The sequence below is a fragment of the Bacillus rossius genome, chromosome 1 (genome assembly GCF_032445375.1).
Source record: "Bacillus rossius redtenbacheri isolate Brsri chromosome 1, Brsri_v3, whole genome shotgun sequence".
NCBI lineage: Eukaryota > Metazoa > Arthropoda > Insecta > Phasmatodea > Bacillidae > Bacillus > Bacillus rossius.
In genome coordinates, this window is record NC_086330.1 from 27,347,749 (window position 1) to 27,620,867 (window position 273,119).

Sequence of the window (273,119 nt, forward strand, 5' to 3'; positions counted from 1 at the left end):
TTTACTCATGTTGTTCGAGTATTAGGACCGTAAGGTTACACTTTAACTTACGGTAGTTTTCCATTATGGCACGTTTCCATCTCCCCCAGGCGGAATTCGGTCATTATGGTATTTTCCATTATGGCATTCCTCCGTTGCCCCCGTCAAAACAGCAGGAAAATTGCCGTAATGGAAAACTAGTATATTTATTTAATGATCGTTTTTATAAGTATACAGTGCTGCTTCCTATAACCCATTTTTGGAAACATTTGTTTCTACTAGTGCGCGATCTGTTGAGTTGATTTATGACGAACTACAGAAAAGCACCGCCAGATGTGCTATCTGTAGTTATCTTTAAAAGATTTGTGCAATGGGAGTGCATGACTTGATGTAAGTTTTTGGACATACGCCATTGCTAAGAACTTTTTCTGTTGAAGAAAAACTAATAAATAAAATAAATAAATAAAAATAAAAATACTCAAAAAAAGATACAAAAAACACACAAAATTAAGCAAACAATTGCTGTTGTCAACAAGGATATGAACACCACAAAATATTCCGAAACAGGAATATGGTCAGCAAACAAAGAAAAAACAAAGAAAAATGTACTAAGAGAACGAAAAAATCCCCACAAATGATGACAACACAAAAATATTGAAACCCAAAATAATTCAGCACAACAGTTGAAGCGAGACAAAAAACATGACAAAACGAAAAAACAAACAAATACAATAGTTTTACCTAAACAGAAACAAGCGACGTTTCGGGAACTGCTATCTGCTCCCGTCCTCAGGCAGAGACGCACATGGTACGGAAACACAGGTGCGCACCTGTGTTTCCGTACCATGTGCGTCTCTGCCTGAGGACGGGAGCAGATAGCAGTTCCCGAAACGTCGCTTGTTTCTGTTTAGGTAAAACTATTGTATTTGTTTGTTTTTTCGTTTTGTCATGTTTTTTGTCTCGCTTCAACTGTTGTGCTGAATTATTTTGGGTTTCAATATTTTTGTGTTGTCATCATTTGTGGGGATTTTTTCGTTCTCTTAGTACATTTTTCTTTGTTTTTTCTTTGTTTGCTGACCATATTCCTGTTTCGGAATATTTTGTGGTGTTCATATCCTTGTTGACAACAGCAATTGTTTGCTTAATTTTGTGTGTTTTTTGTATCTTTTTTTGAGTATTTTTATTTTTATTTATTTATTTTATTTATTAGTTTTTCTTCAACAGAAAAAGTTCTTAGCAATGGCGTATGTCCAAAAACTTACTTCAAGTCGTGCTATCTGTAGCCTTTTAAGTTTATCTAAGAAACAGCTAGGGGATTAACAATGCTACCTAGCGATGTATTCTATGCGCTACTTCAAGAGTAAAGCAGTTGTACTCATTCCATGGGGTGTATAAATAAATATGGCAGAATTCCGTTTTGCTATGGCAGTTTTCTGTTATGGTACTTTTCCACCTTTTTCGAAACAGCCAGGCGGAATTCAGCCATTATGATAGTTTTCCATTATGACAGTCTTCCATTGCCTCAAAATATTAATCGTTTATTTAGTTTCCACAATGCAGCTCGGTTTTAAATGGAGAAGAATCGAATAATCAGGTACTTATATTAGCTACCACATATAAAGAAGACTCAAACAGAGATGAGCTGGCGATAGTGGAAGGTTCTAAGTGTAATTCCCTAGGATTTAAGTCCTAATATGAAAACAGCTACACTTATAGAGCTTCTCTCGTCTAATATAATAACAAACTCTTGACGATGCGTACCCCAACTTAACGACAGCATTGGGAATGTCAGTTGCCTGAAATGAAAGGAGTATTAGCAAACTGTCATTAAAAAAAATACCTCAGAAACTTAACAGGACATCAACGCCTGTCTTTTGAGGATGTTGTTAAGTTTTCTTTCAAGCTATCTGTGTTTAGATTAATTATTCTCACATATTGTCTCTTTATTACGAGATTGTATAAAAAGTGAAAGTATGATACTAAAAATAACGAATTAAGTAAAATCTGCTGTTCCCAATATTAGCATTATTGGTCATAATTATGTATCCTGTTTTGCCTGTTGATTCGATATGTATCGTTATAATTTAATAAAATCTTTTTATTTCATTTGCAACATGTATGATAAGTGTGAAGGAATATGCCAAACATTAAACTCTAAGATAACTTGTAAATTAAATATACTAGAATTAAATTGATATTATATCTTGTACTATAAATTAAATGGCTGCAAATAAATATATTTATTTACCAAGTTGAATGTAAACTATTTGGAATAGTGGAATTAATATGAAGTGGCAATATGAGTTGTTGAAAGGGAGGATTTCGGTTAGAATGGTTGGTTTGGAAAATTTTTGCGGAGAGGGGGGAACAAGATTTTTTTTTGCCGCGGGCGCAAACATCCCTGGTTTTAGTATACAGATAAAAATTAAGTCAGTTGTTAAAAACATTAATTTTTGAAAGTTATAAGTCAATCAAGTGTTTATTTATGTATGACAATTTTACAGTAGGTACAGAATTTTATATTATGTATGCTAGTACTGAGAGTGTTATTTATAGATAACACTAAAAGCTAAAGGTTTTCAAAAAAAATATATATTTTTTTTAAATATTTACAAAACTGGGTTCGAAATGACTTTTATTATTTTTATTACTATTATTATATACTTATATTCTTATATACCTATATAGTTAAACATATATACTAAAAAATTGTGAACCGTATCATTTTTATTTCCTACAATAAATCTTTTTTCTGTTGTTGCGGAAATTATTACTGGGGCATTGGAGCCAAAGGAAAATGTTTTTTTTTTTTTTTTTTTTTTTTGCTTATAAACGCACACCAAAATTATACGATTGAATAAGATACGAGGATTTTGCATTTTGCTGAATAATTTATAAAATAAAGAAATAAAGTTTATAATTAACTATACGTTAATAATAATTTCATATCGAAACAATTTCTTTCAGTCAGAGAAAGTTTGTTATTATTCGTACATTCAAGGAAATACTCAGTCCATCAAACGATCTAAATATTTTCATATTTTTTTGACGTGACGTCTAATAAATCGATGAACGCCGGCTGCACGCACGAAAAAGGATGACTCATTGTCCCGTTACGCTGTGTCCCGTTACGCTCATTGTACGCTTGCGCCGCATCTATCTCTCTTCTACTCGATTGGAACAACCATCGATTTGACTTTTTCGAGGCACATTAAACTTGAAACACTCCCATTTGTTTCCTACTTTTCCTATCACCGTCCTATCCTTAACACAATAACACAGATTGGAAGAAGTTAAAGAGCAAACATGTAACTATAGAAGTTATAGTTGAAATAATCTCTTCGTTAAAGTAATAAACATATTTGAATTAATGAGTGCAAATAAAATTAAATTTATCAATTATATTGTAGATTTCATTTCACTCCTTTTTTGTATCCATTCAAAATAGTGATAATTCAATAAAAATGATTCAGTTTTATTCATAAAAGTATGCAATCATTTCATCAATGTTTTGTTATGACGTCACGTTAAACTATCGTCCGTAAACCGTCTTTACAGACAACAAATTTTTTTTGTTACATACGATAAAATTATTTAATGAATATTGGCTATTAATGTTTTATTTGTATTATAATTCAAAAGGGTTTCTACATAATGCATTTTATCTAATTTGAAATAAAAACATAAATAAATATTTAGCCAGGGAAAGAAATGATCCTTAGTTATAAGAGTTACCAAAAACATTTTTGTATGCAATTTTTGTAAATAACAACGTTAAATTTCTTTTGAACCTAATCCACTTTATAGTTTTTTTATTTAAATGTATAAAATAACTGTTACTACTATTATAGGAATATAATTATAGTTTTAGATAATGAATTGCGAGTCATTATATGAGAAAACAAAAAAATGTATATATATATACGGGAAAAAAATTGGATCCATTGTGTCACTCACGAATCTACTAGTTTCAAAGCGCTTTACATCTGCGATCTAGCGGTTGTTTACCGTACTTCGAGTGGATTAGTTCAAGTAGTATTCGGCAGCACCTACCAGAGAGCGTATTCAGCGGCAAATTTATTGTTTAATAACTCCAATAATATTCTCGACTCCATACTGTACTAAAGTTATTTACAACATTATAGAGAATCTTAATCGCGGGCCACGTTTTTCATAAAAATTTTCAATTTAACATTTTAGTTATCTTCTTAATCTAAATTTAATACATTTGATTTGTAAATAAGTACGTTCATGGTAAAACAAAATTATTCGCGATCTTTAATGGTTGACATGATTTTAATAAACTCCTCAAATATTTAGATTTTATAAAGTATTGAATGAAACTAAATTTTGGTACCTACTGAATTGTTAACGCTCACTGTCAAATTACAAACGCCCTAAATGGCATAATATGCAATATTTCAAAAAATGACAATCACAAAACAAATATTTAAACCTGAGGTTTTCAGGGTTTTGGGAAAACAATTTTTTATTGAATTAATGAATGATATACTAAACATAAAGAGTTTTAACACTAAGGCTATATACGAACCATCAATACAAAACTGTATAACAAATTGAGTTCATTATTTAAGTACATACTAGGACTGACATAGAAAGTCGCTGTTGGGTCCACACATTAACTACAAGTCAATGTGTCCACCATCTATAACAATTAACCACAAAACACATAATTAACCATGCAATAAATAAAATATTACAATCCCGATCGTTACATTGCATTTACTTGCGATTACATTACACATCTATTTTTTTTTGTTACAATGATCACACTTTTAACAAACATAGGCACTATCTAGAGTGGCTGATATATTACTAAAACAGAAAACATTTAACTCCTTAATTCAAAGTTGTGTCCAATACAAAAACATTAAGCAATACAGTGTTCATATCCAACAGTCACCTTTTAAGTCAGTGAAAAAATATTATATGAGAACTTGTTAAGTGAGGAAAAAATGTCCGTTAGAAGTTAAGACTCTGAACCATTTAAAAATTTGTTGTAAGTGAAACCAATTAAATAGATACTCATTATTCAATATTAATAAAAAATATGTATATTAACTAAATAATTGAATTTAGTAAGATAATCGATATACATTTTAAATAATAACAAAATGTAATAAATATGCTGAATGATTGTACTAATTAAAAAAAAAATTAATTCGTTATTAAATAATATTCTAGTAATAAATGATTTATAATGAAAATAAATAATTCATACAGAACATAACCTCAATTATATAAATACAATTGAAAAAATTGATAAACATAGTTCCTATCACAAATATTCACTATAAATAAAAAAAAATTATTTATATGGATCGATCACTATATCGATATATCGATCACTAAATTTCTGAATGTAACTTACACGTAGTTCCGCACTCGCCGCTAGAATTCCCCACCGGAGCAGCTACGTCAATTATCAAATCATTCGATTTGCAGAAAAGTCTCCGATATAAACGAAAAAGACTTGAAAAAATACTAAACCGCGGATTGAAACTGATTTTGGACAAGGAATTTTATTACAATACTGCCCGCCTCGTTAAAATTAATTAAAAAGTTAATGCTTTATAGTTTGCGCACTTGTTAGATGAATGTAATTTATTAAATACTAAACGATAGTTATATTTTTATTTTTTATTACCTACCTATGCGAATTCGTAGGAATTCATTTCCTAACAAACGTAGGTGATTAATATAATTTATTTTAAGTAAAAATAGAGGATATTAGCCTACCTATTATGAAATTATCATTCCAATGGACTGCTGAGCTATGTATTGAATAATATTAGGTATAGTATTACGGTAAACAAAACAAAAATCAGTGGCGTAGCGTGGGTGAGACGGAGGGGGCGGGCCGCCCCGGGCGGCAGCCCGCGGGGGCGGGTCGCCGGTGAAGCGGGTTGAGATCTGATCTATGATTCATTCATTACATGTGTCAGACACACTTTAATGTTCCATTTTTATCTAAAATTTTGCGTACCAACTATTTTTTAATATTTATTTAAAAGAAAAACTGCGAAATCACTGACAGAGCTCTTTATAACGTTTGTTTGTTTACATACGAACAGCAACATCGCATCGCGCCGCGCCGCCCGGCGCGCGCGTGCCAAGTTGAGCGGCACTCCTTATTATGTTAATTACTCATACAAAATCTTTTGTTTCACGCGTCGGCCCGTGTCGATGCCTCTCTTTCGCACTCATTGAATTTAGTACTACGCATTGTACTGTAAAGTTTGATATTAACCCAGGGCAAACCAAACAACTTCCGCAAGCCGGGACACAGTAAAACTCCTATATTTCCCCGTACCGCGAGCGCAGGTAAACCCAAAAAAATATTAAAACCCAAACTAATAGCAGGCTTAAAAAATACTAATAAGGTTGTGAACAGTGAGAGGAGGCAGCAAGTTAAAAAGACACAAAATTTATATGACAACATTTAATATTGTTACGATTTCCCTGCGGGGGTTCGTAAAGGATAGCCCAATTAAAGATTTTTATCACACACACAGTTTTATTTATTACCAATACTTGTCACTTACAATTAATCTTCTAAGATGGCAAATAATTAACTACACTTAAAGAAATGTCAATTCCCCAGTCACTCGTTTCACACACCTCGCTGGGCCGCACTTCCGGCGCAACTCCGACCGCAGCACCCCTCGTGGGTCTCCGCCGCAGGACTCCGTCGCCGCACTCCGCCGCCGCACTCCGCCGCCGCCGTCACACCCTTCGCCGAGATCCCACACGACGACTCGCTCGCAACTTCACTCGGGACTCCGCCGCGCCCGCGACTCTATCGCCCGGAAACTCCACCGCGGGAAAACTCCCGACTCCACTGAACTCTCTCACTCCCTGCCCTGGAACCTTCGTCCAAGGACTTCGCCACTCTGCCGCACCCGCGGCACTATCGCCCGGAAACTCCGCCGCGGGAGAACTCCCCACTCAGACTCTGACTGACTCAAAGGTCGGCCCAACCTTCTTTTATAGCCCTTGGGTTCCCGTCCAGAACAATCGAGCATGTCTCCGAGATATCGCGCGACCTTCGTCGTCGAAATGCCCAGAAACGCGTCGTGAGTCCTCGAAGGACGCGGCGGCTGCTCAAAGAACGCCGATAAACTCAACAAGCATCGGGTTCCCACAAAACACACCGATAAACATGTCTGAGTCCCTCCATTCCGCAGTGCGGCCTCCCTTAAGTAACTCGATCTGAGGCAGGTGCGCGCTGCGACGGTCAGGATGTCGCGCGATAGTATGACACGAGATACCAGGGAGAGGATGCAGGTGGAAGGGGGCGCAGACAGGCCGAACGAGCGCGGCGACGCCAAGCACTGCAGCCAAGCGCGCTCGTAACATTGCCCCCTCCTTAAACCTGTTCGTCCCGAACAGGTAATGCATCTCCTCCTGGAGGTCCCCATGCTACTCGAAGTTTAGGCCTCCTGCCTTTCCTCCATCGCGGGCTGTACAGTCTCGCTACATAACCCTCTCTCGCAGTAGATGTAGCTTCTCTTGTCACCCGGCGACACTTCTGCATCGCAGATGCCCCATGTCGTTCAGCCAGCTGCCCGAGACGGGCTGACCGATGCCTTGGACGGACCCGATACTCTTGAGTGCATTGCTTATTGCCTTCCAACAGTTTCCTTGTTTCTTCCCTTTTTCTCTCCATTTCTTCTCTCGCAGCTACTTGTTCGTAGAGCATTTCTTCCCGGCTCTTCTTCGACTCTTCTTGGTTACTCGTGCCCTCTTGGTTCTTCTGAGTCTCGCCTGGACTGCACTTAGTTTCTCCATGTACCCTCTTCATGACTCCTTGTGTTTTCATTTTCTCTTCTCGGTCTTTCTTCCCCTGTTCTTGGTCCTTCTTCACCTTTTCTTGGTCTTCCTGTGTCTTTTCTTGGTCTTTCTTCGTTTCTTCTTTGCGCTTCTCTATCTCTTCTTGACTCATGTTCATCTCTCCTCGGCTCTTCTTCAGTTCTTCTTGGCATTTTACCCTCTCTCTTTGGTTTATCTTCATTTCTTCTTGTTCAATATTCCACACTTTGTAACCCATCTTCACTACTTCTGTGCTTTTCTTCAGCACTTCTTTCATATTCATGTCCTGGTTGTTTTCCTCGCTGTTCTCTTCACTGTTCTCTTCTTGGCTGGTCTCATCTTCGCTGATCTCCTCTTCGCTGGTCTCCCTTTGGCTGGTCTCCTCTTGGCTAGTCTCCTCTTGGCTAGTCTCCTCTTGGCTAGTCTCCTCTTGGCTAGTCTCATCTTGGCTAGTCTTCTCTTCGCTGGTCTTCTCTTCGCTGTATTTCTCTTCGCGGTTATTCTCTTCACTGTTCTCCTCTTCTCTGTTCTTCTCTTCTAGGCTTATCTTCACTTCGGTTTTCATTTCATTATTTACTTCTTCCTGGCTATTCTTCATTTCATCCTGACCCTTTATTTCTTCCTGTCCCTTCTTCATTTCCTCGGGGTTATTATTGGACTCACTCTTCTTTTCTTCATGGTGGTTCTTACTCTCCTTCCTTCCACTCTTCATTTCTTCCGTAAAGTTCTCGATTTTGGTTACCATTCCTTCCGTATAGTTCTTTATACTGGCTAACATTTCTTTGTTATAGTTCTTCCAAATTGCTTTTATTTCTTCCAAGGCAACCCTTATCTCTTTGTATTGTTCGACAGTAAACCCTTCAGTAGCCATCTCTCTCTAAAGCATTTACTAATTAAACAACCTAAATAATTTTTGTTAGATACTGTTCTTAATTTTAAATGACCTAGCCGAACATTCTAATTAAACTAACAATAACTCTATTACATTCAAAACTATCACTGACTACAATAAACTCTAACTCTATAAAAATCCAAATTCACTAAAGTTCTAAACACTAACTCTATTCTCGTAAACTAAATTCTATTCTTAACTTTCCTGATAGTAATACTGAATCCTAAATCTATTAATTAGGGCTATCCCACTTCTGACACCAAAATGTTACGATTTCCCTGCGGGGGTTCGTAAAGGATAGCCCAATTAAAGATTTTTATCACACACACAGTTTTATTTATTACCACTACTTGTCACTTACAATTAATCTTCTAAGATGGCAAATAATTAACTACACTTAAAGAAATGTCAATTCCCCAGTCACTCGTTTCACACACCTCGCTGGGCCGCACTTCCGGCGCAACTCCGACCGCAGCACCCCTCGTGGGTCTCCGCCGCAGGACTCCGTCGCCGCACTCCGCCGCCGCACTCCGCCGCCGCCGTCACACCCTTCACCGAGATCCCACACGACGACTCGCTCGCAACTTCACTCGGGACTCCGCCGCGCCCGCGACTCTATCGCCCGGAAACTCCACCGCGGGAAAACTCCCGACTCCACTGAACTCTCTCACTCCCTGCCCTGGAACCTTCGTCCAAGGACTTCGCCACTCTGCCGCACCCGCGGCACTATCGCCCGGAAACTCCGCCGCGGGAGAACTCCCCACTCAGACTCTGACTGACTCAAAGGTCGGCCCAACCTTCTTTTATAGCCCTTGGGTTCCCGTCCAGAACAATCGAGCATGTCTCCGAGATATCGCGCGACCTTCGTCGTCGAAATGCCCAGAAACGCGTCGTGAGTCCTCGAAGGACGCGGCGGCTGCTCAAAGAACGCCGATAAACTCAACAAGCATCGGGTTCCCACAAAACACACCGATAAACATGTCTGAGTCCCTCCATTCCGCAGTGCGGCCTCCCTTAAGTAACTCGATCTGAGGCAGGTGCGCGCTGCGACGGTCAGGATGTCGCGCGATAGTATGACACGAGATACCAGGGAGAGGATGCAGGTGGAAGGGGGCGCAGACAGGCCGAACGAGCGCGGCGACGCCAAGCACTGCAGCCAAGCGCGCTCGTAACAATATATATATATATATATATATATATATATATATATATATATATATATATATATATTAGGGTGATGCTTAAAAATGAAGGTTAAAAAATTTAATGGTTCACCCTCTCATTTTATTCTCCCACATGTAAAATGGTCTAGAATTTTTTTTGGCTCTATTTAAAGTGAATTTAGGGGTCGCTACCAGCATTTAAAGTTTATAAAATTACCAATATTGCAGCACATGAATTTTTAATATAAGGAAATAAGTAATTTTAAAATACTTGAGCAACCAACCACCACTTAACACGTTAAAGGGAACATTGTCGTGCTGAGCCTCCCCTCCAAGCCACATCACCCCTCCCCCCTCCTCAAAATCCCTCATTTACTCCTCTCCAACCAACCCACAGCCGAGGTCATGTGTGAGTGGCCTGTCAGTACCTGTCTGGGCAGTGTGCCTGTCTGATCTGTGCAGTTGTTCATGTAGCTTATCCAGAGTGTTTTTAAAAGTAATTATGATTGTGAGTGTGTGGTTAAAGTTGGTTATTGAAAGTGATTTTGGTTTGTGAATTCATAGTAAGTGTTTTTGTATTCATTGTTTAAATAGTAAACCAAATAATTACACAACAAAATAAAAAATATTATTTACTTGAAAAGTTTTTATCTATGTATGCTGCAAATTTATGAATTTAAACTGAAAAGTCATATAATTTATGGTTACTAATTTTATAACTATTAGTATTTACCATGGAACATATTAAAAACTCTGCAATTTCTACAAGGAAAAAGACAGAAATATGGTTGGTCGGACAGATGTCTGAAACGTTCGTTCATACCATACTTTCATCTAACGGTAAAGCAAAAGATTCGTGAAGCTGCTTATTCGACCTCTAAAGATTTGCTAGCCGTTTGGAATAAGGCTAGGATACCTACCAGACAGCAAATACATGTTGTTGATAAAGTAGAAAAGTTATTCAAAGAGTGGCAGAATCTGAAGAAAAATAAAGAGAACAAATCTAAAAGATCAGCAGTATTAAGACTAAAAGAAGAAACATGGAATTACAATTTAGATTACTTATTTGATGTAGCGCATGCAAAGGCACTGGAAATGATTCAAATTCAAGAAGATAGAGACTTTTTAGTGTTGCAGCGTGAAAAAGGACGTCCAGGGAAAATAGGTGGCATTGACAAGAAACTATCCAAGAAGGAAGAAGAGCAAGAGCGTAAAAAGGCTCGAATGGAGGTGCTTAAGGCAAAAGAATGTGATAGTATTAAGGCAATCACGTGTAAATCAGAAATTCCTAGAATTTTTTCCGATGATGAATCCTCACATGATTACGACAGTGACTTTGAGGGCCCTTCAACATCTAAATCTGGGGAAATACAAAACATAGGACTAAAGAAAAGAGAAAGAAAAAATCTGCTTAACAGAGAATTGACTACAAGCTTGGATGTTGCAAAAATAAGTGATCGCAAAGCAGCTCTTGTCCTTACATCCACTTTAAATCGGCTGGGACGTGATCCTGCAAAATATAATCTAAATTTTTCTTCTATACGCCGCCAGCGAGTTGAATGCAGACAGAGCATAGCAGAATATATAAAAAAAGGAGTTTTCAGCTGCTGTACCTTTAACTGTGCACTGGGATGGGAAAATGTTAGAAGATATTACAGGACAGGAAGTAGTCGATCGTCTTCCAGTTTTAGTTTCAGGGAAAGAAATATGAGGAAGTCAACAGTGTTTTAGCAAAAAAGGCATTGAACAAAATTTGTGACCATTTATGGTACATTTCTGAAGAACTGATTGCTCTATCTTTTTTTGATGATAACGTTGCAAATGCAACAAAGAAAAAAATGGTGGAAGCACTGAATAAAGAAGGAACTGAATTCTCTCCAAAGCGCATCACTGTTGACCTGGACACTATTAATAAGAAAGGGCTGAAGGATTTTGTCAGCAGTAATACAAAACGATTCTTTTCCATCGCCGGAATCGATTCAAAGTTTATTGAAAAAAACATTGAAGATTGGAATAAAGACGAAGAATATGTCAATATGAAAGAAATAGTGAAGTCATTCAAGGTAGTAAATGATACTGCAGAGAGAGGAGTGTCCCTTATACAAGAATATAATAAAATTCTTATTCCTAATGAATACCAGAAACAGTACATTTTATTACTTGTAAAATCATTCAGGCAGAAGTATCCAGACTACAAAAAATCCACATTGTTGTCTGCCTAGTGGACTATAGCAGTTGGTTAGGTTTGATTTGAATAGTTTTCAAAAGACTGTGTCTGTACGTATTTTTATTGCATCATTACGTTAAACAAAAAATTATACTGTTCGTTAAGAATATAAAATAAATATATTAATAATTTCAGACACATAATATATATATAAAATATATATATAATTTCATCACTGTATTACAAGACCATGTTTGATATATATTTGTAAGGAAAAGAAAATAAAAATAATTATTTGCCAAATTGTGTTTTTTTTTACCATTTACCAGTTATTTTATTATGTAATTAAAAACCAAATTGAGATAATTTTAGTATTTAAATTAGGTTTTAATAACAATTTTATGCTGAACAATCACAAACAACTGGGTTGTGATAAAAAATATGAATTCCCTAAAAAAAATTTTTTTTTGAAAAATTTTAGTTTTGCAATATTTTTTATAACTTCAAAGCTTGGTAGCAACCCCTAAAAATTGTCAAAAAAAAATTGAAAAAAATATATTTTGTTTCTCTCATCAGGTAGAACAAAACGGTGGGGTGTACTACAGCAAAAATAAAAATAATTTTTTTTTTGGTCTTTTAAGCATCACCCTAATATATATATATATATATATATATATATATATATATATATATATATATATATATCATAAAATCGTTTCATCACAAATCGGTGCATCCATCATAAAATACATAACCTATTACTACTTATAAAAAATAGCTATATAATAATACTAAAAAAATACTTTAACAATTCCCCCGAAAAATTATAATTTGATCATATACTTCGGAGCTCCGAAAATTAAATATAATTACCAAAAAGGCATTAAAAATATATAAGAACATAACTCCGCTAGACTATCAAACTTGACTATATTGTCGATTGAACAAGAATTGGCTGCTAATATTGATTTTGACAAAGTTATTTCTGACTTAGCTGCTCATAAGGCCCGTAGAATCCGCTTGTAAAACCGCTCATCCTATTTTAACTTCAATAAAAGGTACCTCATTGTATGTGAAATTTAATTTTAAGTAAGCACCTATAGAATGGGGGCGGCAAAATGGGTTTCCCGCCCCAGGCGCCGAGATGGCACGCTACGCCACTGTGGATATGCTATAATCCTCTAAGGAGGATATGCTAGAATCCTTCTTTCTTTCTGCGTTTAAAAATACGCCTTTTTTTATAGGAAACTATGTACCCTATACTTGGTCTTTTTTTTAAATTATTTCGCCGTGTTTTGTGGGAGGATAACACGTCGTCCTTATGAATCAGTAGAGACCTGCAAAATTCGCGGATTCATTCGGTGATAGGCTAGAATTCAAGCACATACCTCTTAGATAATTTTACTATTGGCTTACTGTTCATCTGGACGAATCTTAACCAGTTATAAACCCTCTACCAAAGAAGGATCGAATCACAGACAAACCAGCTGAGACGACTTACAATTCGCCAGGCAATGAACTTGCGTTATTTGGCCGAGTGTACAGGGGTATGTCCAGGCTATCCTGAAGGCCATCGAAACCACGAATTTTGCAGGTCTCTATGAATCAGGTATACCTATATCAATCATTGAAATTATATTTGAGGACTATCAAAAACGTGCAAAAACATACATATATATATATATATATATACGCTTAATTTTTGCTTAACTTGGTGGGCCACCCAAACCATCAATTTTTTCTCCCTTATTCTAACTAAAACTAAGTGTATGTGTAGGAGGGGTTCCGGTTAGGGAGGGACCTAGGTGCGTCTCAGGCCGAAGCCTATACGCCTAGTCATGCTGGGATTAGCCATGCAGGGAGAGGGTCATGAGCATAACTCCTTATAATTAGAGCCACGGAATTTTCGCGGATTCATTTAGTCGCAAGCCAGAATGCAAACCTCCACACTGTCGCTCTGTGTTCATGATTGGACCGCAGTTATCTGGACACGCCCCTCTACGACCGTGAGCCAACGATGTCCAGCTAGGAGAGAAGTAAGCGAATCAGGTAGTGCCAAATAACAAGGATAAAAATGTTCTCGCTAAGAAATCAACCAATGGGAAAGTAAACATGGGTCGAGCACACCTATAACTTTATATTCTATCCTGAGGCCAGAGGAATCCGCGAAATTTCCGGGACTCTACTTATAATGATTAAAACTATGTTAAGTAATGTTATCTACAGACACAGGAAAAAAAATCCTGGGCACAGACATGCGTTGTGCAAATTGCACACATTAATAGTGTAGGAGAGTAGAGAGGACAGAGATTATTATATATATACTAAAATTATATAATAAAATGTTATTAAAAATATATAAAATAATATGTTCTTTCAAGTAAAAAAATCATTCGAGGTCAGCGAGTCTACTATATACTCAATTTATATTAACAGATTGTTCTAATTAATAATTTCTATCAGTGTTTTTTAACTGACGTAAAAAGAATTTTCATGCTCATAAAAAGAGAGAATTAGCTGTCGATGCTTCATTGTGTACTTGGGGTTTGTGTGAGCTAGTTCGTTTGTGAGTTTAGCTTTGCAAACTATCAAGATTTCTATTTTCAACTCTACATCATCTTCTACAAATCTACAGTATCACGTCAGCATTTTCTGAGGTAAGAAGCCTTATGATGTAAAACCTTTAGTTATCAGGCCTTTGAATATTGTTTTTTGAGCTAGCTTCTTCTCTGTATTTATTTAAGGGCCATGTAGGTAATAAGTAAGGGAGTTGGTGAGTCCAGTCTTTGCTATGTTAATACTTGAGGTAAAAAATAAGAACATCCCCTCCACCCCTTTTTTTTATCTGCATAGTATATTTGGTTATAATGAAGTTTAACGCTAATTTATTGCAGATTTGTTGGTATTATGTTTGTTTAGCAATATTCACTTCATGACAGCATCTTTGCGATTCTTTCTAGCGAGTTCTTTTCATGCTATTAAGCAAATTTATAGCAAATTAACCTTTATACAGCTACGATTTGTTTTGCTAGCCGATTGCTAACCAGTTGCCTTCAACTTCAGAACGGACACTCACTCCATAGATTAATACATCCGTGGTTTGGGAAGCATGCGTAGGTTGGAGGAACTTGACATCTTGATTTGTAACCAGGGACGCAAGCGCCTCTGGTGGTGGTTGGATACACTAATCACTCACCCGGCTTCCAGCTGCACTTAAAAACTTAACAAGGAAGAAAACAAACAAACTCACTAACTAGCCACTTAATTATTACATGCTGTGTTGTAATCACAGAAGCGCGACGGCGGTGACGCGAATATTCCCGACCATTCACGTCCGACACATCTACGACGTCAGCGGGACAAAAATGGCGGACGCGAAATAATTCCCGATAAAAAATATTTTCTATTCCTGTCGCGTCGCGGGCGCGTTGAAATGCGTGCCAGAATATTATTTTCGAAGAAAAAAAATGGTTGAACTGGTGCATTGGTAGTTCTATTATTATTCTTATATTTTGTTTTAAATTTCGTTTACAAAATTAATTTGTGATACCTCTGAAATGTGATTATAACAATTAAATGTTATATTTTGAATTAAACAATTAACTCTCTCAAATACATAAGTATATTAAAAAAATCTGCAAACATTAATATATGTCGTATATTTTGTTCGTTGTAACAGCAAGAAACATGTTATGTGCATTCGTTTATCGGAGCGATGGAAGACTGCCATAATGGAAAACTACCATAATGACAGAATTCCGCCTGGCCTCTTCGAAAAAGGCGGAAAAATACCATCACAAAAAACTGCCAGAACGAGACGGAATTCTGCCATATTTATTTATACACTCCATGGAATGAGTACAACTGCTTTGCTCTCGAAGTAGCGTATAGAATACGTCGTTAGGTAGCGTTGTTAACCCCCTAGGTATTTCTTAGGTTAACTTAAAAGGCTACAGATAGCACTTTTGGCGGTGATTTTCTGTAGTTCGTCATAAATCAACTCAACAGACGGACACTCGTTATATTTGCTGTTGCCAGTTCCCGTTTCCAATAGGTAAACATAAAATAACGGACGGTATGGTAGGAAAACACAGGAAAAAGGTTTTGTACTTTTACAAAAGATTCTTTCAGAACATAGTTGCCAAGAAAAATTTCTTTTACACTACAAAAAAGATATATTAAGATTTTACAACAAATGTATATGGTTATTTTTGCATAAACAAATTACGTTTTTTTTTTCAATAACACTATTTCTTACGAAAATTGCCTCATTATATTATATTTTAATTCATGTCTCATTCAAGCATATTTTCTATAATCATGTAAAAGGTAACCAAATATTCAATAACGGGACTTTATTTTGTTTTAAAATTCTTATTAATGTGCGCAGTTAATGCTGGAAAGCTATTTAGGGAACGGATTAAAAATAATTATAACTATTTGAGGTACTGGGTAACACGAAGAATAAATGCCCAGGTAAGAATGCGAACCCAGTATTACTGGCAAACGCTATTTTAAACTGATACAGTTGTTTTCATGTAATGTACAAACGAATAAATATCTGTAAATTTATATAAATATTTATGGTCCATTTACAAACAAAGAAAAAGTGCAAGAGGACGCGAGACCGTTTGTGACCGGCGCTTTTCATAGGCCGAACATACGATTTCATTTTTGCTGTGTGCTTGGAATTCATTTATTAGCATTTATTTGTTGCTTTACAGAATAAATAAATATCATTGAACTCCCCCAACTTTCGTAAGTTAAATGAATGTTAAAAACTTAGCTGAAAAACAATCAACAAAAACAATCGTGAAGCTTTTATTTCGGCACTCTATATTCACTGCGCTCTGGTGACTACTTTAGAAATCAGTTGGTTCGAACACCGGACTTCGTAATTGTGGACAGGGCAGTTTCCCGTGCGACAAAGCGACGCCATTGACGTAAGGAAGGAAACGGAACGCCCGCGGGTTCGGACTGTTGCAGACGGCATTGTCGACGATCAATGTCAGGCTGAGCCGAGACCTCCTCGGGGGGCTTATCTGCAAGGTTGTCAGCCCCAGACAACGCCGCGGCGAAGGAAGTCGTGACGCACCTGAGACGTCATAGCTAGAGTCCGGAAAAATTCCCGAATTCATTTCGTGACAAGAAGAAATTCAAACACGTGTACAATTCAGCTGGTCCTGCTATTGGCTCGCAGTTAAACTGGAGTTCTCTGGGCCAATGAGAGACTATCGACCAAAGAAGCATCGAATCACAAGCTACCAGTGGAGACGCCTCACAAGTTAGCACCCAATGAACACGCGCGTCTGCTTGAGAAATGCAGAGGATAGTGGAGGCTATCCTAGAGGTCATTGAATCCGCGAATTTTTCCGGTCTCTAGTCATAGCAGGCTGTTCGTGCGTTGGTTATTCGCCGCAAGATTCCTTTGAAAACCAGTTGCAAAGAAACAGTTTGTAATTTTACAAGAACTTTTTACAACAGATTAGTATGGTTATTTAATGGCATATATGAAATAAGTTTTTTGAGATAATACTGAGTGTATCTTACAAAAATTATGGCATTTTTCTTTAAATCATGGGGAAAAACACAGAGTATATAAAAAAATTGGACTTTATTTTGTTTGATTGTGCTTACTAATACGTGCTTTAAATACTGGGCATGAAAAATTTTGTGCACAGTACTGTAGGTAGCATATGAACGTGCTGGGGGCTATAAATGTATGCTCTTATTGTTGAGTCCTAGTTTGAGGAGAGTTGGTTCCATCAGCGTCCCGAGTGAAGATGGGCAATGGGTGGCCATGCGAGCACCAGAGCGTGGACACTGCATGAAGCCGCTTCTTGTCCAGCTGATGGTCCAAGCCATGTTTGTGGGTCACCAGAACATTTGTGACTGACTGTTGTTTGCGATGCGGAAACAGTTTTATGGAACTGTACTTAATGGAAGAAATGGAGGTATAAGAAGTAAGGGAGATGATACTTCTTAACCATCGTCAGAAGTGGTCAAGCACCACTTCCGCAATGTTTTGGGGTTGTTTGTTATACCTCGATTATGAGGTAAAGAGTACCTATGGAGGTATGAGTCAGTGGAGTGGATGTCTGTTGCAAAATGGAACAAACACGTATGCAGCTGTATAAAGGCTTATGCTATAAGTTTTTGTACTGGCTTGGAAAGAACTCAACAGGACGCATTGTATGGTGAGCATGATAGATTTTTATTTTATTTTATGTAGAATTTTGGGGAGGTTGAGTCATACTCACAACCTTCATCCCCCACCCCTCCTTATGTACGTTCCAACCCTGCGCATGCCCCTTATCGACAAAGGAATTAAAAAAAAAATTGATTTTAACCAAAAGAACATTTTTTTTCTTCCTCATTTTGACTCCAATTATGAAAGTGGCTGCGATTGCACACACAACTTCCTACCTCCACGGTAAAAAAGTGACTTCAACCAGGGGGGTTGTCACGTCTGCATGATTACAAGTGTGTGATGCCTTTTTTTCTTCTCTTCAGCCAATTGTTGCGCCATGTTGGTTTTAAACGCTCAAAACATTTGGCTGAAGTGTAGTGCTAGCATTGTGCAAACAGTTTAAAATTACTTTTTTTATTTTTATGAAAGTGACTATTTTATTTTTTTTAACGACGGGGGGATTCCATACAATACGTAATAACTAGAGACCGGAAAAATTTGTGGATTCAATGACCTTTAGGATAGCCTACACTATCCTCTGCATTTCTCAAGCAGACACGAGTGTTCATTGGGTGCTAACTTGTGAGGCGTCTCCACTAGTATATAGCTTGTGATTCGATGCTTCTTTGGTCGACAATCTCTCATTGGCCCAGAGAACTCCAGTTAAACTGCGAGCCAATAGCAGGACCAGCAGAATTGTACACGTGTTTGAATTTCATCTTGTCACGAAATGAATTTCGCGAATTTTTCCGGACGCACAGTGGGAGATTTGCCCGAAAACGTGGTCAAAAATACAAAAACAAATGTTATGTCATACAAACTTCATTATAGGGGTTTTCGAGGTCGCTGATTACGAATTTAATGTTAAAATCAATTAGTTAATGGCCGTTCGTCTTATAGAGGCTAAAATAACAAAAAATACATATAATTTGTAGTCTATAATATGCATATTAAATGTTTGTAATTTTATTGAAAATTGCTCATTTATAAGTTACTTAATAAAAGATAACAGTAAATATTACTTTTACTAGCATATTTATATTTTCAATACTGTACACATTGCATTATTTGAGTATATTTGACATAATCACTGGAGAATCTATTTACAGTATTTAAATAGTTAAGAAGCAAGAAACGATAAGGAATACAGAAACTAGTAAGTGAATAGAAAAAGAAATATACACAATTGAAAAATACACAAATACACATTAAAAAGCTACCACAAACTGAAAAACAAAGTTTGTAGGAAGTCCACACTTGTCAAATTATTTTGTTGTTAATGCAAAATTTTGTGCGACAAATAAAGCACTTAAGCATCCCCTCAATAAATATTTTGCCCAGTGAATAACAACAATATAAATTACATTGTGGCAAAATTTCTGTGTAATCAATATTTTCAATCAGAATCTGTACTGTCAGAATCATCGTGCGTTCCTGATGCTTCAAGGGAGTGGGGGCAGTCCAGTAGTTGTATGGCATCTGGCGAGAGTTGCTTCATTTTTTTCTGAGGGAGCTTTCGTACACTAGAAATCATCGGATCTGAAGATACGAGTAACCAACTGAAAACATATTCCATTGTCTTTATTCTGGAACATTTCTTAGAAAATCCTTCACGATATCTCTTCATATCCTTATGTCTAGCCGCTTGAGCATCTTCCGATTATTGTCCGATTGGCAGCAAAGCGGACTATATTATTTTGGGTCCGTGAATTAGTAGTTTATGTACAGCTGTCGGCATGGGATACCATGAATATTTTGCTACGTATGTTGTTGCAGTTTTTAGACGATAATCCTCAAAACTATTGACATTAATGTCGTGACCACTTGAAATTGCTTGCAAGATTACGTAGAATCTTTTTATTAAAGTTACGTCTACACCCGTAACTGATGCACTCACATCCGAGTCTTCAAAAAAACGTCGAGCAGTATTGCCATCATTTGTGCTTCCATAGCCAGGTTTCGGACGATCAACAACCAGACCTAACTCCGACTTCAATTTAACTTGAATCAATTTTTTTCGGTCATTGACAATTTTTTTTCTTCTTCAGAACGTGCTTGCCACTTTCCAATAGTTAGTTTGTATGACATGTGCAATATACATTCAAATAAACGAATCCACATATGCAATGTTGAAATATCAAATGAAAGGTGGATTTCATTTATCTCCCTCTTAACGACCTGTTTAATGTCATTAAAATTCTTGAACGTTGCTCCACATAAATAGCAACGCAACGGAGATGTCGTTGATGACACTGCGTTACACACTTTAACATCTATCATGGTAAATATTTTGTATGTAACAGATATCTCATTCCCATTTATTGTTATAGTCAGTGAAACAAGTGATTCAATTTGCTGCTCGATATAGTTTTTTCTCTTACAATGCATTCAGTGTTTTCATGGAGAAACTGCAGTCTGATTGGCCTACAAAACCTGGGAGATGAAGGCCTTGGATTCTTCCATATAACAATTTTGTCCCGAGATTTCGGTTCAGAAGAAACATGTTGCAGTGGTAAAAAAGACGTCAAAAACACATTTGCATCCGAATCAGAATCGTTGTTGAATCTTTGCTTGTACTCACTGTGTCCCGAGCTCCCATCACATCCCCATTTACAAATTAAAGTTAATGCACGCACATCTTCGGGATGTAAACTTTGTATCACTTCTTCTTGGACTAGTAAAATACGTTGAAAGGTGTGATCTAACAGACTTTGTATCTTCACTTCTGCTCTTTTCTCAGTAACTGTGATACTCGTACGCGGTGGACAACACCGCGATTTCGCTTCCCTTACTGCTGCATAACTGGGATACAATTTGCAGTTGTGTTTTCGCGCTGTTGATCTAATTACACTGTACTGATGCCTACTCAATTTAGCTTCAACCATTGTAGACAAAGCCTCATCTGCAGATATTGTCTTCTCGACTAGCATACTATAACGCTTCCGATATTTCGAAGCTCTTGTTGGGGTAGTTGTGGTTTTGTCTTTTACTATGTTGGCAGCATCTAAATTACCAGACGAACGAAGGCTCATCTTAGTGGCATAAGACAACAGCGACATGTCTACATTCATACGTAGTTGCTCTGTTCTTCTTCGTTTCGTTCGTTCACTACTTGAACAAAATTCCACGGAAGGGCGTCCACGTTTATTTGCCCACTCTCCAGAACTGGGATTACTTACCGGAATACAAATGTTCTTGCTGAGCCATGCTTGATTTTTATTCAGAAAATAGTCAATGTTTCTTGAAGATTCTTCCCATTTAGTGTTTAGCTTAGAAAAAAACGTGGACAAAGCAGGCCTTGCACTCGCAGATATTGTTATAATGCAACCCCGTTTCTCGGACAACACTTTCTGTAGGTGTTCCAGACTAGTTCTTGTATCTGTAGTTAAGAAGCCCTTCAGCATCAAAAATAGCTCCCTCCTAGTGTATGCCAGTTCTTCTCCTGATCCTAAAATGAACATTTTGCATGACTGCAATGCAATGGCACTTATTAAAATCATTTGGCGGGTAAAAAAGTTCAGGTCGGGGAAAGAGGGAAATTGGTTTGCAGTAATGAAGTCCTTTCGTGGATTATTTTCTGTATGAATAGAGTAACATAGATTAAAAACAATTTGGAATATTAAAAACACAATATTCACAAATTATTAATACCAATTTGTTGAATATAATTACAATAGTGTAATAAAATGCATTGATATATTTATGCCATTCTGTTATAGTGAAAAAAGAAAAACCAAAGAAATAGTCAACAAAATTCTACCATAATTAAGATATCAAAAATTGTTCATTACATTGGGTTGTTTTTGGTAAATTCGTTTACAAGTTCTTTGTTCAGTGCTCATTTGCGTTCGCAACAGTAGACCCTTAGGAATAATGTCTTATTCGCGGGATTGATTCTTGGTTATGGTCGATCCGGAATTTCTGAAGCGGGGAAATCTAACTGACTTGGCCCTAGAAGAGCTAGTTTTCTCGGAGTGCTTCCCATTTCACTGTTGTATTCCATTCATGCTTCGATTCTACCCCAAATCACAGTCACTGGCACCGAAGACCTAGGCTGTTAAACTTCGCTCAAATTTCTCAATTGTTGCCATTTCTTCCATCCCATCATTGCATACAGTCTCGTGAACTAATTTAGGAAGTTTCTTCATCTCATTAGATAACAATCGTTGAATTGTAAAACACCACAAGACATAAACTTAATAAATTCCTTATGGGTTTGTGTGTACCCACCCATCATATACTTTTAATGGTTATTTTACAGCTGGAAAATCTAAAACAATTTCCTTCTTAGTAAACAACTTTGAAGGACTTTACATTTGTTTCTTACCAGTAGTAAAAAATTCCGTATCCATAAAAAAACTCACTATACCAACACTACATGTGGTTTTCATCAAAGATTTCTGAAAGGCTAGACCACCACTAGTAAACTTCTCCATACTTTAACAGACATCGATGACGATGTCGAGAATGAACTGACAATTAGTGAAGCTTATGAAGGAATAAGAAAAAAGGCATCTGGTATTGGACGGGCTATGCACATTGTCGACAATGATGGGTCGGCTTAGACCCGCCATAGCCTCAGGGAGTCGCCACCAGTGCAGCAATGAAGGAAAAAATATCGAACACAAAGGATAGCACCTATTAGCAGCTAGTTATTGTAAATTCGTATTACTAAAACAATAAACTAAACGCCCTATTTCGAAAGAAAGGTGCATAATGTGGCATACCCAACTAAAAGCCTCGATGTAATATGATAAAACTAAATTTTCATTATGTTCACAAAGTCGCTTTAAAAAATAAAACAAAAAAACATTACAGCTTTATATATAACAACATAAGGCAGTGATATAGCCGCCATACCTCCAATAATTGCATCCATTTTTCAGAACTCAAATATATCAATTTTTACGGCCGCGAATTTCACTTTAGTGCAGCATGGAATTATCTTCAACATAGTTAGGTCCGCCCAACGCACTCGACCCTCACTTGTCAACTGCCGTGAAACCTCAGGATGTGGGAATTTCTCATTGCCATACCCGGTTTCCAATGCAGGGATGATCTAACATTACTACCGCATCGCCAGTTTGGTCGGGATTTTAAGTTCGCGATTTGCATTTTGACCACGTTTTAGGGCATTTCTCCCACTGTGGGACGCTAGTAATAACCGTCTATCGAAAAACCATTCCCGCAATGTTCTGAGCGGAACAACGTGGCGATGGTGAGGTTTGGGAAAAGGCGGGACTCCAGCCACGCCACAGCGTGCAGTCGGCTGGCGACGGGAAACAGACGCGCAACGCTCGCTCGTGCGTCGGCGCTGACGTATATTGCGACACGACGGGCGCCAGATGCCCCGCGCGCCGCCCCCTCGGCCGCTGGGCGATAGCCGGTCAGTCGGACACCGCCCCGTCCAGTCACGTGACCCGCGTCACGCCCGACTCCCCGCACAGTCCGTCCCGCGTCCGAGAGTGAGTTTTTCCCATTACTAGAGACCTGCAAAATTCGCGGATTCATTCGGTGATAGGCTAGAATTCAAACACGTATACCTCTCAGATAATTTTGCTATTGGCTTACTGTTCATCTGGACGAATCTCAACCAGTTATAAACCCTCAACCAAAGAAGGATCGAATCACAGACAAACCAGCTGAGACGACTTACAAGTCGGCAGCCAATGAACTTGCGTTATTTTCCCGAGTGTACAGGGGTATGTGCAGTCTATCCTGAAGGCCATCGAAACCGCGAATTTTGCAGGTCTCTACCCATTACTATGGCCATGCATATTTCGCGAAAAGATTCCACGACCAGTTGAAAGTTAAATCACTGTAGCATCGTCTGTGTTTCGTGTGGTTGGGAGAGTTTATTTCAGTTCCATGTCGATTGTTGCAACACTAATCACAGTAATACAGTGCGGAAGCAAACGCGACCCTGATTGTCTCGGTCAAGGAAGGCAACGACTTCTCTCGCACACGGCCGCCAATCACAAGGAAGAAATCGCTGGTGCGGATATACCTTGTTGCAGTCTAATAGGCGTTCAGATTTATTCGCGGACAATGCCTGCCCCTACCCATTACACACAAGACCAATTATTAGTAGAGTCCGGAAAAATTCGCGAATTCATTACGTGACGAGATGAAATTCAAACATGTGTACAATTCTTCTGGTCCTGCTATTGGCTCGCAGTTTAACTGGAGTTCTCTGGGCCAATGAGAGACTATCGACCAAAGAAGCATCGAATCACAAGTTACCAGTGGAGATACCTCACAAGATAGCACCCAATGATCACGCGCGTCTGCTTGAGAAATGCAGAGGATAGTGGAGGCTATTCTAGAGGTAATTGAATCCGCGAATTTTTCCAATTATTAGGGGTAGGCATTTTTTCGCGAATAAATCCTAACGCCTATTAGACTGCAACAAGGTATACCCGCACCAGAGGTCCTACATACCCATATACCAATTTTTTGTTCGCTGTAGAAGCCACCAGAGAGAGAGAGAGAGAGAGAGAGAGAGAGAGAGAGAGAGAGTGTGTGTGTTACAGCGCCATGATGATAATTTTAATTTATTGGTATTACTTTTATTTAAGGGCTATTTCTAAAATTTTAACTCGATACCTCCCGTGCATTTGTTTTTTCTGTCACTGACAGTTTTAACATTTATTCTCTTAGTTTAATATAATGGGTGTAAATTATCCCGCAAGTGAAGGCTAACGCGACTTTTTACATCCACTATATTACACTTTGCTGCTAAGTATATGTTGAAAGTATCTGTGACAGAACAATATATGCAAGGGGGGTATCGAGTTAAAAAAAAATTAGAAATATTCCTTACATAAAATAATATCAATTTGTCGTGTAAGACCGACTTTCGTAAGCATTTAAATGTAGAAAGTTGGCTATCGTGGCCAGCGTCACTACCTAACTGCGTAAATCTTGGCATCTTTTTTTGAGTTCACGTCCGTTGAGATGATGGTGTGCTTGACGTTTCGGAATGCCTCGTTGCAGTCATCTTCACAGTTTTTAATCTCCCTTGAAGCAATGACGAAACGTCGGTTTCGCTATCATCTCCACGTGACCTCAACGCAGAAGATCTGACAGGTACTTTCGTATGGGCATAGTGTATTTTTACATGATAGACTTTGAATTTTACGAAATAAATTATCGACAACACAAAATTTATTTATCATTCATTGTAAGTTTCTTCGTGAAAATTTGAAAATGGAAATTTAAAGGGGCGTCACAGTTTACTTGTTTTGACTTGAATCAAATTAGAATGACAGAAGATTTATTTTATTTTATTTTTGATCAGTGAAGATTGTAAATTATTAGGCAGTTCAGTAAATACAGAATAACTTAAAAAGTCTCTCTTTGGTGAATATTTTATAAAACATTAAATGATAATTTACGGGTCCTCATGTGAAAATTAGATTAAAAAATCGATATAAGGTAACGTGTTTTGACGTAAATTTAATACTGCCTCGGTGGCAGAGCGCTAACACATCTCACTCACATCAACACTGTTATCATCGAAATGTTGAAACGTTTATTACCTTAACTGCTATGTTACTTTCATTTCATTTAAGTATTAAGTTATGATTTTTGAGCAATTTCTTTTTTCTTAAAATTTTTGTAAACTTAAATAACATTAGCACTAGTACTGTAAAATTAATGCTCTACTATCTTTAAAAGTTATAGATATTGTTTTCTGTTTAGACATAAATTATTTTACTACGTTATTCATATTAAATTTATATGACTTATTTTACAATAATAATCTATTTTATCTCACACTCATTCTTTGCCATGTTTAAAATGATTTGTTACGGAAATGTCCGCCATTTAATTTTTCACTAGGAACTATTCTGATTGGCTCGTTTGATCAAAAATAAAACAATTTTTAAAACCAGTCTTATTTACAAAATATTTGATGGGAACTCATAGTAATCCAAATTGTAAGATAACTATGGTTCGTTTGTAACGTTTATGGTGCCGTAATAACCTTCCAACGTTATTTGACCTACTTTATTTGAAGTTATTAGCAATGTAATTGAGACAGTGTGACAGGACCTTTAAGACAACGTTCGGAATGATAGGGATTGTTGGGGTGGTGAGTTAATACTTCTCTTTGCAACTGTCCTTAGCGCAATTGGGTCTGGATTCTTATCCCAGATACAGGTCAAGTAGGTATGTGTGTGCATTTTTAAATTGTGAAATTTGATTAATTATAATTTGTAAGCGCCTTCCTCTCGATTAGCCTAACAACATAAAAGTTATATCAAAAATATTTCTTCTGGAATCAATTTATAGATACCGAAGACCGATAGAAAAGTTAGCGTTGTTTGTACGCATTTAAAAAAGGCTCGATGAAACATATGTACAAAAATGGCAACTTCATAAGTGTTAAAGTCTCGCTATATTTTGGTATTATTTTATTAAAACGTTGATACAAAAATAATATCTATTTATTTTGATATTTTACTCAGGAGTACATACTGTTCTAATCAGGAAGAGTTATTTTCGCTCATGCTAAAAAATATGTTTTGTATACAGGACAGATTAAAAAAAATCTTTGGATGTTTGATGGATAGTGCCAATCAGAATCGTATCTAAATGAAACATAAATTGTAGAAGTTTCCGTCACAAAAAATCTTTATTCGGCGTAGAACTAATGAGAGAATGAAAGAGGGTATGTCAGGGCCTCCACATGGCCGGTGTTACCGTTGGTATGGCAACGGGGCCCATTGGTCTAGGGGGCCTGCGAAGGAAAAAAAAACAAACTTAAAACAAAAAAGTGGACCATTTTAAATAAATCATAGAAAACAATTAAACAGTAAGGCCTAAATTTAGTTACCAATGAAATATTACACCAGAATAATATTATTCGGAATATGCTGTGCGTACCGAACGTGTCTGAATCTACAACTGTGAGTAACAAAACCACCACCAATTGACGTGACACCATGTTGACAGTGCACTCGCTTATTTATTTGCCATTATTCAAAATCAATTTACTTTGACAATCGAAACACTGACTTAAAACTAGTTTTAATGTGTTTTAAAAATAATTGTGTAAAGGTTAAAAAATATATATAACTAAAACAATATACATAAATGAAAAAAAAAACATTTTCTTTATCTCTGTTAAAAAAAAGGGGGGGGGGGGGGGGGGGCATCGTGACTTCTAGCAACGGGGCCCACAGAATGATGTGGGGGGTCTGGGGTATGTACGTAAAACCATGTCCATATGACTGACGCGTGTGAAGTTATTTATTTGGAAAAAGCGAATGTTAAATCAATATAATGTTAAAGGTCACATAGCATTCAATTAAATGTGCAATGAGTAACTGTAGGATTTAAAAGAACAATTGTTTTAAATTTTAAGCTATGCATAATAATGAAAACATTTTTTTTAACGTTTCATAATGCTTTGGGCTGCATTATTTTTTTATTTTAACCTAATGTTAAAACGGAACAGTTTTAGGCTGACTTGGTCCAGTACTAAACTTTGATAGTAAGAGAGGCGGGAGAATGTATTTAAATGCCGGGAACATTCCGGTTGATGTTTTCAGGCCGGGTAGTAGCGCCGCGCGCATGCGCAGTCGCTCGTTTGCCCGCGTCTCTCCGCCTCCAAGGCAACGCGACGGTGCGTCATTCTGTCATTCGCGGGGCTGGAGGAAGGTTCGTCGGTTGTTGGGCAGGTGGGGTTACCTTGTCAGCTGCTCGCGCATCCGGTAGATTTTTTATTTCATTTTATCCTGCCACCTGTCACGTGCTCTTGTGTCTAGACGTAACGAGCTTATTTCACAGGGCTACTGCGAGCCCGCAGGACTGGCCGAAACATGCTGCAAGCTGCGTGTGTTTACAAGACTTTACAAGGACAGCTGTGATTTCGCACATGATGTTCCTGAAAACAGGATCTAAACATGTGAATGCTTCGATAATTCTGAAAGGTAAGATACATTTATTACTCTTTTAATCTAAGTTATGAAAATCTTAAGGCCTTAAAGTTTTCATACGAATTATTGCATGATATTTAATTATTCTTTTGGATCCACTATTTTTTTTTATTTAATGATTTACATGCAGAAAGAAATGACTTCATCTTATTAAGGTTATTTTGAACAGAAATCATTTTCTTAAGTACGCTTCTTGATTTTACATACAAACAATTCTCATTGTATACAATTGCTTTGTTTGAAAATATATCATGTGGTCATTTTATACTGCTTGTAGCTATTGAAAACAAATCACTGATTAATCCAGATATATTTCAGGATATGGTTTTCAGATCAATGTTAGTGAATGAGTTACAGTTAAGCTTTACTATGTTTTAGAATTTCGTATAGATCAACTTGGGAATTGCAGCGGTGTTCACCTATAAAAAATTGCATTTTCTTAAACTGAGGGTTAATGACATGCTGTATTGATTATTTCTTATCACATTAAGGATAAAAGCTGGGAATTTTTGTTAACAATTAATATTGTTTATAGTAGATTCCCCGCCCCCTTTTGGTAACTCAGACCCTGGTCAGCTATGATGATTCCCCAATTCCACAAAATACTCCTTTTCTGCAATTAAAAAAAAGTACCTACAAAAATTACAACGTAAAAAATTGTCACATTAAGCCATTGTTAAATAGGTCTGCTTTGTATTCTTTTCTTCCATATTATAAAGAAATTATATAGGAAATTTACCTTATGGTTCGGTCTCACATGCCGAGTTGTTTATTTCTGTTTTTTGCCACTAACTTTTAATTAAGTTATTTTCTTGTAAATTAGATATTTATGCAACTTTGCATCACACAACATCATATTCCTTTCTTTATTTAAAAAAATGTTATTTTAAAATTTAATTGGTTACGCAATGATGAAAAATAACGATCATTCCGTGCCCTTTTACCGCTCTCAGATTATATATATATATATATATATATATATATATATATATAAAAGCCCAAAAACACTTTGATAAAATTTTAGACAAATGCTAAATTGCGAGAGAGCTATCGCAATAAATTTACAGTAAAAACCCAAAAATACTATGCATAGCAAAGAAAATGAAATAAGTAACTTGATGTGATAGAGCAAGCCTTGAGGAAAAAATTAATATTGAACGTTAATTATTAATTTTTACAACTTTATCGTCAGTGAATTTAAATTCAATATTACATAATGTTGTTGGGTTGTAGACTAAATATAGAAAAGTTATTTAAAATGTATATTTAGTCAAATTTACATACGAGTATTTTTATTGAACGAAGTTCCTGATGTTATTGAAGGGAATGGAAACTTATCTTCATAATTAAAAACTATTTATAATTTAAAATTATTTAAAGGGAACATATAAGCTATGTTTGTGTACTTGACTACCTTCCTCATTTTTCTTCACCAGTAATTTTTTAATTATTTATCTACTACGGTTTTAAGAGTTCAGCTCACACAAAGTAGAATCCCTTTGAAATCGCCGTATGGATACAGGTAAATGGCCAACTGAAATACACGTGGTAAACAACATATATATTCTTTTTTTTTTAAGAGTTACCAAAATGTATTGTTTTGAATATTGTTACTAGACATGTTTTATGCATAATACGTTGGTATAGCTAGCTCATCTGCTAGGATGACTTGCTACCCCTGAGTCAGTTAAAATCGTAACTTATCAGTTTTCCTCTTCCATTACGTTACGTTGAGACAAACGCCTGCCACACATGTGTATCTAAATTTATTTCAATAAGTCTGTTACATCATACATAGTGTTTCTCAACTAAATCAACCTATAAAACTTTTAAGTTCTTGGTGTTTGCTTCACCTTGATATGACAACGTATCACATCCGAATTCATGAATTTCAAACCCTTGGTCAGCTAAGAATATTTTCATTTTAACGAACACCAGACACAGTTGAAGCAAAAATCCTGTGGCCCAGCCTAATCAAACTGAATTCCCCCCCCCCCCCCAATCTAAGGTGGTATTTAGTATTTAACCTTTTAAAACGTAAATGAATTTAATAAAAATTATTTTGAAGTTGGTTCACGTTGCAACATTCCAGTCTGTGTTGCTGTAGACACGGAATTCGCCAATTTGTTTGAAAGTTGTTGGAGCTGCTTGGGTGGTGGAACAAATCTGCGATTATGAACGGATCTTTCGAAGGCTAGTAACGCCCTGCAATCAAGCTATGATTCATTGGATCAATGCGTTTCTTTGTCTTGTAAGAAGAAAATACGCATTAAAATAGATTAAAGTTTTTTTTTAAATCCTGGAAGTTAGCATTTTTGGTATTTAGCACCGACAGAACTCGGGTTTATAGACTTAAATCAACGTGATGATACAAATCTTAGAACACTTAGGCCGATAACAATCGATTTATATGTTAGAGGCGTTCATTTAAAAAAAAAAAGAAGTAAAAAATTTTGAATACAACTTCGCTGAACATTGGGTATGATTTTTTTTAAATTCGACCAAAATAAGAAAACGGTTTGTAATTTGTTGACACATGTGCATAAACGTCTTGTGGGCAAAATTAATCCACTCAAATAAATATTTACAGACATTTTAGGTGGGGCATCAAAACGAAATATGGTATGAATTTAAGTCCACGTTTTCAGTCAAACAAATTCATTTTACAAAATTTTAGAGCATATCGTAGCCAAACCGAAATTGCCGTCAATTTTATGTCCGTGAAAGTTGATTAAGTTACCAACTCGGTGACCTAAAGTAAACTGAAGCGTCTATTTATGCGGGGTTAAAATAACCTTTCACAAACTAAATAGCATATAAGTTATACTGTCTTATTCTTGAGTTACAGCTTGTCTTTTTTTGGATAGCATTTCCTCACCTGCCTCTCTCCAAGTGAAAGTTAAGCCAAGCCACAGATTTGCCTTGAGCGTATTTTCTTCCGGCCCAACAGGATGTTCTGAAAGACAGAATGAACACAGCTCTTTATAACTGGCACGTTTTCAGTATTTATTCACTAATATTCCAACATAAATATCTCGTTTCACAGAAAGTGGGTCGCGTTCATTAGGACTATCCCTGCGATCCTTATATGGGTTGTGAGCCTGGGGTTAGAATTCACTGGCCTATCTCCAGTGGTTTCCGGTCACGTAATGCCTATACGAAACATAAGTAATCATTTACTTACAAAATTACGAATTCTCTATTATTCAGAACTTTAAATTGAAGGTTATTGGGTAATTTACATATTTAAAAAGTAAAATTATCATTCTAAGTAAAAATAAAAACATTGTAAACCTGCAATAATTTACTTTTATGTGTAATGGTTTGGTTATACGAGATATGGGGCTTAGGTGGTAAGGGTTGTGCGTTGTTTGTATAAAAAAAATAATTAACATAGTAGCATTTCAAAGATTAGATTATGTAGAAATAACATGAGTTGTTGACTGGTGATACTCTCTTAATCGACATGTAAAAATTTGCGAAAAAAATACTGCGTCAGCGTTTGGTAATGATTGCAAAAAAAAAAAAAAAGTTAAATCTGACTGCATCCAAATGAAAACTTACAAAAAAATATGTACAAAGTGGAAAATTCGAACACAGCTCAGAAGAAATCTTAAGAGAGTGAATTTGCAATTCACTAAAAAAGAAAGTAGGAATGTAAAAATGATTTTTCAATCATCAAACATCTGTGAAATTCATTTTTGCTATACGATGCAATGATAAAATTGTTTTATTTCATCTGGAAATTCAAAATACATTTCTTTTTGTCGTGAAAAACCAATCTGGAGTAAGGATCTTAGGCTTTTGCGGCCATTGTCTGAAGTTGCTTGGCCTCTCTCTTCTGATTGGATGGGCTGTCTGGCCAACCATTCCAGCCAATCAGAAGAGACGAATCCACTGATTTTCCAGCACCTCCAGCCAATCACAGAAGCCCAACTCGGACAGGCCAACCAGACAAACCAACAGGCAAACCAGACGACAGGAAGTCTGTGATTGGCCCATAGCTGCAGCCAATCGGGAAACATTTCTCTCTCGGGCGAGAGTTTTAAAAGGCAGGATAACTTGTAATAACCTCAGTAGGTAACTCTACCCTGATGATAGTGACTGCAACGTCAACCGAAAAGTCGGTGCTATATTTGCCTTGGACGCGGCTTACAACCCAGAACACAAGCAACGTCAACCAATCAGTAGATTGGCATACTAATGAAATAAAGCTAAACATTTTGAAATTACATAAAAATTTACACCTGGAGATCGTGATTCATCGCAAAACTACCTGTAACTTCATTTTACTGTAGCTATTAGTTGGATGCTGGAAGATATATTATTAAACTGGTGTAGTTATTTACATACCGATCTATGAATAACTCTCCGTTATCTCAGCTACTGCTTTCTCATTAGTAGGTATGTTTGGTATGTTCTGGGGCAGGGGCTGGTGTCGGGGTATTCAGGGGATTCGAGGCGGCCATCTTGGATTTTGTCACTTCCGGCGGCCATCTTGGATTTTGTCACTTACGGTGGCCATCTTGGATTTGACCTTTGACACCGGCGGCCATTTTGTTTTCTAGAATTCTGCTATTTTGTTTTTCTAGGACATTCCGCCATTTTGATTATATAACTTCACATCCGCCATCTTTAAAATCTTTACTTATTATTCGATTTTAATAAAAAATTAAAATTTATAAAAAAACACGATGACCTCATCATCGAACTCCTCACTCCCGTATGTTGCACTTTTCGTTACGATGCCATCATCGAGCTCCCACTCCTACACATTGCAATTTTCGTTACTTCGATATCTTAAAAATAAATTTAAATATCAAAACATTTTTAAAGAAATATTATAAATTACTTAATTAAATTATAACATAATTATACCATCGTTGTCTGCTGGAGGCAGCCATCTTATTAAGCGGAGACCACCATTTTGATCTCATCTGTCATCATCGGGTGTACGCTTCTAAAGTTTATTGTTGAGTAGGAATGGAATAAATTCCACAGGCCCATTTTAACAGTAATTGTTCCTTATTGCGTATCTAGTTGAAGTAAAAAAATGTATGATTTAAGTTTTAAAAATCAAATATTTTTTTATACCTGGTACTGTTTTGCATCAATGCTTACTTTATTTTAATATTTTAAGTTAATGTACAATCGGATACGTTACATAGAACCATTTTTCCTGTCCACAATGTTCCTTATCGCCAGTGACCGTCTAGGATAGACTGCACTGTCCCATACGTACCCGGGCAAATGTCATCTGTTCATTGACTCTGACTTGTGAGCCGTTTCAGCTGGATTTTCCTGGATTCGCCACTTCCTTTGTTGAGATTTTCTCATTGGCTCACAATCCTCCAGATAAAATACGGGCCAATCACAGAAGAGGTACCAGGGTGTACCTGCTTGGATTTTAACATATCGCAAAATGAATCCGCGAAATTTTCTGGGGTCTACTTATCGAGTATCCATTCATATCTTCAAAATATAACATAATTTCGTAATTTTACAGTTTCATATCACAAACACATTCAGCTGCTTACTTTATTTTCATTATTTAGGTAGAAATACAATTGGATATGTTACACAGAACAATTGCCACTGGGAATAATGTTCCTCGAAGTTTTATACATGTTTTCAATATCAAATATATATTTAGGTAATTATACATCTTGGCATCACAAACACATTCTATTCCTTTATTTATTTTAATGTTTTATGTAAAATTCAACTGGATACGAAATAAGGAAATATTACCTATTTGGCTATAGGATGATCCACAGTTCTATACCTACTCGGACAACTGCCACTACCTGCTCATTGGCTGTTGACGTGCAAGACCTAATAACCAGAATTCTTATGATTCAAATTTTTTAATTTTATTTTCAGGGTATTTAATTGGCTTGGCGTGCTCCAGGTGAATTTAGGTCCAAGTAAAGAAGCAGCGAAAGGTACACAGTAATTTTTTTTTTAAATAAAACAGAAATATTAATTTAATATAACATATTGTTACGATCGCGCTTGGCTGCAGTGCATGCCATCGCCGCACTCGTTCGGCCTGTCTGCGCCCCCTTCCACCCGCATCCTCTCCCTGGTATCTCGTGTCATACTATCTCGCTACATCCTGACCGTCGCAGCGCGCACCTGCCTCAGATCGGGTTACTTAAAAGAGGCCGCACTGCGGAATAAAATGACTCAGACGCCTTTATCGGCGTTCTTAGAGCAGCCACCGCGTCCTTCGAGGACTCACGATGCGTTTCTGGGCATTTCGACGGCGAAGGTCGCGCGATATCTCGGAGACATGCCCGATTGTTCTGGATGGGAACCCAAGGGCTATTTAAGGAGGTTGGGCCGACCTTCGAGTCAGTCAGAGAGAGAGTCGGAGTGGGGAGTTCTCCCGCGGCGGAGTTTCCGGGCGATAGTGCCGCGGGTGCGGCAGAGTGGCGAAGTCCTTGGACGAAGGTTCCAGGGCAGGGAGTGAGTGAGATCAGTGGAGTCGGGAGTTTCCGGGCGATAGATTCGCGGGCGCGGCGGAGTCCCGAGTGAAGTGGCGAGCGAGTCGTCGAGTGGGATCTCGGCGAAGGGTGTGACGGCGGCGGCGAAGTGCGGCGACGGAGTCCCGCGGCGGAGACCCACGAGGGGTGCTGCGGCGAGAGTTGCGCCGGAAGTGCGGCCCAGCGAGGTGTGTGAAACGATTGACTGGGGAATTGACATTTCTTTACATGTAATTAATTATCTGCCATCTTAGAAGATTAATTGTAAGTGACAAGTAGTGGTAATAAATAAAACTGTGTGTGTAATAAAAATCTTTAATTGGGCTATCCTTTACGAACCCGCAGGTAAATCGTAACAATATATATATTTTATTAAAACTTACTGTTTCACCACAAATTAGTGTTCGCAGTAATAATTGGTTCGATTTCTTATAGGGGAAAGTATGATTTGTGTTGTCCCAGTTACTTTGTTACTGCTATGTTAACTACGCATATTAATAAGCATGATAAAATTAAATAAAGTCACATTATTCTTGAATGAAACATCAATTAAATTTTAAAATTATGCGCCAGTTTTCTTGAAAAAACGCATTTCATACTTGCAAAAAATATCAGCCATGTGTTTTACAGTGTTACAATATCTTCCTTATAGTACTAAAAAAACTGTTTCTTGGCAACATGATTTCCAAAGTTTTCTGTATACTTTTGTAAAAGTACAGAAATGTTTTTTTCTTTTTTTTTTTTCTGTGTAGACGCATTTAAATCCTAGCTTACCGCGAAGTGAATCCTGTTGGCTCTTCAGTCCTAGGGGGACAAGTAGGACTTTGGAGCGGTGTGTAAAAAAGGAATGGGAGGGGGTAATGGGGGGCAGCAAGATGAGACGAGAGAGACTTGCATCTCTCTCCATCGTCACACGCTACCTGCGACGTGCGACGTGCGACAACCAGGGCGTCACCTCGAGCTAGGCCGACCCTCACGGGACGCTGCCGTATACCGTCGCCGAGACGTCGAGGTGAAAAAAAGAAAAAAAAAAGAAAAGTGAGGGGGGGGGGGGGGGTCGGATGTCGTGAAGGCTCCAGAGCAACGTGGATAACAGTTTCCTCGACTCCACAGACTTCTAGACTGCAGGCGAAGAACTAATCAGGCTACCCCACACTGTAAATTTGTAAATTTATCACAACAAAATAGTATTCGCAGTAATAATGCTGCATTCTGTAGCGATCGGAAAAATTCGCGGATTCACTGAACTCTAGGATAGCCTCCATCCACTATCATCTGCATTTCTCAAGCCGACACGCGTGTTCATTGGGTGCTAACTTGTGAGGCGTCTCCACTGGTAGCTTGATTCGATGCTTCTTTGGTCGATAGTCTCTCATTGGCCCGGAGAACTCCAGTTAAACTGCGAGCCAATAGCAGGACCAGCAGAATTGTACACTTGTTTGAATTTCATCTTGTCACGAAATGAATTCGCGAATTTTTCCGGACTCTATGGATTCGGATTCTTACCCGGACATTCATGCTTTGTTTTTGTCCCAGTTCCACCAAAAGTTAAAGTTATTTGTGTACCGTTCCCTGAATAGTTTTCCAGTGTTAACTGCGCACATTTTCAAGCATAGTATAAGGATATAAAGCCTAACTATGCTTGAATTAAACATTAAATAAAATATTAAGTTGAGCACTAATTATCGAGAGAAATACCCACTATTATCTCGAGAAACGTATTTCATTGATGCAAAAATAACCATAGCCACGTATTGTACAAAATTTCCATTTATTACTTGTAGTATTGCAAACTATTTCTAGGCAACTGGTTTCCAAAAGAATCTTTTTTGTAAAAGTACAGAATATTTCAAACCGAACGGCTTGTATATCCTTTATCATGTAACTCGTCCCATGTGTGACTGTTCTCAAAAGTATCACCAGAGGTCTACGCATCCTCCAGTTTGTAAACACCTTCTCGTGATTGTGATTGTTAACGGACACCGTGTGTTTCTTCACAAGTGACGATTATTGGAACGGGTAACTCTAGTATTTACTGCTTCTGAGTTAACTGTCAAATTTGACCCACATGCTCTACGCCAGTGTCACATGCTGCTGTACGTGATACGCTCCGCCTCTCAGCCAGCCAAGTAGTTCGAGTCACTGCACTGTTACAAGTTACGGTAAATCAACAACACATTTCAACAAAGGATTCACCTAAAATAAACGAAGAGTTCTTTTGTAGTTTCAACGACATAAATCCATGGCGTATTTTAAACTTGTGATCTGTGTTTTTTTTTTGCGTTATGAACAGTGTAAACGCACACGTGGACGATACAATACTGTTATTGCACGTGTATTTTACAAGTATTTGAAGTTTTGCGTATATACCAAAATTATTCTTGTGGATTCATGCTCAAAGTAAGCGGATTTAGAGAGGTGGCACGGGGAACTTCTCCCCCCCCCCTCTGAAGGGTAAGAATATACACTGGATAAAACGACTTTTGAAGTAATAAACATGTATAATACTAGGTACAGACTACCGTTGTGGCAAACATCCTCCCCCTGAAGACAATCCTGGATCCGCCCCTGCTAAGTACCCGAAAGATCCATGGATAATTTGTAACATACATTTTTCAAAAAAAAAAAAAAAAAAAAAAAAAAAGGTGAAAATGTTTAACAGTGTGCCAACTGAGTCCAGAATTATCAATCAGCAAACAGTATGTAGTGACATAAAAATTTTTTGCAAATTTTACCAGGCAACATTTTTAACTCTAAGAGCACCTCTATGTATCTACATATATGAATAAAAATGTAAATGTTCTCGTACGTTCAAAATCTTAAACCTCTTAAAGTTCTTCACAGAATGCTTTGAAATTTCGGAACCACGTAGCATTCGAACACACGCTTGTTTTTATGTAACCTATGACATACCTGTGACAGGTTATAAGATAGATAAAAATATGGATAGGTGAACACATAGATACTTTAATTTATATGGTGAAATATATAGAGATATAGTTGTTTGCCATTTGGTTTTTTGTCTTTCGAGGCGTTGTATGTACCGTAGTTTAACGACCAGAGTCGCTCGAGTGTATACACAGTAGAATCCTAGACTGTCGCCGGTTCAGTGTTCTCCAGGTTAGATTCCACGATCCTCTGCATTCTCGGGAAAAACCTCACGTGTTAATTTGCTGCTGACTTGTGAGGCATTTCAACTGTGTAATTCGTGATTCGAGATTTTTTTTTGTTTTGTTTGGCTGATGGTCTCTAATTTGCCCAGAGTCCTCCAGATTACCTGCGAACCAATAGCAGAAGCAGCAAATTCTAGCATATCACAAAATGAATCCGCGAATTTTTCCGAACTCTTGTCTCCTCTACATACGAATGAATGGTTTAGTTGATAATACAAAACTGTTTTGTGATCACAAAAAAAAAACATTGGGGTAAAAACTGTTAAAAATTTATTCTGTGGGGCCTACAAACGGTTTTTTTTTCAGTGTAAAGAATATTCGAAAAAAAATGTGAATACGAATTGATGCCGTCGACTAAATCACGCAGCAGCCGGCGAAGTCTAACCTGTAGATCATTCATTGACTGTACGAATTTTTTCAATCCTTGCTAAATGCACTGTATTGCAGTGACGGTGTGTCGGCAGTAGACATGCACCTGAAAAAAACAAAAACTCGACCAATCACGAAACAGTGTTATAACTTCCAGTCGGTCCCTAAATATTATCGCGAAAAAAAAAAAAACATGAATTGGTGGGTGAAACTGGAATGGAATAACCCGGAAAAAAATGTATGCTCATCGTATCGCGGCAACTCCTGCCACGATTCCCACTTGGCGATAAACCCGGGTTCTAACCCAGTCGGCAAAAGATCCCTGATAGCCTTGGTGGAAGGGGCGGGTGATCAGACCACTCGACCACCTCCCCTCACCCCCCCCCCCCCCGAACTCCCACACATAGACTTCTCGACGGCAGAACCTCAGCTCAAGGACTACTGGTGAATGTCGCGGAAACCAACCAGCTCCTTTTTTTCCCGCTCCATACTTGTTTTCCCACCGAGCGCTGGAGACACGCGTCCGACATTCACGTTGGTCGAAGGTGCCACGTGACTGCAGGCAGAACCAATGGCTAGAGTCCGGAAAAATTCGCGAATTCATTTCGTGACAAGATGAAATTCAAACACGTGTACAATTCTGCTGGTCCTGCTCTTGACTCGCAGTTTAACTGGAGTTCTCTGGGCCAATGAGAGACTATCGACCAAAGAAGCATCGAATCACAAGCTACCAGTGGAGACGCCTCACAAGTTAGCACCCAATGAACACGCGCGTCTGCTTGAGAAATGCAGAGGATAGTAGAGGCTATCCTAGAGGCCATTGAATCCGCGAATTTTTCCGGTCTACCAATGGCTGATACACATAACTGCTGACACCAAGCCTGGTATTACAAGACGTTCAGGTAAGCTAGCGGGAAAAAAAAGCACTGCCTTGTTGGGACACAACCGTAACCTAACTCGCGGGACCGTATTCCAGAACGCGTCCAATCCGAATCCCGGCAAGGAAACAAATCGGCAGCAGTTTTAATAAACGGAGCCCTGCGCGAGGCTAGAAACTGGTCTCAACGCATTCTAGCGGACGTTTGGCAACCATCGAAACAATTGTCACGGCAAAAATACTAGAGATAGCAGCACCACCGCACAAAATTAGAACCGCCTTTCTAATTTTCTCAAGTAATTTTTAAGTTGAGAAATTTCTTGTAACAACCATTAAGTGTACAAAATGTATTCCACGATAGTTTCGCTAGCATAAAGTTTAATTTGGCACAAAGACACCCTTAAGTTCTCCCCGATGTTCACAAAATTTGACTATATAAGAGTTTTTGGCGCCAGACGCGGGTCCGCCATCTTGACGAAATGAACGAAAAATTGAGCTCTGCACATGCGCGAAATTTGTGCAGCAGATCGGCAACGGATAGGACATCTGAATCCGTTCCCTAAAGATAAGATACTGGCCGTGTCCTATCGTGCACTAGGAATACGGTTAGGGTTCAGGTGTGGCATATTGCTAACCTGAATCCTAACACGCCGACAGATGGGCCTAGAAAAAGAGTTCCCGTAGGTGACGCGGCTTCGCACACAGTTGAAACTTCAGGCGTAGTTAACAGCCCACCTTGCATCACCCAAAATAACACACTAGGTACCTTCACTGATATTTTGTGAGCTTTTTTTTTCTTACCAACTTCGGGTTGGTGGAGGGGGAGGTGAAATTATATACCTCCAAGCTTCTATCCCTCTTTCCCTGCCTCCGCCACTGTGGAGGAACAACCGACCAACTCGAGTTGCTGAAAGACGAGACACTGTGGTTACACGCGAAACTTCAGCGAGATGCCTTGTTCCCATGGCGCTTGGCTTGGCTAACCTGGCCTGATGTTTGCCACAGTACCCCGCGTCAGAGGCGTATCCAGCTCAAAAGAGGGGTGGGGAATTGGTAAATAAGGGGGGGGGGGATTTTTTTGGAATGAAAAATTTTTAATGGGGAACGAGGCTCAATGGTGCCATACAATCACAAACAATAACAAAAGGTAAAAAAAATCATAATTAGTAAAAAAATAACCTATTTTATCACCAATAGTTAGAGACCGGAAAAATTCGCGGATTCAATGACCTCTAGGATAGATAGCCTCCACTATCCTCTGCATTTCTCAAGCAGACACGCGTGTTCATTGGGTGCTAACTTGTGAGGCGTCTCCACTGGTAGCTTGTGATTCGATGCTTCTTTGGTCGATAGTCTCTCATTGGCCCAGAGAACTCCAGTTAAACTGCGAGCAAATAGCAGGACAAGCGGAATTGTACACGTGTTTGAAATTCATCTTGTCACGAAATGAATTCGCGAATTTTTCCGCTTCTTAGCCATGTTTTAATACATAAATAACAAAAGGAAGAACACCATTGGTACAGACCTGCAAAATTCGCGGATTCATTCGGCGATAGGCTAGAATTCAAACACATATATCTCTTAGACAATTTTGCTATTGGCTTACTGTTCATCTGGACGAATCTCAACCAGTTATAAACCCTCAACCAAAGAAGGATCGAATCACAGACAAACCAGCTGGGACGACTTACAAGTCGGCAGCCAATGAACTTGCGTTATTTGCCCGAGTGTACAGGGGTACGTGCAGTCTATCCTGAAGGCAATCGAAACTGCGAATTTTGCAGGTCTCTGACAATTGGTATTACAAAGCCTGCTGTGTTTGTCTCTGCTTTGATGTCCGGAATATATTTTTGTCACATCGTTGGATTAGCCTGTGCGGCTCTGTGTTGTTGTTGCAACTGTCTCGTCGTTGTTATCCCGCTGTGTTATTCTGAACTGTAATATTTTTCTAATTACTTCCAAAAAATATTCTGTGCTGTATATGTTTTTAATTTATTTTTAAGTCGGCTGATTTTGGCTAATTTTCTGTATGTTTGCATATTCTTCGTTTTTTTTTTGTGTCCGTCATTGAGGTTTCTTGTAACATGAAGTGTAACTAGCAATGACATATGTAAAAAAAAAGCTCAAATAAACCTTCCCTATTGCAAGAACTGTTTTACACCTTTGATAGCATGGATGGTAAGCAACTGCCTCCAGGAACGTTACTAGACTTTTACCATTCGGGGCTAGACTTCATATTGCCCCCCCCCCCCCCCTTTTTATTTTCCTTCAAACTATCCCAACTGAAACGTTTCCAGACACCACCTCATATTGCCACCACGTATATTAGTGTCACTATTGGAAATAATTTTTATTCAATTTGAAGGTAAATAAATAGATTTATTTGCAGTCATGTCTCTAATACACCGCAAGTTGGATAGTAAGCGAAAAATACCAGTTTTGAAAAATTTCACGTTATACGTGTATGTATCTTTCAATACAAATAATTCCGTTCATCTGCCCTCCAGAATTTTTTTGTGTGTTCTAACATTTACGCTATTGAAGTATATGTCTTGTAGTAAGAATTACTCTGCCAGTTTAGCGGCCCCTTTCCCCCTCAAATGCAGCACCCGGGGCACAAGCCCCTTCTGACCCCCCCCCCCCCCCCCCCGCTTGATAGTCCCTGGCTGCCTTACCCCTAAAGACCTGAAAAATTCGCGGATCAATGACCTCTAGGATAGCCTCCATTATCCTCTGCATTTCTCAAGTAAACACGCGTGTTCATTGGGTGCTAACTTGTGAGGCGTCTCCACTGGGTAGCTTGTGATTCGAGGCTTCTTTGGTCAATAGTCTCTCATTTGCCCAGAGAGCTCCAGTTAACCTGCGAGCCAATAGCAGAACCAGCAGAATTGTTCACGTGTTTGAATTTTAGCCCATCACGAAATGAATCCGCGAATTTTTCCCGTCTCTACTTACCCCCTTGTCCCTCGCTTGTTACGTGTTTGCCTCTCTCGTCGTGGCAACGCCAGGACTAGTTACTGCTCGAGTTATATTGGGGTGCCTCGACCTTTCCCCGCGAGATGTCGGTCAGTGGCCGGTCAGGGCCCGGATCGATCTACTGCACACCCTCACCGCGGCTCCTACACTGATTTTCAAAGGCAACTGCTGTGGGAGTGACGCTTTGTAGTGTCCCCACTGCCAGTTGAATTAAGTATAAAACAAGTCAGAAGTTTGGAAAAATGTTCATTATCTGTGGCGGACAGGAAAAGGTGAAAAAAAAAGGGGGGGGGGGGAGAGATTATCGCCCGTACTACCCGAAGTTGGGTGAAAAATTTGCGAAATATCACTGAAGACAGTATTTTATTTTTTAGTGACGCAAATTTCAGCTGTTTGAGAAGCCTCGTCGCCTACAGCTACTTCTGCAGTGTGTTAGAAGTTAATAATAGGCTAAGTTTCTTTGAATAAACGTATTTAAATTTTTAAAAATTTTTTTTTTTCAAGTTTCCCGCTATCGAAAACCACCGTCCATTAGAACCTGAGAAATTACATTCAGTAATGGGATTTAGGTCAGGACTGTAGATTGTAGGCTTTCGTGGCAAGTGTCACTAGTTACTTCCTTGGCATTTGGGTTAAGACCGCGTCCGAGGAGATGATGGGCATGCTCGACGTTTCGGCATGATTCGTGGCAGATTATTAGGGATCATCGATGCCTCTTGAATATGGCTACAAATAAGGCGTGCTGACAAACGAGGCACAACATAATTTTTACACGCACTTGGCTTCAATAAAAGGCGATGGTGACGAAGCAAGTGACTTCGACATGCGTCATTGCATTGTCTGCTGACAATAATAGTATTTCTTTTCTATTTTTAAAACTTAGAATGTCACGAAGGAAAACAGCTATGCAGTAGAGTTCCTTGTGGTCGGCGACACCAATAGAAAGGCGGGACTGCGGTGACTGGTATATCCTTGACTGCCAACCCCCTTCTCCCTCATGCACCAAAGCTGCAGCAACGTTCCCTTGGCGCGCGGAGGTGACCGGCACTGCTCCAAGGTCACACTCTGGTCTGCTCCAGCAGGCCGACCCCTGGAGCTCCCTGAGATAAAGAGAGACAGACAGAGAGACAGAGACACGCCCCTCCCCCTGCAGAGAAATTAAAGGCGCGCGCAGCGGGCATCCCGCTAGTCGGTAAACTGGTTCCAGTAGCTCCCAGCACGTCGATTCGTGCTGGAATCACAACAGCGCCGTGGTAGCGACAGACTTTCCGACCACACTGTGATTTTTTTTAAGTAAAATTTCAAGGCCGAATTTTAATGCAATGTTTTCGTGAAACATTGTTGTGAAACGTTTGTGTCACGAAGAGGACGGGGAATGGACACTTGGCCAAAGAGATATAAGTAGAGCACTATGCTATATACGTTGCTGGGCACGTTTTGATTCTCCTCTTTGTGCGATGAATCGTTCCCCGCCAAAAAACGAAAAATTGAAACGAAAGAATAAGATAGAGAGTGTGTGGCATGCGCTTGTTCCAGAAAATAGATATAGGTATCATATACAGACAGCTGTGAATGCCTTGAATTTTGTATTAGCTAACAACGTTTCTCCTTGTACAACCAGAAGCGTAGAGAGTGCTGTTGAGACAGTCCCTGCATTTTAATAATAGATATCGCTGCCTGTTATGAATTTCATATTTCGTTCAAAGATTTGGCGTTTTCCACATGACAGATTTTTTTTGAAGAAACAGTAACATCCACAGAACTAATATTTTGGCTATAATGTTTTCATTTCTATCCTTTAACTAGGGTACTTTCTTTAAATCAGATTAATAATATAAGTTTTTTTAGAAAATCGTCTTTGTTGTCTCTTTCTTTCTCTTTCTACCGTTTTGCCCCTTACGATGTACTTACGATTTAAGGCTAGAATTTTCAAAGAGTTTCACTTCTTTCACGTGTCCTGAGTTACACCCCGCTCTTTATTGTAAAAGAAAATGTGTATTCATGTAAAATTACAGGTGTCTGTAAATTTTTAAATTTGATTGAAAACAAATGATCCCTACAAAATAGTGTTCGCAGTAATACTAGGTTCGGATTCTTACCCGATGATTTATTCTTTATGTTGTCCCAGTACCTCCAATAGATTAACCGTTCCCTGAATAGCTTTCCAGTATTAACTGCGCATATTAATAAGCATGATAAAGTGCATTTATTGAATATACGATTTTTCTTTTCCATGGTTTAAAAAAAATATGCTTCAATGAAACATCAATTAAAAAAAATGAAATGTTGTGTTAAATACTCTGTATTATCACAAAAAAAATGTATTTCATATTTACAAACATATCCATATACAAGTTATGTACTAAGTTACAATATCTTTGTTGTACTTAGTATTACAAACTATTTCTTGGTGACTGTTTTCTAATGGATCTTTTGTAAATGTAATGATATTTTTTCGGTGTAAGTGACATACTCTTCGATTAGAATCTTCTTTCCTTCTATTTTTTTTTTTCGAGTCGCGAGAACCCGAAGTCTGTGAAATGGGCGTCAGAATATTGTTTTCGAAAGGTGTTAAGACTTGTGCATTGGTACACCTATTATTATTATTCGTGTTTTTTTTTGCTAAATGCATCTGCGTAATCTTTGAAATTTATTTACGCTCAGGGTTTATCCGAATGAATGTTTAATTTTAAATAAAACAATATTCATTGATTTCAAGAACTTGTAAACATTGATTATTGTTTATTTAGTGCGTGTGTAATGGCAAGTAAATTTTATTTATAATAATTTATGTTTGTTTGTCGCGTGGGTTACAATTGTATTTATACAATGCTTATGGTGCTTTTACCATTATCTAGATACTTTGTACCATTATATAGCCTTGTTTACTATGTACCACGATAAAGCAGTCATGGTACGCTAAAGTACCGTTATTAGACTGCAGTGTAAAGTAACAATAAAATGAATTTTTCTTATTATTTTTCTAAGAATTATAGTTAGTTTTTCAAGTGTTTTAAGCCATTCCGAATAAAAAGGTGTCAAACATTTTGATCACTCACAGTATTTCAATTTATTTATTTTGTTTTATACATTTAATTTTCATTTTATACCAGTACCACATCCTTTGGAAAATTTTAGTAAAATATATATGATATTATTGGTAGGGACTGGAAAAATCCGTGACCTCTAAAATAGACTCCACAATCCCTATATAATCGGGCAAATACCACCTGCTCATTGGCTACCGACTCCTGAGACCTATCAACTGGGATGCTTGCGTACGATACTTCTTTGGTTGAAGTTTTTTTTGGGAAGGGGGGGGGGGATACATTCAGATAAGCGGTGAGCCAATCACAGAAGCAGTATGAAGTTACATTCGTTTGGATTCTAGCATAACGCGAAACAATTCCGCCAATTTTTCCGGTCTCTGGATGTCGGGAGTTCGTGTGAAATGTGGCATTATTAGAGACCGGAAAAATTCGAGAATACATTTCGCGATAGGCTAAAATACAAATGGTTATACCTCAGTGCTGCCTCTGCTATTGGCTCACAACTCACCTGGATGACTCTGGGCCAATGAGAAACACCCAACCAAAGCTTTATCGAATTACAGGCTTCTACGTTGGGACGTCTCACAAGACAGCAGCCAATAAGTGGGTGACATTTGACCGAGTGTACGTAGAACTATGGAGTTCATCCTGCAGGTCATTGAACCAGCGAATTTTTTCCGGTCCCTAGGTATTATCTTTTGCCGGTGTGCCGTTGTTTCGAGTGTACCGCACCGCAACGAGACCCTTGTGGACCCAACGTCCCTGCGACGATGATGCCTCCCGGACGCTATTTGTGGAGTTTTTTGGATCTACTTTTCCCCATGCTATTATTAATATTTTTATCGTGTATTGCAATCATTTGTGCTATGGTATCGCTTGCATATTTATTCGTGTCATGTTCTGCAAGAAGAGACAACGAAGGCGTCTGGCATATTGCAGCTGTGTGTATGCATAGTGCGCATTTATTTACTAATATTTCGGAGCGTGTATTTTTCGCGAAAAGATTCCGAGGCTAGCTGAGAGTTAAAAAAAGTGTTTTATCGCCTGTGTTCAGGATTGGTTGAGATTCTCACAGGTACACGTCTCCAGTCAACACACCAATCACAGTTATTCAGCGCGGAAGAAAAGGCTTCGCGGATGGCTCGGTCAAACAAGGCAAAGGCTTATCATTAGGGCCATGCATATTTCGTGAAAATATTCCGAGACTAGCTGAAAGGTAAAACACTGTAGCATCGTCTGTGTTTCGTGATTGGGCGAGTTTCTTTCAGGTACATGACGATTTTTAAAACACCATACACAGTGATTCATTGCGGAACTAAATGCGTCCTGAGTGGCCCAGCCAAATAAGGCAACTACTTCTCTCGCAGACGGCCACCAATCACAAGGAAGAAACTGCTGGTTCGCGTATACCTTGTTGCAGTCTAACAGGCGTTTAGATTTTTTTCCCGCGAAAAATGCCTGCCCCTACTAATATTGTTATTGTACTACTTGGTCTATGCCATCTGTGGTATATTTCCGCTAAATAAAAGGGTTTATGAAACCAAAACCGAACCCAGACGCTATCGCCACAGATCGCCGAGCCACATCCGCACCGCAGCGGGCTTTCACGGGTTGGAACTTCCGGCCATCACGTGACCGCAGCGCTTCCGCGTTGCCCGCCGCGACTGCAGAAACAAACACTCGTCACGAACACAGCATAGTTCTTAAATGTGCAAAAATTGCGTAGTCTTGAAGCTGCATGAGACTGTTTCCATCGACAGCCCTCGATTGCATGGCCCCCACATTCGATTACGGGCCCTCGACCCAGGATCGGAGACGGCCCCCCCCTCTCCCCCTCCCCCTCATCCCAGTCACCCCAAATTTGTACACTCAAATGCTACATTATAATTAGAGTCCGGAAAAATTCGCGAATTCATTTCGTGACAAGATGAAATTCAAACACGTGTACAATTCTGCTGGTCCTGCTATTGGCTCGCAGTTTAACTGGAGTTCTCTGGGCCAATGAGAGACACTATCGAACAAAGAAGCATCGAATCACAAGCTACCATTGGAGACGCCTCACAAGTTAGCACCCAATAAACACGCGCGTCTGCTTGGGAAATGTGGAGGATAGTGGAGGCTATCCTAGAGGTCATTGAATCCGCGAATTTTTCCTGTCTCTAATTATAATTGCATGGTTATTTTTTACCTACAAACATTTTTAGAATGTTATTTAACCTGAAAATACAGGATATAATTATGGTTACTATTTTATAAGTCCAATCTAAGCTTTACTTATACAATATTCAATATGTTTTTTTCTAGTTTTTTAAAAAAATTATGAGATTAAAACATTTAAAAATAAACATGGCTGGTCTCGGGCCCTGGACCCAGGGGTCCACCCAGCCCCACCCTTATGGGGACCATGCTCCAGTGCGAAGAAAGACTGCGGTGTTGTCAAAATCATTAGGGGTTGGATAATTCTTTTTTAACGAGTGAGCTAACCCTGATAGTATGACGAAAACTATAAGTAATTTGCTAATAGAATACGCGCAGATAACGTTCCCAGTTATGATCACGCTAAAGTTTAAAAGTCTTCGGATATTACCATTTTCTTTTATTATGTGTAACATCTTAGCTCTCTGTTTACGGAATTTGGTTGGAGTAATGTTGCGACGGAACTCCAGGAACGGAAAAGCGTGACGTGACATCCACGGTGCTGCCATCTGTGTTGGCGGATGGCGCGAACCAAAGTTTGCAAAGGGAAACTTTATAACATAAACTGTTTAGTGAATTTTAACATAGTAGGACAGTATTTTAATAAAATTTCTTTTAAAAAATCGGGTTCAAACCTGGTTGAAGTATTATTTCAGGTCGTTTTAACTTTTATCGGAGTCGGTTAGTTATATAGTTTAAAATTTCGGTCGGCTAATCAAATGATTCGATTGTCGACGTACCTCTGCTCCGGCAGCGAATTCTAGCGGCCGGTGCGGGAACTACGTGTGATTCGCGTTCAGAAATGATTTTGAAAACAATTTGCGTATATTCGTCACGATCGGCATTATTGTAAATAATTATATACGCTGAATTTCGTGTCCGAGTTTCGTATTTTAATTATATTCGCAACATGAGAAAAAAATATTGAATTTTCTCGTTTCCGTGGTTAGATATTACATATCACTGGCTACTATTGAAAAACTAGCTCACGTTTTTTTTTAACTGCTGGTTTTTAAAAAGGTTTTACATTAAGTATTGGGGAGGGGGCCCGAAATATTATTTGTCTTCAGGCCCATAGTTTCTCTCGGCGAACCTGTTTTCAGTTACATCGGTCAGCTACAAAAAGAGAGTTTACTTTTTGGTGTAGGCTACATTTTATTGGATAAGCTGATGCCATAATGGTATATTGTATCCACCAGCTTTAATTCACAAAGTGCCACACTCAGCAATAATAAAAGCAAAATGAGGTGTTTTGTTTGCATACGAATTTTTGCATATTTAGGTAACTGGTCGATTCACCGTAGGGAGAATTAACCACCCACCATCTTGAATCGCTGTTAAGTTTATCCTTGAATCTCAGTATCTGTGGTTTTATACGTGTGACTTGGCGTGGCAGAAATAATGGCTTCATGAGTTTTTTTTTTAATATTTATGTTTTTAAAATAAATATTTTTCATGCAACCCTAGGGCGTCTTCAAAACTTAAGAACAACAATTATGGTTGAACAAAGATGTGCCTTAAAAATGTTATGTATTAGTTAATGTAGGTTTTTTTAACTTGCTTTGCAAGTTTATTTACAATTTATTTTTAAAAAATATACAAGATGGCAGTCCATGTGAAAACAAATGCGAGTAGTGCAACGTAGTTTCGCTGTCCACGTAAGCCGCTGTTAATTTCCTTTGCGGTCTGGTTTGGAAACAAAAGTGTTGATCGGTTACGGACACAGCGTGTTACAACTTGAAAGCGTGTTACATCACCTCCCAGGCATCGCTGCGATGAAACATCTGGGGAAAATGAGAAATTTTCCGCCCATAAGGTTTGGTTCGGACGAAAACAAGAACTGCTAGCGTTGCGGTGGTGGAGGAAAAGAAGTGAAACCAAATAATAGTCTTCTCGAACTCATCCTCTGCTGCGCATGACGTCACCATAGTCAAGCTTGGTTGGCTACAAGCAACGCGTTTATACACGATAATATTGAGTTTTTTTTTCTCGTAATGTGAAAAAACTGGAAGCGAAGTAAAAAAAAAAAAAAGGTGATGACTTTGTTATAACCATACACACAGTAAATAATTTTGCATTTGTAAAGGAGATATTTTTTTCGTAAAAGTACAAATGTTGGTGAAGTTACAATTTTTTTTTAACCCGTGTCTCGTGTACAGTTCAAGAATAGTAAAACGGTGCAAAAAACAACTTTTGTGTTAGTACAGAACTTCTGTAAGTGCAGATAAGATCTTCGAAAATTCGTGGGATGCTTACTCATGGCAGGTGATTCATCACTGGCAAGAATTCCTCCTACCTGTGAGAAGGGTACAGGAAGGGTCGGTTCTAAAAATTCATCTGCTTGGGTTCTGTTTATATATATGTATATACACATACGTATACATATGTATGCAATGTCGCGGGGACGCACCACAACGCCGAAATACCACAACGCCGAACGTACAATAACGCCGAATACCATAACGCCGAATTCCAAATTGACCACAACGCCGACGACCCGAAAACTGCCGTGTACCACAACGCCGAATGACCACAACGCCGTAATACATTAACGCCGAAAAATGTCATTGCAGTATTGCCACAAAAACAAACTCAGAAGAAAGTCACTAAATATACTGAAAGAGAATTCAAATGTACAACAACGCCGAAATACCATAACGCCGAATGCCACAACAACGAATCTACAATATGACCATAACGCCGAAACCATTATATGACCATAAGGCCGAAACCATTATATGACCATAACGCCGAAATTCTAATATGACCATAACGCCGAAACAATAACTTGTTGCCTACCTGCCAGGCATTGAAATGCTGTATTCGTAAGATAAGCGCACTCTCTTGCAACTGTGAAGCTAAACATACAGCCAACATGTTTATCGTTTTGCACATTCAATATGAGTACTGATTTTTCCCCTAGTTAAACATAACACTTTATTATTTTTTATAGGGCAAATGGAACATTGATTGAAATGAAATATATTTTTGAAAGAATAATATTTTTTTTTTTTTTTACAATTCAAGGTCAAGTTGAAGGTTTTTTATTTCGAAAATGCAACGTTTTTACAAGGGTTTCGAGAAGAGGAGGCGGCCTTTTGAAATGTCAGCCTTAGAGTTGATTTGAGGAAATAAATTAGATATGAAGTAGCGCCGGGAATGATGGGCAGGAGAAACACGAGATCCCAAAAAATTTGCCAACTTTCGTTGAAAATTGGACCCGGATCGCCTAGGTGGGAGGCTAATGCTGTAGCTAACCTCCACTCTTGCAGTTACTAATATATTATTCGATTCAGACTTACGTAGTTATAACAAAAATGATAGGGTTACCACTTAAAGTCCCGTAGGTACACGCTGCATGCTCGTTCAATTGCTTGTGCGTGAAGGGCGACTCAGAGTTGGAGGCACCGTGGATAAGGGCGGTATATCGATTTTGTGTCTCATTCACACAAGTAACCTGTGAGTGGACGAGCGTCTTAAACATTTGTCTCAATAAGTGTTGTAGTTTGTAGTTCGTAATTTATACATAAAGTATTTTTTTTAAATGTACGCTTTTTGCAAATAGTGCAATACTTGTCTGCAAAAAAAAGTATTATACCATTTTAGGCTATTTTCATAACAATATTTACAATACTTTAGGTGCATAAATTTAAAAACTATTTGATTCATTGCTATAAAATAATGTAAATAGGCTATACATAATTGTATAATACTGTCGAAATAATGAAGAGATTCTTTAATACCAATAAGCCTACTATATTTATATTTAAAAAAATTATAACCACTGTAAAACTATCTGGCATTTCCCTAAGGAGCTCGCCTACATGTGCCTAAACTGCATTGTAGCATGTCAGAATAATTTTTTACAGATTAAGTAAAGTGTCTTTATGCTGTTTATCTACGAAAAAAAAACACACACCTTTTCAAGAAAACATGCGCAATATAAACACCTTTTAGGTCGCGTCTAAATAGCCAAAACTGGGGTGTTTAGGGTGCTATTTCAGAAAATGTACTAGCTGGATACAAATGAACTTAAGGGCGTTGCAATAGGCGGGCCCCTTAAAGGCGTTTAAGTGTGAAAAATTCACAGTTTGATGTTTATTATAAATATCGTTAATTCTGTATACATTAGTTGTAAGCATAGTTTGCATATTTTTCTCAAAACAGCTTGTTAAAGACAAAATATGCATGTTACACGAGCATACAATAAGTAAAAACCAATATTAAATTATTCAGAATGAAATTACATGCGATAGGCAATATGCTGAAATATACCCATAACGAAATAATTTCTTCTTTTTTTTATAATTGCTGAGTTTTCAATTTTTTTTGTAAAATACGAGGTTCTTCTGGTATTCAGGTGATATCTTTGGGTTATTATATCCAGTTACGTGAAATTATTTAAGGAGGTTGTTTAGACCGGCCACTATAAATACTGTGCAGAGCTTCAGCAGTTCACGTATCACACAAGTGTACCGCGTGTGTGCTCGGCACTTGCTACCAATACCACTTAACATATGTTACACGTGTTCCTAGACCATTGATGCCAGCTGATACAATCCTCTATATAAATAACCTCTTTTGGAAGCTGAAAATTGCTAAAATGGTTATTTTCACCGTCAATTTTAGGTTTGAAAATAAAGTTTCACTGACTTGAAAATGGTATAGGAACGTGCAAAAAACTTCATATTTAATATTTCGTCATAAAATGATAGGATCCCCACTGAAATTGCCTTAGAGGGGAGTCTTCGACAATGTTGCTGCATGTCAGAAGACCGCCTGGCAGATATAGGCGTTAGGACCTTGATGCGCGTGTCTGTATCGCTCTAAGCTCTCCCGCCCTTCCCACGCCTCGAACATTAAATCATACCCGCTATCAGGCGGCCACCTTAAATCGTTGCGCAATATTTAGGATTCCTGCGTAGAACTGTTTCACAGCGGAAAGTTTGAACATATTTATGTTGAAATCATCTAATAAGATTATATCTTCATATTTTTCTAACATGTTACATAATTCATTTTTAAGGTAGGCCGTTCACGGTAAAGTGGACACTTTGAAAATCACTACTATTTGAATAACAACAACAACCAATATTATATTTCGTGGAGGTTTCGGACATATAATTTTTGTTGGGTTGAAAAAAACAGACTATCCTGAATAGAAAAATATAAATATTTAGCATAAACAAGTAGTGAAATTGATCGAGAGAAAAAAGTTACCAGTTGCTCAGAAGTGTTAAATTTATCATGAACAGTCTTCAGTTTAATTAGTATATGGAATATACCTATATATTTTGTTTTTTTTTTTTTGCTTGTACAGGACCCTAACGGCAATATCCCTGTGCTTATGACGTACTTCTGCTGATAAGTATTCATGCCTACCTGGCATGAGAAAGTCTAAGGCAGTCACTTTTATGCTTTTGTGTATATATATCGCTATTCCTACACCTGATATTCCAGTGATTCATTCTCATTTATGAACGTCTTTAAAAGCGCAGAGGGCATGCTAACGTTCCTTACACTGGATACATTTAAAATACACTTTATTTTTATTGATATGCTATTTAAAAATCAATGCTCAAACGATACAATTACATAAATGTTACAAATACACAAAAACACTCCTAAGTGGCAGACTAAGTACTAATATAAAAAATTACAATTCTATTACGTTCATGTACACTCACACCCAAAATTATAGGCTACAGATCTGAATAAACATTTTGCGTGATGTCAGTGTCATCCCCTCAGCCATGGGATGACTAATCTGATGTCGGTAAACTGTTCCAAGCTTATGACAAGGGATTGGTGGATGACTTTGAATATAAATTAGTCTTGCATAGTGGTGTTAACCATTTATTGTCACTTTAAGAGCGGTGTTTACAATGTGAAAACAATTCAAATATGAAAATATTTTTTTTTAAGTTATCAAGCGTGGAAGAATTTAGTATTTTAGCGCCAGTGGTATGGCAGATCACAACCAGCATTCAGTAATTGCGTGAATCTGTGTGTATTATCATCATCTATAGTCTATTATATCCCTCACATCGTTGACACACTACTAAATGAACGTTTATAATAGTAGTTATAGTACTTAGTAGTTGATGGTAGACGTTGTTTGTTTACAATGTGGGATATGTACCACCCCGCCCCCCCCCCCCCCCCCCACTTAAGTCCCTAAACAGGTTTATGGTAGTGTGAGGATGGTTCAACCAAATATTTAAGGACAATATAGGAAATTCATCAAAAAAACGGGCGACACATTCAGCAGCGCATTCTGGCGGCCTAGCCTGGACATACGTTGTAAGCGCATTTGAGACAATGTTATTTTGATAATTTTGAATGGACGTTTTTTCTTTGTTTTCTCCTGTTTAAGTTATTTATAATGACTGGAAAAGTTTGTGCAATGTTTGGTTGCAATAATTACGATGTATCTAGCTGTTAGAAGTCGTTTTTTAGTTTTCCGAAGGCTGAAACTATAGCCAAATATCTTAATAAGAACTACAATATTTGCTATAGCCATGTTTACTCGTGTATAGTTTAAATCAAATATTCCTTTTCCACTGTTTAAAAATGATAGTGCATTATTGGAAACAATGATACATATTTCAACATTCAATGTTTTAAAATATTTTTTAATCTATTTTAATATAATTTTGTTTTTAAATTTTTATTGTATATTTTTAAACCAGAGCATTACCTAAAAAATAATTTAAATATCCTCAAATTTGTATATTTGCGCTCCACTCATGCTGAATGACTTAGTTGTCACTGTAGTATTTCAAGCAGTTTACCTAAATTATTGATTTCAAAGGTTTTATGTTTGGTTTTCAACATAAAAATAATGTAAATTAGTTTTAAGTGTTTGGTTATGTTAAATAAATTAAATTAATCTCAATTTTATAAGTGTTTGGTTGACTTCAATTAGCAACATTAAAAATACTTAATTTTGGTTCGGGACAATTCATATTCAATTTTTAAGTTGTTTTTTTCACTTTAAGCAGTTCCTCGAGGAAAATTTTTTTCAACTTTCACGGAATATTTATAAAATATGTGATTTACAAAATTTCAGGTTTAGAGTTAAGTATGTTTCATTATTAAAAACTGTCTGATTTGCGTCATTTGGTTGTCTTTTATGTTTACAGTAACACTATATTTAATGGTCTTAAAAATCAATATAGCTCTGTAAATTGGGTAACTGTTTTGAAATATGAATACTCTGTTTCAGTAAAAATATATTCACCGTAAATTTATTTCACGATAACAACGATATTTTAAGAGACGAGAGTAAATCTGTGCTGGTATCTCCCATTGTAATACATGGGAATTTTAATTTCGCGGGCGTTCCTTTATGCAATGCCACCAGGGTCGCTGCTGTCGGGTGTCGCCAGCTTTCACCATGTTAAAAGGCTCGAGTTTCCTATATTGTCATTCTAAAATATTTGGTTTAACCCTCCACCACCACCCCCCCACTCCTACTACAAAACGCTCATTCCGCGCAGTGACCTTGACTATCCAGGGTGGACAGCATAACCTCCCGCAATTTGTTTTGATTTATTTTTGTTAAATTTTTATTTTTTTATTTTTACTTTACAGAAACAAAATGGAAACAAGTGTTGTGATTTAATTGTTCGCGTGTTTTTCGTCGTGATGAATTTTAACGAACTGCTGATTTTCATGGTAAAATATTTACCTACTATATATATGACAAGAAGGAGAAAAACTTTAAAATGAAATGTTTAAACGTAAGACGAGGGGATTTATGCCTTCCATTATTTCGGAATTCCTTTCCAAATGTTTTTTTAATATATTTCCAGATATACTACCGTACATATACAAAGATTTAAAAAGTAATTAATTTGATACTCTTAGTTTTATGTGACGTCACGCTTGCTATTTACCGGCTGTTTTTATTACGGGTCTGTGTAGTTGTAGAAAGAGAAAAATACGGACGGAACGGAACAACGATCCGTTTTCGTTTTCGGTCCCGTCTGTTCCGTTACCGTTGCATTTTAGAACAGGCCTTACTAGAAAAACGTAACGATTTTTCACTATACGCACAGTACCTACTGCATCACGGCAACGTAAATTTATGGCAAACCCAATAAAATATCTGACCTACGCTTTCTAACTGAACATACATACATTTAGTTTACATTAATATTCACACTGTCGACTACGAAGTTGTCACGTTTTGTGTTCTGGACTTTCCGGCGCTCTTCGTTCACTTGGAAAAGAACAGACGAGTAAGTGACAAAAGCGCGCCTTCCTTAGCACACTACTCCACGCATTCTAGCGGGCTCTTCGGAAGCAACGTTTACCCTCGCGGTATAGAGAATAGTTTGTTCTTGGGCTCCTGCACGAACCAATTACCTTTCTTGAACGCAGTAAACTTACGAACGGGACCTAACTCTAGCTCTATCAGTTTACATACATGCTATTTTACTAATTCGTCGCTACGCTTAAATAAGATAAATTTATAATTAGGTGCATACAATTTACAGTATCCAAGTAAATAATATTTAATTTATTGTTTATTGCATCACACAATTCACACTAATTTCTTTCTATGCTAGGCTCAAGATAAAGCCCCTAGGAATGAAAAAAAAACAGCAAAATATGTTCGCTAATTATACTTTCATAAAATCTGTAACATAAATACGAATTGTTCAAGAAAAAATTATTAGGTGTACTATGCTTATTTTTTTTATTAAACACATTTATATCGCATTTAAGAACGCATTTGCGGCTAGAACAAGATTTATTCTTAACATGAAAAAATTCACAAACCCCTGCGATATGTAAGGAATTTATGAAATGTAATTTTCAAGACCCTAAAAACGCCCGAATATCTCAACCGCGCCATTTTAGCATTATCCTTTCGGGAAACCATTGAAAACCGCAATCAATGTTAAAAGTTGGACATTGTTTGGTACAAATATAAAACTACAACTGTTATTGCGTCCAAACCACCTTAATACAATGCATAATTATGTTATGTAGTCATCTTGAAAGTCTTAAATGTTTTCCAAGCATTTGAATACCTACTTCAATTATATGTACCTACACAGTGCACAATGAAACTTAGGCATTGCGGTTAATAATGATACATGGAAGTGAGTTTAAATGCTATCATGAAATGATAACGAAGTATTAACTGAGGAGACAGCTCGAGAGGAATGATTTTATAAATAACTATTCCGTTCACCAAGTATCCGGGGCTACTAATCATCGCTAACAATTCATATAATAACTGACAATTATAACTTACTTTAATTAACTGTGCAACTTTACAACTACAGATAAGATTCTAAACTTTGCTGCTTTCGTTATAAAGAAAATAAGTTTCCAAATACTGCGTTTAGGTTCCTGGCTGGTAGGCAACACGCTAGGGTTTCGGCGCTGTGGTCAAATACGGATTCGGCGTTGTGGTCAAGTATAGATTCGGCGTTATGGTCAATTTGGATTTCGGCGTTATCGTCAACATTGAATTCTGCGTTGTTGTCAATTACCGATTCGGCGTTATGGCATTCGGCGTTGTAGTATTTCGGCGTTAAGGTACTTTTGAGAAACACACATAAATTCATTTAGTTGTTTTCAGTTTGCTCATTTGGCACTCCCGCAGCAACATTTTTCGGCGTTATGGTCATTCGGCGTTGTGGTCATTCGGCGTTGTGGTACACAGCAGTTTTCGGGTCGTCGGCGTTGTGGTCAATTTGTAATTCGGCGTTATGGTATTCGGCGTTATTGTACGTTCGGCGTTGTGGTATTTCGGCGTTGTGGTAACGACCCCAATGTCGCTACTGTTTTGTAATTGGAAACCTACTGTGTTCGTTGGTGTTTTCGTCGTTGTTTTTTTCCATAATATCTAATTGTTTCTCTTCATCGTTGTGTACGTATATTTGCTGCGTTGTTTAGGTTGTGTTGTCTTCTGCAAATACTTTTATTGTTGAAACTGTCTCATCGTTGTTAGCACACTATGTTCGTCATGCGCTGTTATTATTTTTTTCATGACTAAATTCCTTCCACAGAATTATTGTGCTGTCTGATATTTATGTTTGAATGTGTTCGTCTGTGCTGTAATCGTTGTGTTGTCAATAATACCTGTTTAGATACATCGTTGGGTTCATCTGTTTGACATTGCTTATTTATGCTTGTTCTCTGTGGGTTTATGTTTTCATTTTTATTTTTTAATTTGCGTTCTCGGATTTTTTCATGACAAACAGTACAAAACTGCAATGGCGTTTGTCCAAGAAATTGTATTAAATCAAGATTTCTCATTGCATAAATTATTTTAAGAACATTAAAACCAGTCAGTCACACATTCACACACAGGTTCAAGCAGTAAATAAGCCGCGAAGTGATCATTTTAAAAAGGTGTCCCAAGGAAATGTTTTTCAAATATAATATAAAGATATCATCTTAAGATATAATTAAAATCCCTATTGATAGTAATTCGAGGGGAAAATTTCACGATCGAGTTTGCTATCAGCCAGATTGGGAAGAAAATTTTTAGGAGGGTGTTATAGTGCATAGTCGTACATACTATAAATTGGCTTAAATATTATTATAAATATTATTATATATATTATTATTATTATTATTATTATTTAAGGTTAAATACAAAAATAAAAAAATAATGAAAGTGGAGAGAGAACTATGCTATGGAGATTTTGGAGGCTGTATTTTCAATTCTTTCAGAAAATTGTAAAATTGGTAAATTATTAAAAAGAAGAACCGGGGATATTTTAATTTTCTTCAGGAAACATTTGGCTAAAGTCAGGGAAGTTTTATTACAGATTTTTGTGGACCACCAGGAGATGTTGCCTGTTTGTCTCACCCAATTAGTATAATTAACTGCTAGGTCCGTGCTAAATTGACGTTATTTTATGAACCAAAAATATGATTTATATTAAATACACATTTTATAACATCGTTAGATCATTTATATATAGAGAAATTCCCTAAAGGAAAAATAAAATAGTGTCTGGTTGTATCATGAACACGGCCGCGTGTTGTACGTGAATACGTGTACGTAAAAGGTAATATTTTCTACACAAAACATAAAATACGCTATTTTATGTATGTTATAATCATGTTTGAACACTAAGAAGTCGCGTATAGGCCGACATTATATATTTTAATTATTATTTATTTTATTTTAATACCATATATATTCGCTATAAATATTTTACACTAATGTTTTATTTATGCAATCGATAGATTTTGAAAAGAGCTGACGATTGAAAACCAAACGAACGTCATAGCTTCTCCGAGTCAAAAGTGATACTAAATTGATTTCTCGAAACGTAGCAAAATGACCTCGAAATGGCGGCACTTCCCCCTCCACCGCGAGCGATGCGTCACAGTCCTCACCTCACTTAGCGTAACGAATTCTTTGATCCTTTGATCCAGTGGAGTAATTAAATTTTGGATGGAGATGATAGATATGTAGCTGCAACACGAAACTTTTTCCCCAGATTTTGTTATCATTCGTTTTTTTGAATTGCTTCCAAAGACGTATTCACGTCAAAATCAAAATCCATATGACTTAATCATATGCTATTAGGTCTGATGGTAAAATTTGACAGTTAAATATCTCGACTTGAATACGTTCAAGTCTAGCATACATTCAGAAAATAAGGCGTAGTTTGCATGTCTCTGATGTTATTGCCGACACTCATACAAATTTCGTGTCGGACGTTGCTAAGGGTGGTCTTCAAAGAAATTCGGGTAAGGTAGTTAATAAGCACTGGCTTGTTGGGATACAATCGGAACCTGACTCTCGAGTCATATTCCAGGAAGAGTCCAAACCGAATCCCAGTAAGGGAACAAATCGGCCACCGTTTAAATAAACAGTGCCCTGCGCGAGGCTAGAAACTGGTTCCAACGCTTTTTTTTTTAGCGGACATCTGGCAACCATCGATACAGTTGTTACGGCAAAAATCCTAGACATAGCAGCAGCAAACCACGAATTCAATATTGTGTTATTCTAATTTTCCCAAGTACTTTTTAAGTTGCGGTTATTTCTTGTTATGACCATTTGGCACACCAATACGTTTGGTACGTCCCCCGCTATTCACGAAGTTGAATACATGCGAGATAATTGCGCCAGACGCGGGTTCGCCATCTTGAATAAAAATCAGCGAAAAGTGAGCTCCTCGCATGCGCGAAATTTGGGCAACAGATAGGTCACAGATATGACAACGAACTGCGTTCCTTGAAAATAAGGGGACTGGCCGTGTTATATCACTAGAGACCTGTAAAATTCGCGATTTCAAATCCCTAGATAGGATAGGATAGATTCCATAATCCTTTACGCACTCGTGCAAATTACATCTGCTGATTGGTTACCGTCTCGTAACACCTGTTGACTGCAATGATCGTGATTCGCTAATTCTTCTGTTAAAGATTTTTCATTGGCCCAGAGTCCTTCAGATAAACTGTGGCCCAATCACTGAAGCAAAATAATGTCAAAAGTATTTGGACTCTATCCTATCGCGAAATGAATCCGCGAATTTTACAGGTCTCTACCTATCACGTACTAGAAATACGGTTAGGGAACCGGTGTAGCAAATTCAACACCTATACCCTTATTTTAGTCTCTTGGAATATTTGGCACCAGCAGCAATACCTTGCCCGTGTTTACTCTGTTGCGACTATATTTAATATCTCATCTAAATTTTAATCCCACAAAAATTAGGATGTAGCTTTTTTCCCCAGTCCCTGACCAAAGTGATATCTGCGATAAAACTTTTGTAGTAGGCGCTGCATATCTGAAAGTTTGGTGACTGTGTAACCACTCTGGAATGAGGGCAAAGTGGTATCTTTGGATTTAAAAATATTGATTATTAAAATTGCTTAACGTTTTATAGTTTTTATCAGAAAATAGTGTCCTGGACAAGTATTTGTTTTTCTTGTTCAAGAATAAATTCCAATTTCGCCAAAGCTACTTTTTACCTTAATAAAATTTTTGTTTGTAGCCCTATATGGCTGACATGGTTTATGTTACAAGAGTTTGGTCAAGTAATATATAAATATGTTATTATGGTTTACATACCATAATTGTTTTTACTTATCTAGTTGGGAGAATATAAAATAATAGTTTGTTACAATAATGCACATAAATATAAATTATTTCTCAGTAAAATGAATGTTGTTCGTTTACAAAGAAAAAATATTTGAAGCTTAGCTGCCGAAATATGTCATTGAAGTGTTTCGAGTAAAATTATTGTACATTTTCGAACACGTGTCAGTGGGAACAGAAAATAATTTAGTAGGTATATGCCGTAACTCAATGTCTATCAATCATTAATTAGGGACACTACAAAAAAACTTGATTCATCAGATTAACAATCAATTTTTAAGATATATTTCACAGGAATGTATTTTACAGTCTACACTGTAGTATAGAAACATAGAAAGTTCACTGTTTTCTTTCCCGACGGTGTAGAGTTCATTTGACATTTTCCTTTTTTTACTCTGAGCCGACTCAATTAAAAAAACTGAAACACGAGAGAGTTGAGAACTAATGAACCAGCGACATATTGCAAGAGCATGCACAGCACTTCGGAGTTCAAACTAGAGGTTATTGAGCCTGCGAATTTTCTCGAAACCTTTAAGGGTATTGGTTTTATGAGAAAATTTCTGTCCAAATAACTTCTTCGTAAGATTGCGATTTCCTTTTTCGCAGTGGTGGTTGACTCAGACAAATATTTTTACTAGAGAGAGAGAATACGGTTCGGTTGATTCGCAAAAGCTTCCGGGAGCGAACAGGAGTTTCAGCGAAGCGTAACGAATCTTCGACGAACCCTGACTCCTGTAAGTAATCCAACCCTTGCCCCTCTTTTTCTTCAGATCGCGGTTCATAGCCATAGTTTTTTTCCCCTGGTGCCCGGAGACTTACGTCAGCGGGTAGGGTTGTGTGACGTGTTTGCACGTCGATATCGACATTTTGAGCATGTCGATGCGTCGATACCATTCTTGAGATAGGGTTCAACATGTCAGGACCGACATTTCGAGAGATCGACGTCTCAATGCCACGCCGACTTGTACATTTTACAAGTATGACAAAAATTTAGCTGGGACTAATGTTTTGTTTCGAAAATTCTGATGGATTTTTCATTCATATACATATTTTAAAAAAAAAGTGTTATAATTTTTTAAGAATGAAGTTCAGTTTTTTTCCCACTTCAGTTGTTTCGGAAGTCTAAACTGTCAATATAAAACTAATTTCACGAAATTTTAATCTTTACAGGAAGTGTGAAAAACAAATTAAGGAAATTTCTATAAATATATAGACACATATAAAACAACTTAAATTTTATGTTCTTAGTGCATAATTTCATTTCTCTCACCTTATGGAATTGAAGATTTTTTTTATAAAACCATACTTAGCCTATTTTCACACATTTATGAATGAATTTAGAAAAGTGGTTAAATGAGTCAAAAATATATGTAAAACATCACTACGTAACTCTTCGTGTATATTATTTGTACTCACTTTCTGACCTCTCTATTAGATTCAGAAATAAATATGGTTTTATCCAAAAGTATCAATTTACAGTCATTAGTAGGGGCAGGCATTTTTCGCGAATAAATCTGAACGCCTATTAGACTGCCACAAGTTATAAACACACCAGCGGTTTCTTCCTTGTGATTGTCGGAAGTCTGCGAGAGAAGCCGTTGCCTTGTTTGACCGAGCCACTCAGGACGCGTTGGCTTCCGCACTGAATTTCTGTGATTGGTGTTGTAACAATCGATATTGACCTGAAAGAAACTCACCCAATCACGAGACACAGACGATGCTACAGTGTTTTAACTTTCAGCTAGTCTCGGAATCTTTTCGCGAAATATGGATGCCCCTAAATATCACAAAATGAATCCGTGAATTATTCCGATCTCCAGCGGTGACATAATCTTGCAGACGCTCACCATTCAGAAGGGAGAAGCGGGGAAGCCATACCATATTGCAGCCTAGTGACCGGTCATAATTTTTTTTTTCGCGATAAAAATTTACGTGTCAAGATGCGCATACCTGAATCTAAAATACCGATATCGTCGAGACCAATACACGTCGAGCTCCCATCGACGTGTAGAAGTCGACGTTTGTAGAGCCAGGGCATGGTGGTGGTTAGGGGGGGGGGGATTGGAGTTGCGTAAACAAAGTCGGAGAGTTCGGTGCAGTTCGATAAACCAAAGGAATTGGAGGGGGAGACGGAGAATAAAGAAACTTCAGAACGAGATTTTTTTTTTTTTTTCGCGCGCTCCACCGCGTGCCGAATCTCGCCGATTGGTCAACAGGGGGAAGGGGGAGGGGGGTGGAGCTAGCCCGAGCGGGCGCGCACGCGAGCAGGGGGAGTCTCCGGGCGTCTCTATTCGTCTTTCGCTCGGGTCTCCTCGGGGCGTCGCGACGCCCGGGCGTCGCTCTTCGCGGCCCTCTCCTCTCGTACGCCCACAGGTGAGTGTCCACGAGCACACACACACACACACACGCCTGTCCTCCCCCTCTCTTGCTTGGTTTCGGCGAACCCGTGTCCTTATCCTAATGTGGAAGACGTCACGTTGTTGCCACGAAAAACTTCCCTGTCTACAGTTGTGATGTCCGACGTCCTGAATTCTAAAGTGGTCACTAGAGCGCAGTTAAATTTTTTTTTTGGTTTATTGTTTTCATGCATGTTTTTTCCAAACGGGAACCGGGAACTCAAATATCGTGAGTGTCCTGTTGTTGTTCTATGGTACCAAAAGGCCAAAGTTTTGGGACAAAAAGTTAAAGTTGACCGATGTATAACGGACCAGGGGAGATTCAGATCATCGCCCACACCATCAATGACGTCAGAGGGTCACGTGGGCCAATCAGCGATCAGTGACCGTCGTCGGACACGGTTTTATTCCACGCGAATCTCTGACGTCATGCGTGTGTGTGGGCGATTGTCCGAACCTCCGTGGTCCTCCTAAACACATTGGTCAACTTGCTCTTTTTGTCCCAACATGTGTCCTTTGGTAGCAAAGAAGAAGAACACTCGTGATGATATCTGTTTCCAGTTCCTGTTTCAAAAAGGTAAACAGAAAAAATAACGGACGATGTGGTAGTAACATTCCAAGAAGACCAACACGAAATATTGATAAGTGCGTGGTCCTCTTGCTATCGGCGCTTTGAAAAAACTGATTTTTTTTTTTTGGCAGTGTGATTAAAATTCATTTATTAGCATTTACTGCCTTACCGAATAACTAAATACTATTGAAATCTTACAACTTTCTCAAGTTTAAAAACAAGTTAAATTCATATCCCAAACTAAGCCGCATACTCATTTGTAATGCATGAAAACAACTAACAAAAACAAAATCGGAAAACACATATTTTGCCACTTATAGATATCTGCTGCTCTCTGGTGACTACTGTTTAGAAATAAGTGGATTCGGACATCGGACATCGCATCTGTTGACTGGACAGTTCTCCGTGGCCACAATATGACGTCATTCAAAGTCTGATAAGTAGGGACCGGAAAAATTCGCGGGTTCAATGACCTGCAGGATAGCTCCATAGTTCTACGTACACTCGGTCAAATGTCACCCACTCATTGGCTGCTGTCTTGTGAGACGTCCCAGCGTAGCAGCCTGTGATTCGATAAAGCTTTGGTCGGGTGTTCATTGGCCCAGTCATCCAGGTGAGTTGTGAGCCAATAGCAGAGGCAGCACTGAGGTATAACTGTTTGTATTTTAGCCTATCGCGAAATGAATTCGCGAATTTTTCCGGCCTCTACTGATAAGGACACGGAACCGCCCACAGGTTCAGGCTGTTGTAGACGCGACTTACGCTGGGTGCATGGTTATAATGTAACAGTAACAGTAACAGTAGGTCATGCGCGCAAGATTTGACCGCCATGTTTTCGAACCTATTGATTTACAATAGCGGATAGAAGGGAAGTTAATATATGTTATTTCTGTTACGGACGCATGGCGCAAAAACCAATTAGTAGGGACCGGAAAAATTCGCGGGTTCAATGACCTGTAGGATGAACTCCATAGTTATAAGTACACTCGGTCAAATGCCACCCACTCATTGGCTGCTGTCTTGTGAGACGTTCCAGCGTAGCAGCCTGTGATTCGATAAAGCTTTGGTTAGGTGTTTTTTCATTGGCCCAGAGTCATCCAGGTGAGTTGTGAACCAATAGCAGAGGCAGCACTGAGGTATAACGATTTGCATTTTAGCCTATCGCGAAATGAATTCGCGAATTTTTCCGGTCTCTACCAATTAGCAATTAGAGTAGAGTAGGAAGCCGTTTTGGCGGACTAGAAACTGTTTACAGCCCCCCTGGGCTTCACCCCTGTCAAAAACTTTGTTTCCCCGTGGATGTCGCTATTAATAGACTAGATAAGTTCATCAAGTGCTTGGATTTAAGAGGATATTTCCTGCCGAATTAGATTTTCCCGAAATTTGTTTGGCATAACTAGTGGTTCTGATTATAGGACATAAAAGATTAATTTGGTAACGTACTTAAACATGTAATGGAAGTTACTAACCTATAAATTTGAATGGAAATTTACCATACAAATATGGTAAGTTATCTCACCTACATTTGTTTCGAAAAAAAAAAAAATGAAATGCGTAGGAAATATTCAACATTTGTGTACAATATTATAGATTAAAAACTTTCATTTCATTCATAAGGAATATTACAAAATGGTCCTACATTGTAAGGACCTTCTTAATTCGCGGTATCCTATACGAAAGGTTATAATGTAAACGCTAGTTTATGTGACAATATTTATCGCCAGTAGATGCACTGTTAGAACGAATGTTGAGAACTGTACGGGATTATTTCTCTAATACGAATTTTGCTGTCCTCCCCAATGATCTCCGTTAAAACTGTCCGTTTGTGCTATGAATGACGTATTACATCACTTTGTGGAAACCCCATTCAAATTTTGGGTACTTAACATGTAAGTACGATGGTGCGACCGTGCAATGCAATAGCGCACACATTTCCGTTTTGGAATTTTTTTCCCCCTCGCTGTGAAGGGAGACGTGAAAAAGATACGCACACATACATTCGGCGGCTGATGCACGGAGTAAGGTTTTTTATTTATCCGGAAGATGAACGTCAATATTGAGCACGCTTCAGTGAGAGCGGCTGAAGTTGTTCCACGAAATTCATTTCTAAAAATACTCTCGCTCTCAGCGCGTGCCTTGAAGTGTGCTGGGGATGAGTTGACTGAATTTGAAGTCTTAACGACCGAATAAAGCCACGAGTTGCCTGAAAAAATACAGAATCAAGGCAATACTTATTGTGAAAATAGACAAAATTTAATTTAAATGTACCTATGTGTCTAAGCTCCGGGATGTCTACACCGCTAAAGAAACAAATAGTGTGATTTTACACTAAATGTATGTGGCAGCTGAATGTCCACTATGTTACCGTAATTTTACGCCTGCATGTTTTGCGTGTATTTTTACTCTTGGACGCAAGTAAAAAGTACTAGTGAAAATTTAAAAGTACAATTGCTATGGTTTGATCAATATGTCATAGGCTATGACTCATAGCTGTTGGTGTACTTTTAATCGATGTGTATATGCGTGCATGTTTATATTTACCACAAATTTCAGTTAATTTTAATAAATCGTTGAATAAATTAAAATAACAATGAACATGTTAATTGGTACTACTTCCAAGATGATGCATAAATTTTTGTACCTTATATCTATTAATGAACAAAGTGAACTTCAGAATGATTTTGAATTTAATCACATTAATTGTTCAAGTAAACACTTCTAAAAATATGAGAGACTTTGCAGAGTATCGAACCCATAACTCTTATAGTTGTTAGTCTAGCTCTCATCCATGGCATACAATAGTCGATAATTATTTAAACTTAATAAGTAACATAATTAAGATTAAATGGGGTTTTGTTATTTTGAATTGCTAAATATATCTTTTTTTTCAGTTCCTTAGCAGTTGTCAATTTACTTTGAAATTTTAATATGGCGTACCTACAAGTAGAGTTTACTGACAAAAAAACGGACAATTATTAATTTAACACTTGTGTGGGTAATTTCATCTATACATAGAAATGTGTAATTTAATACGTTTGTTATTGTTATAACATGTGAACATTCGTGTATTTTTACTGAAGCTTGTAGCATTATTTGTTAGAAAAATTTTTGTAAAATTATACCAAAAGTACTAGTTTTTAAAAATCTTAGACATAATTTAAAATTACTAAACTTTTCTATATGTAATTTTACAAAAAAATTTTTTGCTGTGCACTGGCTTATACCTATTGCAATGATGATTTTATTTACTAGGCAGTGCATACCAACAAAAATGAGTTACTGTTTAACTGTGCGTTTTTTAACTTCTTTTTTAAAAAATCTGGTGATTCTCGCCAATGTTGTTCACATCCTGGAAAATTTCGATTATACGATCGCAAAGGACATTATTACTATTACCACCACCACCACCACCACCACCACCACCACCATCATCATCATAATCATTTTCATCATAATCCTTTTTCTTACATTATTTATACTTTCTATATCATTTATACAAATACACAATGTTTTACAGAACTCATAACACTTAAAAAAGCTAGCTATTAAGTTCTACTAGTCTATTTATTACTATGCGCAGTATTTTTAATTTAATTTACTATTATATTAAAAGTACATAAATTTATATTAAATTTTATACGTGTGTGAAAGATTAATTTAGTTGTTACGTAAAATACATTTATGTATTAAGTAAAAAATATATAAAATTAAAAGAAAAATAATTTAACTAAGCTACCAGAGAAATGAAAAACTACTTAAATATTAGAGTAACCTCAGCATAAGTTAAAATTTACACCCACATAATTGTATGTGATGTTTTTTACTATTAAGTTGTCGGATATAATTATTGAAAAATAGCTACACTTTTTTTCAGTAAAACATCTTAAGATCTCCCACATTTGATTAGAATTTATGTTTGTGTTTCGTCATCAATATATTCTTGGAGGTTCTTTGATATAAATAATTTTTTCAAAGTAACCGTGGGAAATAAAACCCTACCTCTTTCTCTCTAATTACTTCTAACAAAGAATGTATGTAAGTTTGGTCTATGATTCGTTGTCTGAAATAATTGCAACTAGTAAATTGTTGAAGGAAGTTTAATCCACCACAAAATAATTAAAAAAAATTGTTATCTCGAACTGGTTGTATAACTATATATTTATAAGACTTTCTTAGAATAAACTAAAAACTGCTATTTTGACCGTTATAAGTATTTGTTTCACATGCTTAGTTTGTTAACTAATTTTCATGTCATTACTATTAATTAAGGGATTTTCCTGTAAATTTATTCCAATAGTTCCCTTGCATTTTATTTTGTAGGATAGCAAATTTGCACACATGTTATTTAGTTAAATTTATTTTTGAGCTGTTAAATGTTAACGAAGTGTTCATAACTGTGATCAACCCCTTGCATGACTTTTTACCGCCATTAGATAATACTGAGTAAACGTCTGGTGAGAACATTTGAGACAAACATTAAATGCAAGAAAGCTATCAGGACGGGTTTTTAGGAATAGCCCTCAAAATATTAGTGATGACAAGGACATGAAGTAAAATACCCGTATATCTGTCGTCCTTACTGACATAATACGACCAGACAGTTGTGTTATTGGCTGTCGTCGAAAAGGGAAGGGGGTGGCATAGGAGGGTTATATTCCCCCTTAAGTTATAAAATAGAATATGTGAGATCTTGGTGAAGGCAGTAATTTATGTTACTTTGGGCAATGCAAAGTGAGCTGTTACATCACATGGAACAAGGCCGAAGCCGGGATTTTGTGAAAAATGGGTCATGTACAGCCATTATATATATTTATAGTTTTTCTCTATAACTGAATTTTAAAAAAAATTTACCGTCACGCTTGAAATCTCAGGGAGTAGAAAACATTTACAACTCCAACCTTTACAAGTAGAAAATAAATATTGATTTGCTTGAATAAACTAAACATTTCATAATTTGGTTTTTATTTAATTAATTTTATTACTTTGTTGTTAAGTTAATTATTTGATGATTTTGTTTAAAACAATTCATGAAAACACTGATAATAAAGTTATTAAATATTACATGAAACACACATGTAGATGTATGAAAGACGTGCTTACAGTATCAGGAAAAAGCATTCCTGCTGCTGTGTACGAAGCATGTTGGGCTATAATTGGGAGGAAATACATTATTGTAGCCCATTAAGTGTCAAAATAGTTCTTGTAAAACAATCTATGAGTAGCTCATTTGCTATGAATTATTATTCTGTCTTCATTTTTTTTAAATCCTGGAAGGGAGGAGTCCGCACCATAGTCTTCCACCCCCTGGTTACGTGCTAACGATATTGTAACTTTCCAAACCCATTTGTTGCAGATGTAAGATTTTTGAATACAATTTTTTTTTTAAACCCTCCCGAAATAAATTCCATTATCCGCCTCTTGGTTGCATAGTGCGTTATACACGCTTTTTCTTCCGTGGAGTCGTTTGCCGAACAAGTGTTTGTTAATGCGTTTGTTTGCTTATGGGACGGGCGAGATAATGTTGACCTTCGCTCCGTGAGTGGACGATGATGACGTATGTGTACTGGTCTGTAACCTCTGCGGGGTTTGGAAGCGAAGAAGTACAGGGGCCGTGGGGGGAAAATAATTTTGCGGGGCCCCCTTCTCATAACTTATTGTGCAATTTTTTTTAAAACCACAATAAAAATATCTAGATGCTTTAAACGTTTCAGTGGCCATAACTGTAAATATTATCTGTGTGTATTGCATAACACATTTCTGTACTTTACAAAAGTTTATTTTGGAAACGAGCTGCTAAGAAATAGTTTTCAATACTACAAGAAAGATATTGTAACTTTGTGCAACGCAGGGCTATGGTTATTTTAGTATAGGCCCTATATGAAAACGTATTTCCAGACAATACTGAGTATATCTTATGAAAATTGGCACATAATTTTAAATTTAAATTGATGTTTCAAAACATTGAAAATATAATAGAATATTCAACTATTTGACTTTATTTGGTTATATCGTACTTATTATGTGCGCATTTAATACTGAGAAGCTATTCAGAAAATGGGTTACAAATAAATTTAACGATTGGAAGGTACTGGGTTAACACAAAGCATAAATGCCCGTGTAAGAGTCTGAACCCAGTATTACTGCGAACCTTTTTTTTTTGTAATGATACAGTTGTTTTCATGTAAATGTACAAATGTACAAATTTCTGAAATTTTACATGAACAATTACGTTTACAAAAAATTTTTTGCACTGTACAAGGTAATGCGTGAAGGCACCTTTTGTCCAGCAGATGGTCCATGCCACGAACATGGACCAACCAAAACATCGGGCAGTGTGTGGTGATTGCACTGTGAAAACATATTTAAACTGTGCTCGGAAAATGACCGTTTTCAACTATCGACATTCTAATCCCTGCTTACTATAACCAGTGGTGGTGAAGCAACATTTCCGCAATGTTTTGGGCGTTGCATTATTGTGATGGTGGGGAAGAAAGTGACTTCAACCACGTCACAGCCTGCCGTCTCCTGACAATTTCCAACTCCGTGACGTAAGAGTGAATATGTGGAGAAATTACATTTTATTGCCGACATCTATAGTCCTTACTGAATGTGTGACACGTTCGATTGACGAATGAGCGTCAAGAAAGTTGAAACGTACAAGTACAAAAATTAAAAACGGGTTCATAATGACATACTACGTTTCAAGTAGAAATACCTAAGTATTAGCCCAGGTATATTAGACCAAAAAAAGGTGGTTTTGATCCATTAAATCATGTAGTTCGAAAAGTTTCAGGAATGTGTAGAGGGAGTTCCCCTCAACAGAGCGTAATAAAGTCACATTGATTTAGTTTGTCGCCTAGGTTTTGGCGGGGGGGAAAGGGGGGGGGGAGAATGATAAAAGGTACCTTTTTCAATTTTGGTGAATTGGTGGGGGAAACGGGAGAACCCCGGGAAAACCCACAGGCCACGGCAACGTCCGTCACGTTGCGAAAATCTGGGTTTGACCCCCCCCCCCCCTTTTTTTTCCCCCAATGGAGTCGATCCCCGGTCGCCTTGCTGGGGCAGGCGAGTGTTCTAAACACGCGACCACCGCGCTCCTATCGATCGTGCTAAGTTTTGAAAGGTGTTTTCTCAGCAGCGGTGTCACGGAGTCACCGCTCTGGACCATTACGGAGCTTCTTGGACCGTCTTCACCATCGCGTCCGCCGGACGATATATCGATATGTGTGCGCGCGACCAACACACGAGTCCGGCTGCGACTTTCTCCGCGGTACAGCGTGTCCCATCATTAGTGTGCAGTGAGCGTTGTAATGGCCATTTACCTTCTCTTTCCAATGCACGATCTCTGCTTTAGAGCTGCCCTTGTGTCGGGGTGCTATGTTGCCAGATATAGGTCATAGAGCACAAAAGTTTCATAGACTAAGATTATAATGTAATTATTTTTTTTGAAATGTACCCTAATAATTGTGTTCCATAAATGAAAATATTTTAATGAAATTTTTTGAAATACATATTTTTCTTGTATTTCATCAAGAGCATCATGTGATAATATGAAACCTGAAGTTTTCAACTGTTTTTTTTTTTGGTTCAACAATATTTTTTATCATAAATTTTGGCTCTCGTTGAGAATAAACCATAGTTGAATTGAATGCCTTGTAATTAATATTGAATGACTGCTGCAAATAGTATATTCTGTGAAATAATTAGCGTTTGGTATCGAATGATTATTTGTTTGAGAATGACTACACGTTTACTAAAACTGTCAACAGATATTATTTTATGGTTTAGGAAAAATGGACAAATATTATAAATAAAAAAATTAAACTTAATATAGTAAACGAGGGTATACAAAATAAGATTTTTAATGTAAACAGGCCTAGTAGTAACAATTCTGGCAAACTAGAGGCGTTATTCACTCCGTTCAGCAAACTAAGCGTGAGAGACACTATATCCGAAAACATCGCACTTCCCCCCCCCCCTGCACACACAAAAGGTATTTACGAGCCATGGATGTCCTTGAGCGAATAAATAATGTATAATATGAATGTGAATAATAATAACGAACATAATGATACCACGGATGAACTCCACGCACTCATGGACACACAAAAAAAAGTCGTTTCTGCTGCCACAGTTTAACCTTTTTGCCGGCGTGCATGTGATTTGATCATTAACTTGGTAATGTGGTATTAATTTCTTTAGTGAAAACTCTGTTCTCTCAAAGATAACAACACGAAGATTTCAGGCATTGTGAAGAGAAAGTAAATACCCATTCAAATACACACAACAAGTTTCGGTGCGCCAGCTCGTCGGTCGAAGCGACAGACGGTAGCCTATAGTTCGCAGGGATTAAAGAGACAACCACAATCCAAACAGCTACGGAGTTTACGGAAGTAAAAACGTTAGATTAGGTTTGGTTCCATCAGTGTAATGGGTAATAATTTTTTTTTCTCCTGGGAGGGTAGGTTAGGTTATGCCAGGTAAATCGCAAACTAAAATACAAGGTTGATGTTTTCCCACGAGCGATCGGCCAACTTCGGAGAACTCCGGAACTGTTCGGGCGTGTCTCTGATCCTCGTGAACTGTTGAGTGTCGGTCGGCGGGAGAGGAGGCGGGGCCTTGGTAGAAAGCGGCGAGTGTTCGGCGTGGTCCGTGCCTTACCGGGTCTCGGTGACTCATCACGTGGTCCTTGGGAGACATCGGCAGCTGTAAATGCCACGGGGAGAAGGGAAAGGGACCTCAGGGCGCCGCCCGGACACCAGCAGATAGCATCGTCGGGGGCTACGCTGAGTGCAAGGTCGTGCCACCAGGGGGAGCCCCCCTTCCCTGTGAGTAATAATTCTGAGAGGGCCCCTCCCTTTTTCTGCACCGTTCTCCACGTCTACATTTATATCTTTATTTATAAATAAAACAAAACTACATAAAACCAAACAATCCTTTCAACGAAGAAAAACATTGTAAGAACAGTTTTTTTTCATTACAAATCCAGTTACGATCGTAATTATCTGGTAATTTTTTTAACATCATAATAAACATAATTCATAATCTCAGTCCGCTATGAAAGAAACACATCCACAATTTTTATTTCAAATATTAACATTACAGAGACAGCATACAACCGCTCCGTCACTTCGTACCGCCATGGTTTTCACATAGTTTTCAATTAAAATTGCACTGATTCACAGTAGTTTCTACTGGTGATAAGCTAGTTTTCCCCCTCCCCCGCCTCTTAAACTTAAACACACAAAATACCCTCACAGAAGGACACAGAAATCAAAAGCATGATGCCTGGATATAGTCCTAAATCAATTTAATTGTAAAAAAATGTGAGCTAGTTTTTCACTACTCGCTAGAGATGTGTAACATCTAACCTCAGTAACAAGGAAATTCATGTGTCCTCGGGTCGGAAATACACTTATAATACGAAACTCGGACATGAAATATAACGTAGAATTATATATATATATATATATATATAAACGAACATGATGAATATACGCAAATTGTTTTTCAGCTACATTTCTGGACGCGAATCACACATATTTTCCGCACCCGCCGCTAGAATTCGTTGCCGGAGCAACTACGTCGTCTATTGAAACATTCGGCTTGCAAAGGGAAACTAAAAAAAAAAGACGTGACTGAATTTTCGACAAGGAATTCGATAAAAAATTCTGCCCATATTGTTAAAATTCACTAAACAGTTAATACTATAAAGTTTCACTCTTTGTGTTTGTGAAGATTGGTTCGATCCATCCGCCACAGATGGCAGTTACCGTGGTTCACGAAATGACTCATGTCGGGGAAGCCTTCTTTTCACAGACGAGAGAGCCAAAACCCGAAGTTCCCCGAAGTTCATGTTTTTTTTTTTCCGTATCTTTAATGTAGCTATCCTAACCAAATCAACCGTCCACAATGTTTTAAAGTATTTATAATGTAGCTAACCTAACCTAATTGACCATTAGTTATCATGAGTTACCATGAACAAAAAAAAAACCGAAGATGTGAATTGAAGGCTTCCCGTGGAAGGCGCGCGGCGAGTGCAGTTGTCGCCCGGCGACGCGCGACAACTGGCCGCTGAGCTGCGGGGATGACGGGTCGGAAAAAGCGACGACCCACTTCCGTGACCCGGAATGGCGCGAGGCCCAACAGCGCCCTCCCTCGATGCCCCAGCCGGTCGCGTCCAGCCTCGCCGCGGGCCAGACTGTAGCCTGCAGGGACTCTTCGGGGCCCCAGCCCAGTCAGATAATTCCTAGAGTCCGGAAAAATACGCGAATTCATTTCGTGACAAGATGTCCTGACTGTCCTGCTATTGGCTCGCAGTTTAACTGGAGTTCTCCGCGCGAGTGAGAGACTATATCGACCAAAGAAGCATCGAATCACAAGCAACCAGTGGAGACGCCTCACAAGTTAGCACCCAATGAACACGCGCGTCTGCTTGAGAAATGCAGAGGATGGTGGAGGCTATCCTAGAGGTCATTGAATCCGCGAATTTTTTCCCGGTCTCTAATAATTGCTTCTAGCGCGGTGCCACCTCCAAGCGTGAGGCTCTGAAACTGGCGCGCGGACTTCTCGTCGTGCATATGAATCCGATCGGCAACGGTTACATTTTCAAGGCGTAATGCAAGTTCCTTAAGGTTCTCAAGAATCTGTAACGGTTGTGTCATGGCTAAATTTTTCTCTGAAAACACGCCATTTTTTTTTTTTTAGTTGCCACTTGAATACTTCTGAAAACACAGTTTAAAAACCTTAAAACCAAAAAACAAAACTACCCACTTATTGACTCGCAGTGAATTTTAAATGCTTTTCGTAAACAGGCCCCACAGGGATATCTTTAGTAGTTTTCAAATCGCGCGCGCGTGTGTGTGCACCTAAGGGCCCGCCTATCCGGACCCACACACACAGTGTGAAAACCTTCACACGAAACCACGCGATTTGAATACAGCTCAACATATTCCAGTGACGCCTGTTCACGAAAAGCAATTAAGAATGTGATGAAGGCGGACGAGTAGTCCTGTTTCCGTATTTCGTTTTTAAAATGCGTCATGACTTCATGAGGAGAGTGAAAAAGGGTTAGTACGCAATTTTTTTTCAGAATAATTTTTAGGCGTGACTAGGGTCATGCGTATTTCGCGAAAAGATTCCGAGACTAGCTGATGAAAGTTAAAACAGTGTCGCAATGTCTGTGTTTCGTGACTGGGTGAGTTCCCTTCAGGTACCCGTCGATTGTTACAACACCAATCACAGTAATTCAGCGCGGATTCACACGCGTCCTGAGTGGCTCGGTCAAATAAGGAAACGACTTCTCTCGCAGACGGCCGCCAATCACAGGGAAGAACCCAGCTGATGAGAGTATGCATTGTTGTTGTATAATGGTCGCTCAGATATTTTCGCGAAAAAATGTCGGTCCCTAGACATGACACACCCAATGTAGATTCTTGAAAGTACTCAAGGGCCTTGCATGACAACTTATTATATCGTTACCGCTCAAATCTCACAGATTCCATACGCACGACGAGAAGACTGCGCGCCAGTTCGAAGCCTTGCTCTTAGAGGCGATACCGCGCTAGAAGCACCAGAGAGCGACGCACTTATTCCGCCTCATTAACAAAAATATACCCCTGACTAGGCGGGCCCCTCAGTAATTCTGCAGTGCCTGCACCCATAAAAAGTATAATATTCTGAAAATTAATTCTGTAAACGTGGGTCATCCTTAGATGGCAGTGTGTATTTAAATGTCTTTTATTATCTCCTTCCAATGCACGATTTCTGCCATTAGCGCTGTCCGTGTTTTAGTGTGCTGTATTGCCAGATATTCACCAGAGAGCAAAAAAGTTTTAACAAAATGTTGTAATGTAATGAACAATTTGGTTACATATAGTTTGTAAAGGAAAATTTGGAAAGAGAATTTTGATAGTATATTTTCCTGCAGTATTTCTTCAAGATCATCATCAGATAATATTCTGTTTTTTATTTCTAAGGAGACACAATTGAAAGACGCCATCTTGATATCAACCGTGATCATAAACATTTATTTACATTATTTAATAATAAAAGTTTATCTCTTTTAAGCATTATGAAATACCTCGTTAATTATAGTGACAGATTGCTGCAAATAGTTTCTACTGTAAAATAGTAATTGGAGTTTAGCATTGACTTATATTTTCTGTCAGAATGACAACTGAAATATTGTTAATAGACACTATTTTATGGTCTTAGAAAAATTAAACTATTTCTTTATCTAAAAAGCAAGTATCACAATATCTGAAATTATGATAACAATGGTGTCGAAGCAAACATTATGTGGTCCACGGGAATACGTTAAAATTTTTTGAAGACATTTTTATTCTTGTAGCATTATATTTCATAATATTTTTTTTCAAAGAATTCCATTGAAAACGCATGAAAATATCCTGAAAGCACACTAACGTGATTCAAGATTATCAAGGGCTCCAAATCACTGAGTGGCTTACTGTACAAAAAAAAATAAAGATTCGTGCTGAATTGTAGGGTTGCACTACATAAACCTGCCTCACCAAGTTCGGCTTGACTGTCTCTGCCTTCAAGATTATATAAGTCTTTCAGTCAAGCAGTTACCTCCAAGATTATATAAAGCTTTCAGCCAAGCAGTTACCAACTTTGTTTAAAAAAAACACAGAGGTAATAATCCATCGCAAGCTAGCTTCATGTTACTTCTGTCCTACGGTAGAATATGGCTTAACAGAGATTTCTTATGACATGTAGTAAAATAAGCTATGGCAATTTTCTTGAATCAATCTTTCCCGTTGCAAGAAACATTAAAAGAACGCAAGACTGTGTCTTGACATCACGTAATTAGTCTTCGTTTAATATTAACCTGTGTAGAAATTAAAACTACTGGAGGTTTTTGGTGGCGAACGTTAACACGCATAACAGTAAATATTTTTGCTTAAGTACAGTTCCAGGCCTAATATTTATTAGCATAAATATAAAAATATTTTTCGTAAGATCATGCTCCTGTACCAGTCTCGTAAAATAAACCAAAGTACTCAGCACCAACAACGCTCAGTTGTCTTTCAGGCAGAAATCTCCGTGCAAAAAAAAAACACATGAATCTGTAAAAAGTTGGATAAGGTCATGCAATGCAAGTTTCATTACTACCCAACCACATTAGTTACCTGCAAACAAACTACGCTATCTTATGGAGAACTTCTTATTGGTAGAGACCTGTAAAATTCGCGGATTCATATCGCGATAGGATAGAGTCGAAATACTTTTGACATTATTTTGCTTCAGTGATTGGGCCACAGAATATCTTAAGGACTCTGAGCCAATGAAAAATCTTTAACAGAAGAATTTGCGAATCACGATCATTCCAGTCAACAGGTTTTACGAGTCGGTAAACAATCAGCAGATGTAATTTGCACGAGTGCGTAGAGGATCATGGAGTCTATCCTTTAGGGATTTGAAATCGCGAATTTTACAGGTCTCTACTTATTGGTAAAGTCACTGTCTCGTGTTGTTTTCTGTAGAAGTTCAACCTGTCTAAATAAAATAAAACTACTATGACAAAGCATAAACATCATGTTACACTAAGAGTTTTCGCAAAAAAAAAAAACTGTTTTGCCGATTTCGCAACGATTTATCGTGTACAATTGTATGTCATGCTAACAATGACATGATGTTTTTTTGGGTCACTTGTTTTTTTTCTTCTTCTTATCATTCTTTCATTAACAGCATCGTCTATTTATTCATTGGCCACCGTTTTCACAGTATTGAATTTTACACTTCGTCAAGCGATCTTCTTTGCTTTGCTGTGGTTTACTGGTTTCGTCGTACAATACCTGTCGCCTTCGAGCGACCGAACGACAGTTTTTTTTTTATTTGGTTGTCAGCCAATCACGAAGCAAGAAAGGTATAAAAAAATTAAGCGAGTCGTTCAATGCTCGCCAGATATCTGACTTCGGTAACGAGCAATTTTATGTGTTCTCATGCTGTAAATTACACTTACAATACAAAACTCGGACTCGAAATTTAACGTATAATTCTTTAAAATAATGCCGAGAGTGTTGGGTGTTCGCATATTGTGTTTTAATCTACATTTCTGGACGCGAATCACACGTAGTTTCCGCACCCGCCGCTAGAATTCGCTGCCGGAGCAGCTACGTCGACTATCGAATCATTTGATAAGCAGACTGAAATTTTAAACTATATAATGGAACGATTCCGATGAAATAGGTACTAAACCCTGGATTTGGACCTGGCTTTGGCAAGGAATTTGATTAAAATACTGCCCATATTGTTAAAATTAATTAAACAATTAATACTACAAAGTTTACCTTTACCTCAGTAAAATTTTGTTTGCGCTATCCGCCACATTTCCGTTTCTTGACTTTCGTCGCATTCACGCAATTACTCCCACCACATTCCGTACACCACGAGCTATGATTAGAGACCTGAAAAATTCGCGGGTTCATTACGTGCTATGCTAAAATTCAAATAATTATACCTTAGTGCAGCTTCTGCCATTGGTCCACTGTTAATCTGGAGGACTGAGGGCCAATTAGAGACCCTCACTCATAGAAGTGTCGAATCACAGGTCACCCAGTCGTGACGACTCACAAGTCAACAGCCAATGAACGGTTTGCATTTGCCCGAGTGTGTAAAGATATTGGAGTCTATCCTAAAGGTCATTGAACCCGCGAATTTTTCCGGTCTCTAGCTAAGATGTTACACATCAAAAACGAAGTTCTTGATACTGTTAGTAGTGGTACTCATTTACAAGCAACAATTTTGGTGGGTTTTTTTTCCGAATAGGGTTTATACATTGAGTCTCAATTCTACCGACGAAATTTGGCCCTAGGTTCATCACAACAAAATAAGTTGAAAACCTCTGTACGTATTATAGTCTGAAGTGCTTCCCAAATCTGGTGCAGGTGTGATGGGGCCGAACAACGTGTTTATTGGAAACTATAGAGAAAGTATTTCAGATGGAACACCGAGTCTGGGTTATGTTTAATGGAATAATTTCTACAACTTTCACGAATTTGTTGCTGTATGAAAATTGAAATAATTATGGGTAGTTAGTTACACGTCACAAAAAAAATGCGTGGAACGTTAAGGTGTTACTCCCAATTATTTCAAAAAATAATTTTGCGGTGGTTGTAGGACATCATTCAGTTCAACATAATTCGTGTTTAATACTTTCTAAATTATTTACAATAAAATTGTTGTTCAGCACCAACTTCAAGTGCGTTTACCAGTCATGGGAAGCACCTTAGACTATATGTCGTATAGAGGTTTACAACTCATCTTGTCGTGATGAATCTGCAGCCGAAGTTAATCGGTCGAATTCAGACTCATCCGTATTTTGGGCAAATATATTTCCCGTGAATGGAAGGTATTCCTGCTACGTTTGGTTCTTAAAATGTAAATTGCATTGGTGGTGTACCATTTTTGTATGATAAATGTCCCATAGAATGTATACCTACGTAAATGTTTTCTTTTATGTTGTGTAGGAACGATACCATTTCTTTACGAAAATTTGATAGCAATACATATATAAATATATATTAAATTTACTTCTACAATAAATGCGCGTGAATTTTTGACAGTAATGCATGTCAGATTTTCAGAGGTGATTTCCAAGTAGTTTAGGTTTTCGTGTTCTTACGTAGACGCAAGACCTCAGAAAGCTATATTAATTTAGCGATAGGCTAAAATATAAAAATATATTATACATTTGTGCTGCTTCCTTGATAATTTCTTATAGTCAAACTCGAGGTAAAGACTGGAAAATTTCGTGGTTTATTTGATTTTTAGGATGGATTGTACGAAACTGTACGTGCTCTGGTAAATGCCACTTCCTCATTCGCGATTGACTGGGATGCTTGTGATTTGACGCTTGTCGTGTTGAAGGTTTTCCGTTTGCTCAGAAACCTTCAGATTAACTGTGGTTCAATCACTGTAGCAGCGTGAACTTAAACATGTTTGGATTATATATAGCCTAATGCGAAATGAATTCCCGAAATTTTCCGGTCTCTGTCTCGAGGTCTCTGGACTAGTGACAGAACCCACAAGCAAATAAGCATCGAATCACAAGTTACACAGTTGAGACGTCTCTCGAGTCAGCAGTCAATGAACAGGTGACTTTTGTCGGAGTATGTAGAGGATTGTGGAGTCAATCCTTAAGTTCATTGAACCCACAAATTTTCCCTGTCCCTACTGAAAGCCCGGTGACAGTTGAATTATTATGTCTTGGATAAGGAAATCAAATTCTAGTCAAGGTTAGTATTATCACTGGCCTGCATGCATGCAATTTGCAGAAAACATTTTTTTAATGTTCCGGCAGTTTTTTTCCATAAAACATAGTATTGACGGTTATGTTCACGTAACCCGTTTCCCAGTCGCGATTTTTCAGGCATAAACGGGTTCCTTTAGCCTCGTCAGAGGTGTATGTGTGTTAGTGAGGTGGGATGATAAACGTGACGCTTGATGGTATTTCTAACGTGGTGTCTGAACTGACGCGCATTCTCCTCGTCGTCACAGGAAAACTGTGAAATTTGAGCGGTGACAGTATAATTATATGGCCGAGAGATGAAGATAAAGGTGTAATGCAAGTTCCTTAAGTGCTTTCAAGAATCTGTACTGGTTGTTTCATGCCTAAAAATTACTCTGGAAACATCCGTTTTAGCCATTTTAACTCTTCTAGAAATACATTTTGAAAACTTAATCCGAAATCAAAAGTACTTTCCGGCCCTCGACGAACTCTTAAAAGCTTTTCGTAAGAAGACTCTGCTCGGATATCTTGAGTAGTTTCGAAATCGCGTTGTTTTTCCTGAAGCTCTGCACACCGTCTGTGTGCCTGGGTAGGCGGAACCCTTATTTCGGTGAGATTTTGGGTTTGGGGGGGGGGGGGTTCCACCCCCGCCCTCCCCTTGGATCTACGCCCAAGCGAGGGAGGATTCATAGTTTCGACGTGTTTTCAGATACGCTCGTGTTTCCGCAGTTTGCCGCGGCGCACTAGGTGACCTCGTGCGAGCGACAAACTCCTCCGTAAACCATCCCGGATCTCGTCCTTCGTCTTTCGTCCTTCGTTCTTTGGCCGGTTTGGCAGCCGCGATCGTGGACAGTTTTACGAAGGACGCGTGTGAGATGTTTAACGACCTTGTCCGAGCATCACCTAGCTCTACTGACGTGCACCTTAGTATTGTCCGTCAAAATTGAGCAGGCTTCTTACCTCGCGTTCTTTGAACGATCCATGTAAGTGGGAATTTCAAATTTAATACATACCTGCCAACCTTTCCGATTTTTCCGGAAGTCTTCCGAATTATAACTGCTCTTTACGATTTTCCGAAATTGTCTGAATTCTTCCTATTTTTGTAATTAAAATAGCTTCGCGGTAAAAAAAAGTCGGTGTCTTCCAAATCGATTCAACATTCATGTCGATCGATGTATCGCGTGTTGTGCTTATGACTATTTATTTTTTTTTTCTCTCCATTACACAGTTCTACAGAGAGTACGTCGTCGCTTGTTTGACGGTTATTTAAGATATGTGATTTTGATTTATAATTTACGAGCTGCTATTACGTATTAAAATTTTAATTTCAAATACATTTAAACTGGCAAAATACGTTGTGGTCAACGAGTGCAACGTGAAACAACTGTTTACGAATTTGTTTACTTTGTTACGGGCTATTGCCGTTGCCTCGTTTAGGCGTTTGTGACAGGTTATGAAGCACAAACTTTCTGCATTATGTTTTCAAAGATGAGTACGAAAAAACAATATTATTACCAGACATTCCGTGATACATATAGTGCAGAGTTTCCATGCATTTTAAATTCTGACAAAGGGGAAAGGTTTGGATTTTGTAAGATATGCAGATGCGACATCAACATATCGCATGGTGGTAAAAGTGACATCAGCGTGCACATCAAACGTGCGAAGCATTTATCCAACGTAAAATGCCAAGAAGATAATCACAAACTTTCAAGGTTCTTTGTTAAATCTGGGGGTGCGGATCTAGACATTACGCGATCTGAGTGTTTATTTACTTCGTTTTTGATAGAGCATAACATTCCTCTAGCGGCCGCAGATCATGCAGGTGCGCTTGTCAAAAAAATGTTCCCAGACTCGGAAATTGCCAAGAAATATGGATGTGGGCGTACCAAAACTTCTGCTATTATGAAAGAGATGGCTTCGGATGCAAAATCCGGAGTAGAGCAGTACTTAAAAAGTTGGCTGTTTTCAGTCGCAACTGATGGTAGCAACGATACTAGTTTTCTGGCAAAATTCTTATCGGAAGCCAAGATAGATTCTGTGAGTTGTATTCTTGTGTGAAATATTGTGCTGATCTTTAAGTATCACAGTCAAAATGTAACACACAAATATTTTTTAATGTAGCTATAGCTTATTTGATAGTGGGTGATTTGTGTAATTTAGTTGTATTTTAGCAGTACAAGTCTGCATTGTAGCCATATATGTAATTTTTTTTGTCGAAATTGGTAATTTTATTTGTGTTTAATAATCTTCCTAATTCAGATTTTCATAGGTTGGCAGGTATGTTAATACATTTTCTTGTTCATGGATGCAAAATAAATAGAAATGAAAACATAAACCCACAGAAAACAAAGCCTAAATCAGCTGATATCAAACAGATAAACCCAACGATGAATCTAAACACTGTGTTATGGACAACACAACGTCGACAGCACAGGCCGAACACATTCGGACAGCACAATAATTCCGTGGAAGGAAATTAGTCATGGAAAAAAATATATATATTACTGCACAGACTAACTCAGTGGGCTTACAATGACGGGAAATTTTCAACAATAACAGTAAATGCTGACAGCCAAAGAACCCTGGACAACGCAGCAAATATACTAACACAACGATGAAGATAAACAGATATTATGGACAACACACAACGACGACAACACCGACGTGCACAGTATGTTTCCTGTGACAAAACAGTCGCGACGTTTCGGGAACTGTCATCTGTTCTCGTCATATTCTTACCATGTTTAGTTCTCTGTCATATATATTTTTATTTTGCATCATTATTGAGCACGTTTAAAGACGTATTTTCACGGTTTTTTTAAAAAGAAGTTTAGTGAATGCGTAATCCCCTAAACTTAGGAGTACATTTCCAGACATTGGTTTGAATTATTGCCAATAGCGGTAGATTTTATAACTGCCAGTACCTGTGGGCTATATATGGCAATGAAATAAACTTTGATGGACATTTCAACCTTCGAGCATATTACGTCGTTATGAGGCAATACAATTATTTGTTTGCCTGATTTTTTTCCTCCTGCTCCAAATCAAGTGAACTTGACTGATGATTTGTTCAAACTGCTTTATTTGAATCAGTATAGACCTCTGCAGTTTGTTTCTGTAACAGAATGTCACTATTTCATCAGTGAAGTTCGCAAATTCTCCAGCGAGTTTCTCTCACTGATTTCAGGTTCTTTTGTGTCCACTGATTTATCAGCCAGTAACCATCTGTTAGAAGAAATTTCAGTTAATAATTTTTTTTATTGATTCCAGTTGTATTAGTCCTTTATTTTGGTTCCTTTGGGGCTGGTGAAATTACCAGCAGAAACCATTATGGTCTTCAAAACACCTTAGAACTAGAGACCGGGAAAATTCGCGGATTAATTTTGTGATACTCTAAAATTCAATAATTATATCTTTATGCTTCGTATACCTTTCTGATATTGGTTAAACGTTTTCTGGAGGAATATTAGCCGGTTAGAAACTCTCAATCCAAGAAATATCGGCTCACAAGCTACCCAGTTGAGACGCCACACAAGACCGCAGGCAATGACCAGGCGACGTTCGCCCAAGTATGCAGAGGGTCTTGTAGTCTATCCTGGGGGTCAGTGAACCCTTCGATTTGTTCCAGTCGCTACTTAGGATAGACTGCGCGATCCTATAAGTATTTCGGAACATTCAAACTGTTCATTGGCTACTAACTCATTACACTTGATAATCAGGATGATTGTGATTTGATAATAATTTGTTAAGGGTTTCCATTGGCTCAGAGAACTTCGGGAACACTGTGGTACAATCACTCAAGCAGCGTGAATGTGAACGAGTTTGGATTCGAGACTACCGCGAAATGAATCCGCGAATTTTTCCTGTCTCTACATACTTATATCTGTGCGCACAGCACAAACCGGCTCGACACAACTAAACCTCAAATACTAAGACAGCCTACCAAATGACTTTTCTTTTGAAATCTCTAAAAATCATGAAATTTCTTTTTTGCCGTCAGCATGTATAGGAATAAAAAGTTCAAAACAATTCCACTAACATATAAGTCAATAGAATTAGCGTTTTTCTACCCAGTTTATTTTGCTAGTTAAATAAATAGTTTAAAATTAATAAAATGCATTTACTAATAGCTGTTAACATTAAAATTAATTTTAAAATGTATAAGAAGTTTCAAGTTAAAATCAATTAAGTTGGAACCTAACACAGTAAGTAGGTAAACAGTTACTGTGTCCTCAATGGGTGTCAAACTAATTCACTGTTAATTGGAAAGTTAAATATCTTTGAAATTTAATTTTTTAATTCATTAATATTTAATTTTTGAAGGTATAATTCACTAGGCAATTTTTAAAAAATGATGGAGAACGATTTTTCATGATGTACGCGCACCATGCAACAATATTTTAACAGGTTGAAGAAAAAAGGCTACTTACATACAAATAAAACTTATATACGTGCTTTTAAATCTTATACATTAGTAATTGATATTGAATACTGGTCCATATCATTAAAAACATTTTTTATTGTCAATATTAGTGATAGAATTTGTGTTTATAAACTCTTTCAAGTGTATTTTCAAGTGTGTTAATATTTATAAGTGAGGTTATGTTCCCGTATGTAAAATTATTTGCATTATAAATTATTATATCATTAATAAATTTTTAAAACTAATAAATTACTGATTTTCATTGTAAATTAAAACTTACCACTATTATTTTTTTTCTAAATTTAATAAATAATTATCTATACACGTGTTTATATTAATATTAAATACTGTGTTTATATTTTAATTTTTTTTTTAAATTTTGATTGATTTTATACTTTACCAACCATATTTATTTTATCACTCTAGTCCTTTTATTATTTTATTTCTATTATTTGCATGCAAGATTAAAGTTAGTGCATAAGTACATGCAACGATTTTTTATTTTCTATTTTTTTTTTTCAACCAAGTGGTTAGGTGTCAGTTAAATCCAGTATTATATCCGGCAACACCGCAACCCGGACTGCGGTCGGTGCGATCGAAGATGTTTTAAAAAGGGGCGTGCACGCAGCCGGGTGTTGTGTTGTTGGGGGGGAGAGGGGATACCTTCGTGCGACCTCTGTGACGCCAGTCCGTTGGGTTGGGTTGGGTTAAGGAGGGGGGGGGGGGGTGACCTTGACATCGATGTGGACGTTGGCGACGGCGACCGACGCGAGGAACACCGTCCCGTTGGGAGAGGTCAGCGTGGACACGCGGCGATGTATCGACCCGGGCGCGAGTGGCCATCGATAGGTCGCGCCGTCCGAGCTAACCTCGCTCGCGCACACCTCGCTCGCGTGTGCTGCCGGCTCCCGCAAGACGTTTCGGGAGGGACTGTTGTACGAAAGGAGGGACTGACGAATGATTTACAATCATTTCAATAAATATGAATTATCAAAAACAGCCCGATGTTTCATACTATTTTACATTTTTAAGTTATAGGTTTTGTGATGTCTTGTGACTTGCGTGCTTCATAAACGACAATGATGTTTTTTTTCCATTGTTTGCGTGTTGCTATATTGTGACGTACGTTACGTTCATTGTATAGTTTACAAACCGGTCCTTAGATTACAGTAAGGTTGTTGCAAGAGAAGCCATTGCCTTGTTTGGCCAGGCCTGTCGGGACGTGTTTGCTTCCGCAAAAAAAAAAAAATGCTCTAATTCGAGAGCCGACAGAAGACTTCCTGAAAGTAACTCAGCCATTCACAAAACACAGAGGATTTCAAAGTGTTCAAAAAAATAGTCTCTCAATGCCTATACATATGTGTGTAAGTATATATATATATATATATATATATATATATATATATATATATATATATATATATATATATAAAACCCAACTATGTTATTCAACGCATAGAAAACTGTTGCAGAATCCAGTTAACGATAAGTCCAACTTAATTGTTTACAAATATTTAGGAGCCTAGTCTTGTACCAAAAAAATAACGTGAATATTGCAGTTCGCTTTATATTGGTACTTTAATTTCACGGAAACGTTTGACCGAAGTCTTACAAAAATTACAGTGTTCATGTTTGCTATATATATATATATATATATATATATATACATATATATATATATATATATAGAGCTGTTGTTCAGTGGCGAAAATCTCTAAGATTCCCTTGGAGAGGGGAGGGGATTGCCATAGAATTACATTTATTGTTCCCGTTTCTCCGTGTTTTGCAAGCGCAAGTGAGCCCCCTCAGTGAGGGGCTTATAATTTGGGGGAAGGGGACGAACTTGGACCTAAGCCCATGCTGTTAAATAAGTTTGTTAAACTACCTCGCTGTTGACAGACGCATAAAAATCAATACAACGTGTGAGGAAATTGTAATCATGCTGAATTTATCTTATTAAATTGGGTTTAGGTAGAGACTGTTAGTAAATTAGTGTAGTAAAAATTATAGGTGCGTTGTAATATCATGCAAACAAAGGCTATGTAGACTGTATTTGCCTAGGATAAAATAGAATAAAAAACATATTTCTAGCTTACTGATTCTTTCATCTACTTTAAACTGCTAGACGTATTCGATTTCACTTCGATTTTTTTTATTTACGTTTAATTCGATCGTGCTAAACATCTATGGATTACTTGATGTAAGTTTTTGGACATACGCCATTGCTAAAAACTTTTTCTGTTGAAGAAAAACTAAAAAATAAAAAATAAAGAAATATATAAATAAAACCCCAAAAAAAGAGACAAAAAACACAAAATTAAGCAACAAATTGCTGTTGTCAACAAGAATATAAACATCACAAAATGTTCCGTGACAGGAATATGGTCAACAAAACAAAAAAAAAACAAACTAAAATGTACTAAGAGAACGAAAAAAAAACCACAAATGATGACGACACAGAAATATTGAACCCAATGAGCAATGACGTATGTCCAAAAACTTACATCAAGTCATGCACTCCCATTGCACAAATATTTCAAAGATAATATCAATGGATACATCACGAGGCTATAGGAACCCCTATTTTAACTTACTTTGACACTTTTTTTATCCAGTGTACCTTGGTGACGTAACGTAATCATAACATTTTATTCATGTGATCCATCTAAGTTTTAAAATTAAAAAATACTGATATAACATTTTCCAGTGTCATTTAAAACTCTATAGCAATGAGTTTGAATTTTTAAATGGAAAACAGTCCTGCAATTTATATTTACAAAAGTCTTTATTTTGTATTTATATTTTACACGTAATTTTTTTATGTCTACAAAATACTCAGCTTAACCTTCAGTATTGTAGAATTTTTTATAACACTTAAATAATTTAAATATTTTCTAAAACACTTTCACCTTATATTTTCCTATTTTAATGGAAAAATAAAATCTTAAAAATGTGTATAAAGAAGTTTCTACAAAAGCATGCACAAGAACTCTTATATAAATTACTATGCAAACATAAAGCATTGAAGCAGGTAAATATGTGTTTAAATAACTAATTGCCATTAAATATTTCTGTCAAAATTAAATTAAAATGTAAAATATATAATGAATGCCAACAACCTGTTTGTAATACCGTTTGTACCGGCCAACAATTGTATCCATCCTAACCGCTTCAGTACACCACAGGGGCAAGTGAAGTGTGCGGGGTTGCAAGCAGCCTACAGAGCTGTACTTAAGTCCGGACACGACCGTAGCTAGGCCGTGTTTATAAACTATGCAATGGACGAAACGTGACGATGCAGCTAGCAACCAACGCAAGAAAATTACGGTCATTTACGAAGCATGAAAGTCGCCAGACGTCACCAATGCTACGACTTGGACCTGTAAAACATTGGGAAACAATTTTTTTTTTCTCGTGTGTTCTTTTGATAATTCTCATTTATCATGAAAAAAAATATATCGTTGTCAATAATTTGTATTAAAAGTGTTAATTTACATTAACAGTGTGGAAGTTTTACAAACTCTTATAATAAAAAAACCACATCGCAGCTTTCCTTGCACATAACTTCTGCTCCTTTAAAATTTTTTTGGGACACTCCGCACCATAATTGGCAGGCGAAACGCAAGCCGGAACGCAAGCAGTTGACAATTGTCTGATTCTTGCGTTGCATTTTTTGCGTCGGGTATTTGAAAACGTCGTTTTAAAAATTTTTGCGTCGTGCGTTTCTTGCGTGGTGTATAAACCTGGCCTTCACTAGCCTCGTCGTCTCTTAGGTGCGCGGTGCAGAAAGCTCCTCCCCCCCCCCCCCCCCGCCCAACACCCCAGCTGTTTATGCGTTGCCGTGGAAACGAGTCGCGAGGGGTCGGCGAGAAGCGATAAATAAGGCAGAGCAAAGAGAATATTCCTCCCCTTTCTTTCATCCCCCCACCACTCTCGATCTTGTTGCCTCGTGCGAAGGGGGTGTGGGTGGGGGAAAATTGCGTGCGAATCATTCAGTACTCGCCAGTGATGTGTAAACATCCAACCTCGGTAACGAGTGAATTAATGTGTTCTCATGTTATAAATACACTTAAGACACGAAAGTTAACGTAGAAAATTTTAAAATAATGCCGAGAGCGATAAAATAAGCAAATGGTGTTTTCAAATACATTTCAGGACGCGAATCACGCGTAGTTTCCGCACCCGCCGCTGGAATTCGCTGCCGGAGCAGCTACGTCGACTATCGAATAGTAAGATTTGCAGAGGAAAAGCTTAAACTATATTATAATGGAACGGTTCCGATAAAAGCAAAAAATGTCGAGACAATAATATAAACCCCAGCATGGACCTGATTTTCGACAAGAAATTTTATTGAAATATTGCCAGAATTGTTAAAATTCACTACAAAGTTAATATTATAAATTTTCCCTTTGTATTTAGTAACTTTGGTTCGCGCCATCCACCACAGAGGACAGCACTGTGGTTGTTACACATTTCCGTTTCTTCACTTGGCACATTCACGAAATGACTCCCACCAAATAACGTTTACTAAGAGCTAAGTTGTTACACATAAAAAAAAAACACATTGTTATTTTTTTTCCGTGACTTCAAGGTTTAAGGAGATATGCATCATGATCGCGCGATGGAAGTATTGTAGTGTTGTCATGCAAAATCAGTTCTTAAAACAAGCGTTGCTTATAACCTTACTTAAGGCTCGGTATCCTACCGAGTAGGTCATACTAGTTTCCTGCCATTTTCCTATAAATCTAATCTCTTTTTTTTTTGAAGGATTTTCTGATACTACAAATATTTTACTACCACGTGATAGTGGCGAAGGCGATGAAGTAAAGGTGTCCGTTTGAAATGTCCTTAATTTTCGTTTGCACGAGACGGAACGAACCTGTGTTTCTAGCTGGCCGATGTTTGGTCTCATGAACGCGGCTGTAGGCTGTGGTGGCAGGAGTTTGGTGCCGTGCTGTACGTCTCGGGTGCCCCCCACCCCCCCCATCCTGAGCCGGGCGAGGGGACTGCTGAAGAGGCGCTGACGAAGTCCCTGCAGCCACGGACCACTGGGTGCCAGCGACCCAGCGACGACTCCTGTCCGACTAACGTAACCTTTCTCTACACTGTCAGAAAAACACAGTAAATCTTCGGGCTATTTAAACCAATATATTACCTGAAATAGACGGAGAGTTCGTCCACAATTTCAGATAGCTGAATCTACCGGGGGGGGGGGGGGGGATACGCCGCATTTCGCTGCAAACAGAGCAAACAAGCCAGTGCAAGGAAGGTGATTTTGATGGTGACTTGAAAAAGTTTTTTTTAAAAATGTTTTTGTGGTATACCAAGATTATTCTTGTGGTTTCAAAAATCCAGAAATCGTCGAAAAATACGCAAGAATGAAACTCATGTTGTCCATATGTTTCGCTACAAATAATTAACACGTTGAAAAAAATTTATTCTGGCAAAACGAAAAAAATATATATATATTTCTTGAATATGTTTTTAATACAAAAAAAATTAATATTTAATATTAAAATATTAATATATCACACAGTAATGTAAAAACATCATAATATACAAAGTTATATTATATCTACCTAGTATTATAGATGTATTTGGAAATGTACTCCTTGGATCTTACGAATTGGTGAATGTTCACTGTGTACATTTACAAGAATTCTTCTTACGCCGACTAAATGTTTACTAACTAGATACCTGCAAATTTCGTCATTTTATTATTACCTGTGAATTTACGAAGATAACCAACCCTAAAATAAATGAAGATCCTTGGATGATTTGTAACCATCGTTCTTCGTAGAATAAAGGTGAAATTTTGTAACGATATTTAGAATTTGCTAATTTGAGAATATGTTGCTTTAAAAAACTATAGAATAGCTTGCAAAACATTTATCTTGCCATATAACTGTTTAGATTTATTTTCTTTGCCACAAAATAACGTGAATTTTCAGTGTGCATACAGTCCACCTGCAACACTGACCGTTGTGTTCTTTCAGGTTACGATGATATGGATTGTAACACAAACTTTTTTTTTTACAGCAGTAGTAGCTATATACATATTCGCCATTTAGACAGTTGTTCCAATATTTTCATGGGTGCTGCAAACAACTTTTTGATATGGTGAAAAGTTAAGGGGGGAGGGATGTTTATGTATGTATGACCATACATTTTTCTCTCAATTTTTCGAGCTTATATTTAAAAGAAATTTTTGGACAGAGTGGGACATGATTCTATCACGTCATCTTTTCTCCTTGTTTGTTACTGACTCAGCGTTCTACAGGCCATGTAGAGAGGGGGGATAGAGAGAGAGAGAGAGAGAGAGAGAGAGAGAGAGAGAGAGAGAGAGAGAGAGAGAGAGAGAGAGAGAGAGAGACACGTGGTCCAATCACTTAAGCTGGGTTTACGACTGATTTCCTTAAGAATTATAACTTAACATCGAGCACACGATTAAGTCAAAACTACAAATTCCAGTTTATGATAGACATAGAAGTCGTTAATTCTAACCAATCACAGCACAAGACACATGGTCGGCCATTGTTCGAAACGGAGAAGCAGGTTTGAAATAGGTTATTGACAAATGGGATATCTATTTTTCGAAATGGATGATGATTACAAATGACAAATATATGAATTCTAACCCAAAATATTGCCTTGCTCGGTCCAATAATAAGACATAAACTTCCGGTTTAAAGGTTCCGGTTTCTTGTGATTGGTCGCTTCCCTTAAGTCTTAACGAAAAATATAAAATATAACCATTGCTGTTAAGTCTTAAGTCATCATATGGTTCGCACACGACCCGCCAAAATTCACACACGACAATCATAAACCATTCCACTAGTTTACATAGAGTCATATGCTAAGTACACGACTAAGTCTTAAGTCTTCATTCTTAATTTTCAATCGTAAACCCACCTTTAAAGGAGCTGCGTGTGTGTTTTAAGTCTGTTTTGCTGCCGAATGATTCAGCGAAACCCTTGTGCCTCTACACATGGGTGAATATTTGTCGAAGTCATCGTCTCCGCGACCGTGTTAATCCAAACTCGTGCCTTAAAACAGCGAATAACCGACTTAAATAACGGACAATCCCACGAGGTATTCGACTGTAGCTGCTGCGATGCAATTGGGTCAGGGATTGCATTTCTTCTTTTTCAAATAAGCAAATATGACCGCGTTGTCACGTCAGAACACCGCTATGTCTTCGTGAATTTTCGAGTTTTCGCGGGATTAATTACTTCCATTTTGCGCACGATGTCGCGTCGAGTAGGCGGGCCTTGTCAGACTCCGGGTCAGGGTTGCCAACAGTTTAGTCACATTCTCCTCCAGAAACTTAGTCAAACATACAGTTATAAACGAATCTGAAACAACTTTTGCACTGACAGCAATGTAGAAACTACTTAAAATTAAAAAAAAATTAATAGGTTATTGATATTCCGTAAGCTTACCTTAAAAATAATGGATAGAACAAACATCGTTATCGCTGATAGATTTACTAAAATCGTATCTAGAGGTCTGATGTTCCAGCACTTACTTTGCAATGGAATTACTCTGATCACACATTACGTGAATTCCACCAGGGATTCACGTTCATTTTCAACTACTGATTACCAGAAAAAATGCTGCATCCATTCATAAGTGATTATCTTGTTATTTAAATACACAAGATCAGAAATGCCCTTTTTTTTCTCTCCGATTAGGTAGCTTCTCTGATGTATACATAGTAAAATTATTTAAAAAACAGACAGTTTTTTAAATTTAAATAAACTAAAAAAATCATACTTTACAACTTTCAAAATTTTTATTAAAACAACTATATTTGCCGCTGAGCTGTTAGATACTAGCAGATTCAGTTGGAAAACAACTACGTTGGCAACACTGGCCCGTGTTGTTACTTCTTGCCCGAAGAGAAAAAAAAGAGAATGGTGGGAAGGAGACAAAGCAATAAATGGAATGCCGAGTCTGGTGGTGGTTGGATTCTGCGAAGGCCGAGAAAGCACAAAGGACTGAGTGGATATTTCTTCATCGTGAACAAGTACACCGTGAAAATTTTCCTTCCGAGCAAGAGGTTTCAATTTGTGTAAATAAGCCTAACGTACACATAGCACAGCGCAAAAGCAAGCTAATGCGTTACGTACCAGTATAGGGTTTAAAATTTAACAGGGAATATGAGGTAATTGAGATTGCACTGTACACGGGATTGAAAAATTTATTTTTAAAAGCGGTTCGGAATTACCGAGTACGAATTATAGTTCAATATTCGTCTCCTTACTTTGACTTTGACATCCTGACCACATCAGTAAATTAAAGCAACCCTCTTTGTATGTCAGTTGTTTTCATATTACGTAAACTTGACTAAAATACTCGGTGTAGGTACAGCGCGTGCATGGGAACCGCAATGTGGGCGCCCCTCCAAGAAGACAAACACCACAACTGTGCTTCATCTCTCTGCTGCGAAAATGGGAGCTCGGACCCCCCCCCCCCCTCCGAACTCACACCATCCTCCACGGAAAGGTCACATTTTACACAAAAGCCTCGGGCATAGGTCAGATTCAATGCACAGATTTTTTTTCGTAGCCCCAAACTTCTGAAAACGACGAAAAAAAAAAAGCATAACATAGGCCTAATATTCCAAATCCGTATACATTTTTCCCTGCGTAAATTATTTTAAGCCCAATTTTCACCTTTGGGCTGCTGCCACTCCCTCCTTAATTGTGGAGGGCTTCCGAAAATCTTTAATACAATCTAGCCCATGGACACTTTCGAACAAGTGGGAGGGGGGTTTTCTTTGCCCGCCCTCCCTCCCATTTCCCTTGGACGAGTTCGTATTACGAGCAAAACTTTCGTTCTAGAATAATGAGCATGATATAATACATTATGTTATGTAACGGTTTTAAAATATTGCTTTTACGTAGCATTTTTATATAATGCTAACGTCACCTATTTTTATTAGCATTTTTAAATTTCAGCAGCATTTAAGATGCAATTAAAAAACTCCATTGGCTGCAACACCGCTGTTTTTGATTGTACGACCGTTTATACTGCTGTAGTCTCAACCTTTTTGGAATCAATAGCCAATTTGTTTTCCTCAGCTAAAGTATTGTGGGCCACACTGTGTCATACACATTCTGTAACTACAATCATTACGATTATTGACACGAGGATTTATTGGTTGATATTTTGCAAGATGAGAAACGTTACATAAATAAAATTACTCAAATTAAACTAAAATGTGTATCCATATAGGTATTTACTTGGAGATCTGCCAACCAAATTTTTTAAGTTTATAAAAAACTGGCACTAATTTACTGTAGTACAATATTCTAACATGACATTACATTGCTTGTTAGGAAGACAAAATCATCCTGTAAAGTTTTATTTCATTTTAATGTTACAACTGGCCCTTTTTTTTGTTGATCATTTAGCGACATCGGCTTTAGTAAAATTTTGAAGTAATCTTTCGGAACGAATTTATCAAACGGAAATTAATCAACCGGTTACACTATTCCGCATTCATCTTTGAGAAAAGCTGATGACAAATGTCGATGGAGCCAAAATGTGATGTTACGTATAAATAATTTTTCTGGAGGTTCGTAAATAAATATATTTTTAAAAATATATATTTGTTTTTTTATTTGTGGTGTTCCTCAGTGGACATTTACTAATAATTTCTTGCTTTATATCTAGGCAGTTATTGGTTTTTATGTTAAGATTTTGCTGGAGTCCGATAACTACTTAAATGGCTGGATTTTCGGTTTATTTTCGGGATGGCTTTTTTTTTTTATCCCGTTTTCCATTGTAATTCCAGGGATAATCATACAGCAATCACAATTTATACGATACCATTAAATATGACGTCAATACGTTACCACGTGGTTTTTTTAAAAGTTGTAAAGAAAATAGTTACTTAACAAAGAATATATATTACAAAATTCTATTGTATAGTTAACATAAAGTATAAGCAGCCTTCTTTAAATGGGGTTCCAAGAACACAATATTGATTTTTTTTCAGCCAGCTGTGTAATTGTATATAGGTTCATACCAGGCAGAAGGTCATAATAATGTTTTTTTTTCCTTCAAAATGTTATTCAAAAATATGTTATATTAGTTACAATGCTGTGCGTTTATTTGTGAGTTTTCATTGTACCTCTTTATAGTTTATCTGCGATATGACTTATTATACATCTTAACACAAGGCTTGAATAAAATCTTGTTTAGTTATCTTCGATTTACTTTACAGAATACAACGTTTTCTTTTGATCTTCCTTCTGTAGTAACTGTTAACACTAGAGAAGTTTCACTTTATCGTCTACGTCATGTAACTCATCTCAAATTTGTCAGCTCTCAAAAATATAAGTAACTTCTGTCACTGTTGTTCTGTCAACAGTACTTTGTTGATGTTAATGTTCGTAAATTAACACCATGTGTTTCTTTGCGGTTGACACTTGTGAAGTGGTTACAGCTGTACCTAATTTTGAGAACTGTTAAATATGAGAAAATTTAAATCTCACATATTAATTATTTTAAAGTCTAATGCTTTAAATTATAATTTTGATAACCTAGAATTTCATCCAAAATCTGTTCAGATTTGCATTTTTATTTAAATAATTATTTGGGGACACACACCATTGCTGGTTTGCACTGTATGTCATAAAGAAACCCCGAAGAATAGACAAAGAAAAATGAATACACAAACACCCAGAAATCAAGCTAAAAACCGCCGACAGACAGAGGAACCCAACGAAGATACTCAACAGATAATCATAACAACGACAATACAGCGAATCCTACTGTGTTCATCTGTGTTGTCATAATACCTGTTAATTCATCGTCGGGTGCGCATGTGCGTCGTAGTATTGTTGGTGTGTTGTTAAAAGTTGTTTGTCGGTTTTTACAGTTTCTTTTAAAATTGTCTCGTCAGCCCAAAGTGTTCGTCTGTACTGTGATGTTTTTCTGACTAATTTCTTTCACAGTATTCTCTGTGCTGTATTTACGTATTACATTCGACATCAGATTTTTTTGCCTGTTTTATGCGTGTTTTGTTTTGATTTTTCTTTCTTTGTCCGTTTTTCGGGTTCTTCTATGTTACATAGAGTGAAAACTCACTGTTAAAAATGTTCACCTTGAATTTACGAAGAACTTTGGTTACAAATTATCCAGTGATAGTCGTAAATTTACCATTATCTTCGTGAATTTACGGAGAGTTCACTTACTTTGAACACGAGTACAAAAATATATTCTTTGTATATTAACAAAGCTATCCACATTTGGTTAAGACTACAGTAATATCAAACTTCTTTTGATAAATTGTGTGTGCTCAATTTTGTTTAGAACGAAACATTTAACTCGTAAGTCGAAATAGAGCGTAGTTTCTACAAATATTTTGTTATTTGAAATTACGAAGGAGGTTTTGTTCATCCGAGTTAAATTCTTCGTTTAATAGTTCGTACGTAAACTGTAATTTCTGACAGTATGTGTCCAAAATAATAATTTAAATTATTCATTGCAAGAATCATTCAAAGAACGTATCGGCATTTCGGTTTGGCTTGAAAACTGTTCAAATAAGGTATCTATATTATGGTTTGGCTTGAAAGCTATTCAAAGAACGTATTTGCACTTTGGTTTTGCTTGAAAACTATTCAAATAACGTACCTACATTAAGGTTTGGCTTAAAAACTATTCAAAGAACATATCTACATTATGGCTTGGCTTTAAAGAACGTATCTACATTATGGTTTGACTTGAAAACTATTCAAAGAACGTACTTGCACTTCGGTTTTGCTTGAAAACTATTGAAAGAACGTATCTGAATTTTGGTTTGACTAGAAAACTTTTCAAAGAACGTATCTACATTAAGGTTTGTCTTCAAAAATATTAAAAGAACGTATCTGAATTTGGGTTTGACGAGAAAACTATTCAAAGAACGTATCTAAATTAAGGTTTGTCTTGAAAAATATTCAAAGAACGTATCTACATTACAGGTTTGGCTTGAAAACTGATGAGCGAAAGTGTGGCTTGTTCAAGCTGGCGGGGAGACTGGGCAGCCCTCAAATCGTGCCGACAGCCGTCGACCTTGCCATTGTCAACCGGCAGGAAATGTTTTAGCGGAGGTCACGTAAAGTACGTGTTTCTCATAACTCGGTGGGAGGTTATCAGGCGGCAGATAGCAGAGGGAGAATTACACCAGCCGCGAAGCTACGCCGGCGACGCTACGTAGTCTGGGAAACCGCATATTTCCGCATTCACTGAAAGAACGACATATTACACTAGTCCAGATAATTAGGAGATCAGACAAGAATAATAACTGGAACTTTAACTGAGACTTGTTACCAGCGGTGGCCCGAACTTTGAAAGGGCCTGGGCTATTTGAAAAATTAACTCTTTCAACAAAATTTTAAGCCAACTTGGAACTTAAGTTTTGGCGATGGTTTTGCTTATTTATCTTAAGAAATCTTAGTAATCTTTCCAGATAAATTATCTTTGGGACAGCTTACGATGAAATTCCAGTGGAATCGCTAAATTAGACGAGACAATAAAATATCCGTTTGTTTTTATTATATGAAATAATGTATTTCAATTTGTATTGACCATTGCTTTACCTAATGTATTTGCTGATACATTTTTAATTTTTATTTTCCTATCAATTTCCATATGCTTAACAGAACACAAGATAAACAAATAAAACAAGACTTAGACACACCGACGAGACGCTGGGCGATTGCCTAGCTGGCCATCCACTGGAAGCCGCCCCTGCTAGTTACAGTAAGATATGCTGATAGATACAGAAGGATATGCTCATTATTAACATGAGACGGGAAATGGCGACAGTATAGGACGGCACACAAAAAAGACACGAATACTACAGCAAAATTCAGTACAGTTTGATGCACGATCTCCCCCGTACTGCCAAAACTCCTGCAAATTTGCGATGCATTGATTCATTGATGATTATCAATAAACGTGGACCGGAAAAAATTTAGCGGATTCCATATTTCGCGGTAGGCTAAAATTCAGAACACTAAATGCTATAAAGCTGCTTTCGCTGTTGGCTCGCTCTTCATCTGGTCGACTCTGGGCCAATGTGACACACCCTCAATCAAAGAAGTATCGAATCACAGACAACCTAGTTTAGTCAGCTCACAAGTCAGGCGTTGTTTGCCCGAGTACACAGAGGACTGTGTAGTCCACCCTGAAGGTCAATGAACCCTCTAATTTTTCAGTCCCTATCAATGAGCTGTTTGGGGGATTAGTCTTTCCACTCAGACATATGTGCGTTCTCCTGCTCTGCACTAGTTGTGGGAGGTAACGGTTTTTTTTTGCTGCAATGTGTTACGTTTTGTCTACCGGAATTGAACTTTAATTTTCGGGGCATTAGACGCGACATGTATCTGTGATACTGCTGCGGAAAACACATCTTATCTGGATGCTGAATTATTTTTTTTTCTGATCGCTTTAATTATTCGGGCCATGCACGTTTCGCGAAAAGATTTCCAGACCAGCTGTGCGATAAAACCTTTTGTAGCATTGTCTGTGTTTCGTGGTTGGCTGGGTTTATATCAGGTGCATGTCTGCCAATAGCAGCCTTCCTGTGTGGAAGCAAACGTGTTCTAAATGGCCCGACCAAATAGGGAAGTGTCTTCTCTCGCAGACTGCCGCCAATCACAAAGAAGAAACCGTTGACTCTGGCAAATATTATTGCAGTCCAATAAGTATACATATTTATTTTCGCGAAAAACACACGTCCCTAGTAATACACAGATTACTTTAAACTTATAATTAAGAAATTTAAGTGGTAATACCTAAAATAGTGAAGATAAAGTTTATTCCCTTTTTTTTAAATAAACCTTACCTATAACAGACCGGAAGTGCCTAATGAAAGCTTTGATTGCATCCTTGTATATTTATTAAATGGGAAATTTCTACTGGCACTTACTGCTGTATTTTTTGCCGGTTAACTGTTTATTGTATAAACTATTACTCGTATGTCCTCAATGTCTTTTTCAGTAGTCGAAGTCAGTGAACCACTAAAGCTAACAATTTTGTCAGGAAAATGTTTAAATGCACATTTCGCAAGTATCTACAATGCCTAGAAACCTTTGTTTTTAACCTTGGTACAAATATTGTAAGAAAAGAAAAGCTTGGACGTGAGGTGAAAGTGAGTAGCGTTGCCTTGAAAAGTAGGCAGCACTGAAATTAGCCTCAAGGCGCGAAACAGTCCTCATGACTCCAGCTGCAGTGGGAATAGAGATCAGGGCGTATTGCACCGTGTTCTGGGTCGTTCATCACCGCGTTCCATTGCCAGCCAACTGTTTTCCAGCACTCGGGGTTTTTTGCTTCCCTTCGAAAAGACTGCGCACAGTAAAATTTCATGAAGTAAATCATTATTTTGGACGTACGCCATCATTGGTTTGCACTGTACGCCATAGATAGAACGGACAAAGAAACATGAATGCAGAAGCACACAGAAAATAAGCCAAAATCACCCGATTACAAATAAATGTAACACCAACCACAGCGCAGTAAATTCCGTGGAAGGAAGTAGTCCAAAAAATGTCACAGTCCTGTCGAACACAGTAGGCTGAAAACGACGAGACAGTTGAAACAAACAAAAAAAAAGTAAGTACAGTAAAACAACAACTTTGAACAACACAGCGAAAGACAGAGGAATCCAACGATGACACTGAACGGAAAACCCAGACAACACAGAACAGCGACTCACATGCGAACCCAGCGACGAAACCACAGCTTAGACGAACACAGTAAGTAGGCTGTACCAAGAAAAAGCAGTTAACAACGTTTTCCTCTCACCGCCGAACGCTGAGACTACGCAGGGAACGCAACGACGCTAAAGCGCAACACGCAACCAACGCAAAAAAGTCACAGTCACGTTGCAAGTCGCAAGACTTATAACGTAAAAATTTAATCATTATAAAACATATTTGTAACCACAGGCTTCTTTCGATAATTCGTATTTATTACTAAAACCCAAGAAAATGTCAATAATTTGATTAAACATTTTTTTCTATGACTGTATAAAAGTTTAATAAGTGTAAACATGGTTTATAAAATTAAAAAAATAAAGAACACCGCGGGATTCTGTGTATGTAAAGTCTGTGTTTTTGGAAGCTTTTGGAATACTTCTCTTCCGATATGGCCGTCTAAAACGCAAGCTAAAACGAAATGGATATGGAAGTTGAAGAACACTTGCTTTGCGCCACTCCGCCATGCGTAGTTTATAAAACGGTTCCTCTAAATTGTGATTTATGAACATGCGTTTCAAGTTCCTCGCGTAGTTAAATGAACCCGGCCCAAGAAAGGGGATGAGAAGTGTTTCCAGGGCCGCAGTGGACATTGATTGCCTCGCATCTGGCGTGCGAGGCGCGAGGGATATCTCGACCCATTCATTGCCCATTGTCTCCTGCGCCCATTGTCGCCGGGGACCTCCGCGCGCCTGCGCCGAGCTGCCAGACGTGTCCCGGCCGAACATGGGCGGGCTGTTCGGTTGGCACGAGGCCGGTCGGACGGCGTTTTAGGATGAACACACTTCACTTTCGGCGCTGGTCACGTTACGCATTCAGGCCGCGAAGGCCCGACGACCTTCTTTCCCCGGACCTTGGTTCAGCTATGGCGTGATGATGTTCCATCGTGACGGCAGAGATGTGTCCCAAGGCTTGGCCGGCCCGAAAACTTGCGGCGGGAAACCATTTATTTCCGCAGTTTCCTAGTCAGGCGGGCATCTGTGCAAACAGAAGAGCCTATGATGTACATTCTGTATTGCACAGACCCGAACAAGCCAACTTTACAAAATTGTGGCTGGTTGTTTATGTTACATTATGCTACATTAAAAATACTGTCAAATCATTTTAATGCCGACGTTGGCCGAAGGTAGATATTCGGGCTTGTTCGGGTCTGTGCAATATAGAATGTACATCAAAGGCTTCCCGTGCAAACAGCCCAGTCTACAATGGTGATGTCCAACGTCCGAATCTACTGATTTCTAAAGTATTCAACCGGAGCGCAGTAAATACAGAGTGCCTAAATAATTGTTTTCGTGTACTATTTTCATGCTTTGTAAACAGCTAAGTTTTGAACATTTTACTGACTTGTGAATGTCCGTTATTTACCTTTTGAAACCGGGAACCTTAAAACAAGCAAATGTCACGAGTGTTCATTCTTCTATGCTACCCCAAAGGACACAGATCGGGACCAAAAGTTCAATTTGATCAATGTGTTCGGACCAGGGAGATTCAGATAATAGCCGACGCCACGAATGACGTCAGAGTGTCACGTGGGCCAATCAGCGATCAGTGTCCTTCGGATACAGTTAAGAAGATCGCAGTTATAGACGGGCTTTTACAGTGAAACTGAGACCATGCTTGGCGCGACATGTGACACTATCTGTGGGGTGGGTCCATAACTATTAGTATTGAATATATATAATATACTATATATATATTCAATGATAATAACGAAAAATAATAAATCGGGCGGAAGTTAACTCCTCAATATTCAACTGCAACTACAGCACTAAAAATACACAACCGTGCCTATTACAAATATTAATGAACAGGAATCATTATTTGGCTCAGTCAAATATTTCAATGAGTTAGTATCTTATGATCTTCTGAAGAAAAAAATGGTCGTTCTCAAAGCTAAAATTGCTGGCGAAAAAGAAATTACACATATCCTATATTATCATCAATCGTGAAAAAGTGATGAATAGTTATGGAATTAAATAAATTAGATTTGTGTAAAAAATTGGTTGTCTGTAAAGTCGGTTTACGGACGATAGTTTAACGTGACAACGTCATAACAAAACATTGATGAAATGATTGCATACTTTTATGAATAAAATTGAATCATTTTTATTGAATTATTACTATTTTGTATGGATACAAAGAAGGAGTGAAATTAAATCTACAATTTAATTGATAAATTTACTCTTTATTTGCATTCATTAATTCAAATATGTTTATTACTTTAACGAAGAGATTATTTTAACTATAACTTTTATACATGTTTGCTATTTAACTTCTTCCAATCGGTGTTATTCTGTTAAGGATAGGACGATGATAGGAAAAGTTGGAAACGAATGGAAGTGTTTCAAGTTTAATGTGCCTCGAAAAAGTCAAATCGATGGTTGTTCCAATCGAGTGGACGAGAGACAGATGCGGCGCAAGCGTACAATGAGCGTAACGGGACAAAGCGTAACGGGACAATGTGCGTGACGGGACAATGAGTCATCCTTTTATGTGCGTACAGCCGGCGTTCATCGATTTATTAGACGTTGTCACGTCAAAAATATATATCAAGTGTCTAGGTTCGGGCGAAAAGAAATATGTGAGCGAGCCTCTCAGCACTTGCCAGCTGTCACATAACAACACGAGCTCCGGTTCCGCACTCGAGGGTGCGTCGGAGCGTTGCTTCCGGGAGGGCGTGCCAACATCTGCAGAGTTTCTTGCGTAGTGGATCGTCCCCTTAAGTCGTTCGCAGCGGTGCCAACCGCCGACGAGAGCTATTTTCTTTTCTTCCCCGTAACGTCGTCGTCTCTGTAACCGTCAAAACCTGTACGTCGCATGCATCAATTGACTCACGGATGCACGTCGTCGTTTGACCCGTGGAGGCGGAGAAGGGAACAAATGATGTCGCGCTGTCCATTACTGCAAAGCGTGTGGCAACCATGAAGCATGAAGCTCTGCTACAAATGACAGGGGGGTAAAACCAAGACGGAAAGAGTTACAGCGATGGTACCATATTGAAAGAAAGAAAAAAAAAAATTGTTTTTATTTTTAGTCATCAAGAAAGCATTGAGTGATCTTGGGACCTCAAGTATTGTGAAGAGAAAATCTTCTGTATTTGTTTGCCTTCATTTTCCCTAGCACAAACTCCATCTAAGTTGTACCAATATTTTTGGTTACGACAATAAAAGTTTCTTACTTCTTTTTTCTAGAATGCCCACCAACATTATTGGAGAAAAAAAAATTTTAACATGAGGGCAGTATTTTAATAAAATTTATTGTTGATAACCAGTTCCGAAAAAAATAGGGTTAAGTATTTTTAAAGTCTTTTTGACTTTATAGGAGCCGTTCATTGTGTAGTTTAAAATTTCAGAATAATAATAAAACGATTCAGTAGTCGACGTAGCTGCTCCGGCAGTGAATTTTAGTGGCGGATGCGGAAACTACGCGTGATTCGCGTCCAAAAATGTAGTTGAAAACACAATTTGTGTATATTTATCACGTACGGAATTATTTTAAAAACGAGAGTTCTACGATAAATGTCATGCCCGAGTTTGGTATTACAAGTGTATTTTATGTATTTGAAACATGAGAACACATAAATTTGCTCGTTACCAAGTTTTTTTTAAATGTATCTTTATGATATTTGAAACATGTCTACGCAAAAGTGAAAGGTACATTTGAACTAAACATATTTCTCTCAAGCATGTCTACAAAAAAAATCCTGTGAACATTTTTGGCTGTCGTATGTTCGGTGCTTATTGTATTGCAAGGAACACGTTGTATACAGAATGTTCGCGAATTTCGGTCCATACGTTGATGGCTGGTAGTAAATGCCAAAAAAAAATTAGCAATTTTTAAAATAAAAAAACTGCCACCAGGCAAAGTTAAAATTCGCGAACAGGAGCGCGCAAATTTGAATTCCCCGGGCATATGGCTGCTCTCCAAAGGCTGAGAGGACGCGCCGTCGCAGCGCAGACTCTTGTGTGATTTTTTGTGTTTGTGTGTTTTGTCGCGCCGCGTATTCACAATCGCGCGATATTCGGCTGTCGCGTGGTCGTTCTTCCCGCGCCCGCCGCGTTTTTGCGATTCCAGAATTTGAAAGGAAACGGAACTCCGTGCCAGGTAGATGGCCTTCTGCGTCCACCTGTTTCCGGCGGAAGTGGGGCAGACTTCGCCGTGCCTCAGACGGCCTGAACTCTCCATCTCCCTCTTGCCTTGTTCATCAGAACTTTCGTCGCACACCCTGAAGTCGTCTTATTTCATCAGAGACTCTTCATGAGCAGACACGTGTTTTTTTATTTTATTTTATTTTTTTTTTAAGGAAACAAAGCTGTTTAGCTTCTGCGTACCTACGCAATGGCGTTTATGCATTAAACTTTCCCAAGAAGAAATATTTCATCTGATATCGTGACATCTTTCACTGCGGATCTAACGATTTATAACGCCCTAATTTTGGCGTTTAAGATATGTTTGAAGTATTTGAAAAATAAATTTTGTAAAATAAACCTACGAGAGTGTTATTTTAATGAGTCCCTTCTCGTGATGGCAAATTCATAAGGTCTTTGTGGGACCTCGACTGTTCCGTAACTACGGAAGTTTAAGAATTCACCCGAAAATTGGTGAATTCTAGCAGCATCCAGCACCAACTTGTGTCTAGGCGGCATCTTAATTTGTACTGTCCTTTGTTGGACACACAAGCAAGGAGAAAGTTTCGTCCGCATCCAACCAACAAACAAAAAGAATAACACTGTGACATGTCCACGCTCCAAGCACAAACAAATGAGAAATACATATATAAAAATGGTCCTTTTTTTAAAGTCACTGAACAACGACCGTATAAGATTAGCGAATAGTTTTAAAAAGAATACCAAAGGAAATTTAATGCAGTGTAATTAAATTTTAAAAATGTTTTAAGTTTCTGCTGTAGGCTAAGAACATAATAGTATTACAGTTTGAAAAAAAAAAAAAAATTCTCGCGTCGCTTGCATGGTCAACAAAAGCTAAAATAAAATCCACCCGAAAAAAAAATCCGAATGCATGCGGCTTGATTGGTGCCGGATTACGTAATGCGGCCAATGAAAGAATACAGAATAATAGATGATCCAGAACAAACATGTAAGACAAGCCCGATTACAGACTATTCCAAAATGCCTGATGACAGAATGTACTGGACTGAATAATGTCAAAGTACAGAATATATATATATATATATATAAACGAAAAAATGCCGAATTCCAGGATGTTCAGAACCGAAGAATGCCTAATTACAGAATGGGCCTAACCGAAGAATGTCGAATAATAGAATATGCAAAACTGAATAATGCAGGATAAAGAATACTAAAAAATTCGGGATTAAAGAATGTGTTTGACCAAAGAATACCAGATGATAGTATGTGCCGAACCACAGAACGCCGAATTACTGAATATGCAAAAACATATAATGCCGTATTACAGTATGCGCTGAACCGAAGAATGTCGAATTACAGTATGGTCCGGACCGAAGAATGCCGAATGACAGAATTTGCCTTTGTGGAAAAATACAGCATTAAAGAGCGCTGACTGTTAATTTAAAAAAAAAAAGACATTTATGGCTTTGCAAAACTGAATATGAGGCAGCGGTGGTTAGATGTCTCTAATTGACGCCACATTTCTTTTGCAGAGAGTGCCGGAGTACAGTGACAAGGTGACAGGGGTTTCATGTAGCCGCTACAGCGCCATTCCAGCCAGGCTGATCGCACACGCCTGCACCCCCACAAGTGGTAACTTTTCCCCCCTTTCTCGCCAGTCGAGGAGGAAGCGGTGAGAGTTTTCCGTCTCTGCATGCACCAGCCCGCAGACTTTGCGAAACGGAACGGAATGCTGCAATATTCATGAGTCGGCGCGCATTGGCCGCTCGGCGCGCGTCGGGCATGAAGAGGCGGAGCGTGAGTTACGTGGTGCTGTCTCGCGTTCAAGCAAACATAGCTGCGGGCCCTACAGTCTCGTATGTGCCAATATTAAGCTGGGTTTACGATTGATTTCCTTAAGAATTATAACTTAACATCGAGCACACGATTAAGTCAAAACTACATTTTCCAGTTTATGATTGACATAGAAGTCGTTAATTCTAACCAATCACAGCACAAAACACATGGTCGGCCATTGTTCGAAACGGAGAAGCAGGTTTGAAATAGGTTATTGACAAATGGGATATCTATTTTTCGAAATGGATGATGATTACAAATGACAAATATACGAATTCTAACCCAAAATACTGCCTCGCTCGGTCCAATAGTAAGACATAAACTTCCGGTTGAAAGGTTCCGGTTTGTTGTGATTGGTCGCTTCCCTTAAGTCTTAACGAAAAATATAAAATATAACCATTTCTGTTAAGTCTTAAGTCATCATATGGTTCGCACACGACCCGTCAAAATTCACAAACGACAATCATAAACCATTCCACTAGTTTACATAGAGTCGTATGGTAAGTACACGACTAAGTCTTAATTCTTAATTCTTAATTTTCAATCGTAAACCCACCTTTAGAGACCTGAAAAATTCGCTGGTTCATTTAGTGTTGTGCTAAAATTCAAATAATTATACCTTATTGCCGCTTCTGTCATTGGTTCACTGTTAATCTGGATGACTGAGGGCCAATTAGAGACCCTCACTCGTAGATGTGTCGAATCACAGGCCACCCAGTCGAGACGACTCACAAGTCAGCAGCCAATGAACAGTTGGCATTTTCCCGAGTGTGTAGAGGATATTGGAGTCTATCCTGGAAGTATTTGAACCCGCGAATTTTTCCGGTCTCTAACCAGTATTATACAGAGAGTGGGTTTGTTTGTTATTCTGTCATGCAAGAAAAAAACTCGGAAAACTTCCCTCGTCATTATAAATCTACATTGTTCCAGATGGAGACATAGGATAAGGTTTATGAAAAACCAAATGTTTCCGTAAGATTTAAAATTAATATTTGAAACTTCAACCGGAAAAAAAATACCTTGACGGATATAAAAAAAAAGGCATGTCGCACCGGTACGTGGTTTTTTCGAAATAAGGCCTTCGATATAACACACAAACACACACACAACTAAACATAATATTTGGACTTGGGTCCAGTTTTTCTGTAATTAATTTTTGCTTTCATATCGACACAATGTAGATTAAATAAATTTGGATTTGAAGGCCGTCTACGAATTTTTTTTTGTTAGAACTTGAAATTAATTTAGATACAAATTTTTATAACGATTACTATAAGAAATCATTGCTGTGTACTTAATGTTCGTGAAATTAAAGAACAATATTATTTGCAAATTTTTTTGGGCAATTAGATGTCGAAGTCACGTTTTTGATAGTTTTGATACTTACGTATGATAAATCTTTTTAAACTCCTATTTTAAAACTAAACGAAAACTTAGTCATTAATTCTCAGAAGTTCTACGGTTGTGAATGATAAATAAGCTTTTAATATTTTTGGCACTTTAAATGTTTTAATCTTTACCCATTTAATACAAATAGTTTGCACCACATTTTTTTTAATTTCAAGACAAAAGCATTATAGGCTTCAATATATCAGCTGCCATTGCAATATATTAGCTGCCATCAAATATATCACCTTCCATTGAATGTATATCAGCTGCCACTTGCTCCTTGAAAATTTTCTCATTTAAAAAATATAGAGAACCATTTTTTAAAAACTCTAATACAGATGACTTTTTGGTATATTTTCTGTAACTTTTTATTTTAAAAATTCCCTAAACTCGCGGATGTTTGTAAAGACTCCGACAGTAATTCATTGTGCTTTTGTGCAACGTGAGGTGCAGCTCAATTTCGAAGTTCATATTTATTTGGTCACATAATGAAAAACTTTTGTACATTTTAGAATCTTATGGAACATTCTGATGAATTTATGTACTAATCATACTAAATGTTCTCGAATATTCCACAATAATCGATCAACCATTTTTGCTTATTATAGGCACAAAAAATGTTTTTAAAGTTTACAATAACTTTGAAAGAATATTATGTGTTACCTATAAAAATATAGCTATGAACATTTAAGGTATTTCAAAGCCCTAATATTTTTTGAGGTATTGGTTAATGTAGTAAGAAAAACCTTTCCAGGTAAGTTTTTAGTACTATAAACAGGTAAAATAACTTGGGCAGTATTATTTCATATTAGGGAAGTTTTGTTGGTTTATCAGTTTTTTTTTTTGGTTCATTAACGATTTCGACAAAGATTTATTTTTATCTCTGTATTTTGTAATTAATTTTTGCAAAATTACGGTACTTAAGGTGTTGAGAAAACGACGGTTTTGGGGTTTAGGGACCATAAAAAGAAAAACTAGGAGGGAAATTTTCCTGTTTAGTCGCACCATGGCAACGACGTCAGTTAGTATCATTTCTTCGAAACCAACCTTAAAGTGCATGTGCAATGGAACGTAACTGCGACATGCGACGCTCTGCCTGCCACAATGGTAAGGTTCAGAGGAGTTGTTGCCACACACTCCATTAGTGCCTCAACTTCCCTGAACGCAGAGATCAACACCGACTCTGGAGGCCCTGACGCAATAAAAAAAAAAAGAGCGTAAAACAGGTTTATTCGTGTCCGCGTCATTACCGCAACTCGGAAACGGGTAACCTAAGATTCACTGACATGGGAAGACACATAAAAAAATCTAAAAAAAAGTTCCGAGGGTGCACGGACACATGCGAACAGACGTGCGCGAAAAGCGCGGGTTTTTAGTTTAACAATGTCGGTGATAAGAGATAAATTACTATATTGCGTTTTAAATGAAAGCGAACAGACCATATCCGGATGCGTGGATACCGAAACAAATTATAATAAATAATAACAACTAAATCTTCCCACAATTTATGAATATGCTACAAACAATGTATAGAATACAAATATTTTGCTTACCCAACTGTTGTCTGTTGTTTATTATCGATTCGTGGTGAACTTAAAAAAAAATCGAAGATGCACGACTCCACCCGAACAGAATGTCGTCCCATGTCAGTGAATCTTAGGTTACCCGCTGGAAACGTGTTCCAAGGTGACGAAGGCTTGGTGGGAGGGGTTTTCCCATCCAGCAAGATGACTGCTGCTTGCGTTCTGTCGTCGCGGCAAATCTTCGACGGTACATCAAGACCTTGCACGCCTCGCATCCTACGTGTCGGATTTGAAATACGCACTGCTCCGCCAACAGGAAATAAATTTAACGAAATTGAAAAGTCAGGAGCTGTATTTAATGTTTACGAAATTTCATTTCAGATGTAGGCTACATACCTAATTGCAGCTCTCATCACCATGGCGTAAAAATGGGTTTATCAACCTGATATATTATGCAGTAAAAAATAATCGCCATCATCATCATTAATCATACATACAATAATTCATTAATGAACATCTTCAACAATAAGTATAATAACGATAATATAACTTAATTTAAAAATGCCTGCTAAAAATAACGATTTTTCATGTATGGATTCTGTTGAATATGAGCGCTATGATTGAAGGTTTTTATTTTTTTTTAAATTTTAAGCCAGGGTTAAAGGGGCACGGAATCAAACGTCGACAAAGCCGATTGGTATTCTGTAATAGAATGGCAGGCGGGGCAGGTGTTTAGCTACGTGTCATTTGTGCTTCCTTTACTTGATTACTTTCATTCATGGCTGACCTTGGCTGTGTTGACTTTTTTTGGATCCAGACCGACAGAGCTTAATATTCGCCAACATCCAATTGGGTGTGGTGTTGGCGGGGGGGGGGGGGGGGGGGGGGGGGGGGAAGAGAGAGAGAGAGAGAGAGAGTTTTCTGATATTAGTAGCAAAATACTTTTGTGAAAATAAAACTGTAAATGAAGGTCTTATGCTGCGCGAATATGCACCTATTTCAATGCAAATTGTTATCTCTGAGACAGATAGCTTTATAGTTAAATATTTATGACCAAAACATTTGATTTTATTGTGCCCCAATTATATTTTCAGTGCTTCACTTGTGCGGTTTCAATTTGGTTCTACCAGAAAACCATTTTTAATTACTTAACTGTAAGTTTATCTATATGCAGTATGTATGAGAATTTGTCGTAAAGAGTTTCGTTGAAAGTGTTGAGAAACAAGTGAATGAATTTTACAAGTCATTGAATACATGCAATTTATTGGTTGTGGCTGATTCACACAATCGTTCGTAATTTGCACTAAATCCATGGCAAACTATTTATCCTTTCTGTGTGCATCTAATATTTCTAGTCTTTATTTTCAATGGGAAAAAGTCAACATTTCTCTCTAAATGATTGTTGAACACGACTAGACAAGGTTAGTAGGATGTGGATTGTTACGCGTAACAATCCACATCCTACTAACGTCAGCAGCGATGTGATAAATAAACGCAAAAACGCATAAAACCAAATTTACAGAAACAACCAAAACGTATCTCCTGAAGTTCCATAGACAGTGATGAATCATATGACTCTTGTCAAAGTAGGGCTACTATGCTTCATCGAGATATGCCTATAATTATTGGGAACTATCTAAAAGCTGTAATTAATTATCACAAACGATGACCTTTATTGAAATATGTACGAAGACTAAACTATTGTGTAAGCATCGTGTTGGTATATATTGTACTTCCTACACGAATATTCTGAGTCATTATTATTTGTTAAACTTTCGTTATTTTCCGTACAACGTAACAGCAGTTATGGTAAGTATCGCACACGTACGAATGATTTATGAATGATTTTCTTTTGACAGCTGACGTAAGGAATAAATTTGGATTTACTTATTTTATAACTACTTGAAGTAAAGCAGAGAAAAATCTTACTGTATCTACACTGATAAAAATAATAGGCTTGCATATGAAACGTTCGTTTCAACTGTTAAAAAAATAGATGTTAACAAAGCTGAGCCAACCATGTTACCTGTTGCTAGAAGTACGCCATTGCTTTGACACAAGTTGTTTCGTTTCTAATGTGCAGATTCGACCGCCGAAGATGAACGAAAGGCCCAAAGCATGGAGCGACCTCTAGCAGCATGAAAATAAATACCAGGAAACTACTATTCGGTAAGTTTGATCCATTATGTCTAGCTAGAAGAATGCATCTAGACATTTCAGGCTGTCAAAAATGTTACTAAAGTCATGAAAAAGTCTTTGTATAAACAGTTTTTGCGCTGGAAGTCGCAATACTTTATTTTTCAGCAGATATTAACGATGTTTAAATTTTTTACATGTAATTTCGATTAGTAGTCAAAACATTTATTATAAATAGTTTGATACTGTCCTCAAAGATCAGGTGAAAATTATCTTTGGAAAATTGTCTATCTTCCTGACATAAACCGCAAACCGTGTATTTTTTTTTTTTTTGTAAATTGAAAATAAATATTTGTGGAAAATTACAGATATTTGTAAATTTGTTCTTTTGCATGAAAACAATTGTATCACTACAAAATAGTGTTCGCAGTAGTACTGGATCGAATTCTTACCCGGGCCTTTATGCTTTGTGTTGTCCCAACACCTCCAATAGTTAAGTTATTTGTAAGCCGTTCCCTGAATAGCTCTCCAGTATTAACTGCGTATATTAATAACCATAATAAAACCAAGTAAAGTCAAATTATTGAATATTTGATTATATTTTCCTTGGTTTAAAGAAAACATGTTTGAATTAAACATCGATAAAATTTAAAATGATGTGCCAATTTTCGTAAGAAATACTCATGTGTTCTACAAAGTTAAATATCTTCCTTGTAGCATTACAAACTACAAAATACAAAAAAAAAATTCTGTGAAAGGTAGGTTTTATTTGTATCATGTTTGAGTTCTCATATTATGTATAAATAATAACCCTACGATGTCAAGTGTCGTAAAAGTTTTTTTTTAAAGTCACGAAGATGTCTCTAAATTGGTCCACCAGCCAAACTACTTTTTGGCTTCTGGGTTGAGTCCACGTCTGTTTGGAAAATATGGATTGCCAATCTTTTCGGCATTAATTGTTGCAGCCATCTGCAAAGGCGATCAACAACTGAATGCCTTGAGTTATCATAGTATTATTTACACAGGACCATTCACAACCGAACTGTGTGATTGGTCCCTGAGGGTGGCCATGATTGGAGCAGAAATGATCTTTGCCATAACACAAGGAATTCAATTGTTAATCGCTTTATATTATATAAATCAAAATATTATTTATATCTATATAAAATAGGATGTTGGCATGTATGACGTTGATAAACTCCGACATAGTTTGACCGATCGCCATGAAAGTTGACACATCGAAGTGTTTTTTTCATGAAGAATGTTTAATGCTATCCATTTTTTTGTAACTCGTCACTAGATGGTGGTGCTGCAGGTCATCAACTTCTAAACAAATCAACCGATCACCATGGTTAAATAGAAAATCATAGGTCATAGACATACAAATAGTAATTGTGTGTCATTTCTTTATGTCCACCACACTGTCATATAGCACTTTCCATTTTGCTATAACTCGCTGGAAATATCACCCTGTGTTCAGTCTGGGCAACGCCAGGTACTGCAGCTAGTAAATTATATATTATTTTAACAACGATTTAAAGTTTTAGTCATATAATTGACATACCACAGCCAAACTTTCATTTCAGTTAGGATCACCTAAACGTGCGAGAAACCTACCGTACCACCAGAAACATTTTAATACTTTGATAGCTATTGCAAGCTTTATTTTTGTGTAACTGACCCAACATAACAAACAGTTTAATATTTCCAACAGCAAAAAAAATAATAAAAAAATAACCGTTAGAGATGCACTAAAGCTAACATTATTCGTTCGGGGGTTCAATTCGGAGTACATCAGTAGCAATGGTGGGAGCATGGGGAAGAGGAAGGCGGTGTGTATGTGTGGGCTACATCCCCTTCATCACCCCTGAAATTATGAAAAAAATATATATTTGCTAAATATCAGTTGAGACAGTATGTTACTGTGTGAGAAGCCACGTCGTATACCTATATAAATTTATAGGTGTGTGTGTCGGAGGCATAAGACACTACATATGTCCACTTTTGGGCAAAATACACTAATTTTTAACCATAAACTTGACCACCGTATTTGACGATATATTTACAGTGGCAAAAATAACACTAAAATCTACGAACTACAATTATTTCAAATTTTCGATATAATTTTGGGTAGGAAATAGTTAAGTAAATAAGTGAAGTGTTATTTAAAATTCTTGAAATTGCTCTCATGAAAAATATGGTTATGTCACATAGTGTCTTATACCTCCGATATATATATATATATATATATATATATATATATATATATAGAGAGAGAGAGAGAGAGAGAGAGAGGGAGGGAGAGAGAGGAAAATCTTCTTCCCCCCCAAACACACACAAAAAAAAACAACCCATGTCTGTGTCGGCCACTGTGTAGCTCGCGGGCGGTTCCTTCGCGGGCCCACGTGGCGTGACGGCCTGGCGAGCTCGACCGCGGGACTGTCCTTGGTCCAGATTCCCCCCCCCCCCCTCCTTCCTCAGGGGCGGCGGTTGGCACACCTGGAGTAGCCACTCGGCGCGCCAACTGCCCCGCACAAACATTACATTTCCTCCTCCCCGAAGAACAATAGCGCGTGGGTTCAGCGGCGTCTAGGGCTCTCCAGTGTACAATCATACACTAAACGATACTCTGCATATTCAGGCCGTTGCAACGATGTAATTTTTGTGCTTACGAAATACGTTTTTTTCTCTCTCGAGATAATACTAAGTAGTATTTCTTACGAAAATTAGCGCATAATTTTATATTTTAATATACGGTTCACTCGAGCATAATTGTTGTAAAAACCGTGGAAAATTTAATAAAATATTGAATCATTGGACTTATATTTTGTGTTTTATCATGATAGTTAATGTGCGCAGTTAATGCTGGAGAGCTATTTCAGGGAACGGTTTACAAATAACTATTGGAGGTACAGGGACAAGAAAAAAGCATAAATGCCCGGGTAAGTATCCTAACCCACTACTTATTTGTTGGTGATACAGTTGTTCTCCAGGCAAATGTACAAATCTACAATTTATTATCTTTTTATTTTACATGAATATTTTAGTTACATTTACAAAATAATTTTTACAGTGTAAGCAATAGACAAAGCTTCAAATTTTTGGATGGGCGGTTATGAATGGGGGCGGATGACCGGAATGTTTTGGGTGGTAAGTACTGATTACCTCCCAGTTAAATGAGGGGGTCAGAAATTTCGAAAAGTAATAGCCCCGTTGACGTTTTTTTAATAAATTCTGGCATCTTGGAAATCCAATTTTTAATGTCTCCAGTTATTTTTATTTATGGGTTATATCGTCCCCATGCCCCACCCAATCGATCGCAACTCCTTGTGTTTCGATACTTCTTTCGATGAAGAGTTCTCACTGGCCCACATATTAAATTAGAGACAATAGAAAAAAATTGGCCTAAATATATTAGAAGTTGAATTTTAGCTTACCAAAAAAATAATTTGCAAAATTTTTCCGGGCTCTATTTATTTATCGATGGAGGCCCTTGATTTTCACTAGGTAAATGACCTTGCAGACCGGTCTTGACGTCGCTGTTTATTTCTCAAGCCTTATTGACTTAAATGACTGGCCGCTCTATCTTCTTTTTTTGAGAAGACATTCTCGTTTCAAACGAATTGAGTGTGACTGGTCCGTTTAGCTGCTGCTGGCTTGTTATTCGTTTAGAATAGCTCGTCACGTATCAGAACTACCGTTGACCGATTGAAGAATTATTTAAAACGTACAAATGTTTGTAGTCTAACTTATCGTTAAATTAACTCGCGAAATTTCCGTACATACACACATACACCCACCTTCTTCCCCTCGCTGCCATATTTGGGAATTGTTTTTATGTTTTTGTAAGTTACTTAACACGTAAAATATAAGATATCAAAATTATAAATTAAACTTCGTAGTGACTAGGGACATGAGATTTTCGTGTAATTATTAGAGACCGGAAAAATTCACGAGTTCTTTTCGCGATAGGCTAAAATGCAAATAGTTATACCTCAATGCAGCCTCTGTTATTGGCTCACAACTCACCTAGATGAATCTGGGCCAATGAGAAACACCCAACCAAAGCTGTATCGAATCACATGCTACTACGTTGGGACGTCTCACAAGACAGCAGCCAATGAGTGGGTCACATTTGACCGAGTGTAAGTAGAACTATGGAGTTCATCCTACATGTCATTGAACCCGCGATTTTTTTGTCCGGTTTTGTCCAGTAGGAATTTTAATATAATTATTAAAGGCCGTACTTAAAAAAAATGGGTGTTTTGGTATTTAAATAACTATACATATAACATCGTGAGCTATTATATATTTTTTCTTTTAAATTTGTTTAAACATAATAATTTTTTAATTGAAGAAAGTTTTGATATTAATTAATTTTATAAGTTTTATTTTCCTGTGTGCCCTAACTTCGCCTCGTGTAAAAAATAAGACCTGTAAATAAATAGCGTTTCCCGACTCGACCGATACAGATCGGAGAAAGCTGTGAAACTCGACGCAGACACGAGGTTCGTGAACGATACAGCGAACGATCACGAAGGAAACAAAGGAGATTTCCAATCGTGATGGCCGCCGCCCCCCTTTTCAACCGAGGCTGTTTGTAGCACGCCTGAAAAAAAAACTCGAAAACACGCCTCCCCCTCCGCAATCAAACCCCTATCGACAAAAACTTGAAATCTCTCAACGTGCTTTTTTTTTTATTCGGAAGGTTAGAAGAAAGTGGCGCTTGCTTTATCCGCTATTGTTGTTCTGTTGTGATCTGGAGCAGTGAGCAATTACGGCATGTCTTCTCTTTCCAGGTTAATTGTCAGCGGTTTTCACCTTTATTTAGTATCCTACACGTCAGACACGCGGAATTGTGCAATTATATTTGTGCTGGTGTTTACAATCCGAAGGACGCCATTTTTTTTCAACAGCCAAAACAATTTTCTGTCGTTTAATTTTAAAAATTTGGCTCTTTTTAGTAATTTTATATATTTTAGTGGAATGCCTGAAGTTTAAACTACCTGGTTGTTACGATATAAATACCAACTTCCTCCTTGTAAAGACATTGGTTTTAAGTATTGAATTTATTTTCGGAAGAGACTACAACTGTAAGATAAGACTGTTTATACATATACTATGTTATTTTCTCTGGGTATCTCTAACGTCAGTAAATTTTTGATATTAAACGTTGAAAAAACATTTAGAGCCTATGGCCGAAAATATGTTGAACTTGGCGTCTTTCTGTTCGTATCCCTCCCCCTTACGGCAATATTTGTAACTGGGCGCTGTAACAAGGTACATCGTCAATTTTTATATAATGAGCATTAACCACAATACCTCCACTTTTATTTCAATAAAAAGCTGTGTATTTGCACTCATAAAAAAAACTGAGTCTGAATTCGACCGCAATCATCAGTTGCTGGTTCATCACGAAAAAATAAGTTGAATACATAAATACGATTTATAGTCTAAAGTGTTCTTCATGACCGGTAAACCCCTTTGAATTTCGAACTAAACAAATTGTTTATTTGGATTTTAGAAAAACAAACTGAGGTGGAATATAACACGTCTAGATAATGTTTAATCAAATAAAGGTTTACCAACACCACAAAACATGTCACTACCTTGACAATTTTTGATTGAAATAATTGGGTGTAACAACACGTCACAGAAATATATAGGAATTTATGGTTTTTACACCTAATTATTTGGAAGATTTTATTTTACGACTGCAACAAGTTTGGCGGTGGTACACCGTTGGAAATTTTTACCGTAAATTTAAGAACAGGGATCTTCGTTAATTAACGGATATCTTCATAAATTTACATGTAAAAAATGTCCATAAAAGAATGTCCCAGTTTCAATTTTATATTATAACAGTTTCGTTTAGACTATTTACAACAAATCATACTTCAAGCTGAAGGCGTCTCGACCATTACGACCAATACAACTTTTCAGGGACTTCGACGTTCCATCACTCTTGTAATAAGAGATTCCAATGGGGAGGGATGAAATGACAGATTAACTGGGGCGACTGAAAAGTATCCAATCGGAATGGTTACCATTCCGTAAATTATACATCCTCATGTGCCCAGAGCAATCCGGAATGGTTACCATTCAGGATTTACTGGCAAATATCGTATAATTGCAAATCCTGAAAAGTATCCACTGTATGAATGGTTACCATTCCGGCTTTTACTGCAAATGTGCTGCTAGAAAAAATCCGGAAAAGTGTCCGCAGTGTGAATGGTTACCATTCCGGATTGGATAGTTTTCCGTGTTCGTCTGCAAAATACGGAAAAGTATCCGCTGTCGGAATGGTAACCATTCCAGTTTTGTGTGCGCAGATATAAAAGGGGGCGACTGAAAAGTATCCAATCGGAATGGTTACCATTCCGTAAATTATACATCCTCATGTGCCCAGAGCAATCCGGAATGGTTACCATTCAGGATTTACTGGCAAATATCGTATAATTGCAAATCCTGAAAAGTATCCACTGTATGAATGGTTACCATTCCGGCTTTTACTGAAAATGTGCTGCTAGAAAAAATCCGGAAAAGTGTCCGCAGTGTGAATGGTTACCATTCCGGATTGGATAGTTTTCCGTGTTCGTCTGCAAAATACGGAAAAGTATCCACTGTCGGAATGGTAACCATTCCAGTTTTGTGTGCGCAGATATAAAAGGGGGCGACTGAAAAGTATCCAATCGGAATGGTTACCATTCCGTAAATTATACATCCTCATGTGCCCAGAGCAATCCGGAATGGTTACCATTCAGGATTTACTGGCAAATATCGTATAATTGCAAATCCTGAAAAGTATCCACTGTATGAATGGTTACCATTCCGGCTTTTACTGCAAATGTGCTGCTATAAAAATTCCGTAAAAGTGTCCGCAGTGTGAATGGTTACCATTCCGGATTGGACAGTTTTCCGTGTTCGTCTGCAAAATACGGAAAAGTATCCGCTGTTCAGTTTTGTGTGCGCAGATATAAAAGTAGCTCCTAAAATCCTGAATGGTTACCATTCCGGTTTTCCTTGCCAATGCACTTAATTAAAAAATACTGAAAAGTTCCCGCAGTGTGAATGGTTACCATCCGGGTTTATTTGACAATGCACTTATTTTAAAAATCCTGAAAAATGCCCGCAGCCTGAATGGTTACCATTCCCGTTTTCGCCGCTGTTGCACATCTCATAATAATCCTGAAAACTATCCATTCGGAAAAGTATCCGCTAAGGGCGTGCAGTTGACTCATTTACCCGTTGCTAGATGGCAGCAGTGTTATCTGTACACGAGAGATGGCGTGCATAAAACATTTCTATATGAATTTATGTTGAATTATAATATATTTTCTTTTAGAAAGATTTACTACCCATATCTGTGTTGCGAATAACTGGATAATGTCAACTGAAAATAAATTTTAGTGTGAACAATATGTTTTGTAAAATATTTCTGAAAATGTATTTCATTTACGGGACTGGACTTGTCTTTATCCTAAAAACACGCAATTAAAAACATTGTACGTATTTTAAATTTAATTTTTTATATTTCAGAAATAATATGCCTACTGCCAAATTATACTTGAGTGTTCATGAATACAAAAATATTTACACTAATGGAGTTCTTAAAATCAATTTTGTTTGGGCAAAGGCAGAAAGTTAGTGATAATATTTCAGTCATCAATCAAAGTCTATATAACCAGGTCATTTCATCCCGCTATTTTGTTGTTATTGGTCAATCGCGTATGACGTACTTGCCAGACCACATTACCGCGGGAATTCAAAATTTACACGTGACTAAAAGGTCCATGCTCAAATTTTCGTTATTCTTGTGTAATGTTGGCAGACATGATGTATGTGCGGCCTGCTGTTCTTGTAATACTTTCAACAGCACTGCGTAATTTAATGCTAATCTGTTAATTTTTTTAATTGCCTTCGAAATAAATAATTACCATTGCTGAAAAATCATAATCAGTGTTATATTTTTACCACAAGATGCTACAGTGTCAATAAGCAATAGCCATTTGTAGTAGTAAACAAAGTTGCTCTGTGTATCAATGAGATTTTTTTAGCATAGCAGTTTGTATGATAGCAATTATTCTTGAAGATTAGTTGAGCAATAATTGTCTCTGTAAATCTTAAATATCATGTTTCTGTGCGGCAAAATTATCACACTTTTGGCTGGACTTCAGTTTAAGCATTAGCTTTTGTTCAAATATGCACATTTCCTATAGCCGAGTAGCTTGTTTATTGCGTTTTTAAAGTGAAAATGTAATTTGATATAATTATCTAATAACCTAGTAATTATGTATGAATTAAATGATTAAATATATGCTGTAATTCTGCAGTGTGGCGACTTCAAAAAATTGGTTGTCTGTAAAGTCGGTTTACGGACGATAGTTTAACCTGACGTCATAACAAAACATTGATTAAATGATTGCATACTTTTATGAATAAAATTGAATCATTTTTATTTTGATAATTTAAGAATAAATACTTGAAATTATACTAGTTATCAGATATTTAAAATGCAAGAATAATTAAAATTTATTGTCGAAATTGTTGTTGTAATAAGCAATGAAAACCACATTAACTTTTCACTTCACTTTATAAACAGTCGACGAAACAGTTCACATGTACATGACTTGTAATTAATTTTAAAAACCGGCGTTTAGCTATAAAGTTTAAATATAATTATGAACAAGTTTTCATATAAATAAACTATAATAAAATATCTATCATCAATTATATGAATCACCATAATTCTTTAGTCAATTGTAACATAACCTTTTATTACTGCACTCGCCGACAGATGCTACTTTTTTTTATAATAAAAGAATAAATACTTGAAATTAAACTAGTAATCAGATTTTTAAAATGCAAGAATAATTAACCTTTATCGCCGAAATTGTTGTTGAAATAAGCAATGAAAACCATATTAACTTTTCGTTTAAATATAATTATGAACAAGTTTTCATATAAATAAACTGTAATCAAATATCTAACATAACCTATTATTACTGCACTCACCGACAGATGCTACTTTTTTTAATAATAAAAGAATGAATACTTGAAATTCTACTAGCAATCAGATTTTTAAAATGCAAAAATAATTTACCTTTATTGCCGAAATTGTTGTTGTAATAAGCAATGAAAACCAGAGATTAAAATCCGTCGAGAATATTTTTGTTTTTATTTCTTCCAGTGCTAAAAATGATATGCAATTGTGACCCCGGCCACGAAATTTTATTTATAATTCATTAATAATAACGCCCATCGCAATAAACAAAGGAAAATATGTATTAAGGAGTGCCTGGTTCCCGCGATAGCGGATAGATATCGCGATTCGTTCGGTTCGCGTCCGTCACTGTAGATGGCAGCACGGTAGGGGAATAATATTATTTCGTTTTTATATCACGATTTTATAACAAATATGCATCCCAAATACACCAAACTTATTTATAATGTGTTACAATATTTTTTAAAACATTGTGCAAAAGATTCCGGGTGTATTTTGAATTATTATGTGTAACTGTAAAACACCATTGTTCGTTAAAACGTATTTGAATATTCAACATTTCTTTTAAATAACAGTACCGATTGTTCTGAAAATCGGTGGACGATCGTTAAATTACATAATATTAATAATTCAAACGACGAAAACTTGATTGAAAATTCAAATCGATGGTTGTCCCAATCGAGTGGAAGAGAGATGCCACGCATTCGTACAATGAGCATAACAGGACACATCCGTAGTGGGACATCCGTAGTGGACAATGTGCGTTACGGGACACTTTTTCGTGCGTGCAGCCGGCGTTTATCGATTTATTAGACTTGTCACGACAAAAAGAGTGATTAAATGTCCCCACATGTGTTTCAAGATAATTCCCGCTGGGAATATAATAGTTTGGCGGACTATTATTAAGTGATTTTACTACGAATTATACGTTTTTCCGAAGGGAAAAACGCGAGTTACCACAACTATTGAAGGCAAGTTGCGGGACGCATTTTACCGTGAGTTACGACGGTAATTTAACTGGCAACTTTCTACTATCAACCAGGTATGTCTGTCGTGGTTAATCACTAGGAACGCCAACGTATTTTTGCAGTAATCGTAACGCCGAGACAGTAAACTTTGACTATCCGACGGTAAATAAGTGATGTGCATTGAGTAAACATTAACTTTAATAATTTTTTTTTCTACAACACAAACAGTCTTATTCACACAGGTCCAGAGGTCCTGAGTGCTAGGATCTCATGCTTGAGCTAACCGGAATATTTATAATTAACAATTAGAATCTGACATATTAAACAAATTAAATAATTAATTTAATTTTTTTTTGTTTTTTTTTCCCTGAAATATCTGGACTTTCTACAAACTGTTTTATAGATTGTGATCAACATTAGTTAGTTAATATTTGAGCTTAATTTATTCCTATTTATTAACTGGAGACTGATCGTACTTTTGATTTGTTTAATCAATAAAATAAATCTTTCATATTTATTAGTGAATTAACATTTGTTGTATGTCATTTCTATGGTTTTCCCAGCTCAGTATTATAGTTGAACAAGCGCCAGGGTATTTAATTACTTATTTATGTTCAGTCCGTTTAATTTTCTTTTTTTAAGTACATTTGTGTACAGAAATGTGTACGAAATACACGTTTTCTTTACGAGACCATTCTACCTATTGTCAACAACTTGTTTATTTCAGACTAGAACGAGTATGTAGACCTACTTTCAAGACATCACGCGTATTATAAATAAAGTTTTGGAGTCCTCAAACAGTCAAAAACTGTGTTTTCAGACAGCCCTATTTCAAAATATAACATTATTGTCTTGCATTGAACTTTTATACATATTAAGAGAAGGCTATGCCTTAACATCGCCTTTCCAAAGACAAATAAATAAATATTTTATTATTTGGTTGCTACTGAAAGTCACATATTAGGCAAGAACAACACATCGAAAAAACACTAAGTTCAGAGCCTTGCGTGTTGTGGCGAAGGTACACTTGGTGTGTATAACCGTGTCGCCTTATCGCTCCCTCGTCCCAATACCTTGCACGCAAAAAATAACCACATTAACCTCAATTGTGCCGTTTTTTCTCAAACTAAATAATTTACATTCAGCATTTCTTACACATTACTATCATTAACAGTGGGTCTATGATAATGATACTATAATTAGGCGCTTAGAATTACTTAACTTTGAAACACAAACGGTCATACCGTTCACTTTATTGAAAAAAAAAAAAACTGGAGTGCGATTAACTTTTGGGTCACTCCCGACTTTTCTTTTTAGCAAAAGTAGTATAGGCTGCTGTTAACTAATGAATAGATTCGGTTCTTCCATTCCGCCATCCCTTCATTACTACATCAGGTGTCACGATACTGCTGTGGCCGTAAATGCCTCGTAGATGAGCATACATGTTAAAATACGAAACACGTGGCGTAGCCCGACTCGTTCTTAGGCGTGTTCTACAATGACACAGACACGTAAAAGCTCCGACACGGAACACGTAAGCGGAGCAAACTAGACGGCTGGGACAAAAATTTGTTTTCTACAACACAAAAGTAAAAACCAAAGATAATTGTTTTGAAAACAACCAAAATCCTACGTTTTATAAAATATTCAACGTGCTTCTGATATTTGTTTATTGTTTTATAATTATAAATAATATTTAATTAATATGTTAATGCTTTTACGATTACAAAATACATCAAAAACCATGCATATTACTTTATGTTTTTAATGTGTATATAAAATACTATAACTCTTTGTTTACCTTATTAATATTTTAAAAAAAAGATAAAGTGCCGAAAACTTATTTTGTTCAGTTGTTTATCTCCACCGTTTTCTTCTAAACCAAAATGGTGTCGAAATACTTGCTTCCTATTGGCTATGTACGGATTCACGGGCACGCAATAGTTGGGAGTTGACGAGCTTTCTTCCGCGAATCCGTGTTTCCGTGACCGGATACGTCCCACTGTGGAATGAACACAGACTACTTTACGTTTCGGCTTACGTGATCCGTGTTCCGCATCCGTGTTCCGCATTCGTGGAATTGTAGAACGGGCCTTGCAAAGACCGAGATAGATAACGGCAGCCATAACAAAGATGTCACCCTAACAGATAATTAAAAATGTACAATAAACCATTATATTATTAACTTAGCCATTTCTAAGCTATAGGCTAATCATTTTAAATCGATATAATACTATTACATACACAGTTACTTCACGTGTTAAGTAATTCACATTGTGATTTATTGAAGTTTTATGTTATTGTGATGCTGGTATACTAGGAAGTGTTAATGCTAAATAAGAACATTGTAGATTGAGTCTTAGCTGGTCTGCAAACACTAAACAGTCATTTTGTGCTAGCCAGCAAGTTCACCCCACCTTGTTTTCACTCCCCCCTCCCAATCCCCTTAATCGCCAACACTTTAAACACGAGGCTGGCAGCGAATTAGTGCAACAATTACGTGACTCATCCCCATCCAGGTATCTCCGAAATGCAAACAATGTTCGTGTGAAATCACAGGTCTGTGTGAGATGCTGACTTCTTGTTTATTTAAGACCCATTGGGGAGGGGGGTGGAGGTAGGGAGAGAAAAAGTTATGCAACGGTTTTGATACTTCAATGGATTATGGATTTCTAAAAGCAAATAAATTACATTTGATTATAAATTCATATGCAACTGACTTGTGCAAGCGATCTCTCATGTACAGTTAACACTGCTGCCATCTAGCTTTGAATATATATACTGTATAGTAGTCGCCATCCCAGGTTAAAATTTCTAATACGGTTTTGAGGTAGTTGGTTAATTCACCGCCGCAATCGCCACCATCTCTAGGGCATCGACTTGTGGTGGTCCCTAGCGGACAAGTGTCGAACTCTTCAAACACCCCTTCCCCCTCCCCCTCCCGTTGAACGACCTTGAGCTGCAGTGAATGATAGGTGAGGGGTGCGGGGAATGACAGCGGGCGACAGTGCTGCGCTCTAACGTGTAAATAACAACTAAGACGATACAGGGCGTTACGGCAGCGCACTGCAGCGGTGAAGTTCCCAAGCTGCTCATCAAACGCTTCTGAAAAATGTAGAGTATATCCTATCCACTCGCGAATTCTATACAGTATATATATTCAAAGCATCTAGTGACGGGTAAATGAGTCAACTGCACGCCATCACAGGATAGTTTTCAGGATTAGTAAGAGATGTGCACCAGCGGCGACAACGGGAATTTGTTCACTCCACATAAATTTAAAAAAAAAAAAAAATGGGCTTGTATCGTCAAAGAACTTGTATGGATAAAAGAACAACAAGCCCCTAACAAGGCGCAATAGCTTAATCTGAACATTAAATGTAATTTTTAATTCCATTGATCGGAATACGTGATAAACTGATGATATTTCGGCATTTTGCAAGTGGAAATGCCATTGAATAAGAAGAGTTGGTTGGTGGTTGAGGTTTTTGCTGAGGGGTGCGACTGGCCTTCGGTTGGCTGCTACAAATAACTGAGGCGTGGTTTAAATTCATATGGTCGAACGTCGCTGGCAACTCCTTCCAACAGCCGGAAATGACATTCGCAAGGTGGGGTCTAGGCAACTAGTCGCACTGTAGAAACTGGTAATATAGTAAGGATGGTAGAGGTAACTAACAGCGACGTTGCCATAATCCCTGGGTGGACATATTGACGAAAGGAAACATGTCTAATTCAACCACAAGTTACAGATTTATTTCAGGTCATTTTAAATTTCCAAATGTTTTTAAGGGAACGACACCAACAAACTGTCTATATTAATTTACCATACGCCTAAAATATTATGAACTAGCGGAAGTCAAGCCAGTTTTCAAAACGCGTTCATATTTTTATCGTTTTCGTGGCATTATTATATTCAACTTTCGTGAAATAATTTTAACTGTTCCGTTGTGTGCCACAAACTTTGAACTCTTTTCAGTAACTTACCGGTAAACAAAAAAAAATCAAGCAAGTGGAAACACGCTGAAATATAGTAATAACGAAATTAGAAGACATCCGCCAAAGGTTTGAGAATATTTTATTAAACTTTAAGAAATTAGTGTTATAAGATAAAACAAAGATTAAAAAACCCACTGATATTAATCTATATTGTTTATTTTCACATTACTTCTTGAAAATGAAATTTAGACAAAGATCTAATTACAAAATTAAACTGTTCATTATGTTTATTATGACAAGTAAACATCCCCTGTATCCCCACATTCACCTATTAAAGCAAACATAAGTTAAGTGAAACGTCATTTAAGTTACCAATTTCGTTGTGATCATTTGTAGAAGTATTTAATTTTTTTTAAATTTTAATGAAATAAGTAATTGATCATACTAATAAGATGGTACATTTTAATAGTTTGCAAAGGAATACATACACAAGAAGGATAAAAAAGTAATATTATATTGTTGTAGTTTTACGAAAACATATTTACGAAAATAAACACCAGGGGCCTATTCCACGAAGGTACAAGTTACAAATTACAGTCAAAATCATATACAAGTTGTAGAAAAGTGGTAGGTATTATGTTCCACAAAAGTACAAGTAAAGACTTGTAAATCCCAGTGAATTGTAACAAGTTACAGGTGTTTTTCTACAATTGTACAAGCTCTTCGCAAAGAAAAAGTACAAGGTTTAACTTAAACTTGTAGAATAGTTAATACAAGTCTACCTACCTCTTGAGGTAGGTTAAAGTGTGTTATCAGAAACAAACATGTGGGATACTTCATCAGATGAAGAAAATGAGAATGCTCATCCACTTATTAGACGAAGGACATTCAGAATACGCACGAATCACAGTTTTGAAAGCATGTTTAAATTTAATGAGAGATTTAGAATGAGTGCTGCCAAACTTCAATTATTACTTAATGATATAGGACATAGACTTCATCGACCCACTAATAGGAGTAAAGCATTACCAGCAAAATTGGAGTTATGTGTTGCTCTACACTGGTTAGGAACTGGTGGACAATATCATTCTGTTGCAGATATGCATGGCATAGGTAAGGCTAGTGTGTGTCGTTCTGTTCATAATGTGGTAACTGCTGTAAATCAATAAAATTCCCCCAAGTGGTTGACTGGCCTGAAGATACGGTGCAAGTGTCTGCAGCATTTTATGCTATTGCTGGTATGCCTAATGTTGTTGGATGTGTTGATGGTACACTTATTCACCTAAAGCTAATGAAGTGCAGTACGTGGACAGACATGGAAATCATTCTTTGAACTGCATGGTAGTTTGTGGTCCAGACTGCTCATTCTATTATGTGAGTGCTAGGTGGCCAGGAAGTGTACATGATGCCAGAGTGCTTAGAAACAGCACACTAAATCAGCGCATGGAAGAAGGTTGGAGACCAGTACCTGGTGCCATAATTTTGGCAGACTCGGGTTATCCATTGAAAGAATGGTTGATTCCACCGGTCATGAATGCTCCTCAAGATCCTGCAGTGGTAAGATTTAACAGGGCACACAAATCCACACGTCGGTTAGTTGAAAACTCACTGGGAATTCTCAAAGAGAAATTTCCATGTCTGAAGCACTTACGCGTAAAGCCATTATTTGCATCTCAAGTATTTAAGTGCTGCACTGCACTGTGTAACATTGCTCGAAGTGAGGATGGTGTGCAGCCCTTGATAGAAGCACATGAAGAGCAAGACGATGTCGAAATGGATCACAATGACGTTAATATACACCCTGCAGCCCAACAACGGCTGGCACAGTTGATTCATAATTTTAGTTAGATACAAATTATTATGAAAGAATTGAAAAACTCTTATTTAGGACTATATTTTCAATTTCATTTATTATTCAATTTTTTTTATAATAGCATATGTTAATGGAATGCTGAGCTTTCAATAACACTTTTACAAATACAGCTTCCATTCAAATGTATTGTTGAAATAAATTACTTCGAAAAAGTCATAAAATATAAATAATTTGAAAAACCATTCAAGAGTTGTGATCAGTGACTACTCAATGTTCTTGGATAGAACCATCTAATGTCACATAAATAGTGTCACCATCGATAGGCAAGTCCTTTGTGAAATTAGAACCAGGAATTCCCAGCTCTTTCTCAAGTTTTAAAATGTTTAGACTTTTCAAATAGCTTTCTTTTTATAGTAGTTCAAACCTGTTATTTCAATTTCATGAGCCGTAAATTATTTTCTCCTCCCATATCATTTCCTATTTTTGGTTTGGGCTGGTTAACTTGTTTGCAACTCGTAGAGGGCAGTGTTTTTCTATTGCTGATATGTGTCATCAAAGTGTCTGCACTACTTGTAGGGTTTATACTTTCTAACACAGGTTCGTCCTGCTATGTTTCAGGGCATTCTAAACCAACAACTAATGGCGTTTCTCGGCCAATAATATCCAGTACTGCATTGTCTACATCAGTTATTTTGCTATCAACCCCACCTCCACTTCCTGTCTGTTTTTTGTTGTCAATTTTCTTCTGCAACAAAAAAACATATTATTAATTAGCCTCTATTAACATACTTAAGAATTGTTGACTTTGATATATAGGTGCCTTCAAAAATGTTTCAATTTCTTTTATAGTTGTACATGGGATTCGTAACCAATGCTGTTCCCTAAGTGAGGTTAGGTATTTCATTTACAAATGTAGGCTACATATACCTCAAAATATTGACAACACTGTACCAAAATAAATTAAAAATTGTAATATAAATATACTTACTGTTGCATTTTTTTTTTAAGTTCTGCCAAAATGTGTCTCTGGTGTAGGTGAAGTCCTTGCCTGCAGGGATCAGTCCCAACCCACAAGCCTTTCCATGAACTGCTAACCATGCCTTCATTTTTTCTTGTTTGTTGCATTTGTCAGAAAATGCAGAAAACAGTATGTCCTTTTCTTTAATCTCATTTAGAATACACAGTTTACTTAGTCTTTCCAGACATCACGTTTTAACCAATTTCCTTTTTTAAAACAAATAAATACAAGTTTGGTTATGTCAACAACAACAGAGTAAATGCAGCCAACTTGTACACTTGTACTTTGTACTTGTACTTGTACTTTTTGTCCTACAATTGTAACAATTCTCTGTGGAACGCCTGTAACTTGTAACTTGTTTTAAGTAGGACTTGTACTTGTACAATTGTAGCTTGTACACTTGTACCTTCGTGGAATAGGCCCCAGATGAGGTTAAAGTTGGGCGCGGGTGTACCGAAAATTAAAATAATAATAATTTTTTTAACTAATCCTGAAGACTTGTTTGACCTACCAATATCAGGCAATAAGTATTAGTATTTAAGGCTACTTTCCAAGATTTTATACACAGAAACCTGATGACAATTAATTTGGAAGCAGTGCTAACGTCAAAAGCACATTAAAATATGTAGTGCTATTGAATTTTTTTCATTACGCAACGTGAAAATATAAACTAAAAAAAAAAACAACTACTTCCAGCGACATATTTGTTAGATTTGATGTTAAAGTTATTTTTGTTTTTTAAACTATAATTTATTTCTTGATGATAGGTATCCTATGTCATTTTCTGCACCTCTGACAACGTGTAAGAAAAACTGATGTTACATTGATGGCCGAAATATTGGCTGTATCCGAATACCTAGGGATGCGTCCATTAAGTTTACGTCCCTACATCCCTAAACAAATGCACCCACAATTTAAAGGTACATTCTAAAGTATGTACGATATCCGAATAGTTATACAGCTAGCACTGCCTGTTGGTTTGTCATTGTACTAATGTGGATTGGCCTTTTATATTCATGACATCTAAAGGTGGGCAAGTAAAACGTAAATGAACATTCAATTTTCTATACAATTTCAGATGATTTAAATTATTGTTGGGAATTAAAATATAGAAGAAAAATTGAATCGGGCACTTGTTGTTCCTACAAATAAAATTAATTTACTGATTATGTGAATTATGTAACATATACTTATAGTATAAGTATTTATAAGTACCATAGTTACATTTTACGTGATTATCTTCAAGTTCAAAATCCATTTTTATTAACTATCTCGTATCACACTCTCGTTTTCAAAGGGTTATGGTCACGATAACAAAGCTAAGGGATGTATGGACATATCAGTGGATGTGAGAGTCGCGGCCCTTCAAAATCTCGAACTAGTGGACGCATGAGAGGATGCATCGTTATCCCTTGTGAGAATTCGGATACAACTCAAAGATGGCCGCGTCCATTACGATGCACTATCTATGGATCCCTTAGCTAAGGTATCCATTAAACCACTATTCGAATACAGCTATTTGCCCAAACAAAATTGATTTTAAGAACTCCATTAGTGTAGATATTTTTGTATTCATGAACACTCAAGTATAATTTGGCAGTAGGCATATTATTTCTGAAAAATAAAAAATTAAATTTAAAATACGTACAATGTTTTTAATTGCGTGTTTTTAGGATAAAGACAAGTCCAGTCCCGTAAATAAAAATACATTTTCAGAGATATTTTACAAAACATATTGTTCACACTAAAATTTATTTTCAGTTGACATTATCCAGTTATTCGCAACACAGATATGGGTAGTAAATCTTTCTAAAAGAAAATATATTATAATTCAACATAAATTCATATAGAAATGTTTTATGCACGCCATCTCTCGTGTACAGATAACACTGCTGCCATCTAGCAACGGGTAAATGAGTCAACTGCACGCCCTTAGCGGATACTTTTCCGAATGGATAGTTTTCAGGATTATTATGAGATGTGCAACAGCGGCGAAAACGGGAATGGTAACCATTCAGGCTGCGGGCATTTTTCAGGATTTTTAAAATAAGTGCATTGTCAAATAAACCCGGAATGGTAACCATTCACACTGCGGGAACTTTTCAGTATTTTTTAATTAAGTGCATTGGCAAGGAAAACCGGAATGGTAACCATTCAGGATTTTAGGAGCTACTTTTATATCTGCGCACACAAAACTGAACAGCGGATACTTTTCCGTATTTTGCAGACGAACACGGAAAACTATCCAATCCGGAATGGTAACCATTCACACTGCGGACACTTTTACGGAATTCTTATAGCAGCACATTTGCAGTAAAAGCCGGAATGGTAACCATTCATACAGTGGATACTTTTCAGGATTTGCAATTATACGATATTTGCCAGTAAATCCTGAATGGTAACCATTCCGGATTGCTCTGGGCACATGAGGATGTATAACTTACGGAATGGTAACCATTCCGATTGGATACTTTTCAGTCGCCCCCTTTTATATCTGCGCACACAAAACTGGAATGGTTACCATTCCGACAGCGGATACTTTTCCGTATTTTGCAGACGAACACGGAAAACTATCCAATCCGGAATGGTAACCATTCACACTGCGGACACTTTTCCGGATTTTTTCTAGCAGCACATTTGCAGTAAAAGCCGGAATGGTAACCATTCATACAGTGGATACTTTTCAGGATTTGCAATTATACGATATTTGCCAGTAAATCCTGAATGGTAACCATTCCGGATTGCTCTGGGCACATGAGGATGTATAATTTACGGAATGGTAACCATTCCGATTGGATACATTTCAGCCCCCCCGATTAACTCTTAGCAAATTGCTGGGCACAAAACGCTTTACGCTCAGGAGTCGGACTTTTGCGTATGTGGCGCTGTAAACGAGAAAAAACCAAAGCCGTATCCGCGCATCCGCTTATCTAAAACTGATTGAATTAATCTTTAATTGACCATTGTGACAAAAACTCTACAACATTTATAGTTATTACTATAAAAATTTATAACTGGGACAATTTTTATGGACATATTGTACTTCAGTTACTTAACTTTAAATACTTATCCACAGGAATAATCATGATATATGAATTAAATATTCCAATCTTGTTAACGTTATACCCATAAACATTCTTCATTCCACAGGTGTGTTAACCCTGAATACTGCTGAAGGTGTTGAAACTCGAACATGCCAAGTGACACAATATTTTATCATCTCACGGCACACCAACTGCCGTACACAGCATGACAGAGTTTTTAAAGTTTACGCTGGCAAATAAGCCCAGTAGCGGATAGAGGAAATTTTTTTCCGTATGGAGAAAAGGGTTGGGGAGACGGGGATTTTGGAAAAAAAATTAAATTGTCACACGTAGTTAAAATAAAAATACATTACTATTTACACTAACACACATATGGGCCTACAGTAGGGACTGGAAAAATTTGTGGTTTCGATGACCCCTAGGATAGACTCCACGATCCTCTATGTACGCGGGAAAATTACACCAGCTCATTGGCTACTGATTCGTGACACCTGCTAAATTGGGATGATTGTGATTAGTAGAGACCTGCAAAATTCGCGGATTCATTCGGTGATAGGCTAGAATTCAAACACATATACCTCTTAGATAATTTTTCTATTGGCCTACTGTTCATCTGGACGAATCTCAACCAGTTATAAACCCTCAACCAAAGAAGGATCGAATGACAGAAAAACCAGCTGAGACGACTTGCAAGTCGGCAGCCAATTAACTTGCGTTATTTTCCCGAGTGTACAGGGGTATGTGCAGTGCCGTGCACAGCCTTAAAAAGTGGGGGGTGAGGTTATAAAATTTCGCCCCCCCCCCCCCCAAACCACGTCATTATTAGGCGATTGAAGAAAAAAAATCAATAATAGACAAAAAGTTTAATTTTTGATATCAATACTTCAGTAATTTGACCATGTTGTTTGGTGTAAATTTTAAACATACACGTGTTGACAATTTTCCAATTTCTCCAATTAATATATTTTACAATGTTTAACCCTTTTTCAATAGTGCTAATAGTCTCAAAAGCAGAAATAGTATACTTTTAGCATATAATAATATTCTTCAAGAAAATAAATTTATTTTAAACAAATCCAACTTAACATTCTTCACTGTACTTATTTTTAAATCTTACAATGAAAATATTTTATGGATTATACCACAAAATAAGATATAAATAAAAATTTCTTTTTGCAGAAGAACTGTATACATAAACTGAGAAATTTTTTCAGTGCAGGCGACGTGTCTTAATAGCGGCAAATTGCTCTATAACTGTATCAAAAGATAGGTTGCGAGCAATGTCACTTTCTATTGAGAGTATTGCCAGCCCAGATAACCGTTCTTGGGCAATGGTGGATCGCAAGTAGTTTTTGGTGAGTTTCAGCTTGCTGAAACTTCTTTCGCATGAGGCTATTGATACTGGAATAGTCAATAACAATTTATATGCCGTAAAAGATTCTGTGAAAGCTTCCTGCAAGTCATTGTTTACAATTATTTGAATTACATCTTTGGGTTTAGATTTTGGTGGAAGTTTGTCAGCCAGAATGTTTCTTAAAGAAAGAAGCTCGGAATAGAGGCCACTGTCCAAGTCCTGCTCGTAATGTCTCGTCAGCTGTTCACAGGATTTCTGTAAATCATTGCTACTTAGTTTCATGAGTCGGCAGGGATACATGAATGAAAACATGTTCGCTACGTCTCTAAGGCCTTCAAATCTTTCGGAAAGGCTTGCAATGATCCTGTCCAACATTCTGTTGTAGATATTAACTTGAAAGCTTTATTCTTGTCTGTAATTGGCTCATATTTAGTTAACTCATCCGAAAATGATACCTTTCTTCTTTGTCGTTTTTCGGAGAGTTGCTCGGATACTCCCAATTTATGTACTTGCAAGTTGTATGGCTTCATACATGAAACTGCTGAAATCATTTGCTCTCATATTCTGTATATTCTTGGTCGAAGACTGGAGAAGATCAGCTGCAGTCAAAATATCACAATCTGCCTTTTGCAAGTATTTGCTTGTTATATTCAGCAACGTTAGGATTTTTTCCCATATAACAAGCATCACAATGAAATCAAATTTTGATATATGACTCAAAAGACCATCACAGTCACAGTTCTCACTGCCATCTTTACTTTCTGACTTGATGCACTTGAGAACATCAATGATTTTTGGCAGGGCTTTTCGGAGATTGCGAATTGGAGCAAGTCGGTCTTCCCAACGTGTGGCGCAGACTTGCTTAACTATGACTGACCTTTTTGGCAGGCTATTGTCTTGTTGATTTTCAGGTATTTCATCATTTGTGTTTTGCAGCATATCTTCAGTTGGGTCACATTCATGAATTCTTTCAGAAGCCATAGCTGGGTCTGAAGCTTTTATGAGCATTTCCCACCGATGGTTACTTGAAGAGAAAAATGTGTACAACTTCTGTACTACTCCAAAGAAAGTTACTATCTCAGGATTAACTTTAGCCGAATCTGCTATGACGAGATTAAGAGTGTGAGGTGCACAGTGAACATAAACAGCCAACAGATTTTGTTCTTTGATACGTGCTTGTACTCCAGAAGAATAGTCCTTCATTACTGATGCACCATCATAGCTTTTCCCTCTACAGTTAGCAATATCCAGTCCCAGATTTTCCAAGAAAGAGAGAATTTTAACCACGAAGTCAGTGGCTCTTGCTTCATCTCCTGGTATACAGATGAATCCAAGGAATGACTCGGTGACTTTGGAGAACAGCCAGCAACAGAAACAATAAAGTCTGTCATGTTTCACTGAGTAATGGATCCAGCTACGAGCTATTTCTTTGCCAGTTTTTGGATGCCTTTGTTGGTAAATAGCAGGGGTAAAATGGCCCCCATACTTATTTTTAGGAAACTGACATTGGTCCTTTGTTGGCTGACAAGGCCCTACTTTGAGTAGAAATTTCTTGGTCTCAAAATTAAGTTCGCTGCCAGATCTGCCACCATAATATATTGGATCACTTGGCCACTTTTGACTGAGCAGATTTTCAAGTTCTGTGTCGTTGCCTATCTCATTAGTTTGGTTCGGTAGAAAGTCTATTAGTACTTTTGGAGATGAATCCAAATTCATCAGAGAGGTCAACGGAGTATCATCTTGAACTGCACAATTCCTTAATGAGTTATCTAGATTTTTTTCAGGGTTAGTTGTTTCCCTGAAATAAAATCAAATTGATAAAAATTGAATAATTAACAATAAACATATTTCGTATAAACAAAAATCCTGAAACAATACTTACACAGAAATGAGCCCAGATTTCCCAGTAATTGAACTGCTTGCTAGTTCTGGTATTGTAGATACTATTACTGCTTCAGAAAAACCTTTGGAACTCTTCAATGTTTTTATTTGTGGGAAGTCTGTTAAAGTTTGAGCTGGATCAAAATCCATCACAGAGTTCAAAAAAGTATAATCTTGAACTGCGCAATTCCTTAATGAGTGTTCAATTTTTTTTCAAGGGAAGTTGATTCCCTGAAATAAATTCAAATTGATAAAAATTGAACAATTTACAATGAACATGTTTCGTATAAACAAAAATCCTGAAACAATACTTACAAAGAAATGAGCCCAGATTGCTCAGTATTTGAACTGCTTGTTTGTTTCGGTATTGAAGTTGGAAATATTTCTTCAGATAAATTCTCAGAACTTCTTACATGAATTTGTAACAACTTTTCACTTACAATTGAACCTTAAGTTTCCACAGATGTAGATATAGATGGAGCAGGGCCTGTGCCTGGATTTAAAAATGTTAGCAAAGAAGCTCGTTGTATTTTATCTTCTTCGTCGTGCAGTCGCTTTTGCCGCTTTCGCTGAGCTCCAGAAAGTTTAGCATATTTCCGCTTTGCAAGAGGGTGTGAGTCCATATCTGTAAAATTAGGTAATTTACTATACTGACGCAATCACTGTGTAACACATAGACTACATATACATACTTTCCGAGCCAATAAAAATAAGTTATTTTCTAAAATGTTTAGGCAAAATAGATTTTTTAATATAAAAATATAAACTCATCAATTTTTATTTTAATATCAAATTGTATAATCTTGATTGTTTGATTGAGATATTGAAATGGGTCAGGTGTATGTTGTGATTTATTTATTATTGAATTTTATAATTGAGCCACGAATACTTCAACTCTGATGGCCTAAGATTTTATTTTTTGGTACGTTGATTTCGCATTTAAATAATATTATGTACCTATCTCAAAAATGTATTTTTGCGAATTAGTAACCAACGTTTTTTAATGTTTCATGTAATCTCGATGCCTTTAAGAAAATATTGTTCAATTTTAATGCATTTGTTTTTAAGATATGAAAATCAGCACTCAAACAGTTAATTATAATACAATTAACTAGAGCTGTACCTATTCACAAATTTTTGCCGATACGCCGATATGCCGATACACACATACAGATGTTGCCGATACGCCTATTCCGAACCGATACAAGGGAAAACACTCTTTTCCCCCCGCCACATGATCGTACAGCACCACAAATTACACGTGCTTTACTTTAATTATCTTGCATAATTTCATACAGTTTTTTATTTTAAATTTTGTTTGGACGTATTTGTGGTAACTTAAGTTAGTGCATTGCCATCCTAATTTTGTTTACATTAACCTTTGGCCTACTACAAACCAAAATTAGGTGTAACTTCTGTGCAAGCACCATACTCTAATTTTGTAGAATAAGCAGTTTCTTAAAATACTTTTAAATATCCTCTCTCACATAAATAATATTCAAACCATGTATAACTGAGAAGCAATAATAAGAAACATCTGTCTATTTAACTGTCCAAAACAATAATAGTGCACGTAAATGTGAACACAAATGAATAGCAACTTACGAAGAATTATAGCAGATTTACCATAACTACAGCACAAAACCCAATATTTACCTTAAGTTAATTATCTTAAAAATAACAAGATTCTGTGAAAATACCGTAATTACTGCAGAAGTATGATAAGCTACCATATTTGCACTATAGTTACCGTGACACTGAGATGTATAATGGGTAAATTACACATTGTATGTTCTTTGTTCTATGTTAATTTCTACTTGTGGATTTCCATTATCTTTTAAATTTAAGTTTTAAACTTGAAATGAGTTGTTAAAAAAACTTCCCGGTCAAGCATTTTTTTCCGCAGCTATGATGTGAACAAATAATTATTTTTTATATCTATCTTTACCGTGATGGTAGTTATTTATTTATGATGCATTAAAATTAAAAAAAAACATTACTGATAAAAAAATGTTAAATTTTGATAAGAACGGCTGGCAAATGTTTCTAAGAAATAATGCCAGTTGAAAGAATGCAGTACTACTATGAAAAGTGAAAAGGGTACTCGTAGATTTTAAGGTTATGGCTGACACTTTCGTTTTTCAGTAATATCAGCCGAAAATTAACAAGCGCATCGGAAATCGTCAGAAACGCCGTTTCTACTAATATCGGCAAAATCGGCTTCTGCCGATTCGTATTGGTACAGCTCTACAAGTAACTACAATAATAAATTATGTTTTGGTATTCCATTATGCAGTTTGACCGAAGATGTCATGCAATTAACAGCAATAAAACACCATACAAAAGGACATTGTATAGAGGTACTTACTAGACATGATGCATAGAAGTAAAACAGAAATATAAATCTCTCATTAGAAATAGAAATACACCCATTCATACATCTTACACAACAACACACAATATTAACAAGTAAATGATATTGATTTCATACTAAAAGAAAGGAGCACTTACGTAAAAGTGCAATGAACAGTACCGATGCTGCGCTCTGTTGTTGGAAGTGAGAGTTGCCAGTATGGTGAATTATGTATGTGACGTTGACGTAAAGAGACGTAATTAATATTAGTATTTGTTCTGTTAAGATGAGGTGGTTGTTGACTTTTAGTGCTTACAATGATTACTTTATCAGTTATTACATTAAATAAAACAGTTTTACAAAACTAATTAATTATCAAATTTATTTTGAAAATAAATAAAAAAGATAGCCGTATGTACATACCTCCTTGATTTTTCGCCTCCTGTAGAAAATTTCGCCCCCTCTGTCGATTTGTGTGGGGGGAGAAAACACCCCCCAACCCCCCCACTAAGCACGGCACTGGGTATGTGTAGTCTATCCTAAAGGCCATCGAAACCGCAAATTTTGCAGGTCTCTAGTGATTATATACTTCTTCCGTTGAGGGACCTTCATTGGCTCACAGTCCTTAAGGCTAACTGTGTCCCAATTACTGAAGCGACAGTAAGTTACACGCACTTGGATTCTAGCCTATCGCGAAATGAAACCGAGATTTTTTTCGGTCTCTAGCTTACAGTAGTAGCCGCAGGACACGTGGCATCTCATACATGAACAGAATATTGATAATTAAAAAAAAATCCATATCTTCTTGAAAAAGAGGGAGGGTATATCACCCCTAACCTCTTCCCTGCGTCCGCTTTTGAAGAAGCCGTTGAGTGACGAACTCAAAACATTTCTACTGCCCATCTTGCGCAAGTAGTCAGTCCACATCCATTCTTAGACAATGTCGCCGACCGCCTTGGGCTTTATTGGGGGGGGGGGGGGGGAGTGTTAGGCTTACCAACTAACTCTGTTTATAAACCCATTCTGTAAAGACCCACGACCGACGTTGGATGCGAACTTACTAGACCTGCGCAAATTTTTTTATTATTTGAAGACAGATTGGAATGCATACCATTATTTGTTTTGCTGGCATTTTCGCACCCTGAAGGACACAAATCAAGCAAAAAATAAATAAATATATCAATAATATGATAGGGAAGAGAAAAAATGCGGCAGAAGCCATTGCAACAAAAAATAAATTGTCTGCAGTTGGCTTCCTAGTGAGTGCAGTATAGAATGATACACTAGAAAACTAAGCTCATTTCCAGGTCTATATCGAATGTTCTCAGTATAGTGTGTGATTTGGTATGAACGACCGCCTTTTAAAAAAAACTACGGAAATCAATATTTGTAACCATATCTGAACTTTTCTGAACAGGATACGTCTTACTACACAATCGAAATTAAACTTTAAACCCTATTTTACATGATTAGTAGGGACCGGAAAAATTCGCTGATTCAATGACTTCTAGGATAGCCTTCATTATCCTCTGCATTTCTCAAGTAAACACGTTGTTCATTGGGTACTAAATTGTGAGGCGTCTCCACTGGGTTGCTCGTGATTCGACGCTTCTTTGGTCGATAGTCTCTCTTTGGCCCAGAGAGTTCCAGCTAAACTGCGAGCCAATAGCAGAACCAGCAGAAATGTACACAAGTTTGAATTTCAGTCTATCACGAAATGAATCCGCGAATTTTTCCGGTCTCTAATGATTAGGGTTTTTGTTATAATTTCATTCATTTATGTGTATTTTTTGGCATCCTATTCGTTTTCACAGCTGGGAAAAAAAATCTTAAATTGAAAATCGAAACAAGACGTTTTGTCTCCACAAGTTCATGGTGTGTGCTTGCGTTGTTCTATACTGAGAGCATGTATTTTTTCTCGTAAAGTGTCCGATTGTTATAATGCGAGTTATAACACTGTAGCATCGTCTGTGTTTCGTGATTGGTCGAAGTTTCTTGCAGGTGCATGTCTACTGTTGGCCCATGTTCGCAGCTTTACAGCGCGGAAGCAAACGTGTCCTCAATGGCCTGGTCGAATAAGGCAATGGCTTCTCTTGCAGACGGCCGCCAATTGCAAGGAAGAAACAGCTTTCGAGGGGAAAACCCTGTTGCAGTCTAACGAGCTTTCAGATATATTTCTTTTTCTCGCGAAAAATGCATGGCTAGGGGCAGGCATTTTTCGCGAAACAGCTCGAACTCGTATTGGACTGCATCAAGGTACACCCGCACCACCGGATAATTCCTTGTGATTGGCTGCCGTCTGCGAGAGAGGTCGTCGCCTTATTTGACCGAACCACTCGGGACGCGTTTCCTTCCGCGCTGAATTACTGTGTGTTGGAACAGTCGACGTGTACCTGAAAGAAACTCAATCACGAAACGCAGACGATGCTACAGTAACTCTACTTTCAGTCAGTTTGGGAATCTTTTCACGAAATATGCATGACTAGAGACCGGAAAAATTCGCGAATTCATTTTGCGACAGGCTAAAATACAAATAGTTATACCTCAGTGATGCCTCTGCTATTGGCTCACAACTCACCTGGATTACTCTGAGCCAATGAGAAACACCCAACCAAAGCTTTTTAAGAATCACAGGCCGCTACGTTGGGAAGTCTCACAAGACAGCAGCCAATGAGTGGGTGGCATTTGACCGAGTGTACGTAGAACTATGGAGTTCATCCTAGAAGTCATTGAACCCGCGAATTTTTCCGGTCCCTATGCATGACCCTGTGCATGGCCCTATTTATCGTAAATGAAATCAGCGTGTGTGGTACTTCTTTTTGGCGAGTGCTTTGGTACTTGGTGGTTTTCAACACGACACGAGGGCAGTGTTCCAGTGACGACGCTACTTTCACGGCGCTCGCGAGGAGTCCCGCTGCAACGCCAGGTGTTGAGGCACGACGAGCAGTCGGCTCGACGGGAGAAAGTGTGGTTGCGGCCTCGCGCGGAGCCGCCGACCGCAAAACCGAAACCAGCATCCGACGGTTCGGCCCAGAGAATCTATCGACTGAGAAAAACCACCGGCCGGGTTTCGGAACGGCAGATCCTGGTGGAGTACTGTCCGCGTGCCCCATGTCTGCACACGAAGATTTCCGAGACTTAGTTCGTTTAAATACGTTCCGTCTTTATAGCTGTTTGCAACAACTCATATGTTATCGAACTTTGTCTCAATTTAAACAGAGAAGGACGTAACTCGAAAACAGCAAGATACGCGCATCCGTCAGTAAAAAAAGGGGAGGGGGAGGCATTTCTTGGAACTAAACCTCTTTAATGAGGTAGTAGGGTACATATAACCATACAATAATAAACTATAATAATGGAGAAAAAAAACATTCGTTTTTAAAAATATATTTTGAGGATTTTTTTTTACTATTAAAAAGTACTGTTTTGTTAGGAAGTTTAAGTTGAGTTATTTTTGTATTTCAGCCGTGGTACGAGATTATGGGCTGTAATGCAATAAATTTGTAATATAGAATTGAGTTTTAGCTATTTAAAGTTTTTATTGTTAATTGCGAATTTGAATTTTAAATATAATAAAAAAAAAATGGGATGTGGCTGTGTCATGGACACGGCCGTGTGTTATATGTGAATACATGTACGTAACAGGTAATATTTTCTATATAAAATATAAAATACGCTATGTTATGTGTTATAATCATGTTTGAACTTTAAGAAATCGCGTATAGGCCGACATTATATATATTTTATTTTTTATTTTTATTTTAACATCATATATATTTACTGAAACTATTTTACACTAATGTTTTATACATGCAATCGATAGATTTTGATGAAAGCTGACGATTGAAACTCAAACGGACGTCGTGGCTTCTCCGATTCAAAAGTTATACTAAATGGAAATCTCGAAACGCAGCAAAATTACCTCAGAATGGCGTCGCTTCCACCTTCACCACGCGCTATGAGTAGAGACCCGGAAAATTCGCGGGTTCAATGACCTCCAGGATAGACTCCAATATCCTCTACACACTCGGGCAAATGCCAACTGTTCATTGGCTGCTGACTTGTGTGTCGTCTCGACTGGGTGGCCTGTGATTCGACACTTCTAGGAGTGAGGGTCTCTAATTGGCCCTCAGTCTTTCAGATTAACAGTGAACCAATGACAGAAGCAGCACTAAGGTATAATTATTTGAATTCTAGCATAACACGAAACGAACCCGCGAATTTTCCGGGTCTCTAGCTATGAGTCACAGTCTTCACTTATCGTAACAAATTCTTTGATCCTTCAGCTATCCAGTGATGTAATTAAATTTTGGATGGAGATGCTAGATATGTAGCTGCAACACCAAACTGTATCCCCCGATTTGGTTACCATTCGTTTTTTGAATTGCCCCCCACTATTGAAGCAATTTATAAACATGTTCACGTCAAAAGTGTGTGGTTTTGCTTAGGTTGGAGAGTGACTGACTTTTTATCTGCACTGTTGCGGCAGGGAGCTGTTGTCTGGTTCCTACCGAAAAGCTACCAGTAGAGACCGAAAAAATTCGCGGATTCAATGACCTCTAGGATAGCCTCACTATCCTCTGCATTTCTCAAGCAGACGCTCGTGTTCATTGGTTGCTAACTTGTGAGGCGTCTCCACTGGTAGCTTGTGATTCGATGCTTATTTGGTCGATAGTCTCTCATTGGCCCAGAGAACTCCAGTTAAACTGCGAGCCAATAGCAGGACCAGCAGAATTGTACACGTGTTTGAATTTCATCTTGTCACGAAATGAATTCGCGAATTTTTCCGGACTCTAGCTACCAGTGAAGTTGTTAAGGGGCTCGCCTAGTCAGGGGATTGTATTTGTGAGAGTGAGGCGGGATGATAAGTGCGACAACCGCGGGTGCTTATTTTACTGTTTGTAAAGGCCCTGTCACACTCTCTAATATTCGTCTCCAATATATTTTACAATAGAGTTGCAGAGGAAGTATTCGACGGAAAATCGCTTCCAATTTGACAGATAACCTCAAATTTGTTTTAAATCATATCAAACTAATGGTTTATTTTTGGTCTGAGCTATCTCAAACTTCGCTTTTTATTTCTCAATTTTGAAAATAAATAATGCATCACAGTGCCAGACAGATATTTAAATTTATTATGTAGGCGAATTAAATTTTTTTTGGAACATTAATATTTTTAAATTGCATTTATACCTATTCGTTACATACTTAATGTAATATATTTTCAGAGAAGTGATCCATTTATATAAATATAATTTCATTTTTTACGCATTAAATGTTTTCCCATATGATATTCATATCAGCATTATTTTAGTTATTTGATTTTTTAACTCTTTAATCGGTCATTTAAATAATCTATGAGACGGAAACCGATGTCATTTCAGTTTTCGCTAGGCGCGATTTTCATTGGCCGATCGCATCCAACTTACCAACTTATTTTAGAACCCGCTCTATACGCAAATTTTTTTGTTGAAACTCAATTCATCCAACTTGTCAAATGAACATGGCTAGCGTTTCTTTCGTTATCCTCGAAAATTATATGATAAAACATATCGGAATGTGTTTGGAAGAGAAAGTTTGACTGTGTGACAGGGACTCAAGCCGCATTGAACGAAGAGTGATTCTCGGAAAATTCTCGGAATAACGGCTGAGAGGTGAGGCGCGGATGCAATCTCCATAACGGCTCCTCGGAGCATCGCTTCCGGCCGGGGCTTGCCGGAGCGGCCTGTGGCCCCTCGCCCTGCCGACACGGGTCGCCGACTCCGCGGTAGTTGAGCAACTGCTCTCCGGTCTAGGTCACGCTCAGCCCCCTCCCCCTCCCCCGGGGGGTCAGTCGGGGTCGAAGCCACGCTCAGTCCAACCCGGGGCCAGTCGTGATCCAAGCTACGCTCAGCCCTCCCTGGGTCAGTTGTGGTCCAAGCTACGCTCAGCCCTCCCTGGGTCAGTTGTGGTCCAAGCTACGCTCAGCCCTCCTTGGGTCAGTTGTGGTACAAGATACGCTCAGCCCTCCCTGGGTCAGTTGTGGTCCAAGCTACGCTCAGCCCTCCCTGGGTCAGTTGTGGTCCAAGCTACGCTCAGCCCTCCCTCGGTCAGTTGTGGTCCAAGCTACGCTCAGCCCTCCCTGGGTCAGTTGTGGTCCAAGCTACGCTCAGCCCTCCCTGGGTCAGTTGTGGTCCAAGCTACGCTCAGCCCTCCCTCGGTCAGTTGTGGTCCAAGCTACGCTCAGCCCTCCCTGGGTCAGTTGTGGTCCAAGCTACGCTCAGCCCTCCCTGGGTCAGTTGTGGTCCAAGCTACGCTCAGCCCTCCCTCGGTCTGTTGTGGTCCAAGCTACGCTCAGCCCTCCCTGGGTCAGTTGTGGTCCAAGCTACGCTCAGCCCTCCCTCGGTCAGTTGTGGTCCAAGCTACGCTCAGCCCTCCCTGGGTCAGTTTGTTGTCCAAGCTACGCTCAGCCCTCCCTGGGTCAGTTGTGGTCCAAGCTACGCTCAGCCCTCCCTCGGTCAGTTGTGGTCCAAGCTACGCTCAGCCCTCCCTGGGTCAGTTGTGGTCCAAGCTACGCTCAGCCCTCCCTGGGTCAGTTGTGGTCCAAGCTACGCTCAGCCCTCCCTGGGTCAGTTGTGGTCCAAGCTACGCTCAGCCCTCCCTCGGTCAGTTGTGGTCCAAGCTACGCTCAGCCCTCCCTGGGTCAGTTGTGGTCCAAGCTACGCTCAGCCCTCCCTGGGTCAGTTGTGGTCCAAGCTACGCTCAGCCTTCCCTGGGTCAGATGTGGTCCAAGCTACGCTCAGCCCTCCCTGGGTCAGTTTTGGTCCAAGCTACGCTCAGCCCTCCCTGGGTCAGATGTGGTCCAAGCTACGCTCAGCCCTCCCTGGGTCCGTTGGGTCAGAAGCCACGCTCTGTCCGCCCGGGGTCAGTCGGGGTTGAAGCAACGCTCAGTCTACCCGGGGTCAGTCAGGGTTGAAGCCACGCGCAGGCCATCCAGGGTCAGTAGGGGTCGAAGCGTCCGCGAACCGTACTGTGACCGCCTGTGAGAACAACGAAGAATATGACGACTGTAACAAGACAACATTTGTTTACTGATAGAATATCGAAAAACTATAGCCAGAAGAAGGGTATAATTTGTAAGAGATGAATGGAAAAAAATTATCCCTACCAATATTATAAATGCGAAAGTGTCTTCGTCTTTTTTTCCTTCTTTCAACCAGCAACGGAGCAACGGATCGACTCGATTATTTTTGTATATAGATAGATTATGGGCCGGAAAGTGACATAGACTAAATATGATTATGAAATTTCATCCCTAAGGAAGTGAAAAGGGGATAAATTCAGTTTTATAATAGAAAAAATATAGGAGGTTGGTCATAGACACACAAACAGTGAGTTTGTGTCTTTTCTCTATGTCCGCCACACGAACATATAATAAGGTCTGGTAACTTCCTGTCCTCCTTGGCGAAACTCATCGGCTCAGTGAAGCTCGTGGCTGTTAGCGAACAAAGGGCTCTAATGACAGTTTAGTTTAGAACTTCGTCAATATATGGCGTTGATTTGAATTTGTTACCCGCTGTCGTTTGATGCGTACGTCATGTCTTGCCTAGGGGTTAACTGCCTTCACACAAAATGAAGCTGAATATTGGCGTCCCGGTTTTGCTGGTGCGTAGCCTTGATGCACCTAGATTGTGGAATCAATGGTATTTTAAAATCCAAATTTCCCGTCTTTAACGGTAGTAATAATATAAAAGGAACACTCCGTCACGTATGAAATAGTGCAAGAGAAAGAGACGACCCTGGAGTGTTTCTCTGACAGATGCAATCTAACCTTCTAATTAGATAGAACTCTTAGAAAATTAATATATGATTACCTATACGAAGTTGGGCCCACTTTATGTGAAGAAGAAATTAAAAGACAACAAAACACAGCCTTTTTGATATACACTGCATTGACCTTGCAGGAATGTACACTTTATTCTAAGAAATGTTTTTAGTTTATAATAATATTTTTGGGAAAATATATAAAATTTTAAATAAATTACCTTTAGCACGCCTTTCTTAAGGATTATATACAGAATAAATAAGCTTGTTTTTGGATGAGTTGTTTTTGAATTAATTGCTCCCCCTACTTGGTTCAGTCAATGTAAATAAGTTTTTACCAGTCGTCGCTTGGTCTGTGTTTCTGTTAAGATGGCCGCCTGGGGTCGCCAAACGGCGCGAAGAGCTCCACGTGTTACCGCGCCATTTACAGACCGCTCAAGATTTATTAAAAGTGTCTGATTACGAATAGCATTTAAAAGCCTTTGCATGTTTCTGTACAAGTTTCATGGTTTCGTCTTTTACGTGTGTATATTTTTCTTTTAAGTGAATAAATCTAAAATGTATGTTTTCACGGACATTTCTAAATATAAAAAAATTGGCTGTCTGTAAAGTCGGTTTTCGGACGGTAGTTTAACGTGACAACGTCATAAAAAACATTGATGAAATGATTGCATACTTTTATGAATAAAATTGAATAAATTTTATTGAATTATCACTATTTTGTATGGATACAAAGGAGTGAAATGAAATCTACAATTTAATCGATAAATTTACTTTTATTTGCACTCATTAATTCAAATATGTTTATTACTTTAACGAACAGATTATTTTAACTATAACTTTTATACATGTTTGCTATTTAACTTCTTCCAATCTGTGTTATTCTGTTAAGGATAGGACGATGATATGAAAAGTAGGAAACGAATGGGAGTGTTTCAAGTTTAATGTGCCTCGAAAAAGTCAAATCCATGGTTGTTCCAATCGAGTGGGAGAGAGACACAGCGTAACGGGACAATATACGTTACGGGACACTTTTTCGTGCGTACAGCCGGTGTTCATCGATTTGTTAGACGTTGTCACGTCAAAAAATTAAACACACAGTAACGTTATGTGGTATAGGGACGTGCAGGGAGCCTTTATCTTTGATATTCCATCATATAATGACAGGGTTACCGCTCGCTACAAGTCACATAGAGCCGCGTCACCGACAAGATACCTGCACGTCAGTTAGCTCCCTGTCGCGTAGAGGCTGTGGGGCGTGCGAAGCGCCAGTCATTGTCGCCCTTAGCAACCGCGCGCTCTCAGAGCTCGTGCGCTCGGCCAGGCCATGACGCACACGACACGTCAAATCCGATTAGACGTAGTTAACAGTGTAAGTTCACAATACCATGACAACATTTAACATGAACTATAAATTGGTTGACGGCAAATATTCCCCTGCCAAATGCGTCGATAAAATGTAGTATATAATGCTCTAAAAACAGTGCTGGCTTGAAGTGAGATTAAGATTATTTTATATACTTCAACTTACGAAAACAAACGCTATTTAGACTGCTTTTTATTTTATTTATTATTATTTTTTTAGCTTTATTCCGTAGTCCTACAATACAATGTCATAATAATAAAGCATGTTCATAAAATAATACCCCAGTTGTAAATTTTAATAGTATCAACAAAAAGCGCTGTAATTTTTGGTTAAAGGTCACAATTAAAGAGTAACTCAAACAGTTTTAAATTAACGCATGCATACTGCTTTGTTGTATTCTCGCCTGCAGCGCAAAGTAATGGCTCTGTCTCTGATTGGTAGAGGGTGAAACTGTAAACTTTATTTGGTAACAAGATTGCGCCCCTCCCCATTGGAATCTCTTTGCACGAGAGTGGTTTAACGTCGAAGTCCATGACCGTTGGTTTGGTCATAATGGTCGAGACGACAGAGCTCTTTTTTGCCTACCTCCACCTTCACTTAACATAACGCCATGCGATTTTATTTCCTGTGGGACTTTATAAAAGGTCGTGTCTACGTTCCGCCGCTACCTAATAATCTGCCAGAGTTGAGACACGGAATTGAAGAGGCTATTGCTTCCATAACTCCGAAAATGTTAACCAAAGTGTAGGAAGTATTGGACTTTAGATTAGATGTGTGCGGTATAACTAAAGGTGCACATATTGCTCTTTTTAAAGAAAAACTAGGTTAGTTTTGCTTCAATTTGATGAATGACTTGTTTTAAATATTCTAAATTAAACATTTACAGTATGCCATTTAAACTGGGGAATTAGTTTATGGATACCCTGAACTTTCGTTGAACTGATCCATTATTAAATTAAATCTGAACTAAATGTTGATTAATTACGTTGACCATAAACGCGATGATACCCGTTTACATAAACCATCGAAATATGGAACGTGTACCCACGCGTAAAACGAAATTTATTTTTTTTTTCAGCATAAAGATTTACCAAGTAGGAAAATATTTTTGAATTTTATTTTTGAAAAGTTTCCGTTTTTCTCTCTGTGATGCGGTGCGACACGGATAAATTAGAATTTGAATCTACTTATTGCGAGCTGTCGCGTCGGGGCGCGTATTTCGTCACGACGACCTTGTATTGCATTGGTTTCTGGACACGTCAGGCCCGTCATGGCATTGTGACTCCTGGTTAAGTCCGTGTCCAAATAAATAACCACATCACTATAACACTATAAGCTGTGTTTATCATGAGAAAATTATTAAAAAAAGTTGATACTCATAATTTTAAAAAGTTGTGATATTCGGCAACAATAATAGAGTTGAGGCCATGACTATATATATATATATATATATATATATATATATATATATATATATATATATTGATAACACTTCATCCATGTGAAATAACAAAATAATTATTTTGTTAATGAGTTCCGGTATTTCCGGCAGCCTACCTACCGGAAGCCAACCGGAAGTCCCTGAAACAGCTGGCAGCGGATAGGCTGACCGCACAAACTACGCCACTGGTGAAAGTTGACCCTGCGGCAACTAAAGACGATGCGCAGCCAATCCAAACAGCGCTGATGCTTTGGCGCGGTTTTTTTTTGGCCCGACGTCATTTGTTAAGTCTTTGTATTTTTTACTTTCCTTGAATTCGACAGTTTTTAAATGTAGTTCAAGTGGTACTTACCTAATAAAATGTACATTTACAAAATATGTCTTTGGAAACCAGCTTTCCAAAACAATAGTTCGTAATACATACTATAATAAACATATTGTAAGCCTGTACTGAACATGGCTATTGTTATTTTTGCATATATGAAATACGTTTTTTTCGAAATATTACTGAGTATTTCCTACAAAAAATTAGCGCATAATTTTATACTTTAATTGATGTTTCATTCACGCATAAATTTAAAAAAATGACAATAAGATAATTGAATGTTTAATTTTTATTCTTATTATGGGCGCAGTTGATACTGGAAAGTTATTCAGGGAACGGTTATCAAATAACTTTATCTATTGAAGGTTCTGGGACAACTCAAAACATAAATGCTCGGGTAATAATTCGAAAACTATTTTATAGTGATACAGTAATTTCCATGCAAATATACAAATTTACAAATATCTGTAAGTTTAGGTACATGTATATTTCTGTTATATTTTAAAGAAAAAAAATTAAAATATATTTTCCAACTGTCATTTTCAAAGCAACACATTCAGTTGATTACAAACACTGTTGACTGGAAAAAAAAAACACAGTGGCGGAAGGATCAACCGATGTTAGTACTCCTGAGAACTGTCAGATTGGAGACGAGTCACATTATACAGAAATGTAAGCCTTTCGTATATCAATCATGGCGCCGTTATAATCAATACACGGCGTTTGAAGGGCCAGAATTCGTCCCCCCTTCCCCTCATTTTACATTCCAAGGTGATCGGTGCTCGGATTTTTTTTTTTTTAAGCTGAGTGAAACCATGACTTCTCGCGACTGTGAAACGTGGCTTAGGCTAAGCTGCTGTGTGATCCGGCGAGTTTTCTCGTCGTGCTCCTGTTTCTTCCCCGCCAGTGCGTTGCTTCGCTGCTCCATCTGAACCGTTTCATCTCTCCTCAGTATGTCTCCTATGACGGCTTGTCTGGGTGGGAACCAGAGATGGCGAAAGGGCTGAATCTGAGGGCAGCAGCAGATGCGACTGAAAATTTCTTAGGTGGGGGGGGGGGGGGGGGGCAAATTGGAAGTGCCCCGGCCAGCACCCAGGACTAAACGGCTGTAAGACCATGGGCTTGGGCCTAGTTTATCCGGGAGAGAGACTGAGATAACTTCATGTCCCCAGTACGTGTATGGCAAAGGCACTTATAGTTATCCTAGACTCCACCTTAAGTTGGTAATAGTGCGGGATGATTCTGTGTGAATGGACATCCCCGCTGAGGTTTGCTTAAGCGGCCCAGGATCACAATGGGTATATGTTTTCCACTCGGTGGTGGTGCTCCGATCGCTTGCAGCAGACTCTTAAGGGTTCCCTAGCCCTGAGTTGATGATGAGTCGTCGCAGTTAGTGGTGAAACAGCTCCGGTTACTAGCCTGGACAGCTAGGAGAGGTTGGGTAGTCCTCCACCGGACCACGGGTTCACCGGGTGACTGAGGGGTCCCTGTGTAAATGTGGTATATCGGGGCAGGCGCCAGCAGTGCTGATATAGAACACAGCCAACTGTCTGGTCAGCTGAGGGAGCAAGGGGGAAGAGGTGGCGGTGTTGATGCTAGGAAGGGTAGCCCCATCCCCCATCATAGCCGACTCTAACGTCTTTCCTGATCTGCGTATCTGTATGGGGGCCCCGGGGCGGCAGTACCTAACGTCTAAGAGCACCGGGTCAACAAAGGAAAGGAAGGGGGATAAACCCCTTTGTACTGGTAAACGTCTCCCATGGCGAGTGGCCGTAGTGACATAGCGGCGTAACGCTCGGCTAGTAGAGGCTGGGTGATCCCTCGAGTTCTCCGGTTGTCCGAGGAGTCCCATTTAAATACTTGCTTGCACTCGCGTGCTCTCGCGCGTTCTTTTAGCTCCAGTGTGCGATATCCCACTGCTGACCTGCGCGGCGACCACTCACCACCGCCTTTTGTTGCCGCGTCGCCCATTTTTCTTTCCTAAATATTCTAATTATAGTTGGTTGCAATATAATATTTATTTTTTCTAAAAAAATATTTTCAGAGAACAAATTTGTAAAAACACAGTTAACATATCTGTATTCGGTATCGGACCTGATTTTGATTTTACACGATGATCGAATTAAAAAGTGCTCACATTACCACGATTGGACTAAATGCACCATGCGCCACATTTGGGTTGTATCACAGAAATCATATTTTTAATATAACTACGAAACTAAATATATTATTGGAGGGGACGAAATTGAAGACTTTTATTATTGGGGGGGGGGGGGCGTGTACCCCCCCCCCCCCCCGGTTGCGACGCACATGGCGTCTAGGAAGGGGAAGCCTAAGATGTCAATCAAGTTCCGTCTCTGCCCGAACACGCCCGAATATTCACATTCGGCCAACCTCGGGTATATTTATAAATATTTATACTTCTTTGTTTATTTTAATGTAGCTATACTAACCTAACTAACCGTCCATAGTGTTTTAAAGTGTTTTAATGTAGCTAACCTAACCAGGGGCGCAACAACTGAATTTTCAATAAAAGGGGAGGGGGGCAATATATCTTTTTATAAAGAATCATCGATCCCCCCCTATTGAAGCGGGAAAATTTGTATTTCAAAGTGGAAAATGGTGCTATTTAAGCAGTTTTATTATCTAAAAAATGATTACACAGCTAGTGGAAAAAACGAAATTATTTATCCGACTTGTACAGAACTTTCTTTGCCCCCGTTTGCCCCCACTTCAAGAATTCAGAAAAGGGGGGGGGGGGGTCAAAATACCCTGCCCCCCCCCCCTTGTTGTTGCGCCCCTGAACCTAACCGACCACTTTTAATATTTGAATTCCTTTTTTCCTGCGAAAAAAATAAAACAAATCCCGAGGTTGGCCGGAGGTGAATATTCGGGGCGTGTTCGGGCAGGGACAGAACTTGATGTACATCTAAGGCCTCCCTCTAGGAAGCGGGGGGATGGTCCGCGCCGCGCGGTTCAAGGTTGTCGACGCTACTTCCTGTCCTCGCGTCCTCGCGTGTCGGCATTCCGAACCCGCCTCGCTTTCGTAACCGACCTCCATTCCCACCCGCCGCAGTAGGGGAACCAAAAAAAAAAAAAAAAAATGAAAGTGGCGGTCATCAAGCTCTTGCTGCTTTCAGAATATTATCAGCTCTTCAATACTTAGGCAGAGATTTTTTTTCGGCTTGTGGGTTAAAACATTTCACCAAAGTTTTGCTCGAGATTGCGATAGCCTCCGCTGATGATGGCGACTGCAATGTCCACCGAAACACTAGCGAACTCTTCGCATTTGACGCGGCTAAAAACCACAAGCTTCAGAATCGTTTTGTGTTTTGTTTGAGCGCTAGATTTGTTTAGATTTTTGGCATGTACTCTTTGAAAAACCTGTGACAGAGTAAATTATAATTAAAATAAGTAGATTCGACGGGGGGGGGGGGGGGGGGGGGAATGTCTTTAGGTCTAAATTTTAACTCCTGGTGTAATTTGACGTATAACTGAATATAATAAGTATTTCTATTTTAGATCTTAAAAATAATTTAATGTTTTAATAACAAACTATTTTATGACATCCACGATTCATTAAAAATATTTAAATGGCCATTGTTACTAACTTTTCTCTGAAACACAGAGGTATATTTAAAATTACATATCGAGTTGTAATTTAAAATAAAATAAAAACTAATAAAATTTAAAATATAAAACCCGACTAAAAATGGCTGCATTCAAATTAGTACAAACAACTGTTAGTAGGTGGTGTTAGCACTAAAAGTATTCGGATGGCATCCATCCCTTATAAATGGGTCCTTTCCACTATGGCTGCATTTGCTAAGGGATGTCAGGTCGTGTACAGTATGGACGTATCCATACCTATGTATTTGGAGACATCTTAAATATCTCAATTTCAATCCTACACTAAGCATGGTTGTTTAAATTTTAAGGGTGAGCGTAATCTGTTTTTGATTTTTAATACTTTTTTTTTTCACTTAGCTACGATGTGGTCCGGTATCGTTACGTACAAATGGGCGTAGAGGTATGGGCGTAGAGGCTGAGGGGAATGTAAGTGCGCCAAACACTGTCATTCACACTACCTTGTAAAATTTATTTTGTAAATGGATCAGTTATATTCCTGTAAATTAGTATATTTACATGAAACAACTGTATCACTACAAAATAGTGTTCTCAGTAAATACTGGGTTCGGATTCTTTACCCGGGAATTTATGCTCTGTGTTGTTCCAGTACCTCCAATCGTCAAAAGTTATTTACAAACCGTTCTCAAGCAGTTTTCCAGTATTAACTGCGCACATAATAAGTTTGATACAGTAAAATAAAATAAAATAAATTAATTGAATATCCAATAATCAGTTTCCATGGTTTCAAAAAAAATTTATGCTTGAATGAAAGACCAATTAAATTATAAAATTTTGCGCCAATTTTAGTAAGAAATACTCAGTATTATCTCGAAAAAACCGTATTTAATATACAAAAATATCCACAGCCACGTGTATAACGATCGCGGGATATGCCGCCTGATAATCCAGCAGTTTCAGAGATCCGGCACTTATTCTCATCTTATCCTTAGATTGCAGTGTACATCTAAATGGGCCATTTACTCTCTCTTTCCAATGCACGATTTCTTTTATTTAACGCTGTCCCTGTTTCGGCGCACTCTGTTACCAGATACACGCCATAGAGCGCAAAAGTTTCAGACACGACATTGTAATGTAATGAAAATTTGTATAATGTATCAGAAAAATTTGTATTTTGTAAGGTAAAACCTGGACACCATCTTTGTGTCAACATTTTTTTATCAACATTTTGGTTAAATCATTTAATTTTAAGAATGCCTTGTTAACAATAGCGACTGACTGTTACAAATAGTTTACTCCTGTCAAATACCGTAATAATTTGTGTTTAGAAATTATTTTTTCTGTCGGCAACAGTAATAATACTGTTAAGATGTCATTTTTTTATGGTCTTAGAAAAATCAAGAAATAATTAGTATAATTGTAAAATATCGCCATTTTCTCTGAACTTACATCGAAGCGTGAGACAGACTGTACAAAAGTACTGAACGTATCAGATCATCGGAAGTCAACTTTTATACTTTTTTTATTTATTTTCCTGTGGCGAGTGGCTATCCACGCGTCTTCGCCACGCGCATCAAGAAATATCTTATTTCGAGCGGTTATTTGCGGTTGAAACACCGTCTCCACTTTCTTCGCCCCGACGGAGTAAAGCGGGCGTAATAACTGTTTCGGATCCGCGGTGGAAACGCGGCTGCCAGAAGCTTCGGTTTACGACGGCCGGCGGGGAAAAGCGATCGTCAGGAGAGAACCGCCTGGGAACCGCTAAACATCTGCGGTTCGCCGACTGCGCTTGGATGGTTTTTTTTTCCCCCCTCTTATATTCTCTCTTCGACTTCGCCGAAGCGTGCCTCCGTGCACTTAACCACAGTGCGCCCAAGAGGGGGCGGGGGTGGGGGGGGGGGGGCGTGCTCTATCGCTGTCTGGACACGATCAAACTCGAGTACAGCACCGCTCAATGTTTCGAGTACGTGCACGCAATGCACAAGAGTCTGGCGCTCCCGTTATCACCCAGAAACTTCCGATCAGGCGCGGCTCTAGGGAATTCTCCTCGGGAAGGGCTGTCGCACGAAGAACTAATGAGTTCGAAAATCGTGACATTTGAAGAAGTCGGAGATAGGCTTGGAATATGTTCACAAATTTACAACACATACGAACACAGAATGGACAGAATTCGTGTTCCAAACTTTTGTCGAGCCTGGCTCAGCAACCTCTTGGGAACATGTGACTGTGTTCAACGCCACGCGATTCAAAATGCTATAGAGCCAGTCTCGACAACGTGACAATGTATTTGAACACAAAATTACGGTTGGAAAACTTAGCTCGACATAGTAAGGTCAGAGACGCAAATCTGTAGGATTCGCAACGGGACTCAAAGATATTCATGGGGAGAAGGGGGGGGGGGGGGGTGCGAGTGCACTATTAGAGATTACAGTAGAAATTACGGACTTTTAAACAAATAATGTAACTGAAATAAACTAAGAGTTCTTTGTAATTTCAAATAACTTAATCTTCGTAGAAACTACGCCGTATTTCGACTTCCGAGTGGTACGTTTCGTCCTAAACAAAGGTTAAAACACACGTAGAAAAAAATAAGAGTATTTTTGCAGTAGAGTTTATCAGTTTTTGAATGTTTTGTTAATATGCAAATCATATTTCTATTGTATTCATGCTTAAAGTAAGTGAAATCAGTGTCCGCAAATTAACTAAAATAGTCGTAAATTTACGAAAATATCTGGTAATTGGTAACCACAGCGTTCTTCGTAAATTGACAATGAATTATTTTTGACAGTGTGGGTTTTAACAGACACAAGTCATATCTGGAGAGGCTACTTGTATGTTGTGTACTACCCATATTTTTGTCCTATATGCATGCAACAAGCAGAAAACTTTAAAATATACAGAAAGTTTTTCTTAAAACATTGTCTGGATGTTTAAGTTTATCAGCCCCGTTTAACAGACACAAGCGGGCTCCCTCAGTGAGGGGCTTCTTAATTCCAGGGGACCCGGGCCCCCCTGCCCTCCCCTCCCCCCAAAAGGGATCTACGCCCATGGTAGAGTCGAAAGGGTCAGTGAGGCGAGACGCCGCAGTCCTGGCTGTCCGGAACCCGAGCTGCGAAGCGCGGACTTCGATTTTCAAATTCACGAGACAACCTCCAGGTGCCGCCCACAGCTCTGGCATCCTCCTGCGAGTCCGTCTGGCATTTGGTCAAGTCGCGCGAGAGCTAACGCCGCGCGAAGAATACAAATGCCACGGAATTTAAATCCACGACAGAAAAAAAAAACACACACACAAGTGAGCTAGTCCTTCTGTACTCTCCAAAGATGTGTAATCTAACATATGACCTTGGTAACGAGCAAAATCGTGTGTTCTCGTGTTTCAAATACACTTACAATACGAAACTCGGACACGATATTTAACGAAAATGTTTTTTAAATAAATGCCGAGTATAATACATGCACGAGAATTGCGTTTTCAACTACATTTCTTGACGCGAATCACGCGTATTTTTGGCACCCGCCGCTAGAATTCACTACCGGAGCAGCTACGAAATTTGCAGACCGAAATTGGAAACTATATAATGAAACGGATCCGATAAAAGCAAAAAATACTTTAAAAAAAATTTTTAACCCCGGGTTGGGACCTTAATATTGACAAGGAATTTTGTTAAAATACTGCATGTACTGCGTTGCGAACTTAGGTTCGCGCCACCCGCCACAGATGGCAGCACCGTGGTTACACGTTTCCGTTCCATGCGACTTCCTTTCCATTCACGCAGTTACTCCTACCAAATTCCGAATACCGAGAGCTAAGATGTTGCACATAAACAATTCGGGCGTGTGGGTTGGAAGTGAAACTTCGCACTTCAAAAATTCCTCTTGAACTAGAAAACAAAAAATTCAATAATTCACTTGAACTATACGATTTAACAACATATTACTATAGACCTGTAAAATTAGTGGATTCATTTCGCGATAGGATAGAGTCCAAATACTTTTGACATTATTTTGCTTCAGTGATTGGGCCACAGTTTATCTGAAGGACTCTGGGCAAATGAAAAATCTTTAATAGAATAATTAGCGAATCACGATCATTCCAGTCAACAGGTGTTATGAGTCGGTAACCAATCAGCAGATGTAATTTGCACGAGTGCATAGAGGATTATGGAGTCTATCCTTTAGGGATTTTAAATCGCGAATTTTACAGGTCTCTACATATTACACAAAACGTACTAAATACCTTCATTTGACCGTGTTTCCAGCGGGCTGTTTTCACGAGGAACGGCGGTCAGCCGCGGGATAGTGTGTCAGCAGCGTGACGAAAAATGCAGCGCTGGTAGCGTCGTTTCACTTGAGCTTTTCCGTGAGTGAAGAGTGGGGAGCTCAATATCTCCCTTCTCTGCCATACAGCGTGGCACTGCTGATGAAACATCGCCTCGACTTACATCTACCGGCTATAAAAAAAAGGTTTCATGCCTGATTTTAACCTCACTATTGACAGGGAAAGTTTTATTTAATTTAATTAAAACTCTTTAAGGAACATTGCTGTGAGATATTTTGAGTTAACTATGTATCCTTACTTCGTTTATTATCATGGTGACTAATGCTCTTGCTTGTTTATGTAACGAAAATGTATTTATACTCTAAAATTATACTGTTTTATCTTGTGTCCTGGACATTTTCTTGATAACCATATTTACCGAGTTGATTTTTATTGTGCAGATTATTTAAATGTGATAAAATATATGTTGTAAATTAATATAATAACAGAACTATACGGTACAAAAATTGTTTCCTTATTTGATTTAGATGAAAATAATTTAAATAATTATAGACTCTACCTTATTTTTTATTTTGTTTGTAGTATTATCATGCAGGGGTTTGATCATTTGTTTAATTTTTTCACAAATGTGTCAGTGTATTCACTTATTACTGGTTACCTAATACATAATAAATAGTGTGCGGTGGGTTTTCTTCTAAGGGACGAAACGTAAAGGGGAAGGGGGGGGGGGGGGGTGTGCGTATTTAATCTCTGGTTTCGTACGCCTGAAGCAATTAAATTTTTTTTAAATTCTAAAACAAATAGGGTTTTCTTGCCTATGTGCCACTTGAGGCTTTATAAATGACGGCAAGATTCCAGTGTGGGTTGCGGTCAAACCGACCTTCGAACTAAATGAAATGCATGTATAGCTTTACGTATCGCCTAGAGCGAGGTATTTAAAGACACAGACACACAGAAAACTGATTCGAGAAAACCGGCAAAGGTGTGATCTTAAGTACCTAATTTTGGCAGCTTTGGCTTATAGAGTATTACGGCATAACTCTATCTGGAAACGAACCAGAAACATTTGTCCCAATAGATAACTGGACACATATCACAGGATTGCATACCTGTTTGTGAAACATAACCTTTCAAGCTATTTTCACAGTCAAAAAATGTACATTTTAAAAATGAGGCAGGCTTAATTGGGCTGTCACAGAAATTAAAAATTCCCTTAGGGGATATATTTAATCATTTAACTTGATAAGGCAACATTTCCATAGTTTTAAACTCATTTATATAAATAAAAATGTAAATGTTCGTTCAAAATCTTAAATCTCAGAAAGTTCTTTACCGATTACTTTGAAATTTTGACACAACATTGCATTAGAATACACGCGTGTTATATATACCTATGTCACACCTGTGACAGGTAAAATAATAAAAACAAGTATAGATAGGTATAAAATATAAATAAAGGAATGTTTGTGTGTTCGTCTTCTGATTTGTAAAGATGAACATATAGTTAGGACGATATAGTCATAGAGAGATGCGGCTATAGAAAGAGGTATAGAGAATACATAGAGATGAAGACATGCAGATTTATAGAGATAAAAAGAGATAGAGTTAGGGATATATAGATATAATAGAGACATAACCGATATAGATAGGGAGATAGACTGAGATATAAATAGAAACATAGATACATTGAGAGACATAAGGAGAGCATTATCTAGTGTAACATAAAACATTAAAGTAGCTTGGCTTCTGGATTTTAGCAGCGTCCTTGGCGTATAATTCGCCCAGGACGCAGCTACAAACCAGAAGCCAAGCTACTTCAGACAATGGCCGTGAAAGCCCGCGAACATTATAAAAAAAATTAAACCTTACATTACACTCGACATTGGTCTTGGTGTTATCATCTTCGTGCCAGTCTTGCATAGTTTTGTCGCAACGGTATGTAAACCGTCACATATTTCGAAACGCAGCTAGGTTCGTAACACGTAGCACTAATTTGAATAAAGCTCGTTTTACTGCGTGTGCGTGGCGTCATCCAAAAATGTCGATAACGACTGTGTCATGCTTTGTCTCAAATATGATGTTCTCAAAAGTAGAATCACTGGCACCCAACTCCCAGATGTCACTTGCAAAGCAACATGTTATGTGGGTATATGAAACCAGGCAATCACAAGATGTTGTTGAGAGGATAGCACTAGTAGAAGGATACTTAGAGTATTGGTGCCACTTACTACTTAATGCAAATGTCAAATTTGAGACAAGTGTTCGTGAGTCTCCGGTGGTTAAAAAAAAATTACACATAGGGAGTCTGAATTCGACCGACCAATTAGCTGACGGCTAATCACGGCAAAATAAGTTGAAAAACTCTATACGACTCATGGTCTAAAGTGGTTCTCAAGGCTGATATACGTCTTTGAAGTTGTAGCTGGACAACATTTTTACTGTAAAAAAAAGAAAATATTTAAGACGAAACACTGATCGTCTAGATTATATTTAGAGACCGGAAAAATTCGCGGGTTCATTTCTTGATATGCTAAAATTCAAATAATTATACTGTTGTGCTGCTTCTGCTATTGGTTCACTGTTAATATGTAGGACTCTTGGCCAATTAGAGACAATCAATCAACGAAGTATCCTACCACAAGTTACCCACTTGAGACGCCTCAAAATTCAGTACCCAATGAACGGGCGCCGTTTGCCCAAGTAGGCAGAGGATCATGTAATCTATCCTGGAGGTCATTGAACTCGCGAATTTTTCCAGTCTCTAATTATATTTAATTGAATATAGTTCTACAACCACGGAGAATGTTTTGTTTGTAGCAAAATCATTTCATTGAAATAATTCAGGGTATAGTAACACGTCACAAAATTATAAGAAAATAAAAGTGTTTCTTCAAATTATTTCAATGAAATAATTTTGATACAGCAAAAATATTCGCGGTGGTTGTAGAATATCGTTCATTTGACAATAATCCAGAAGCTCAGTGTCCCGTCTTAATTAAATACCTTCTCTATTGATTACAATAAGATTATTGTTCAGCCCCAACTTCTAAGACGTATACCAGCCTTGAGGGAAGTACTTTAGACCATGAGCCACAAACAGGTTTTCAACTCAATTTTACGTGATCAACCGGTAGCAAAATTTTGTCGGTAAAATTAAGAATTATCCTGTGTACCTACTAACACACACTGTCCTTAACTAAAGAATAAGACAACACACAGGTGTTGTTTAGAAGTCACACGCGATAGGGCTTCATATTACTGTCCACGTGAAAAGGACTCAACGCTGAAATCTATTCCTTTTTAAGGCCTACAATTCTGCAGTACATTAATTTTATGTATCAGTCATGTGTAAGTCAGAGTAAGCCACGTAAGCGCCCTAAAAGCGTCTATTTTACGACTTAATTACCAAACAACGACATTTCTCTCCAATACATTAATTTAAAATCAATGTTTCATACAGTTAAACGTTCCGGAAGAAATTTTCTACATGATCGGGAAAACCGCATCAAAATTAATATTACAGTTTAGAAGAAATAAGCAAACAAACGGACAGGTGCGGATAGCGACTTTTGTTTCATACTGTTTAGAGATTAAGATATATTCCTGTTAATTTATTCCAATAACTCAGTTGAGTTTGTTGCTGGTTTAAAAAAAATATATCACCAGATGTTTCCTAAGCGTTACTTTCGGGCTGCAAAAAAAAATCGCGCATATGATCATAATTATTTATGAACATTTCTGTGTCTTTCACAGCGTAAAACAAGAATGTCACTTGCAAAACTGCAAGGCAGAGCTTTGTAACATGTTTAATTGTACAACGCTTTGCCTTGCAGTTTTAGAGGCAATATCGTTGGTATCTGAGTTTCCGAGGATGTTCCTTGCAAAAGTATCTTTTTTTTTTTACTGTGATAGTAGTATTTAGAAGATATCTGCTGAAAAATTTGGGAAGACACTGAACATGAAGAAGAGAGTTACCGTGATGAATGAGGAGTGGGGGAACTCCCTTCACTAGTAGCAACGTCAATAAATAGACATAGAAAACATGCGGCGTGCGTGACTTGGAATCAACAACGCAATGGATCACTCGAATGGCTGACCGGGTTATGGTTGCACGACCCTTACGGATGACTAGAGACCGGAAAAATTCGCGAATAATTTCGCGATAGGTTAAAATACAAATAGTTATACCTCAATGCAGCCTCTGTTATTGGCTGACAACTCACCTGGATGACTCTGGGCCAATGAGAAACACCCAACCAAAGCTGTATCGAATCACAGGCTTCTTGCTTTTGACGTCTCACAAGACAGCAGCCAATGAGTGGGTCACATTTGACCGAGTGTAAGTAGAACTATGGAGTTCATCCTACAGGTCATTGAACCCGCGAATTTTTTCCTGTCCCTAAGGATGACCCGGCCGTCGGTTATTCCAGTTCTCCCGCTTCTTCCGTGTTACGGGGGACGCTGAATTGCGCCCCATTGGAAAGGGCGCCTTTCAGATTTTTTCGAGCACACACACAATTATTTAAATCCTGATAGGCTGCCTTTCCAGAGTTGGCTGTTCGCTTTGCTTTAAGCGAAAGAAAACCCTGAATTGTGCCCCATCGGAAAGGCCGCCTTTCAGGTTTTTTCCTTGTACGCATACAGTCCGTAAAATCCTGATGGGCTGCCTTTCCAGAGTTGGCTGTTCGCCTTGTTTTAAGCGAAAGAAAACCCTGAATTGTGCCCCATCGGAAAGGCCGCCTTTCAGGTTTTTTCCTTGTACGCATACAGTCCGTAAAATCCTGATGGGCTGCCTTTCCAGAGTTGGCTGTTCGCCTTGTTTTAAGCGAAAGAAAACCCTGAATTGTGCCCCATCTGAAAGGCTCCCTTTCAGAAATTTTTAGTTTTCGTTAGATCGTTGTGGGCACTGAATTTCGCCCCATCAGAAAGGCCGCCTTTCAGGTTTTTTCCTTGTACGCATACAGTTTGTATATCCTGATGGGCTGCCTTTCCAGAGTTGGCTGTTCGCTCTGTTTTAAGCGAAAGAAAATCCTGAATTTCGCCCCATCGGAAAGGCCGCCTTTCAGGTTTTTCCTTGTAAGCATACAGTTCGTAAAATCCTGATGGGCTGCCTTTCCAGAGTTGGCTGTTCGCTCTGTTTTAAGCGAAAGAAAACCCTGAATTGTGCCCCATCGGAAAGGCCGCCTTTCAGGTTTTTTCTTTGTACGCATACAGTTCGTAAAATCCTGATGGGCTGCCTTTCCAGAGTTGGCTGTTCGCTCTGTTTTAAGCGAAAGAAAACCCTGAATTGTGCCCCATCGGAAAGGCCGCCTTTCAGGTTTTTTCTTTGTACGCATACAGTTCGTAAAATCCTGATGGGCTGCCTTTCCAGAGTTGGCTGTTCGCTCTGTTTTAAGCGAAAGAAAACCCTGAATTTCGCCCCATCGGAAAGGCCGCCTTTCAGGTTTCTCCTTGTACGCATACAGTTCGTAAAATCCTGATGGGCTGCCTTTCCAGAGTTGGCTGTTCGCTCTGTTTTAAGCGATAGAAAACCCTGAATTTCGCCCCATCGGAAAGGCCGCCTTTCAGGTTTTTCCTTGTACGCATACAGTTCGTAAAATCCTGATGGGCTGCCTTTCCAGAGTTGGCTGTTCACTCTGTTTTAAGCGAAAGAAAACCCTGAATTGTGCCCCATCGGAAAGGCCGCCTTTCAGGTTTTTTCTTTGTACGCATACAGTTCGTAAAATCCTGATGGGCTGCCTTTCCAGAGTTGGCTGTTCGCTTTCTTTTAAGCGAAAGAAAACCCTGAATTGTGCCCCATCGGAAAGGCCGCCTTTCAGGTTTTTCTTTGTACGCATACAGTTCGTAATATCCTGATGGGCTGCCTTTCCAGATTTGGCTGTTCGCTCTGTTTTAAGCGAAAGAAAACCCTGAATTTATCCTTAATATTTCCCATATTCCCATAGTGGATTCCACTTATATTCCCAAAATAAAATAATGAAGATATGTAATGGTATTTCTCAATAATAATAATGTGACTTTAGTCCACCGCACACAGAACGACTTTCCTTGCGGGATTGTATGCATATTTGTTTGTTACACAATATTCCTTCCTTCTTCCAAAGTGACTTGCAGTGACGCGATGTAATGTTCACACTTACTTAATAGTTCATTTTCAGGAAGATCACACCCTTGTACATCCGTAGCTTGCCCTGATGAGGATCCATAGTTAACATTTGGTTTAGTCGATTGGAGTTCACGCCGTTTTAGTTTCATCCGACTATCTTCTTGGTAAGCCAGTTTACGCCGAGTTGTGCAGTGTCGAATCTTTTTACGAATGACTTTCTTGTGTATTGAACCAGGGCTCCTACCTGACATTTTTTTTAAAGGACTCTTCTCCCAAGCTAAACCTTTCTTGAATCTTGTCCTGCCATGTAACATTTACGCTGTGTCTATGTGTAGGTAATTTATTATTTTGCCTCCATTAAATTTGGCAACGAGGCTCGTATAGAATTCTACCGAATTACTGGTTTTGTTTTCTTTGAGATATCTGTCACAAAAAAATGTCTTATTAAAAAATTAAAAACCTTTATGTATACTTATAAAAAATTACAATTCGCGGTAATAAATAATTTTAGTAATAGTGTCCATGAATAAGAACGAAATAAAAACTGCGTTCTGCGAGTGGGATTTGTTGACAATGGTTTCAAGCTCAATGCTAAACCGCCCCAGCTCACGATACTAGGCTGCTGGGTAGGGCCTACATAAGTATCACAATGGGGCATTTATCACATAGCACATAAATAAAATTTTAAGGAGTGAATTCTTTCAGCAGCATACACGAAAACACCTTTTCCATTACGTAATCGCATATAACTATAAATACGGCTGAGAAACCATACAATTACCATGTTATGTGTACTGTGGTTGTATACAAATTGATGTTTTGTTTTGATTCTTTAACCATGTCAAAATATGAAACTAAACTAATAAAAACTACAAGTCATTTGTACGATTTCAAAGACGACACGTAGACATGGGATACACCGCGCGCTCAAGAAAAACTGTCATTGAAATCTAGAAGTAATAGTCTTTCAGCACAGCATGTACATAGCAATGAGACAAAACAAAAATAACAAATAACGTATTTATTTATTAAACATAGGTGATGGTGAATAGACGTCACTTGCTCCTACTAAGTTATGAATAACATATTTTCCAGTAAATTCTGTTTGTTTAATTGTTTTGAAAATATGTTAACTAAAATTGCACTTTTTTTTTTTTGCGAATATGCTGATTCATTAGCATATGAAACAGAGTTATATTTAATGATCTTTCTTTGTGTATTATACTTTTACGTAATTCATTATTGTACATTCCACGACATATCAAAATCGTTCCTAGTTTACACTCATACCTATGACATTCATTCAAATATTGTGGCAATATGGATGATATGATTAAATGCATTTTGAAAAGTTGTACATTTCATTGGCTGTCACACATTAAATCAGTCTTTTATTATACCTACTTCACTTGTTCCCATAAAACTTATTAGGGGTTAAGCTATAGATGATCTGGGCGAATTAGCAAAATATGCACTCTCTCGATGGAAGTATTTTCACCGCATTCTACAAACATATTAATAAAACGACAGATTCAGTTAGGCACATGTTATATAAAAATTGAAAATAGGCATGAAGGTCTCGGAGGCTATTTTAACAGTAACTTTTAAACACTAAAAATGTTTTTATAAATGCATATGCATAATCCTCTGCCTTAAATTATTTTAGGGTCATCGTTTTTAGGATGACTTTAAGTGAAAATTCCAGAAGGCAAGGGTAAAACAATTTTGTGAGCTCCTTTTGTTAACGCTTATTTTTATATATAGCAGCAATATTAAATTAAGTTAATTCGTTCGCTAGTTAACAACCACCCCCCCCCCCCCCACACACACACACACACATGGGAAAATATTACATCATCAACCTCTCTGTTAAAAAAATGATTTAAAAAATACAATCCAGTCACTGAGATTGGCGCACCATCTGTTGTAAGGTTTAATTAACAGCTGCGTTCTTAGACTTCAACGTTGGGAAGCAAACCGTATGTGCTGCCATTTAATTTGTAAATTTTGTACTTTGTACTCATTTGGAGAATGGTTCCAACATTTGTCAACAGGGGCGACCCACGTAAGGACATCTATCTTCGAAAAGGTTCGTAGGACAAACTCCTGTAGGGCAAACGACATTAGGGTAAATGCCTTTAGGGCAAACGACTGTAGGGCAAACGCCGGCAAGCATTTATTTTCGGATTATTGAAAATTCGCAAACTTTTAGGGCAAACGCCTGTAGGGCAAACGCCTGTAGGGCAAACGACTGTCGAAAAACTTATTTTAGGGCAAACGCCTTTAGGGCAAATGCCGGAGCTTGGTCCGAATGTGATTATCAAACATTTTGTGCAAACGCCTTTAGGGCAAACGCCTGTAGGGCAAACGCCTGTAGGGCAAACACCTGTAGGGCAAACGACTTTAGGACAAACGCCTTTAGGGCAAACGCTTTTAGGGCAAACGCCTGTTTGGAATGAGGACTGCGAGAATATGCTTTGAAAATGCGTTTAGGGCAAACGCCTGTAGGGCAAACGACGCACTCCCATTATGTACACTTGATAGCTTTAGAGAGAGATAGGGAACACACACATGCTCATGTGTACATGTACAATATGAGACACAATTTCCACCAATATCTATGTTGGGAGTCATTACAAAAATCAGAGCAAATGGCTGTTAAAAAATTTGGTTTTCAATGAAAAGTTATTCAGGAATTCTATCTGAAAACAAAACACAGAAAAAATTATTTCAAGGTGGCTGAATCATTGTGTCCATCATCGAGAAAAACAAGGAAAACGTGGAATAGTCGGAGAGCTAAATATAAATAAAGAACTTATAAATAAATGTAATATATACGCAATGTACCTGAAACTATACTCATTTAGCTTATTTCAGTACAACCGTGAAGGTGTAGTAAATATTTATATGAGGTCGGGGGAATTCCGCATACTCACACTATCACAGCGTCCATCCATATCTTACAATCACCAATAATAATAACATGTTACTACCCTATGCTACACAAATTAATGTCATTTTAATACCATAAAAGCATATTGTCGTAAGTACCTAGTTACCTATTTTAGTTATTTTGGGTTAGTATTAGAAATATAAAAATACTATAACTATAATTCTGGTATTAAATTGTATTATAAGTATAAGGTGAATAATGAGTAATGTTTCAATAGAGTGTTTCATGTCTTGTGTATCGAACGATGAGTATGCCTGTCGAAGGTTTACAAGCCTTCTACGTCAGTTGGCTAACCAAATGTTAGCTATGTGTGGTGGTTCAAACAGACTGTTTCCTGCAGAGGAAACTACGCATCACAAGGTTAAACAATGACTGAATCCTTGGACTGAACATGAAACGAGTGTGTAAATGAAAACGACGAATCACGAGAAAGGGTGGGGAGAGAGTGCGCTCTGCCCCGGCAGAAGGAAGCGGACAGAAGGAGAGTGTGTCGGGAGACTCCCTAGGAGGAGGTCCTAGGATGGGGACTGAGAGCTTTGTCAGAAGGAACAGACTTGTAGAGTCTTAAGTTTGTACTTGTAATTTCTATGTATCAAGAAGTGGAGGTAAAAGCTTTGTAGAGTTTAATACTTGTAACGAGCCAAGAATGAAGAATAATAATAAGAGTTGTCCTGTCTGCAGTATTAAGTTATTGCTTTTTATCGCTCCGCTGCCCCACATAGCCTCACCTATAAGGAACCAGCCGCTCGGTCACGACAATATTTAAGAGATTTTAACTTGAATATAGCTATTATATAATGTTTGCTATGAAAGGGCTTCACAACTAAATATACAATTCAGTCCTATGTCCGCTCAACATATGACATTATATTCACTTGTAATCTCAAAATGTTAATAACCCAGTATGTGCGCAAGATTACCACCTACAGCTCTAAATCCTCAAGGTTTCCCTTTGAAAGTCCCCAATCTCAAAAACCAGACATGACTTACGAAGGTTACAACCTAGCTAAGGAAGGATTTTTTAAATCCTTACCCTCTACATTTGAAGAGCGTTAAAAACTGCAGAATGGTACCCTTTTACAAAGGGAGTGCGGCCTGTGGAAATAAACTAGGAGAAAATTGTTGACAGCTTCTAATTTTGGCACTATTTGTAGGCGTAAACCACATACTTCATGCCAAAAATTGGTGGCTACATTGTTGTATGAGGATTTCGATACAGATGCTATGATATGGGTTAGAGATCACGAAAAAGAGGTAGTGAAAAAGCTGGAAGAGACTTGTGATGTACAAGTAAAGGCATGTGGACTGTTTGTTGATGAAGAAATACAATTTCTAGGGGCCAGCCCAGATGGACTGATTGAAAGAGATCGTATCGTGGAAGTAATATGTCCATCTTCTGGAGTAAAGCCAGAAGTTCTAAGTCCTGACGAGTTAATTCTTAAAAGGAAATGCACATTTTGGAACATATCTCGAGACAAAAAAAACTGTTACAGACATTAATAAGAATCACCATTTTTTCTACCAAGTTCAAGGGCAACTTCATGTGACAAGGCGTAATTACTGCATCTTCGGGCTCTGGACTCCAAATGGAATTAAAACCACACGTATTGACAGAGATTATCTGTTCTGGAAGGATCAAATGGATCAGCAATTGACAAAGTTTTACTTAAACTGTATGCTGCCAGAACTTGTAGACCCGCGACGACCGCGGTCGTTGCCCATACGAGATCCTGACTATATTACAAAGGAAGGCTATGAACGAATTTGCTGCAAGACAACACAAACTTAGTGTCAAGAAACCATCAAATTCCAGAAGAAATAAAAGTGTACAAGCTATTGCCAACAATGATGAACCCGAATCAAAGAAGACAAGAAGAAATTTGTGTTTTTGAATATGATTTATCACTATTGATAATGAAATCGTCTCATGTAAGTCATTATAAATATACCACATGTTACACTCACCTGAACTTTACAAGACGTTTGGATTTGATTCTTTAGTACAAACGCATGATATAGCTGTATTGTTTTTGGGTATGTCATTTTATGCATTGTTCAGTTCTTAACTACATACATACATTTTCAGTGCGATAGTGTAACTTATTAGTTATGTGCTTACTACATTGCATGTGATAGAATTTCACTAAAGATAAAATCGTTGTATCAAGTTTTGCATAAATTATTAACATGTACATTTTGGGAAAGTGTTTCTGCTGTGTAAGAAAGGTTTCATTTTGCACTAAGTATACGTTTGATGTGTTCTAACTTGCTATTTCAGCACTGTGTGGGGAGAGATTCAGTCTCAAAATTGTATATATGAAATAATCCAATATTCGATAGATATGTGCGATATATTCCTTTAACATTATTCGTATTTACATTTAAATAAAAGATAATTGCAATATCAGTGTTAACTCGGCTGAGTGTATTTCAACCAGTACTTATCTAGAATGTATAAAAACAATAATTGAAAAATGAATGCGTGTATAAAGATCATGTGTTTATTTATAGGTACTAATAAGTCTGCATTTGTGTCTGTATTTGATAAACTATGTATGGTAAGTTTGAAATTGGCTGGCACATTTTGTGAGGTAATTCCTCTTGCAAATGTAATTATGTTTGGCCGATGATAAACATGATAAGATGTCGGAGTCACTGATAATCGAGACTTCAAGCGACTTCATAACAAATCAGGAACATTATGGCAATAAGCAAGAATTTACTTAAATACATTAAGTAATCAAATCAACTAGAAACATTTTAATAAATGTTCTTGTCTTCTGGGTTCTAGCCGCGTCACAATGGAAGTTCTTTCTGACGTTTCGGAGTGCGTTGCAGCCTCCATCTTCAGGGCAGCAGCAGAAGTTGCTTCTTACCTACTGTTACTCTCAGTAACCTACTACCTACTGTTCGTCAGTAACCTACTACTTACTGTTACTGAAACGTTTTTTGTGGAATTACTAGCTATCCTGCCCTGCTTCGCACGGGTGTAGTGATTTAATTATGTAGTGTAGGTGTATTTACCATTTATTCTTGTGTATCTACTCAAGGAAGCTTTTATCTCTATATAATATCTATAAATCAGTGTCGCTGTACGCGTTTGTTTTTATTTCCGCTTACTTCTTCTGAAAAATGCAACTGATTTTAATGTGGTATTTATTATCAGTTAATTATTTTTTTGTTACAAAAGGCTATACACAACAGTACCCGAAGCAGGGTAGGGGAAGGTCGCTAGTGGGGCGACACCGCTTGACCGTATGGTCATTAGACCGTATCAGAGAAAGGTGTGTCAGAATCACTGCTAGCCCCGCCCCCTCGCTGCCATTGGCCGGTAGCTAGAGGGGAAAGGGAACGTGACCAGGAGAAGAACAACATAAGTACGCCAACTCTCAGACACAATCAGGGTGTCCCCAGCTAGTACTTTTTCGAGTTTTTTGCCTTGAATATAATATTATGTTTACACTAAATTGTTTTATTATTAAGTGTTATTCAAACACACACAGGAGTGGAAGGGAATCTAATTTTTCAGTTGACGACGACGAGTCAGGTCAGGAACTCAATTCGGTCAATCGGCATTAATTAAGTCATATTTTTTGTTCCTGGCTTTTATTCTGTCGACAGTAATAATTAATTTAAATTTAGATTATCAATGTACTAATATCGTTTTCATGTTCTGGTTTCATCGGTGGGAGAAAAAATGAAATGACAATGAAATCTTACATGAAACATCAATATGTTTCAAATAATCCAATTGAAAAAGAAAATACAGCTGACAACGGCCAGTTTTAGACATAAGCAAAGTTTATCTAGGAGCGAGAGTGGAAGCTCTTTTTGATGGGATTAGATAAGAGCATAGTTAGACCAAGTGATGTAGGTTAACACTATTGAAAGTTAATTGTTTGGCCTTCTATGTTGTATTTTGGAGCCAAGTTTTAAAACAAATAAATTTTAATGACTCTGTTCTAAAAGGTTTAGCCTTGCTGAGTCCAGAAAAGTATAAATCAGATGACAATCACAGTATAATGCCACTTGCCAAATGTTTTCTTAATGTTATTGAAGAAAAATATTTCGATAACCTGGATAGGGAATGGCGTTTATTAAAGACTGTTGAAGCACTGAAGAAAGACGACGAATTTATGGTGTGCGGTAACAATGACCCACACAGATTTTATTTTAAGTACTATTTATTTATTTTATTACCATACTATTTCGTTTGATTGTTATTATTTATGCTCAGTCTAAATGCCAATTAACTACATGCATTCATGTTTAAAAGCTGTCAACAACATCTGTAATAGAAATTTGAACAAACCAAGTTAAAGCCACTTGACATAACCCAAAAATTGTATTTACCTCTGGAAATGATATATGATTAATTTAATTTATAACACTAATTTTATGTTGTGAATATTTCCTAATCGATTTCCTGTTTGTTTTCATATATTGTATTGTTGAATGGAGTTCTATCTAATAGTGCTCAACGTATTGTCCTGGGTGTACATCATATACTTCTGACTCATCCGTGATATTATATTCATATAAATAATAATTTTAATATATAAATTTAGGAAGAAAAATTCTAATATTTTATTGTTGGAAATCCTTGTGTCATTATAGTGTACTGTGTTGTGTTGAATAAATGTTTATTGTGTTTTTTAAGTAAAGTAATTTTTACCTAACAATCAAATTAAGTTAATAATTGAATTATTAATGCAGTGTCAACACCTACACACAATATAGCTACCTATAAGTTACAGTAGAGAAGAAATATAATGGATTTTTGGAATACAGTTTTTGGAATGAAAAATGCTGTAGGAGACCAAATGTTCCCTTCTATAACAGTGTTCATTAAAGCCATGCTATGCTTGCCTCATTCATACGCAGCAACTGAAAGAATATTTTCTGCAGTAACATTGACCAAAAATAAAATTAGAAACAAAGTACAATCACCACTGGTAAATGCATTTCTTTTGGTAAAATTAAATTGATGTACACAGCTGCAGATTTTACTGTTTCAGGAGAACCCCAGGAGCATATGAATTGTCTCGCGTGACTCAAGGGAGCCAGCAATTCGAAACAGCTTTGTGCATTAGCATAAAAGAATTTTAATACCTACGTATTTTAGGTAGATTTCAAAGAAATAGTTACTACCTATTGTAGCCGTTACGAAGGTGCGACTTCCAGAATTTTTTTTACATAGTTTTTCGTTTCATGGTCCATAGACCCCAAAACCATCGTCAACTCAAAAGCTTGTATATTTATACATATGTGTATATATATATCACTTTCTTGTGGACGCGATAACTGTCCTAATTTTTCTCAAATCAATTCCAAACTAATATAGAAAATCTAAATGTGGAAAATCTCGATCGAGTTCGTTAATGAGCAATATCCGAAGAAAGGGGTAGAAATGGGGAAGGTTTTTTCAAAAACAGAAAAATCGTTCTAAATCACGCAATATGGAAAATATCACATCCTTTGAATTTATTAAAATTCTTAGGAGTAATGCCAAAATATTTTCTCTGAATATGTTTTTGATACGACCGACGGTATCTCCAAGGGGTTGAAAAAACAAGGGTTGGCGGACAAAAAAAATCATAACTGTGTTCGTAGGTAAGGCATCAAATTTGTACTAATTATGTATTTTTCTTATAATTTCTATATAAACTTTTGTCTGGAACAATTTTTGATTAGACGAACCATTGCAGTAATGTAGTAAATAAAATAACGATAAAAATTAAGAAATATATATATTTCATAACTCCCTCAGTAAGTACACCATCAAAATCGTTATAATTGTTAGTAAATTTTATAATTTTTATCTAAAACTTTTGTCTGAAATTATTTTTTATATGTCGAACCATTGTTGCAGGGGGTGGAAAAAATAAAGGTGTTGAATTAAAAAAAAATCATAATGTACCATGTACACTCATAAATCCCTTTATCGTGAAACCTTAAAGTATTCAGTACATCATTCATCTGAAATAAATTTTCATACGACCAACCACAACTTCAAGGGGTTGAAAAAACAAGGGTTGGTGGCAAAAATCATAACTTCCTTCGTAGGTACAACATAGAATTCGTACGAATTGTGTATCAATCATATAATTTTTATCTAAAACTTTTGTCTAAACAATTTTCGATCGGAACATCCATTACTGCAAGGGGTTGAAAAAATAAGGGGTAGAATTAAAAAAACTCATAACTCTCATTAGTTACAATATAACATTCTTCAAGTTGTTGGTAAACCTTATAATGTTTATCAAAAACCTTTGTCTGAAACAATAAAATTGATTGGAAGTACTATTGCTACAAGGGGTTAAAAAAATAAGGGGCAGAATAAAAAAAATTCATAACTCCCTTAGTGGTGCATTTTCAAATCCGTTCAAATTGTTTGTTAATTAAAACTTTAACTTAAAACTTACTTAAAACTTTAGTTTGAAACAATTTTTGATAATACAAACCAATACTTCAAGGGCTGGAAATAACAAGGGTAGAAAAACAAAAATACATTACTTTTTTTAAATACTTTTACTATCAAATTAAATATAATTTATTGTAAAAATTCCTAAGTTTTATCTAAAACAATTGGTTTAAATAATATTTGATGAAACTAACTATTAACATAAAAACAGGGTTCGAAATTTAAAAAGAAAGTAAATTTTTTAGTATCAATTTCGTTGGAATTTATTAATAACAATCTTAAGATTATCTTAAACCTTTGTCCGAAAAAAAATTATATGACATTAGTGTAAGATATAAAAAACCGTGTTTGAAAATCAAAAATAATTTAATGACTACCTTAGTAGACATATTATGAATATCTTTAAGACATTAAGTTAAAAACATTCAAAATATTTTCGCTTCATGTAATATGAGAATATGTTACACCAATCCTTTTTGAAGATTGGCGAACAGATAGGTATTTATGTCAGCTACATTAAGTTCTTAAAATGCTCTAGGATTTTATAGAAGTTTCAAAAATATTTCCAGAAGAATAGTTACTTCGAAACTACCTACGCCTGTAGAATGTTTGTTACAAAAAGATTTTTTTTTTAAATAATTATGCATTTAACATTAGAATATGAAGCTGTTATTATGACGATATACATAATCATAACAATAATAATTTGAAGATGTTATTAAGACTATATACGTACCTAATAATAATAACAACAATAACAGTCATTGTCAAGTCTCTAACAAATTTTTACATACAGCTTTTGTTAGGCGTAATTGTAACTTTACAGAACTTAATCAACAAATCGTGTAACCATACACCCAACGAAACATTTATCAAAAATAAATGTAAACTGTATAAACTAACGTGAATGGGTGGGCTAAGCCGCTTTAATCTGTTAAAAAGTACAACAGACATAATATGGAGCATGAAAGTCGTACTAGCTGTGCGGCACCCCCAGGGCAGGAGAGAGAAGTCTGCCGGGGAGGGAGCCCTCCTTTCCAAGTAAACAAGTCGGCCTACACTGGGTGAAAAATTGTCGCGCGAATAACTAACGCCTAGCGTTTTTCACACAATGAAAGATGTATTTAAAAGTTACTTCTACATTTTATTAAATACACGAAAACTGATTGAAATAAACGTATGGGCAAAGTAACTTAAGTTACAAGTCTCAAAGATATATTATGTAAGGTGCAAAAATAAACAGAGTTAATTTTACAAGTAAAAACAAGATAGTATAATTTACCGCAAGTTAATATAGAAACGCATTCTAAATAACAGTGAATAGTAAATGAGATCTACACATGTGTAGGTTTATTTACCACCCATATTATAATGTTTAAAACTTATAGCCCAGGCATTTTAGGGGAAAAATCGAGCAAACCTGAAAAAAAAAAGTTTGAAATTTGGCACAGACGTTCCTTTGGGTGTTAAAAATTGATCCTAAAAAGTCCCCATCTCTCAGATGCCGGCTTCATACTTTTTTAAGGCAATAAGGGCGTGAGTGCCGAAATCACAGATGGTCCCCCAGGTTCTTTGTATCAGTGTTCGAAGTCAGGCTGGATAAACGAGGAACTATTTTTAGCATGGCTAAAACATTTCAGTGCCTTTTGTAAACCAGATCCTAACAATCCAGTATTGCTTGTTCTGGACAACCATTCCAGCCACATATCTCACGAGTCATATGAATTTTGTCATCACAATGGAATAATCATGCTGTCTCTGCCTCCACAAACATCCCATTGAATGCAGCCTTTGGATGTTGCTTTCTATGCACCGCTGAAGAAGGCCTACCACGAAGCATGCAGAAGATGGATGGTAAATCATCCCCACGAAAAACTCAGTCCAGATGAACTTTCAGGACTCTTTAACATTGCGTTTATGAAGGTAGCAACAATTGAGAAGGCAGTCAATGGTTTTCGGAAAACTGAAATTTTCCCTCTAGATCCAGATATTTTTTCTGAAGAGGAATTCTTTCCCAGTAACCTGCAAGAGTGGATAGGTCTATCATAGAAGGAGGAATTGAAAATGTTACCACTGTCACTTCTCCTTTTATTTCAAGTTCAACTACTGGGAACAGAATCGTCTCGCCCAATATGGATTTTACACATTCCAGTTGTGCTGGTCCTTCGTGTTCTTTCCAGGATGTGGCTCCAGTGCCAAAAATAATTTCTCGGGTCGCAATAGATTCAAAGACAAGGCCTAGAAGAAAAAATTGCATTCTCAGATCCTAACTTCAACTCCGCAAAATAAATGTCTTGAAGATGCTAGGGCAAAAAGGGCTGTTGCAAAAAAAAAAGTTCGAATAAGAAAGAAGAAAGGACTTCATGGAGAATTAGGCCCAGATTCCCGGCCAAAAAAGAAACAGTCATAAAAAGATACTTCCAGTTAGTTCCTCAGAAGATGATGCAGTTGCTGATCCTTGTGATGACATAGAACCAACAATAAGCAATGCCAAAGACTTTTGCATTCTTTGTGGAGATGAAGGACATGACAATGAACTTTGGTATAGGTGCACTTCGTGTTCAGAGTGGGCTCATGCAGAGTGCACTGGTTTTGATACACCAGACAATTATATTTGTGACTATTGGAAGTCATAAATACCAATCACTTAAGAGTTGATTTTATCAGCTATAATTTACATAATTTTTATTTTGTCTGAACAATTTTTTTTGCACACAAAATATTTTAATTCATTTGCTTGTAGTGTGCTATGCATTTATTTGTGCTTTAAGTATTAGTTAAGTGACAGTCATATGTCCAAAATAATTTAAATATATTGGTGAATATAAATGATCGGAATTACCCAAACGTCGGGGTAATTCCGACCAAAAATATGACTTATTAAAAAATTTTTTTTCCCAAACCAATAACAATTTCTTTATTTCTAATACCCACAAGTCAAGTCATAATATAGGAGAATATATATTCTGTTTTACACCTCCATTCCGTAACAAATTGTCATAATATGGACAATCTTGCTTAAGTGATCGGAATTCCCCCACTCTACCCTATGCGATAATAATTGACTGACATATTAGGGATTACAAGGAACTACTGCACAACAATGGGTTTTTGAGCAATTTAGGTTAATATTGACTATAGCATTTTACCAGAAATAAAAATAATGCAGGTTTTAAATTTGGCACAGACGTTCCTTTGGGTGTTAAAAATTGATCCTAAAAAGTCCACATCTCTCAGATGCCGGCTTCATACTTTTTTAAGGAAATGAGGGCGTAAGTGTCGAAATCTGCATATCACGACTGCTGTGCGAAAAATATTAATTCAGTTGTATCGTAACTTGACATAACATGACAAAACAAAACATAGTTTTTCATTTCACCAATGTCCTGCTGAATAGCTGATATACTGTAAATCTTTCCTGTTGTCTTGCTTGAGGGTGGATGGACAATTTCAATGTGTGCATCTTCTAACCTCGCAGTCAACATCGCAAGGATGTCTGTATCAGTAGCTATTACTTTTACACAACAGCTTGTTGAATACTGAAGAGCAATAGCTGCTATAGTGGTATCAGCATCTCCTGAGCACTGAATTGCGTGATGACCTGAAGTTAGAAAATAAGTTACTAATAATTTGATGAGCCCATTTTTGTTATGGCCATTCCTCAGAAAGTCCATTTGCGTCGATGTAACAACATTGTTAGCAGCTATTGAAATATCGGTGGAAGACCTCCCTGCAGAACGCCGCCTTCGCTCTTCCTCTTTAGTGGTTAACTTGTCATAACCATCAAACACTACAGTTGCTGTCACAGAAAAATGTTTTTGGACGAATGTAACATAAACCTCACATATTTGACCAAATGTAGTAGGTCTTGGCCACACAAGTACATGCAAGAGGTATCCTCCATCGATAACTACTTTGCCGTCTACACTAATGCTCTCATTGTTACCTCACACCTTTTTAAGATCTTTGCTATGACCGGATCAGATACAACCAGTGCTTTCTTCGGTAAGGGAAAGAAGCAAGCATGGAACATCATCAAGAACGATGTTTCCATTCGGAGAACAGTACATGTTTTTACATGTCCACATGCGGACAAGAAGATAGTTATTGCAGCTGGAGGAAAGTTTGCAATTGCAATGTATCAGGGACATGATAAGTATTCCACTTTGGATGAAATGAGAGTATATATGTATACCTGCAAGATAGCAAAGATGCCTGTTAGTGCTTCTTTCCAGCTAGCCTCTCTTCCACCAACCAGTGCCGCATGTGAACAGCATTCTCTTCGGGTTTACCTACAGGTGCAAGAGTGGCTAGGCCATTCATTAGATCCTGTTGAGTGGGGATGGAAAAGTGTGAGTGGCACACTTGTTCCTATAACAACATCCCTTCCTACAGCTCCAGAACAGCTCCTGAATTTGATATCATGTAACTGTAAAAGTGAATGTAGCCACAAATGCGAGTGTGTGCGGATGAAGTGTGGATTGCAGTGTGGTATTATGTGCACCAAATGTCGTGGGGCAACATGCACTAATGTTGTTTATCAATGATCGTTCTGATGAAGAGGACTTTAATGGACTGGTTATTTTTTTATTTTGTAGTTCCATTAATTGATTTTAGATCAGGTTTCTTATTTTTGCTGTGTACTATGCAACAATAATGGATGTTAAATAACTAAGTGCCTTTTACTTCACATCTTATACAAGTTACGATACAACTGAATGAAAATTTTTCGCGCAACAGTCGTGACATGCATATTTCGGCACTTACACCCTTATTGCCTTAAAAAAGTATGAAGTCGGCATCTGAGAGATGGGGACTTTTTAGGATCAATTTTTAATACCCAAAGGAGCATCTGTGCCAAATTTCAAGACTACATTATTTTTTTTCAGGTAATATGCTATAGCCAATATTGACCTAAATTGCTCAAAAACCCATTGTTGTACAGTAGTTCATTGTAATCCTTAATACGTCAGTCAATTATTATCGCATATACATGTTTGACCAACCGATTTAAAGCTAATAAAATAACGGAATTTTTTTTATATAGGTATATTTTTGCCTATCAGTGGTGAATTTGATGTAACTGGTGATTGTATAGAGCAGTGATATATTTTACTTCCATTAGTTGAGTATAAATTAGGTTATAAGATAATTTTTGCCATGTATAAAGTAATAAAAACGAATGATTAAGGACTAAGGGCCCTTAACTTTAAAATTTTGACCAAATTCTGATATATTAGAATGAGTTTTTTTCACGCAACAGTCGTGATATGCATATTTCGGCACTTACGCCCTTATTGCCTTAAAAATGTATGAAGCCAGCATCTGAGAGATGGGGACTTTTTAGGATCAATTTTTAACACCCAAAGGAACATCTGTGCCAAATTTCTAAACTGCATTATTTTTTTTCAGGTAGAACACTAAAATTCATGGGCTATTAAGCTATAAAAATTATATCGCATTTCGATATATTAAAAAACCATCACTTACCGTAACCTTTAATTAAACTATTAGCTTAAGTGACTAAACAAATGCGTTTCAACAGTTAATTAAAAATTATAATAAACTATCAATAATTTCATTAAAAACATAAACTTTGACTTGCGTGGTTGTTCTGTCAGGACTGTGAACGCAGGCGTGTTGAAGGAACAGCTAAATGACTGGCTAACTGGCGTGAGGAAAGCCTTCCCCCACCCGCATGACCCGCCCCCCCACTACCATTGGCCAGGTAGGTAGCGTACAGTCTAGTGTCGCTACGGTCTTCTGGGGGCGACCCGTCGCTAGTTTCATAAAAATAGTGGTGTTGTGTAATGTTATAAAAAGATGATTTTGAATCAATTTAATTTATTTTCTTGTTTTTAGAGCATTTAAATAAAAGTTTTTTTTTATTTTTTTAGAGTTAATTTATTTCATAATTTTTATTTATCATTGTAAATATCGAAATGTTTCTTAAGCTGTTCATTTCATTTAGAGCGTCGATATTGACTGTTTGTTTGTCAGTAAATTTTGGTGCAGTCTAATTCATCAATAAGTAGACCTTCTTACGAATTTACTCTACTTAGGGCCACATATGGCTTGACCAGCTGCGAAGAGCTTTGAACCTTAGTAGGTACACGACGGCGTGGTCGACAGTTCTACCTTGCATTTTGTGTACTGCGCAAGCCTAGCGTAATATAATTCATAATTTCGTTCTGCAGTGCCGTGACAAAAATTTATCGGGAATTGCACAGATTTAGGTTGAATAATGTGAACACCCAAACTACCTTGTGAATATGGGGGCTTCCGCGGTTATGAAATTCGATTCTCCGCCAGAAATATTTAATACGACCATTTAAAATTGTATGTTTGCTTAACATAAATTTCATAAGGGCGTTGTGGCGATACATGAAATGTCTGCGAACAATTACGGGATACTGTTCAATTAACCGCTGTGTTGTTACCATATCTAAATCATCCGGATATTCCATAGGTTGTCCAACGACGATGAGGAGAGCTTTTAACATATCTAGCCAATTGATGTCATTGCAACTGAATGTCAAAAAGTAAGTCTGCGGTCCTAGACACCGAATTTGTGCCAACAGTTCGTTTAATGCAGTACGCCAATATGCCGCTGAGCCTCTGAAGTTCTTAAGGTAGATGAACGTCTTCCACTTTCGCATCTTGACCTTCAACTTTTTTACAGAAAGCAGATTTTGTGTTTTTTGCCCTGTGGTACTCTAAAATTTGGTGTATATTATTTCTCTATGTAAACACTATAATATAGATGTTTAGTTTTTTTTGTTATTAATAAAACAATTTGGCTTATTGTTGAGATAGTATAAACCTAATCATTGCGCCTAATTCATTTGCTATATTTCAAATTTGTTTTTACAAACTAAGTTTTATTTCAGTGTAGATTTGAGGTTTAAAAACATACTCCTCAAAACGATTCTATCGAGCCCAAACTGGATGGGTTTATCTTATTTAGTTCAGAAATTACTATGGCCATCTTCCGGCTTCATTATCAGAACTTCATGGTACCATATTGTTGTATTGTCACCGAAGATACATATGTGCACCAAATTTGAGCTTAATCGGACATAGGGAAGTGGTTCTAATTCTGCTTCCAAGATTAGTGTCGAACACACAGACATACATACATACAAACATTGCAAGTTAAATAAAAGCTTGTAAAAATGTTAACACTACCTGCTACGGCCATAAGAAACGATGAACATATACGTACATTTATGTAACGGAAGGCAAACGAACTTTGCATAAATTATTTATGTAGGCCTATGTATGGTCACAATATCATATCACCTAGCAAAAAGTATAGTAGAGCCTTAACAAAGATCATGTCTGATTAGTTCCCTTAGAAACCCATTTTTCGGGATAAAAATAGCGTATGTTCTATTCCTGGACATAATGTTTCTCTATGCCAAATATTATACAAACCTGTTCAGGCGTGATTGAATAACAAAAATATAAACTTTCGCCATTATTATAATGGTCCTGACGCTGTTCTGACGCGACTTTACCCGCATTAAAATTGTTTAGTCTATGTTTTACTCTGAGTTTAATATCCTAAGGGAAAAACGATACATGTCCAGTTGAGATTTATACCAGATAGGATAAAGATATATGTCCAGTTTATTGCGAAAACAGGTTTACCCCAATTTCAGTCCCTACATTTCCAAATGTCTAAAAAATAAATAATTAGTTTGTAGGTATTTAAGTAAGCAGTGATTTGAAACCAAATAGTATAAATATATTTGTATATTTGTTTAAATTAGGGAGCTATTAAGTATATGGCGAAAACAGTTTTCACCACTTTTCTACCCCTAAATTTTTAACTTCGAAAAATCCTGAAAATACTTTTTTTTTGGGTATTTAAATCAACAATGTTTGAAACCAAAAAGCATAGCGATTTCTGCCCAAGTTATGGGGATTTAGAGGGAGATTTTAAGGAAATTGCAAAGACAGTTTGCGCCCCTTTTCACTCCCTTATTTTTATAATTTCCTAAATCCTATACCATTATATAGGTACTTTAATTTAGCAATTTTATTGAACCAAATAGCAGTACCATATCTGCACAGGTTAGGGAGTTAAAAATAAAATGGTGTAAACATTTTTCAACCCTGTTCACCTCCTAGAGAAAATAAAGCATGCTATATCGTCAAACCCACTGCGAAATCTGCTCTTGGTCTGACGATTTCTATGATATAAGGTGTTATGGGAGCAGCTACAGTAGTCCACGCAGCAGCTTTTACGAAAACCTGGTACCGTGGAGTGTGTGTGTGTTTGTGTGTGTGTATATATATATATATATATATATATATATATAATACACATAAAAAGAGAGCTTAGAGCTTAGTTTATCGGTGAGTACACTTCATTTTGTATGTTATAATTACTGGCCATAATCAGGCACTCAGACGCTTTCACATAGACTTTTTCATTTTGATTATTTTAAACTTTTTTCTATTACATTAACTTTACATGGCTTCATATTCATGGGTGCAAAAAACGTAGATTAGAACTATGGTCAGTAGGCCTTCTGCGTTACACAGTTTAAATCCCACTAAATGCAACACTACTTCCACAAACCCGCAAGAACATAGACAAGTTGTCACGGCAATCTTTATAAAAGCTCTCTACTATCCCTCACCGAATGTCAAAAACAAAGCTGTCTTGTGCCTGTGTGTACATCAACGGCCGTACAAGTCACTGTAATGCCCACTGGATGTCCTCACGCCCCGTGGTCTTATTCTGTAATAGTACCTAGCAATAAGTTGTATTATAATTTTATTTACGTTGCATTTCCTTCACGTATAGCTTTATGATCTCTTGGGCGATTGTATAAGCATCGATTTTGTTTCTGATGGTAGACATCAGTCAGCAGATAACTATAATGTTTAAATAAAATATTACAAGGAAACTAAAATTGTTCGTTTTGTCGTACACCATAAGTTGAATATTAATTTGTATAGACATACATTGATTGCATTTTGAGCGTAAAAGGGTTTTATCTGCGCCGATCATTCAACAATAGGGGACAATTCAAAATTGTCTTGGAATAAAATAAAGAGTATAAACTGTCTGAGTAGCCCATCAGGAGTTTACGAGCTGATTGCGTACAAGAAAAAAACCTGAAAGGCGGCCTTTCCGATGGGGCACAATTCAGGGTTTTCTTTCGCTTAAAACAGAGCGAACAGCCAACTCTGGAAAGGCAGCCCATCAGGATTTTACGAACTGTATGCGTACAAGGAAAAACCTGAAAGGCGGCCTTTCCGATGGGGCGAAATTCAGGGTTTTCTTTCGCTTAAAACAGAGCGAACAGCCAACTCTGGAAAGGAAGCCCATCAGGATTTTACGAACTGTATGCGTTCAAAGAAAAAACCTGAAAGGCGGCCTTTCCGATGGGGCACAATTCAGGGTTTTCTTTCGCTTAAAACAGAGCGAACAGCCAACTCTGGAAAGGCAGCCCATCAGGATTTTACGAACTGTATGCGTACAAGGAAAAACCTGAAAGGCGGCCTTTCCGATGGGGCGAAATTCAGGGTTTTCTTTCGCTTAAAACAGAGCGAACAGCCAACTCTGGAAAGGCAGCCCATCAGGATTTTACGAACTGTATGCGTACAAGGAAAAACCTGAAAGGCGGCCTTTCCGATGGGGCGAAATTCAGGGTTTTCTTTCGCTTAAAACAGAGCGAACAGCCAACTCTGGAAAGGCAGCCCATCAGGATTATACAAACTGTATGCGTACAAGGAAAAAACCTGAAAGGCGGCCTTTCCGATGGGGCGAAATTCAGTGCCCACAACGATCTAACGAAAACTAAAAATTTCTGAAAGGGAGCCTTTCCGATGGGGCACAATTCAGGGTTTTCTTTCGCTTAAAACAAGGCGAACAGCCAACTCTGGAAAGGCAGCCCATCAGGATTTTACGAACTGTATGCGTACAAGGAAAAAACCTGAAAGGCGGCCTTTCCGATGGGGCACAATTCATGGTTTTCTTTCGCTTGAAACAAGGCGAACAGCCAACTCTGGAAAGGCAGCCCATCAGGATTTTACGGACTGTATGCGTACAAGGAAAAAACCTGAAAGGCGGCCTTTCCGATGGGGCACAATTCAGGGTTTTCTTTCGCTTAAAGCAAAGCGAACAGCCAACTCTGGAAAGGCAGCCTATCAGGATTTAAATAATTGTGTGTGTGCTCGAAAAAACCTGAAAGGCGCCCTTTCCAATGGGGCGCAATTCAGTCGCCCCGTGTTACGCATCGCCGCCGGTTCGTCTGATCTTTGAATATATATACTGTATAGAAGTCGCGAGTGGATAGGATTTACTCTACGTTTTTCAGAAGCGTATGATGAGCAGCTTGGGAACTTCACCGCTGCAGTGCGCTGTCGTAACGCCCTGTATCGTCTTAGTTGTTATTTACACGTTAGAGCGCAGCGCTGTCGCCTGCTGTCATACCCCGCACCCCTCATCCATCATTCACTGCAGCTCAACGTCGTTCAACGGGAGGGGAAAGGGGTGTTTGAAGAGTTCGACACTTGTCCGCTAGGTACAAAACAAGTCGATGCCCTAGTGATGGTGGCGATTGCGGCGGTGAATTAACCAACTACCTCAAAACCGTATTAGAAATTTTAACCTGGGCTGGCGACTTCTATACAGTATATATATTCAAAGGTCTGATCGAGGGACCCTGGACAGCGTGGTTTCGCGACCCGAAACACGGTTTGTCCAGGTGTTTCATCTCCCGTCCTCGTGCCAGCGCGGCCTGTGTGTGAGGGTGGACGAACTTCTGCATGCGGGCGCCGTCGTCTGACTGCCGCGCTGATTCTCCTGTGCTGCCGTCAGTGCAGTGTTTGTCCCCACGTGTCCGCGGGCTGCAGCGACTACTGGCTCCAAGCTTCGACGACATCAGATCCAATCTTCCTCACAGCGATTGCAACAGACAACCGAGTGCACCTCTACATGTCAGCGTGGAGTATTTTTTGACGTTAATACGACTTTGAAATTGCTTCCACAGTGGGAGGCAATTAAAAAGAAAAAGATGATAAAATCGGGGGATTCAGTTTGGTGTTGCAGCTACAAATCTATAATTTCCATCCAAAATTTAATTACAACTCTGGATAGCTAAAGGATCAAAGAATTCGTTACACTAAAAGAGGACTCACTGTGACGCATCGCGCGCGGTGGAGGGGGGAAGCGCCGCCATTTTGAGGTCATTTTGCTGCGTTTAGAGATTTACATTTAGTATAACTTTTTGACTCGGAGAAGTTACGACGTTCGTTTGAGTTTCAATCGTCAGCTCTCGTCAGAATCTACCGATTGCATATATAAAACATTAGTGTAAAATAGTTACAGGAATATATATGGTGTTAAATAAATAATAATAAAAATTACCCGTTACGTACACGTATTCACGTACAACATACGGCAGTGTCCATGACACAGCAACACCCCATTTTTTTTAAATTGTTTCTTTACTATCGCCTTTATTGGCGGTGTACCACACCAGTGATGACATGCGGCACTTGTTAAATTGTAATCAGAGAAACGTGTGAGCCGCGGTATAAATCAATGACTTCAAAAGGCAAACAGCCACTGAATAATTGATTTACTTGTGGAATAAATTATTTCTTTTTGTCTGTTTATTATGATAACACCGTTTCACTGTAAAATTTTAAATTATAATTTTTATATATTGATTTAGTGTCTTAAGCACTTGAAGTTTTGGCTTATTTATTTCATAAATATTTAAATAGAGACGCAGAACACAATTTTGTGTCGTGGTCGTTGTTAAACGACCGTCGTTAAGGCGATACGCCATTTCTTTACACCTAACCACACCTTCTGCTATTAAATCATAAATTTTAATCTTACAAAAAAAAAGCACGAAAAGAACATCACATATAATAAAATATGTAATAAGATAGAAAGCAGAATTAAGCTCTAATTAAATGTTCAAAAATAAGAGATAATCATAGTAAAGATCGCAGGCTTTCACGGCCATTGTCTGAAGTCGCTTGGCTTCTGGGTTGTAGCCGCGTCGAAAGCTTAGATGTCATCGACGTTTCGGTCGAGGTTGCGGTGGCCATCATCAGGAAGCAGTTACCTACTGAGGTTAAACTTACCGCCTGGGCCTCCCGCTCCTGATAGCCTTGTTATTTTTTTTCCCGCTGCCGTGTTTTTCATCGCTACGCTCTCGCTGGCCGCGTCTTTCCCTAACGTCTGGATATTAATATTATTAATAACCTTTCGTAAAAAAAAGGGGTTGTCTGTAAAGTCGGTTTATGGACGATAATTTTACGTGGTAATGTCATAAGAAAACTTTGATGAAAAATTGCATACTTTTTAATTTTCAAATATTATTTACAGTTTTTGCAAATTTAATTTAAATAATTTGTAATCTAATCATAATATAATCACGAACAATTAGTTAAGAAGCCCGCCTTAACCTGTTTGATATCATAGAGGATTTTCTCGCACGGTGGTTGGCCGGTTCTTGCACGCTCGGCTCAGGCGGAACGTGACAATGAGTCATGCTTTCTCGTGCGTGCAGCACGGCGCTCATCGATTTATAAGACGTTATCACGTCAAAAAGCATTCCCCCGGTCTTTGATATTACTTAGTTAAGTAGGTATCTCTAATTTTCAGGGCCGTGTCGATATATGTAGTTTCACTTTCTCACTGGAAACAGGTAGCTTCATCACTTAGCCTTACGAAGACGTGAAAGTAAACAGTGGCAATTGTTGCTGTGCTCTGCCGTTAAAAGATAAGTTGCCGCAGCGCTCGGTGGAAACGGTTTTCCCCCTCCCCCTTTTTTTCTTCTTCAAGGCTCGCTATGCTTGTTGGACATCTGGGCGCCATTTGCATATCTGGAGGTACCGCACATACCTCAGTGTTTTGTTCTCGGAGTCATCCCTCCGTCACGTTCACTTCCCGTGTTGCATTCTTAAAGGGAAAATGATTGTTCGCTAAAATATTCCGCGTCTAATTAGCTAATTAGCGGTACGTTTTGCGCTTCTAATAAACCTGCCTACTGGTTAAGTATTTTTTGACGTGACGTCTATTAAATCGATGAACGCCGGCTGCACGCACGAAAATGTGTCCCGTTACGCACATTTTCCCGTTACGCTGTGTCCCGTTACGCTCATTGTACGCTTGTGCCGCATCTATCTCTCTTCCACTCGATTGGAACAACCATCGATTTGACTTTTCGAGGCACATTAAACTTGAAATACTCCCGTTCGTTTCATACTTTTCCTATCATTGTCCTATCCTTAAGGGGATTGGTGCAGGACAAAAAACAGTCATTCGTCAGAATTTGTTGGAAATGAGCTTAAGTGTTTCATAAATGCTCGTTTATTACTACTGTATGGCCAGCCAGCACGTATATAAGCTAGCGGGTGAGATTTGGCAAGTTAGTGGCGAGAGAGCTTCTGTGAGGGGAGGTTGTCGAATGTTGCAGCTCTGAGGCCTGCCATCTAGCGGGAATCTTTCGAAGGTCTTCCACAATATCGCCTTTCTCTCTTTCTCTCTCTCTCTCTCTCCAACACGGACACCCAACCAGCTCTTATCTTCGCTTCCCATCTCGCCCTATCCTTCATTCTCGGATCAGGTAGCCGCCCTTCCCCGCGTAGACTTTCATGTTACTCCAGGAAACCAAGACAACCTGTGAAAAATTTGTCCAAAGCTGAATTTTTGTACTGTGGTAGAGTTGACTATGCTTAATAACATACCGAAAGTTTACCGCTGTAGACCTTGTGCGTTATCACCGAAAATTTGCATTTAAGTCCTAGGTGACAGCAACTTGCATCAGTCCATTAAAATGCTACCCATTTATACAGTTTTTAATTTAGACTGTCCGTAAACTTACCAAAATAATCTAGAAACTTTAATACACCCATTAATGTTAGAAAAAATTTAAATTTTTAATATATATGATATAAAGCGATTAATTCACGACATATTTTTTTTTTATCTTTGCCACCCAGATAAAAATACGATTTACACCGATTTGAAGAGCCCAATGCGAAAAAATGTCTAAATAAATGTTTTTAATTATACTTTTAGCTTTAATATAGCATATTTATAAAGAGTCTAGCATAATTAGTTGCCTCATTAAAGCTGCCCGAGCGTTGCAGTGTACTGCGGCCGTACTGATCTTTCACGGCCGGCGGGCTTTGAAACACGCTGCGTACTGCGACACTCAATAAACTTGGTATTATTTAGGGATTACTTAAAATATATTTAATGCATATGATAGGGTGTATTCATGTTACATCTTTTGAGATATACATATTATTTTTTTTATATATGAATGATTTTTGATACAATAAAATTAACAATAAACAATTTCTGCTTGGAACTTGTAAATCAAAATTCTAGAGGACCTCTGGTTTTGTATATGTGTGTTCGTATTTTGTTACAAAAATTTTATTATTAAAAATTATTTTAATACGAAAAAATATAATTATTTTTTATTTCTAATACATTATATTATTTTAGATCAGAACTGTGCAAAATTTTAATGTAGCCTATATTATAAAATATATATATATATATATTTAATTGTATGAAATTATTTTACTATATAACAATTGAAGAAAACGATACACCGTTAATGTGCTTATTGAGTTTTGTCACTTTTATAACATAATTCGGATGATAATATTATTTTTTTCCAGAAAATAAATAATACATAAGTTGTGTTGTAAAATGTATTGATAGAATTACATATTTAGTAATTTTTTTTTCTAAGTTAATTCATTGGAGTGCTGCGCCTAGCTTACTTCGTTGAATTGCTAGTGGCAAAGAGCGGTGGTGGATGTTTTGCAAGAGTTTGACCGTATTTTATGACCCCAGCTGTGAGAGGGTGTTCGTCCCAGAAATCCTAACGGTCAAGGAAAATAGCCTTTCTCTGTAGTCACGTACGGGTCTGCTACTCGCGCAATATCGTCAGTTTATCACAACTTTCCGGGAAGTTCTATTGTTGTTATTTATAATTTAGAAATTAAAGAGTCGATCATACTAACATTTTTACCTAAGCAAATTGCATCCTGGAAGATTTTTATCTACGTTTGCAGCAAAAATCACTTGCAGTTAGGAAACTTTTATTCTTTCAGAGTAAAATTCAGTCTGGAATTACCATACATTAAAAACCTTAGTTTTCTGGAGCAAAAAACGTCCCAGCACGAGCGACTTTAACACTGCTGCACCACACACTACGCAGCTTGAAATACATCAGTGATCAGACTATTGTACCAGACACTCAAAATATACACATTTAAACCTTAAAAAAAAAAAAAACACAGACAATATTTATGAAGTGATTTTGACGTTACGCTCAACATATTTATGTAACATGTAGTCAAATTTCTATTAAAAAATATATATTTTTTTCTTACCTTTTATGATTAAAATTGAGGTGTTTATCACAGTTACCATGTAGGGCATTATTTTATATTACTTTGGTGCCATAATGAGAACCGACTTAAAAAAGTATTAAAGTTATTAAATTTACGAAACATTTTTGTGGATCATTGTAGAAACTATCATTAAGGACTCAACTGCTCATTTATTGGTGTGATCACAAGGTTTCATCGGTAAACTTTTGACGTGTTACAAAGAAATGTTCATTCTACTACTGTACAAAAATTTTCCTTTGGGATAATTTTCCATGTATTAAAAATTTTTGTTTCTTAACAGCGAAATTCGTCTCGACCCGAACCTACTTCGACAACCTTGCAGTAGTATACACTACGCGGCTCGGATCGCTTTAGTGGTCAGACTAATTGTATGAGACACTTAAAAAATATACCAATTTAAAGATGAATAAATATGCAAGAACGATTACTTTAAGCGATTTCCACGTTGGGCTCTTTAAGTTTATGTAAGATGTATTTATATTTCCTTAAAATTGAATGAAAGTGAATTCGTTAACTTTAATGATTTAAAAGGTCTATTTTATAGAAACATGTTAAACTTTGTGCTTTTTATCACTATCCTCAGATAGGGCAATGTTTCTAGATTATTTTGGGTTCCATACTGAGGTCTACTCCATAAACTGCATTTGCAATATCCATTATTGTGGATCGTTGCAAAAAAATTTAATTTTGGACTTAACTACTCGTTTTCGGTGTGACACACAAGGTTTGCGGCAGTACTTACACTTTTGACGTGTTACTAAGAAATGTTCATTCTACTACTGTACAAATTTCGGCTTTGGGATAATTTTCTATGTATTAAAAACCTTTGTTTCTTCACAGCGAAATTCGTCCCGACCCGAGCCTACTTCTGCAACCTCGCAGTAGTATACACTACGCGGCTCGGATCGCTTTAGTGGTCAGATACATTGTACCAGGCTCTCAACAAATAAACTAATTTAAAATTTAAGAACTAAATCGTGATCGTAAATTGGCCGCCATGGTGATTTGCGAATTTATGGAGAAATAAAAGCAGTTAAAATCTTATGTAGTTTCCAAGAGACATTATTACATCACCAATCATCTTAAGTAACAGGTTTACAAAATTTCAACATATTCATTAACTAGTCAGTTTTTTTTCAAATGTGTTAGTATTAACAATCTGGACCATATCTAGTCGGTGAGGTCTGTATTGTTACAGACTATCTGTATTCCGGTATTTGGATTTTGAAGCTACTTAATGATTCGCTTTCAATGTCTATTAAAATATACCTAATGCTAATTGCAGGAATATTTCTACTCGATTTAAAAATTATAATTCCTGAACATTTGTAGCGGACACATTTCAATGTAACACTCACTGATTTTCGAGTTGTGTTGAGGTTTCGCATGCCACTTCGTGTACACGAGATGGCCCCTGCTCTGGTAACAATGAGTAGGGACACCTGTATTTCGCGAATACATTTCGTGTCAAGGTATTTCACAAAATACTGTAGCTTTTTATAAGAGGAAAGGCAAATTGTGAGGGTGCAGCAGTACTGTGACCACATTCTCATTGGCCTCGTCAAGAGCGGGACGACACCTCTCACCGCTCTCAGCCAATAACCACAAGAGAAAAGCTACAGTATTTTGTGAAATACCTTGACACGAAATGTATTCTCGAAATACAGGTGTCCCTAACAATGAGTCATCACAACCGGTGCCGTCTGTACGAGCGTCTTCACAAGTTATCCTGAAATATGTTCTTAAATATTAATTCAAGTGAATTCTTAAAATCCTACACACCTTATCTTAAGTGTCGTAAATGAATCGTTATATTTTGTAAATCCATATAATATAGGAGCCACCATGGCGCGAAGCGATGGACGCGATACGAATAATATTTTTTTTTTACCAACCACTACATCAGTAAATATTTGTGGTTTCCATTCGCTATGAATTCAAGCATGTAACATTTGTACTGCTTCTTCAATTCGGCCACAGTTAAATGGGAGGCTCTGAATCACTGAAAACTCCTCAACAAAATCAACGATGAATCACAGGCATTATAACAAACAGTTGTCACAAGTCAAGTAGCCAATGAGCAGGTGACATTTTTCGAGTCCGTAGAGGATTGACTATCGTACAGGTCATTGGCAACACGCCCTTACGCGCATGGTTAATACCCGCATGAGTAGAGCAGAGGTGCCCCCCCCCCCCCCCAAACACTATGACTCACCCCCCCTAAACTAATTATGCCCCCCCCCCCCCGAATTTTTTTATGCCATGTTCTAAATGATTTACTCAATTATTTTATAATATTATACTTTTTTAGTATTATATTTTATCACATTTTTCATTAATTAAAACTGATTTTCTAATAATAATTTTGGTAATATCAGGTAATATTTCCATCCTGAACCGACAGATGCCAAACTGCTTTTGTTGAGGAAAGTGCGGGGTTGCCAATTTGATTTACAAGATCCCTTTCATTTATCAAAGCACCAGAATCGTATTTTCACATTAGAAGCTATAATTATGTAAATAATATATACATTTTTCTCGTCTTTTAACCACCCCCCCCCCCCCCCTGAAATTTTAATGACGCAGTCTGCGTCGTTACCCCCCCTTGTGGGCACCCCTGAGTAGAGTGTAAAGGCGTAAGCATGATACACATCTGGTCCTCATCTAACCGCGCACACTTAGATTTAACTCAGGATAGGGTGAAAAATGTTTACTAATTTTGCAGTCCTAACAGTCACCAACGAAACGCCAGCAAAATAAATAAATAAGGCCACGAATATTGTTCGTGAATGAAGGCGAAGCTGATACTTTGGAAACGTTACCAGCATATATTAAATAATGTTTAACTATTATTTACGTAGCTTACTTCTTAAAACTGCATTCATGTAAACTGATTTTGTGTGAGACTATGTTGAGTGTTTTCTGCTACACTTATTTTTCTGAAAAAAAGTATATTGTGGCTTAATAAACTTGTTAACATTGATGCCTGTCATAAAAAAAATTCAAACGTAATCATACGGATACATGTTGAGTATAGTTTATGAATGGTTCACGCATTGCTAGAAAAAAAAAGCATGTTTACAATTTTACACATCTTTATGTTGTCGCATCGCGTCCATCGCGTTGTACATACGCAACTCTGAAAAATAAATGTATGGTAAAAAAGCTATAATAAAATAATCTCTTATCTTTCTTTATTCTTTTTTCTAAGTGCTCTAATGGCTTTCGATAGTTTTGTTCTTTTGTGTACTATGCTTGGTGGAGGTTTCTTCGGCATTTTATTCCTGAATAAATCTCACGCTTACAACAAAAAACATCTAGCTAAATCACTGTGTTAAATAATAACAGAGAATAACCATTCAATTATACGCCGAGCTAGACCAAACACGTTCTCTTATCTACTGAAAATGAGTACGTTGACCTTCATATCAGTTTCGCGCGAAATCCCGTCTCCCCTTCGTAAACAGCAGACAGCTGAGGCAGGGTGGGAACGAGAGAAAACACTGGCTGCAAACAGTTCGGGAAACTGTCGCAAGGTGTCACTACTGTCCAGCGCGCTCCATAATTTCTCGTATCCGAGCTTGCACGCTGCTCAAACTTCTACAGCTACGTTTTTACTTTAGGTCCGACTGCAATAAGCTAAAGACTAAAATAAATTCAATCATTCAGCCGACAGATATATTGGCGTTTGAATTACAAATGAAAACGCGAATGTTATTAAATTCGCAAATGAATATCACGCAATTTCGTAGCAGCTCATTTATTAAAATTCAAATTGTAAATACGTTAAATTAATAATAATTACAGATAAAATAATGGTCACAGTCATATCTCCCGTGTCTGAAAATTTATCTGCGAAAGTTTTACCACTGAATTCTTTATAGTTTATTAATAAAGCTTGAATTTAAAAAAATCCCGAAAATCAGCAATAACTTAATTAAAATAAAAAAATTAAAAAAATAATTTTACACCAGAATGGTTCAAATCTTCTCTAGTAGCTGAATCATTAACAAATATATTGTTTTTTTTAATACGATGCTGGTGCACCAATCCCCTTAACAGAATAAAACAGATTGGGAGAATTTAAATACCAAACATGTATTAAAGTTATAGTTAAAATAATCTCTTCGTTAAAGTAATAAACATATTTGAATTAATGAGTGCAAATAAAAGTAAATTTATCAATTAAATTGTAGATTTCACTTCACTCCTTCTTTGTATCCATACAAAAAAGTGATAATTCAATAAAAATGATTCAATTTTATTCATTAAAGTATGCAATAATTTCATCAATGTTTTGTTATGACGTTGTCACGTTAAACTATCGTCCGTAAACCGACTTAACAGACAACCAATTTTTTATCTGTTAGCTGTAACCGCGACTTCTCTCGCGTGTAGTCAAACTTGAAAACATGCGTGCATAACTGATCATTCACCTAGTTACTCTTAAGTTGGCGATAACACTGAACATATTAAAAAAACATTCAGATTATTATAAAAAATACATTTTTTAACATTACAATTAAAATAGATGCAATTATAACGTGAATATAAAATTATCATCACATCCAGCACAGTCTCAGATATTACAAAGAAATAAAGACTTACTTAATCCCGGCATTATTATTTAAAACGTGTCTGAATTTCATGTCAATAGCATCATCAGTCAATTAGTTTAATAATTTTGTACAGAAAGGCAACTATACATTTAAAAAAAATATTTTATGATAGTTCGGGTTCAGGTATATAATTTGCCAACATGAAAAAATATTTTGTGATGTTACAACTCGAAAAAGCACATACAGACGGTTCCATTTTATTTATTTGTATGTATTGATATTCTCCTTGTTTACTGTACGAACATATTGCACTCACGATTGTGTACTGTCATTGAAAACTAGTTATTATTACTTCTAGGTTTTGTACCCTTCTTACCGTACTTACAGCGTAGCACAGTACTGCAAATATATACATTTAAATTATATAATATATGTTATATATTATATAAATTATTATATAATATATATTATATATATTAACCAATCAAAGAGTTAATAGTATATAGCTTCCCTTCGGCTTTGTGAACTTAAGTTTCGAGCCGTCCGCCACAGATAGCAGCACCTGTGGTTACACATATCAGTTCCGTGCGACTTCCGTTCAGTTCAGTTCGCGATATTACTCCGACAAAAAAGCCGTGTACCGGGAGCTACGTCAAATAAACGCTCCGGACTCCCTTTCGGTCGTTGGCTGGCCTGCTCTCTTGGCCACGCGCATAAAGGGCGGTCCACACGCAACGTTTTGTACACAGTTTTGACTACGCAGGCAAAACTGTGCAAACAAAAGGTTGCAGTTTAGCCGTGTCCACACAACACAGTTTGCAGCCAAGTTTTATCAGTTACGAGAATTCCTTACTTTGGCCAATTCTTTCCGGTATACCGACCTCAAACAATTAATGTTTGTTTTGTGATTTTATATCTGTTAGCCGCGATGTCAACCTCTTCGTATTTTTGCACAAGTGCTTCATACGCTTGACTCTTTTTGTCCCTATCGCTATATTCTTTTGATTTGACCCGCCACAAACACGGAAAGGACTTGTACAGACCAATGAACTCTGTTGTAAATTCACGTAAACACTGTCCCAAATCGGTCATCGTTGAACAGATTACACTGTTCCGGCACAAATACCGAGGGAGAACCGAGCCCCGTGTACGGAGAAGACGGAGGAAGTGTCCACACGCTACGACAAGTCTGTGCAGGTCGACTAAACTGCGCGGACATAAATGCTCTTGGCCACAGTTTTCCTTCTCCGTGTTTCGTCTCCGCGCGGTTCACAAAACTGCGCAGTTTTCCTGTCTACACGCTACGTCTTGTTTAAAAACGATGTGACCTGCGCGCGTAAATCGTTGCTGAAAACTTTGCGTGTGGACCGGCCTTAAGGGGCCCGCCTACCTGGGCACACATACGGTGTGCAGAGCTTCAGGAAAAACAACGCGATTTCAAAACTGCTCAAGATATCCGAGTGGGGCCTATTTGCGAATAGCATTTAAGAGTTCGCTGAGGACCGAAAAGTACTTTTAATTTCGGATTAAGTTTTTAAACTGTATTTTTAGAAGCGTTAAAATGCCTAAAACGCGTGTTTTCAGATTAATTTTTAGGCATAAAACAATCAGTACAGATTCTTGAAAGCACTTAAGGGGCTTGCATAACACCTTTATCTTCATTTCTCCGCCATATAATGTTACGGTCACCGCTCAAATTTCACAGTTATCCTGTGACGACGAGACGAATGCGCGCCGGTTCAGAGCCTTGCGCTTAGAGGCGATACCGCGCTGGAAGCACCAGCGAGCGTCGCGCTTATCATCCCGCCTCACTAACACACATACACACACACCTGACGAGGCGGGCCGTCCGACGGCGAACCCGAGACCCCGGCGCGGGTTTGAGCGTGAAACAAAAGAACAATGCGCAGTCACGTCGCAGCGGCACGGTCCGTGGTTCTCGTGGAAAGCGATACTCGAGGGCGCAGCCGAGCGCGCGTAACGCAACCGCTAAGTCACGAAACGCGTGGTGAAATCTTACGTGTACCTACGCATCACAACTGAACATCGCGTGATATATATTGTACATAAAGCTACGTACAAAGTTTTAAAATTAGAAACACAATTTGATTTGATTTTTTTTTTAAATATCAGATTTCTAGTGACGAGACAAAGAGAATATGGAATATTTATCATTATTTATAAATTTCACTACAAAAATAGTTCCTACATTACTCATGAAAATTCAGATGTTTTTTTTTTTCGTTATTTCAAGATTAACTTTTAATCATATTGTTAACATACACAAAACAATATTCGTCGTGTCTGTTTACAAGAAAACAGTAGGTCTACGCACAATTTGTTGGCAGTTCGATCCTTGGGGACACACAAAGTTTGTTGTTTGAAGTGGACACGTTGTCTGAAGCATCACTGATGTGCTTAACTTCTAGCAAACGAGCACAAGCAGAACAGATGTTTCATTGACTAAACTTAAGCTCAGTAGCCACTCAATTTGCCTACCTCCAAGACAATGCACACGTAACTTAAAGTAGGTACCATTTTCTCGAAAACTGAATAGGTTTTGATGTACACACGTAGTGGTTTTTGTAACTATATTTTGTATTTATGAATATTATGCATTTACCTATTTTTTCAACGAATTTTTGGGATACTGACGTTTTAATTAAGTTTTTTGAGAAATTAAATTAGGTTTTTTTTTGTTATTACATAGTCCCAATCGATTTTTCATCTCAATTGAAATAAATTTTCATACTTTCAGGTTACACCCTTTTATATTTTTATGTATTTTATTTGAAAAAAAATATTGTAGGTCGATCATCTGCATATTTTTTTTCCTTAAAAATATTTGTTAATGAGGAAATTATTCTCAAATAAACCACGCTCAGCATAGTAGCCACATAAAATTTACCAGTTATTCAAGCATTTTGTGTATTTCCTCACCCACCTTTTCGCCAAGTATTTGTGATGTTGACACGCGTGGGAGAGCGAAGAGAAGAGAACAGGAATTCACGCGCGTGGTATATTGTTAGCGTTGAAACATGGATTTAGAAATTTCTGTGTGAATCCAGTTAATTAGCCTGCCTCTAGAGTCGATAGTAATTTTTCTATACACATGCGAAAAATTGCGAATTCGGAGAATGTTTATTGATAAACACAATACTCGAATTGACAACATAAAACCACATGTAGAGTCAAGCATTTTTCGCGATAATATTTGATCGCCCATGAAACTGAAATATCGTATGCCCGCGCCAGCCATTTCTTCCTTGTAATTGATGGCCATCTGCCACCTATCACAAGGAAGAGAAACATTTGCCTTATTTGACCGAGCCACTCAGGACGTGTTTAGTTCCGCACTGGATGGCTATGATTGGTGTGCTGACAGTAGATATGTACCTACAATGTTAGAGTTAACATTAAATTTACGGACTTTTAAACGAAGAATTCACCTGAAATGAACGAAGAGTTCTTCTTAATTTCAGATGAATTGGTTTTCCCATAAACAACTCCGTATTTATACTTCCGGGTTCTGTATTTCAATATAAACAGGGTAAACACACACCCTAATAATTGTGTTTTTGTAGTTGTTTTAATCAGTTTCTTGTATACAAAGAATATTCTTGTGGACAAATTTTCAAAGTATGTGAGCTTAGTGCCCGTAAATCTACGAAGATAACAATATATTTTCGAAGATCACTGTATAATTTGTAACTACCGTTCTTCATAAATTTAAGGTGGAAAAAATTAAGTGTAGGCTCGAAATATTTTCGCGAAAAATACGTGCCTGTGGCCATTTGAAATCCGGATCGAAGGTAAAATTTCGCATCAGCCAATGAATAAAATGCGTTATGACTAGAGACTGGATAAATTCGCGGATTCATTTCGTGATAGGCTGAAATTCAAACAGGTGTACATTTCTGCTGGTTCTGCTATTGGCTCGCAGTTTAACTGGAACTCTCTGGGCATGTCTCTCTCACGCGTGTTTACTTGAGAAATGCAGAGGATAATGGAGGCTATCCTAGAGGTAATTGAATCCGCGAATTTTTCCGGTCCCTATAGTTATGACTCGTTGATGTGAAAATGAATGGAGTCCAGCCGGCTGCCACAAAATAACGGGAATGTTTGCATATGTGTAGGATTGCAGACATTACTGCTGCCAAGGGGTGGCCACGTTCGCACTATCACGTGGTATCCAGGTGAATCCGTTTTATTTTTCAAGCTCATTGTCTGTGCCATTCTGGTAAGACACACCCCAAAACATTGGCTGAAGTGTAGAGTTTGCACTGTGTAACAGTTTCAAATGACTGTATTTTAATGGGAGCGACTGTGTTTAGCGACGGAAATTCTAGTTCATACCTAAGCTGGACTCACAATGATCTGACCGTCATCCGTCCATCCGCTGACCAGCCTAGCCATTCGCAATCATCCGCATGGCCGTAAAATACTTTTTTCCCCCTTTAATTTGAGTTTGGACATCTGACCAAAAATCTTAAATACTGGTGAAAATTTATCCTGTATAGATATATTATGCCTACGATCACGAAAGTTAAGCACTTAATACATAGTTCAATTCAATTTTTTTGCCGCTCTGATTTTATTAAAGTATTTTCAATTTGTAAAAAAATATGATCAAACATATGTTAATAACATTTAATGGAAGCAGCATAAACAAATAATTATACTTTAAAAACTAATAAGACAGTAAAGTAGGTTTCTTGCTAACGTTTTGGAGGTTATGTCATCCGTCGAAAGTTATAGCTTAGTAAGGTTTTGACGGACGGACGGATGGAATTTTCCGGGCAATCTGATTGGATGCAGGTCACGTGATTGACTGACGGACGGATTAGACAGATGATTTGTGAGTGCAGCTTAACTTAACCATCATCAGACACGATCCAGCACGTGCGTGACAGTACAGCGATGGCGAGGTGAAAAAAAAAAAGTGACTTGAACTACTTCACAGCATGTCGTCTCCTGATAAATCCTAATTTCACGACTGCACAGAAAAAAAAATCCTGTTTTTTAAAGTAGAATGATTTGAATACTAGTCGCCAAGAAATAGTTAGTAGGCCCTACTATATTACAAGAAAAACTTTTGTACAACAAATGGCTATGTTCATTTTTGCACATATAAAATACTTTTTTCAAAATAATACTGAGTATTGGCGCATAATTTTATATTTTGATCGATGTTTCATACAAGCACATTTTTTTCAAACCATAGAAATGATAATAGAATATTAAATAATTTAATTTTATCTGTTTTATCATGCCTTTTAATGTGGATAGTCAATACTGGAAATATATTCAGGGAACGGTTTAAAAATAACTTTAACCATTGAAGGTACTGAGACAACACGAAGCATAAATGTCCGGGTGAGAATCCGAACCCAGTATTACTGCGAACACTTATTTTGTAGTGATACAGTGGTTTTCACGTAATTGCACAGGTGTAGAAATAACTGTAATATTACATGGATATTTTTGTTCCATTGAAAATAAATATGTATTTACTAGAGTCCGGAAAAATTCGCGGATTCATTTCGTGACAAGATGTAATTCAAGCACGTGTAAAATTCTGCTGGTCCTGCTATTGGCTCGCAGTTTAACTGGAGTTCTCTGGGCCAACGAGAGACTATCGACCAAAGAAGCATCGAATCACAAGCTACCAGTGGAGACGCCTCACAAGTTAGCACCCATTGAACACGCGCGTCTGCTTGAGAAATGCAGAGGATAGTGGAGGCTATCCTATAGGTCATTTAATCCGCGAATTTTTTCCGGTCTCTAGTATTTGCTAGTGTACTGAAATGACGTGTCTGTCTGCAGGGCCGTAACTAGGGGGGGGGGGGGGGGGGCAAGCGGGGCATACGCCCCGGGCGCAAATCTGTGGGGGCGCCGAAATCGCTTGCATTGTAATTCCTACTACAACTGGTAACCGGTAAAAAGTTTTTTAACTTGCATGCCAGGAATGTCTAATCTGATTTACAATATATCGTCTCAACACATTTAATGAACAAGTCTAGTGATTATACGGACTACTTTATGGACATAGTGGGTTCATGCATGGAAGGTACAGTAGCACAGAAACTGTTATATGTAGGTATGGAAAATTCTTAAATAGCACCATTTTTCCGTGGGAAGGCCCCCGGACCCCCCACTTTATTGGTGTGGTATGTGCAAAAAAGAGGGGGGGGGGGGGGGCGCATGAATCCATTCATGCCCCGGGTGCCAGAGATTCTAGTTGTGGCCCTGTCTGTCTGTCTTCAGCGACTCGTGTCCGCGATTGGGTAATCCTCCCTCCCGTGTGTTACGTCTCCTCCTCCTGGGTTCGCACGGGACGGGAGTTCTCCCGCGGGGTTAAAGCGCTTGCTTCTCCGACAAGCGGTCTTTGTTCCCGCCTCTCGTCGCCTCTGCTCTGTTACACTTCGCCGATGAGACCGCTCCGCGGCGCTGTTAACACGGGTCTTCAGTTCGTCCGAAGAACTTCGGCTGCAAGGTTCATCCATGGCCTCCACATTCGATTACGGTGGGCTCCGGACCCAGGATCGGTGACGGAGGGGGCACACCCCCCCCCCCCCCCCCCCCCCGTCTACACAATTTTAAAGTGACGTGCTACATTATAATCGCATGGTTATTTCGTACCTACACTCTTTTTCAGAATGTTTTTTTCAACCTGACAATACAGGGTATAATTATGATCACTAGTTTATGAGTCCAAACTAAGCTTTATTTATAAAATATTCAATATGTTTTTCTAGTTTGTGGGGCCATGGGTTCATCATGACAAAACAAGTTGAAAACTTCTTCACGAATTGCGGTCTCAGATGCTTCCCAGGTCTGCTCCACGCCTCTGAAATTGGCGCTGAACAACATTTCAATTGTGAATAATAGAGAAAGATTAATGCAGTTTGTTTGGACATCGGTGGCCATATAATTTTATAACATACTCAGTACAGTGTACAGAATTTTTCATAACTATAAATTTCCGCTAAAACACCCGTTTCAGCGTTTTTATCTGTTTTATATGTTAGAGACGAAACCATGGAATGGAACTTGCATAAAAGTGAAATTGCTTTTAAATGCTATTCGTAATCAAATAGTTTTAATGAATCTCTAACTATACGCAAATGAGCCGTTAATACCTAGTGTTCTGCATGGCTGCAGGAAAGTACTTTTCTTTTAGTATTGATACCAACAATTTTGGCAGTAAAATAAATATTGTTATCTTCACTAAGTGACTTTAATAGTGACAGCGACCTTTTGTTCTCACCAATAAAAGATTTTTTTTTTTCACGAGGCTACATAATGATTTGACTATCAACACAATATATTTTGAGGGATCTGTTGTTTTTTTTTTAATTTGGGGGGGGGGGGGGGGAAATGGTATAAAGAAGTTTTTTTTGTGTGTTCTCGAACTCAAGTTTGATTTTAAGGAACGCTAATGGTTCTCTTAACAGATCGTAGCCAGAAACGTCATTTATCACAAATATGCTCTGTGCAAAAAAATAGTGGGCACCGGAAAGAATGCACCACTTGTCAGTACGAAGTATGTAAATAAGTGTATCTAGTCGTGGATATATATTTTCTAGGATCTGAATAAAATATAAAAAATAATAAACCACACAAAGATTATTGACTTCATAGACGTAACATTTTAACGCGATTCTTTAAATTTTCTTGGGGTTACCTCAAGTTTCGAAAACATAATTTAGGACGACTTATTCTATCTTGAATGTTTCGGTAAAAAAAATTCAGGTTGAGTCAAATGGTACTACTGATTTCCTGTATTATTTCAATTATTTTGCTCTTGATCGTTCCAGATTTCTTTAAAGACGAATATTTTTGTGTACATTGTTAGATATTACGGAAAATTTACGTTCTTTGCAACGAAGAGTTCACTTCAAATAAATTATCGATGTGTTCTTTGTAATTCCATATAACTGGATCATCGTAGAAATTACGCGGGTTTCCGAGTTCCGTGCTCTGTGTTCTATTGTAAACAGTGTAAACAGGAACTTGGAATGGATAAGATTTTTTTAGAATTCTAATATCAATATTCTGAGTTCATTTTGTGAGTGAATTGCCGGAAAATGTAATCATATTTTTGTAAATTTTCGATCAGTGGATATCTTGTAACCAGAGTTATTCGTTAATTAAATATGAAAATTCATTACAGCGTAGGCACCCCTGGAAGATATATCCAGTGTTAGCAGCATCGATGACGCATTTGGAGTGACGATGTCATGTTAATGTTTCATGGTATATATATATTTTTTATTGATTTTAATTCACTATTTTTTCACTTATACGAAGGTCGATTCGAGCACACATTCGATGGCGTGCATGCCTTTTGTTTTATTTTCCTCCCTTTGACATCATCGATTAGACGCGCCACTGGTCGATAGTCGCGAGGGTCCGATGCATGACCCGTTCTTCTAACTCAACATGGAATAGGAGCGAGGTGGCGTAGGGGTCGTTACCACAACGCCGAAATACCATAACGCCGAATGTCAAAATTGACCACAACGCCGACAGCTAGAAAACTGCTGTGTACCACAACGCCGAAATAACAACTGAATGAATTTGTGTGTGTTTCTTAAATGTGCCTTAACGCCGAAATACCACAATCAAACCTAACCTTAACTAACCTAACCTAACCTAGCGTTATATAACCTAACTTAACCTAGCCTATCCTTGCCTAGCCTAACCTAGCCTAACCTAACCTAGTCTAACCTAATCTAGTCCAACCTAACCTAGTCTAAACTAACCTAGTCGAACCTAACCTAGTCCAACCTAACCTAGTCTAACCTAACCTAGTCTAACCTAACCTAACCTTTGTGGCAGTCCTGCAATTACATTTTTCGACGTTAGGGCATTTCGGCGTTGTGGTATTTCGGCGTTGTGGTGCGTCCCCGTGGCGTAGTGGTGAAACGCCGCACTCGCCTTCCCGTGGAGCCGGGCCCCTTGATCTCGGTCCGTTTACCATAAATCAATCCGCCAAATATCTGGGCTGGCTCCTCACTATAAAGTGTACGTGGACATAATTGACGCTTCTCATTTTATTATTAGGTATAGGATACAGAATTTCTCTTCGGCTGAGGCTGCAATTCAAATAAATACATAGAAACATGCGAGCGCTAAATTATGCTATTGCGAAAGTGCGAGTGATAAAGTTTTTGAGTATGCAAGTGTGCAAGTATGTAAGTCAGCAAGTGTGCAAGTATGCTGCGTCATTTCTACCTCTCCCCTGCTGTCTCCTACAACGTGCTCCTCCACCACATACCTAACTATTTCCCGCCCCCCCCCCTTTTTTTTTCCCATTTGATCGGAGTTTTTGTAACGCTCAAAAATTGTTGGTTTGTTTCCTGTGTGTTTTCATATTTGTCTTTCTTGTCTTACTGAGGTTTTTTTTTTTTTTTTTTAAATATGTATGCAGTCCAAAACTACATCTTTATTCTCGACCGCGAGTCCAGTCTCTTACAATCGCGACAATTTTAACTCCGTAGTCGTTGGATCTTTGGCAGGGAAACTTGCTTTTCCTGGGTTCACTTACGGAGTGCACAGCTTCGGAAGAACAAGACTTGAAAACTGCTCGGGATACATAAGAAGTATCTGTTTTGAAAATAAGGTGAAAATGGTAGCGATTTTTTTCCGTACTTTGGTTTCAAACCCTTTGGGGAAGGGGGGGGGGGGGGGGGGAAGTGAAATTTGCTAAAAAAAAAAAACAAAAAAAACGGGTGTTTACAGAATACCATTTAGGTATGAAAATCTCCCGGTAGATACCCTTGAAAGCACTTAAAAAGACTTGTAAAACATCTTTATATTCAATTCTTCGCCATGTAATGTTACGGCTACCGCTCAAACAAATATCATAGTTGCCCGATGAACCTTGAGCAGACTGCGCGCCAGGCCATAGACTTAGAAGCACCAGCGAGCGTCGCACTTGGCATCCCGCCCCGCCAGCACACACACACACCTGACAAGGTGGAGGTGGCGTTATGGTTACCAGGAGCCGGTGGAATCATAGCTGGGTTTGAAAACACAGTGTGTGTGAGTGTGGTGCTGTTGAAAAAAAACTAAGGGTTTCTCCGTGGAAAAGCGCTGGCCGCGTGACGTTATCGGACGCGCTGCGCTGTCCACAGCCAACTTACTGCGAGAAAGCACTTAGCGACGAATTCAAAATGACAGAATAAGATGCAGCTGCACTGCAAAGGCGACGGGGCGTCAGATGCCCCTGTCCGGGTCGCTTTTGCTGATACGTCACTTCACACTGTTTTCGAATACAGTGGTTGCCACTTCACACTGTTCTCGACCACAGTGGTTGCCACTTCACACTGTTCTAGACCACATTAGTTGCCGCTTCACACTGTTCTCGACCACAGTGGTTACCACTTCACACTGTTCTAGACCACAGTAGTTGCCGCTTTACACTGTTCTAGACTACAGTAGTTGTCGCTTCACACTGTTCTAGACCACAGTAGTTGCAGCTTCACACTGTTCTAGACCACAGTGGTTACCACTTCACACTGTTCTCGACCACAGTGATTGCCACTTCACACTGTTCTAGACCACAGTAGTTGCCGCTTTACACTGTTCTAGACTACAGTAGTTGTCGCTTCACACTGTTCTAGACCACAGTAGTTGCAGCTTCACACTGTTCTAGACCACAGTAGTTGCTGCTTCACACTGTTCTAGACCACAGTACTTGCCGCTTCACACTGTTCTCGACCACAGTAGTTACTGCTTCACACTGTTCTAGACCACAGTGGTTGGAACCTTTTAGCGAGTGCGAGAAAGAAAACAATCGTCTGTGTGCTTTAGGAACACATATAACTTTCCCCCTTCCCTATTAAATCATAAATTTAAAACACTGCAACAAAGATTATTTAGGCTTAATCTGTATTTTATTAAAAGTTGGTCAGTATAAATAAACAAGATAAAGTATTAAAAATTCTACAAACAAGGAAAAAAAAAACAAATATGAAAGGAATGTAGGGTTTGGTAGAATAGCCTATATGCTGTAGTGTTTTTAACATTTTTACATTATTAAGTGTATAGCACTTTCCAAAATAAATTTACTGAAGTTGAAAGTAAATGTCTATTGTTAAGCATTAACAAATGTACAACGATAAAGGTTCACTGGTACGTTATGATGAATGACTACTCATTTAACATAGATATATATATAAAATTGCGAATATTTTTATTGAAATTGTGACTGTAGGCCTACTCTTCTATTTTTAATGAATGAATAAATTAAATAAATTAATAAGGGAGTGTTGAAGTGCTTGGGAGTAGGATGTATATTTTCAATCAGAGTAAGCACATGACTGGAATAAAACAAGTGGAAAGAGCGTCGGGAAGGATTGGTGGGGGGAGGTGAAAGAATGTGGCAAGCTTCCAAAGAGTAACATGCATATCGATACAAGGCGTGTCGACAATGGCGTGTTCCTGCCGGTTGAAGAGTTGTGGCATTGTTCTGTCCCGAACAGGTGCCGCCGTCGCCTTGCTCGCCTCATGCTGCGTCGCGGCGACGAGCGGCTCCGAGCCGCCCCCGGCCGTACCGGGAGCCGCGCCGCCCCCGCCGCCGCCCCCGCCTGCCGCCCCCAACGACACGGCGGCGGCCGGCGACCACGACCGACCCGGGTAACTTCCGACGGCATGTCGCTTGTAGATATAGGGGTGGCGGGGCATCGCCAGAACTTAATAAGGTACAAGGGGGGCCGAGGGTTTGCTCAGTGAGCTAAAGGCAGTTCTCGGTGGTTAAAGGACTTTGTGACGGTCAGCCCCAGCTTCTCTTCATAGCCGATGCCTTAACGGGCTTTACCCGGTCGCGCACAAGGCGTGTCCAGGGTGGTAGGGCCTAACGTCTAACAGCGCCAGGTTACAAAAGAAAAACTAGGGAAGAACGGCGGGGAAACTCCCCTATGGATGCTGGATGTATGCACTAATTTCCAAATACATGTCTTAATTATTGGTACTGCGATGCATAGACAATACTTATGCGGGTTGTTCCATAACTCGGCGTCAAGCCGAGGACAGTTGATAGGCCAGTATGTTACGGTTCCAATTAAAAAAAAAAAAAAAAAAAAAAAACTTTTAAAAGTGTCGTAGTTTTCGAGCTATAGGAATTTTTCCGAAAGATTTTAAATCCACTCCTTGAGCCAAATTATTTAAATATTGTGACTAAAAACGTTTTCTACGCAGACATAAATGACCCTGCTTTAAAAAAAACGTATATAAATAAAATTATAAATGTTCGTATGTTCAAACTCTTAAATCTCCGAACGTTCTTCACATGACAACGTTGCATCCGAATACGCCCGTATTTTTATCTGTGTCAGATCTGTGACACGTTAAAGATAGGTAAAACATAGATTTTTATTTTTTTCATTGCTATAGAGTGGTATATATATATATATATATATATATATATATATATATATAGATAGATACAGGTATATAGAGGAAGGAGATGTAGAGGGAGGTGTAGATAAATAGATATATCACACCAACTTTAAACCTGTATTGAACATATTGTATATATCTTAACTTATATACTCATACTTGCCATCACTTAAAGCACTGAGAGAGGTGGTGACGTGCTAAATTCATGTTTTAGCATTCGATAGGAACTGAGTTTGAATCTTGACCACCGTTTCAGATTTAATAAAGTTGATTTCTAACAGCATTTAATAGCCATTGACCCTTCCTATGGTGCTATAGTTTTTGGCATGCATTTTTTAACAGAGCAAAATGCTGAAGCAAGTTGTACGCAGTTTAGGGACATGCAGATATTATTTTTGATATTCTGCCATAAATGTATAGAGTTGCAAGTTTGGTGCCTGGCGCGTAGAGGCGAAGGGACGTGTGGGGTGCAAGCCAGTGTCGCCCCTAGCGCCCCCGCGCTTTTACAGCTCTTGCGCTCATAAAGTGGGCTTGGAACCACTTGGATGCCCACCCACTAAATGTTCATAAATTCTCATAAGTTTGTAAAAGGAACAGAAATATTCATGTAAATTTGTACATTTACAGGAAACCACCTGTATTACACCAAAACAGTGTCCGCAGTAATATCGGGTTCGGATTCTAACCCGGGCAGTATGCTTTTTTGTTTTCCCAGTACCTCCAAATGGTTAAAATTATTTGCAAACCTTTCCCTGAGTAGCTTTCCAGTATCAACTGCGCACATAATAATAATTTGATGCAAAATAAAATAATTCAAATTGTTGAATATACGATTATCATTTCCCTAGTTTGAAAAAAGTATGCTTCAGTGAAAAATAATTTAAATATAAAATTATGCGCCAAATTTCGTTGTTCAAAGTTACAATATCTTTCTTGTAGTGGGTATTACAGACTATATTTTTTGCACCTTTCTCCCGAAGGAATCATTAGTATAAGTGCAGAATTTTTGACGTGACGTCTAATAAATCGATGAACGCCGGCTGCACGCACGTTGTCGTTACGCACGTTGTCCCGTTACGCTGTGTCCCGTTGTGCTCATTGTACGCTTGCGCCGCATCTATCTCTCATCCACTCGATTGAGACAACCAACGATTTGACTTTTTAGAGGCACATGAAACTTGAAACACTCCCATTCGTTTCCTACTTTTCCTATCATCGTCCTATCCTTAACAGAATAAAACAAATTGGAAGAAGTTAAATAGCAAACACGTATAAAAGTTATAGTTAAAATAATCTCTTCGTTAAAGTAATAAACATATTTGAATTAATGAGTGCAAATAAAAGTAAATTTATCAATTAAATAGTTGATTTAATTTCACTCCTTCTTTGTATCCATACAAAATGGTGATAATTCAATAAAAAATGATTCAATTTTATTCATAAAAGTATGCAATCATTTCATAAATTCTTTGTTATGACGATGTCACGTTAAACTATCGTCCGTAAACCGACTTTATAGACAACCAATTTTTTTTTTCTGTGCATTAACCTCGTCCTAAGAACACGCCGCCAGAGAGGTAGCTTAGCGTCAAGGTTATATGTCACTGAGTGGTTCCTCCGCGGCGCAGGTCGGCTCCCACAACAGAGGTCGTCCCGGAAGGCACCACGGAGCCCGCGGAGACCACGACGACGCCGTCGACGCCGACGACGACTGCCTCGCCGTACAGCATCTACGACGTGCGCCACTACATGGACGAGGAGTCTCTGGCGCGGGAGGAGGCAACGGCGTCGCGGCGGTCGCCAAGCTACGACGCGGCGGTGCAGTCGCCAAGCTACGACGCCGCGGCGCAGTCGTCCGGCTACGACGCGCGGCTACCCTGGGGTCGGTTCGCGACGGAGCTCACCACGCCCAGCGTGCCGTACTTCGACCGGAAGCACTCGGACATCGTGGCCGGGATCGAGCACGGCATCGAGCAGGCCATCACGTCGCACCGGCTCCAGGCGAGATAACAGCTCCCTCTCTCTCTTCTTCCTCGCTTTGGGTTTAAATGGGGGGCCCCCGCCTCGTCAGGGGCGTAGATATCTGTGTGTGGGGAGGCGGGGGGGGGGGGGGGATGAGAGCGACGTTCGCTGGTTGCTTCCAGCGCGGTGCCGCCTCTGAACTGGCGCGCGGTCCTCTCGTCTATGACATTTGAGCGGTAACCATGACATTACACGGCAGAGTATGTTTGCAAGTCTCTTCTTCTAAAAAAAAAAAAAAAAAAATACATTTAAAAAACTTAATCCTAAACAAACTACTTATCCGTCCAGGGCCGGATTTAAAGGTCTGGAGGCCTCGGGGCAACAGAGGAGCGGAGGCCCCCTGGCCCCAAATTATTTTCCAAATAAAATGAACAATTTTTTTCAGTCGAGTTTTCCAATAAATAATTTATTGTGAAATCAAGTAGATTCTCTTGGTATTTAAAAACATACATAAATATAATCGGAGACAAGAATTATATGAAATTAAATTTTAGTGTTAATGAATATTTCTGTTAATATTTAACAATATTATAATCATGTATGTACAAAGTACTGTAGGTAAAGTTAAAACAGCGAAAAAAGAATATCAAAGGATTTGTGGGGGCCCTCCGTTTGTGGAGGCCCCGGGGCTTTCGCCCCGGTTGCCCTCCCCTAAATCCGGCCCTGTATCCGTCCCTCAGCTAATTCTTAAAATGCTTTTAAGTAACCATACACCATTCGGCTATCTTGAGCAATTTTCAAATCGTGTTTTTTTTTTCCTGAAGCTCTGCACTCAGTGTGTGTGTGTGTGTGTGAACAGTTAGGCGAGGCTTTTTCCATTTAAAAAAAAAAAAAAAAACATTTATACCATTATTTTGTAATGTCAAGGCATAATTCATATCTACCAGACAGTCTATATCTTGTTGCAATCACATGTTTACTAACAGGCTCTAGTCTGTAGGCGCCGCTAGGAAATAACTTATTATTTCACGCGGGCGACTACAGCTATCATGATAACCACTTCATAAAGTAACCAAAGCTAAGTACTATGCCTTGTCGACACTTTGAATATCACTGACACATTTTGTATCAAACGATACAAATTTTCGAAGCCATTTGATAAAAAAATACATCTTTACCCCTAAATGTCTTTATTGCTTGGATCTGCACACAGAGTTATGCGAAGCAGAATTAATACTTTCGTCTAGTATATCAATATTATTCCACACAAAATAAATTGTAGTTTAAATCACATTGTTTCGTTGTTGCACTTTATATGAGTAACGTATTGTATTCAGTGCGTCCGGAGGAGGGCGTATTGAAAATTAGTTAAATCTGGAAGTAGGCCTATAACTTTTATTCTGCTGTGCGTTACTGAATTGTAAATGTTCCCACAATTTTGTAGTTTCGTGTCGGTAATTTTTTTCTACATTTTGTATACTTCAGAAGGTAAATGGCAGGTGCCTATATAGATATGCGTATTAAAGTAACACTATTTTGACTTTACTGTGCATAATATATTAAAACATTCATAGTTGTAAAATAAACATATTGTGGTTATTTTCACATTTACAAGTTGTTTTTACAAAATATTAAGAGTAACCTGTTGACATCGATAATCCAGCATCATTTTGCAGCCTCCGTAAAATACAGCTGTACTTCATTATTAGGCAGTATTTATATGATACATTGGAAGTTAGGATACAAACATTGTGTAGCATTTTATACTCTTAAAATGCCGTGTGATATGTCTTTTTTTTTTGGTTTCATGGCAAGCAAATTAATCTTGTAGTTGTTATGCTATTTTTTGTTATTTTGTATCAATTAATGAAATTACTGTCTATCTTTATTATTAAAAAAAATTCATCCGACTAATAATTGCTCACTTTTTTTGTGCAGGATACGAATTCATCGGAGAGAAAAGAAGAATCCAGCACGACGCAAAGAGCAGAAACCAGCACAATGAAGACAAGTTACTTTTTGTCCAGTAAACCATCTGATGTACGGCTTGACTTCAGCAACAGGGTGGAGATTGTATTCAACGATACAAAAGGCCCAGCCTCGGTAAGAAGAGATTTAGTTGTTATCAATGGAACGCACATTGATTTAGAGATAAACAGGACTACAGTTTATCCCATAGAGGAGGTTTCGACTGTGAGTTACCATGAACAAACAACAATGCCGGAAGAAATCCATCAGCAATTTCATTCCGACATTAACGATGATTTTACTCATCCTGCAACAACCACAGACATTCCGGGCACAACTTATGCCGCTACAAACATTTTAAGATCTCGTCTAGATAATAGTTTTAGTGCTAATAGTGTAGAACGTGAAATAACTACAGTGTCACCTGGTGAAATCAACAGTACAACAAATATTATAATTATTTCTGAAACAAATAGGTCAGAGTTGACAACCGAAATATCAGACGTACAGTCTACCACAGAAGCATTCTTCAGTGTAAGGGATAGCGTTGGTAATGAACCAGTGAATGTTTCTCGTACAGTCGTTGCAGTGCCGGAAGTAAATGAAACGGACTCAGCAGAAGACGTTAATGTTAACATTATCAGCACCACGTTTGTGTATGACCCTAATGTAACAACCAGCCGAAGACCTCCTTGGGTTCCCCTTAAGGCACAAACAACAGCCAGTGATTTATCAGAGGTAAGACCCGTTTCAACTCCGAGATCAAGTAGAGGACGCATGATGTCTTCTAACGCCAGCAGTGCGAATAGTTTGGACCCTTCCGACACCCAAGGCAGTGGTTCAGATGTGGAGGTGCTGACAACCGAGTCACCTGAAGAAAACACAGTGTATCCGTTGAGGAGGAGTACTCCGCCTTCATTACTTACTGACAGTAATGTGTTGTCAAACACGCGAAAGAAAATTTACACCTTCAAGAGCACACACGTTCCAAAAACTACTACTACTACACCTTCATTTCCCTTGCTCAGCACATCCCCCACGAGCACATTGGATAACGTAATTACTGTTGAGAGGTCCTCAACTCTGAAAGTTGGTTTGGTGCCGTCAAATCACTCTGCACTGAATAATGAAAGGAATGACATCTCAAACATCTACAGTATTCCCTTAGCAACTAGCCGAAATACCATAAGGTTGACAAGCAAAAGCGTGAACAATACTGTTGAAGCCGTGTCTGTTTCACCGACAGCAACGCTGTGGGCATCGACCGACCTGAAAGGTCGCAGCCATCGTTTCGACCAGCTTCTAAACACTTCTGCTCAACCTCTAGCGGCTGACGACCAAGAAACAAGTTATGTCAGAGTTCCAACGGTGGAGAAGCCCAAGAACTCATCCCAATGGTTATCAGGTAAATCGAAATCTTATCAAGACTTCTTACTGGTTAAAATTTTTAATGTTTTGAATAATATACGTTTAAGAAATTAATCAGTTATTATCACATTGGTCCCCCCCCCCCCCCTTTTATTTGAATTTATTGTGCTGCAAACGCTACTTCTACAGTTATGTTCAGTAAAGCGACAAGTGATTTTTCTTTCTAAGCTAACAAAAATATCTTATCAATTGGTGGTTATGATTTTTTGTAATCTCTGTTAAAATTTAGTTCAGTAAAGACAAAACAACTTACATCTAATACCTTGTTACTGAGTAGTTCACAAACATGTATTTATGTAGTTTGTCTTATTGGGAGTTTGAGAGGTGCTATGAACAGATATTAATTGTACATTAAAAACATCATATGTAATGCTAAACAAGATCTAAGTTTGTAAAAAATGTATCATTAACGGGAGTGTACAGTATCCTTTAAGAACTCTATAGTGTAGCTGGCAACCATTATATATTAATCTTGGAAAAGGGATTATTAACATAAAAAAATTTAAATGCTTTTCTTTTCATAAACTATCCATAAATAAGTTTAAGGTCAAATGAAGTGATATACTAAAAATGTATTTCTAAATTAAAAATTGTTTACAGGTCCTGAATCCAACATAACAACTACAAGAACACGCTTTACACCTCTTGGCCCCTCAAGAATAAGAACTGTTGCAGTGGCAGGCAGAAACTCTTCAGAGTGGCCCCATTCTTTCAGCAAAATATACATCTTCCCTTCAACAGCATTCCCTCCATTTAACAACACAACATATCGCTCGAGAACCAGCGTGAAACAAATCCCTCAGAACCAGACTTCCTTTGCAACTGAAGCTCCAAATGATTCCAGCTCCGAAAATTTCACTGTCTCAAACCGAGACAGTGATGAAGGAATTTCTACTACTGAAATGACAACAACACTACTTCCTAACGTCACGTTTCTCCCAGCGATGGACACACGATTCCACAATTTTTCAACCTTCACACGCCCTTACACATCACCCAATATAACACTGCATACCATTCTGTTTCCTACTACGGACACGACCACCACTGATGGACACACTGATCCTTCAAACCACACGTTGCCATCCACGACCGAGCCATGGCACACCGACTTTACCACCTCCCTTCCCGGAGCAGTAGCTACAGCGGAGCCTGATGAGACCACGGAATCCGTCCCGACCACGACGACTCAAGTCCCAGAGACCACTCCCAACCAGGTCCACGTCACGGTATTCCCTCCACTCGCTGCAGAGTCTGAAGGCACCGTCAGCGCCGAAGGAGGCCTTCACCTCAACGGCAGCAGGCTAGTCTCGGACGGCCTACCGGGAGTTCCAGTGTACAACGGCAGCATCGCCGGTAACACTCGCCCCAACGACAGCAGGCCAGTCTCGGACGACCCGTTGGGAATTCCAGTGTACAACGGCACCGCCGTACGCAACGGTAGCATCGCCGGTAACACTCGCCCCAACGGCAGCAGGCCAGTCTCGGACGTCCCGCCGGGAGTTCCAGTGCACAACGGCAGCCAGACTCCTCTGGAGGAGCCCCCGGAGGCCGCCGTACGCAACGGCAGCATCGCCGATGACACTCGCCCCAACGGCAGCAAGCCCGCGTTGGACGTGCCGCCGGGAGGGACGTCGCACCACGGCGGCGTCGACAACGCCATCCACGCCAACGGCAGCGCCCACGAGGAGGACGGGCTCCCGGAGGAGGAGCACAGGGACGCGGGCCACCCGTGGATGGGGTGGAGCCCCCACGGCCCGCCCCGCGTACAGCCGGCGCACGAGGACCGGCAGCCGCCGCTGGACGACCTGGACTACGGAGGGGGAGGCGTGGCGGGCAACGACCTGGACGCCGCGGCGGGCAACACCACCGCCGAGCCGGGCGTGACCGCGAGGATACCCACCCCCACCACCACGACGACTTCAGCTCCGCCGGCAACGGACACCACGACATTAAGTGAGTTCTCTCAAATTGTCAAGGGGAACTAGTTCTCGCCATCTTGATTTGAGAACTATAATTGGCTTTAAATTGCTTTCAAATGGTATGCTCATATAGTTTAAGGAAATGACATTTTAATTCAAAGGCAATTTGTTTGTGTTTTAAACAGTACAGTAATTTAATGTTTTATTTCACCAGCTTTGCATGCATAGTTTATTTCTTTTTTAATGATTTTCATTATATATATATACTAGCTGCAGTACCCGGCTTTGCCCGGGCTGAACACCGGGTGATATATTGTCCGCGAGTTACAACAAAATGGATAGTGGTGGACATTAAGAAATGACACACAATTACTGTTTGTGTATTTGTGACCTATGGTTATCTGTTTACCCATGGCGATCAGTTGAAAGGTTTAGAAGTTGATGCGCTACAGCGCCATCTAGCGGCTAGTTACAAAAAAATGGTTAGCATAAAAACCTTCTCCATGATAAAAACATTTCAATGTGCCAACTTTCATGGCGATCGGTCAAACGGTGTAAGAGTTTATCGACATCATACATGCCAACATCCAATTATATATTATTATATTTCGAAATTTTGGGGCTTTCACTGTTGAGGTGGTTGGTGGTTTGGGGGGGGGGAGGGGGGGGGGGGGTTGGATGTTCAGGACCTCGAATGGTTTGGAACACTCCATCTCGAAAGAATAGATATTTGTTTGAAGTTCCTGAAATTGTCGAAATTTTGGGGCTTTGTTCCCAGAGGGGGGCGGGGGTTTCGAGGACCCTGAATGGCTCGAAAACACTTAAAATCGAAAGAGATAGATTTTTAAAAAATTTTAAAGTTTCGAAATTTTGGGGCTTTAACCACCTATGGGGGGGGGGGGGGGGGGGGTTTATGTTGGGGACCCCGAATGGCTCGGAAACACTCCAAATCGAAAGAGATATAAAGGAATATAAGAATGTAGGTATTTACTGTACTCCTATCTACCATAATAACAATACGTATTGTCAAATAGGAAGCTTATTACCTACCTATGAATAATTATCTAAATAAACTAATAAATAACTGTATGTTTAAGAATTTACGTACATACATAATAATATACTTCAAAGTATAAACACCAAAAAAAAAGTAAGGATGTTTGTGAAACTATTTTTTATTTGTCATAATGTTTAAAACATTTGTAGGATTTGTTTATATGTAAAACTGTGGTGGCAATATTCCGCTTATCCAAAGGAGTATAGAAATCAATAGAGATATCACTCCCTGTACACAGCACAAATCTTTGAATTAAGTTTAAAAAAAAAAAAAAAAAAAAAAAAAAAACATTGTCCAAAATGAAACAAAAAGTATAAATAACAACTAATTTGACAAAAAAAAAATTATACAACTGGAATGACAATGTTAACATCCGCCTGCAATTTAATAGAAGTAGGTAGGTAAGAATATATATATAAGAAATTAAATGAAATTAAAACATACATAAATAAAATTATCTCACACTCAACCAAACATAATGTTTAATATGAAATAAAGGAAGATGGCAATTACACGTAACTATTCTAATTAATAAAAAAATCAACTTTCCTGAAATAGTAAAATTCAAATTTTTCAACAATATATTACATAATTGATAAATATTTCTGGTCTTCGGTCTCAGCAGCCCTAAGACTCTTGACGCTCAGCAGATAAATTATAAACACTAAACCAAACTCTTTGCAAATAAGAAGGTACTGTAAAAAAAAAATAACAATATTGACAAATAGAAAATATTAGTAGGCCCTACCTATCTATGAATAAATTTCGAAGAAATTTATAAGTTTAAGAATTTATGTACCTACATAATATTAAACTTAAAACTATCCACACAATAAAAACCTAAGAATGTTAGTAAAACTAGTTTTTTTTTTATTTGTCATAATACCTAAAATACGTGTGTTTCCAAAATGAAACAAAGTACTATAAATAATGACCAATTTGACAAAAAAATATATTGTACAACTCGAATGACATTGAAAACATACACGTGAAATTTAAAAGAATTATGAGTGCCCTAGGTAAGGAGAAAAAATATATATAGAAGAAATTAAATTTAAAAAAATGGGTGCGTGTACTTTGGTACATGCATGAGAAGTTATACTTCTTTGGCATCATTAAAAAATAGTTTTTAATTGCATGCAAAAATATTGCGTGGAGTCCCTCCGCGTGGAAGAAGTGAAACTTCGTAATGTGGAAATGAAAATAGGAAGGGGTAGAAATTCAGTTTAAGTGAAATCATATTGTATCAAATCAAACTAAAAAAATAAAGGAAATAAATTTGTAATGATTCATAGATTGGTCTTCAGAGAGAGAGAGAGACATATTGAATGTCTATAAAACTAACTTTTTTATGAGAGCAGATTTTCATGAAATAAATCATGAAATCATTCAACGATAAAAGCTGTTTATTTAATTAAGCGGACGGGTTCGCCCCAAGGAGAAAATTGACGCGGTGAGACCTCGTGGACATAGAGAAATGACACACACTCACTATTTATGTGTCTATGAAACATGATTTTTTTCTGCAATTTAAATTGCAATATACAAAAACGGTATTGAAAATTGAAACAAATATGGCGAAACTACAAACTGTCAAGATCTTTATTTTTTTCTTACTCTACTTTGTTCCTTACAATAGCAAAACGTAACGTAATGGCTTGAAAGCTATTGCTCGGCAGACATAGAGGAATGACACTAACAGTTTGTATATCTATGACACACATTGCATTAAATTAAGATATATTTTTTTAACCCATTTAAAATTTATTTTTTTTAGACAAAAGATAGCCTATGTCCATCCCCAGGATATAATATATCTCCTTGCCAAATTTCATTACGATCCGTTCAGCCGTTCAGCTGGGAAAAGGTAACAAACAGACAGACAGACAGAGTTACTTTCACATTTATAATATTAAAGTAAGGATATATATATATATATATATATATATATATATATTTAGAGAGAGAGAGAGAGAGAGAGAGAGAGAGAGAGAGAGAGAGAGAGAGAGAGTTGTAGAGTTATAGCCACCCAGTTTTCTTTCTTGACATAACTAATTTTTTTATTTTTATTTTTTTTTATTTTTTGCTCATCACTTAACTTTTAAAATCGGAAGTATGAAATACCAAAGTTAATACATACCTACTGGTACCCAAGTTGTAGAACAGGTTTTAATAAAGAGAAGCAAATTAATATGTAATTATAAGTAGGTAATTAAAATACAAAGGTAATTTGTTGTATTTAGTGTTGCATGTTCCTTGTTGTAGATTCTACAGGGGTTATGATTCCATCACAAGAGAAAGTTTCTGCTTACCTGTTACTGCTAACGGATGCATCGTGGTATGATGTGTGCCAGTTAGGTGATACTTTCAGAACTGCTGTAGCCTCCTTGTTAACACAAGCATCCAACAAGTAAGTCCCTCGCTTTGCTTGATTGCCAAATATCTCGAATCATTAGCACACAGAATGGTTTGTAACCATACTACAGATGGCTAAACACATTCGTGATAAATACATTTTTAGACATGAATTTAAGATTTATTTAAGGGCTGTTTATAAAAGATTAACTTTGATAGTACTTTCTTTGCATTTTTTTTTTCTGCAGCAAATATTTTCAACAGATATTCACTTAGTGTAATATCATGTGTGTATAAAAGTGGTCAAGTCATAATTATCATCACTTGGGCAAATATTTACACCTATGAAATTACCTTATTTGTGGAAGCTCAACAAATGTAATGGAATTATATCAAGTTAAAATTTTAGAGTAAGAGCCCAGCCCATTAATAAAAGTGATGACAAAGAAATAAAAAAAAATGATTTGTGATACCTGGTAAGAATTAAAATATTAATATTAAATGTTTTTAATAAATCATTTACAGTAGCTACCTGAACAATAAATGTGTCTTCAAAAAAATTAATTTTTAAAATAAATACTAATGTTGATATTAGTCTCTGGAGAATTTTCTTATGATGTGTTAGGGTGACTATCTATTTAGTGTTAATGGCAAAAGATCCAAGCTGAATTATTTTTCCAGGGCGTGATGTTGCTCATTTGACAGGCGAGAGAGTTCCTGGTATCTCAAAAACAAAACTGATGCAGAAACCTCCCTACTCTCAGTGGCAGGGTCACTGTTGAATTCACGGCAATTTTTCTGTTCGCAACCCAGTGCGTCTCACCATGCCGTGCCAACTCCCTCGCTCAAATGACTGTCCACTCTTATTAAAAGTTCATTGTTGTTTTTTGTCACGTCTGCCACCCTCCATACAATTCGTACACATATGTTTAAATGCATGTCAGCCCGTCACTTCTATGTAGGGCCCGGACCATGCCACTAGGTTGAGTTAGTGGGGCGTGTGATGTAAGCAGGAGTTTTTCTAATTTTATTTAATTTGTAATTAAGAATTTTTAAAATTTTGTATTAATAAATTACATGTTTACTCTTGCCGAGAATTGAACCGAGGACTGAAATGAATTAAGTAACTAAACATTAGAAGTAAATTTTTTTAATATTTTTTTTTGGATTTTTTTTGTCAAAAATTAAAGAATTAGAAGTATACGGTCAAGGTCAATGTCACGGCCTCTGCTGGGACTCTTGAGGAAAATTGCTTAAATCTGAGGAAAACTGCCCCACTCTGAAGGAAATTTGGTTCCTCTGATTTTTTGAAGGAAAAAAGTGGGAAGTTTCCCCTCAAAACGGGCAGCAGTGACAGTTCCTGAATTGAAAAAAAAAAACTTAAGGTCATGTATACAAATGCAAATTATCCAATTTGAAGTTATATAAAAAAATATATATATTTTTGAATAGTCCAAAATGTTTTTAAATTATGTATTGCAAATTTTATAGGCAGTAGGTATTTGTGTTTGCTTAAAAAAAGAAGTTATAATTGTTATAAATGTTAATTTGTTGTGAACTTGCAGCAAGCTAAGTTGCTTGGGCTGAATGGTGTGTTAACGTGCTTTCATCTTTTTAATTATCAATATCTCTGAAACTTTCACAACAAACACACACGCACGCACACACACATACACACACATATATACATATATACATTTTAACTTTCAGATAGACAAAGTACATAATAGTAACTCCAGGCAGTACTGTCAGTGATAGCAGTCATGGGCGTAGATCCGTGGTGGGGGAGGGGGCAGGAGTCTGGGGCCCCTCCTGGAATTAAGAAGGTCCTCACTTGTAAAATCGTGACTGTGAAACGGGATAAATAAAATTTACAAACGCCAAAACCATGTTTTGTGGAAAATTTTCTGCATGTGTTAAAGTTTTCTGCTTGTTGTATGCATATAGGCCAGAAATAAGGACAGTTTACAACGTAAAAGCACTTTGTCCGGAGATGACTTGTGTCGGTTGAAACCCATGCATAAACTCTTTGGGCCATGTGGGGACCACCCCTACCTCCCTCTTTTAGAATTTCCGCGGGGGGGGGGGGGGGGGGAGGGGCATCGCTAATCCTGCATTCTTGCAACTCTGATAGCAGTAAAGATTGTGCACTCTCTTCGGCAGAGGAAATGGATGGCATCGCAGAACTCAACTAGCACAAGTAAAAAAAATGTAAATCAGCAAAGTCAATGTTTCCCGTTATTCTGTCCGAGACAGACACGCTGACAGTCCCTCGGGTGAAACCTTTTGCCCTCGGCACTATTCCAGACATTCCAGCAACAGGCAGAGGTTGTGACTCTTAGGCCCAGAGATGTTGGGCACGTAATATACTTGGGGTTAGATTTTAAATTTTGCACGATTTGACCAGTCAGATCAGAGGTTGGGGCAATTTAAATCGTGTTATTGCTGTGCAATGCAAAATTTTTTAATGTTTAAATTTTTTTATGCCAATATCTTATTTTGCAATAACAAATTTTTAGTGCAGTGATCGTTTTTATCGCTTCCATCATGGTAAGTGTGAATACCTGAAGGAAAAAATTAATTATATATGCATCCTGAAACCACTGAGGACATAAGGTTCCCTTTATAGTATTTAATAAATGGTTTACAAGTTAATTAAATAAATTTTAATATACTGTTAACAATTATAGCGGATGAGTAAAAAATAAATGTAATTTTAGAGTTTAGATTAAAAGACATTTCAATAGTTTATTTTATTATTTAAAGTTTCAAAATATCAGATTTTTTTTTCATTACTAAAAATTATTTTTAATGTAATTTTTTTTTAAAATTATTATCGTTGATAACTGCGACAGCATGCAGTCTCAAAGTTGACGCCACAAACCCTATTTACCACATTAAAATAAAGCAAAAAAAAAATAATTTTGCTATAGCTGCAGCGTTAAATATATATTTTTATAAATTTTTCCTAACCTTAAAGAATTTGTTTTGGATTATATCTATTTTAGTTTCTTTGCCATTGGCAAAAAAATAAACCCTTTTTTAACTTACTTTATGAATAATGAATGACTAAATTTTTTATTCCATGCACTTATCACAAAATCAGAATGAATTTTCATGAATATGGAATTTTTTTATAAAAAATTTTCTTTTGCCCCACCCTTACCCAACAAGTGAAAGTCTAGATCTGCACCTGCTGGTAATTATTGGTTACCTATATATTTTTTTGGGTATAAAATTTTTACCATAATAATAAATAGTTCAAAATTTACTTTTTATACAATCTTAGCACAAGCATTTTGTTTCATCAATGATTTATAATAGCATATATATGCTTCATTATGTTTATCATAATCATCATTGTTTTGTAAAATGTTGTGAAGGCTGCTGATTGGGTGTTTCAGGGTAGTCCAGTCGAAGCAAGTCATCCTGCTGAACGTCAGCCCTGCCTTGTGCTCGGAAGTTATGCACAAAGAAGACGGATCAGAGAAGCAGCTCATACCAATCGAGTTCTACCTGACGGACAGCAGCAACAAGTTTGATCTTCAGATGTGCCAAGAGTTCAGGGATGTTTGGAAGAATCATCACCTGGAATACCCATATCCTGTAGGTTATTTTTAAAATAACTCTTGAGAATAATTTCTTTGTAAGCTGTATTATGCTCAACGATAAAGTAATGTTTTGAAATATTTTGCAAAATAAGTTTAAATTACCTGAAAACAATTTTTTATTTTAAACATTCTATTTCAATACTGTCTGTGCAACAGTATGAAATACTGAATTTATGCGAGTGTGATTATGATTACGTGACGTAACTTACAATCTGTGAGTGTTAGTAAATATATTTTAATTTTTTTATGTAATTAAAATACCTTTTTTTTAAAAAAATAAACTAAGCAGAGTGTTTTAACACTTCAACAGAAATAACAATATTTTCAATCACAATTTATTTTCTCATAATTTGCTGGATGGCTTAGGAAATGTTAAATCTAATCAGTGATCCCAGTCAGTATGATAATACACTCTAGCGATTGTAGGTCAGAACTAAGTAGAAACATAAATGTCTGTTGAGCTTTTAAATATACCTTTGTTTGTTTTTCAAAATGTTACTGCCCAAAATCATGTACTGGCAGGGTGTCTGCAGCTCATGAAAGTCATGAAAGTCATGGAAAAGTAAAGAAACTGAAGGACTGGTCAGGAAAGTCATGAAAAAGCCCCAAAATAAATAGTGATAGTGGTGTAAGTAATGAAATTCTTAAGTTCCAGTAGTCATTTGCTGACTTGAACTTTGATATTATATTATGCTTCTCTTCAGTCGTACTTTAAATGTAAGTAGTTGGACAATGTTTACTTAAATTAGTGGGAAATTATTTTTCAAAGTTTTGAACTTAAAAAACTGCATCTTCCTGCAAAAAATAATAGATCCACTTCATATTATTTTAAATTTTGCATACCCAGTGATATAAAAAATTTGTGAGAAAATTTTATTAAAAGGTCTGAAGATGCCCTGAACTGGGTTACCAGTTATGTATTTGAAGACACCCTAACTAGTCTTCAAGTATTCAAATTTTTTGACCATCATCATGCAAATCTAGTCTCAGCATTATGCTTGTGGTAGGCATAATATAAATATTTCAAACTAGGTATCTAAAGAAGGTCGGACTTACCATATATTGAACTTAGGATGCATCATATTAAAATAATTTATTATAAGTAATTTTGTTGCAGATTTTTTTACATAGAACATTTCATTTTCAAATACGTAAAGTATATAAGTGCAGGGAACTGCTAACATTAAATTTTTGAATGCGTTAATGAACCAGTGCACTTGCAAAGGCTCAGCACATCTTGCACTGCATAACTGATTTGTTTTAACTTTGAACTTTGAAATCCCAACACACTGCTATACAAGAATATTTGATTGGCTGCTAATTGGCTGGACACAAGTGTTGTCCCACAGAGGTACTTCCCAGAGAAAAGTGAAGATAGTGGTGCTACTCTGAAATATTTGTAAACTAAATTCTTAAAAAGATTGTTTTAAGTCAATCTGGAAGTTAAATGATGATGGTTTTGCTAATTTAACTTTATAAATGTTGATATTCATATTAAAATTTAAATAAAAATTAGGTTTACATAATAGAGTGAAGTTATGATAATCTGAAATGATTGAGCCCGACTCTTTTCGTATTTTACATGATAACATGTGATAACATAAATATTTATTACTACATGATTACACACTTTATTTTATAAGGCCTGTTTAAATGTAGCCCAATCTCTGGGGGAAATGGATGATCTAGCGAGTGGAAAGCTGCCTAGTACAGTAGAGTAGTTTGTTCTAACAATAGGTTACAGTAATTGACAGTTGGAGAGCTGCGGCCTGGCGAAGGAAGGGTGTACAACCGACTGAAAAAGTCTGTTTTCGGCGTTGACTTTCGCTTTCGGATTACTGAAGATCAGGCTCCACTGAATAATAAAAAGGGTTACTGACCAGCATGTTACATTACTGGTCCATCAGTAATACAAGGGCCGGCGTGGGGCTTTCTGGTTTCGGGGCCCGGGGCGGATACCCGGCTTGCCTGGTCCGGAATCGTCCCCGGAAAGAGTGTCGGAATATTTTCTCCCAAGAAATGTCTTGTTACTAAATATTGTGGGGTTCTTAACAACATGCATTACAGAATCTACTGACTTACATAAATGTCTGTGAGATGATGCAATGGAACACTGTTGTGAGCATCTTTAAACTCCCCTGTATGTACTTGCTACCCTCTCTCGAATTCGAAACCATGTTTTTATGTTCAAATTCACTATGTTATAAAATATTTCCACTTAGAAAAACTAAAATTCTTGAGTAAATTCAGCTATGATTTTATAGTGTTAGATTGTGGTTATTTTTACGGTAAATAGTCTGCTCAAAACCTTATTTAGCATTTATCACTTTCTATTCCAAATATCACTCTAATATGTACTGTAGAAAAATTTTATGTTTTATAAGTTTCTTTACGAAAAGTCACATTAACTGAAAGAAAATAAAAAGCAGAATTTTATTATGTCAACCTATTTCAAAGTCAATTATGTATGTTTTTGCTGAAAAATATATTGCATTTACTCAGAAAGTTTTCACCAAAATTTGTTGAATTATTGGTAAAAAAAAAATTTATTTTAAGACACTTTGCAGGAATTTGTGAACCGTGGTTGAAAGGCTGTCATACAAAACATATGTTTGTGTAACAGGTGCGTTCCGTGGAGCTTATCTCGACCGCATACATCGCCCCCAACACCACGGCGATCGTGAGTGAAGACAACAGTACCGGCGCTATCGCAGCCATCGTGATCTCCTGCGTGGGGATCGTATCTTTGGTCCTGCTGGCTGTTCTTGTGTTTGTAAGTCAACCGGAAACATTCAGTGGACTCCAGCTCCACACACAGCTATTTGTGTTTGCTTTTGTTTCCGATTGCTATCTCGGTTGAGTATGACATATCTATGATCTCATTCAAATGTTGTTTTTTTTTATTGTGCGTAAAAGGAAGAATGTTAGTAAGTTTTAAATTAGTGTCCTTTTCATTAGTTAATACAATACTATCTATTAATATGAAGTGGAAAATATATTTCTGAAATATACATGAACTGTTTCCAGCAGTATGTTTGGATTGATTCGGAATTGAACTATTAAATCTTTTCCTTATATTGCCGTTTCAATTATGCTCTGAGCTTTTGCCAGCTCTTACAAGCCAATTATGGCTATCAATATCACATTTGTAAGTTTCACCAAACTAGGACTTTTACTAATAATCAAATTATCATGTCAGTTTGTACTTTGGAATAAATCCTATAATTTGGTAATATTTTAAGTAAAATTTCTGGATGACAGATTCCCTAGGAAGGATTAAAACTTTGACGACAATAATATGATAATATGATGTTTAAACTAAAATGGTCGTTATTAATATGACACTTCCAATTATATTTTATCTGTATGGTGTGATGAATTTTAATGTTTAAATTTATTTTAATACTGTATTAAATTGTAATAAAACAATTTTTCAAACAGTTTGGCCCTAGGTAAATTGAATTCTTGGCCATAAAAACATTTACATATATGTACTGACAATTTTATTGAAATTTTAAGAAGTGTTTAATAGAAAGATTATCATATTCAAACTTTGCCTTTGACTGTGCTTTTTGGTCATCCCCATAGACTATTATATAGGTTTTTATCTAGGAATTTAGGCTTTAAATTCTGCATACCACTAACATTATTTTCATTATGATTTATAACCACAAGTAGAATTACATATAGGTAGAGCCCAGATTTTATATTTTTATACAAAAGCAAATTTTGTTATTAAAAACATTGGATTTCATCTTTTGCTGTCATTAAAATTTAATACAAATGCAATAAGTAGTTCATATGAAGCACAATTATGTTGATCAACTGCTTCAAAAATGTGTGTGCATAAAACAATATACATATATTGATGAGAGGAAGTTAAAACAGTAAATACAACTTACACATTCAAATAGGTACCTTCTGTAATGTTCCTGAGTTCACAAAATATTTATAGATATAAAAATTATAGGGCCTATATATAGCTTTACATTTTTTTTTAATGCAGTGTATAGAGTCAAGATTTTGTGGTTTTATATTGTGATAATTTTCAATGTAAATGGTTTTTTTTTTTTCAAAGCAGGGTGCATTATTAGTATATAAAACAAATATTAAAACAAAGAATGGTCTTGTTTGAACTACTTAATCTAAATGATATTTTAAGAAATGTAAAAAATTTATTTGATTTATTGTGTGGTTTAAATCTATTTCTGTCATCAACATCTAATTAAAATTTTTCTTTATGTAACTACCTTGTTTTTTCAACACCATAGTGATGATCAAAATATCAATATTCAATGTTAAAAGCCAAATATCATTACAGTTTTTCCTTGAGATGTTCTTCTGTAGGCCTTTAGGCAAGTGTGTATGGTATCAGCTATAAACTTCTTTTATTTACTATACTTTGTAAAAACCATACTGTTTTTACTTAGTATATACTATATAGTATTTTTTTTTAATAAAAGCCTTCATATAAGATTTATAAAATGAATTCTATATTTTACAGACAAAATGAGCTAATTGAGGTGAATTTCATTGCATGTCGTGGTTTGCCTTGGATTTAAATGTCATGCAATGTATTAACTTCAGTTTCACTGTTATTTCGATTTTATTGCTATCCACCATAAAATATTGCCTCACCATATACCTAGGTATGCTTAAAATTCTCTCTAGGCTATAACTTTTATTTTTTATTCTTCTAAGACTTTTATGTTAATCATAGTATTTATAAATTTTTATAATAGTGTGTACTATTTTAATATAAAATAGTATAGAACTTGTAACTTAACATCACAAATACAGTACTGTTCGAGAAGGTAAAGCATACCTTTATATATTTGAGACATTCTTTTGTGTCTCAAATAAAACTACTACTATATAAAATTTGGCTTTTTTTTTTTTTTGTTCAAAATAATAAGTCAAATTAACAGTTAGGTGCCCTATTGGGTAGCACAAAGTAAATATTAACAGGGATCATGATACTTAGGGTGACATGTCAGACACATAAATGGTGTTTACTTAAGTATGTATATAACTGGTTTAAGGTGGATGTTTATGAAGGGTAACTAAAAGCTGTACAGCAGGCAGCGAGCTCACTGCGGAGTTTGGAGGGTGTACTATGGAACCCCCGTGCAGGTGCTGATGCGGAAACGGCAGAAGAGATTCAACTACGGGCAGCGCTGCACGCCCGTGTCGCTGGACGCGTACAGTTTGGACAGCGTGTCCGTGTGCAACAGCGTGAGGCGCAAGGCAGCTCGGGCGTCGAAGAGGTCCTACGGCAATCCAGCATTCGACGATCCTGTAAGTGTCCTTCGTATCACCTCTGCGGTGTTTGCGCTTCATTTGCGACAACTGAGGGGTGTCTTTAATCAGGACTGCAACCATGCCAGATCAGCGATTTTACCAGATTATCGAAACTGAAAAGTAGTTTTAGTAGAAACCCCAAAGAAAAAATAGATTTTTACCACACTGGTATTTAAAACTGGTTGTAATAAGGTGTTTTTTTTTTTTATAAAATATATCTATACAGAATATATCTCTATAGAAATAAATAATATAGGTGAGAGTTGGTCTACTACAAAAACGCATTTAGGAAATGTAGCCATGAAATGTGAAATGTGGCCTGCTAGAAAACAGGGAACACTATACTAAAAGAAAACAAACAGTTATGATGAACTCTGAGACAATTAAAAATGCAGTAGTGCAGTAAATAGTGCCAAGGTCACCGCCAGAATCCACCTAAATAGTACTGAACAACTCGGTTAGTGCCAGATTGAAGAATGTTCCGAACCATAGAATACCGAAGAAAAGATCTTTCAATGAAGTTTAGAGATAGCTTTGGAATATGAGGTTATTCCATCCATTGAATGTGTTTTTATCACCTTTACATATAATTATTGTATGTAGTATCTACTGTCAATGGTTCTGTTCTCTGTGGACTGTCTCCTTGGGATCTTAACTATCAACTCCTTGTTTAAACATTCATTCAACAAAGCCGTTAATATGAGTAACGCTTTTTTTAATTTTAGTATCCCACGGGCAGTATAGACTATCCTGCTGTTGAATTTAATTTCGTTATCTTTACTGCTATGCCACCCTTTAATAATTTTAAACATTCTACTCAGTGAGAAATAAATTTGTTTGATTTAAGTGTGTGAATGGACAGGAGAAAATAGTTAACAATAAATTATGAAAAAAGAAAATTAGCATACGTAAATGTTAGTTAATTACAATGTCTTACACCTAAAAATTGGTTAAATTACCATGTATTAAAGAAATGCAAATTTAATAATAATAAAAAAAATTAATACTAAACTAAAACCTAATAAAAGTTATTATTGAACTTTCATAATTTTATAACTTTCATGTTATTATTAGTACACAGTTAAAAAAAAATGTACATAGTGTTGTATTATAAAATTAATTTGGAACACATGTGTTACAACCAAAAGCTGTTTACCATTCGTAATTGTAAGATAAAAAATAAAAATAGAACGTTCCAATGTAAAATTTTCAAAATAATAAACAAAATTTGCAAAACTCTTTCATCACGCCTGTTATGTACTGGCTTGTCCGCCATCTTCCCAGACTCAGTCTTGCCAACCTCGGAAAACCCACTCACTAATCCATCTATACCACACTCCTCCCTACTAAATTAGTTCCCCCCCCCCCCCCCCCCCCCCCCCCCATCAACCGCACTGTTTATCACTTCTGCTCACTTCAGCACCTCCCCTACCATTGTTGCCACTGCTTAGGGGGCTCACCCTCCCATTGCACCTTTGTGCCCACAATTTCAGGGTGGGTACAACTGCCATTTCTTCACCGAAGCCCCTAAACTCTTCCCCTTCACTATCTTCTACTGTGCTCGGAGCTTCGCTTGGTCCTTCTTCTATCCGGTTCTCCACTGCTCCTTCTGCTGCTGCTGCTCTCATTGTCGTTGGTCCCCCTGGCAGAGATGCTGCACCCACTTCCGATGTCGCTTCCCCCTGGATTTTCCTCGATCCGGTACCACTCACTGCCCCTGCTGCTCCCTCTTGGCTCCGGAATTGTATCTCCTCTTGCAAATGACTCCTTCTTAAGTGACCCTGATGGCAAAATCTTATTATTTCCCCTACTTTGACTCTATATGTAACCATGCTCACCACCTCTACAATCCTTCCCAGTATCCACCGAGTCTGTTCTTCTCTGACGCACTTTACCCACACCAGATCGTGTACACTAAACCTGAGTCCTGGCCCTCCTCTCGGCCTATTTGGCTTTTTATGATATTCCAGCAAGTTTGGTTTCACCAACAACAATTGTGTACGAGGCTTCCTTTTTAAGAACATTTCTGCTGGGGTCTTCCCTGTTGTGGTGTGGGGTGTGTTGCGATATGCAAATAACCACTTATCCAATGTATGCTGCAGGGAGAGTGTCCCTCCCGTTAGACCATTCTCCACTGCTTGCATCAGAAGGGCTGTTTTTACTGACTGCACTGTTCTCTCCGCTGCTCCATTGGATTGGGGGTGGAACGGTGGTGTCCACTGCAGGTTGATGGCATTTGCCTTGCAAAACTGCTGAAATTCCTCTGAGCGAAACTGAGGCCCATTATCCGCCACCAGGCTTTCCAGCAAGCCATATGCTGCAAAAGCTGTTCGCAACTTTTCAATTGTTTTCTCTGCCACCGTGCTCTGCATTGGCCATACTTCCACCCACTTAGAATAGGCATCAAACAAGATCAACAACCTTTTTCCCTCCCTTTCAGCAAAGTCCACATGCACTCGTTCCCCCACTCGACAAGCTTCCGGCCACGGCACCCAAGACTTCTGTGGTATGCTATGCCTAGTTAGTTGGCAGGCTGTGCATTTCTTTACTGTATCCTCAATCTCGTTATCCATACCTGGCCACCAAACATAACTCCTAGCAATGCCAACTTAAATAATTTATTATTTTCCTAGCTAATCTCACATTGAAATTTCTTCCATTTAAATTTATTATACGTTATGGATGTACACCTCTGAAGAGCATTTTTCCATAGCAGAAAACTAAAACTTACAAGTATAATATGTAAATTTGTACACACAGAAAACAAACCAAGATTTGCACCAGTGTTCAAAATAATAGTTATGTTTTGTAAAAAGAATAAAGTCTGCAAAACTCCAACTTCAGTACGTAAATGAACTGTCCAAATAATAAAATATTAGAAACAATGAGCTTAGATCACTGACAATAAACAAATGGCACTGGACAACACAGGACACAGTTGAGAAAACCCTTGTTATTTGCTCAAATGAGTTAACATTAGGGACAAGACTATATGGTGAATTGCGATGGAACCGAAGTAACACCAAAAAGTTGTCTAAACACCAAATAACACCGAAAATCTAGTTAATAGACCACATAGCACCAAACTGCAATTTATATCATGGACTTAAGTATCACTTATCCAAAACTTAATTCAAATTACATTAACCTAAATGTTATCTTTTAATATCTGAAATTCAAGAAGTGTCATTTCCATACAAAAAAATTATAGCAAAGTGCATAGATCAGAAAAATTAATTTAATTAGTTTTATTGCATCTCTTATTCAATCATTTTTAAAGCACAAATGCTTTCTTATTTATTCTTACCATTCTGAAGGTATGTATCTGTTTTAGACCAATTTATTACAAATTATTTTACCATAAAAATGCAGCATATAAACTTTGGTGGAGTAAGTATTACAAAACAACTTTTACAAAAATAAAAAAAAATAACACCAAAATAATCTGTTTTAAAAACATATTTGGACCAAACATAAAACCATAAAATTACGTCTCTAGTTAAGACAGGCGAACACAGTAGGTTTGGTGTCACGAAACAGTTGTGATGTTTTTGGAATTGTGATTTGTTTCTACTATCACACTCACAGGTAACTGTGTATCATTTCCTTCCTTCAGGGCATTTGCTGATTCGCTGTATTATTTGAAAACATTCAAAACTATCAAATCATACACTCTTAAATGTGCCTGTCTGAATATTATTAACTATTTTCAAGTTTTTTTTTTTTTTTAATTTCTTAGTAAAGATGGTCTCATTTCTGCATATCTCATGGTAAGAAAGCTTGAAATTTCAGTTGTATATCACAAAATACATTTTAGAATAATCTGCAACCATTTGCAAAGTGATCAAGTTTATTTAATTTAATAACAGGCCCATTAAATACTCAAATACCACAAAATCTTAACAGTTTGTAAGATTTGGTATTTGAAGAAAAATATTTGATGAAAATAAATTTAGTAATTGTAACAAGGACTACATTATTTATTTCCACTGAAGCTTTTAAAGAAAGGTTTAAGTTCGCCACCAGCTATGTACAATGCTCTGAGAAAGATTTTTTTATCATTCCAGGGAATGTATTTAAAAACAAAAGAAATTGTTTATATCCTAAACATGTAAATATATTTTATTTTAAAAAGATAATGGGTTGAATTTTTTCCAGACGCTTTAGAACTAAATTCTGATTCGAAACTTATTTTTAAGAATACAATTCGTGACACAGATTCAAGGAAAAGAGAATTTGACTTGTCATTAATGAAAGATAAAGGAATACACAAGTGCCGACCAAAATACTAAAACAGTGAGATTGTACACACGCACAAGAATCATCCTGCAAGTGTCAGTTGCCGTGGTGATACCACGAGAGGAGCGATAGGGACGATTGTTCTCTCCCCCTCCCCCCCTTCCAACACCCACTGGAACTAAAAAACCTGTAAAGATAACAGCAAATAATTTACTTAATATCTATGGTGGTAAATTTTAAAGATGTGAGAAATGTGTTAGAATACCCTTTTAATGAGGCTGTTATTTTAGAAAATTTCAGATTTCCCATAAAGGGGGATTATTCCACGCCATTTTAGAATTTTTCATCTTTTGCTGTATGTAAGTGTAATTTTGAACTAGCTATACCAATTTTCGACATGTCAAGGCATAAATCATTTCTCCCAGACCTGTATTTACTTAAGAGGCCCTAATCTGTAAGCGCAGCAGGGAAATAACTTATTATTTCAAATGTACGACTACAAATATCATGGCCAGTTCACAATAAAAAAGTAGCCAAGCCTAAGTCCTATGTCATGTAGATGAAAGAAATTTTTGCATGGTGGCTTTATTGCAAGCGGTGTCAAAATATTTTAAATTGCAAGATGGCGAGGTCTAATCCCCCTTGTCACTCGCCACTCCCAGCATCGGAAGCCAGGTCTGCCCGTTGCCAACTGCTCGTTCTTTTCCCCCTGCAGAACGCGCCGTCGCGTCCCATCAACTTCGCCGGCCTGGCCAACTTCAGCTCCGACGTGGCGGCCCTGGAGGAGGAGTTCGCCATGATCCCCCAGCTCAGCCCCAAGGTGGACGAGATGCCTCCCGGGGCCGAGGCGAAGAACCGCTACGCCAACGTGATCCCCTTGCCCGAGACGAGGGTCACCCTCCAGCCCGTCGAGGGGGAGCCCCTGTCCGACTACATCAACGCCAACTTCGTCAGAGTGAGTGGAGACGCCCTCGCCCGTTGGGTTCGTCGACGTTCCTCTAGCTCGGCAGACCGCGCTTCGCAAGCTGCCAGGCGCGGTGGAGCGAAGCGCATCTCGGGCCTCATCTACGAGGAGACACGAGGTGTGCTCAAAGTGTTCCTGGAAAACGTGAACCGCAATGCGGTCACCTACACAGAGCACGCCAAGAGAAAGACCGTCACCGCAATGGACGTCGTGTACGCCTTGAAGAGGCAGGGCCGCACTCTGTACGGCTTCGGAGGGTAGGCCAGCTGTGCCACACCTTACAAAATGCGGATCTTTTCATAAGACGCTATGGCTCTACAACTCACTGTGCTGCCACAGCGCCGAAAAAAAATCAAACGGCACAATCACAACTCATGTCCTCAACCTGTGCGCTCGCACCCTACCATCGCCAATTTAGGTTTCCTTTTTTTTTTCATTGAAGCTCTATTAACGACTTCCGTATTTTTTATATTTACGTGATTTTTTTTTCCTAAGTAGCCCTTATTTTTAAGACCTTTATGTTGAATTTGCAAAAAAAAATGTTTTGATTTTATCTTTTTTTTATCATCTTATAATTTTATGTACTTACAGAGAAAATACATTTTGCATCCCTCTAAAAATTGGAAAACCTGTTTACTTAATATTTGGATCATCTCACTTGAAAGTCTGCCGGTCCTTGCTCTAGCACAGCGATGGCTAACCTCTTTCTTTTCGAGGGCCGGATATTATTTCTGAAACTAATCCTAGTGCCTGACAGATGTGAATTGAAACTTCTAACAACATTGTATTCAGGGTCGGCTCCAGGGCTGGGCAAGCCAGGCAACCGCCCAGGGCACCGTGCCTAGCAGGGCCTCGTACCAGCCCTTTTCATTGCCCTTGTTTTCTGTGAAAAGTGGACATAAATGGAACAGGATGAGTTGAAAAATTTTTTATTAACGTGTATTTTAATGTGTTGGTCATTTTGAATTTAGTTAAAACCTTAAAAGGTTTTTACTGCCCTGTACAACGCAGTTTCAACGGAATTTGAATTCCAGCATTCATGAAACCTGACCGAAGTATAATTTTTCAGAAACTTATAATTTTTTATTTAGATAAAGTATTCAAGACAGCGCCAAAATTTAAGCTTCCAGATTGGCTTAAGAACATTATTTCAAAGAAATTCCTTTTTTAAATTTTCTGTGTTGTCTCTCCAAACTCTTCCTTTTCCCTGAGGGGTATTCCACTATTCCACACCCCGAGGCTGTCCGGTAAGGCCCTTCTCCAAAATATAAGGACCTCCTAAAGTAAATGGTCCAGGGCCCCGCAAAGTCTAGTAGGGCTGCCTCTGGTTGTATTATTCTGAATGATTACCAACAAAAATGGTTTGTCCATAAAATAAATTCCCAGTTATAAATATGAATAGTATCTGCTGTAAGCGTTGTAGAGTTTTGGTTCAAGGTCACAGTTAAAGAGTTACTCAGAACAGTTTTAGACAAGCGCTAGCACAAGTACTGCTGTGTTGTTTTCTCACGTGCTGCACCACCTACACAAAATGACAACTCCTGAGCATAAAGCAATTTGCTAAGAGTGAATCTGGAATTTCAGGATGGAGCCTCTCCCATTTGGAATCTCTTTGTACAAGAGTGGTTGAATGTCGAAGTCCCTGATCGTTCAATTGGTCGTAATGGTGGAGACTGGCCTCTGCGTTCACCTGACATAATGCCATGCAGTTTTTTTTTCCCCTTCAGGGCTTTATGAAAGATTGCGTCAACGTTACGCTGCTACCTAATGATTTTCCAGAGTTGAGACTCAGAATTGAAAACACTATTGCTTCTATTACTCCAGACTTGTTCATCAAAGTGTGGGACGAATTGGACTTGAGATTGGATGTGTGCTATATATCTAAAGGTGCACATATTGACCATTTATAAGAAAATATAGGTTAGTTTACCTTCAATTTAGATATATGATTTGTTGTAAATAGTCTAAATTAAACTGTTATAGTATACCATTGAAACTTGGATGTTCTTTTATTTACATAGTACTGAGAAAAAAAAACTGAATAAAAACTTTCAAATTAACAATTTCATGACCAAAATATACCTATCATAAAAAAATAAGAGATTTTTTTTTTACATATTTGTGGGAATATCATCACTTTCAAACACTGTGTAATGACAACTTTTTCTACGTAAGCAAAAAAAACACGGCTAATACACAGTATACCCGCTAATATTAATTTATTGAGAGATTCTGCAAGCGGGCCGTACTGAAAGATGTAGCGGACCGCAAAAATGAAACTAGAACTTGGAATGTTAAATTACTTTGATTATGATAACATTGAAAATTACCCTGAATATAAGACTGCTCTGAATTAATACAATTCCTACAAAAAAAATTGGACGTCAATAATAGACCACCATATCATTAACACAACAGCAGAAAAACACTTAAATTGGAAAAAAAGAAACCACCATGTAATTTTAAAAAAATTTTCATGAAATAATTTTGGACTGAATTAGTTCTAATCAAGTGTCCTGTACTTTTAACTAACTAAAAAAAATATTTAAAAAAAAGCCAATCAATTAAAATGAAATAATTTCACTCATCTTGCTTCTCTTTTTTCACGTAGGGACCAAAAGGTGTAGAGAAGTTCTACATTGCCTGCCAGGCACCTCTCCCGACCACCATAACCGACTTCTGGCGTATGGTGTGGGAGCAGCAGTGCAAAGTCATTCTGATGCTGACAGATCTCGTCGAGGATGGAAAGGTACGCATAACTTGGAATAAGAACAAGATCCTTATACAGTAAACTACTGATTATCCGTGCTGATCGGGACCTACCGATGCCCGGATAATTGAAATCCTGTAAAAAAAAAAACCCACCATATAATCTGTTTCACGGTAAGGGCTGCCCTCGAATTCGGGGTCACACCAAACATTTGTCTTCAGTATAATTCCGAGCACAAGTGAAGTATTTGTGTACTGTGTTTCAGCTTATTGGGATGTAATCAATACGGCACCTTGTCGCCATGGTGTCTTTCATCGTCTGCTGGAGAAAGTTGTTATTTCTTCTCAGTTCCCTATCCTTTTATATAACTAGCATACCAAGAAAATTGTGCCAGGTTGGATAAAAATATTTAAGTGGCATTTTTATACTCCAATTCTCCGAGGCATACTTTTCACAGACCTAGCTTCGGACCAAACAAATTTTTGAAACTGTAACAGGCTGTTTGAAAACATAGGACAGCCAAGCAAAGAAGTGTGCCGGAACGTTGTCATGTTTTTTTTTTATAGTTCAAAATACATCCAACTAGTAATCAAACTCTATTGAAGCATGAGTACCCTGAAAACCAGATAATCAGTCCGGGTTAATTTTACTGTATTTTACATGCACAAAGTTCTTGGCTGTGCAATTTTTGAGTTCTTGAGTTCCAAACTGTTGGGTTTAATAGGTAAAATGTAGGTATATGCTGCCTGTTTTTGAATTTGACTTCACAAATAGGCTAATTGATATTTGTGGAAGGAAATAAGGGATTAATATTTTAAACCTATTTGTGTCAATTTAACACATATAACCCCCAAACCTATGATTGCATTTCACTACCAAAATTACCTTCCACTTGATTGGTACTAAGTATGGATGTTGACCTTTTGGATTTTTTAAAAGTTGAAATCAAGATTTCAATTTCACAATTTGTGTAGAATAGTATGTATCATAAGTGGAAGTGGCGGGAGGCAATTTGAAAAAAATTATATGAAATAACAATTTCTGTATTTAAAAAACTTATCATCAACAATGGGTTTGCCTTTATAAATTGTGATTCCATATTTTATAACAGTTCACCTTGCATCTTACAAAATTAACATCTGCCGTCACCAAGATCTAGCATATTTTTCATAACTTCAGGGGGTTATGTCCCCGCCCCCTCCTATTAGCCTCTTCTCTTCCTATGTTCGGGACTGATAGTTGATCGTCATTGTTGTGTCGGTAACAATGGTGATGCTGCAGTAAATGACCATTGTTATTTCAGGAGAAATGTGCTGATTATCTGCCTCCGTCTGAAGTGACCGACTGCCATCGATTGTTCGGGGACTTCCAAATCACTCTCAAGAAAAGAGAAGTGAAAGATAAATACATAATATCAACACTTCAGATAAAGGTACGTGCCAGCAGTTGAACTTTTATTAACTTTACCTTTAATTAATTATTGCAAACATTTTTTGGTGAATCTTTTACATGCTACGATAAGATATTACCTTGTATGCATCTTTGGTTAAGTATCTTTTGTTGGAGGGCATAGAATATCAGAAATAAAGGTGGAGTGACAGAGCTTATAAATATCCTTATTTGGTTTGTTATACTCTTGGATTGGCAGGAAGCTTTTGCTTGAGCTATCGGGAAGCTGAGTTAGTCCTACTTTGTGACACAGTTTCTTTAGTCAAATCGATTGTTGTTCCAATCGAGTGGAAGAGGGATACGGCGCATGCGTACAATGAGCATAACGGGACACATCCGTAGTGGGGACAATGTGTGTTACGGGACACTTTTTCGTGCGTGCAGCCGGCGTTCATCGATGGTGTTCATTGATTTATTAGACGTCACGTCAAAAAACATTTGCTTCTGAAGACGAGCTAACTCCAGTGATGTGGGGCGGTTGTGCCGACAGAACCTGGAGTCGAACCTGTGGCGGGAGCTGACGCACCTGTGGTACCTCGGCTGGCCGGCGCGGGGCGTGCCCGGGGAGGCCGCCTCGCTGGTGGCGCTCCTGGTGGAGGCCCGCTCGCACGCGCGGGCCGGCGCGGGGCCCATCGTGGCCCACTGCAGCCCGGGCACCGGCCGCACGGGCGCCGTGCTGGCCTGCGACCTGTGCATGCGCGACTTCGAGCAAACCCGCTCGGTCGACGTGCCGCGCTGCGTGTCCCGGCTGAGGCGGGACCGGGCGGGCGCCGTGCAGACCAAGGAGCAGTACGTCTTCATCTACCAGGTGAGGGCGACTCCTCGAGTCACGAACCTGCTGTCACCAGGTGGTGATGCGATGAGCACTTCACCAAGTGGAAGGAGGTAGTCAAGCAGCTGCCTGCTAGCAGAAAATATATTGTGTGCACAGTCCGAGCCACACGATTCGATTTAAGTAATGGCTTCTACGTCAGAATTTAAATCACTTATTAAATCGGGCACACAACTACAGGCATGGGTGTGAAACCCACGGGAGCCAGGGTAGCCTGGGGGTCCCTAAAATTAAGAAGCCCCTCACTGAGGGGGCTCGCTCTCACTTGCAAAATCGTGACTGTAAAACAGGGTTGGTAAACGTAAACATTAAAACTATGTTTCATGGAAAACTTTCCGTATATTTTAAAGTTTTCTGCTTATTGCATGCATGAAGGCCAAATTATTGGCATTTTACAACATCCAGTGATGACTTGTGTCGGTTAAAACCCATGTGCAAAATTTTCAGGCCAGGTGGGCCCCCATGCGAATTTCCGTGCACCCCCCCCCCCCCCCCCCCCTTGCTAATCCTACAGATTTTCACCCATTACTGGGGAGAAAAGCTGGGGAGATGTATTTTACAATGCTGAAACCCATTTCAGTTAAATGTTGATGGAAATTGTTGCTGAAACAACTAGCTCTGCAACACGTGATTCAATATCAACAATCAAACAAATTATGACATTGGGAAAGGGAAAGAGCAAAACCAGCTTTGACATTTTTACATCCTTTAGGTAACAAAACAGAGCACAGAAGAGTAACTGAAGTTTACAGAGAAAATTCCATGAGTTTTATTTTCTAAAAATTCGGTCGCAACATTTAAGTCCCAACATTTGCATGAAGGCTACAATTTAAATTACAAAGGGGAAACTTGAGAAATTTGTTGCTAGGATTTTGCTGGGAAAAACATCAAATAGAAGAGAAAGATTTTGTTTGAAAAATTTGGATTAGCTGCTTGAAGATTGTGCTATCTCAAACAAATACGTAAATTTTGTATGGCTGGCGGAACAGTTGTTAATGTTGTTAATGTTTATACAACAAAGTTCATACTACACACTGCATAATTACCTGTCTGCAGCCAAACATGGAATTTGGTGTCAAAATTAATGTTGCACACAAACAGACAATGTGTAAACCAGTAAAAGTGTAGTTAAAAAAGGCTTTTATAAATAAAAATAATTAAATGTATGAAACTTTAAAAAAGTATTTGTGTGAATAAAGTAAACCTACAAATAAAACACTAGGTCACCATGACCTTGATACTCCACTATCAGCAGATATACTAAAAAATAATATTTCATAAGAATACTCAGCAAAGTTAGGGAGGGCAGGGATTTTGAAATGCCATAATTTTAAAAAAATGAAGCACCTACCGTCCTACCCTATTAATACATACAAACCCTTTTAATGAGTTCTCCCTGGTAATAAGTAATAAGTCTAAATTTCTAAGTACCTTAAAAAACTTCTAACAGGGAATTTTCAGTAACTTTTAATCAATATCTGGTGAACAAATTTGTGACCTATCAACAAATGCAAGAAAGGAATATCCTATAATTATAAATTATAATAGCAATGACAAGACATTTTTCTTTCAAAATCATACAAAGCTAGAGCATTAACTAATAAGATATAGACAAATTCTTGACTTCTGCACATGGACCCAACTGTGTGTGAAGACTGAAGAGGTATGCTGTTTTGTTACATACATATGAAAACATTGTGCATTGAAACACAAAAGACATAGCCTCAAAAAATTGTCTGCGACATCTTCCATGAGACACGTATTTGACAATAAATTATTATGTTAGCAAAAATGCTGTTCAATGTTGGGGCTAGAAACATCTTACTGCACATTATATAACTTGTCATTATAATATGGGTAAGACAAGCACAAAATCTTCATTGTAGAAGTAATATATAGTTATGTAATTAGTACCTACGTTAGATATATGAAGTTCTGGCACAATCAAGACAGCATCCATACTGGATTAGCAGTTTTCCAGGATTGTCAAATGCTGTAGAGTTTTTACTAGAAAACCAAGTGTGAAAATGTGAAGTGTGAAATATAACCCACTAGAAAAAAAGAAACGCACTATAAGTCTCTTCGAGGAAAATCATGGTAATGATAAACTCTGAGCGCAGGGATGTAACGAGACTAGTTTCCACCCAGGGCAAGAACTCATCTTGGCACTCTCCTTTTATTTTTTTCAAACCATCCAAATCATAACCTTTCCTGACACCTCATAACACGACTACATATTGATTCCACTATTCCAAATGTTTTGGATTCAACATATCAACATAGATGGTAAATAAATTCTCGTATATTTATTTGCAGTCATTTCATTTTTATCACATCGCAAGTTTTATAGTACGTAAAAAAAATTACCAGTTTTTAAATATTTCACTATATACTTGTAGGTTTGTATCTTTCAATACAAATAATTCAGTTCATATGCCTTCCGACATTTTCTTTTTGAAATAACACTACGATATTTGAGTAAATATTTATAGTAAGAATCACTCTTCCAGTTCAGCGCCTCTCTCCCCCCCCCCCCTCCTTGCGCAAGGGTCACAAGCTCTGTCTGCCCCCCTCTAGTTACGTCCCTGTATGAGGAAACTAGTAATACCTGCATCACAGTAAAGTCACTTGGCAGCCAAGATTAACAGCCAGAATCTTCTTGAAAAAATCTGAAAGCAAGCTACTCCATTAGTGCTGGATCACTAAATGTGCTGAACCACCAAGTTATAATACCTTCCACTGTAAAAAGTTCATTTCAAAAGAAATGAGAACGTTTTGCATAAGTTACTAGAATGTACACTGTGTTACAAAAGTCACTAAAAAAAATTCTCCATAGATTTTCTATGTACTTTTTTTAAAGTTATTATTAAAATGTCCTGTTCTTAATTGCAACTTCTTGGTTACCTTAAGCTAACAAGTGGTTTAAATGCCTTTGTGACATTTTTTTATCATAAGAGCAATTTACCTATATTAAGCTCCACATTTTTTAATATGCTTGAACATAAAATATTAAAATGTTCAGAACACAAAATTTGAAATCAATGGCAGATATTCTATTAATTTTCATCAGTTAATTCTGATTACAAAAATACATGGTAAGGTCAATCAATGTTACCAACTATACTAGACACATTTCACTAATTGCACACAACAAAATTATTTAAAATACAAATGTTTATTACACTGTTGTTACAGATCATATATTTATATTTTCATTGTATGAGTATTATAATAAGAAATTAATTGAAATTAATTTTGGTATTAAAAATATTATAACTTTTAAACATTTTTGGCTTCTTTACACACTATTCTTAAACAGCAAGGATTTACAACATCAATACCATATTAGCACATAAATTACTTGTAAAGTAATTAAAGTTTTATAATTTTTTTTTTAGAATGAGATAAAAGTAATATAAACAATAAATTTATGCAGCTGAGGTAAATTTATCAGACATCTTGCAGGCATTTTTTTTACTTCCATAGAAGCAGATTGAAAAAGAAAATTGTTTAGAATTTTTATTTTGATCCTTTTTTTGATTATTTATAGCCCTGTGTGGGTCGAACCATGACCTTCAAGAAACTAAACTGAACAGGCCACAAACATCATTTGGAAGTCATGAAACAAACAGTAGTGGCTATAAAAATATATATTATTTCTTTACGAATTTAATTTTTGTTTGTACTTTTATACTGTTTCTATTCATCTCAATTTTTTTTTTTCAGGTGCTAAACCTCTATGCAACCAAGCTGACTGGTGGAGCGTTGGATTCGCTTTAATAAGTTTAATGGCTTCATGCAGTAATTAAAATTGTTTGAGTTAAGTAATGGTATTCACCACACATAATAAACTATTTATTGCTTCTCATTGCACTGATTATTAAAATTAATTATTTTAAAACAGTTCCTTTTGTTGATATATTAGTGTGAGAAAAGATTGTGTTCTAGACACACTAGGAATATGACTGAGATTATGTATGTACCTACCTACTATTCTTTGTAAATAGGCTTAAAGAAAGTTTTTTTTCCTGTACAAAATGATAAAAAAGAAGTGATAAAAGCCTAAGCACTATGTGAACGGGACCAAATATGTGCCTGAGGTTTTATTTGCTTGTTTTGTTGACATTTAAGTCCAAAATAAAATGTTTCCAGTCAAGATGTGTATGTTTTATTTACCAATACTGTCCCAAAATGTGTTAAATAAACATTTGAAACAAACAGTGAAATTTAAAAAAAAAACTAATGTCTTAGTCAATAATAAATAATTTTTGGCAGAACACTGAAATACCAATACTTTGTCAGCCCAAAAGGTAAGCAAGGCATTTGTACTGAATGACCCCTAGAAGGTAACTCAGATTAAAGGTCTCAAATGTAGAAATTTGCAAAGCCAGAATATATTAAATTGGTTCTTCTGTAGTTTGTTACTTTCCAAATTGAGGTCATCTGAGTTGTACTTACATGTTTACAAACATATTTTACAAACATTTAAGGTTTGTTCCCTGTTACCTCATCACCCAGTCCTTTGGAAGGAGCAATGAGGTCGATATCCCCCCCTCTCCCTTACCATAACCATTTAGACCTGAAACAACTATAAGGATAGTCGGTTTAATTTTTGAATTAGTTATTGTGGAACTTTATAACTATTTTGCAGGTTTCTGTACCAGATATAATTTTTTTAATGGTTAATTAATTTTTTAACCATTAGTTTTAAATCATCGGAAATGTGGTCGCTTCTTCAGAAAGCTCATTATTCACATTTCTGATGATTCAAAACTAATGGTTTAAAATTAATTTTGCTATTAAAAAAATTATATCTGGTACAGAAGCATTAAAACGTGTAAAATAGTTGTAACATCCAAAATAAATATTTAAAAAATTAAACCGACCTCAAAGGTGTGCACACATGCATGCTCACATGCATGCTCACATACATGCACACATGCATGTGCACACATGCACACGCACACACATGCACGCAACATTTTCTTCCCATTTAACTGTATTAAACTCAATACCATCCAACCCTCTGGTTATCCGTCTTCCCTAAACTTCGAGACTGGGTCACAATCGCAACTGGAAGGATATTATTTAAGTATTAGAAAAAATATTTCTTGTTAATGTTTCACCGACACAAAACTTAATACTTGGCTTTGACTGATAGGTATGGATTTTGCATCTTCATTGCCTCTGTATTTTATTTTAATCCAATTTCTTGGAAATACACCATTTCAGTTTTGCACTGTTTGTCATAAGATAAATTCCTAAATGCAAAATAAGAAATAAAAATTAAAATATAACCCTACAAAAAAAGCCTAAATCAGCTGATGTCAAACAGATAAACCCAATAATGAACCTAAACAGGTATTATTCCGTGGAAGGAATTTAGTCATGAAAAAATATCAGACAGTCAACAAAACCTGGACAACACAGCAAATATGCAAACACAATGATGAAGATAAAACAAATATTATGAACAATATAAAAATTACAATACAACACCAACGAACACAGTAGGTTTCCTATGACAGATGTATGTCAATTTCTACAGGTGTTCATGGCTCTAATAAAAAATTTTAATTAAAAGGTAAAAATGGACATTTAAAACACTCAGCTTTATTATTAAAATATCATTCATATGAAAATAGGTTAAAATTATTGATTTATTATTGAATGATTCCTGGAGTGTTAAGAATCAAAATGCTTAAATATTTATTATCTTTTTACTGGGTGCTATTACAAAAATAATTGTTCTTGCTACTTAATAATATACATTTATGAATATCATGGGCATTGTTGCAGTACTATTTTTTAATAAGTTCTGATTTTTTGTACTAACATTTGAAGCACACAATAACTTTGACTACATAAATTAAAACACATTTTTAGGATCATCTGTGATTGCTGATGTGACAAATTCATGGAACGTTGTTAGAAGGTCCGATCCCAACACCTGGTGTGACTCCCTTTATGAATACAAAGTCAGTACCCAAGTGGTTTGGAATCTTGTATAGTATTTGGGAGTATGGCATTTAACCCTATAGGCTTTTGCCTTATAAGTATTATCGATTCTTAAAATACACAAAAAAAAGTGTTTACCCTAAACATAATTATTTTTCCTATGGTGGATTAGGCACTGCTATCTTGGATTTTTATATAGTTTTTGTAAAATTATAATTTTGAACTTTTTATCTAAATATTTTGCATGTCAACATAAAAATCATATCTCCCAGATCTTCTATATTTTATCGCAACCACATATTTACTAAATAAGCGCTGCGAGAAGATAACATATTATTTCACGCGATAAGTATAACTATCACAATAATCACACCAGTTCACAACTGTAGGTTTCGACAAGAATCTAAAGCTAAGTCCTATGCCATATCAAACCAAAAGATTTTCATGGAAGCTTTATTGCAAGTGGTGTAAAAATATTTGAAATTGCAAGATGGTGAAGATTTCACATTTATATCTTGTTTTGTTGCTTGCCTGTGACCGGTCGAAAGAACACCATGACTTTACGGACAACTTTATTTTGGAGAAGACACTTACTGGAGGGTCTTAGGGTATAAGAAAAGGGGCATTTGGGGGGAGCCTTCCTGGAAAATTTGAAAAAGTGATTATCTTTAAAACAACATTTTTAAGCCAAGCTGGAACTTCAATTACGATGATGGATTTGCTTATTCATCTTAAGAAATACTGATTTTTTTTTCCTGACAAAGTATACTCAAGCTAATTTTATAAATGCTAACGATCAAAATCCCATGAAATTGCATCATTGTAGCCAGCAGAAAAAAATTATTAAGGTTTTTTAAAATATAAAATAAATTACTTTGTGCAGCACCTTAAAGTGCATGTTTATAAAAAAATATAATTCCTCCTTTTCCTATTAATGGCTATATTTTTCACAGAAAACAAGACGAACAAAGAAAGGACTGGTTCGAGGCTATGCTAGTTGCGGTTCCCAACTTGCCCGGACCTGGGGCCATGCCTGATTGTGATACAATATTGATGAAAGTTTCCTTTACATACCAGGGCTTTTTTTAAATAATATGCTGATCTAATAATGTTAATGGAGATACCAATTTCAGTATTTTCAAAAGTAAAAAAAAAAAAATTTAAATTTAGATAGCTAAAAATAAAAGTTTCAACATGCTGTTTAAAATCAGACACACTTTTAGAAGTATTGAGCTGGTAGGTATTTAAATAAATATTTTACTATTGGAAGCACAACCAGGTGAGTATGTACTAGGGAGCTTGCAGCACTCAGAAAGTCGCAACCTTACTTAAAATATTCCTATGAATTCCAGGGACTGGAAGTAACGCGCTAATAGTAACGACGTTATTTGTAACAGTTACTTTTTATGGTAACGATCGTGGTAACGCAATATATTACGTTTTCAGTAACTGTAACTGTAACTGAATTACATTTTTCCGCCTTAAAGTAACGATAATTGTCGTTACTTCTTGCGTTACATTTTATTGAACGAACAACGATTTGTTGATTTTTTCAATACCCGAATAAAAATCCCGACAAGCATATTATTTGAGATGGTATTACTTGTACTTGTAAAACTGCTGCTGCTGTCATTTATTTAATATTTGCGACATACGGGTTTACTGCTGTTCTGTTTAATTAATTAACCTACCTGTGCATATACGCGAAAGCAATGACAGAATCTAATGAAGCGAGAAGCCGAGAAAGCAGTCCAGAACTTTCGTTGCCGTGGCCTTCATATTCTAATTATTTCAAAGTTCGGTCGAGTGATCAAAATAACTTTATTGTGAAGTGCTTGTTGCGTGGTGCTGCGAAAAATAAGATGATCCGAACGAACGAACATTTCATTATTTTGTAGTGTAAACTAATTGCTCAATGTAATTTAAGACATAATTTAAAAAATTTCAGTTTAAATAAACATATATCTTTACTAAACACAATATGTTTTATTAGCTTTTAATTATAACGATATTACATATCACATTTTTAGTTTTTCACAAAGTAACTGTTAAAGTAACTTACAGTTACTTTTCTCAGAACTGTAACTGTAACTGGTTTATTTTCAGTAGTGTAACTTGTAGTTGTAACAGGGTTACATTTCCAATGGAGTATTTGTAACTGTAACTGAGTTACTTTTTAAAAGTAACTTTCCGGTCCCTGTGAATTACAATCCTTGAAAGAGAGTTCCTTGTTCACTCAACCTTCAAAATAACTTGCAGAGCACACTGAGCAATAACCTTTCTGCAAGAAAGCCGCTCATGAAATCTGCACGTATTGTAGCCAAATGATGTTTCAGCTTTCAGTTAATCCGTTTTTACCTTCCTGTAGCACCGTAGTATTCTGTAATAATAATAAAAATTCATTTGTCTGAATCTTTTGTGTTGTATTCACATACACAAGACCAAATATACCTACCTAATATTTTATTTAATTTTTTATAACCTAAAAATAATCGTAAAAATAAAAAAGCACTAAATGCAATAAATGTAAAATAAAAAACCTAATACAGTGAAAAAAAGGAAATTGTAATTGTAGATGAGCCTTAAGAGCTTTAAGGGTATGTATTCATGTAAAAGCGTGCAATAATTATTGTTTGAATCTACATCAAAGCAATGCCGAAAATATGTTTTTTTTTCTGGTGCACAAGAAATGGCATAAAACCTAGGTTTCCACCCCGCTTATGATAATTCTCTACCGTGGAAATACTAATAAGTCCTGTTCTTCGTGTTAACACATTTAGTGTGTTCTTCTGAACAAAGAAGTGTCAATGGAAGATATTCGCACTAAGAATTAGCATTCATATGGTGACACGCGATGGATGTTAGAACTTATTGTCGCGCAAAATGGCTGTGGACAAAGATAAAACACGAATACCTTACACAAAGCACACACGCGTGGTATTACTGTCGTGACCGAACATTCGAGTGACCTGAATGTAGCGGAGTTTCTTGAACGCTGTAGTCCGTACACATATTTACAAAACTAAAACTGACTGCAATAGGATTTATATGAACCTCTACTGAAAGGTTTAAAATGATTTGGTAGGCCTACAAAGGTTTTTGAGTTTGTTAATATCCCATATACTAAAGGGCTCATGAATAAAACTTGAATTGACTGAGTTAGAGACTTTCTAGTTAACCATAGCCTCTCTGAGTCATAAATACTTGGTACAGAACAGTTCGGTCACATGCGAACTATCGCTAATGCCCTTGCTACAACGACACGTAAACGGAGACGGATCACGTAAACGGAGACGGATCTCCTGGAACAGTGTTTTTACAATGGCAAGCAGAAGGATATGGACCGTACGGATCAGCTCGGAAATGCCCAGCTCATTCGTTTACGTTGCTCCGTGCGACCAATGAAGCCGAGTACTTGGCTGCGGTGGTAGCCATGTTTGTTTACGTTCTAAAAACACGTTAAATTTTTAACTTAGTGGCCGATTTTTATTATGTATGTGATTTGTGCGTGTGTTATAATCTCTAAGCATAATATCTTTGTGATTATATTACTTAATATTTCGTTAACTTGTAATGCAATCTCATTTGTTCCCATTTTTTACGTTTCCGTGCATTGGGGAAGCAGCAGAGATGCGATAGAGAAATGTTCCAGGAGATACTACCTACGTCTTCGTTTCCGTGCCCGTGTAGAACGGGCCAAAAGTCTAACTACATACGCCTTCTTGCGAAAAGAACTAATTTCAGACTATAATACTGGAAGGCAAACATCAGTTGACATTGATGGTATTCACGTTTTAATAACGAGAAACTTGGTGGACGTTGCCATGAGCCATGAGCTGGGTCTTATCGGATTACTCCACTTATTCCCACCTATTCATTCCGTTGATGCTCCATCATTATACCATCACTTCCAATAGTCTCTGATGACTTCGCTTTCAAAGAGACTTTTAAGTTATAATTCATTCGTATCACCTGTAGCGGCCTTGGACTTTGCAGGGCCCTGGCCCGGAAAAATCGAAAAATTAACTCTTTAAAACAAAATTTTAAGCCAACCTGGAACTTAAATTTCAACAATGTTTTTTACTAATTTAGCTTAAGAAATGTTGATATTCTTTCCTGATAATTTATCCCCGGCCAGTTTTATAAATGCTTACGATCAAATTCCGGTGGAATCGAGTAATTATACGTGGCAATAAAATATTTTATATTTTTTATAATAGGAAATCATGAATTGAATTTTGTATTGATCAATACTTTAATTTATATGCATTAAAAATTTAATTTTAATTTTCCCATTGTTGTCCATATTTTAAAATTAACACCAGAAAAAAGAACAAGTAAAATAAAAATGAAAAACATCGGCGTGGGAGTCATTCCCTGCGAATCACGTAAAACAATGTGTGTTAAAAGTCTTGCAAGTGAGTTACGTTTGACACCTATTATATTGTTATAAGTGGGGGTAAAATGGTTCGTAAGGATAGCCCGATTAATATTCATTCAGTTGTATTGCTTAATATTATTTACATTACTAATTAAATCACCACACTTGATGTCTGTTCACAAGTCACTGAATGTCTGTCCAGTCCACAGTTCGCACTCCTCACTGGAGCCAGGCTCAGCAGTGGTTCGCCTCATACCTCGCGCCGGTCCACACAGTCTCGCGCCACTCGGTCTCACTCGCACGGTCCCGTCTCTCCGCGTCACTCCGCTCGCCGAACTCGCACTTCACTCCACTCGCCTGTTGGAACTCCCGCGGAAGCCGGCGTCGCCGCTTTTATACCCATTGGCCGTCATTCTGGAACTCACTGGAGTGGTTGTGACGTGTCACGTCATCCTGGGCTGACCCGACACTCGAAGCATCCAGAACAGCGGTGCATTATTCACGCCACTCCACGCGGCGGCCTCTGTAAGCCCGGAATTCCCAGGCCACTAAAGGCTAGATGACAGTGCCGAGGAAGGAAGAAGCCGGTTGGTTAGGAGGGGAAGTAGGGGGTGGTGAGGTCGGGCCGCCCTAATCCTCACAAGTATGCGCGCGTGACGTCAGTGGCTGTGCGTGACACCCCTTACGCCAGACTACCGCAGATACCTGGAACGCCTACCGGCCTTGCCTCCTAGTGCGCACATAACAGTGTTTAACTTGTATTCGTTGAAAATATTGTGGCAAAACAACAATTGCAAGCAGGAATTAGTCAACTTAAAATTTCAGAAGAAAAAAAAATGTCTTAAATAGTAACAATGGCGAGGATTAAAAAATCAAAATGTGAGACCGATTCTTAAGACCACAAGTCGTGTACAATTTTTTTTTTGGTTCAACTGCGGTAGAAGTCTGTCGTTAGGATTGTGACTCTTCCTGTAGCTTTGATGCTGGAGGTTCCCCACGTGACGCTGAAGCCAATGTTTTGGACCTTTCGCTCGAACACTGACCTGCGACAGGGGAGGAAGCAGCGGCGAGAAGCGCGCGCGTGGTAATGGAACACGCGTGGGGCGCCGATGTCGTCTCGCTTCGTGTTTACTCTCACCCGCGTTCGCGACCTGCCCGAGTCTAAACACGGGGAACTTTCCTTCCGGGATCGAATCCATCTGGTCTCGCAGTTCGGATCTCACGGCGTCAGTTCCTTACGAATATATACGATCGGGCGTATCTCTCTCTCCCTCTCTCTCAGAATGGCTTTTTTTTTATTCCCTGTTTTGTCAAGGGAAATGTTTTGACGTGATAACGTCTTATAAGTCGATGAACGCCGGCTGCACGCACGAAAAAGAATTGACTCATTGTCACGTTCCGCCTGAGCCGAGCGTGCAAGAACCGGCCAGCCACCGTGCGAGATAATCTTCTATAATATTAAACAGGTTAAGGCGGGCTTTTTAAAAGCAGCAGTTTAAAAAAAAATATTTGATATGACGTTATCACGTAAAATTGTCGTCCGTAAATTGACTTTACAGACAACCCCTCCCTTTTTTTTTTTCTGGAGAACGCAAATTAAGAAATAAAAATGAAAACGTAAAACACACAGAGAACAAGCCTAAATCAGCTGATCTCAAACAGATAAACACAACGATGTACCTTAAACAGGTATTATCGACAACACAACGACTGCAGCACAGACGAACACATTCAAACTTAGTTGCGTTTGTCAATCACGTTAGTTATGAGAAGGTAGAAGCATTTGGATTTATTTCCTCTTCCTTTTTACCGCCCTAGGTCTGACTCGCCTAACGGGTTCGCCGGCCCTGTACAAGCATACCTCAACAAGACATGTCTAATTATTTAAAAAAAAAAAAAAAAAAAAAAAAAAAAACTTTTCCATTGAAATTCGTACTCGTAATCTTTTAGAAGGTACTGTAAACTCGTGAATATTTTAACAAAGAATTCACCTTTGCAATGAATGAAGGGTTGCTCGTAGTTCCAGAAGAATGGACATTTGCAGAAACCACTTCACCGTTCGTCTTTCTTTTGAAAACGGATCGACATATGCAAGTGGCTAAGAGAGAAGGATGTTTAGATTTACACTTCAAAAGTTTTTGAATTATTTTTTTAATTCACTATGGTGATTCTTGTAGTTCATGTTTGAAAGGCAGTGCAATCAGTACCCGCGAATCACCGAAGACACCCGCTAAACTAACGAATATTCCCGGATAGTTTAAATCTAGCCAGGCCATTAATTCATTATTACGTTTAAAATTTTTAAACCGGTAGCCTTTTTGAGTGGCAGAACTTCAACAAAATGAAAAAATATATATACAGTGAATACTTTTTGCGTAATTATCCTGCAAAGATGAATTTTTATCATTTTTGTGATGGTTGGTTGAGGAGAAGCAAATGGAATAAATAACTGAAAAAAAATTCGGTTTAAAGACATTTCTGGTGGCTACTACATGTATGGTTTAAAACTCTTTCAGAAAAAAAAATTAATTTGCCAAGCCTTTTAAAATCATAAAAATTATGATTATTTATAAAAGTTCAGGAAATATCAAATGATCCATAAAGTTCCAAATTAGCTCCTTTAAATGAAACTAGATAAAACAAAATTGGAGGGTACGCAATTTAGATATTTGCATCCAAATATTAGTCAAATAAAAAATTGAAATGTTAATTTTAAGTAAATATCAAAAACAATAAAATGTTTCAGAGAATCACTACTACAGCATTTATTTTTAAGCCAACTTGGCGATGTACAAAATCCGAAAACGCTAATTCTTGAAAAAAAAAAAAATTATTTTTTTAAAAAAATAGGTAGTCAAATCTTGAATAATTTTTTGATGAAGAGACTTTTCAGTAACTTCAAAAGACAACTGTAAAAAGAAGACTATAAGAGCCAGCTTTCCAAATAAGGCATTCTCCACAAAATTTTTATATAAAATGTTAAAATCAGCACGTTATGTTGCTTAGGTGAATAGCTTTTATGGGAGACACCAAACTTGAGAGATTTTACGTGAATCTCTTCTGTTGGGACTCTGGCAACTGGGCTCTGTTGTCGTAACCATTTTTTTTTTCTTAAGGCCATAATTTTTTTTTCTTTTACGGATTCATTTAAGAGATATGAAAACATTCTGTGAGAGTTCAAACAAAAACGAGAAGGTCGAGCTGGAGCCATTTTCTAAATTTGTTAAGTTGTTGTTTAATGACCCTGACGTGCGTAATGTTCCCGCGCCCATTTTTCTGAGCAGCGTATTTGTTCGTTGCTCTACCGCGTCTCATCCCTAGTTCGCAGCGTGCATTTAAATGCGCATTTTCTCTGTCTTTCCAACGCACGATTTCTGCTATTAGCGCTGTCCTTGTTTCGGTGTGCTCAGTTGCCAGATCTACACCATAGAGCGCAAAAGTTTTAGACACAACTTTGTAATGTAATGATAATTTGTTTAATGTAGCGGAAAAATTGTATTTTCTAAGGTATAATTTGGAATGAGAATTTTGAAAATACATTTGGTTGGTGTATTTCGTCAAGGGTATCATCTGATAATTTACATTTTTTTTTAATTCTAAGGAGATGTAATTGAAAGACGCCATCTTGGTTTCAACCGTTTTTGTTAACATTTTGTTTATATAATTTAATTTTAGGGAGTTTGGCTCTTTTCAGCATTGCACATACTTTCATGTTATTGATAGAGACTGACGGTTTCAAAAAGTTTTTTCTGTGAAAAAATAATTGGTGTTTTTGGCATTAAATTTTTTTTCTATCAGAATGACTACAACTGTATAAGTACTGTCAGTAGACATTATTTTATGGTCTTAGAAAAATCAATAAATAGTATAATTCATAAATATATGAAAACCTATTATGATTAATGATTGTATTCAGAATAAGACTTTTAATGTTAACAACCCGGGTTGTATAAATCTGGCTATAGTGTTCGCCATTTACACTGTACTGCATTCTAAGCGTGAAACTGATTATAACTGGTAGCTGTCCGGCTACAATCGTGTCTGACTTTTGTACTCCCCTCTTTCGAGAAGAGAACTCTTTTTCCACGTCGATCAACACGGTTTCCCCTCCCCCCCTCCCGGCTCATTTAGTGCAAGAGGATGACGTCAACACGGCGGGCATTATGAATATGCAGCTTAGCAACCATGTCTGACGAGTTCCCTCACTGTGAAAGATGCCAAGAGCGGGGACCTTCCAAAGTGAAAGAACCAACACCGCCAGACGTGAACGTTGGCCGGATACCGGTGCCAAAGAACTCCACATATCAAGTACCCAGTTTTGCCAAGAGTTGATAAAAATGTTTAACAACTTTCGGCTCGGCCTACAGACGTAGGTAGATTTCAATGCTACTAAGGTCTTTAAAGTTTTTGTTCTGACACCCAGGCAGCTGAGAGAGCAAAAACAGAGTTGTTTTTTTCCATTTTTTTTTTTTTTCATTTTCTGTAATTACTCAATTCCTATACACCAACGACGCAGTTTCATTTATCTTTGATTATTTCTGGTAAAGTAAAATGTTTAGTTTCTCATTTGAGAAAGAATCTGAACTGAGAAAACGTGTTCATTTAGTGTTCTGCCATTGAGCAGGCCAATATATATCATCATATTCGTGCAAATGGGGTATACGAAAAATAAAACATTTTATTTATATATAAGTTTTAGGAATATAAACAAACAATATTTGATGCGCATTTTTAAGAGTCAATTTTTTTAAGGTGAATAACAGCATTTAAACCGATACCTACATGTCTTGAGTATATGTTTCGTTCAGGCACTGTTGGATATCGCTTCCAGGAACTGTTAACGGAGAATGCATTATATTTTGTTTTACTGTGCACTGAAAATTATAAGTCGAGGGTGCTATTTCACTGGAATGTTTTCCAGCAACTTCGGTGGCCACCTTTAATTAACACTCCCGCGTCAGTAAATAGAGGAAACCTTTCCCCGAAACGACTGACTGACGTTCAAACGCACGGAAGTTTACGAGTTGGAACGAATGGTTCGTTGAGAGCACGGAGTATTTGTTTCACGTCACGCGACAGTCAACCGTCAACGCATTTAGCGCCCGATGACGTCACGAGCAGCACTGGAACGAATGATTTCAAAAGGCATGCGCGCTCTGTTAGCCTGTTGCTTTGAACGGAAGAAAACGAAGACGGAATGTGCGTAGGCCTACATAAGTTCGTAATGTTTCATGTTACGTCTTGTGGACAACAAGTTCATTACAAGCAGACTAAGGCCGGGTTTATAAACCACGCAAGAAACGCAAGAACGCCAGAAACTAAAGAAGCAAAAATTTGAAAAACGACGAATTAAAACATCCGTTTATAAACTACGCTCAACGCAACAACGCAACGAAAGCAACGGCCAAATTTCAAATTCTGGCTTTTCGGCTTGCGTTTTTGCCTTCCATATTGGAAATAAAGATTTCCAAAAACTTTTAAAGAGGCAGACGTTATGTGCATGGGAGGCAAATATGTAGTTTTTTTTAATACATCACGTTTTCACTTACGTTCTTTTAATGATTAATGCAATGGGGAATTTTGATTTGATGAATCGATTAATTTTTAATTTTTGGAATTTTTCCATCACAAACCGTGCAAAACTGCAATGGCGTATGTCGAAAGAACTCCATTAAAACTTTTTAACTTGTCAAAATTTCGCACAGTGAAAGAAAATAACTTTTTAATGTCAAATTATTGACAAGTTCATAAGTTTTTATGATACATCGAATTATTATAAGAATACCGGGGAAATAAATGAGGTTTCCACTAGTTTACAATTTCATGTTGTAGGATTGGGGACGTCTTGCGAACTTAGTGCTTTATGAATGACTGTGATTTCCTTGCGTTGGTTACGTATTGCGTTGTTGCGATTTTGTGCCCCTTGCGTTTATGAACCCGGCCTAACACATCACAATTCAGGGAATTTCATGGAGGTATCAGTCTAGGAAGTGGTGAAGTCACTCTCGTTAGCAACTAGCCAACAAAACATCACTGTTGCATTATAAAGGTTTATGCTATAGGCGTGGTGTTCACTAGCTTGAAATGAAATCGCCAGTAAGAATACTGAAAATACAATCATGAAGTGAGTATTGTTAAAAAAAGATGTTAACAAATAAGCGATGAATTATCATAAAACTTAAAAAAAAAAATCCCTTTCGGCAGAGCATACGAGTGCACTGTATATTTCGGGCTCATATTTCTTTTGGAACATTTTGAAAACTTCAGTGAACATTTTAACACTAAGCCCGGTATTCCGAGACACAAAAATAAAGGTTTAAGTTATGAATATGCTAGTCCTATACCCTAACCGTATTCCTAGTGCATGATTGGACACGACCAGTCCCTTATTTTATGGGGACGGATTTTGGTGTCCTATCCGTGGCCGATCTGTTGCCAAGTTTCTGCGCATGCGCAGAACTAATTTATTTTGTTGATTTCGTCCAGATGGCGGACCCGCGTCTGCCGTCATTAACTCGTATACAGTCATTTTTGTGATCATCGATGGACGTACCAAGCGTGTTTGTGTGCCAAATGAAACTTTACCATAACGAAACTATCCTTGAATGCATTTTGTACACAAAATGCTCATAACAAGAAATAATCGCAACTTAAAAATTACTTGCGAATTTCTGCATTTGTGCTGCTATCTCTAGTATTCGTGCCGTAAAAATTTTATCGATGGTTACGAAGCTACCACTTTAATGCGTTGAGACCAGTTTACAACTTTGTGCAAGGCAACGTTCATTAAAACGGTTGCCGATTTGTTACATTTCTGGGATTCGGTTTGGACACGTTCTGAAATACGGCCCGCGAATTAGGTTTCGATTGTATCCCAACTAGACAGTGCTTATTCATTACCTTACCCGAACGCCTTGAAATACTGCCCCAGAAATACGGTTAGGGTACAGGTGTCGCATATTAAACACCTTGACCCTTATTTTGAGGTCTTGGAATACCGACCTTAATAAACTAACATATTTTATGTTCACTTATACACCAAAAGGATCGATGAAGCATTTTTTTTTTAATTTTACACGCAACCAAAATATTTTGAGTGTTTTCTACTCAAAGTATGCAAAATTTTCATAGAAGAAGTTCTGGAATATTCTCGTTAAGAATGACTTGGCAATGAACTTTAAATCGGCCTGGCGCATGTAGGTAGGTTTTGTTCTGCGCTGCCTGTGAAAACTCCCATAAAGATAACTCAACAATTTCGTTGCATAAGCTAATCACTATAAAATATATTCACCTCTTATGCTAAGTGTGGCAGGTATAAAAAAGTTCTTGACAAAATATTTTGATAATATATAAAATATTTACAAAAATGTCGTACATAGTTGATACTGTGTGCCTGCTCATGGAGTTGACGATGGTTTTGAGGTCTCTAAATCATATCAGTCGTAAACAGCTCACAGATTTAGAGCGCGTTTAGCTTCACTGTATGTGTAGGCAAACAACGTTTGTTTTGTGTACAGGCGATGATAAATTACAAGAAATTAATTTTCATCCAATTTTTTTTCCATCTGGTTTCATCGATGTTGTGTGTTTTAAATACACACTTCCTAGTGACGGAATGAGAAAATAAGATAAAATAATGCGTTTTCAGAACAGTTACAATGAACAGGCCGAGTTGCGTTGTTGTGGTTTATGTTTAGGTACACGAAAAAAAAAGAGTTCGTTTTCACTGTTATCTTTTAGAACAGGACTCCTTTTATGCTAATTTATTGGTCTAGCGATCGTGCAACGCGTTTGTGGGTTCCGTAGTTGATGGCCGCGTTATACTTCCATATTTTTTCTACGGTTGGTAATGAACTTGAAATCGGCCTGGCGCAGGTAGGTAGGGTTTGTTCTGCGCTACCTGTGAAAACTCCCATAAAGATAACTCAACAATTTTGTCGCATAAGTTAAACAATATAAACAATATTCACCTCTTATGCTAAGTGTGGCAGGCCGTACGTAACTTAGTTTGTTCGCAACGTATGACCGTGATGGTTGGTAGATTTACCATGGCGAGTGTGTCGGTATCGGGACTCCACAATGGCTGTGCATCTGAGTGGACGAACTGCAAACGTTTCGAGCTCAACTTTTAGCGGTGACTTCTTTTAAGCGACCTTGCTGCAAGCTTGGAAGCCCCGGGGTTTGCAACCTTCCTGGGCATGAGCGTGTAACTATTTATCTTCTTTTTTTTAGCAGTTATCAGCCAAGTGTAGATAAAGTCGAGGAAATTTCACAAACAGAAATGACTTACCGAGAAAACGCCACATAGGCTACAATTCACAGTGGACATTCTTGAGGGTATACATGTGTGTGTATATATGTTTTGTGGTTGAAGTAGGACCATATATACACACACAACAAACTATATTACTAAATAATACTACTCTTCTGTTTGATTGTTGATTGGAATATATAAAAAAAATATTGAGACTGCTTTGTTAATTCATAAATAAATATCTTTAAATAACTAAAAATAAAACAAATTACGATATTTGTGTACTTGCAAGTTCTTTTACAAAAAAAAAAAGAATATTTATTTAATTAATTAGGTGTCCTCGTGAACTTGGGAATAAGTGTTTTCGATTTAGTGATTCCACTTAATTGTTTGTGCTAGTTCCTGAACGCAAAAAAAAAAAGTCAATTTTTCTAACCAAATAACCAACGTTGATTATTTTCTACAAGGCAACGAATCCGCGGGGACAGTTCGTCGTAAAATATAAATGATTGAATGATTTCGTTTGTGTAAACACGGGGAATTTCTTAGAAAGGAAACCAAGGTTGACATGATCGAATTTTGCAGACATTTGACTCAATACTGCTACCTCAGTTTTTAATTTGCATTAATAACTTGGGGACCCCCTTCCTCTTCTGATGGTGTAGTGAGTGATCAGGATACTCTTCTCTCAACAGATGTTATTGTCGGGTTCGAAACCCGAGTTGGGAGCAATCAGCCGCAGCTATCAACTCTTAGTTCGTGCTCGTCCTGGCCGGATATTGAAGACTCTGTCTGCGCAGTCACCTTCCGCACGTTCAAAGAACAACAACAACAACAACAACAATTATCTCTCCTCTACTGACAATGAGTGTCGGTGCTCAATGTCGACTCTCACTCGCCAGCCTCCGTGGTTTGAAGCATCGCTTACGTGACATTCATTCCTGGGGTCGTTGCTTCTACTCCAATTTCGGATCATCTAATGACATAATGCTGAATTACAAACTGTCACGGATGGGCGCGAAGTGAAATAAATAATTTTCGGCACGTCTGTTACGTCAGGTGCGAAAAAAAATTCAAAGACGTGGCAGACTTCTGGATAAGAAAGGTTTTAGATGTGTATCATTGTAGCTCTCGGTACATGTCATTTGGCAGGAGTAAATTCGTGAACGAAAGTCGGGTGGATGTGCTATCCACGGTGCTCATCCATCTGTGGCGGATTGCGTGACACAAATTTCACAAAGCCAAAGATAAATTTTTTGTATATTAACTGTTTAACTAAACCCATTGTCGAAAATCATGCCAAAGCCATGATTTAGTTTTTTTTTTCCAAGTCTTTTTTGCTTTTATCGAAGACGTTACATTATACAGTTTAAAATTTCGGTTTGCAAATGAGATGATTCGATAGTCAACGTAGCTGCTCCGGCAGCGAATTCTAACGGCGGGTGCGGAAAAGTACGTGTGATTCGCGTCTGTAAATGTAGTTGAAAACACAATTTGAGTACATTTATCGCGATCGACTTTATTGTTGAGTCTTCTAGGGTAAATTTCGTGTCCGGGTTTCGTATTATGAGTTTATTTGTAACATGAGAACAACGATTTATTCTCGTTGATGTTGAGCATCTCTGGCGAGTACTGAAATACTCGCTCACTTTTTTTTTCTATTGCCATCGCGTCACGCTTGCGAAAAGCTGACATGTCCGTCAGCACGTATTTCAAAGCAAGATGTTCGGGAAACGCTGGGCCAACATTTAATTGCGTGGCAGGGAGTGCCAAACCGAGCAATTTTTTTTTTGTTAAAAGGAACAAATGTCCGGAAACGCTACCGCGCAAAGTTACAGACGCAAGCAGTTAGCGCGCAAATCTGAATTTCGCGCGAACATGGCACAAACTCGCTGCAGTGTGAATGCCGTGTTCCTGCTCAGAGCTGGGTGGCGACATTTGGAACTATTGCTCGTCCTCTTCTACTTGCCGTGTGATAAAGGTGTGTCTACGATTAAAAAATGACATAAGAATTATAAACTTAACCTGTACGCCGACGAGCACATGGTTATGATTGAATTAGTGAACCAACAAAAAATGGCGAGAAAGCAGCCACGTTTTTTAAATTTTAATTTTTGTATCCGTAAGTTTCGTCGGAATTTTGAAATTGATCACTTTTCGTTATCGCTGTCGATTCATAATTTCGTTTAATGTAACATTTTGATCCATGGCGAAATTGGTTATGTATATACCTACTTAAAAAAAACCAGAACACATGACTCTGATTAAACGTAAAAATTGCAAATTTTTAGCTCGTAACCTAGCAATCGTACACAATTCAGAATCGAGGATATATAAATTTAATATATAAATACTAGTTCATGTAATGCTAATATCATCCATTTCAAACCACAAAAAAAAAAAAGCTTTACAGTGAGAAATGAATTGTAAATTCACATTATATAATATCAAAAATTTAACCAGAAACACATCCGAATAATCAATTTCCGAAACCTTGAAACAAAATAAAAATTTCTAAGTATTTCTAAGTATTTTATTCATTTATTAACATGATGCTAGTAATTTCGTATTTCCTACTTCTTCCGTACTACATCATAACCTGTTTTCCAAACGAAACATTATTTCGCGCCAACAAAACATTCTACTGTGCTCTGATTGGGTTTTCCTTAATTCTTAAGGAAAAAGATAAATTTTAACCATCTATTTTATTTTCTTAAGTCATCATATGGTTCGCACACGACCCATCAAAATTCCTTCATCATTCCCCTAGCAATCATAGTCTCATATGTTAAGAACAAGACTAATTCTTGATTCATAATTCTTAATTTCCAAGCGACAAACCCAACTTAATACCCCTCCCTTATCTGAAACTAGGTACCCTCCCCCCACTCCCTACGGTACTGATGGCCTTGAGACAACCACTTCACTCTTCTGCTCCTTTAGTTCACCAAGGTTGGCGCGCCACCAACTCATGAATAAATAAACACACAGTAGATTCTTAGTAGCTTCTCTAACCTCCCCTGTTTACTCAGAAACTTTAGGCTCTAGCCACGACCTTGACATCAAATTTAACTAAAACAGTCGAAAGGCTTCAGTATCTATCTTATTCACATGCACATATCAATCCGTCGCTCTAATACAGATTGTCCATAAATAATATTCCAGTTTAAAAGTTATATTATAACAGTTTAATTTAGAATTTTTAAAACAAACCATGACATTAATTTGAAGGTAAACTTAATTAGTTTTTTTTTACAAATGTTCAATATGTGCATCTTTTGTTATACAGCACACATCCGAAATAAAGTTCAATTCTCCCCACACTTTGGTTAACACGTTCGGAGTAATGAAAGCGATAGCCACTTCAATTCTGTGTCTCAACTCTGGCAAACTATCAGGTAGCGACGGAACGTAGACACGATCTTTTATAAAGCCCCAAAGGAAAACTTCGCATGGCGTTGTTAGTTTAACGTGGAGGCCAACGAAAAAGAGCTATGTAGTCTCAACCATTACGACCAATCCAACGGTTAGAAGGACTTCGACGCTCAACCACGTGGGCTATAGCCATTTACAAAATCAACCACCCATTTTTATATACGTAAATATCTTAGGAGTAATGCTTATACCACACAAACTAAATATCATAAATACTTTCAGGTTCTTTTGGCTTTAAATTTAAACAGTATTGAACTCATATACATGCATAGTATATTTGTTAAGCCATAAAATGTGCCAAATCAAATTATAAACATCCTTCCTTTTAATGTTAGGAGAGCTTATTTTTTATGTCTGCCTCCTTGTTCACTATCACGTAATTTTAAAAACAATTCCAATCCTGGAATAATAGGTGGACTGGGAAGTGATCAGACGACATTTCGTGTATCACTCTGTGTTCGAGGCCCGTTTTAACCCTTTTCTTTAACACAATACATAATATATCGGGATTGGACCTTAGTGCTCCACTGTCAAGAGTTGGCTAGGAGGGAGCATAAATTTGATATATTTTTTCCAAAACTCGCGTCTTTGCAATAACTTGTCATTGGCTGTGCTGCTCCGACAGATCCAGTCTTTGTGTTTGACATTGATATCGCCAACTGCCAGAAATGCTGGAGCTTATTCCCCGTTAGTGACCTACCCGGCGGTGCATACATTGAGAATAGCAGTATTGGCTGATTATTTATCGTAATATTTACACCGACCGCTTATAATTTGTTAAATTCTGTTAATTTATATTCTTTTTGTTTGATACTTTTGTGGACCACTAGGGCAACCTCTCCTCTTCTAGTATCGCGGTCACTTCTATACACGTTGTAATTTAAGACCGCGAGGTTGAAATCAGATGAGTTTTACTTACTGAAGCATTTTAAATATTACAGGTATTTAAATACGATTATTTTATTTAAAACATTTCGTGCTATCCAATAAAGGATGGTAAGTAACCTGCTGTCAAAGTGGGTAAAATTAATGTCAGATCCTAAATTAAGGGTGTGCGGCGTTAAAGGTGGCCGCTAAGGCTGTCACGAAGCTTAAATTTTGTTCTGTAGTGAATTTGGACGGATCACACCAAACGGCCATCAAGTGGCACATTGGTTACAGGGTGTGTGCCTCTAGGTCTGGCTGGGTTCGCCATGACTGGGCATATTCCAACTAGTTCCGGTCAAGAGTCGAGCTTTGGTTTCGGTCTGCTGCCATTGCTTGTGGAGGAGGGGGGGGGGGGGGGGGTTGCGTATCCCGGGGGTCGCCAGTCTTGTTCCTGGGACTGGTGGCCTGACGGGGTCAGCTTGTCAGGAGGAGGGGAGGGGGAACTGGGCAGCTGTTGTGTTGCAGCCCGCTGGTGGTCGCGCTACGCACGACGGGACTGCACTTCCCTGTCCTTCCTCTTCTGCCGGAGGAAATTGGCGCCCAGCCTTCCTGCTCGTACGCCCTGCAGCCACACGGCAAATGGCACAACAGTGCGGGCCCTCGCATCTCGCGCCCTCCGCCCTGGTCGCGCTTTCTCCCGCCGGCGCGGCGGTTCTTGCTGCACCGCGGGCACCCTGGGAAAGCCCTACACCTCTTGTCCACGTGACCGAACCTCTGGTAATTCACCGCACTGCATGGGGCCCTTTGGAGTGCCTGTAATCCTCGACTCTTACGCTGAGGCCTTGCGAAGTTGGTGATTGCGCAAAACCTTTCAGAGTGTATGTTTCGGGGCAACTCAACAAAGAGATTGTTTTGATTGGTCGTCGGGTCTGCCCGTTGGTCAGGAACCCGGAGCCTTGCACAGGCAGAGCTATTTTTAGTGAACTCAGCTCGCGAGAATTCCTCGTCGGTGCTGTCGCCCCACTGTATAGCAGCACGGAGTGTTGTTACCCCCGGCTTGGTGGACGGCTCGTTCTGCACTGTGGTGGTTGCGGTCGTGACTAGCGGCTCATCACGGCCCCTGCTCAACACACGACCATTTCTCCTCCAAGGTCGCGTCCAGGGTGGCCTTAATCACTGGTTAGGTGCGGGTTTTCATCCACAAATACATGCACGGGTCTAACCTGTGTTTTGCGCTGGGTTTTCCCGGATTTGTCGTTTTTGCGCAGGGAGATAGAAAGTGGGCAAAATTTATGTCAGATTCCAAATTAAGGGTGTGCGGCATTAAAGGTAGCCGCTAAGGCCACGAAGCTCTTATTTATTCCTCTAGTGAATTTGGACGGATCATACCACCTAACGGCCATCAAGCGGCACATTGGTTACAGGCAGGGGCGGAACAACAGGGGTGGTAGGGGGGGGGGGGGCAAGGGTATTATGTAATATGGCCCGGAAGGGAGGGGGGGGGGGTGGAACCTGCTGGCTAGACGTCTGCGCGGCTTGTGGCCGGACGATCGTACGTGGCCCGTCTCTCTCCTGTCTTTCTTTCTCCCCTCGTCGAACATTTCGGGGTCTGGCGGCGGAGCGTCGGTGCATTCCCGCCCGACTGGCTGTCCAGGGTGTCTCAAGCAGAGAGAAACACTGCAGCAGACAACAAACACACCCACTGACCACGCGCCCGGGACTGAGTTGGCAGGGTTACGTGGCTGGGCCGGGAGAAGGCGATGTCGCCTAGGATGTTTTTTTTTTTTTTTTTCGCGGGCTTGCACTCGCTTGTAAGCAACTTAAATTGCCATACCACCAGGGCCTGTAACCTCAGCGGAGCTCCCGTGGAAAACTTATTTTTTTTTTTTCATTCGTACCACGAAGCGAGGCGGCCGACCTCGGAGATGTCCGGAGGTGCTCGGCAGTCTGACTGGGGGTCGGTGAACGCTGCGGCGGGCGGTAACCGGCGCGAACTGCCCTTCTCCGGCGGATACCGCGACCAGGCGGCGCGCGCATGCGCGGTGGAAACTCTCCGAGCGGCGCTCATCCCCGTGTTCGATCTCACCAAGTTTCAAAAATTCCGTCGAGAACCAAGGGCGAACTCGAAATAAAAAGGGGGGGATACTAACTAGACTAGTTTCTATCTGGAACGAGAACTTCAAACCAACCAAACAAAAACCTTTCCCGACAAAAACACGTAGCCAAATGGAGGGGTCTGTGAGGTACAGACCCCTCCCTTCCTTCCAGGACTTAAAACAACAACAAAAAAAATTGGTTGTCTGTAAAGTCGGTTTACGGACGATAGTTTAACGTGACAACGTTATAACCTGAAAATAAAACAGAAACACCCCCATACATGTTTACCACCCCTCAAATAATTTTTTTTATGATTTTGATACATTTTACTAAATTGACATTAAAAATAAGATGAGAATTACTGTTTATCTGAATTTGAAAATAATGAATACTACCCACATTCAATTGTCTAAATAAGATTGAAAAAAAAAACACCTCAATTTCTCTTACCCACAACTAAGACCGTATTTTGGCACTTTTTTAATTGAAGTATTGGACAAACGGCGTTGAAAATAAGAAGGAAACTACTGTCTACAACTAATTTCGAAAATAGAAATATCATTCCTCTTGATGAAGCATTCATTTTTGTACGTAAGCTCGGTCCATGCGGGTACTTCAGGTTGCTGTATAAAACAAGTATTTATTGTTTATGAGTTTTGAAAAAAAAAATTGAAAATTTAATCATTTATACACGTGTATTCAAAAATAAAAAAACATACATTACTATTGACTCTAAAACACTGGCAAATGGGCCGCAGTCGTAAGTTCTTACACGGTTACACAGTGCGGTAACTGATATATTTGCAAATATTTTTTCATAACTTCTGGGGAGGGGATACACCCCCCCCCCCATCAATAGTGGATATTTAAGAGGGGTGGATATATACATGTCCCACTCGGAAAAAAAAATCTATCTTTCCCATCAACAAAACGAAAGAAATTGAAAGCAAACAGCAGACAAATTGGTGTTTCTCCCTCCTGTGAGATCCCTAGAATTTGCGCCGCCCTGGGCTATTTACTGTTAAGGGCCCTCCCTGGGAAAATTAAAAAAAAAGATAACTCTTTCAAACAAAATTACAAGCCAACTTGAAACTTAGTTCCGACGATGGTTTTGTGATTTATCTTAATACATTTTAACAATCATTCTTGATAATTTGTCCTCGATTCAGTTTTATAAAAGATTGCCATTAAATTGAGGCGGAATCGTTTAATTATACGTGGCAATAAATAATTTCAAAGTTTTTTTTTCTAATACGAAATCATGGTTTAAAATTGGCATTGACCAGTTCTTTAATTGACGTGCTAGTAACATTAAAATTTTCATTTTCCCATTAAGCGGTCCCAGGACGACTGCCCGGTTTGACACGAACACGCAGAAAGCATCATTAATGAAATGGCGAAATTTTATCAAATATTGATAATCTTTTCTGGTACATTACAGCTCCGTCCACCAGCATCCAGTGCAAGCGACACTCAAAACTGACCCCCCTTTAATATGAATAAACTTGAAATGAGAACTAAGCATATATATATATTATATATTATATATATATTTATTTTTATATATAGTGCTTGGTTGTGAAAAAATTTTGGTGTTATTGCTAAATATCATTGTAAGGAGATAAAATATACACTAGTATTTAAAGCCTGGTCATAAGATGTTAAACAAACAAAAAAGTTCATCTTAATCATCAGTCTTGTAATTCTGTGTGTCATCCTCGAACATACAAAAGTACAGTTTTATAATAGTATAGATTTAGACTATAAATATATGCAAATCACAAGACGTCATCATCCCTACAACCAGGAACTGTAAAATTATGGATAAATAAAATTTAATTGTTCGGGCTTCTAATTATAAATAATGATTAAAGTTTTTTTACCAAAATTTGTGAAGTTTATACTATTTTGATTCTAATGTGTCATTTTCTGTCACTCTGCGATAGATTAGTGAGTAAAAATTCGATTCTCATGATATTAAGAAAATCGTAGCACTCTATGCGTTTTTTCGTCTGAATAAAAAAATATATTGGTAAAGTAATATGGGGAAAAGATCCGCACAGGGAGAAGACCCTGTTTTTTTTTTTTAATATTTTCTGGAGATGAAAACAGTTGGCAACACTGATTCAGTACATATGTTCATATGCATATTTGCATATTTATCATAGGGTGTGTATTGTAGAAAATAATTCCTTACGCAATGGAATTAAAAATATTTTATGCTCTTTTTAATCTCCGTTACAAAATTGCTTGTTACAAATATTTTTATTACTAAAATTTGGTCTGATCAAGGGTTTTAAATTTTAATTCAAACACTCTGCTCTGTGCCTTACAAATGTTTATTCCTCCAATTAAAACATTTTAATACTTCGGGTGTTATATTATGTTTATATTGACGCCAGTCCTAGCTTTCAGACGCTTAGATACGTAATGAAGACTTGTCAACATCCATTTCAGCATCTATTTTCCTTTTACAATAAACTTCTACGAGTTTCATCTCTGCAACTACTACCATTTAGGTCTACATACATCATGTTTAGTTTTCCTCTTGTAGTTATTGTAATATACCATAAGTTTATTATATTTTACAATCCATATTTCTAAATTACGGCCAGGAATTTACAGTATAATACACACACACATATATATCTTTATATATATATATATATATTTCTTGTGTGCGTGTGTATGTCACTGAACTCCTCCTAGACGGCTGGACCGATTTTGATGAAATTTTTTGTGTGAGTTCACGGGGATTCGAGGATGGTTTAGATTCACAATTGGATATTTTATCTCGATTCTGAGTTAAGAAAAAACTAAAAAAACACGCTTTAAAAGCAAAAAAACTAAGCATTGTTGATAATTAGCCTCCATGGCAACGGGCTTTTGCATTGTTGTTGCCTTCTGCGTAACCATGGGAAAGGTTTTTGGTAACGGCAGTGGCGTGCCCAAGAGGAGGGGTATGTATAATGAGAAGATACAAAATGTCCAGCGTAGAAATACTTACCGCCATATGTACATTTGGGCAGGGCAATGTCTGTCGGGTCCGCTAGAAAGATATATAGAGAGATAGAAATATAAATAGAAAGATAGAGAGAGTTATAGAGATAAACATAGAGAGATAGAGAATTAGAGAGATAAAGAGAGATGCTTAGTATACGTTTAAAAAATTACAAAAAAAATTGATTGAGGCTTTGCAACGCATGCCGGGCATTATCTAGTATATGTATACAGTAGAACCCCTCATATCCGACCTTCCCACAACCGACTCCTCCGGATATCCGACCTAGTCTCCGTGGTTGAAGAGCCTGTTCAAACTTGAAAAAGTGACGCATCTACATGTCTTCGTGTCGCAAACTGTCAGTTCAGCCGTGATTGTTGGTGCAGAATGTGCTCCTACTATAATCTTGTACGGTTCTGTGTTTTTTTAAAACGTAACGTAATGTATTGTGGGTATAAAAAGAGGAGGGACACTTCCGCAAAATCAAGATTTGGCAAAACTGAAACAAAAATACATTACTGAATTCTTTAAATAAGGTATGCTTACATTGTATTCATCTTCTCATTTATAATTTAACATAAGTAAATGTTTGAAATTTATACAGCAACATTTTTACAAATAAAGCTGTATTACTGTACATATAGCTGGAAAAGGAGTTTTTTTTTTGCTCCTACGGATTTCCGACCTTTTGGCCGTCCCGACCATAGCCCGGTCCCGTCATGGTCGGATATGTGAGGTTCTACTGTATATATCTTTATATATATATATCTTTATATATATTTCTTGTGTGCGTGTGTATGTCACTGAACTCCTCCTAGACGGCTGGACCGATTTTGATGACATTTTTTGTGTGAGTTCACGGGGATTCGAGGATGGTTTAGATTCACAATTGGATATTTTATCTCAATTCTGAGTTAAGAAAAAACTAAAAAAACACGCTTTAAAAGCAAAAAAAATAAGCATTGTTGATAATTAGCCTCCATGGCAACGGGCTTTTGCATTGTTGTTGCCTTATGCGTAAACATGGGAAAGGTTTTTGGTAACGGCAGTGGCGTGCCCAAGAGGAGGGGTATGTATAATGAGAAGATACAAAATGTCCAGCGCAGAAATACTTACCGCCATATGTACATTTGGGCAGGACAATGTCTGTCGGGTCCGCTAGAAAGATATATAGAGATATATATGTAGAAAGATATATAGAGATAGAGATATAAATAGAAAGATAGAGAGAGTTAGAGATATACATAGAGAGATAGAGAATTAGAGAGATAAAGAGAGATGCTTAGTATACGTTTAAAAAATTGATTGAGGCATTGAAACGCATGCCGGGCATTATATATATATATATATATATATACATATATATATATATATATATATATATATATGTGTGTGTGTGTGTGTGTGTGTATTTTACTGTAAATTCCTGGCCGTAATTTAGAAATATATATATATATACACACACACTTCTGTTGTATGTTATTAATGAAAATAATTTTGTTGGTTTTATTTGTGTGCAACGGGTTATTCCTGAACAAACAATCTTCGAGGGTAACATTTTTGAGACGTGTTATAAATTGAGAGTTTAATTTTTGTTGATTCCTGTTAAAAAATTGTCACTTATAATATTATAATCAGGTAGGCAATGAAACATACGAAATGATGTATTTTTCAGTTGATGCCTTAGTAAATCTGAGAAATACCGTCATATAATAGAGATTACACAAAAATTAAAGACAACATATTGAGACCTGGCCAAGCCTTCCTTCTCGTTTGTTTGTGATAGAGCATCATGGCATAAAACATAAAAATTAAACTATATATAATTTTAAAATCTAGTAATATCTGCTGTTACAAAGCTGAACTACTTGGAAATTCTCTCTGATGGATTATTTAAAATCTTATTAAAGTAGTTGTTTCAATTTAAATCTCTTAGTATGCATGAAGATAATATGGATCCCGGATATTTGATGGTAGTGGTATAGAAATATCACCAGAGTAATTATTGCAGCAATGAGTTCAACTTGGAAAAAAAATGCCAAGGGCCTTGAGAGGACCGAGTGTATTTAGGGTCTTTAGAAAAAAAATCATTTAGTGGCATACAGTGAGAGAAATCCTTAGGTCGAAGAAATATCTTGAATAATCAACGCGGTATCTGTACAACCAAGCTGACTAATGATAACGAGGACGGGTCTGCAACACTGCTCTGACACCTCCGAGGATATGCGAAAATACAGCTTGTTGGGTTATTATGATTATTATTATTATTTTTCCTTGCCTTATCTCTCAGGGTCGTCACCAGCCGAGAACATCACGTTTGGCGCGGACAGAATAGTAATCTCACTTATCTCCAGACGCCGCAATTGTAGTCTGAGATGCTCGCAACTCATCAGCGCATTACCGTAGCCAACTTCCGCTTCATTGCTGTGTCGACTCAGCGCTCGAAAAAAAAAAAGGTCATACACGTCGATTTAGATCTCAGTGGCGGACGCAGGGTGGGACATACCCCCTCCCATTTCTCCCAAAGTTGGGAAGTAGTATCTATGTTATTATAAGTGATGGACGGTGAGTTGTTACAATACCTGGCTTTTTCTAATACGTTATGAATACGTAGAGAAATAAAAATGTATAGTATCCCTACTGATAATATAAATCCAAAAGTGTGTTTTTTTCTGTTTGTCCTTTCACCCAGAAATGGAGCAATGGATCGACTTCGTTTTTTTTTTTTTTTTTGCATTTACAAAGTTTATGGGCTGGAGAGTGACATAGACTACATATAATTATGGAATTTCATCCCTAAGGGAGTAAAAAAAACGAATAAATTCAGTTTTATAATAGAAAGTCATACGAGGTAGGTCATAGACACACAAACTGTGGGTTTGTGTCATTTATCTATGTCCGCCCCAGTGTCATATAGTAAGGTGTGACAAATTCCTATCCTTCTCTATGACAAAACCTATCCGCTTAGTAAAGCTCGCGGCTGCTAGCGATCTACAGGCGCTGATAACAATATAGTTTGGAAATTCGTCAATAGATGGCGTTGTTTTGAGTTTGTAAAGCGCTATGGGTTACCTGCCTTCCCACAAAATGAAGCTAATGATTGGCATCTTGGGTTTGCATCGGGATTGCGCAATCAATGGGACTTGAAAACCAAAATTTCCCGTTTTTCAAGTTTGTGTCATACAGACTTGAAACTCGGTAGTGGTGTTCCTTATATTATGATGTGTTTAGCCTGGGTAACGCTGGGTACTTCAGCTAGTATTAAATTAATTCAATAATTTTATAAATTTTGAATTAAAATACATTTTGAGTTGATACTAATTTTGCGATACGTTAGGTTAGATGTTACTCATTATTTGCGAGTACTGAAATACTAGTTTCCATTTTTTTAAACGTTTTCAAATTTAAATTTTTTTCTTTTATTCCAAATCTCCCCCAGAAATGATTTTTGTATCCGCCACTGTTTGAGCTGTCAAACGGCAGTGGCTGGAATCACACTGAGGATAGATCGTTGGCTTTCGTGACCAGAGTCACTGACTACGTCTCTGCTTCTGGGTCAAGGCCTCGTCCGTGAAAAGGATGCGCCCGGCGTTTCAGCATGCCTTGTCACAGCCATCCTCAAGGGCGATTTACATCTGAAGGCCTTGTATTTTGGCACAGCTCGGCTGCGAATGTGCGCGCGCGCGCAGACACACACACACACATACAATGTGTCCTAAAATTCTCGCAAGATTTTATTGTGCACCATTTTTGCGGTAAAGTGTAAAGTGTTGTCAACGACAACTAAAGAAAATAAAGATATCGTGTCAGCTGACAGTTCAGGGTTAGTATAAAAATTCCGTACACAACCATATACTTTATAATTTATGAAAAATATAAATGTATAATTTTTAATTAAATACGTGTGTGTTCCGTTTAGGTTACTTCTTGTGTGAATTTTGGGACAGTATGTATATATATGTATGTGTATATATATATATATATTAATATAGAGAGAGAGAGAGAGAGCAGTGCCATAAAACTAGGCCTTCAATATTGTTGCTTCCTCCTTGAATATGGGAAGCCAAGAATTATATATTGAAGCTAGATGGTTGGAAAGGAAAGAAACTGGAAGACTTAATTTTGAACTTTGCAGGTTATATTTAATAACAATTACTTATAGTTTATTACTTAATATTTGCCTTATGCAAGGCACAAAGTACATAACTTATTTTATTTCAGATTATCTTTGAAAGATTTGTGCAATGGGAGTGCATGGTTTGATGTAAGCTGGACATACGCCATTGCTAAGCACATGTGTGTATTTGTGGTTTTTTTTTCGTTCTGTAGTCCATTTTTCTTTGTTTTACTTTGTTGGCCAAATTCCTGTTGTGGAGTATTGTGTGGTGTTTATATCCTGAAAACAGCAATTTGTTGCTTAATTTGTGTTTTTGTCATTTGTGTTTTTTTTTAGTTTTCTTCTACAGACATACATGTGCTTAGCAATGGCGTATGTCCAAAAGCTTACATCAAGTTATTTTATTGCAACTGCCAATCTATACTATAATAAAACAGTAGTTTTTTTCTGTCTGTCTGTCTGTCTGTTTGTACGCGGTGTTCCACAAAACTACTATACGAATTTTAATGGGGTTTTCAAGTTAATTTGAGCGTAGCAGAGAAAGAAATATAAGCTTTATTTCATAAAAATCGGCTTAAGGAAAGAAGAGAAATCTTAATTTTATGACATACAATATAATCAATATAAGAAGCCATTAAGTTTTGCTGTTGTAAGGAACTAAGTAGAGTGTAAGAAAAAAATTAAAAAGATCCTGACAGTTTGTAGTGTCGCCATATTTGTTTCAATTTTCAATACCCTTTTTGTATATTACAATTTAAATTGCAGAGAAAAAATCATGTTTCATAGACACATAAATAGTGAGTGTGTGTCATTTCTCTATGTCCACGAGGTCTCGCCGCTTCAATGTTCTCCTTGGGGCGAACCCGTCCGCTTAATTAAATTAAATAAACAGCTTTTATCGTTGAATGATTTATTTCATGAAAATCTTCTCTCATAAAGACACTAATGAATCACCAACATGTTCGATAACAATAAATTGTGATATGGCAAAAGTGTTACAAGATTGCTCTCTAATCGTTTGGGATGAATGCACGATGGCGAATAAAAAAGCAGTTTAAGTTGTGGACAGGACACTACGGGACATTAGGCGCGATGAAAGGCCAATGGGGAATGTCACACTACTCTTTTCAGAATATTTTCGGCAAACTCTACCAGTTGTAAGTCGAGGGACTAAAGCCGATGAAATCAAAGCTTCACTGAAGAATTCTTACCCCTGGCCACAAATAAAAAAACTGCAATTAACAATTAACATGAGAACACAGCTGGGTGGTAATTCTCATGCGCAAGAATTTTCCGGTGTTCTATTAAAAGATGGAGAAGGTGCCCTCCCTGAGCAACAGGGTCAGATGACGCTTCCAGAAATATTTGGCAGAGTCTTATCTTCGGAAGACGAACTCATACGTTCGGTATTCGGGGATCTGTCAAACATACACCATCAGGAACATACGTGGTTATGTGAACGTGCCATACTCACTCCAATAAATGACCAAGCTGCTGCAATCAATGAAAAATTTTCAAACTAATTGAACAGGGCTGAAGTGGTTTATACATCGTTTAACAGCGTCCTTAATCAGGACGACGCCACTAATTATCCAGTTGAGTTTTTGAGTTCTCTTACTGCAAGTGGTCTTCCTGTTCACAAAATTGTTCTCAAAGTCGGTGTTCCAATAATGCTTCATAGGAACCTTACTCCCCCAAAATCGTGCAATGAAACCCGACTTAAAGTAACTGCTCTACAACGAAATATAATCGAAGCTGAGATTCTTACTGGATGTGGTTCAGGTGAAACTGTTTTCATACCACACATCCCGAATAACTTCCCGTTCGGGTTCAAGCGCACACAGTCAGGGCCACAACTAGAGTCTCTGGCAACCGGGGCATGGATGGATTCATGTGCCCCCCCCCCCCCCCTCTTTTTTTTGCTGATACCACACCAATAAAGCGGATGTCCGGGGACTTTCCCTCGGAAAAATTGTGCTATTTAAGCATTTTCCATACCTACATTTAACAGTTTCTGTGCTACTGTAACTTCCATGCAAAAACTTTTTACCAGTTACCAGTTGTAGTAGGAATTACAATGCAAGCCGGCGATTTCGGCGCCCCCACAGCTTTGCGCCCGGGGCGTATGCCCCGCTTGCCCCCTCCTAGTTGCGGCCCTGCACACAGTTTCCAATAGCAGTTTGTTTTGCGATGACAATAAATAAGTCTCAGGGTCAGAGCCTTAAGGCATCTGGTATCGACTTAAGGTCTTATTGTTTTTCCCACGGCCAGATGTATGTGGATTGCTCGCGTGTCAGTAATGCAGGCAATCTTTACATTCTAGCTCAAGACGGGAAAACAGTAAATGTGGTTTACAAAGTAATTTTATGAAGTGTCTTCCCGACATTACATTTGAAAGTAGAAACATATTTACCCAAAATTTAGGTAGTAACATATTTTTATTGCAAAGACTGAAATAGAGGTGAGAAAAATTATCATTTGTGAACATAAGAAAACTACTACAACTGTATCAACTGTTATGTTATAATGTTTAAATTTCTAAATGGAGCAAGATAATACAAAATTCCATGCGGAAAAAGCGTGGGCAGCAGCTACGTTTAGTTATAGGTATAGGGCTATGCATGCTGATTTTTCATATACTGCATGGATGCGAACATGTAAGAATAATCTATCTATCTTACTATAATAAAACAGTATTTCTTTTTCTGTCTGTCTGTCTGTTTGTACGCGGTGTTCTACACCACTACTATAGAAATTTTAATGGGGTCTGGCGTATAACAGTCATTACTTAATTATTTGCCTTCAATGCAGTTACCTTATTTCACGTCCAGCGAAGCGAGTGGGTTCGGCTAGTATAATATATATGCCTAACCATTTAAAAAAAATAAAAGTTTAATTGCTATACGCCAATAATTTCGCAGGGAAAAATGCATATTGCAGCTAACCACTAACAACTTAAAACATTCTGTTCAATTATGTAGTACGTGTTTACGAAATAATTTGTGAATATCGAACTATACGAGGCCGAGGTTTTCTTGGCTTGTGGGTTTCAACCGCGTCAAGAGCGGAGAATTCACCGGCTTTTCCGTTGGGCGTTGCTGCAGCGTTTGAAACGTTTCCCACGACTCGGATACAAGACGGGCATCTTCCGTTCCCGTCTCGTGTTACCGACAAGCTGCTGACTGATTGTGTGTGATTTTAGCCCTTATGGGACAGCCCCTAAGACCAGAGTTCGGGCGAGTCGGTCCATCGCCCAGGGCTACGCTACCAGCAGGCCCTCGCACTGGCACATTTCATTTTACAAACTCCTTTGTTAAAAAAAAAAAAAATACGGAAGTTATTCGGAAAAGAATTATTTTTTTTTTCCAACATGCAATTTAAAATGCTGGTCAATTCACGACTTCGTATGAGAAAATATTTCCTGGATTTCATTGCCCCTACACAATAACGCGATTTTTACAGGAATCTGATATCAATAATTCATATAATCCCACCCGAAAATAATTTATCTGGAAAGAATTAAAAAAAAAAATTCTTGAGATTATTGTTACAATTTATTGGCTTAAAAAAAACTTTGTTTCAAAGAGTTTATTTTCCAAAATTTTCGAGGAAAATGGTTTGGTGAGTAATGCCCCTGCTGCCGTGACAGCAAATGGTCCCAGGAACCACGAAGTCCATGTCAACCATTGCCAAGACCAGCTTTGTGATGGAGTCGTTGTTACGGCTCGTCCTGGTGTCTTAAGCTGAAGCAAGACATTTTTGACGTGACAACGTCTAATAAATCGATGAACGCCGGCTGCACGCAGGAAAAAGTGTCCCGTTACGCTGTGTCCCGTTACGCTTATTGTACGCTTGTGCCGCATCTATCTCTCTTCCACTCGATTGGAACAACCATCGATTTGTCTTTTTCGAGGCACTTTAATCTTGAAACACTCCCATTCGTTTCCTACTTTTCCTATCATCTTCCTATCCTTAACAGAATAACACAGATTGTAATAAGTTAAATAGCAAACATGTATATAATTTATAGTTAAAATAATCTCTTCGTTAAAGTAATAAACATATTTAAATTAATGAGTGCAAATAAAAGTAAATTTATCAAGATTGTAGATTTCATTTCACTCCTTTGTATCCATACAAAATAGTGATAATTCAATAAAAATTATTCAATTTTATTCATAAAAGTATGCAATCATTTCATCAATGTTTTATTATGACGTTGTGACGTTTAACTATCGTCCGTAAACCAATTTTACAGACAACCAATTTTTATTTTTTGCAAGGAAGCGCTTTCGAGCAGATGTCGAAGGGACTGAAAGTGACCAGGAAAAAGATTGCCTGTTTAAACACAGATTATTACATAGGCATTGTGGGAGAACCTCCTACAGAATGGTCAAGGATTTTTGGCTTACAAAATCAACCGAACGCATGAACTAGGGCTTAACGTCACACCAACAGCAGAATCACTAGAGACGATGAGGTGCAATTGGATGTGAACGGAGCATCGACGGATTGATTAGTTAGGGAGATGGGAAACACCTTATAAAACCCACGGGGAATCATAAACAGGATCGCTTTGGTAGTAGGTGGTCATTCAACCACACTGTTGAAAATTTTCACCTTTAATCTACGAAGAACGCTGGCTACATATTATTCAGAGATCTTCGTATATTTATGACTATTTGCGTAACTTTACGAACACTGTGTTCACTTACGTTGAACACGAATCCAAAATAATATTATTGTTATATTAAACAAAATATTCAAAAGCTGTTTAAGTCTACGTTAAAAAAACACTTTTTTGTGCAAGTGTATGTGTGCCTATATTTAGAAATAATCATACAACTGATACTTCGAAACACGGATTAGTTTCTACGAAGACCCAGTTATTTGAAATAACGAGGAACTATTCGCTTATTTGTATTAAATTGTTCGTTGAAAAGTCCGTGCATTTACTGTAATTTATGACATGGCACAGTGGCTCTTCTCCAGATATAGTTGGTTTTAAGTTCCTTAAGCCGAGCGGGTTAGAAATTCGGTTAGGTTTTCCTGATTTCGGTGTTTCATGCTTTCCAAAAAAAAAAACTTCAGATGAGAGTTGAAATGGTTTCGATGGAAAACGTCACTGACTTTGAGGACCAAATATAATTCTTGAAACCAATCCCAACGATATATATATATACACGAATAAATCATGAATAAATTATTATTTAATATCTTTAGACCTGTTTTTAAATACCGTTTTGTTCTGTTGAAAAACCATAAAATGCAATATGTGGCATGTAACAAAGAAAAGAGAAACAATTCAATTAAAAATGTTATTTAAAGTAAAATAAATATAAATAAATCATTTATAAGAAGAATAAACAATAAAAATATATAAAGTACAAAAATAGAAATGACATTTTTTTTCACAGTCTGTGAGATTATCATAGTTTCATAACGGTGTCTGCTGACAATTTATACTACACATGCAAACAAAGACGGATAATACAAACAAATTAACCTGATAAAATTTCTTTGTTCAAAGATTACTTAAGCGGGCTGTGAGAGTAACAATGTTGCCAGATGGCCATAACTACTATAGGCCACCTTCGATTCCACCTTACCCAGAATCACTGGACAATGAAATTGAGTGAGTCCTTACTAAGACACCTCGTTTTGGATAAAAAGTTAAAATTAAAACAAAATATTCCTCAAGATGTAATCAACGTTTAAGTTTGTTTCAAATGGAAACCAAGTGTAGTCACTCTGATTGAATTCACTCATGCTGTTTTCACAATTATACTTTTACATCCTTAATTGAAAACCTAATTTTGTCCTGGAACCAGTAATATCCGAGGTTTCTAACCTTCAACGTCTTCTCTCATGCTGTCTTCACAACTGTGCGGAGAGTAAACTTGAAGTAATTTTTTTTCCCTCGCGGGTTTTCGTAACTTTGTTTGAAGTCCTTGAGCTGTCCGTCCCGTTCACATGGCTAAGGCTTCTTACGTGTGTGGTTAACTCAGTGACTCCAAATGCCCTGCTGTGTTTCCCCACTCTGCTACTACGTACCTTTACACCGCATGTCAGAAGAAAACTGCCAGCACGGTTATTACTAGGATCTACGCGTCAATAGCGCATTGACACGAATCTTTAATTCACGTGAACGCGAAGTTACGCTGTAATTAAGTAACCTTTATTTTTTCCGACTCAACACATTAAAAAAAGGAATAACATACTTTTCTTTAGTTAAAAAAAAAATCAATATCTGGTATTCAACAACCAACAAAGACATTCAACTTATAAAATAATGAAACTGGAGAAGAAGTATTGATAACTGACTTTAGTATTGCCCTCGAAAGAGTTCATAGAACCAAAAAGTACTAGTAGATAATAAAACGTACGCAGGTAATTTAACACGTGAGAGCATTTTTTTGTTAATGTGCCACCTCAGGCGGTTTCGAACATTACGATCCTAATTACATGTAAGATGCGTGAAACAATTAATCACAATGAGCACCTCCCCAACAGACTTCGTATAACCCGTGCATTTACGATTAATAAGATGGACGAACAAAAAATGGGCCTTTTAGAAAGAGGGTTATATAATTCACATTTGTAGCGTTTAGAAATGAGAGAGGTTTTGCTGTCTATACCGGTAAATATTGGGATATGAAAGAGTTATCATTGTCTGTAGTATATTGTTGATTAACGTCATTATCTTTGTATAGAAAGTGAATAATAATAGTCTTTATATCAACGGCGGAAACTCGAACTATAAATTTTTCATTATGATGCCCTCAAACGTTATGGAAGATTTAAAATTTTTTAAATGTCAACATAAAAAACTGAAATAACAAGATTCAGAAGGAAACAACACAGAAAAGTTTACAAGGAGCTCATTATCTGCTTGTATATAACACAATTTATTGCTAAGAGTGAGTTAACATTTATTAGTGAAACAAAAAAAAAGGAAACACAAAAGCACAAATTTTGTGATATTGACGGAAGTGGTAATTTTTTTTTGACGTGACAACGTCTAATAAATCGATGAACGCCGGCTGCACGCACAAAAAAGTGTCCCGTTACGCTCATTGTACGCTTGCGCCGCATATATCTCTCTTCAACTCGATTGGAACAACCATCGATTTGACCTTTTCGAGGCACATTAAACTTGGAACACTCCCATTCGTTTCCTACTTTTCCTATCATCGTCCTATCCTTAACAGAATAACACAGATTTGAAGAAGTTAAATAGCAAACATGTATATATGTTATAGTTAAAATAATTTCTTCGTTAAAGTAATAAACATATTTGAATTAATGAGTGCAAATAAAAGTAAATTTATCGATTAATTTGTAGATTTCATTTCACTCCTTCTTCGTATCCATACAAAATAGTGATAATTCAATAAAAATGATTCCATTTTATTCAAAAAAGTATGCAATCATTCATCAATGTTTTGTTATGACGTTGTCACGTTAAACTATCGTCCATAAACAGACAACCGATTTTTTTTAAAGAATGTTTCACAAAATATTTATAAACTTTTGAGAAACGTGTCCACGGATGTCGTGGCGATCACAATGATGACTGGCCAGGCCTCGCCAAGAGGAGGACAGCAAGTCCGTGCTCGTCGGTGCAAGACTGCCGCGAGCTGATGACGACAGCCAGGGCGGCTATCAGCGGCTGCGTGATGAGGTTGTTTTCGCTTCTGGAGGCGCCCAGCGCGACATCTCCCAGCCGGGGAGCGCGTCCGGAAACATGTGCCGATTAACACCCTCCGGGGCGAGGCCTTGGAGCGCCCGGCCCGCCGATTCCGATGAAAGAGGTTCCCATTAGCGTTTCCCCTACCTTAATATTTTTTTTTTCACTTGCGTACGCCATACTTAAAATGGGATTAAGTCTCGCCATCTTGAAACTTCAAATATATTTTTTTTGATACAGCTTAACATATTTACCTATATATATTTTGGTTCGACATGGCACAGGAACTAGCTGCAGCTGCTTGTTGAAGTCAGCACTTGCGAACTGGTGTGTTCGCCCGCGTGAAATAGTAAGTTATTTTTCTCGTGACTTGTTAGTATATATGTGGTTACAACGAGGCACAGAATGTCCGAGAGATGAACTGATTTATGCCTTGACGTGCCAAAATATTTGGATGAATAATTAAAAGTTAGAAATATAGCAAAAAAAAATTGAAACATCCAAGATGTCGGGGCATAATCCCCCTATAAGGGCTCCACCCACCTGGGCACACACAGGGTGTGCAGAGATTGAGAAGAAAAACATGTGGCTTGAAAACTGCTCAAGATATCAGCTGTACAATAATAAGATGAGGGTGGATGAGTAATTTTCTGTTTCAGTTTTTTTTTTCGTTTTTAAACTGTATTTAATCGAAGAAAAAAAAATGACTAAGAAGCATTTTCACGTATAAATTTTAGGTGTGAAGCACCCGTTACAGATTCTTGATAGATCTATTAAACCCTATACCATATAATGTTATGGTCTCAACTGAAACTCACGGTAAGACCGCGCCAGTCCACAGCATGGACACCGCGCTAGAAGCACCAGCGAGCGTCGCACTTTTCATCTTACCCTCATCAGCACAAATACAACCCTGACCAGCCGGATCCATCAACGGGTTCTCGTAGGATGAGACCATTAACATATCACACTTACTGGCAGTTTGTAAACTACGATATTTTGACCCTAAATTGACCTGTGGTATGAAACAACAGAGTGTGATAAATTTTCTTTTATCATTTACCTGCGGTCTTATAGATCATGACATGGCTCCATTGTGTGTTTCTTTGTCATTTATAGTTCCCGGTTGATGTAGTTTCATGCACTAACATTTATACTTCAGAAGAAATAGGTTCCTTCTAAAACTACCTACGCCTGTAGTCTGTGCCGAAAAAGGTTTTTTTTTTAAATTTTTTTTAAGACTCGTTTATATGTATGGAGTTTACTTGCGAATGGCCCAGAAGCCAAGCGCGGCCATGGTGTGCCGGTAAGTTAGCGACTCTGCCGCGGTAACTGGTCCGGTAAACACTGGGGCGAAGACGGGTGAACATTCAAAAAAAGTACTGTTCATATCGGTGAGCAAGCTGCTGATTTCATCTTTAGGCGTGGCAAACTCTGGAGATTGATTGACCCACGTATTTATGCTGTTATCTCGAGTGCCAACCGTCAAGTGTATAGCAACTGATCATTAACTAAGATTATTAACATTTATCGGTTGAAAAAAAAATTCCATTTCTGTTTGGCCTACAGGCGAAGGTAGGGCTAGAAGGAATATTTTTTTTCATTCTGGAAACTTTACGTCTAAAGCGCTCTAAATCTTCTCGAATATTCCGATAGGATTACCAAACATTTTCACATAGGTACTCCATTCATCCGAAATT

At 37.7% G+C, this 273,119-nt stretch overlaps 1 protein-coding gene across 3 annotated transcripts; it reads left to right on the forward strand.

The window, feature by feature from the left end:
• Positions 1 to 27,807: 27,807 nt before the first annotated feature.
• LOC134533443 (mucin-5AC-like) lies at positions 27,808 to 235,775 on the forward strand. Of its 3 annotated transcripts, none has more exons than XM_063370981.1 (16): positions 27,808 to 27,913; positions 28,023 to 28,165; positions 109,729 to 109,814; positions 200,906 to 201,059; positions 203,450 to 203,822; positions 205,722 to 207,156; positions 207,780 to 209,135; positions 212,424 to 212,568; positions 215,918 to 216,119; positions 218,748 to 218,897; positions 221,258 to 221,422; positions 226,380 to 226,619; positions 229,240 to 229,377; positions 230,642 to 230,770; positions 231,278 to 231,595; positions 235,346 to 235,775. In XM_063370981.1, the coding sequence occupies exons 3-16, from the start codon at positions 109,784 to 109,786 to the stop codon at positions 235,397 to 235,399; spliced, it is 4,890 nt and encodes a 1,629-aa protein (XP_063227051.1). In that variant the 5' UTR covers positions 27,808 to 27,913; positions 28,023 to 28,165; positions 109,729 to 109,783; the 3' UTR covers positions 235,400 to 235,775. The 3 variants fall into 3 exon arrangements, with proteins under 3 accessions (XP_063227051.1, XP_063227045.1, XP_063227038.1); XM_063370975.1 differs by having other exon boundaries at positions 27,878 to 27,946; XM_063370968.1 differs by having other exon boundaries at positions 27,883 to 28,165.
• Positions 235,776 to 273,119: the final 37,344 nt, after the last annotated feature.

Bases quoted from the DNA above. Each gene is read 5' to 3' on its own strand.
- LOC134533443 (XM_063370981.1), top strand. From the start codon at position 109,784: ATGAAAATAAATACCAGGAAACTACTATTCG. The intron at 221,423-226,379 runs GTAAGTGTCCTT...TTCCCCCTGCAG, and splicing joins ATCCAGCATTCGACGATCCT to AACGCGCCGTCGCGTCCCAT. The intron at 229,378-230,641 runs GTACGCATAACT...TTGTTATTTCAG, and splicing joins ATCTCGTCGAGGATGGAAAG to GAGAAATGTGCTGATTATCT.